This window comes from Rhinatrema bivittatum, chromosome 11 (assembly GCF_901001135.1).
Source record: "Rhinatrema bivittatum chromosome 11, aRhiBiv1.1, whole genome shotgun sequence".
Lineage (NCBI taxonomy): Eukaryota > Metazoa > Chordata > Amphibia > Gymnophiona > Rhinatrematidae > Rhinatrema > Rhinatrema bivittatum.
In genome coordinates, this window is record NC_042625.1 from 102,500,189 (window position 1) to 102,788,546 (window position 288,358).

Here is a 288,358-nt window from a genome sequence, read left to right on the forward strand (position 1 = left end):
CTCCTTGACAGGGACCCAGACACCACAGATGACTATGGTGGCTCACTGGAGGAGGGGGAAGGCCCTCTAGGCCTGGAACCATGCTTCGCTTCTTCCACAGGGATGAATTGCCAGCCCTGGTTTCCCAGACTCGGGAGATTCTAGGCACGGACCCTAGGGTGGAACCAAAGAAGAACCTCATCCTGGACTTCGGGCGATGACGTAGCTGGGTAAGCAGCACAGGGGAAGAGCTCAGTGGCCCCTCTCCGTTTAACTGCCCACTGAATCGCCCCACCACCTCAAATTGGTGTCAAACCTCGGCAGCACCCCTGGGGTCACCCACTGGGGCGGGAGGCACCCGATTTTAGAATCAAGGGGAAGGGAATGAGAGGGCGCTGCCCAGGCCGCGAAGGAGCGATGAGGCTAGGTGTCTAAAATGGCGGCCGCACCAGAAAATGCTGGCAGCAACTTCTGCTGACACAGCAAATATCCAGCAGTGTCTCCGTGGTGTTGGATGATCGCCTGATCAGAATCCCAGCCTCTATGGAGGACATGACGGCCACGGTGGAGCAGCACCTCTCTGATCACGGTGCGGGCTCGTCAGCACTGAGCTCACGATGGGTGAGCTGCAAGCCTTGCAAAAATCACTGTTGGAGTGGCTGGAAGATCAGGAAAATAGGTGCCACTGCAATAATCCTAAAATTATTGGCCTGCCAGAATCTTTAAAAAAAGATCTTTATGAGTTTGTCTAGCGCTGGCTCCCTGAGCGTAGTATAGGCCTCACCTTGTCTAATGATCAGGTCCGCTATGAGCGTAGACACAGGGTGGGCCTGCCTCGGGATGCCCTGGCTGGTGATGGCCCGTATTCATAATTGGTCTCACAAGACCCAGTTATTAAGACTCTTCCATCAGCAGGAACGTGTGGAATATCGGGGAAGCCGCATTCTCATATTGAATGATTTCTCAGCGGCTACTGCAGCACAGCGGAGGGAAATGTCACCTATGTGCTCTGAGCTTCCTAAACGAGGGATCAGGTTTGCACTGCTCTATCCTGCTAACTTGAGGGTGCACCATGAAAACAAACTGTTCTTCACAAAAAAAGAAGCTGCGGTGGCCTTTATAACCATGCTGCCATGAGAGAGTACTTCAGGAGTGGCCACTGCTACTCGACTGGACCGCAGTACACTCTGAATTCAGGAAAAGAGTGGCGAAATAGTTTCTTTCCTAGCCATAGACTGGGAACGCTGGGTGACAATCTACACCGCCTCACGTTATTACTGGTTTGTATGGTTGTAAAAATGTTTATTCTTCACGAACGCTAATGTGCCACATTATTTTTCTTTTTGTACTGCTAACGTTTTTGTGGACTACTGATTCCTGTAAGCTGCACGGATAAGACTAGACGCCAGCTTTGTCTTAACACAGGAGGTTGATGGGGGGGGAGGGTATCACCCCACGCATGTGTTTTCAGTTTGGGCATGGGGAGACCCTGTGCCCCTTGGAGTTGGAAGATGGTACTTGTGGGGCTGTGTGTGTGGGGGGGGGGGCTATGATGGGGTAAGGGAAAGACCAAGTGGGGATTTTTATTTGGACAGAAACTGGTGTGAACGGGTTGACATAATACAGGTTTTGGGGTCTAGGCTGGGAGCCCCTGACCTGCTATTTTTAGATTGCTTTTGGAGCCCAATTTGGGCCCCATTGCCTTATGCATTTACTGCGAGGGATGGTGCAGGTTAAAGTCACATCTCTAAACATGGACGATATCCACTCTTCCATAAAACAGAGGAAATTGCTAACCATGTTTAGCTGCCTGCATTCTCAGGTGCTGTTCTTATAGGAAACCCATTTGATGACTTCTGAACATGCGAAGCTTTAAAGGGAACGGGGGGGGGGGGGCCAGTGTCTCTCTTCATCTTTCTCGGCCTGGAAGCATGGGGTGGCAATCCTGTTTCATAAGCAATTAGTGCCCTTCTGGATCTTGCCATATCTTATGGCATTGCTGTAGGAACGCTCTACCAACAGAAGTTTGTGTTCTGTAATGTTTGTGCACCTAATCCATACTCTCATGGCTTTTGTACGCATAGAGTCAGGTTGCTTCCAGACCAACATGAGTACCAATTTATTTATAAACTATTTTTATACCAACATTAGTAGGTACATCATCTTGGTTTACAGTAAACTGAAGGTAGAAAATACAATTGGTGGTAGGGGGTGATTTTCAATACAATCATGGGTAAAGGGCATAATTGTAAACCTGCCAAATGGATAGATCTAAAAGACCAATACATGGATGAACAACTTGTTGCTCACAAGTTAAACCTGATCAATACTTGGAGGGTATTGTACCCTGGGCAACAGGATTTTACTTTTTACTCATCCCCACCAATCGTACGCCAGCTTGGATTATATATTGTGTTTATTTAATGATTTTTATATACTAGCATTCATGACATATCATGTTGGTTTACATCATACAGCAAATGTTAACACATTTGCATTGAAAATAGGAAACAAAATAAGGAAAATAAAATCTAAAACATCTATTTCATTTAAAAGCTAAAATGAAACTAACTATATTTCAAAATGCATCCTAAAATAATAATCCTAAAATAAGAAGATAAATACAATCAGAGTCAATCAATGTTGTTAAAAGCTTGATTAAAAAGCCAGGTGCTACTTTCTATTTAAAGTTTCCCGCAAGTGCTCTGTGACCTATCTGCGGAATAAAATTTATCTTCCAGGAATCTTCCCACTTGGAGTCGTCCTTAGTGGACAAAGAAGTTGGTTGAGAAAATTTTAACTGCTATAAATGTGTATTCTCTGAATTTGTAATCTGTGATTACATATTTTTTGCTATATTAATTTATGTATAAGCCTCCCATAATGTGGACTTGATACCATTGATACTGTTAATTTGTGAGGGGTATAGTATCTGTTGAGAAGGATGATGTAAAAAAGGGTATTTTCCTGTTTTTTTTGCAATGTCAATTGTATAAAAACTTAATATAATAAAAAAAAAAGCCATGTTTTGACTCCTTTCTTAAAAACTTTAAGGTTAGTTTCCATCCTCAAAAACGATGGTAAGGTGTTCCATAAACTGGGTCTGGCACTGGGTAATGCTCTCTCTTGAACCAAATTCATATGTGCAGATTTCAATGTCGGGATCTGTAGTAATCCAGTATTAGCGGATCTGGCTACTCGTGCCAGTACATGAAAATGCAGTGCTGCGTTGAGCCAAACCACCTTCTCTGTACCTCAGCCCTGTTTGCATCTGCTGCACCGCACACAGACAAGCACGCTGCCTAAAACTAGTGCAACTCAGGCCTGAAACCTCAACAGTCCTCTTCAGGTGCAACTCTAATTTACGATCCTGTACATCCTTCCATGCCACTGTTGTCATCTTAGTAATCAGCACAAGTGCAGGAAGGGCGAAAAGCTCAGGTAATGGCTACAGCTTCGCCATAGCCCTCCCTACCTTTTAAGCCTGCAGCGGGAGTTCTCCATTTCCTCACCGCCGTGTGCGATGGGAAGGCTGGTGGCCCATCCAGGACTAGATCCACACCCTCCAAACCAGACTCTTCCTGAGGAATAGTGACCCCCAAGCACCTGAATCATGTGGGCAAGTAAAGAACCTAATTCCTCCTTCCTAAAATGACTGAGCATCTTCAGGTCATCTCCCTTGCAGACTGGCATTCCCTCCAGATCACGCACCTGCCCCTGAAGCCACAGACAAGTCATGTCCAGGAGGTGCCCTTGCCTCCACTGGGGCATTATCAGAGTCCTCAGACTCATCCCGCACCAGGTCCTGCCCCAAAAGAAGGAGCCAACAATCTGTGGACGGGGGCAATGTGCTTCCTCGTAGAATGAGGCAGCTTAGGCTCGCCCCCACCTCCGCTGGCTGGGGCCAAACATCCAGCCCAGAGCACTCAGCCTGCTGCTTGTCCAGATCAGCCTCGTAGCAGTAAACCAAACACAGCAGAAAATGGCTGAGCCCCCCGGGAGCGGAGTATGGGAAACCTCCTCCCCCTCCAAGCACCCCTGATCCTGGCTCGAGCCTGAATACACCGGTGCCGAGGAGTAATATCCCCTCCCAGGCCACAGACCCGCTGAGAGCATTCAAAACGACCACTGTTCCCGCACTGAGCAAGAGGGGATCTTCACCCTGCTGTGAATGCTGATGTGATAGAGGAGCGGGGCCCCTCCATTGCTTCTCAGCACGTCACCCAGCTCTTGTACGAATCCTCGTCACCCACCAAAGAACCCGAGCACAAGCCTGCTCTGCTGAGCTGGGAACGTACGAGCCACGTGCGAGGGAGGACGAGCCATAGCGATCACGGGGAAGCAAACTCAGCCAAAAATAGGCACCCCAGCTACGAAATCAATAAGCAGGAAGTTGTCCACACACCACAGCTGTGCTACTGCCTTAGAGACTTTTCACTTTATTAAAGTTTAAAAAAAAAATGTCCCCCTAAGGCTGGAAGACAGAGTTGCCAAAAGAATAGGCTGCCTCAGACGAAAAAAATAGCGAGCCTGCAGCCACGTCAGTGGCCTCGTGATGGGGAGGGATCTGGACCACTTACATCCCACGGATGCAAGGACTGAGCACCCTAAAAGCTCCTCCCCCCCCCCCCAGCTTGTCCACCTCAACCAGACAGGGAAGAACCCACTTCTCCCCCGGGAGGAAGGCTCAAAAACCAAAAATTGCCGGTTTTTGTACTATGTATCATCTGCTGGAGCCAGAGAGAGACTGAGGAAGTGCGGGTAGCAGTGTCAGTAAAACTCTCTCTGTCTCCCTCTGCTGGAACGGAGGTAAAATGCAGGAGTCTGGACTGATCTGGGTACAAACAGGGAGAATTGGGTTTTACCTACTAATTTTAATTCCTGCAGTTCCAGCGATCAGGCCAGAGCTATTCTCACGACTGTTACAACTTGCTTATTGCCAAGATGGCAGAGGTTTAGCCTTTGGGTTGATTTGTGGTTTCTCTGATCTTTGGATTTAGGACGTTGTCACTGTACATAGCTGGTTGGGTGCAGCTCTATACTGAGGGACTGCCTCCCTCTCTGCTAGGGATGCAAGCCCCACCTGGCTAGACTGATGTGTGGTAGTTCAGGAAGATCCGATGTTCCTTTCTTATGGGAGATTGCTCAGGAAGTTATGAAAAAGAAGCTAAAGTATCAGCTCCTCCCCTGCGCTGTACTGAGCCCAGATCCAGAAAAAGGAGCAATTGCCCAGATAAGACTCAGCCGATTTGAATGATGGTGAGGAATCCCAGGAGGGCGTCTGCCTGTGCCATTAGAAATCTACATAGGAGAAGCCTCTCTCCTCTTCCCCTTAATTAGGAATACATAATGCTGGGCTCTGTATTACAAATTAGGAACAGGACAGGACCAGACAATAGGGTGAAAGGAAGAGAAACCCAAGTGAACCCACCGACACCAGTACAACGTACAAATGATTGCAGCATCTGTTAAACCACATTAAATTTGGTATCACAAGGTATTACTTCAAGTGTATTACAAAGTGTAAATAGATAATTCAAAAAAGGTTTAATCTTAATTTGATTTACAGTATTTAGCAATTTCACCTTAATAAAATCATCCACTCAGCTACAATATCCAAATTACGGAAGCCACTCACCGTCCCTCCCTCCCACAGAGAAGATAATCTATTTAATCAGACATGAGCATCAGTATCCAGCACAAGTTCACCAAGGAATAGAAAAGAGTAATGGGATGTGGATCAGGGACGTGGATCAGGGACATAATGGGATGTGGATCAGGGACGTGGATCAGGGACATAATGGGACGTGGATCAGGGACGTAATGGGACGTGGATCAGGGACGTGGATCAGAGACGTGGATCAGGGACGTGGAGGGATGTGGATCAGGGACGTAGTGGGACATGGATGTGGGACGTGGATCAGGGATGTAATGGGACGTGGATGTGGGACGTGGATCAGGGACGTGGATCAGGGATGTAATGGGATCAGAGCATGAGGCAGCTTCTATTCATGCTGCTACACCTCAAAAGCAAACAGAACTCGGAAAGGTACAGGGGAGGGGGCTGGAAAAGCTAAACCCGTTGAATGGAATAACACAACAGACTTATAAAAGTGTAGCAGGGAACAGCTATGACACTCTCGGTCAGTCACTGCAGACTGAGGAAAATACCTGGAAGTAGGAGCGTGGCAGGACAAAGTCTGCTTTGTCCCATGCGTCTGTCTGCGTCCCGCCTCTCTCAGATGGCTATGCTGAACACACACTTAAGCTACGCCACAAACCTGGCTTGAGGTTGGTAGTAGAATGGAAGGTAAAGGCGGCGACAGGGTTATAAAGTCAGCAAACTTCGATTTATCCGCCTCATACTGTTTGAGAACAGCAAAGTGAAACCGTTTCATATTGGGCGTCACCAGCTCACGGCAGGCAACACAGACCATTGAGGGACCATTGGTCTAAGCCTGCATGGCACTTGTGTTCTAGCTACCTTTTTAAAAAAGGTATTCAGGCTTATTTTCTTTCTACTTTAGAAAAAAAAGCCTTTACTATTCTAGGATCTATTCAGAAAAAGTATTTATATCCAATCTGAGACTCAAACAGAGCCCCCCTCTGAGCTCTGCTTGTCATGTCAGTCCTATGTCATTTAATACCCCAGCCGCTGGCTGACATCCACCCACTTCCACTTAATTATTCAACTAATGGGCAACTTCAATACAGTTAGGAGCAATTTTGAAACAAAGGGCAGGGGAAACTCCCTCCAACTTTTCAGATTTTGTACCCATGGGCTGAAAGTTAGCTTGGTTTCTAGCCAGGTAAGTTATATTGACCTCTTATTGATCCTGGTCTGTCACTGGTCCATGCAACATGGGCTGGTGCTCACGTTCTGGTCCATACTGCAAGGAGAAGACTGTACTGCCTGGGGCAGTCACTGCAGGAAGGGCAGAACGTTGTTGTGGTTTCTCTTATTGATCCTGGTCTGTCGCTGGTCCATGCTGCAAGGAGAAGACTGTACTGCCTGGGGCATTCACTGCAGGAAGGGCAGAACGTTGTTGTGCTTTCTCTTATTGATCCTGGTCTGTCGCTGGTCCATGCTGCAGGGGGAAGACTGTACTGCCTGGGGCAGTCACTGCAGGAAGGGCAGAACATTGTTGTGCTTTCTCTTATTGATCCTGGTCTGTCGCTGGTCCATGCTGCAGGGGGAAGACTGTACTGCCTGGGGCATTCACTGCAGGAAGGGCAGAACGTTGTTGTGGTTTCTCTTATTGATCCTGGTCTGTCGCTGGTCCATACTGCAAGGAAAAGACTGTACTGCCTGGGGCATTCACTGTAGGAAGGGCAGAACGTTGTTGTGGTTTCTCTTATTGATCCTGGTCTGTCGCTGGTCCATGCTGCAAAGAGAAGACTGTACTGCCTGGGGCATTCACTGCAGGAAGGGCAGAACGTTGTTGTGGTTTCTTATTGATCCTGGTCTGTCGCTGGTCCATACTGCAAGGAGAAGACTGTACTGCCTGGGGCAGTCACTGCAGGAAGGGCAGAACGTTGTTGTGGTTTCTCTTATTGATCCTGGTCTGTCGCTGGTCCATACTGCAAGGAGAAGACTGTACTGCCTGGGGCAGTCACTGCAGGAAGGGCAAAACGTTGTTGTGCTTTCTCTTATTGATCCTGGTCTGTCGCTGGTCCATACTGCAGGGAGAAGACTGTACTGCCTGGGGCATTCACTGCAGGAAGGGCAGAACGTTGTTGTGGTTTCTCTTATTGATCCTGGTCTGTCGCTGGTCCATACTGCAAGGAGAAGACTGTACTGCCTGGGGCATTCACTGCAGGAAGGGCAGAACGTTGTTGTGGTTTCTCTTATTGATCCTGGTCTGTCGCTGGTCCATACTGCAAGGAGAAGACTGTACTGCCTGGGGCATTCACTGCAGGAAGGGCAGAACGTTGTTGTGGTTTCTCTTATTGATCCTGGTCTGTCGCTGGTCCATGCTGCATGGAGAAGACTGTACTGCCTGGGGCATTCACTGCAGGAAGGGCAGAACGTTGTTGTGGTTTCTCTTATTGATCCTGGTCTGTCGCTGGTCCATGCTGCAAGGAGAAGACTGTACTGCCTGGGGCATTCACTGCAGGAAGGGCAGAACATTGTTGTGGTTTCTCTTATTGATCCTGGTCTGTCGCTGGTCCATGCTGCAAGGAGAAGACTGTACTGCCTGGGGCATTCACTGCAGGAAGGGCAGAACGTTGTTGTGGTTTCTCTTATTGATCCTGGTCTGTCGCTGGTCCATGCTGCATGGAGAAGACTGTACTGCCTGGGGCAGTCACTGCAGGAAGGGCAGAACGTTGTTGTGCTTTCTCTTATTGATCCTGGTCTGTCGCTGGTCCATGCTGCAGGGGGAAGACTGTACTGCCTGGGGCATTCACTGCAGGAAGGGCAGAACATTGTTGTGCTTTCTCTTATTGATCCTGGTCTGTCGCTGGTCCATGCTGCATGGAGAAGACTGTACTGCCTGGGGCATTCACTGCAGGAAGGGCAGAACGTTGTTGTGGTTTCTCTTATTGATCCTGGTCTGTCGCTGGTCCATGCTGCAAGGAGAAGACTGTACTGCCTGGGGCAGTCACTGCAGGAAGGGCAGAACATTGTTGTGGTTTCTCTTATTGACCTGGTCTGTCGCTGGTCCATGCTGCAGGGGGAAGACTGTACTGCCTGGGGCATTCACTGCAGGAAGGGCAGAACGTTGTTGTGGTTTCTCTTATTGATCCTGGTCTGTCGCTGGTCCATGCTGCAAGGAGAAGACTGTACTGCCTGGGGCATTCACTGCAGGAAGGGCAGAACATTGTTGTGGTTTCTCTTATTGATCCTGGTCTGTCGCTGGTCCATGCTGCAAGGAGAAGACTGTACTGCCTGGGGCAGTCACTGCAGGAAGGGCAGAACGTTGTTGTGCTTTCTCTTATTGATCCTGGTCTGTCGCTGGTCCATGCTGCAAGGAGAAGACTGTACTGCCTGGGGCATTCACTGCAGGAAGGGCAGAACGTTGTTGTGCTTTCTCTTATTGATCCTGGTCTGTCGCTGGTCCATGCTGCAGGGGGAAGACTGTACTGCCTGGGGCAGTCACTGCAGGAAGGGCAGAACGTTGTTGTGCTTTCTCTTATTGATCCTGGTCTGTCGCTGGTCCATGCTGCAAGGAGAAGACTGTACTGCCTGGGGCAGTCACTGCAGGAAGGGCAGAACGTTGTTGTGCTTTCTCTTATTGATCCTGGTCTGTCGCTGGTCCATGCTGCATGGAGAAGACTGTACTGCCTGGGGCATTCACTGCAGGAAGGGCAGAACGTTGTTGTGCTTTCTCTTATTGATCCTGGTCTGTCGCTGGTCCATGCTGCAGGGGGAAGACTGTACTGCCTGGGGCAGTCACTGCAGGAAGGGCAGAACGTTGTTGTGCTTTCTCTTATTGATCCTGGTCTGTCGCTGGTCCATGCTGCAAGGAGAAGACTGTACTGCCTGGGGCAGTCACTGCAGGAAGGGCAGAACGTTGTTGTGCTTTCTCTTATTGATCCTGGTCTGTCGCTGGTCCATGCTGCATGGAGAAGACTGTACTGCCTGGGGCATTCACTGCAGGAAGGGCAGAACGTTGTTGTGCTTTCTCTTATTGATCCTGGTCTGTCGCTGGTCCATGCTGCAGGGGGAAGACTGTACTGCCTGGGGCATTCACTGCAGGAAGGGCAGAACGTTGTTGTGCTTTCTCTTATTGATCCTGGTCTGTCGCTGGTCCATGCTGCAGGGGGAAGACTGTACTGCCTGGGGCAATCACTGCAGGAAGGGCAGAACGTTGTCGTAGAACCAATCCTTTGAGAACTGCAGGTGATCACCATCACAAGCCAGGAAGACCAGTTGTCCAGCTTTATCCATTTCTTTCAATCCCAAACGGTCCTACAACACATTCATTAGTAACTGATTTTTAACAGTAAAGTAGCCAGACATTTAAATGTATGTAACAGTTCACAACACAGTGCAGGCAGTGTTCATAATTACCTCTGTGTATAATGAGCTCTCCTGCAGTGATATAATCTCCTTAGACTGGCCAGGTCTGTAAAATCCAAACCACTGTTGAGAGAGAAAAGCATTTCCAACAAATCAGCTGAAAAGCAGCTATTATGAGTGTGGCTGATAAGCAGATGGGATGGAATCGCATCCCTCGCCTGTGAAGGAGTGGACACTGCAGCCACAGCTAGGAAAGCAAAGCAAGAAGGACAAAGCATCGACTGCTCATCTAAATTAAAGCCAATATTGCTGCACTGGCCTAATTTTTGATTTGAGGTTTCTCAAGCCTTTTTAAAAAGTAAAAAAAAGTTCAAATACAGCACTTTCTATTCCAGTGGTTCTGCAACAATAGAGAAAAACGCCTTGCACACAAATGTTTTCTCGCTGCCACGTTACAAAGGGCCTAACAAATGAAACTGAATCAGAAGAACTGGTACAGGCTGTGAGCAGCAGAAAGTTCAGCCAAAGAAGGGAACGACAGACGCAGTTGAGGCAAGCAGTACAATTATAAATCATAGATTCTCCTTTACCTACCCATAGAGGTGGGGACCAGTCCTACCCTGCTGAATCACAAAGTGCTCACCTCCGACTCTGCAGGCTCCACCATGGAATCCTTCAGGAATTTCACCAGAACAAAGGTTTTCAGAGCCATCAGGTTCCTTCGGTAGCTCTCATTGAGCTTCTGTTGTAAGAGATCAGGTAATTAGTGCAAATTTAATGTTCAAACTTCTACTCAAGCACACAATCTCCTCCTCATCCAGCTGGTCCAGTTACATAAGCTATGCTCTCCAACCAGCAGATGAAAACAGAGACCAATAGGCTTCGTGACATCATCCCTTATCCAATCCTTGTTGTCCTCAACCTGCCACCTTCGGTAAGACGCATGGAACCGTACGCAGCAAATATGCAAGAATGGATCGCTGCAGGATAAAGTCGGATGTGGTTAGTGCAGTTAGTGTAGCTGGGTTCAAAAAAGGTTTGGATAAGTTCTTGGAGGAGAAGTCCATTAACGGCTATTAATGAAGTTTACTTAGGGAATAGCCACTGCTATTAATTGCATCAGTAGCATGGGATCTTCTTAGAAGCTCAATTCTTTAAAGAGAAAATTGAGAACCTGAGAAAAAAATCCCTAACACTACCAAACAAGAGATTAAAATGCCCACTAAAGATGTTAGTTACTGGTCAGAATTTGAAGCAGTATCACAAGACGAAGTCGAGAAAATGATAAATCAAATGAACCCTGCCACACACGTAATTGACACCATTCCCATCACTGAACTAAAAAAACTCACCAACACAATAGCCCCAATCCTAACTAAAATCATCAATCTCTCACTTGATGAAGGAGTAATGCTAGATACCTTGAAAGGAGCCATCATTAAACCAATAATTAAAAAAAAGAACCTTGACCCACTAGTTCTCAATAACTATAGACCAGTCTCTAACTTACCCTTACTAGCCAAACTAATTGAAAAAACAGTACAACAACAATTATCAAACCATATTGAATGTAACATATTTTACCCAGCGCAACATGGGTTTCGCAAACACTACAGCACTGAAACTCTACTATTAGCTTTATCAGATAATATCTTAAGAGGATTTGATACTGGAACACACTACATTCTAGTTCTACTAGATCTCTCCGCAGCATTCGACACAGTAAATCACAAAACATTACTCAATAGACTGAAAGAAATAGGTCTCACTAATAAAACAATAAAATGGTTTGAGTCATACCTTAAAAACAGATGTTTCCAAGTACAAATAAAAAATACACTTTCGGACAAAGTCACACTGTTAACTGGTGTCCCACAGGGATCGGCCCTGTCGGCAACACTCTTTAACATTTATCTCCTCCCGGTATGTCACCTACTAGCAGGACTCGGAATCACACATTACTTATTCGCAGACGATATGCAGCTACTGCTACCAATTGTAAACACCATTGAAGAAACAATGAAACTTGCTAATATGTATCTTGAGATAATTAAACAGCTCTTAAATCAGATGGAACTGGTAATAAACATCGACAAAACGGAATTCCTACACCTTGAACGTAAAAACATACACCACATCCAACCAACACTCACAACTAAAAATAACCAAACCGCTGAGCTAGCAACTAAGGTACGAAATCTATGAGTAATAATTGACCCTGAGCTAAACATGAAACAACACATCTCCTTGAAAATAAAGGAAGGATATGCGAAACTAATGATCCTAAGACGTCTTAAACCTCTACTAACACTAAACAATTTCCGCACAGTTTTGCAGGCAATGATATTCGCAAGTACAGACTACTGCAACTCCCTACTTTTAGGACTGCCACAATCTACAATCCGGCCACTACAAATATTACAAAATTCAGCTGCTAGAATTTTGACCGGCAAAAAAAAAGAATGATCACATTACAGGAACGCTTGCCGATCTACACTGGCTCCCAATTGAACAAAGAATTCAATATAAGGCCTTATGCATAATACACAAACTAATCCATGATGAAAAAGTTGAATGGCTCAACACTGCACTGCGCGTACATGTCCTGCAGAGAAACCTAAGATCTGCTAATAAGGCTCTACTAACTGTCCCCTCTGACAAAACAGCCCGCCTCACGCAAGTTAGGGAGAGAGCAGTATCGCTGGCTGGCCCCGTGCTATGGAACACCATGCCACTCGAAATAAGGCTGCAGAGAAACTTCAAAATATTCAAATCCAATCTGAAAACCTGGCTATTTAAACAAGCTTTTTATAAAGATAAAGAGAAGGAGAAAAGCAGCTGATTGATTAGGATGCACCAAACGAGAAATTGTTATTTGTAACCTACAAATGCACATTAAAGTTAAAATCTTTCCGTCTACTATGCTCCCTACAGACAAACTTAATGTACTCACATATTTTATTGAAGTGAATTGTTACCGCACTATGATGGCACATGATTAATTGTAATCTATACCACTTACTTTATTCATTATCGTGCCTTGCTGTAAACCGTTGTGATGGTTATCTAACTTAACGACGGTATAGAAGAGCTTTTAAATTAATTAATTAATTAATTGCCAGGTTCTTGTGGCCTGGTTTGGCCTCTGTTGGAAACAGGATGCTGGGCTTGATGGACCCTTGGTCTGACCCAGCATGGCAATTTCTTATGTTCTTAGAAATCCATCTTACAGAACAAATGGCCACCAAAAATGCTGTTTTCAAAGTCAGGTCCTTTAGTGAGCCACCTTCTAAGGGCTCAAACGGAGGCCCACAGAGCACTTTCAGAACCACATTAAAACTCCAATAAGGGCAATCCTTACATACTGGAGGATGCAAATGCTTAATGCCCCTCAGAATGCGAACAATATCAGGGTGAGAGGCCATGGCACTCCCCCGCCTCTTGCCCCTAAGGCAACCCAAGGCTGCCACTTGCACGTGGAGTGAGCTATAGGCCAACCCTTTTCATAAACCCTGTTGCAAAAAGCCTAAAATGTGAGGAATATCCACGCCCATTGGATCCAGCCGCTGCTCCAAACACCAAGACTCAAAAATCTTCCGGACTCTGACATAAGCTAAAGAAATAGAAGGCCTTGTAGCCTGGAACAAAGTAGAAATAACTGGCTCTGAATATCTTTTTAAATCGCAATTGCCATCTCTCAAAGCCAAGCCACAAGACTACAGTGATCCTCCCGATCCGAGAATGTGTGTTCTTGAAGCACCCCTGGGAGATGGGCCAATTTGAGAAGCCTATCCATAGCTACACACACCAGATCCGCGAACCACAGCCACTCTGGCACCACTAGAACCACCCTCTCTGGATGCGTCTTTATGCAGCGCAAGATGCGTTCGACAAGAAGCCAGGAAGGAAATACGTACAGTAGAACTCCTCTCGGCCACAGGCACACCAGGGCATCTATTCCCTCCAACCCAACTTCTCTTCTACGACTGAAGAATCATGTCAATTTGGCATTGCCCCGCAAGGCCATGAGGTCCACATTGTTGCAAATGAGAGCCCAGGCTTCCAGGGACACCTCCCATTCCCCCGGATCCAACTGCCATCTGCTGAGGAAGTCTACTTGCACATTGTCCACTCCTGTGATGCGAGCAGCTGTTATTCCCTCTAAGAAACGTTCTGCCCATACAAAGAGATGTTAAGCCTTCAGAGCCACCACATGACTCTTCGTCTGTCCTTGTCAACTGATGTAAGCTACCGTTATCGCATTGTCAGAAAAGACTCTTACCATCCGACCCTTGATCCAAGGCAGGAACTCATCAAGGACTCTGAACTGCTCTTGTCTCTAGACAATTGCTCGACCAGGCTGCCTCCACCAGCATCCAAAGATCTTGAGCAGACGGCCCCTGACAGACTGACCCCCAACCCTTGAGTCTGGCATCAATAGTAACCACTTCTCAGTCCAGAGTCTCCAGATCCAGTCCCTTCTCCAGGTTGCGTCGCAACAGTCACTGGATAACAGAGACTGGACCTGGATCCCCCCTGTAGCAGTAGAGGCATTTGATACTGTTCTGACAATGGATTCCCTCTGGACAAAAGCGCCTTCTGCAAGGGTCGCATGTGAGTAAAGGCCCATGGCACCAAATACAACATGGATGCCATGAAACCCAGAACCTGCAAATAATCCCAGACTCTGGGTACCAGCAGATGTAACAGATGTGTCATTTGTCTCTGCAACTTCGACACGGTCTGAAGTCAGGAACACCCTGCCCCTCTGAGTATCGAACAGTGCCCCCAGATATTCCAGTGACTGGGTTGGAACCAAATGGTTCTTCCTCAGGATTATTACCGAACCAAACGATCGCAATCTGTCTTATCACCCTCTGCACTGAGCAACCGCACTCTTCCTCCATCTTGGCCCGGATGAGCCAGCCGTCTAGATATTTTATTTATTTATTTATTTAAAATTTTTATATACCGACATTCATCCAGGATATCACATCGGTTCACAGTGTAACGCAAATATACGCCATGCATGGCGCTTTACATGGAACAGATAAAACATGTTAACAAGGGAATAAAGGGGTAAGAGAACGTGGGATAAATTGCATTAAATATTAAACAAGAATTGCAAATATATACATATGTACAATGTTGAGAGAACAGAGAGAAAAGGGATTTGGGAATATTAGGGGGGGAGGGGGGAGTGGAGAGCAGAGGGGGGAGAAGAGGGGAGAAGGGGCGGAAAGAAGAAGGATGGGGCAAAAGTGGGGTACCGAAAGGGGGGAGATATGGGTGAACCAGAATTCCATATCTTAAGGCCGCCGCCACTACCTTTGTGAAGGTCTGCAGCACTGTGGCCAGCCCGAATGGAAGAGCTTTGAACTGGAAATGTTGTCCCATTACCATGAACCTCAGAAACTTTTGGTGACCCACCCGAATGGGAATATGCAGGTAGGCCTTCGTTAGATCTATCGAAGCCAGGCACTCTCCTTTGCAGACCGCTATCACTGTGCGTAACGTTTCCATGCAAAAATGTGGAACCCACAGGGCCACATTGACCCTTTGCAGATCCAGAATGGGTCAAAATGTGCCCTCTTTTTGGGGACCACAAAATTTATCAAGTACCTCTCTGACCTTGTTCAGAGGTACTGGAACAATTGTGTCCAATCTTAGCAACTTCTGCAGTGTATCCTGGAACGCCTCCTGCTTGCTTCGAGACGAACAATGGCACTCTAGAAAGGCCTCCCTGATGGGGTGTGAAAGTTTTAAGGCATAACTGTCTCTTACCACCTCCAGAACCTACTGGTCCAAGGTGACCTTGGTCCATTGTCCATGAAAGCGGGCTAATCTGCCCCCCATTGCCTCCACAGAAAAATGGAGCACCCTAGCTTCATTGTGATGCCTTTCCTCAGCGGGAACGGATCAGTAGAAGGGGGCCGCAGCGCCCTAACCCCCGTAGGAGCTTTGCGTGCGCTGTGCAGACTATTTTTAGGGTCAGCGGAGGAGAGTCCTTGGGTGCTGTGGAGCTCGCAGACTTCTGCCTGCAACCCTCAGAGACCAGGGTGGCTCCTTCCAGTGCCCCCTGAAGAGCTGGTGGCCTTCTTGTCTGGGGCCGGATCTGTGGAGGCTCCTTCACCTCCTGCAGCACAGCCGGAGCACAGGGACCACAATCTGCATGCAAGTCTTCGGTGCCATTAGACCCCAGGAAGAAATGGTGGCCTAGCCCTGAGACACTTGCACGCAGGCCACACGTGTGATCTGCTCAAAGTCATGCACCTTAACAGGCCCAAACGAAAAATGCATCCGAGAAACAACCTGTCAGACCCCCAGGACCCCCATAGAAGTGAGGGTCTAGTGGGCGAAAAAAACACTGCTCCAGCGCTAGCAAATAGGTTGCGCACCAGCACAGGCCCAAGCTCACACGTGGAGAAGCAAATGTGCTGGAGCCTCTTACCTGAAAGAACCCCACATCCCCCGGTATCCATGGCACTTCATCTTCTCCTTCCTAACAGTTCAGACAGCTCCCACTGACTAAAAACAGACCCTCCCCAACCAAAGCTCCTGTTTTAACTTTTTTTTTTTTTTTTAAAGAACTTAATTAACTAATCAAGAAACAAATACTTCCCTGCCAGGAAGAAGATAACTTGAAGGAGACGACCTCGGAGGAAAGAGGGAGCCAGTGTCCTGGCTATCAGTCCCTCCAGAAGAAGCAGGCTAAAGTCAAACAGATAGCCAATGCCCCGCTCACCCGGCTCCACCTGAGGGATGGGCCACAAAGGTACCTAACACCTCAGGAAGCTCTGAAGCAAATCCTCTCTCTTTTTTTTTTCCTAACTCATACTGCAGGTTTGCACCTCCACCATCTGCTGGAGACAGAGAAATACTGAGGGACTGCAGGTGGCTCTCTCAGTTATGTAGCAGAGACTCAAAGGTTTGTTCTCTGCCTCCGTCTGCTGGAGACAGAGAAATACTGAGGACTGCAGGTGGCTCTCTCAGTTATGTAGCAGAGACTCAAAGGTTTGTTCTCTGCCTCCGTCTGCTGGAGACAGAGAAATACTGAGGACTGCAGGTGGCTCTCTTGGATATGTAGAGTGCCTCTAAAGCTTTTAGTTCTCTGCCTCTATCTGCTGGGAGGGATGCAAAACTCACTTATCTGAACTGATCTGGGTATTAACAGGAAATACTTTAGATCTGCAGGCGCTGTTTCCTGTGATTTTGGAGAAGAGAGTAGGCCCTCCCCGTATGCAGGCACACAGGATTGTCGTCTCTTCTGCTCCCGTTCAGTAGTGGTCACGGCTGGTGGCCAAGAACTTAACATACCTGCAGCAGAGATTCTGGATGGGGCAGAGCTCAGCTCCTGGGATTTCCTCCTCCCCACTTCTAGTCCTAAGACAGCCATAAGGGATGAACAGGTCAGATCGGAGGGGTCCTAGAGGCACTGATGAGGAAGGAGGGCAGGTCCTCCACAGTTCTTTCATAAGAGCGAGCTCCCTTCCTTGATTTCTCAGTCACTGAAGATTTTTAATGTTGCAGAGGACTAAGGAAGCCGTCCGTGTGGAATAGGATCCTCCAGAAGCCAATTTTAAAGAGGAAAGGCCTTGGCTAAGTTTTATTCTAGTGCCGGTACAAACGAGCAGCTCCTGAGTATCCATTCAGGTAAGAGTACCTGTTTGTTTTGTCACTAGATGGACTACTCATGTTGTAGAGGGTAGAACCACAGAAGACCGAGTCGGCATTTATTCTGCTCCCAAGCGACCACATCTCCAGCTGTCAAGGTCCATAAAACTCTGCCAGTCCAGACTACAAAAGCCACTGCTTCCTTCCTGATGGCATCGTTATTTGCTTAGTAGCATTCAATATTTATAACATGGATTCATCGTTTTTCATTAAGCGACGTACAAATAAAAACACACATTACTGCCATCTCGACCAGCTCCTTTCTCTAGCTAGACAACAGACCAGTTTGAATACACATTCGATCAGAACAACCACTCTCCAATTTAATTTGAAAGCTCAGTTACCATCAACCATGTTTTCACTTTACATTGAAAACCCATGAAATCAGTTTCCTCTCTGCCACGTGGGGGAGTGTGAGGATGGAGCAGTAAGCACGCGGACTGCAGCCTCTCTGCATGCAAACAATATCCACAATAACCTGCCCCATGTTATTCCCACTAACTTCCCAGAGAGGGGCAGGAGACACAGGGCCTGATCTAAGCCAACTCCTATTCCTCCCCTGTCCGGGGGGATTAAGCCTCTAGCCTGGGGAAGATCTTGCCATCATGGAAAGAGACGGATTCTGAAATCTCGCATGTTGAAATCTTTTCAGCAGGGGGCACTGAATTTGAAAATCATATTGTGAGTGTGTACCACTAGTAGATGATTTCCTAGTGGTGGACCCAAGCCCCGCAATATTTTAAAAGGAAGCAGCAGAATTGTGAACTTCCATCGCAGTCTTACTGGCAACCAGTGCAGCAGATTCTCATCGTGAACCACCCAGAACTAATCTCGCAGCCATATTTTCTACCACCTGGACCTTCCAAAGTAAATAGATGAGATTACAGTAGTCTAATACTATGACTAAGGCATAGACTAGATTTTAATGCTTGAAAGTTCAAAAAAGATTTCAATTGTCGTATTAATCTCACTCGGCTATGTGCAATTCGAAGAGCTGCATTGATCTGACTCACCAAAGACCAGCTTAGGGCTTGACGTGACCCCAAGAGACCTCTCATCACTAGCTGCCCCTCAATTTGAAGTTTATCTTTCCAATTGGGTTCCTACTTGTAAAATTTCAGTTCTTACTGTTCAAGGCCAGAAAATTAGAAAGAGTCTGATCAGCATCTGCCCCCAAAGCTACTAAAGTTTGAAAATCAGCATATGTGAAGGGACTGAAACCAAAAGAGTGAATGTCATCTCCCAATGGGGCTGAATAAGCAGCAAAGGAGATGGTGAAGATCCTTCTAGAACTCCCCAAACAAGAGACAATATACCATTTGCTTCCCATGTTATAGAAAGCTAGAAATCCAACTTAACACAGTACCCTCCAATCCCCAGCAACGAGATACAAGAGAATCTTGATCTACCAAGTCAAAAGCACAGCCCCACACTCAGAACTGTGCAACTTCTAATTCTGAGGAGCACGATGTAAAATTCTAGGTGGGTTACAAAATTAAACATCAATAAAACAATGATAGAAATGCCTAAACATACATCTCACAGGCACTCATGTACTAAACAGGAGCACCATTGTCTATTATGGGACACCCCAATACTAAGTGAAATAGAAAAGCAAAAATATTAGGCTTGCTGCTGTTTAACTATTAGATGGTTGCAGATTGCTGTAAACTGAGACGTGAACTTACCCTCTCCTGATTAATATCCGCCAGGAAGATGCTGCTGTTGCGATACTGCTCTTCATTTAGAGGGTCGTGCCAATACTGTGCTTGCACCAAGCTGTGCAGGAGAAGAGAAAAAGCATTAGGCTTAGTCCAAACCACTTCTCTTCCTAATGTTACAATATTCCACGCTGGCTCAGGCCCAGGATCCATCAAGCCCACAGTGGCCAGTCCAGGTCACAAGTATCCGGCCCATCACATAAAGTACATCCAGGAACTTGTCCAGACCTTTTTTAAACCTCACTGTTAGCTGCCTTGACCACAGCTTGACAGTGCGCAGAGTGAAAAAGTACTTTATGATTTGTTTTAAATCTGCTGGCTGGAAGGATAAATAGCGGACCTATGATTTTATAAACTTCTGTCCTGTCCCTCCTCAACCATCTCATCTGCTGGCTGGAAGGATAAATAGCGGACCTATGATTTTATAAACTTCTGTCCTGACCCTTCTCAACCATCTCATCTGCTGGCTGGAAGGATAAATAGCGGACCTATGATTTTATAAACTTCTGTCCTGACCCTTCTCAACCATCTCATCTGCTGGCTGGAAGGATAAATAGCGGACCTATGATTTTATAAACTTCTGTCCTGTCCCTCCTCAACCATCTCATCTGCTGGCTGGAAGGATAAATAGCGGACCTATGATTTTATAAACTTCTGTCCTGTCCCTTCTCCCTGTCCCTTCTCAACCATCTCATCTGCTGGCTGGAAGGATAAATAGCGGACCTATGATTTTATAAACTTCTGTCCTGTCCCTTCTCAACCATCTCATCTGCTGGCTGGAAGGATAAATAGCGGACCTATGATTTTATAAACTTCTGTCCTGTCCCTTCTCAACCATCTCATCTGCTGGCTGGAAGGATAAATAGCGGACCTATGATTTTATAAACTTCTGTCCTAACCCTTCTCAACCATCTCATCTGCTGGCTGGAAGGATAAATAGCGGACCTATGATTTTATAAACTTCTGTCCTGTCCCTCCTCAACCATCTCATCTGCTGGCTGGAAGGATAAATAGCGGACCTATGATTTTATAAACTTCTGTCCTGACCCTTCTCAACCATCTCATCTGCTGGCTGGAAGGATAAATAGCGGACCTATGATTTTATAAACTTCTGTCCTGTCCCTTCTCAACCATCTCATCTGCTGGCTGGAAGGATAAATAGCGGACCTATGATTTTATAAACTTCTGTCCTGACCCTTCTCAACCATCTCATCTGCTGGCTGGAAGGATAAATAGCGGACCTATGATTTTATAAACTTCTGTCCTGTCCCTTCTCAACCATCTCATCTGCTGGCTGGAAGGATAAATAGCGGACCTATGATTTTATAAACTTCTGTCCTGTCCCTTCTCAACCATCTCATCTGCTGGCTGGAAGGATAAATAGCGGACCTATGATTTTATAAACTTCTGTCCTGTCCCTTCTCAACCATCTCATCTGCTGGCTGGAAGGATAAATAGCGGACCTATGATTTTATAAACTTCTGTCCTGTCCCTCCTCAACCATCTCATCTGCTGGCTGGAAGGATAAATAGCGGATCTATGATTTTATAAACTTCTGTCCTGTCCCTTCTCAACCATCTCATCTGCTGGCTGGAAGGATAAATAGCGGACCTATGATTTTATAAACTTCTGTCCTGTCCCTCCTCAACCATCTCATCTGCTGGCTGGAAGGATAAATAGCGGACCTATGATTTTATAAACTTCTGTCCTGTCCCTCCTCAACCATCTCATCTGCTGGCTGGAAGGATAAATAGCGGACCTATGATTTTATAAACTTCTGTCCTGTCCCTTCTCAACCATCTCATCTGCTGGCTGGAAGGATAAATAGCGGACCTATGATTTTATAAACTTCTATCCTGTCCCTTCTCAACCATCTCATCTGCTGGCTGGAAGGATAAATAGCGGACCTATGATTTTATAAACTTCTGTCCTGTCCCTTCTCAACCATCTCATCTGCTGGCTGGAAGGATAAATAGCGGATCTATGATTTTATAAACTTCTGTCCTGACCCTTCTCAACCATCTCATCTGCTGGCTGGAAGGATAAATAGCGGACCTATGATTTTATAAACTTCTGTCCTGTCCCTCCTCAACCATCTCATCTGCTGGCTGGAAGGATAAATAGCGGACCTATGATTTTATAAACTTCTGTCCTGTCCCTTCTCAACCATCTCATCTGCTGGCTGGAAGGATAAATAGCGGATCTATGATTTTATAAACTTCTGTCCTGTCCCTCCTCAACCATCTCATCTGCTGGCTGGAAGGATAAATAGCGGACCTATGATTTTATAAACTTCTGTCCTGTCCCTCCTCAACCATCTCATCTGCTGGCTGGAAGGATAAATAGCGGATCTATGATTTTATAAACTTCTGTCCTGACCCTTCTCAACCATCTCATCTGCTGGCTGGAAGGATAAATAGCGGACCTATGATTTTATAAACTTCTGTCCTGTCCCTCCTCAACCATCTCATCTGCTGGCTGGAAGGATAAATAGCGGACCTATGATTTTATAAACTTCTGTCCTGACCCTTCTCAACCATCTCATCTGCTGGCTGGAAGGATAAATAGCGGACCTATGATTTTATAAACTTCTGTCCTGTCCCTCCTCAACCATCTCATCTGCTGGCTGGAAGGATAAATAGCGGACCTATGATTTTATAAACTTCTGTCCTGTCCCTCCTCAACCATCTCATCTGCTGGCTGGAAGGATAAATAGCAGACCTATGATTTTATAAACTTCTGTCCTGTCCCTCCTCAACCATCTCATCTGCTGGCTGGAAGGATAAATAGCGGACCTATGATTTTATAAACTTCTGTCCTGTCCCTTCTCAACCATCTCATCTGCTGGCTGGAAGGATAAATAGCGGACCTATGATTTTATAAACTTCTGTCCTGTCCCTCCTCAACCATCTCATCTGCTGGCTGGAAGGATAAATAGCGGACCTATGATTTTATAAACTTCTGTCCTGACCCTTCTCAACCATCTCATCTGCTGGCTGGAAGGATAAATAGCGGACCTATGATTTTATAAACTTCTGTCCTGTCCCTCCTCAACCATCTCATCTGCTGGCTGGAAGGATAAATAGCGGACCTATGATTTTATAAACTTCTGTCCTGACCCTTCTCAACCATCTCATCTGCTGGCTGGAAGGATAAATAGCGGACCTATGATTTTATAAACTTCTGTCCTGTCCCTTCTCAACCATCTCATCTGCTGGCTGGAAGGATAAATAGCGGACCTATGATTTTATAAACTTCTGTCCTGTCCCTTCTCAACCATCTCTTTTCCAAGCTGAAGAGCTGACCCTATGTGACCATTGCAGCCTCTCATTTTTCTCACTCTCCTCTCCAGCTTTGCTAAATTTTTTAAATGTGACCGTTCTGCTTGTCCCATCTCAAAAATATAGTGAAATGAGAGGCAATGTGATATTTTGTGTTATTCTGCATTCCTTTTTGTATCATTCCTAACTTCTATTTGCTTTCTTCACTGCTGCCGTGCACTGAGCTGAGGAGTTCAATGTATTATCCACAAGTTCTTTTTTCCATTTATTCTTTATTAATTTTCACAACTTTAAACAAAGCATCCACTTTGTACAGCAATATGCTATCCGCAAAGAAAAATACAACATCAAGATAATCTTCCCCATTAGACCACAATATGGGGTGGAAGGTAGCATTAGAAAATCTGAGACTGGGGGGCGCTGTTGAGCAGCCGATGAGAGCAGACGCGTAGCTGCTGAGCTCCGCTTCCCCGGCAGCCCTCTCCCCGCCGAATCCAACGCAAACGCAGCAATTTTTACACCAAATTCTCCAAATAGTGTCCGCTTTTGCCTATACTTCACTACCGATGGCCACGAAGCGGAGACCAACGGATTTGCGGCAATATTCTTATGGCAAGTTAGCCCCGGACCCTGAACAAGATGGCGGCTCTGATGGAGACGGTGCCACGGGCACTGATGAGAATTTACTGGCTCCACCGGACTCGAACGCAGGTACATCAGCCGCTTTGGAGGGCACTCCCCTCACCCGTGAGGAAGCGAGACAATGGTTTATAGAACTTAGGGGTGATATGAAGCAACACAAACGTGAAATTATGGACTCGGTTGCAGAAGTGAAAGAAGGCCTTGCAGCCCTCGGGAACAGGGTGGATGAAATTGATAACCGGGTCGACTCCCATGGGGAGGCCTTAAATACGGTGTACTCTCAAGGGCTACAACATCGTGCGGATATCACAGCGCTTCAAGAGAAAATTGAGGATTTAGAAAACAGGAACCGGCGCCATAACCTACGCATTAGGGGGGTGCCGGACACCCAGGAGTTTGCTGATGCCACGTTGGTGGCCCGGCAAATTTGCCTGCACATTCTCTCAGAAAATCAGGATGGCACTACTGACTCTCTGCCAGCACTTTCAGATATATTATTGGATCGGGCGCACAGGGCCTTGGGACAGCGTAGAGACAAGCAGCCGCGGGATTTGGTAATTTGCTTCCACAGTTTTCAGCTTAAAGAGCGAGTTTACTCTGCCTCTCGCTTATTGAAGGAGATAACCTGGAAAAACCATCGTGTTACCATCTTTCAGGATCTGGCCCCTGTCACTTTGCAAAAGCGGTTCGAGTTAAGAGATGTGACCATGGCCCTCAGGGACAAGAACATAAAATACCGGTGGACATTCCCCTTTGGATTGCTATTTCAAGTTCAGGGGGTGACTTACAAAATTAAAAACAAAGTGGAAGCGCTGGAGGCGTTTGCTAAAGCGCAAATTCCTGCGCCCTTTCAGGCGCCCAAGATGGCGCCCCCGCCGGATCGTCTGGACACAGCCCCCCGATGGCAGCGAACGGACAAGGGAGGGAAGAGACTTCGGAGACAGTCTGATCTTCGCCGATCCCCACCACGGGACCAAGGCTGATTTCTTCTGAGAGGAGGATTTATCTCTTGGACTGCCTGATATGGAGCACTTTCGGGTGTTTTCTGCAAATGCAGGGTGTTGCCCTTAACTGCACACGTGGCAGGGCACAGAGGACACGCTGGTGCGCTTTGCGTTGGAGTTGCAGTTATTTTATATAAGCTGTTATGGTTATAAGCAGTTATTAAGTTTCTTTGTTTGTACTTCTATATTTGGTGGGGGTGGGGGTGGGGGGGGGGGGGGAGTGGTGCACACTGGTGACCGTTGGGAGTCAGGTGTTCACGGCCTCCATTTTAGGTGTCCCGTGGAGAGTTGGCAGGACACAATCGGATTGATGGGAAACACACTGGGAGATACAGATCTTATTGGTATTCAGGGAATGGAGGGGATGAGTGGGGGATTTTTGTCTCTAGTAGGTCTTGTTCTGAGAGCGGGGATATTATCATCTTAGCTTTGACTGCACTTTGCATTCATTATGAGACATGGCTACTAAAATCTTATCCTTTAACGTGAAGGGGTTGAACACCCCGCGGAAGCGCTTATTGCTCACTAGAGAGCTTCAGCGACAAAGGGCAGGTATCGCATTTATTCAGGAGACACATGTCAGAAAGCACCATGAAAGGTTACTAGTCTTACCTTCCTACCCTACCTGTTATTGGGCGGCCAGTTCTAAAGAGCAGAAATATGCTGGGGTGGGCATTTTATTCTCAGCCACATGTGTTTATGAGGAGTTATTTAAATTGATAGACCCTAAAGGAAGATATATTTTTCTGAAAATCAGGGTGGGACAAAATATCATATCTCTGCTTAATGTTTATTTCCCAAATACGGACCAGATGACCTTTCTGACCCGAATTGATGAACTCTTATTACAGCATTTAGAAGGGGACTTGGTACTGGGGGGTGATTTTAATGCTACCTTATCTCCCTCCTTGGACAACAGCACGGGCACTAGTGCCGCTTCCAGCTTTCGGTCTAAGTGGCAAGGCTTTCTTGATAAATGGTGCGTGCTAGATATCTGGAGGCGGAGGTATCCACACTCTAGATCCTATTCTTTTTACTCCCATCCACATAGCACCTACACCAGGATTGACTATTTCTTCGTTTCTACCCAGATGCAAAATCGGGTTCGGAAAACGGAGATAGATCATATTACATGGTCTGATCATGCCCCAGTATGGATAGAAGTTGACCTACAAGACGCTACTCATGGGTTCAGATCGTGGAGACTTAATGAGGGCTTGCTCAAGGATCGGGATTTTGTTGCAAAGATAGAATCACATTTGACATTCTTTTTCAAGGAAAATAAGTCGGGGGATACGAACCCTTGGACAATCTGGGAATGCTCTAAGGCTGTAATGAGGGGTCTCTTTATCTCTCAAGGAGCATATTGCAATAAGAAACGGGAGGCAACCAGGCACAGCCTTCTGACAGAATTAGGGGCCCTTACTGCACAGCATAGCGCCACCTCCTCAGCCTCTGTTTACCACCGCTTATTACAGACTAAGGATAAACTTCGGGCCCTAGATGACGAAGTCATTAGCCATCATATGCTTCTGTTAAAACAGAAATTCTTTGAGGGGGGCAATAAAGTCGGGCGGTATTTGGCGCAAAGGTTACGGGCAACAAGGGCCCAGGCGCACATTGCTAAAATAGTAACCTCAGAGGGTTCTCTTAATACTACGTCAGAGGGTATAAGGCACGCTTTCACAAATTTCTATGCTCAGTTATACTCCGCTGATGGCGCGATTTCTGATGCTGCCATTACTGGCTATTTGGCCTCCGTGCAGTTACCTTCCCTGTCTGAATCGCAGAGGGCGTATCTCGATAAGCCTATTGAGACTGACGAAGTGCTTGCGGCCATTAAACACTTGAAGCCCGGTAAGGCCCCAGGTCTCGATGGTTTCACCGGTAGTTATTACCGCAAATTTTCTCATCTCCTATCGGGACCTTTGACGGATTCATTTAACTCTCTACTACAGGGGTCGCTCATTGGACAGGACGCTAATACTGCAGGTATCACGGTGCTACCTAAACCTGGCCGTGACCCCACTAAATGTAGTTCTTTTCGGCCCATCTCGTTAATTAACATAGACCTTAAAATTCTTGCTCGAGTCTTAGCTGCACGACTCAATGGGGTCTTACCTTGTCTAGTACATAACGATCAGGTGGGGTTTGTTCCGGGGCGGTTAGCGGCGGACAATGTCCGGAGGATAATAGATATTATTGATCTGGTGCACACTGACGGGGTCCCTGCTGTACTTCTTTCCCTCGACGCAGAGAAGGCATTTGACTTGGTGCACTGGCCATTTCTTTTTCAGACGCTACACACCATGTCATTTGGCCCTTCTTTTATGACTTGGCTGGAGAAATTGTATAGCCAACCTTTAGCGCGAGTTAAAGTTAATGGCAGCTATGGCACGCCGTTTGCGATTCGGAGGGGTACTAGGCAGGGATGTCCCTTGTCGCCCTTATTATTTGCACTTTTCCTGGAACCCTTCACCACGAGCATTCGTAATTCACAGGGCATACTGGGAGTCCGGAAGGGGGACCATCATTTTAAGATATCCTTATTCGCGGATGACGTGATGTTCACGATCGCTAATCCGGGGTCCTCTTTACCGCAGGTCATGTCCGAATTAACACGATTTACCTCTGTGTCAGGGTTGAAGGTTAATTATGATAAATCGGAAATTCTTAATCTTACCCTGTCACCTTCCGAGGTGCAATTGTTGGGGCGTAAATTCCCTTTTAAATGGGCTACTACCTCCCTTAAATATTTGGGTGTCAGATTAGGATCCACTAATGGCCAGTTGTATAAGTTAAATTATGACCCTTTAGTACACACTCTTCGTAAAGACTTGAATAACTGGCAGCACCAGATGCATTCTTGGTTGGGTAGACTCGCCATCATTAAAATGAATATTTTGCCCAGGCTTCTTTATTTCTTTACCACGATACCTATTGTTTTGCCCACCCCTATCTTGACAAAATGGCAGCAAATGCTTTGCAGTTATATCTGGCGTAAACGGCCTCCACGGGTGGCCAGGACGACTTTGTATCGGCCGAAATTACAGGGGGGGGTTCAGCTCCCTAATTTGTTGTGGTACTATTTGGCGGCTCAACTTCGGGCCCTGGTGGCCCTCCATCGTACCTCTGACATACCGCAATGGGTGTTATTGGAACAGGCACTGGTAGGGATGGTTCCCATAGCGGCTATCCCTTGGCAGCCACCTCTGATGGGGGGACTTATTAAATACCTACCGTTTGCTCTCCGCACCACTCTCAAGGTGTGGCGTCAATGGAAGGTTAGGTTGGTGGGGCCCGAAAGGTATTCCATTATGACTCATCTTAATACTGACACTGTTTACCCCATTCATGACAAATCACTGACTGTTAGACGATGGATGTCCGCGGGTATTACCAGACTAGAACATGTGCAGCTTCAGGGGTCCTTGTGTACTTTCGAACAGCTGAGTAGCCACTGTACCCCTCGTGGAGGGGATTTTTTGCACTATGCTAAACTTTACCATTTTGTTGGGCGAGGGCTACGGGGAGGCACCCTTAAATTGACGGGTTCTCTGATTGAAACTTATTGTAAGCAAGCTTCTACTATACGAGGTGTCATCTCCAAGATTTATGGCCTTTTTAATGGTCTACTGAAAGAGACTCCGCGTCATCGTACGCTATGGGACCAGGATTTGCCCTGTCAGCTAGAGGACACAGATTGGGACATTGTTTATTCTTTAGCTCACAAATGCTCAGTCTCGGCTAGTTTACAGGAAAACTGCTATAAACTCATTTACCGCTGGCACTACACACCGGAACGTCTCCATAAGTTTCAGTCCACATTATCTAACCAATGTTGGCGGGCCTGTGGACATGTCGGTACATACTACCATATTTGGTGGGAATGCCCTAAAGTGACATTAATGTGGCGGGCGGTCTTGGGTTGGCTCTCGGAGCTTGTCATGGCACCTGTGACTGCTGAACCTCAGCATGCCCTTCTAGGTCTACCTTTACCCGATCACACTAAAGACACACAAACATTTTTTTTGCACGTTTTTATTGCAGTACGTACTGAGATAGCTTTTCACTGGAAGGAGGTAGATACACCCAGTTTGGCTAGAATTCAACACAGGCTTCATACATATTACCAACTTAGCAGACTCACTGCGGTGCATAGAGATCGTTTGGCAGCGTTCGAGCGGGTGTGGGGTTGTTACACCAAGTGGCTTGCTCTCCAACAACGAACCACGTAACTGATGGTCGCTAATGCGGTCGGTTCTGACTTTGAACATTTAGCCTTTTTGGACGCTTTGCTTCCACGCACGCCTTGGGCTACACTTCGATAACAACACTCACACCTTTAGTAGAGACCCTTACTCTGACCATCTGAGCGAGACTTTCCCTGCCTTGTTGTCAATGTGACTGTCTCATTTTTTTTTTTATTTTTATTTTTATATTTTTTTTTTTTTTAGCACTTTACCCTGCTTCCTTTTTCTTAACTATATAGTGGACCCACTATAATCCCTCTTTCAGGCTAGATTCTTTCTCAACCGTTTCCCTGCTGACCAAATTCTCTCAGTTGTGTATGGGGGGGGGGGGGAGGGGTGACTGTACTTATAATGAAAAGTGGTCAATCCTGGTTCTGTATGTCTTGATGCCTTTCAATGTAGGCTGTTTTTACCAAAGATGACTTTTTGTTCTGAGTTCTACATTATGTTATTTATGCTACTGTTTTCTCTAACTGTTTTGCATTGATTGACAATAAAACTTTCAAAGAGAAAAAAAAAAAAAAAAAAAAAAAAAAAAAAAAAAAAAGAAAATCTGAGACTAACAAATCGGAAATCCTAACAAAGCAAAGAACATAGCTCAATACGACTTAGGGTAAATACATCATACTGGATATAATGTATTTACCCTAGGAGTTTCCTGGAATCTATAAAGCTTTTTAATTGTTCTGAAATAAAAGACATGATTATCTCTATTATACTTGATTATACACTTGCAGGGGAATCTCAGAAAAAACGTTGCACCAAGAAACTATAAGAACATGCCATACTGGGTCAGACCAAGGGTCCATGAAGCCCAGCATCCTGTTTCCAACAGTGGCCAATCCAGGCCATAAGAACCTGGCAAGTACCCAAAAACTAAGTCTATTCCATGTAACCATTGCTAATGGCAGTGGCTATTCTCTAAGTGAATTTAATAGCAGGTAATGGACTTCTCCTCCAAGAACTTATCCAATCCTTTTTTAAACACAGCTATACTAACTGCACTAACCACATCCTCTGGCAACAAATTCCAGAGTTTAATTGTGCGTTGAGTAAAAAAGAACTTTCTCCGATTAGTTTTAAATGTGCCCCATGCTAACTTCATGGAGTGCCCCCTAGTCTTTCTACTATCCGAAAGAGTAAATAACCGATTCACATCTACCCGTTCTAGACCTCTCATGATTTTAAACACCTCTATCATATCCCCCCTCAGTCGTCTCTTCTCCAAGCTGAACAGCCCTAACCTCTTTAGTCTTTCCTCATAGGGGAGCTGTTCCATTCCCCTTATCATTTTGGTTGCCCTTCTCTGTACCTTCTCCATCGCAATTATATCTTTTTTGAGATGCAGCGACCAGAACTGTACAGAGTATTCAAGGTGCGGTCTCATCTGGGTAGCTTTGGTCAAATCAGGAAAAATCCTAATTTTTTTGACCCATAAAGAGAGCATTAGATTTTTTAAAATAACTTTTCATACCACCACAATCTTTTTCAGTGAAAAAAAGATATTAAGAGAATAGCTCTTTCAGTTATTTCACAATTAGATGACTCTAGGAAAGCAGTTAAATTCTCTAATTCAAGTGGGAAGGCTTGAATATTACAGCGAGTAGGCAAAAAATACACTTTGTCCAGGGGGGCAGCAGATTTTGTTTAATAGTCCAACACTTCAAGGAAATATCTTCCAAGAGTAATCCATGGCATTTCTCCCACATCCCCGTGAAAGTTTAATATTCGCAAATTCAAGTGTCTGAGAGCATTCTCAATAAATTCCACCTTTCTATTGATAGCGCCTCAGTCTTGAATAATAGGAGACTGAACTCCTTTTACACGCTGTAATTCCTCCTCCACATTTGTAATCTTTTCTAGTTTCTTGCTGATGTACATCACTGTTCTTACAGATAGTATCTACTTGTTGAGATAATAAGGTGATTTTCAACGAACATTCAGAGAATACTTTAACCATGGATGATGTTAGATCCCATCCGCGGGTTTCTGTAGAGCATCAGGGGATGAATAGCAGGCCTCTGAGCGCCGCCCGTCTCCCCCACCAGCTCTGAATCTACGGCATCGTTCCCATTAGTTCTGGAAGAAGTAAGCACAGGAGAATCCAGCGACACTGTTCCCTCTTCCCGGCACGGCGGTGGACATACATCAGCGGGGTTACACAAAACCTCCTCCGAGGCCGGAACAGGTTCTCCTCTACCCGTCTCGCCCCAGTTTGTAAGGTCGTACCGGACCAGTGCGCTGCAGCATGTTCTCACTCTTCCTTTTCTCTTCAGAGGCATTTTTGGAAACAACATTCAGGAAACTTCACAGAAATACCAGAGAGCGTGCAGAGCAGAGCTACCGGCCAAGCCGCCATCTTAGCTTCTCCCCCCACAAGTTCTTTTTCTGGGGCTTAACTCCAAATACAAAATCCAGCATTGCAGTTGTGTGGGCATCTCTTTTGAACTTTTTCACATTAAATTTCATCTACCATTCAATTGGCCAATCTCCTCCTCTCACAAGGTCCTTCTGCAGCTTTGAATAATTTTGTGTCATCTGCAATGATGATCACTTGTCTTTCCCTTTCCCAGATCATTTATAGATATATCAAACAGCACAGGTTCTGGGGCCCCCACAGCCACTCGGGTTTCAGGATATCCACAATGAATATGCATGAGAAATATGCATATACAGAGTCTCTGTTGTATGCAAATCTACCTCATGTATATTCATTGTGGATATCCTGTAATCCTGGCTTGTTTGTGGCTCTTGAGGAGCAGAGTTGACCACCCATGGTCTAGTGGTTAGAGGAGTGGGCTGAGAACCAGGAAGTCCGTGTTCAAACCACTGCTCCTTGTAACTTTGTGTACCTAAGGCAATGGAGGTGACTTGCCCAAACAGAGGGCAAATCCACTGGAGACAGGGAAAATACTAATTATATATGAATATAACTACCTGTGAGTTATCAAACAAAAGGCGTGAGCTAGTCATACACTCCGCTACTAATCCCTAGTGCTGCCCATTCCATGACACTTTAATTTCCTGATGAGCCAGAGGCCTTTATCGTTTGTCCAGCCCAAAATGGCCGACATGCATCACCTGCTCACATCAACTACGGAATTTGGATCTGTGGCAATAGACACTAACACTACTACTGCAGTATTCAATGTATTCTCCAAATCTCTCTCCAGTACTGAAATGAAAACTCTCCAGCGTGGCCTCTCTTGTTTCTACCGTACGAAACAATGCATTTAATGTACAGACTTATTTGCAATGTTTTCTACGTCTGTTGAAAATTTAATTGTTTTTCTCCTCAACTTCATCTTCATCTGACATGTCTAATTTCCAGGAAATCCTGGTGGGTTCCTCCAGAGCCACAGAGCAGTCCTTCATGATGTATCTGTACTCGAAGAAACCCCTCACTGTAGTTTTCAGAATCTTCCAGCATGCGAATGTCGCTTTCTCTTATCTCTGTCCTTGGACTCAGTATTGGCATTAAAGCAGCGGACAAAGGGGGAGGCACTGTTATACAGGATTGTTCCTCATACATAGCAGACATTACCTGACAACTCTCAGACTCAATACTACAGCGAGGGGTTTCTTCGAGTACAGATACATCATGAAGGACTACACGTTCAAAGGCAAGAATCTGTGGCTCTGGATCTAGTACATCCTCCATCACCATTAAAGAAGGTTCCCAGTATCCTCCTCAGTAAAGACGGAGGCACAGAATTCATCCACATTCTTGCTGCAGTTTCCTGGTCCTCCCGGAGAACTCCTTTTACCCCCTTGGTCCTCTTGTTGCCCAAATGACTCCCGTACGGGTTTGAATGTACTTGAAAAAGGGTTTGGGGTTTTTTGTTTGAGTTTTTATTAGTTGTCTCTCTGGTAAGCTCCCTGTCAAATTCTCTCTTGCCCCGTCTTCCTACTTCTTTCCATCTAAGTTGCCTGTGTTATGCTTTTGCCTACTTTCCTCATTTGGGTCTGCTTTCCATTTTGTCAATGATGCCCTTTTGGGTTTAACTACCTCTTTCACCTCATCATTAAACCATGGCAGTCATTTGGTCTTCCTTCAAACCTTTTAATGCATGGAATACATTTTACATGGGCTTCCAAGATGGCATTTTTAAACATCCATGCATTATGTAAATTTTTAAACTTAGCAACCCTCCTTTATATTTTTTTCTATTTAATTTCCTCATTCTGTCTCTTTTTTTTTAAGTTATATGCTGCTACAATAGTTTTATTTAATACCCTCTCCTCCAGTAATTGCGTCAAGCGATCACTATACACCCATGCACCAGGTCATGCATTCCATTGAGGACTAGACATACAGTAACTGCCCTAAGAAGCAGTCATTTTGGCATCTAGAAACTTAACCTCTCTAGCATGTCCCACTGAGACAGGGGACCCAATCAATATTGTATTTGAATGTCCCTTGTACTATAGAATATACTTACTGCTCCTGAATAACCTCAGAATAGGCTCCAACATGTAACATCTTACGAATCCAGTTACAGAAGAGAGACCTTTCCCCAGGACAGCGTGGAAAGCCATATACACCTGCATTGGTAGAACACAAAACCTAAACACTTTATCGTACGCATGTTGGCTCAATGATCATTACACAGAGCCCCTCGTAGAATAAGCACTACATTAAGTTATTTATTTTTAGAACTTTGATCAATACTCCTGAATTGCTGCTATGGGTTTCTCACGCACCCCACCCTCCCCCCAAATTCAGTAAGCTCAGTCATCGCAGCAACTGCCCTGGGTTGGGGGCATGCATCAGAGCTCCTTCCGCAATCCTACATCTGATCAGTGGATGTCACCGCTGCAGGATGATGGGAACTCGTTTCCCTCCCTCCCCCAAGGAACTCTGCCTCCTCAACCAACCCTATTTATCTATTTAAGCCTTAGTTCAACTTTAAATATCTCCAGACCCCCCTTTATTTTCTCTCTCATACCTCCTTTGTTACTTTAACCCCCTGTTCCATGTAACTTTTTCTTTCCTTTCCAAAGTTATTTTTTTCTCATTCGATGTAAACCGATGTGATATGCAAATATAGAAATGTTTTAAAGTAAATAAATAAATGAACCCGACCTGGGAATCAAACCCAGATTCTCCACTTGGCCGTTCTGCTACAGAATATTTCTGATCAGCCAGAAACACCTTGTGTAGCTGAGGTTGTTGGTGGTAGTGAGGCACTGTCCAGAAAGGCCAGATGTTTGGGTAACTGATGTACGGGGCTATTTTGGACATGGGAATGTACTATGAAAGGGATCTTGCATGCTCAGCTATTCTGGAGGCTGGAACACAAAGGGGGAAATGACAAAAAAAGGTCTTTGATAAGGAATGAGGTCACAATCAACTTTCTCATTCATCCAAAATAAACTGACTGCTACAGTCAAATCAAAAAAGGCGCAGTAAGTTAATTCAACCCCTTATTAGAGAAAGTACATGACAGATTTTACTCTTTTCTTAGAAGGGTGGCGTTTCTATAACTAACTTGTGACTACCACACAAGCCACAGATTATGCTTCCTCTCACTCAGGAGCTAGAAGAATAATGACACCTGGTACATGACTACACTTGTCTGATTTTGGTTTCATATTCTGACAGAGGGGTCACCATTCAGATTACCACATGAAGGATCCAATCATAAATGCAATAAGTCTCAAAGTCCCTTGTTATCAAGTAAGTTCATCCTTACCGCCAAAAATATAATGTTAAATCTTACAGCTCTTTTGGCACTAGTTCTTTAACTGTTATTTTTTAAATTAAAACATTTTTTATTTATTTTTATTTATATTAGAAAAATTACAAAAAATTTATTTTGATTTCCTAATTTGTATTTTTATTACTGTAAACTGTTTTGATCAAATTACATTTCTAAAGGCGGTATATAAACATTTTTTTTATTTCTTTTCGTGCCTACGGTGGAAACAAGTCAGCAGCTGTGTTCTAGCTGGCCAGCAGTAAATGTCATGTAGCAGATAAGGCCCACTCAGTCTGCTTCGTTATTCCTGGACACTACTCAGGCTAAGGATATGTCCCAGTTAGCAGCTGTACATGCTTCGCTGCTTGCAGTGATTGTTTCTTCTGTAAGCCTTCATCCTTCCTTGGTTCTCTACCATTCTGTGGAGATGAGCAGACATCCAGGCCTCCCGTCACCCATGTGTCTTTTACCAGCCTCTTAACCCTATTCTCACTAAAAGTATCAAAATAGGGGTCATCTCGTACGCTCATGAGTCAACACTTTTCTGATGCTTTTGTAACGGAAAACAGAGTGCAGTCACATTTCCTGATTTCATGTCCCATGGAAATAAATTACAAATAAAAAGTATGCAATTATGAACATTTCATTCACCAGTGAGACTGTGTGTACAAGATGCTCAGACATCAAGTCAGTACCTTGGTGCTGTCCTCCGATGGAAATCAAGTTAAACATTGGTGGAGAAGGGCATCTCTGAGCCACAGCTCTCCTGTGCGATCAAAGAGGGGGGGGGAAAGATACTGGGTGTTAGCCTCTTCCTCTAACAGAACGGGTAATATTCTGCAACTGAATCCTAAACACATTACATTTTAAGCATATCAGCATCTAACCCTTCAACATTTCTGTGGCTAAATCGTCCAGAAGAACGTGACGGCTGTTTCCTTATTATACTCTGACAGTGATTCATTTGGTGACATCAGCCTCCTTTATATAAGTCATGAAAGATGTGGTGTCTCCTAGAGACATTGGGGTTCATTTTTAAACCCTGTAGTTTGCTTGCAGGCTTGGAAGCAAATTTTCAAAGGGAAACACCCTGTGGAGTTTTCCTTTGAAAATTCAGGGCCAGCTGGCGTCATGAACGTCAGTGCAGATGCAAAGTCTGTTCTAAAAATCACATGCAAGTACTGGATAATGAAATCCACTCCCCGCCCCCCTTTCTGACATAGGTAAACATTCCTGTGCTATTAAACAGCATCGGTCCTTTTACTTGTGTGGGGGGGATTTTACCCAGATAACATCTTAGTTACTCAGGTACAATTATTTTGAATCTGCTCTCCAAAAAAAGTTACATTACTTTGCTTTCCGTATTATTTTCTTTTAACTTTTTTCTAGCCGGTGTATCTGCAATTTCCTCAATGCTCAGACCATGTTTAGCCAATAGGCTGTAATATCACTAAAAGCAGCAGGCCATGGGCCACTGACAGTGCCACACGTTGCTCGTGCCAGGTCTGGATTTGACTGCAGAGATCTGTTTCTTCTGCCTGGGAGGCTGTGAAGGCAGCTCTCACAGCCTCCACCAAAGGAATCTCATTTGTCTCACACACACGGATTTGCAGTGGTCGGATTCAGGGTACACACGTACTCTGTGGTCTCTGGCGGAGGAGGAGATGAGCAGGAAATCTGAATAGTTATGAATAATGGCTCATGGTGCTGTAGCCTCAGCAAAGGCCGGTTGGATGGAGCTGGATACTGCCGACCCCATAAAAGAAAGCAGCACAGCTCCTCTGAGAAATGCCCTGCTCAATATTTAAACTGAATTCTCAAATTACTAAGGGGTAGATTTTCAAAAGTACGTGCGGGCGTACGCGTGCCCATGTTATAAAATCGGGGGTCGGCACGTGCAAGGGGGTGCACAATTGTGCACACCGACGCTCGCGGGCTTCCCCCGTTCCCTACCCCCTAACATGACCTTCCCACAGCCTTTCTGCCCCTAACCCTAATCTAAAACCCCCCCCCAAATTGTTGTTTCACCTTTTGCCCCTGCCTGGAGGCTGGCGCAGGTTGTGCGCCCTGGCAGCCTGCCGGCACGCGATCCTCCAACACAGCAGCAAATAGCCACTGTGCCGGAGGCCTCTGGCCCCATCCTTGCCCCCGGACACCCCTTTTGTAAAGCCCCGGGACTTAGACGCATCCCGGGGCTTTACGTGCATTGCTGGACGTGGCGCGGTCAACGCCACCCGAGGAGAACCTGCGAGCTACCTCCTGCCAGACCAGACGAACGAGGTGCCCCACCGACACGCATCTCCTCCAGCCCAGAAAGACCTCCACGGGTGAGTACACGACCCGACGACCCCCAGTCTGACACACGACCGCCATCGCACCTTGACCCCGGCTGGCTGGATGCCATCGGCGCGGGAGGCCTATCGGGGGCCCAAGCTGTGCACAACCCCAGCCTGAGCAGAAGCGCTCGGCCTACCCTCGCCGACCGGACCCGACGAACATAACTACCCCCCCCCCCCCCCTGTGCGTGTCACTTCCGGTCCAGGAGGACCTTTAAAAGGGAGCAAACTGCCCGCCGGCGTCTCGCGCCTTAGTGTGCCCCTTTGTGCTGCCCTAGTGCAATCCTCCTACGACCACAGAGACTGTCCGGTCCCCACCAACAACCCCATCCACAGACGCCTAGCTGACCAGCGGACTTACACCAGAAACTATACCGTCCCGCGGCCTAGCACGCAACCACCCAAACTGACCCGCAGCCCTCCTCCGACCGACGCCCCGACCAGAGGACTCACCACTCTAGGCTCGCGCAACCAGCGCAATCCTATCGGGGTAAGAGCCAACCCTGACCACGCAAAACCCACCCACTCCACTCCCCAACGACACCCCACCACAAGAAGCACGACCATGAAACCCTCCCTTTGATGTGCACCCTTGCATCCCCACGGACAACCTTACAATCCAGCCACCCCCCTGCCCCTCCACCATCTGCCCAGCTCTCAAACCCCCCAATCCACCAACCCACACCTCAACCTCCTCTTGAACTCCTCCCCTCAATCTCAACAACCTCCACCTCCCCACCCTCTACCCACATCCTCCCCTCCCTCTCCCCACACCCACTCACCAACATGCACCCAAAACACGCACCCCCAACTCTACACCAACACGATGCTTCCAGTAACAGAAAACCAACATGCCCCCCAGAACACGAAAACTCATCACAATCCCCAAACACCCAAACAAACTAATCACAACCCTCACTATAATATCTCTTCTCCTACTCAATGCACAGTCCATCACAAAAAAAGATACCTATAATACACGACCTCCTAATTGACTCACATCCCAACATACTCTGTATAACGGAATCATGGCTCAAAAAACACAGACACCACCCTTATCAATCAATTACCCAAATTAAACTACAACACCTACTCCATACCAAGACCAAAAAAGAAAGGTGGCAGTATACTTCTCTTGGCCCTAAAGAAACTCAACCTCACAGTCCACCCCATCAACCCTACACCCCCCCATAGAAATCAGCCTCTTCAAATCAAAATCCCTACAAATCATTCTCCTATATGCCCTACCGTGAACACTACAACATAATATATCCGCCCTAATTGAAACCACTGTCACCAACATCAATATGGACATACCTGCTATCAATCTAGGGGACTTCATCCTCCACATGGACAAAACTCCACTCCCACCAACCGGCGAACTCCTACTAGAAACCATGAAAGCCATTGGTTTCAAACAAATAATCAACACCCCCACCCACAAATCCGGACACAGCCTAGACCTAATATTCATCAACAACCACATAGACCACCCCCACCCCTCATCAGCCTCAACCATCCCTGGTCAGACCACAAGTTCATCCACACCAACCTACATCTGATTCACCCACCCATAGAAGCAAACCGAACCAAAAAATCCATCAAATTCATTAAACCATGCCCAATCAACGAACTCACCAAAATCCTACCAATCTAAAATACCTCAACAAGAGCGACACAAACACCGCCACGAACTCATGGATAGCCATCAACACAGAAGTCACAAAGATCAAATGCCCAACTATCAAAAAAGTAATCAAGACCACCAATAAACACAAAACACCCTGGTACACGCCTAAACTAAGAACATCAAGCACGTTCTAAGACAATCAGAAAGAAAATGGAGAAAAGATCCATCCCCTTAACTAAAAGATAGGTATAGAACCATGCTATACATCTACAGAACAGACATTGATAAGGCCAAAAGAGATTACTATGCCAAAAAGATCCATGACCACCAATTTAACCCCAAAGCCTTATTTGCCTACGTGACAGATCTGATACAACCGAACCCTAACACACCTCATCAAGAATACTCCTCCAGAAATTGTGAAGAACTCGCCAACCACTTCAAAGATATAATCACTAAAATAATCGCCGCCAACCCGCACACCAACCAACCTGCACCCAACTCAGAACACCTCACCACACCATCTTGGACCCAATTTGAAACAGTCGCCTCTTCCGAAGTGGAATCAATAATTAAAAAAATAAACCCAGCTGCACACCCCTTCGACCCCATCCCCATAAAACTCCTAAAGCAAATCCCAAACACCATAGCCAGACCTATAGCAGACATAGTTAATATTTCACTTGAACAAGGCACTTTCCCCAACTCTCTCAAATGTGCCAGCGTCAAACCAATCCTCAAGAAGCCACAATTCAACCCAGCTGATCCAGCAAATTACCGACCCATCTCCAATCTCCCCTTCATCGCAAAGACCCTTGACAAAATTGTCAACCGTCAACTCTCAGCACACCTGGAAAACCACATCCTATCCCACTCCCAACACGGCTTCAGAAAATAATTCAACACCGAAATGCTCCTCCTCTCCCTCACAGACCACCTCCTCAAAAGCCTTGATCATGGACAATCCTACCTCCTTATCCTACTCGACATCTCTGCCGCCTTTGATACTATCAACCATGAAACCTTACTAAGCAGACTAAGTGACATCGGCCTAACCAACACCACACTTAAATGGTTCAAATCAAATCATACCTGACAAACCGATCATACAAAGTCAGACTTAACACCACTGAATCCAAACAAATCCCCCTCACACATGGTGTACCTCAAGGCTCATCCCTCTCCTCCACCCTTTTCAACATCTATATCCTCCCCCCTATGCACACTCCTAAACGGATTAAATCTAACATTCTTCCTATACGCTAACGATGCTCAGATTCTACTCCCCATAAAAGAAACTATCACAAACACACTAAAAACATGGGACAAATACCTTCCGAAAATAACTACTATCTCAACTGTCCCTCAACAAAACCGAAATACTTCACATTATTTATTTATTTAATATTTTTCTATACCGGCTTTCACGACTAGTAGTCGCATCAACCCGGTTTACATTTAACATTTAGTGTAATGAACATAAAACTAGATGAATTGAACTGGTGCAGGAATAGCAGTTACAATAAAACAAGGAAAACTACAACTGGGAGAGGAGGAAGCAAGAAGAAAAATATAGCAATAGGTACAAAAAACAAAATTACAAGATAATATTTACAATATGTACAAAATTAAAGTCAAGACTAAAGGTGGTCATTAATAACATTAATAACAAGGTGGTCATTAATAACATTAATAAAGGTGGTCATTAATAACATTAATAACAAGACCATCTCCTCTCAAAGACAACAACTCAGCACCTGCCACAGACGACAGAATAATCTCCTCAGCCAGAGATCTCGACGTAATCATCGAAAACGAACTCATCATGAAGAAACATATCAACTTAATAATAAGACGGATTCTTCAAAGTACAGATACTCAAAAAAAAATCAAACCACTTCTCCATGCCCCAGATTACGAACAGTTCTCCAAGCACTACTATTCTCCAAATTAGACTATTGTAACGCACTACTTCTGGGCCTCCCATCCAATTCTCTCAGGCCACTACAACTCCTCCAAAACGCAGCAGCAAGATCACTCTCAAACACCAAAAGATCTTAACACATCACACCAATCCTCAAAAACCTGCACTGGCTGTCCATCCCACACAGGATTCAATACAAAGCACTTCTACACCGAAAAATTCAACCTGCTAAGCCCGGCCCTACACTTTCAAACCACCCAGAGAGCACTCCGCTCTACCAAACACCGGACTCATCCCAACTCCATCACTAAAAACAGCCCACCTAACCTCAACAAGGAACCGAACCCTAACAGTGGCAGGTCCAACTCTCTGGAACAGCCTATCACCCCAACTCAGACTCAAGCCCACAACCCAATCATTCAAAAAGAACCTTAAAACATAGCTCTTCAAAAAAGCATACCCAACAACCACCCTCCACCCAAAGATAAATCCCCCCTTCACACACATCCTCCTCCCCTCGTCCCACAACACCCTCCAAGGAACCGCGTAATCACTTATTGTGGTCAACCCCAACGATACAAGCTTTCTTATTATACCGCATACAGAGTTCCAACGCTCTCTACCTACCTCCTCTATTTCATAGAATGACTCTCCACAGACCAATTATTAGACAGGCACAAAGATGCAATGCTAAATGTCATAAAATTAATTATAAAAAAGCTACTAATGCCATTGTAAAAAGTTATAAAATTCAATGTATAATGTTACATAATGTTAAATAGGGAGTCTACATTGACAGACCCCTCTGTTACACTGTAAACCGGTATGATATGTACGATGAACATCGGTATAGAAAAACAAATAAAAAAATAAATAAAATAGGCCCGGCGCACGTAGGGCTTTTAAAATCAGCCCCTAAGAGTATTTCTCTATATTAATTCTAAAAACCTGAGCATGAAATAACATTGTGATACTTGGCCAGAAGGTTAGAAAAATCATTGTACATATCACAAAAATGTGACCAAACATGACAGAATAGGAGGCACTGCTGGTTTAACTATTAATTCCTACTTAAGTAATAACAATGAAAAGATGGTGGTAGTTGATCTGTGCAGGGAAGATCTTCAAAGTTTCCTACTACTTCACTAAATGACTACGTCTAACGATATTATTGTAACCGAACCTTTGATGGCACCTGTCAGAATGTACTATAGTACACTTTTACCTACATTAATTTATGTGCCTGCATGTAAACCATCGCGATGGTATATAACTTAGCGACGGTATAGAAAAGATTTTAAATAAATTTAAATAAATAAAATAATCTGTCTCTATAAACAAGTAAGCACTTTTCCATTTTCACAAGCCCCTTTCAGCAGGAGAACTTACAAGAACTGGCCTCCTTGGGAAAATCCTATAGCATTATAGCCATTCTGCAGTTTTAGATCTTTTGATAGCAGTTCACACACCTGTTCCACTTGGCGATTTATATTTAGAAAGAAACTGTTCTTCATGTCCTTAAAAAAAAAAAAAAAATTCAATATTAGAAACTAGAAATAAACAACTACATCAAAGATTTATTCTTATTAGGTTGCACGCATACATATAACTTCATAGTAGTTTCAAGATTTGAATGCTTAAACAGTTTGGGTGATAAATCAGAAAAGATTCTGATCACCTTAGACCATAAATGGTGTCATGCCGAGTTACATCAATGGTTCATTGAGCTCAGCATCCTCTCCCCACAGTGACAATTCAGGTTACTTGCAAATATCGGGCAGATCCCTTGTTGCATATTGTGAGTAGAGGTGGTGATCCACATGTCTGCCTGCCTACTAATTAATAGACCTGTTCTCCAGAAACTTAGCCATACCTTTTTTTTAAATCTCAGCTATACTAGTAGCTTTGACTGCATTTTCTGGTGAACAAATTCCATAGTTTATTTGTGCACTAACTGAAAAAAACCAAAACAACTTTTTAAAAATGTGTTTTAAATCTTCTTCCAGTTAGTTTCATGGAGTGTTGTGTTCCCTAGTCCTAATATTATTTGCAAGGGTAAATAACTGATCTTTATTAATCTGCTCCAAACTACTCATGATTTTATAAACATATATATGCTCAAACTGTTTATAAACCTCAACAATCCCACTTGCAAGTGTGCTACATGTGAGCAGCCTTTATAGCTTACTGAGTGGGAAAAAAACTTTCACCAGATACATTAGATAATAAACTAAGTACATGATAGAAATGTATCAATGTAGCTGTACTATGTCAAGCAAATCTTTATGGCTGGAGACATTTACCTCGGTCAGGCTGTTTCCAATCTCCAGCGATAAAACATATATTCCTGGTATCTTTGTTTCAACCATTTTTTTAATGGCCCCCATGCTCAAGGGATTACAACAGGTGTCACCTACAAAATGAAACAGCAATTCACAACAAAGAGCTGGAACTACCACATCTCTAGAGTTGAGTTTATGGCAACGCAAACCTGTAAGCATTCTAGCACATTTAGTTATTTGCTAAACACCTCGAACCAAACACAAAATGCTTGTGTCCGGCGACATTGAGATATAAGTAGTTTTTAATTTTGAACACAGTCATATTTGCTGTTTGTGATTTAGATGGATCATTCTTTAAAAAGGTGGACTTGCATAAAAGCACAGCATTATCAAGCACTATTAGGGGCTAACCCCACCCCAAACCAATATTTTACCTTCCATTTTCATCTACACAATCAGCAATACATTAATAACTAATAAAAATAAACTCAGCAATCTGATCATATTTGTGAGGAACAAGATTTTCCATTCGTGCCCTTCACTAATGCTGAAAGCCCTCATATTTTTACAATGAAACGGAACATATCTTTATTGAAAAAGGGTTTATTTCCTTAGGAACAGAATGGGAAAATCATTTTGGACAGGGATCAAAGTCACAATTAAATAAATGGCAAACAGAGTGGATATAATTGCTGTAAAATTGAAAGGTGAATAAAGGGATCTCGGCAGTCCGAAAAGCTGCACCTCTGTAGTTATCTATCCCAACCCAAACGGATGCAGCGAGCGGTATCTGCATTCTCACCCATTCCGTGCCAGATAACGAGCGGCAGCGGGGAGCTCGGCCTCACCGAGCCCAGCACTGCGAAACCGGCAGCCATAAGCAGAGGCAAAGCCAGCGCCGCCATCTTCCCGAAATCATGTGACAGGAGCAGCTGACCCTCGAGCGTCACGCGCGACGAGCCGGAGCCTTGCACGCGCTGAGCTGCTGTCCCGCCCCTTTGTCTCCTAGGTAACGGGCGGGGGAGGGGTTCTTCCTCTCGCGGTGCTGCTTTGATGTCTTTGGAGCTCTGCTCTGCCGAATTCTTACAAACCTGGATGCACATTTCTCATGTTTCATCTTTGGAGGAAGATTTCAGATTTGTCAGTAATTTCCCTCCCACATACACGTTTTAGTAACTCAGCATACTCATGCGATATTCTTGCTTCTGTTTGTAAAACTGGCAGAGCTGGTATATTATTGCTCACTATGCTATGATCTGTGGGATACTTAGCAATCAAAAACCCCAAAGTGTAAGAATAATGTAAATCAGCAAAAACAAATCTCACTTAACCATATACATATGTGTGAAAAGATGTCATTTCCATTTAAGAAGACTGACCATCATATAGCACAATGAAAGGCTAAAAGCTGCCCATTCTAGTAAACGCGTTTTAATCCTCAGTCATGTTAAAAGTAGAGTGAACAAATTCAAACCCACCTAATGTAAATCCACATTCCCTGTACGTCCGGTACCAGGTTCAGTCCAGGCTGCTGGGTTATGCCTCCCTTCCAGCAGATGGAGCCAGAGAAAAAAGCTGAGGGCACCCCCTGATAACCCAGTGTGCCACCTGCCATCCCTCAGTATTTCTGTAAGGATGGCGTAACCTGCAGTCCTGATCCTTTGCAAAGTTTGATCTTTCATTAGTGTGAGGGATTATTTTTTGTATCCCTAGTTACCTTTGGCTAGATCAACTGTTACTGTAAAAATAATAGCGGAAGGTAGTGTTGGAGTTTAATAAGGTCAGTCAGCAAGCAGTGGGCTGCAGGCCTGCCCCACTTGGTAGCAGGCAAGGCTGGGCCGGGTGCCCCACAGCCTAATTTCCTGGAGAATTTTGGTGCTTCAGCCCGGTGAGTAGGGGGGATTTACCGGTGGGCCGGTCCCTCTCCCCTAACCATACAGAGAAGCTTCATTCCTCTGTTCAGAGCCCAGGGACGTGTCACTCCCCCGGTTTGCAGGGGTTAAAAGTTAAAAAAAAAAGGAGCATTTAAAGGAGAAGGCCCGTCGCTAGTTAACAAGAAACCGGAGGGGAGTGGAGTAGATGTAACTCCATTTACAGTAGAGAATGTATGGGAAGAGCTGGGGAAACTGAAAGTGGACAAAGCCATGGGTTGTCTGGGCCTCCTTACTGACTAAAAAGAGACGGTTACAATGGGGCCTGATGAGGTTCATCCCAGGATACTGAGGGAGCTCAGAGATGTGCTGGCGGCTCCGCTGTGTGACCTGTTCAATAGATCCCTAGAAACGGGAGTGGTGCCGAGTGATTGGAGGAGAGCGGTGGTGGTCCCGCTTCACAAGAGTGGGAACAGAGAGGAGGCTGGAAACTACAGACTGGTTACCCTCACCTCTGTGGTGGGAAAAGTGATGGAGTCACTGTTGAAAGAGAGAATAGTGAACTATCTACAGTCAGGAGAATTGATGGACCAGAGGCAGCAGGGATTCACCAGGGGAAGGTCCTGTCAGACAAATCTGATTGACTTTTTTCACTGGGTATGTTGCGGTCCCGACCGCCTCCCCCATGTTCGGGGTCGGGTCCGCTTACCTTCATCTCGGACCGCGCTGGGGTCCCGGTCCACTGGGCTGCCGGGCCGCGACCTCACCATGTGGAGAACGCCGTCCAGGCCGCCAGAAACTCCGCCTCTCTCTTTTGCCTCACGCGGGCGAGGAAGGCCCTTATGTGCGCCCAGCACCCAGAAGTTCGGGACGGCCCCTTCTGCTGACGTCACGCCCCGGACCGCATTTAACCGGCGTCCGGTCTCCTACTAAACGCCTTGCAACGAGGTTCTCTGAATACTAGTTGCCTTCCGTTCCTGTACCTGCTTCAGTGACTTTCTCGTTTGACTTCCTGGTTCTCGACCCCGGTTTGCTTCAGTGCTCTGCCTGCCTGTCTGCTGCCTGCCTCGATCCCGGTTTGCTTCAACATTTCACCTGCCTGCCTGCTGTCGGCCCAGACCCCGGCTTGCTACAGAACTCTGCCCATTCGACGGTCTGCTCCTGACCTTTGTCTACGGATCGTTGGCTCTGCCATGGATCGCTGCTGGACTCTGTTGCTCTTTCTCAACCTTTACCCGATCCGGGGCCTGCTCACTCCTAGCTATCTGTCTGACTCCCTCAGACCAGCCTCTGGACTTTCTCCGCTCAGCCTAAGTCCCAAGGGCCTGGGTCCCTACGGGCCCCTCCCGGGGGGATTCCGGGTCCCGGGTGAAGCCCTGCTAGGCATTCGACTCCGCCTCCCGGTCTGCCATAAGAGTCACTCCTTGCAGCCCGGCCCAAGGGTCCACTATCTGACTACCACAGTATTTCAACTACAACAGGGTAACCAAGGAATTGGATCAAGGAAGAGCACTCGATGTTATCTACTTGGATTTCAGCAAAGCTTTTGATACGGTCCCGCATAGGAGACTTGTGAATAAAACGAGAAGCTTAGGAGTGAGTGCACATGGCTCCGGGGGAGGGGAATCCCCTCTGCAGCTTTCTCCTCATAATTTAAGCCCTGAAAGGCCTCGCGGTTTGGGTGTTGACTCCCCACCTCATCCCGTCTTGCCTCCGGGGAGGGCCTTAAAGCGGCAGCACCCCTTTTCTTCTCAATTTGTATTATAGTTGCATAAAGCTTACATGGAGGCGGAGGCAGATTGGAATTTGCAGGATCCTCCACCTGCAAAGCTTCCTAGGCCTGCAGAGGGTACAGGGGCCCCTAGGGTCCAGCCACCTCGTAAAGTTCCCGATGCTGTGGTGCCGCCATCCCCTGTCCAGCCAGATCCCGATCCTCAGGATCCTCCCAAGGGTGATGAAGTTGACAATGCCGCCCCGGTTGAAGGGGATGACCCGTGAGTGCTCCGGTTATTTCGCAGGGAGGAGCTGGACCCCTTGATCCCTCATGTGCTGGCGGAACTCGATATTCAAGCGCCGCAGCCCGTGGTAGAGCCGTCCTTGGGAGATCCAGTCTTGTTGGGTCTTTGGGCCCCCCTAAAACCCTTCCTTTTCACCCGACGCTTTTGCAGTTTATGACTCGGGAATGGGATGCGCCTGAAGCCAGCCTGTGAGTTAGTAGAGCCATGGAAAAGCTTTATCCACCTCCGGAGGAGTCCTTGGATCTGCTTAAGATTCCTAAGGTGGACGCAGCCGTCTCGGTGATCGCTAAGCTCACAACCATTCCTGTGACGGGAGTGGCAGCTCTTAAGGACCTCCAGGATAGGAAGTTGGAGGTTCTTCTCAAAAGGATTTTTGAGGTATTGGCGCTAGGCGTCAGGGCGGCCGTGTGAAGTAGTCACATGCAGAGAGCTACTTTTAGATGGGTGCAGCAGTTGCTCACAACGCAGGAGCTTCCCCTGGTGGAGGCAGAACAGGCGGACCGTATGGAGGCGGCAGTAGTTTATACGGCAGATGCTTTGTATGATCTCCTACATACATCCTCGCGCATGATGGCCTCAACGGTGTTGGCAAGGAGGCTTCTTTGGCTTCGCAACTGGTCGGCTGACGTCTCATCCAAGTCTCAGCTTGGTTCATTCCCATATAAAGGAAAACTGTTGTTTGGTGATGACCTGGAGCACCTAATTAAGTCCTTAGGGGACAATAAGGTTTACAAGCTCCCGGAGGATAAGCCCAGGTCTTCTCTCCCTTTCGGCTAGTTTTGGGGTCAACACCGTTTTCGTGCAGGTAGTGCCTCATCCTTTCCTCTGCGACAAGTGTCGGCACGGTCCCAGTCTTGGGCTCATTCCTTTCACGGTAGACAGCCTCCTCATGACAGAGCCTCCCAAGGATTCTCTGCAAACAAGTCTCCCAATGAAGGTGCGCCGGCCCATTCCTCTGTTCCGGAGATCGGAGGTCGCCTCTCTGTTTCACGAGGAATGGGTCAAGATTACTTCGGATCAGTGGGTTCTAAACATCATAGAACACGGTTACACTTTGGATTTTGCTCGCCCACTACGGGATCTGTTCTTGGTGGCTCCTTGTGGGTCCCGGGCAAAGCAGCAGGTGGTACTCCAGACTTTGGCTCGTTTGAAGGCTCTGGGAGCGATTTTCCCGGTCCCGCCAGACAAGCGTCGGACCGGAAGGTACTCGATTTATTTCGTAGAGCCCAAGAAGGAGGGCTCCTTCCATCCGATTTTAGACTTAAAGAAGGTCAACAGAGCGCTTTGGGTACCTCGTTTTTGCATGGAGACATTGAGGTCCATCATTGCGGCCATCCACAAAGGCAAATTTTTGGCCTCTTTCGATTTGACGGAGGCTTACCTGCACATAGGAATCTGTCATCGGAGGTTTCTGCGGTTCATGGTCTTGGGCGAGCATTACCAGTTTCAGGCACTTCTGTTCGTTTTGGCGACAGCTCCTCGCGTATTCACCAAGGTGATAGTGGTAGTGACAGCGGCCCTCAGATGAGAGGGGATATTGGTCCACCCCTATTTGGACAACTGGCTCATTCGGGCGAAGTCGGAGGATCTTTGTAAAGTGGCGGTTCGGTCGGTGTTACATCGTCTCCACTCACTCAGATGGATAGTCAATTTCACGAAGAGTCAATTGGTACCTTCCCAGGGATTGCAATTCCTGGGAGCCCGTTTTGACACGGTTGTGGGCAAGGTTTTTCTTTCACAGGACAGAATGCTCAAGCTGATGTCTCAGGTGCGCCGTCTTTTGGCCCTCCCTTTGCCCAAGGTGAGGGACTATTTGCAAGTTCTTGGCTCTATGGCATCTACTCTGGAGTTGGTCCCCTGGGCGTTTGCTCATATGAGACCTTTGCAGAGGGTGTTGTTTTCCTGATGGGACCACAAGTCCGAAGAGTTCCATTTACCCTTGCCCCTCATGGATCCCGCCAGGACCAGTCTCGACTGGAGGTTAGTTCCCGATCACTTACAGCAGGGGATGGACCTAGAGAATCCCCAGTGGATGATTGTGACTATGGATGCCAGCCTCTCCAGTTGGGGGGCAGTCTGTCAGTCATGATCGGCACAGGGGCAATGGACAACTTAGGAGTCCAAGTGGTCCATGAATCGGTTGGAGACGAGGGCAGTTCATCTAGCATTGCGCAGTTTTTTCCCGCTTGTTCATCATCAGTTGGTGAGGGTTCTATCCGACAATGCGACGACGGTGGCATACATCAACAGACAAGGAGGAATAAAGAGTTGTCCAGTTGCCACAGAGGCGGACAAGTTGATGGTCTGGGCGGAGCGCCATCTGGTCCGGTTAGCGGCGTCTCACATAGCCGGAGTGGACAACATTCAGGCAGATTTTCTCAATCACCAGCGGCTAGACCCCGGAGAGTGGGAGCTGTCCGAGGAGGCAATGTGGCTCTTGATTCGTCGGTGGGGAATGTCCCGGCTGGATTTGATGACTACTCAACTGAACGCAAAGGCAGCTCGTTTCTTCAGTCGCAGGAGGGAGCACGGGGCGGAAGGGGATAGATGCCTTGGTCCTTCCATGGCCCCGCGATGTACTACTCTATGTGTTTCCTCCTTAGCCGTTGGTGGGAAAAGTCTTGAGGTGAATAGAGTCCCACTGGGGGTCAGTGATTCTCGTAGCTTCGGAATGGCCATGAAGGCCGTGGTTCGCAGACCTGATCATCCTAGCGGTTGACGGTCCCTTGCATCTCGGTCACCTTCTGAATTTACTTCGAAAGGGTCCAGTATTTTTCGATCAGGCGGCTCGCTTTCGTCTAGCTGCTTGGCTTATGAGAGGTGGCAGTTGAGAAAGAAGGGGTAGCCGGATGCAGTTAACTCTACTCTGCTGTGCGCATGGAAGACTTCTACTTCTCTCACGTATGTTTGAGTGTGGAAGTGTGATGCCCTTGGAGCGGTCTATGGCTGGGGTAGGCCACAGAACAGACCAGGCTGGAGAATGGTCTGCTTTTCATCAGTTTATTTTCAAAAGTGCATAACAGAAGAGGAGCAAAATGGCTGCTTACCTCAGCAGACTGACAAACAATGAAAATGTCCAGAACAAACACAGCATTGGATTACAGCTTTCTTCTTCTCCCTGGGGCCCATCTAACTCTCTCAGGGCCTCACCTTTATATCCCTTACCTCAGGGAAACGCCTCCCCACATGAGGATCCCTTTCCTGTCTGTCTTAAGGTGGACTGGGCCAGATAGCTGGAGCAGGTCCGTTAAGGCAGTCTGAGGCTTTCTATCATATACTCTATCACAGGAAGGTTTTCGATTCCTGGTGCAGTGGGTTGAAGGTGTCCCCGCACCAGGCCACTATTGTGCACATTCTCGCTTTGTTGCAGGAAGCTTAAAGAACGGACTGGCATACAGCTTGCTCCGGGTTCAGGTAGCGGCGTTAGGATAATTGTACATCTCTTGCAGGACATCCTGATGTGGCACGTTTTTTGAAGGGAGCCAAACATTTATACCCGCCGGTGCATGCAGTGTGTCCTTCGTGGAGTTTGAATTTGGTTCTCTGTGGGCTCTGCAGTCCTCCCTTTGAGCCTATCAAGCAGGCTACGTTGAAAGATTTAATACTCAAGCCAGTGTTCCCCATGGCTATCTGTTCAGCCAGACGAATATCGGAGATTCAAGCATTGTCCTGCAGAGAACCGTTCTTGCAGATCTCAGATTCTGGGGTTTCGCTTAGGACGGTGCCTTCTTTTCTGCCGAAGGTGGTATCGGCATTTCACGTAAACCAATCAGTTGAGTTACCGGCTTTTCCAGATTTAGATCGGAATTCTCCTCAGGCTCATGACTTGAGGAGACTGGATGTCCACCGGATACTTCTGTGGTACTTGGAAGTGACTAATGCTTTTCGTTTATCAGACCTTCTTTTTGTCTTATAGAGAGGTCCTAAGAAGGGATGTAAGGCTTCCAAGGCTACTATTGCCCGATGGTTGAAGGACACTATTGCTTCGGCATACATATGTCACGGCCAGCAAGTGTCAGATGGTCTTAAAGCTCATTCGATCAGATCTCAAGCGGCATCTTGGGCAGAGAGCCAATGTGTTTCGCTGCAGGAGATTTGCAGAGCAGCTACTTGGAAATCTTTGCACACATTTGCTAAGCATTACCGTTTGGATGACAGGGCTCCAGATGTCGATTCTGTTGTGTTTGTGGCATTGTGTGGACCCTTAGTCGCAGTGGAGAGGACACCTCCCACGGGGAGGGGCCCCATGGTGAACCACAGCAATAGGCTAAACTCAGAGAGCAGACACTTGTATGTGGAAAGCTTTATTGTACTGCTGTAGATAGATGGTATGAGGCAGGAAGGAAAGGCACTGAAGTCCGGCAAGGTGCCAATACGTTCAGACAGTCTCAGATATAGAAGTCTCACCCAGATGTTCAAGGTAGATAGGAACTCACAGTGCGGGAAAAGCCGAGCCTGGTGGGTGGAGTTGGAGAACCGGATCATAGAGGTACTCACAGGAACGTAGTGCGGGTGTCTTCCTGGCAATGGAGATGGTGGGACCAAAGGTCCGTGGTGCAGGATAGACTGGACTGATAGGCCCTCGAGGAGCGACTACCTGATAGCACAGAAGATCCTGAAATAAATAGAGAGAGACCCCCGAGGAGCGCTTGTCTAGCTAGTAGAAACCCCGAAGGGTTGGTGGAAGCGAGAGGTCCCTGAGGAGCGGGTGCCTAGAGCTTCGTCAGGAGCGAGATTCCCTGGAGAGTAGCGAGGCGTCTAAGCGAGCAGCTTAGAGCGGTCAGAGTAGCTAAACCGAAGTCCTTGCTAACTCAACGTAGGTAGCATAGTGGAGGCTTAAATACCCAGAGGAATTGACGTCATGCGGTGGGGACGCCCCCGAAGTTCCCGCCATGATGTGAACCTAAGTGTAGGCAATGTGCGTGCCTGCGCACCCTAGGAGGCCACGGGACGGAGCATGGCGGACTGGGACGCCCATGCTGAGTTGGAGACACTGAGGGTTTTGGCAATGGAGGCAGCCATCTTGCCCAAGGAGGAGAAAAAGGGTAGAAAAGAGGTAAGGCAGAACGGTCGCAGCCGTCTGCAACAGACGGACGCAACAGATTCTTTTGGCAGCAGTGAGCTTCGAGCGGGACTCTCCGGGTTCCACCCCATTTAGGTCAGCTTGGGTACATCCCAGCGGTCTGGACTGATCTTGGTACATACAGGGAAAGGAAAATTGGTTCTTATCTGCTAATTTTCGTTCCTGTAGTACCAAGGATCAGTCCAGATGCCCGCCCAGGGGTATAGTGTTCTGGAGAGTCCGCACCATTGTTTTCTCTTTCTGCAGTATTTTAAAGACTATGAAGAAGCATCCTAATCCGTACTCGGTTCATGTACGTAGTTTTCACAGGTTATTGATCAGAGGAGTTCTCTTGATCTAGTCATTGGTTGTTTTAAATTTACTTCATTCTGCTTTGATATTGATTATACTGAGGGATCGCAGGTGGCACACTGGGTTATCAGGGGGTGCCTTCAGCTTTTTTCTCTGACTCCATCTGCTGGAAGGGAGGCATAACCCAGCGGTCTGGACTGATCCTCGGTACTACAGGATAGGGATGTGAATCGTTTTTTGACGATTTAAAACAATCATCAGATATATTTTAAATCATCAAAAATCGTTAGAGCCACGATACAATAGCAATTCCCCCAATTGTCAAAAAATCGTAAATCGGGGGAGGGGGGAAAACCAGCACACCAAAACAACCCTAAAACCCACCCCGACCCTTTAAAACAAATCCCCCACCCTCCCGAACCCCCCCAAAATGTTTTAAATTACCTGGGGTCCAGTGGGGGGGGTCCCGGCGCGATCTCCCACTCTCGGGCCACGGCTGTGTTAATAGAAATGGCGCCGGTGGCCCTTTGCCCTTACCATATGACAGGGCAAAGGTAGCGCCGGCGCCATTTTGGTTCCTGGCACCTAACGTCACGAGTGCAGGAGATCGCTCCCGGACCCCCGCTGGACCCCCAGGGACTTTTGGCCAGCTTGGGGGGGGGCCTCCTGACCCCCACAAGACTTGCCAAAAGTCCAGCGGGGGTCCGGGAGCGACCTCCTGCCACGCCGGCCGTATTGCCAATATTCAAAATGGTGCCGGCGCTACCTATGCCCTCACTATGTCATACGGGCCGACGTCGCCCGATAAAACGATTTTTTAACCAAAAAAACCATGACGATCAGATTTCCCCCCTCCCTCAGCCAAAATCGATCGTTAAGACGATCGATCACACGATTCACAACCCTACTACAGGAACGAAAATTAGCAGGTAAGAACCAATTTTCCTTTCCCCCTTTTTTTAAAGATATATTGGATATGCAAATAAAATATGAGTTCTCATATTCAGTATATAATAAGTCCAAAAACACTTATCTTAACAGTAATCCTTTCAAAGACAAAATGGGTGCTGTATGCTGTCAGTTCCACAATGTTAAGCGCTAGATGCTCGACATTGCAATGTTTCAGAAGAAGGTACAACCTTAGATTGTAAGCCCTCTGGGGATAGAGAAATACCTACAGTACGTGAATGTAAACCGGTGTGTCAGTATATAAATAAATAAATACCAACAATAATATCAGCAGAACCCCAATTTTCTAAAGAAAAATACATCTAAATCTCAATTCATACAAAAGAAAAAAGTGGCTTTTAATTCATTGGATGACTCATCTAGTGGCTCAGATGATGATTTGGTGCATGAACAGGCTCCTAAAGGGAAAATCTTTTTAGGATGGGGCTTGCGACCATACAGAACAAGTCGGTCACAGGTAAGACCCTACAATCAACATCCGCAAGGGGACAGTCAATGGCACAGATTTTCATGTGGTCACAGAATAATCAGTGATTAATTTATCCACCTATCAGTTGGCTCCAATTGAAGCGAATATCCTTAATTGGGGCTTATTGTTTGTCCCTACTGTAATACATGATCCGTTCAAAAGTAGAATTTTTTTGCATCGGCTGTTCCGCATTTTACGTATCAAGTTATTTTTTTCAGGATTTAAGGACACTGTTGATCCATCGATTGTTAAACCTCAGTCGTCTTGGATGCCCCCTGGACCCACTAATTCACACATTCTCACTTTTCAGAGTCTGGTTTGGCATGATTTGGAAGTTATAGAAAGGACACCTTGTCATACGTTCTTCTATTTATCTTCTGAACAAAATCAAGCTTTAAGATCTTTGTCTCTCAACAAAAACATCACTATTAAACCAGCCAACAAGGGTGGTGCTGTAGTGATTATGTACACAGGAGATTATATTCAGGAGATTAAAAGCCAAATTAGAGATGGACCCTACAATAGAAATACAACAGAGAGTGTCAACATCACTCCAGATGGCTAAACAATCCGGTTTTTTTTAACAATTAAAGAGTCTTCTTTTTTACAAGTGTTAGCTCTGCGGATGCCTGTCATTTATGGGGTTCCTAAAATTCATAAAACTCTGAGTAATCCACCTTTGAGGCCGACTGTTGCAGCCAATAGATCTTTGCTTGAACCTTTAGCCTATTGTGTGGATTTGTTTCTCCAACCGTTTGTTCATCAGGCTGCATCATATGTTCAGGAGACGGTGCATATGCTGAGGAGACTATCTGATTTTGTTCATCAGTCTTGACATTAAATAAATAAATAAATACAACGCTTCTATTTAAGGCTCTTCTTTACCAACATTCGTCAGGGACATCATTCCGGTTTACATCAAACATGGGAGAACAACATAAAGAAATCAGTTACAAAAAACACAGGGAGAAGCAAACTGGGAGATGCGAACATAACTTGCATAATAGAAAGGAGTAGAGGCATAAGTAAGTTATCGTAAAACTAATGCAGAGACAATAAACTGAAGGTCATACACAAATATACCACAATATTCTGTCTGCAGATCATATCGGATGTGTTAACATCCTGACAACATCCAGAGCGAGTTCCCACGGGCTTCCTTATTGAATTAGCAGAGATAATTTTGTTCAACAATTTTATTAAATTTGGAACAGATTTTTTATTTACAGGCACATGGGGGTAGTGATGGGCTCACCAGTTGCACTTAATGTTGCCAATTTGTCACTAAATTTGGGAATACATTCATCTATACATCGCCTGTTTTTCAGTATGTCAAACTATCGTCAAGATACATAGATGAAACAAACAACCATTGTACTTCTATATAATGATATTCAGCATAAAGAACCATCATATTAAGCACTATCGGCACATACACACCTTCGTTGCTTTACATATAATCATCGGCCCTGTCACATGTTACCCATGGACTCCATCACATTCTTTTAGGATTTTTTATGGAAGTAAACTTATCTCAAATCTGAGGCTGACACAAGTTTTCTTTTACATACATAGAAACATAGAAGTGACGGCAGAAGAAGACCAAACGGCCCATCCAGTCTGCCCAGCAAGCTTTCACACCTAATTGCATAGCAGCTGTTTTTTTCTTCACCATTGTTTTCTTGTGGCAGTTTACAAGATACATAGATGACATTTTTTTCATTTGGGGTAATACTGAAGAGCAGTTGTTTCAGTTTTACCATTGGTTGAAGCAACAGGATCCTAATTTATGTTTTACTATTACATATAATCAATTTCATTTGCCCTTTTTGGAAATTTTGATTTTAAAATTAGGTATGTCATTACAAACTAACTTGTTTTGCAAAAAAATGGACAGAAATAATCTTTTATGGTTGAAAGTTTTCATCCGCAACCATTTAAGTGCAGATGAAAACTTCCATTTACATCGATTATGTTCTGAAAATGAAGAATTTCAAAAGCAATCATTGGATTTGATGTCTCGTTTCCAGTCTCGAGGTTACCCTAACAAGGCTTTAAAATGAGAGTTTACTCGAGCCCACTTTTTGGATTGTCAACAGTTACTGGAATATAAATCTAAACCAGAGTGTGAACAATTTGTTTGTGTTTTGTGATATTCTAATATGGCACACAAAATCGGAAAGATCATTCACAAACATTGGCACGATCTATGTTTCCATCAGATGATTGAGAACCCTCCATTGTTTTCATATATGAGGAGTCCAAATATCAAGCAGTGTTTGATTAGAGCCTATCTATCATCCACGCAGATTGTACAAGAAACGCTGCTTGGGCATACAGCATGTCCCACTTGTGATCTGTGTACCTCAACCATCCTGGGAATACAATGGAAGGGAGCCCTTACTGGTGTGAGAGGCAATGGGCATTGTACACAAATCAAAGGTAAACACATTTCTGGGTACATTTTGTTTCCTCCACAACCTTGGGTTAAACAAGTAGATTTTAACAAGCTGAACACAAATATGCATTTATTATGACTATAATCACGTACTGTTTGCCAGAAAAGTGTGATATGCATTAAGCATTGTTACGTGTCTGTAGCAGCATAAGCTATAATGGCAATGTTGGCAAGAAAACAAAACTAAAAGTGTTTTGCCGCAGATTTTCATTTGTAATCACTTCCGACGCTTCGCGGATGAGGCCAACAATTGTCACCCAGCATGGAGGGGTTCCACTTGCCTGGATACCGTTTCTCCATTTTGACAGTGTCTTGATGAAACCTTTCACCATGTTCGTCACTCACAGCACCAAGGTTGTCTGGGAAGAAGTCCAAGTGGGAATGAAGAGCACATCACTCAAACACTTGCCGAATTACACTGGCTGCCAATAGAACAAAGAGTGCAATTTAAAACACTATGCACTATTCACAAACTAATCAATGATGAAAATGCTGCACTGCGATTGCATGTCCCCCAGAGAAATCTCAGATCAGCCAATAAAGCTCTACTAACCATACCCTCGGTCAAGACAGCAAAACTGACCCAAGTTAGAGAGCGCATTATCCTTAGCCGGTCCAATATTATGGAACACAATGCCACTCGAAATAAGATTAATGAGAGATTTAAAACTCTTCAAAAAAGGTTTAAAAACATGGCTCTTCAAAAAAGCTTTTCACATTGAGATCGGTGAGTAAGAAACGCAAAAGAACATGACACAGATGAAAGTCACCTAACAGCATAATTGCCTACTTTATTATTTTTTTTCTCATAATTAAGTATTAATTTAAAAGAAGTACAGTATAAAACATATATGATTATCCTATTAATCATATAAATACCAATCCACTTTCCATATAGATTATAATTTTTGAAACATGTAACCGAAAAATTTATTGGCACCTACTAGATAATTTATAAACCAAACCAAATTTATTTACGTGCCTATTTGTAAACCGTTGTGATGGTGCATTACTAAAAGACGGTATAGAAAAGTTTTTAAATAAATAAATCAATAAACGTATCTTCAAGGACATGTTGCACTTCATCAATTTGTATGCCTGAAGCAGATTTTCAACCTGTTCGACAACTTAGAGTTGCCTAGAAAGTTACAAACGACATTCTTGAAGGCTGTCCATGCAACACGTTCTGTACCTTGCAGAAGATCATTAAAGTGGCTGTCCTCCATCACAGCTCGGATTTGTGGGCCAACAAAAACACCTTCTTTTATCTTGGCATCACTTATGCGTGGAAACAATTATTGTAACTGAAAATTGTCCGATTCTCAAAAACCTTACGTGATGTACAAATTTCGAAGTAATACCTGTGATCAGCATCAAAAAATCTATTTGGAACACCAAAAAGCCTGAATGAAACAAAAACTTTGTTTACCAGTGTTACTGATATTTGAGGAGAATAACAACTTTCAAAGTCCAAAAATGTGATTTAATTGTAATGAAAATTCAATTCAGTACAATCCCCCGACACAGCTGTGTTTTGCCAGTGGGGTTGCATTGGGAGGGACTCAGTATCTAGAAACAAAATATAAGTAATTAAAATGTATGAGCAGGAACCAAATTTGAATGGCTAGAAAATGAGAGTGAAAGCAAAGAAGTGCTGAACCATTACAGAAAAGTAAAATTATTACTACAAGAGCCCTAATATGTGAAACATATATAAAAATGAACAAATTAACAATTAGAAACAAATTAAGAGGTACACTATACCTAGAAAGGCAGAAGAGCAAAGATCTAATGCAGGTAATAATTATTATGGGCGAGGTGGGTTCCGGTTAAGTAGAGACATGAAGAGGGTAATATAAAGTAGATACAAATAAAAGCTGCAGGAGGTCCTAGAACAAACGTAAAAAAACATAGGTAGGATTAAATTAGGGAAAAGCTTAACAGTACATTTAACAGCTTCTGGAGAGATCACCACCACAGAAAAAAACCAACAACTTAGTATCCTGCCGCAAACTTTGAAGGGATAAAAATACTTTTAAATAAATAAATAAATATAATGCTTGAAAATTAGAGGTCACCAATGTACTGCATTAATCCAATAAAATGTATAATCTGAAAGGTGTTTGCTGATTTTTATTTACCTCATACTACTATCAGAAAAAAGGAAACAGGAAAACTAATGGACTCCCATTTGGTGGACGAACCTGCTGATGTTCCTAGCGTTTAATTTACATCCTAATGCAGTGTGGGACTTTCCGGACAGAGGCACAGGCCACCGGGGCCATGGCCCGACCAAGTCAGCAGCTAAGCAGCTGGAGGGGGAGGGGTGGCTGCTTGACCTGCTCGCTCCCAGGACGGAACCGGGCCCCAACCCAGATATTGAGTTACAGCAGGGACATCTCTGCATACAAATCCCTTTGCACGGAGAGCAATCCCAGCCTTCTGCAGTAACTGCAATGATAAGGCGTGCACCTCGCCCCAGCTGCGCGCAGGGCAGTCCCGGAAGCCGCACCCACCATCGCCCCGCCCCCGCGCTCTTTAGACTCCCGCGGGGCCGCTCGCTGCTCTGCTGTGGCTTTCCTGGCGGCTACGCAGGTAAGGCTGAAAGGGCCTAGCTGGGATGGCCAGGGGGCTTTTCTGGGCTCTACAGAAGAGATACAACAATGTATTGGGGCTGGAGTGCTCTTATTCGCCGCCTCTAACGCTAGCTTTTTCTTGCTTCTCTTTCCCCTCTCAGAAATCCCTTAGTCTTCTGATCCCTTAACAATGGGGAAAGAAAAAATTCACATCAATATTGTGGTCATTGGACACGTTGATTCCGGGAAATCCACCACTACAGGGCACCTGATCTACAAATGTGGTGGTATCGACAAGAGAACTATCGAGAAATTTGAGAAAGAGGCAGCTGAGGTGTGAGGCTGGGTGGCATTGGGGTCCTGCATGGATGGATGTTGCTTGTGGGGAGAGAGGTGGGTGAGGGGGGGTGGCATTGGGGTCCTGCATGGATGGATGTTGCTTGTGGGGAGAGAGGTGGGTGAGGCTGGGTGGCCCTGGGGTCCTGCATGGATGGATGTTGCTTGTGGGGAGAGGGGCAGCTGAGGGGGGTGGCCCTGGGGTCCTGCATGGATGGCTGTTGCTTGTGGGGGGAGGGGCAGCTGAGGGGGGTGGCCCTGGGGTCCTGCATGGATTTTGCTTGTGGTTTAGGTCACTGTTGTACAATAAATGTTGTACTTGCTTTGTTACTATTTACTGGCTGACTTCCTGGACAAAGACCCCTTTTTTTTGGGGGGGGGGTGTGTGTGGAATATAAAACTTGTAAATACTCGGTCTTTACTGTCTTGCTATACAATTTCCTATGCTTGTGTGGCTGCTATGGGGCTCTTACTGTTTAGGACAAGCTCTGTAGCCTACAGCAGAAACCTGGGTTAGTGTCGGGGGTCTCTCTGAGCTGGGGGGCCTAGAAGAGCTTTGATTACTGCAGGGAGTACGGGGCAGTATCTGAGGAAGTCCAGAAGTTCACTATTTCACACTTGTGAAGCTGGTAACTCTCTCTTATAGATGGGTAAAGGCTCTTTTAAATATGCCTGGGTACTGGATAAACTGAAGGCAGAACGGGAACGTGGCATCACCATTGATATCTCACTCTGGAAGTTTGAGACCAGCAAATATTACATCACCATCATCGATGCCCCTGGACATAGGGACTTCATCAAGAACATGATCACTGGCACCTCCCAGGTATGAGAGGCAGTACCTGGGGTGTCCCCACTGACCTCTGCCCTTGCTTAGTCTGCTTCTTATCCTGTTCTCTTCTCCTTAGGCTGACTGTGCTGTGCTCATTGTTGCTGGTGGTGTGGGTGAGTTTGAAGCTGGCATCTCTAAAAGTGGACAGACCCGTGAGCATGCACTGCTAGCATACACTCTGGGTGTGAAACAGCTCATCGTTGGTGTGAATAAGATGGACTCCACTGAGCCACCATACAGCCCGAAACGCTACCAAGAGATCACCAAAGAAGTGAGCGCATATATCAAGAAGATCGGTTACAATCCCGCAGCAGTGGCTTTTGTTCCTGTCTCTGGCTGGCATGGAGATAACATGCTGGAGCCCAGTGCTAATGTGAGTTGTACTTTGGGTTCGAGGGAGGGAGGGCATCCATGCATAGCTCTAAGGGAGAAGGAAATACCTGCAGCCACCTTTCTGTACTCTACATGAGAAGAGTGACTGACCAGGTGCTCAGGAGCTAGGACACCACTGAAGTCTTCCTGGAAAAAACTTCAACTAGCTTTGAAAGGAGCGGACAAGAAGTTTGTTAAAATCAAATTAACAAACATTAATCTTATCATATGGCAGCTATTTGTGGAAACTTTCAACAACGGTCAAGCTCCATGAACAAAGCTATCCAATCTCCCTTATCACTTTCAACTCTTCCTATGCCTCTCCCTGTGGATGGTAGCTTGTTCTAATCTACATAGTCAAGGGAGTAGAAATTCAAAGCGTAGACTGACAATCTCTGCCAACTTGTAACATTTAATTTCTAATTGCCTACATGGTTCTGGCAGGTTTGAAAATACGATGTATACATGTTATCCTTGTCCATTGTCCTCTGCAGAGGAACAAACCTTCTGATTACAAACATCTTAATAGGGTTAGAGGGGAAAATACTGCATCTTATCAAATTCTGGACCCAGTCCTGTCACTAACTTGCTGTTAATTCTATCCAGTTTGCTTTGTAAACTAAGCACTGACCATAGGGGAACAGGAAATCACTAATTTTGCTTCCCTCATAATTTCTAGGTTTTACCAGATAGTAAACCACCTCCTGCTATACTATGGTACTGAATACTGCTAATGAGTTTTTTCTTCAGACGCACACATCCTCCGAAGTTTGGCTGCCATCTTGAGCAGTTTTCATCTCTCCAATTAGGAACTGCAGTACATATCCACTTAAGTTTCCTTTCCTGCAACAAATTTGTTCTAGATGCCCTGGTTTAAAGGCTGGAAGATTGATAGGAAGGAGGGTAACGTCACTGGAGTTACTCTACTGGAAGCTCTGGATTCTATCATCCCCCCAACACGTCCTACAGATAAACCTCTCCGTCTGCCCCTGCAAGATGTCTATAAAATTGGAGGTGGGTTAAATTTTAATTCTAGTTTATGAATTAGATCACTTTGCTCCATTCTGATCCTCTTTGTCTCTTTAGGTATTGGTACTGTTCCAGTGGGCCGTGTTGAAACTGGTATCATGAAGCCAGGAATGGTGGTGACTTTTGCTCCCTGTAACCTCACAACTGAAGTGAAATCGGTAGAAATGCACCATGAAGCCCTTCAGGAAGCACTGCCAGGAGACAACATTGGCTTCAATGTGAAGAATGTGTCTGTGAAGGACATCAGACGTGGCAATGTGGCAGGAGACAGCAAAAATGACCCACCCATGGAGGCTGGCAGCTTCACAGCACAGGTGTGTGGGGGGAGGGGATAACAGGTAAATGGTCCTCCTGTGTGCCTTGCACCACCCATCAGAAAGGACACCCTCTACAGATGTTGCAGAATTCAGCAGCCAGGATCTTGACAAACACAAAAAGAGACCACATCTCCCCTATCCTGTACAACCTCCACTGGCTCCCTATCAAATACAGAATTCTCTATAAAGTCCTTACCATTATTCACACAACTTTACACAATCTCTCTCTCTCTCTCTCTCCTATTGAGCTTACCATCCAGCCAAGGCCTCGCTACTCCAGCAGACCAATTAGAGGAGCCTATATCTATACGTTCCTTCAGAAAACAGGCCCTTTCCTCAGCAGGCCCCTCACAATGGAATGCACTCCCTCCAGACCTCCGACAAGATCCATGTCCTCTATCTTTCCAAAAAAACCCTCAAAACTTGGCTCTTCAAACTAGCATTCCCAGAATGATGACCTCTGTACACTTCATAAACATGACCATCGCTTTGTATTATCTTATTCCTTAACCTCCAACTAATTCCACCCCAATAACCTATACTTTCTTGTTAAAATCTGGCAAGTAGTTCATTAAGTATTTATCTTAATTTAATCTTGTTAATCCTAGACATATTGTTCAATTCCTGTCTGGTTGTGTATTAAGTTTTTGCAGTGATCAAGCTTTTAGCCACGGGTAACTATGTTTACTTGTTTCTCACAATGTTCCATGTAATGCTCCTATGCAAAGTTTTGTGTGACTTGTAGCTGCTACAGGAATGCCGGTATATAAAAATCCTAAATAAATGAGTCAAACGTTCTAGCTAACCTTGGTAAGATCAAGCTCTGCAAGTGAAATAGCTTTGTCATGTACCATCTAAGCAGAGCTTGTGCTATATAAGGCCTACAAGAAGAAGTTTGAATTAAAGGTATTCATGCTTCATCTCACTTAATGTTTACTGAGCTAAAACATTCAACCTGACTCTCCCATCCCAAGCTGTAAACATTCAGCCAATGCGCCTCTAACAGGGACATGGAAGGGTAGGAGTGACTGCTCTCTCCTGGGAGAGGCTTAGGACCAGGGCAGGGCTAACTTTCTTCTGGCAGATCTGGATTTTGTTTAATCTCTTAAGTATGACTACACTGAGCACAGCAAGCAATTGGCTTCACTCTTATTGGGCTCCAGGACGAACGCTTGGGGGGTGCTCACACCAGTAAAACTCCATTGAGCAACATGATGAGTTTCTCATGTATGCAGAAGTCTTGGCAGTCAGGCCCTACCTCTGTACTTATGCACCAGGCTTTTCCCTGACAGCCAGATGTCCACAATCCTTCAGGAATCTGACTTTCCATCCTTCTATCCAGGTGGTTGATCCTTGGCAACTTTTTGTTGCCAAGTTGATGTCACACTTCCTCAAACAGTCTTCTTTGCTTCCTGTATCACAACACTGCTATCCTCAGCTTATCTATTCTTGGCATTCAATTTCCCTAAATCTGGTTTCTTCACATGTCTGCAATCTGTACATAAAACCTCCTGTATTTGTCTACTACCTATTTTTGCCTTTACCTGCTTGGTCGGTAACAATGCATTGCTTTCATAGATCTTCATGCTGAAGACTAGCTTGCCCCTTGAGGCTTGATGTGCTGTTCATGTATTTGATTTAGATTGTCCTTTCCTACATCTCCACCCTCACTCTGCATAACTCCTAATCACATCCTGTGCTCATTACAGGTGCCTCCTGCCTCTACAGTTAATAGTTAAATCTTTTCTTGTAATAACGCCAGTTGCAAGGTGAAGTGTTAACCCCCCTGCTCTGGGAGGGCCTTCACTGCTGATTTATCCACTTGTACTGGATGCTACCTTATCGTATAACTGAATTAAACTTTGCTCCTCTTGCTATATTCTGTATAGGTCATAATTCTGAACCACCCAGGTCAGATCAGTGCTGGATATGCTCCTGTACTAGACTGTCACACTGCCCATATTTCCTGCAAGTTTGCTGAACTGAAGGAGAAGATTGACCGCCGCTCAGGAAAGAAGCTGGAGGACAATCCCAAAGCTGTAAAATCTGGAGATGCTGCTATTATTGTGATGATTCCTGGAAAGCCCATGTGTGTAGAGAGCTTCTCGCGCTACCCACCTCTTGGTAAGCATCTTGTTATCTAGTGTGGCAGCAGCGCAGTCTCCTTACCTAGCCTAGATAGCTCCTGTCTTAACATGTGCATTGGCTCACAATTTGAGTATCATGCTCAGGCCAAGCACAGTGAGCCCACATTTGGATGTGTCGGATGTGCTATTATCCCTTATACAGTAAGGGGTAATAGTGCATGGAAAATGTGTCCAAGCACCCTCAACATGCAAATGCATGTTGATGAGCCTATTAGTCATTCCTGCATGATACAGAAAGCAAAATGTACAACCAAGCCACTCTTTACTCTCAAATTAACTCCTGCCCAAAGGCATGTGTTAACTTCGGCCGGCACAGGAAAGTGCAGAAAAAACTGCTGTTCTGTGCACCCTCCGACTTAATATCATAGCGATATTAAGTCGGAGGCCCAAAAAAATTAAATCTGCCTGCAGGTTGGAGAACGGACACTCAATTTTGTTGGCATCCTTTGTGAACCTGTGGCTGTCAGCAGGTTTGATAAGATGCTGGTAAAAATAAGGAGGTGCTAGGGATGCACTAGTGTCCCTAGCGCCTCCTTAGTACGGGCCCTCACTTGCATAGTGAATCGTGCGTTGGGAGAGCAGGCACTCACCTCGGAGCACCAGCTCTCCCACACATTTTACTGACTCGGCCCAATTGTGGGTAGGATGTTCTTTGTAGACAGGAAATAGACCTGGAACAGATGTGTGAACTTAGCCGTGATTATCAGCCTGCACTAAGGCCTGATGGGGCTTTACTCCAAGGCTTCCCAAAGCTAGTTGGGTTTTCAAGATATCCACAACAAACATGCAAACGTATCTCATGCATATCATGGAGATTCTCCATATGCAAACTTCTCATGCATATTGTGCTGTCCTGAATCTCAAACTCCACCCAAATTAGTGTGTTCCAGAAAACCTGTGTTACCACAAACAATTGCTGGTTTAACTGGTGTATCTTTTATGCCATATTGAACATGTGTGAAGCTATCAAATGTTGTAGGATGCTTACTCAGTCTGTATAGCAATCAAACTCTCGTTTGGTACAGGGTCACTGCTTTGTTAATTTTTTATAATTTAAATGTTAAAATATAAATCTCCCAACATGCTGACAAGTTCAAATTGTGACTCAGGGGAACACTTCATTTGGCAAGCATAAACACAAATAGTCCCAATCCAAAATTCAATAAGTTTCAAAGAGTACTCATCTCAAAATATTTACTGAGTCTCATAAAAGATGCACCAGTTAAACCGTGGTTTGTCCTGAATCTGACAGCCTATGAGGGTCCCTGGGCTGAGTTTGGGAAACTCTGGTGACCCTGGTTCTTGGTCCAATCCCTCATGGTCACAAATTCCCCCTCCCCCCAGAAAAGTTATTCTTTAGGCAGTGAATCATAGGCCTCTTGAAGCTGAAACAAACTCCTTCTGGCCTGCTCTTGGACAGGGGCAGAGTAACCTGCACTACCACCTCTTCAGCCTTAGACAAGTGGGGAATGAGCTTGGAATTGAAAAGCACAGCCTGCTCTTTGCTACTCAAGGGAGGAAGGGAAGAGCACTGCATGCTTCACTCACTCCTCCCTCCCCTGATCACATTGCACACTTCTGCCCCTCAGATCCTTCAGTTTTGTATTGCTCTTGCCCCTGCCACTCCTAGTGTGGTCACCAGTGGGAGTCTGGAGAGCAAGCACAACAGGACTAGGAAGTAGATGGGCATTTTCCAACTCTTCCACCTTGGCTGTTCTCCCTCATGGCTCCTGATTGTGCAAAAAGGCCATGTGGTTACTCCCAACTCCAAATATGCTTTATCTTCAGAGGCTGAGGACTCAACAATCCATGCCACTAATAGTTTTGTGGGTGAACCAAAACAGTTCTGTGCCCCTCTATCATGTCCTGGGCAAAATGGTGACCTGTTCTGGGTCTCTCTGCCAGAAATTAATCCTTGGGTAAGATAGGTTGAATTAGCAGAAGTCGTAACTTGTGGGCAGCAGTGTCGATCTGTTTCGGCACCACATGTTTGAAACGCATGCTAATTCAACCTTCTTGGTCTGTTTGAAAACAGAATAGTGGTTCTTCTGCAGGCTGCCTGGATGGCAGGGTCTGGAGCAGAGCACCCCTGCTGCTACACGGAAGTCTGCAGAGGGGCCACGGAGACCCAGGAGCAGGGTAATGTCATAGATAACTTTGCTCATCTGTTTGTATGGACTACAAGCTGTATCCAGTGACTTAGGGCAGGTGTACCTGAATATATTCGTTTTATATTCCACACTTCATACTTTTTTTTAGTGCTTCAAATATAATCCACCAAGCCCCCCTTTCCTGTGTCCTGGTGAGACTAAAGCACAAGTTGCATACTTTGAACTTTTTCAGTTGAAATAAGGATCAGAAAAAATGGCCACTATTGCAGTGATCAGATTTTGCAAGTGGCTTGACTTTTTTTTTCCTTCCAAAACATAAGCTGAACATAGGGTTTCTTTATTAGCCTCCTACTCAAACATGTCTCAACACTGAAGTACCAAACAGTTGACTGTAATGCTATGTTGAAATGTGAAAGCTGCTATGGCAGGTATAAAACATGCTCTCTTAACTTAAATGCAGATCTGAGATGAACAGGACAGTCTGGGGTCCATAAGACTAAAGCTTTATAGTAAATTTTTGTGGCTGGCTCAGATTCACAACAGCTAACGCTAATAAACTACGGATAATGTGAGCAAATGCCTTAACTATAAAATGTTCTAGGATGCTATTGAAGTTAACTTGTTCTGACAGTATCCTTGGTCTCTGGAAGCCACCTAGCAAGCATGCAGAGGAGATGTACCTTGGCTTCTGCATTAATTGTAGTTCTTCTTGCAGGACGCTTTGCTGTTCGTGATATGAGGCAGACAGTTGCTGTAGGAGTTATCAAGGCTGTGGATAAGAAGGCTGGTGGTACTGCTAAAGTTACTAAATCTGCCATCAAGGCTAGCAAAAAATAAACATTCTCGCATGTGCCTAGAATCCTCTAGCTCCTGATCTAAGACTGCTAAATGTTCATGAATATGAGGAAATGCATGTACTCTTTTCCTATTTCTGAAACATTCCTGGCTTGAAATAAAATACAGGTGGATTCATACCTTCATGAGTGCCTTGTCTTGTCTAAGGGGGATAGCAGAAGTAACTTTCTATCTTCCATGCATAGCTTTGACATACATTTCTCAATATGTTGCAGTTGTATGTGATTGCTGCTTGATGCCTTTACTAATGCTACAATCATTGAAGGAAGAGCAATACAGGACATGAATCTCCTACACATCTAAATGTGGGGGAGTGGAGTTCCTTAACCACTACTCTAATCTGCTGGAGTTTTTTCTAGATGCCAGTCAAGCTTCAGTACTCTAAATATTCAGGTTTACCACTAAGGTACCTTAGACACATTACAATTAAACTCTTCTGCTCCACTTACACCATATTGCAAGTAACTGTGGCTTGGGGGTGGAACCTTTCCTAGGTTAGATGTTCAAATCTATGCATTGGGGAGGGTATCAAAGTGGAAGTCAGTACTGGCATTAGTGAAAATGCTTTTAATAGTCCAAAGCTGCTACCATACTGAAGCTTATGTTATAGGTATCTTACAACCGTCATAAATTGCCTCGAAGCTCTGGGCTTAACTAATAGGTCGCAAGAAATCCTGGTATTCTCCATCCGGAGCTATAGCACAAGAGGGCACTGCATGCATTGCTACTGAAACATGCACTTAGCTTGAAAAGATTTTCAAATCTTTGAGGAAAGTTTACAGAATTTCTTTCCTCTCAGTGCTTTTGTTTTTCTTTGAATGGATTAAGTTTTTCTAGTTGGGGGAATTGATAGGAGGCTCTTAAGCTTGCCTGCCTTGCCTTGAGAATAAGCTTGTATTTCTAAGGTAGGTTTGCTTTTTCTATTAAGGGTTTTTCCTTCATTCCTGGTCCTAGGGCTGTAAGCTGGTGGTCCAGCTGCTCCCCCTACCCTAAGGCTGACTGACCTGAGGCGCCATTCCTCAGCCATAACTTAAAAATAAAAATACAGAAGGTGAGCCGGGCCGTTGTGGTCGTCCAGAGAACGTTTTGCCTCGGTTTCATTTGGCGGCTGCCAGGAGTGCTTTCGGGGGCAGTTTTTTTTTTTTTTGTCAGCACCTCAGCTGTTTCCCCACCCCAATGTCACGAGGGATGTGATGTGCTGCCTGCAGGGAGCCTGGGATTTGTTCCAAATGCCTCCCTGGCGGGGACGGTTCAAGGGCTGACAGCAGCCAGAGCAGTCATTTTTCAGCCCGTCCTCCTTTGGGGGAGGGGGGGGGGGGTTGGGAATGGCGGCCATTTTGAATGCATCTGTCAGCGCATCCACAGGGCAGCCCTGATGCTGACTTTATTCAGCCTCCGCCTGTTTTGACTCCAGTTGACACCCCCCCCCCCCCCCCCCCCCCCCCAGGACCCCTCAACTTCAGGGACTTGCCAGGTTCTTATGGCCTGGTTTGGCCACTGTTGGAAACAGGATGCTGGGCTTGATGGACCCTTGGTCTGACCCAGTATGGCATTTTCTTATGTTCTTAAGTCCAGGACTCCGGCTCTTTTGTTCCTTCAGATGGGGCCCATTTCTCCCCCCCCCCCCCCCCACCCCCACCTGCTTTTTTGGCTGATTTTATTAATGCATAATGCTTACCTGGCCCACATGTTTCAACAGGACAGTGTTCCTTCTAGGGCCCCCCCAAGGTAAGCAGATTGGAGGGTGCCTGGGATGTTTCGGAGACTCCCTCAGGTTGTACTCGGGCTCAAGTAGTTCCCATTCCTAACTTACCAGACCCAGATCTGGCTGGAGCTTTGTCCAGCAAGCACACGGAGGGGGAAGATCCCAGAGTCTTATGGCTTTTTAAAAGGGATGAGCTTGAATCGCTTATTTCCCATCTACTTTGAGTTAGAAACAGATGCGCCTCAGGCTCAAATATGGGGGCGTCAAAAGGTGATCCTGTTTTAGCGGGACTGCGTCCTGCAAAAACTTCCTTTACATCCCCTGCTGCTGCTCTCCAGGGAATGGGACTCTCCTGACTCGAGCCTCAGCAGATGCGCTGTATGACTTTTTTTTATTTAAAGTATTTTTTATATCACAGTTTACAATTAATGGGGTAAAAAATAGGAACATAAAGAGAAGAAAATTGAAAAGTTACATGTAATGGGAATGAAGGAACAAGATGGGTGAGAAGAGGAAAAGGGTCAAGAGGACTGAACAGTGTAATCGGTAGAAAAGTAAGCAAAACATTATGTACACTTTTTTCTGTATTAGCTGTAGTAAAAAGTCCATTACAAACTTAAAATCTTTGTCTAGGTTTCTGGAACCTATTGTGGGAGGGAGAGGTGATTAGCGTTAAGTGTATGCCTGAGAAAATAGCCAAGATTTTAGGGTTTTTTAGTCTTTGTACATGTTCTTGGCATAGTTCGGGCAGCATGGAATTCCATAGGGTTGGTCCCGCTACGGAGAGCGCACGTTCCTTGGTGGAGATGTGACGGGACGGTTTGTGGGAGGGTGTAGAGGGGATCCTTTATAGGCAGGTCTGTTGGAAGTATGGTATTGGAGGGGGTCATTAAGACAATGTATACTCTGTGTAGGGTTTTGTGGCTTGTTGTGAGGGTCTTGTGAAGAATTCTGGAGGAGATTGGGAGCCAGTGCAGATCTCTGAGGATTGGTGTTATGTGATCTGACCTGCAGGAGTTAGTGAGGATTCTTGCAGCTGCATTTTGCAGCATTTGGAGGGGTTTGGAAATTGCAGGAAGGCCTAGGAGGGGGGGTTTGCAATAGTCCATTTTGCTAAATAAGGTGGCATAAAGGATGATTTGGACATCATTGTGATGGAGGAGGGGTCTAAGTTTAAGGACCTGCAGTTCGTAGAAGGACTCTTTAGTAGGGTGGCTGATAAATGTTTTTAAGATTCAAATGGCTGTCCTGGCCAGGTCGATGGTGTCTGCAGTCTAGGCCAGACATCTCCTTTGGCTCAGGAACTGGTCAGCAGACTCTTCCAAGGCACAGATGGGCTCGCTCTCCCTTTTAAGGGTAAATTGTTTGGAGCAGATTATCAAATCCCTTGGAGAATAAGGTACACAAGCTTCCAGAAGACCGTCCAAGGAATTTTCAGAAATTCAATTCCTCTAGGGCCCGTTTCAGAGGACAACTGCATTTTTCGCAGTCAAGACCTGTTTCTCAACATCCTCTGTCAACCAGGTCTCAATCTTGATCTCATTCCTTTCATGGTTGCAGATCCCCCTCGGGGGGGGGGGGGGGGGCTTCCCACAAGGAACTGCTTCCAAGGCAACCCAATGAAGGGTCACTGACCCACTCTTCACCATCCAGAGTTGGGGGACATCTCTCCCTGTTTTACAAGGAGTGGGTCAAGATCACGTTGGATCAGTGGGTCCTAGATATTTAGAGTTTTTCTATACTGGCATTCATGATACAATCACATCATGCTGGTTTACAGATAACAGGGGGTGTAGAAAACAGAACATTGAACATGTGCATAGAACCATAAAGTTACATTAAAACAAGGTTTAACTGGGGGAGGAAAGAGTTAGATGAACTGAGCAATTATAAGATTAATTATTTACATTATATTGTCTCATTGAATTTGTTGCTGTACTTCAGTTAGGATCTGGGAAGGCTTGTTTAAACAGCCAAGTCTTAAGCCTTTTTCTAAACGTTAGTAGGCAAGGTTCTTGTCTCAGATCCGAGGAAATAGAATTCCATATTGTGGGTCCGGCTGTGGAGAAAGCCCGGTCTCAAAGTTAGATGGTGTGTGGATTTGGTTTGGGGAACGATTAGTGATCCTCTGTAAGCTTCTCTGATGGGTCTGGTGGAGGTATGTTGTCTGAGAGGGATTTGTAGATCGAGTGGAGCATGGTGATGGATTGCTTTATAGATGATGGTGATGGACTTGTGCATGACTCTGAAGTATATTGGCAGCCAGTGTAAGTTTTTGAGAATGTGATCTCTTCTCCTGATGTTTGTCAGTATTCTCGCGGCCGAGTTTTGGAGCATCTGAAGAGGTTTAATAGAAGCGGAAGGGAGACCAAGTAAGATACAATTACAGTAGTCTATCTTGGAGAAGATTACTGCTTGAAGGACCATTCTGAAGTCTCACACATGAAGGAGAGGTTTGATTCTTTTCAGGACCTGAAGTTAATAAAAGCCGTCTTGTCGTTTTTGTTTTGAATGATTTTAAGTTGAGATGGTTGTCTATTTATTACTCCTAAGTCGCTTGTTTGAGTAGTGGGTAGGTTGGTTGGTGGACATAAAGAGAGGTTACTATTTTCTGGGGAGATAAGGAGTTCTGTTTTAGCTGTATTTAGTATCAGATTTAAACTGGCGAGAAGGAGATTGATCTCGCGGAGGCAGTCTTCCCAAAATTCCAGTGTTTTAATGATGGATTCTTTGGGGATCAGGATTTGCACATCATCTGCGTGTATGACGTGCATTAGTTTCAAGCAGGTTAGGAGTTGGCAAAGCGGGAGAAGGTATACGTTGAAAAGCGTGGGGGATAGGGAGGAGCCCTGCGGAACTCCTAAAGATTAGGTGTAGCAGAAGGATTCTTTATTGTAGATTTTAACCTTGTAGCCTCTGTTGTTGAGGAATGATTTGAACCAGGAAAATGCAGTTCCTATTATTCCTATGTCTGACAATTGGTTGAGGAGGATGGAGTGGTTAACAGTGTCAAATGCAGCGGAAAGATCTAGGAGAATAAGTAAGAAGGATTTGCCTTTGTCAAGCCCCATGATGATGTGGTCTGTCAGGGATATGAGAATGGTTTCCGTGCTTAATGCTTTACGGAATCCGTATTGTGAGGGGTACAGTATTTTGTGGTCTTCGATATAGTTGGAGAGTTGTGTGACGAGCTTTTCCATGATTTTGTCTATAAGCGGAAGATTGGAGATCAGGCAGTAGTTGTTAGGATCCTTTGGGGCTAGATTGGGTTTCTTTAGGAGCAGTTTGAGAGAGGCTAATTTAAGGTCGTCTGGAAAAGAGTCCCCATGATAATGAAGTTAATGTCAGCCAGTGTTTGGAGATATTCTAAAGCACGGTTACGTTTTAGGGTTTGCTCAGCCCTTAAGAGACAGGTTCCTCTTCTCCCCCTACAGACCTTTACAGAAACAGCTAATACTGCATCAGATGCTCAACAGACTATTCGACCTTGGAGCTATTCTCCCAGTACCGCCAAAGGAGCAAGGCACAGGCCACTATTCCATCTACTTCGTAATTCCCAAAAAGGACAACACCTTCAGACCCATTCTGGATCTCAAGACAGTAAATTGGGCCCTAAGGATTCCGCATTTTTGGATGGAAACTCTACATTCAGTGATAGCAGCTGTACGCGGGGGGAATTCCTGGCGTCCTTAGGCCTCCTTGAGGTCCATCTCCACATTCCCATCCATAAGGATCATCAAAAGTGTTCTCCAGTTCAAGATTCTGGGTCAGCATTACCAATTTCAAGCTCTGCTGTTCGGTTTGGCAACTGCTCCTCACATCTTCACCAAGGTGTAATGGTAGTGGTGACAGCGGCTCTGTGGAAGGAGGGTGTCCTAGTTCATCCCTATCTGGACGACTGGCTCATTCAGGCAAAATCCCAGGATCTTTGCAAGCAGTCGGTCAAGGCATTGCATCTCCTGACCTCTCTTGGATGGGTGATCAACTTTGCCAAGAGTGATCTTACGCCATCATAAAAGCTGAATTTCTTGGGAGCTCATTTCAACACCAGTGTGTGGGCAAGGTTTTCTTGCACCAAGACTGGGCGCTCAATCTCATTTCACAGATACGTTTCCAGAGTCGGATGCTTCCCACGGCTTGGAATTATCTCCAAATACTGGGCTCCATGGCCTCCACCATAGCTTTGGTACCCTGGGCTTTTGTGCATATGTGACCTTTGCAGAGGGCGTTGCTCTCTCGCTGGAAGCCAGTGTCTCAGGAATTCCAAGCTCCCTTACCACTTCCAGATCTGGCCAAGAACAGCCTGGGCTGGATCATTTGCTCAGTGGTGTAGACCTGGAAGTTCCACAGTGGGTGGTTGTCACCACAGATGCCAAGTCTCTCTGGTGGGGTGGGAGGTCAAACTCAGGCAGCACAGGGCCACTGGTCATCGGTGCAGGCGAAATGGCCAATCAATCGCCTAGAGACCCAAGCAGTCCATCTCCCCTGAAAAGATTTCTTCCGCTGGTGCGTGGCATGTCTGTGTGCATTCTCTCTGACAATGCTACCACATCAATCAGCAAGGGGGAATGAAGAATCGGCACCTCTCTCGGGAGACGGATAAGCTCATGATATGGGTGGAGCATCATCTCTTGCACCTGGCGGCTTCTCACATAGCAGAAGTAGACAATGTGCAAGCCGATTTCTTAAGCCGGCAGATGTTGGATCCCAGAGAGTGGGAGCTATCCGAGAAGTAATGTCACTTCTGGTCGGGAGGTTGGGACCTCCCCATTTCAACTTGATGGCCACTCTAAGGAATGCAAAGGCACCCTGCTTTTTCAGTCGCAGACGGTAACACAAGGCAGAAGGAGTGGATGCTCTGATTCGCCCTAAAGTTAATTGTATTTATCTGTTCTTTGTAAGGGCTTCGCCCATAAAGTTCATGTTTTACTGTGAACCGATGCGATGTGCGAACGGACATCGGTATATAAGAGACATTAAATAAATAAATAAATAAATAAATAAATTCTGCCCTGGCCTCATGACGTTCTGCTGTACGTGTTTCCCCCATGGCCTCTGGTGGGGAAGGTTCTACGGAGAATAGAAGTTCACCACGGAGCAGTGATTCTGGTGGCACCAGCGTGGCCAAGAAGGCCGTGGTTCACAGATCTGGTGAATCTATTTATTTATTTATTTTATTTGAGGTTTCTTATATACCGAGGCACGTTTGAAAAAAACATCACCTCTGTTCACAATATAACATAACTTAGCAACCAGCTTTACAATATTAACATTAACAGGGAGAGGGTTAACAGGGGACAATACATGAATTACATGAATCTAGTGGTGGATGGTCCACTCCATCTGGGCCATCTTCCTTGACTCCGTCGGCAGGGTCCTGTATTTTTCAACCAGATTGCTTCTGTCTTGTGGCCTGGCTTTTGAGAGAATAAGGCTGAGAGAGAGGCTATCCAGAGGAAGTCATTTCCATGCTTTTGCAGGCCAGCAAGACTTCCACCTCCACTTCTTAGGTATGAATATGGAAGGTTTTTGATTCCTGGTGTATCGCTGGGGGAATTGCTCCTCATCATGCGTCTCTGGTTCAGATTCTCTCTTTTCTGCAGAGCAGGCTCTGCAAGGGTTTGGCTTACAATTCTCTTTGGGTTCAGGGAGCAGCCCTTGGTTCGCTCATTGGGCGTTTTGGATGGAACACCTCTAGCATCACATCTGGACATTGTTCGCTTTTTGAAAGGTATTAGGGCTCGGACTGGAGGTCTCAGGTGTTTGTGTCCTTCGTGGAATTTGAATTTTGTACTACAGGCTTTGGGTGGTCCACCTTTTGAGCCGCTGAAGCATTCTATGCTCAAGGATTTAACTCTGAAGACTGTTTCTTGTGTCCATTTCTTCAGCTTGCAGAATATCGGAACTGCAAGCTTTGTCTTGTAGGGAACCCTATCTGCGCTTCACGGATTCAGGTGTCACCCTGACCACAGTGCCATCTCTCCTCCTGAAGGTGGTATCTTTGTTTCATCTCAATCAGTCAGTGGAGCTTCCAACCTTCCAAGAGAAGAATGTCAGAGAACTATGACTGCTCGATGTTAAGCAAGCGTTCCTTCGTTACCCGGAGATCACTAACAATTTCTGTCTTTCATATTATTTGTTTGTTCCCTGGAGTGGCCCCAAGAAAGGTCAACAGGCCTCTAAGACTATTGCTCGCTGGTTGAAGGAAGCCATTGTTGCCTCGTATATCGGATCAGGTAAGCCCCCTCCGGATGGTATTAAAGCGCATTCTCTCCATTCTCAGGCAACTTCTTGGGCGGAAAGTCAATCTGTATCTCCTCAAATCTGTAGAGCGGCTACATCGTCATTATCGTCTTAATCTAAGACCTCTGGGGTTAAGAACATAAGAAATTACCATGCTGGGTCAGACCAAGAGTCCATCAAGCCCAGCATCCTGTTTCCAACAGAGGCCAAACCAGGCCACAAGAACCTGGCAATTACCCAAACACTAAGAAGATCCCATGCTACTGATGCAATTAATAGCAGTGGCTATTCCCTAAGTAAACTTGATTAATAGCAGTTAATGGACTTCTCCTCCAAGAACTTATCCAAACAATTTTTGAACCCAGCTACACTAACTGCACTAACCACATCCTCTGGCAACAAATTCCAGAGCTTAACTGAGTGAAAAAGTATTTTCTCTGATTAGTCTTAAATGTGCCCCATGCTAACTTCACGGAATGTCCCCTAGTCCTTCTATTATCCGAAAGTGTAAATAACCGATTCACATCTACTCGTTCAAGACCTCTCATGATCTTAAAGACCTCTATCAAATGCCCCCTCAGCCATCTCTTCTCCAAGCTGAACAGGGCTATTGAGGGCCCACCCTATGTAGGGAAGCTTGAGTACATCCCGTGGTCTGGACTGATCCAGGTACATACAGGGAAAAGAGAATTATTCCTTACCTGCTAATTTTTGTTCCTGTAGTACTACAGATCAGTCCAGATGCCCACCCCCATTTTTTTGATAGCACATTTTCTGTTCCATTATCTTGCTTTTCCTCTACACAGTTAGCCTGTTCTTTGGGGTATTTTGAGTTTGCAAGATTTTGGGCTACAGACACTATATGCCTTAACAGCAACCTGTATATAGTTCCCTATTTGGTTGGGTGTTTTTTTGCTTGATCCATTCATCAGTTCTGAGTTTTTTGTTCTGCTTTGATATTCTTAATACTGATGGATGCAGAGAGTGCTCGTGGGTAATTCCGAGTGCCTCACAAGTTTTCCTTCTGTCTCCATCTGCTGGAATGGGGATATAACCCATTGTCTAGACTGATCCGGGGTACTACAGGAACGAAAACTAGCAGGTAAGAACCAATTTTCCTATACTCTACCCTCCCTCTGGGAGTGAAAGTTTTATCCTGGAAACCCCAGAGATTCAATGTTCTTAAGTGAAAGCTTTTTTAATGTAATTATACACAGTCAGATGCTATTCAGCATATCCCATACTCAAAATATATTTTCTTACCAAGCTGTTATGAAACACTTTTTGATAAGATTACAAGGTGAAGACACTTGCATTCCTAACTGCTCTGGGAACTCCAACTTCATCTTGAAAACATGCTGGAGATTGGCTCTTTATAACCCTCCTGTGATCATTAGTACAACAAAAATACATTTGTCTCCTGTTATCTTGTAACAGATAAATGTTAGGTGACTGGGTGCTGTTTCCTTGGCCCTCATAACTGCAACTTTTAAACCAGCAATATTATTCACTTGTGTTTTCTATTGCATGGATTCTTCTAACTTTAAATATTTCACTTGCTCAAAGGAAAACAGGAGCAATTCTCTCAACTGTTCAAGCTGTACAGTCCATAAACGAATTCATGATGAAAAAGCAGAGTAACTCAACACAGCACTGCATGTACACATCCCACAAAAACCTCAGATCAGCCACCAACGCCTCCTAACCATCCCCTCTGTGAAAACGGCAAGACTTACACAAGTGAGGGATTGAGCACTGTCCCTGGCAGGACCATTACTATGGAATAAGATTACAGAGCAATTACAAATTATTCAAAGGTAGCTTAAAAACCTGGCTTTTTAAACAAGCGTTCCATAAAGCAAATGGAGAGTAAATTGAGAAATACAACTAGCATTAATGCTCCAACAACCAGCACTCAATTTTAATTAATAGTATACAGCTCACCTTTTAAAAAGCACAAGATTTATGAAAGTCACTCAGTCTTTATTTTGATGTTACCGAAACATTTTGGCACCATTATACACATATTACCCAGTTCTTTACTGAACATTTCAATTTGTGCCTTTTTGTAAACCGTTGTGATGGTATATAACTTAACAATGCTATAGAAAAGATTTTAAATAAATATAATTGCCCATGTAGATAGCATCTATACAACCAGTGAAAAAGATTTTAGGAGTAAACTGCTGAAATGTGACCTCTTGGTAGGGTGATTAAAAAAAAAAAGCAAATGATGGGAAATAAAACAATGTTAGAATACCTCTGTATCTTCCAGGGTGAGACTGCACTTTGAATACTATGTGTAATTCTTGTCATTGCATCTCAAAAAGGATATAGCTGCAGCGGAAGACGTGCAAAGAAGGGTAACCAAACATAGAAACATAGAAATGACGACAGAAGAAGACCAAACGGCCCATCCAGTCTGCCCAGCAAGCTTCACACATTTTTTCTCTCATACTTATCTGTTTCTCTTAGCTCTTTGGTTCTATTTCCCTTCCACCCCCACCATTAATGTAGAGAGCAGTGATGGAGCTGCATCCAAGTGAAATATCTAGCTTGATTAGTTAGGGGTAGTAGGGGAAGTAACCGCCGCAATAAGCAAGCTACACCCATGCTTATTTGTTTTACCCAGACTATGTTATTCAGCCCTTATTGGTTGTTTTTCTTCTCCCCTGCCGTTGAAGCAGGGAGCTATGCTGGATATGCGTGTAGTATCAGTTTTTCTTCTCCCCTGCCGTTGAAGCAGAGAGCTATGCTGGAAATGCGTGATGTATCAGCCTTTCTCCCATGCCGTTAAAGCAGAGAGCTATGCTGGATATGGGTTGAAAGTGAAGTATCAGGCTTATTTGGTTTGGGGTAGTAACCGCCGTAACAAGCCAGCTACTCCCCTCTTTGTGAGTGCGAATCCTTTTTTCCACATTTCCTCTTGCTGTTGAAGCTTAGAGCGATGTTGGAGTCACAGTAAGCATGTGTATGTTTATTGAATAAGAGTATTATCTCCAGGCAGTAGCCATCATTCTGGCGAGTCACCCACTCTTCATTGGCGGCCTCTTGATTTTATGGATCCACAGTGTTTATCCCACGCCCCTTTGAAGTCCTTCACAGTTCTGGTCTTCACCACTTCCTCCGGAAGGGCGTTCCAGGCATCCACCACCCTCTCCGTGAAGAAATACTTCCTGACATTGGTTCTGAATCTTCCTCCCTGGAGCTTCAAATCGTGACCCCTGGTTCTGCTGATTTTTTTCCTACGGAAAAGGTTTGTCGTCTTTGGATCATTAAAACCTTTCAAGTATCTGAAAGTCTGTATCATATCATAATAATAAGGGGTGTGGAATAGCTGCCTTATGAAGAAAGGCTAAAGAAGTTGGGGCTGTTCAGTTTGGAGCAGAGACAACTGAGGAGGGATATGAAAAGTCTACAAAATCATGAAAGGACCTGAACAAGTTAATGTAAAGGAAAATTAGTTCTATTAATTTTTGTTCCTGTAGTACCGCGGATCAGTCCAGACCGTGGGTTGAGCCTCCTGTCCAGCAGGTGGAGACAGACTAAAACTGAAAGGGTATCCTATATCAGGACAGAGCCTACCCTGCAGCCCTTCAGTATAACCATTGTCAAAGCAGAAAGAATTAAGAAAACCCAGAAAAAAGATCAAGCAAGTAAACACGACTCAAACGAGTAACAGACGAAACAATTATGAACAAGGAATGGACTCTGTAAAATAGTGCTCTTGCATATCCTGGGACATCATACAGATGCTTGCGGTGTTCTTAAGATAATGAGAGTTAACAGTCATCCAGATACCTGCAGGAAGAGAAAAAAAAACCAGAGAAGGGTGTCTGGACTGATCCGCGGTACTACAGGAATGAAAATTAACAGGTAAGAACTAATTTTCCTTTCCTTGTACATACCTGGATCAGTCCGGACTGTGGGATGTACCAAAGCTTCCCTATCCCGGGTGGGACCGAGACAGTCCAGCTCGAAGCATCTGCCGCTCAAATGAACCAAAAACTGGGGCATGCAGGTCTAGACAATAAGGCCGAGCAAACGTATGCAGGGATGACCATGTAGCGGCCCTGCAGATTTCTTGCGGAGCGACTGACTGACTCTCTGCCCACAAAGTAGCCTGAGAACGCAATGAGTGAGCCTTCAAGCCCTCAGGATCGGACCGGCCTCGGCAAATGTAGGCCGAGGCAATCGCTTCTTTCAACCACTGAGCAATAGTAGCCCGAGAAGCCTGTCTTCCCCATTTCGGACCACTCCAAAGGACAAAAAGATGATCGGAGAGTTGAAACTCATTGGTGACTTGAAGATAGCCGAGTAACACCCGTTTCACATCAAGCCGGTGAAGATCACCCCCATCGGGACCCGCGACATCCTCTGCCGAGAACGCCGGAAGTTCCACTGACTGATTAACATGAAAGGAAGAAACGACCTTTGGCAAGAAGAAAGGAACCGTTTTGAGAGAGACTCCCAAATCCGAAAAACGCAGAAAAGGCTTCTGACATGACAGCGCCTGAATCTCCGAAACCCGATGCGCGGAAGAAATAGAAACTAAGAAAACCGCCTTAAGCATCAAGTCCTTTAACGTAGCCCGACGGAGAGGTTCGAACGGAGCCACACAGACCGGAGAACTAAATTGAGATTCCAGGACAGACATGTGGGACGGATGGGGGGGGGTCTCAAGTGTTTGGTGCCCTTCAAGAACCAAGCCACATCCAGATGAGATGCCAGAGGGTGCCCCTCTACACGACCAAGAAGCGAACCGAGAGTGGCCACTTGGACGTGCAACGAATTGAAGGACAGACCCTTGGAGAGGCCCTTTTGAAGGAAGGAAAGGACCACGACACCGCCGAATGCGCCAAGACACCCGAGTCAGCACAGACATTCTCAAATACTTTCCAAATGCGGACATAAGCTAATGAAGTAGATGTCTTATGTGACCGCAGAAGGGTGGTAATTACCTCTTCCTCGTAGCCTTTATGCCTCAGCAATCACTGTTCAAAAGCCAGGCCACTAGCAAAAGCAATCTGCCTGGTCAAAAAATATGGGACCCTGCCGTAGTAGACGAGGAAGATGGCAGAGATGCAGAGGACCGTCCGACGCCAGATTGACCAGATCCACGAACCACGGGCTGCGGGGCCATTCGGGAACTACCAGAATGACTGGTCCCTCGTGGAGTTCTATTCTTTGGAGAACTTTTCCCACGAGAGGCCACAGAGGAAACACATAAAGGAGGACATCCGATGGCCACGGTAGAGCAAGGGCATCCACTCCCTCCGAACAGTGCTCCCTCCAACAGCTGAAGAACCGGTTCGCCTTGGAGTTGGCCAAAGTCGCCATGAGGTCCAGGTGCAGAAGGCCCCACCTGTTGGTGATCAAGGTCATGGCTTCGTCCAAGAGCGCCCACTCTCCTGGATCAAGACACTGGTGACTGAGGAAATCGGCCTGTACATTTTTCCTTGCCCGCAATGTGGGAGGCTGCTAGACAATCCAGATGTCGTTTCGCCCAGGCAAGGAGTCGGCCGGCTTCCAGAGCCGCCAAGCGACTCTGCGTGCCCCCCTGCCGGTTGATATAAGCTACCGTTGTGGAGCTGTCGGAGTGGACCCTCATTGCCTTGCCTCTGAACAGGGGTAAAAAGTCCTGAAGAGCCAGGCATACTGCCTGGGCTTCCAGCCGGTTGATGTGCCAGCATGCTTGGACCGGGGACCAATAACCCTGAGTGGCCTGAGACTGGCAGACTGCCCCCCAGCTGGTGAGACTGGTATCCATGGTAACTATGATCCATTGAGGAGTCCGAAGAGACATTCCATTCAGAAGATGCGGGAGCGAAAGCCACCACTGTATGTCAGCGATGGTAGAGGCCAAAAGTGGGAGAACCGTTAAGAACATCAGAAATTGCCATGCTGGGTCAGACCAAGGGTCCATCAAGCCCAGCAACCTGTTTCCAACAGTGGCCAATCCAGGCCATAAGAACCTGGCAAGTACCCAAACACTAAGTCTATTCCATGTAACCATTGCTAATGGCAGTGGCTATTCTCTAAGTGAACTTAATAGCAGGTAATGGACTTCTCCTCCAAGAACTTATCCAATCCTTTTTTAAACCAGCTATACTAACTGCACTAACCACATCTTCTGGCAACAAATTCCAGAGTTTAATTGTGCGTTGAGTAAAAAAGAACTTTCTCCGATTAGTTTTAAATGTGTCCCATGCTAACTTCATGGAGTGCCCCCTAGTCTTTCTACTATCCGAAAGAGTAAATAACTGATTCACATCTACCCATTCTAGACCTCTCATGATTTTAAACACCTCTATCATATCCCCCCTCAGCCGTCTTTTCTCCAAGCTGAAAAGTCCTAACCTCTTTAGTCTTTCCTCATAGGGGAGCTGTTCCATTCCCCTTATCATTTTGGTAGCCCTTCTCTGTACCTTCTCCATCGCAATTATATCTTTTTTGAGATGCGGCGACCAGAATTGTATAAAGTATTCAAGGTGCGGTCTCACCATGGAGCGATACAGAGGCATTATGATATTTTCCGTTTTATTCACCATTCCCTTTCTAATAATTCCCAACATTCTGTTTGCTTTTTTGACTGCCGCAGCACACTGAACTGACGATTTCAATGTGTTATCCACTACGACTCCTAGATTTCTTTCTTGGGTTGTAGCACCTAATATGGAACCCAACATTGTGTAATTATAGCATGGGTTATTTTTCCCTATATGCATCACCTTGCACTTATCCACATTAAATTGAAACTGTTCAGACACCGGTTGCCAGCAGGATAGCAAGGCTCTCTGTAACGGACGCATATGTGCAAAAGCCCAGGGGACGAGGTCAATGGTGGAGGCTATAGTCCCCAGGACCTGGAGGTAGTCCCACGCCGTCGGGAGTGGGAGCGAGATAAGGTTGCGTATCTGGGCGACGAGCTTGGATGATAGAGCACGGGGTAGAAACACCTTTCCGACCCGAGTATCGAAGTGCATCCCCAGAAATTCCAACACCTGGGAAGGCTGGAGATGGCTCTTGGGAAAGTTTACTTTCCACGCGAGAGAGGTTAGAAGAGCCAGAACCCTGCTGACCACCTGTTTACAGAGAACTTCCGATTTGGCTCGCACTAGCCAGTCGTCCAGGTAAGGATGGACTAGGACTCCTTTCCATCAGAGAGCCGCCGCTGCCACCACCACCATGACCTTGGTGAAGGTGCATGGCGCGGTGGCTAAACCGAAGGGAAGCGCCCGGAACTGAAAATGTTGGCCCAGCACGTGGAAGTAAAGATACTTCTGGTGCGCGGGACGAATCGGGATGTGCAAGTACGCCTCTGTTAAGTCGAGAGAGGCCAGGTATTTGCTGGGATGAACAGCTGCTATGACCGCCCTCAGGGTCTCCATACGAAAATGAGGTACCTTGAGGGCCCGGTTGACTCTCTTGAGGTCAAAGATCGGGTGGAAGGAACCTTCCTTCTTTGGGACGACGAAGTAGATGGAATATTGGCCGGCGCCAGACTCCATCTCTGGGACCGGGACAATGGCTCCCAGCTGTTGAAGCCTGGCAAGGGTTTGAGCCACCGCTTCCCGCTTCAGACGTCCACATGGCGAGACTACATAGAGGTCCGGTAGATCTCGAGAAAATTCTAATGCGTAACCGTCTCGGATAATCTCGAGGACCCACTGGTCCGACGTGATCTTGACCCATTCCTCGAAGAACAGAGAGAGACGACCCCTAGATTGGGGACAGAGGAATGGGTCGACCGAATCTCATTGGGAAGCGGGCTTCAGGGTGGTACGCGGAGGTGCCCCGTCACGTAAGGGCTGACACCCACGAAAGGGCTGAGACCAAGCCTGAGACCGCAAAGGATAACCACGAGCAGAAGCACCACACCCCCATGCCGCATATCGACGTTGGCCCCGAAACCGGACTGGGAAGGCACAAAAGACCGTGACTGTTTCGGTCGGTCCTCCAGCAGCTTGTGAACCTTGTTCTCACCCAAGGAGTTAATGAGCTGCTCAAGGTCCTCGCCAAAAAGCAACTTACCCTTGAAAGGCAAAGTGCCCAATTGCGCCTTGGACGCCGGGTCCGCTGACCAATTGCGTAACCAGAGAAGCCGTCTGGCGGAAACAGCCGAGGCCATTGCTTTCGCCTGTACGTGGAGAAGATCGTACAGGGCTTCCGCCCCTTACGCAATAACGCCTTCCAACCTTTCAGCCTGCTCAGCCTCTGCAGGGGGAAGGTCCTGGGGGCCGAGTAATTGCTGAACCCACCTAAGGCCGGCCCGCTGCATGAGACTGCTGCAAATAGTCGCCCGAACACCCAATGCCAGTACCTCGAAGATCCGCTTAAGGTGGAATTCAAGTTTGCGATCCTGTGCATCCTTCAAGGCTGCAGCCCCCACCACTGGAATAGTGGTGAGCTTGGCTACAGCGGAGACGGAAGAATCCACCGTGGGAATTTTCAGCAGTTCCAGGCAGTCCTCTGGGAGTGGATAAAGCTTATCTATGGCTCTCCCGACACTGAGCCCCGCCTCGGGAGCTTCCCATTCCCATAGGAGAAGCAATTTAAGCATGGGGTGAAAAGGGAAAGCAGAAGCCTGGGCCCGGAGTCCTGCCAGGACCGGGTCCATGTGCTTAGGTAGTGCTGCCGTAAGAGTGTCCGCCGGTGGACCCTCAACTCCTAATTTCTGGAGGACAAAAGGAATGAGGGGTTCCAACTCCTCCTTCTGAAATAAGCGGAGGACCCTGGGATCATCCCCTTCGAGAGGAGGAAGCGTTTCTGCAAAATCCGCATCCGGATCCGGGGTTCCCAAAGGTGCCGGAGGGTCCGGGCAGGAGGGGGCCCCCGGGAGCACCCGCACTCTGACAGCTCCCTGCAGCTCCGGGGCCGCAGGGGTGAGCGGAGGGTCCAACCGCGGAAGTTTGGCCGGCGGGGGACCTGGGGAGGGGTCCTCCTCCTGCAAGCTGGCCAGGTAGGATTTATGCATGAGAAGCACAAATTCGGAAGAAAAATGAGGCCTAGACTTGCTGGGGGGGAGGTCAGGGACCCCATCCGGGGGTCGCACGGGGCTCAAATTGGGGGGTGAAACCCACAAAATTGTCATCCCCTGCGCCGAGCAGCCTCAAATCAGGAGCTGCTAAAACACTCAAAATGGTCGCCATTCCCGCGGTTTGCCGACCCGGTAAAGGCCTGGCCTTGCATCTGGAAGAGCGACCCCAGGCTGGATTTAGCTGCGCTGCCTGGGAGGGGCCTTTCCCACCTGGCAGGCACGCAGAACATAGCCCCTCGCACGAAAATCGCGTCGAGGGCTCCCCACAGTCTAGGCAGCAGTGTGATCGCAGCATTGTCAGTGAAGAGAGCCGCGATCACAAAGAAAATCAGCTGATTGGGCTTCCCCTCACTGCCAGGAAGAGCGGAGGCAGAGGACTGAACCCTGCACGCTCCTGACTGAACACCCGGCTGCCGACAACAGAGGTAAAAAGACTGAGCTAGTGGGGAGACTTAAGGTATTTAAAAGTACCTCTGGTTTTATTTATTTTATTATTATTTTTTTAAAAGAATGTGTGTGTGTGCCGTAAAGGCACTGACAGGAGAGAAATCTCCTGACCAATATAAAGGCAGCCAGGTGAGGGGGGAGTGACTGGACCACCATTTCACCCCCTTAGGAGCACCGGGAATAGGGGCTTGGGCTATGCTGCAAGAAAAAACACAAGGGGCAAAGCCCCCCAAGAGCTTGGAGACTGTGCTGTCTCCAAAGGATAAAAAACAGTCAATTCCCTTCATTTTTTTTTTTTTTTTTTACTAAAACCAAGAAGGGTACTTGCTTGATCCTCTAGGGAAAAAAACGAAACTGGAAATAGGGCTAAACTAGCCCAGATCAGGAGACCGAAGAGTGAGCTGATCCACCTGCTGGAGACAGACAAATACTATGTTCTTATGTTCTTAGGGACGCAGGGTGAGCACTGTCCTGATATAGGACACCCTTCTCAGTTTTTCTCTGTCTCCATCTGCTGGACAGGAGGCTCAACCCACGGTCTGGACTGATCCGGGTACGTACAGAGAAATCAGTTATTTTCTCTCTCAGATAATACAAGAGGCAGGGGCCACTTCCTGAAGTTAACAAATAGTTCATTTAAAACAAAATTCTTTTTCACTCAGTGCATAGTTAAGCTCTGGAATTCATTGCCAAAGGATGTGGTTTTAGTGGTTAGTGTTACTGGGTCCAAAAAAGTTTGGATAAGTTCCTAGAGGTTAAATCCATAAACTGCTATTATAGTAATTAGATCACAAGTTACTATTGCCTAATAATGTTTAGGTACTTGTGACTTGGATTGGCCACTGTTGGAAACAGGATGCTGGGCTTGATGGACCCTTGGTCTGACCCAGTATGGCATGTTCTTATGCTAAATGTTTCTGTTTAAAGGTTATTTTTCTAAGGTATAAATAGATTGAAATGTAGTTATTACCAAGCATTTATTAGCTTATAATGGGCAAAGCTAGATAATATCCTAAGAGTTAGTCCAGGAAGGAACCCAAGCACATGCAATATTACCACTGTGCTACTCCTTTCATACCATTATCTACTTCAAGACTGCTTCAGTTTTCCTCACTTATCTCTTCTCTACATGAAGTGCTTAATCACTTGCTTTTCTCAGATTAATACTTTGATTGCTGCGTCAAGTATTTGAGTTCAATGTTTGGCCTTTTCTCTTTTCTATGTGCAAGAGGTTTAGTTCATTCCCTAACAGTGGCCTTCATGATTCCCAGAACATTACCAGATATGCATCTCCTGTATCACTCTGCTAAACAAAATTGATAATCTTAATCTGTTAATTTGTAAGTTTCTCCTTCTCAAAGACTTTCAATGTCATAGGAAGTAATTTAAAAATTGTGTGGGCTGGTGTAAGTCCATACATAGATTTGTCTGCACTAGTTTTAAGCGCAAGTATGGTTTTTTTGTGAGGCAATTTCTAATGGAAAAGTACCTGCTGACTTATTCTTCCCTTCTGACCCTCTTTATAAAATCATGCATAGTTGGTTAGACAATCAATTTTCTCCCCTGGCCTAACACCAGACCAGGAATACAGGTAAAAATCTGCATAGGGGTATTTTGCCCACTCTATCTACAGGTAACGTTCACAATGTCTCTTCTCCCAGCTACACAGCTGACCATGCTGAGTGTAGCAACTACTTAGAGGATAATACAGTTTCTGGAAGCCAATTGATTATAGGAATGAAGACTGCACTCTACCAGAGGGTCGTCTTGATTAGAGTCAGCTGCCTAATTTATTTGAGATGGACACCAGAGTTAGATTAAGAGACAGTACTAAAAGTAATGTACGTCAATGTCAGAAAGGCCTTGGTTTTCTGTACAGGTGGCATTTCAAACTAAGCGCGGTTGGTGATTAGGTTAGAAACTTGGTTCAGTAGGAGGTGACACAGTAGTGGTAAGAGTACCCTCCAAGAAAAGGAGAGTGATCAGTCCTCAGTTTAGTTCTGTTACAGTTTCATTATCAATAGTGTGGAAAGGTTGAGGCAAGATTTACCACCTTGAGGACAATGTGTTAGGATCTAATGAAGCTAATGTCTAAGATTAAAAGCCAAAAAAAAAAAAATTAGGATGATGGAACTGCATTGCCAAAATCCAAGAACAATACACAATAAAGGATGCAAAACAGTAGTGATAGCTGCAGCAATTTATATTTGATTTCAAGGTGGCCACGCAGGGAAAGAACCCAACTGGATTAACAATTGGAGGGTGGGTTGTTGTACTTGGAATGGGGAAGCTATGTTGGGAGGAGGTCATTTTTCATTTTGTAAAAAATGCATATTTGTTTTCACAGTAGACCTTATTTGCATTTAGCAGTGTTGAACCTTGATTGACATTTTGGTTTTGCTATTGTTCTTCATTAGCTAACCTCATGTTTTTTGGAAGCTTTTCTAATTTGCAGGTTTTGAGCATTTCTTGATTGTACTGATGTCTTGCAAGTAAAACTTAAAGGTGTGGCAAAAGCCAGAAAGATGCTGGGAGTACTTTAAGGAACAGCCAGCAGCAAAGGGGACATGCATAGTATCTTGCAGGCTTTGTGGAGATCTTAGTTGGAGATTGCACCTTCAAAAGGCTAGAAACAAAGGGAAGCTACTGAAATGGTCAATGGTCTTCATCATAAAGCATATGGGCCAGACTTACAGATCTAAACATATACACCCTGGAGGAAAGGAGAGATGTGGACATAGGCGAAAGCCATTTAAATATGTAAAAGAAATAAATGCACCGGAGCTGGGCTTCTTGTAACAGAAAGAAGCCTCTGGAATGAGGTCATGCATTGAGGGTAGATTCAGCAGTAACGGAAGAAAACATGTAGAGGTAACCTGCATGGAGTGGCAGTTACTACCTTGGTGGGCAGATTAGATGGACCATTTTGGTTTTTATCTGCCATCATTACTATGTTACATTTATTTACAGACAGGGTGGTAGATGAAATGCAAACAATATTGGAATTCAAGACAGCATAGGACAAGCAAAGAGGATAACAGAGGGGGAGGAAGAGACTACAGAATTGAGATGGGAATGGCTTGTAGGTTTTTATCTGTCCTGATGATCTGTTACAAAAGGTTAGCATTTAAGTTTTTAATATTGCAGCTTAAATATGAAATCAGTGAAAAGACCTAAATGAGATACTTAAGTAGCGAGCACTATGATGTACAGCAATAAAGAGAACATGGCTACAGTTCTAATATAGTATAATTATAGTTTAGATGTCTAGCATGTTTTTAAAAGATATCATTTCTTGCAATATTTCAATGATCAGTGAGCACCCTAGACAAATTAACTTGTGCGCCTCAAACACTTGGAGCTACTCAAACTTACCTTACTTAAATTATTTATTTGCAGTTTAAGATAGTTTTTGCCAGTTTCCCCATAAAATCCTAAAAAGCATATCTAGCATGAGGAAATGAGTCGATCCAGCTGTGAACCTGAACACAAATCAGGGTTAAAGGCAGCAGCTCTATCACTCGGCTGAACGTAAGCCCTGTTATCACTAGTAAAGGAATGACTAAATACCTCTTTGAAGAAGTGTTACTATTGATTTTTAGAGCACATAAAAAACGTGAGCTGTCGCTATCAGTTATGCCCTCATACCTGCTTTTGTTGGAGGAGCTGTCCGCGCCCTGGTTCTGAAAAGCAGTAGAACGGGTGCGCACTGTTTGAGTTGCAAGGATAGGGACGTGTGCCTAATGCTTTATCCGATCTTTGAATTGGACAAGAAACGCCGAGGTTTATTCATCTTTCTGGTTTCTGTTTCCGAGAATAGAAAAATAAGACAGTCTCGTCCGAGAGATGTCCGCTTCACAAAGCAGATGTTTCCAGGCCATGTTACACACATAGTGAGATGTGCAAATCCGGTAAAAATAAAGGTTCAATAGTCGTTCTACCAGCACTTACAGTGAATTTATTGCCCAATAATTTGTGTATTTTCTTGCTGAAATGGAGATTAGATTATTTATAATGCGTGGACGGGAGGGGCAGCTCAGGTTGCGGGTGCCTTTTCTCTTCCGCGCCCGCAGGTGGCGCTGCTGCCACGGTGCTTTCTCTTTTCTTCCTATATATAAGATTACACCTTTTTATTGGAGAAATGTAGTGTTAATATATATATTGGATTAACACTACATTTCTCCAATAAAAAGGTGTAATCTTATATATATATATATATATATCGATAGATAGATCGATCGATCTATGTCTGTGTCTGGTTGTATTTGTTAAGCTTTCAGCTCTGACTTTTCCTGCAGCTCGGGGACGCGGCCAGGCGCGGTCGCGCGCTTTAAAAGCCGGATCCGGAAGTCGCGCGCTCTCTTCCCGGCCTGCACAATGGCGGTGAGTAGCGAGACGGGGGTGCAGGAGCCGTGCCGCTAATCCGTCTGCATCCGGCTCGTGGGAAAGGCTCTCGCCGGGGGGAATGGCGAAAGGTCGATTGGCTTTCCGGGCCCAGCTAAGGCCTAGCGGTGGCGGGCGGCGCAGCCCGCGGGAAGGGGCCTGGCCGCCGACTCGGCCTTACCCTGCCCTCTTGCTACCTTTGTGTCTTTCTTTTTGCTTTTATGCCGTGGAGTCCGCTGCCTCCCTCCCTCCCTCGCCCGGAAGCACCGGACTTGGGAGGAGGAGAGAGGGCCCCGCGCGACGGCAGTGCTTTCAGTCGCAGTCTTTATTGCAGAACCTGGGGGAAGTTGGTACCTGCTGGACCCGGACGTCAGGGTAACGTTTTCCCGGGTTTCACGATAAATGCTTTCATACTGAAGGGCAGGCTGGGTGTTGTACTTTCAGCTGCTCGCAGTGTTAGGATGGGGAATGCCTGCTTCCATAGGTTGAAGCACCAGAGCTCCATACCGGCTCCTCCTGAGGCGATAAGCTGGGATTTCCTTTTTTTTTTAATGTGCCATATTGGGTCAGACTAAGGGTTCATCAACCCGGTGGCCAACAGTGGTCAATCCAAGTCACCAGTACCTGGCAAGTAACCAAACATTCAATAAATTTCAAGTTTCTATTGCTTATTAATTAATAGCAGTTTATGCATTTTTCCTCTAGGAACTTAAACCTTTTTTAAACCCAGTTATACTAACTGCTGTAACCACATCCTCTAGCAATGAATTCAGAGCTTAACTATGTGCTGAGTGAAATAATTTTCTTCAATTTGTTTTAAATGAGCTACTTGCTAACTTCATGGAGTGCCCCCTGGTCCTTCTATTATCTGAGAGTAAATAACCGATTTACATTAATCTGTTAGTCCTTTAATGATTTTGTAGACCTCTATCATATCCCCCCTCAGCAGTCTCTTCTCTAAGCTGAACAGCCCTAACTACTTTACTCTTTCCTCATAGGGGAGCTGTTCCATGCCTCATATCATTTTGGTTGCCCTTCTCTGTACCTTCTCCAGTGCACCTATATCATTTTTGAGATGCAGTGACCAGAATTGCACACAGTATTCAAGCTGTGGTCTCACTGTGGCGTGATACAGAGGCATTATGACATCCTTTGTTTTGTTTTCCATTCTCTTCTTAATTCCTAACATTCTGTTTGCCGCCTTGATCGCCACAGCACACTGAGTTGATAATTTCAATGAATTATCTACTTTGATGCCTAGATCTCTTTCCTGGGTGGTAACTCTTAAGATAGAACCTAACATTGTATAACTACAGCAAAGATTGTTTCCTTATATGCATCACTTTGCACTTGTTCACGTTAAATTTCTTCTGCCATTTGGAAACCCAGTCTTCAAATCTTTCAAGATCATCCTGCAAGTCATCAGTCATTTGAAATTTAACTACTCTGTATCATTTACTGCCATCTGCAAATTTGATCACCTCACTTGTACCCCTTTCCAGATCGTTTATAAATATATTGAAAAGCACCGGTCCAAGTACAGATCCCTGAGGCACTCCACTGTTTACCCTTTTCCACTGAGAAAATTGACCATTTAATCCTACTCTGTTTCCTGTCTTTTAACCAGTTTGTAATCCACGAAAGGACATCGCCTCCTATCCCATGACTTTTTAGTTTTCGTAGAAGCCTCTCATGAGGGACTTTGTCAAACGCCTTCTGAAAATCCAAATACACTACATCTACCGGTTCACCTTTATCCACATGTTTATTAACTCCTTCAAAAAAATGAAGCAGATTTGTTAGGCAAGACTTCCCTTGGGTAAATCCGTGTTGACTGTGTCCCATTAAACCGTCTTTCTAAATGTTTTGTGTTTTTTTTTTATAACTGTTTCCATGATTTTTCCCAGCACTGAAGTCAGGCTCACTGGTCTATAGCTTCCCGATTCACCCCTGGGTCCCTTTTTAAATATCGGGGTTACATTGGCCATCTTCCAATCTTCAGGGATATCTGATGATTTTAATGATAGGTTACAAATTAATTGAAATAGGTCTGAAGTTGATTGAGAATGCCACGCGAGTCTCTACCCGGAATATGATTGTGAGTTCTTGACATTGTGGGTTGATCTTTGGTTTCTGTGGCACATAATTTTTAAAAATGATTGGGGTGCCAAACTTGGCAGACATTGTCCCTCCCTGGACACAGTGAAGGAATTTCCTCATTGGTGGTGCTGTGATCTGGAGTTTTGCGCGCTCCGGCTTTAAGAAGGGTCAGTAGCTCAGAGTTTTCAGAACAAACCACACTTTTTACATTTTATGTATTTGAATTGGTTAGTCCTTTATTAAAGTACTTAATCTGGTGTTTTTACTGGTTAGGAATGTATTCTATGAACTAGTAGGCTAAAAATCTGCCAAACGGGATAGAATAGTTTTGGTGCTGAATTTGAGGCACTGGCTCATTCCTATGTTGCAGGGGAATATTGATTGGAGATCCAATTTTGACGCTGTTCTAATTCACCCTTCAGGATCAGAGTGAGAAGGAGAACCCAATGCGTGAGCTGCGTATCCGTAAACTCTGTCTCAATATTTGTGTTGGTGAAAGTGGTGATAGATTGACTCGTGCTGCTAAGGTTTTGGAGCAGCTCACTGGCCAGACACCTGTCTTCTCCAAAGGTAAGGTAATGGGGTAAATTTGTGGGATGGAGAGGTTAGTTTAGATTTGGTTGCCCTCTGTGTTAACTTCTTCCAAAGACTCGCTGAAGGAGCATGGGGGCATTGTAATAGAACAGCTGCAGCGATTGATGATGGAAAATGGTGCAGTGCTGTCAATTCCCAGTTGTGGTTTGAAGTCCCTTTCTGGCTTGTTCTGGAGAAATTGTGAAGTCTTATTCAATATTTCTTCCTACAAATATTTCATGTTGCATTTACACAAACATGTGCTGACACCAGGCAGCATTGTATATACAGTAATCCACTTATTTATTTATTTAAAGTTTTTTATATACCGACATTCGTTCAGCAAATATCACATCGGTTTCCATGTAACATAAACTGGCCAACAGGGCTTTACAATGAAACTGATGAGGGAACTGGGTAGAGGGGAGGAGGGGGAAAAACAAAAGGAGAATACTGTGCAAGGAAGTTATATACAGGGCAGATGGGGAAGTAAGGGGTGGCTTTTTGTATTTTGTTGTGGAGGTTCAGTATGGTTTCTGTGACTCGAAGCCTCAATGTTCCTTCCCAACCATGAGCTCGCTTTCCTAGAAAAGGGAATATGGATTGGCCCTTGTACGCACGCACTGGGGAGAGGGTTAATAACTGTGGTGACTCCTTGGCTTTGTAGTAAGATGGAAACTATTGATGACTTGACTACAGGTGCTTATCATTCATCTTGTGTTTCCACAGCTCGGTATACTGTCAGATCCTTTGGCATCAGGAGAAATGAGAAGATTGCAGTCCATTGCACAGTCCGTGGGGCCAAAGCCGAGGAGATCTTAGAAAAAGGATTGAAGGTGAGCCCTTGATTGCTTTAAGGTTCCAGCAGAGAGTGGAAAGGGGAGTTCCACTGTAGGTACCAAGAGCTGGGCCTTGGTGAGAAAGACATAAGATACATTATGCTTCATATTTAATTTCAGGTGAGAGAATATGAGCTGAGGAAAAACAACTTTTCCGATACTGGTAACTTTGGCTTTGGAATCCAGGAACACATTGATTTGGGGATCAAATACGATCCCAGCATTGGTATTTATGGCCTGGATTTCTATGTGGTACGTAACTTCTTCATATTAATAGTGAAAGCTTGTTGGGAAGTAGTATGGGGTGGCAGGTCTTCAGATTCTCGTTTTTAGCACATAAAACAATTACTTAATGTGATCTGGATAGATCAGAATTTTTAAGTAGCTGTACTTTGGGTTCTCTGCCAAAAGATAAACTTTTTATTGATAGTTGATGACTCTTTAATTTCAATTTTGGATGAGGCATGGGGGAGAAGTCTGCCTTTAACCTTACAGATTTTCTTTTCGGCGTGCCATGGACTCCCATTCCCAGAAGGCTTGGCGCAGAATCATCAGGCCCTTTGGGAATGAAGGCTGTTTCACTCAATATTGTAAACTTGTGTCCAGGTTATATTCCTTGAGGTAAATATGTTCTCCTGTACAGGTACTGGGCAGGCCTGGCTTCAGCATTGCAGACAAAAAACGCAGGACTGGCAGCATTGGAGCCAAGCACAGAATTGGAAAAGAGGAAGCCATGCGCTGGTTTCAGCAGAAGGTAAACATAAAGGAGTAGAAAGCCATAGGTGAGGGAGAGGGTATAGGCAGGTAACTGTACTGGGCCCCTACACAGTATAGCTTAGAAAGTTTGGGTGACCATTAGTCTGAGCTGAACAAGTGGGAACATTCCAGCTAGCTGGCTGTCAGCAAGTGTTATACTGAAGTAAGGCTGGAAGCCACCTAGAATCTTACTGGGGTTAGCAAGCCTCCGTTTCAATCTTGGTTTTCCACAGTGACATTTTAATAACCGTATTGTATTTGTAACGAAGATTTAAAGCTTAATTTTTTAGAAGTTCCCTGTGCGTACCCAGATCAGTCCAGAGTCCTGTGTTTTTTGCCTCCTCTCCAGCAGATGGAGACAGAGAGTTTTACTGACACTTTTAACCACACGTGCTTCCTGCAGTTCCTCAGTATTTCTGTTTCCAGTGGGTGGTAGATGGGTGCAAAGCTGCAGTTCCCTGTACGTACCCGGATCAGTCCAGACCACCTGCAGTTCTATGACTGAGACAATTTTTATTTTTCCTTTTGAGCCTTCTCGGGGGTTTATTTTTTTTCTGAATCCTGATGGGTTCTTCCTGTCCGATTGAGATGGTCAGGCCGGGGGTTCATGACCCTTATGTGTGCCCAAGGGGTGAAAATATGGTGGTCCAGATCCATCCCCTTCATGAGACTGCTTGGTCAACTGCAGGCTCTGGGTACTTTTTTTTTGTCTGAGACAGCCTATGTATATATATATATTTTTTTGTTGTAGGCTCTCTCAATTGGGGTAATTTTCATTAAAGTGTTAAAAAAAAAAAAGGCAGTTCCCTGTATGTACACAGATCAGTCCAAACTCCTGGGTTTTGCCTCCCCTTCAGCAGATGGAGACAAAGTTTTACTGACCCTGCCACTTTAACACGAGGTGCTACCTGCAGTCCCCAGGTATTTCTGTCTCCAGCAGATGGTGGAGATACAAAGCCTGCAGTCTTCAAAAAAAAAAAAAAGTTATAGGAGAGGTTTCTGCAGTTTGTCCTTGCCTCCCAGGGGATTGCTAGGTCCTGGTGGGACCATCCCCCCCTGGTATCTGAGGCAGACAAGCACAGGTTGGGGACCTTTCCTTAGCTCATTCCTGCTGACAGCTGGGGGTCCAGTTCACTCGCCCTGTGAAGGACTCCCAGAGCCTGCTGTCATTTGACGGGGAAGTAAAGCTTTCCTTTTTCTGTTTAAAAAAACAAACTCGAGAGTTATTGTCTCAGAGCCGATCCCGAATCAGTCCAGACTCCTGGGTTTTGCCTCCGCACCAGCAGATGGAGACAGAGAAAGTTTTGAGTCTCTGCCTTATATACCAGAGTGCCACCCTCAGCCTGTCTGTATTACTCTGTCTCCAGCAGATGTAGGCGTGCTCAGCCCACAGTCTGTGATTGATTAGAGTGGTGATTAGTTAGTTTTCAGGTGGCCTAAGAGTGAGTTTTCCTTTCAATTGAAGGAGGGGGTATAGGCAGGTAACTATACTGTGATGCCATTGTGCAGTACTGGGAAACCTACACAATATAACTTAGAAAGTTTGGGTGACCATTAGTCTGAGCTGAACAAGTGGAAACATTCCAGCTAGCTGGCTGTCAGCAAGTGTTATACTGAAGTAAGGCTGGAAGCCACCTAGAATCTTACTGGGGGGGTGTGATATAAATTGCTGTTAGCAAGCCTCCGTTTAAATCTTGGTTTTCCACAGTGACATTTTAATAACCATATTGTATTTGTTTTGTTTTTTTTTGTAATAAAGATTTTTATTAAGTAAACAGTGAATCAAACATGATAAACAGATTAGCATACCAGAAGAAATGTAACATAATATCTGAATACAAGAATAGCTGTCTGAATGATAGAAGCTTATTCACATATCAACAAAAACAGTAGGCAGTACTGGATTCACCGTCTGTCATGGTGGCTCCACACCCCCAACCTTCGGAAAGGGATGTCCTTGAAGATTCCGGATTGGATAGTCCTGACCACTGTCTGGTTGGGGAGCAGTTTGCCAGAGTCAAGCAGCTCAAGGCTCCTAGTCTAATGTAGAGGCGTCTTGGTCTATCAATCGGTTGGAAGCCAGGGCGGTGCGTTTGGCTTTGCTTGCCTTTCAGCCTTTGCTCCAAAGGCGGGCAGTGAGAGTGCTCTCCGACAATGCGACCACGGTAGTGTATATAAACAGAGACTTCGAAGAACTTCTTCAATTGGATTTCCAACTTGCGATCCTGCACATCTTTCAACACGGTGGTACCCGAGACTGGGATAGTCTTTCTCTTAGTCACTGCTGAGACTGCAGCATCCGCCTTCGGCACTTGCAACATCTCCAGAGCCTCCTCTGGCAAGGGGTAGAGTTTGTCCATGGCCTTCATGACCTTGAGGTCTAGATCCAGTGTATCCCATTCCCGAAATAGAAGGTCCATTGAAGAGAAGTGAAATGGGAAAGTGGTAGGGGGTTCACTCAAACCCAGTAACACCGGATCCATGGAGGCCGAACCCCACCTAGCCTCCACCGGGGGGTTATCAATGCCCAGCTCCCCCAGGATGGCAGGAATGAGGGGGTGGCAACTCGTCCCGGCGGAAGAGATTTAAAACCCTCGGGTCGTCTCCCTCCGAGGTCAGCCCTGACTGAGCTACCCCCTGCACCGGGGCCCTGTCCACCTCTGCCCCCCTCGGGGGTGGGGAGGGGTCCCCCGAGTCCTCTGAAGAAGTGTCCTCCCTGGGGGGGAAGGGCCCTGAGGGGCCATTTGGCTTTGGAGGCTCTCTCCAAGTGACTTGCCGCTGGTCTAATCTTCCCCCTTCGGAAGAGGTACCCCTGGGGACCCCTGATGAGGAGAGCATCGTTTCCCGGCCTTGAGGGCCCTATGCATCGCGAGAATAAACGCAGAAGAAAAGAAACAGATTCCCCTGAATTAAATTTCCCGAGCCGGAGCCCCCCCCCCACTGCCGCGACAGGGGACTCCGGCCACGAGACAGAGCGTTGGGGGGAGAGAGGAGGAGAATTCTGGCCCCCTTCTGGCATCGGCGCGGCTGCACTGCTTGACAAAATGGCGGGTTTTGCCACGCATCGCGCAGCAGGTCTGAACGCCCTTGATGGGGCCTCTCTGATCGCGCCCGCGCGCCGAGAAACTGAGCCCTCCCAAGGGGGTGACTCAGATGACCGTCGAGGCTCCTGTAGAGGTGGAGGAGTCTCAGGTTCAGGGGGTTCTGGCGGACCCAGGAGATCTGGTCTTCGGAGATGCAGATCCAGGGGACACTATGGCCATCCCAGTGCCTGAGGATTATGACCCAAAGGTGGTACGTCTTTTTAGGAAAGAGCTCGACGCCTTGCTGCTGGCCTTTTCAGGAGCTTGGAGTTAAAAATCCCGCAGGAGGATTGTGACTTGGATGGAGCGGATCTGGTCCTTGATGGGATGCGGCAGTCCCCCATGGTCTTTCCGAATCACAAGTTGGTGCAGAAAATGGTGGAAGCGGAATGGGGTTCTCCTGATTCCAGTTTAAAGGTGGGAAGGGCCATGGTGCAGCTTTATCCGTTACCCGAACAGGTGTTGGAATTCTTTGCTCTTCTAAGGTCGATGCTGCAGTATCGGTGGTTATGAAAAGAACAACCACACCAGTGGTAGGGTCCGCAGCGTTGAAAGATTTTCAGGATCGCAAGTTAAGTTTACCTCAATTTTTGAGGTCTCAGCCCTAGGCTTGTGCGTGGCTATTTGTACTAGTTATATACAAAGAGCATGTCTCCAATGGGTGCAACAGTCCCAAGAGAACCTTCCAACCTCTGGTGAGGATGCAGACAGGGCCGAAAGAATTGAGGTGGCAGTGGCTTATGGAGCGGATGCTCTACATGATTTGGTTCGTACCTTGTCTCGCATTGTGGCATCTGCGGTTTCCATCAGAAGGTTGCTCTGGCTATGAAACTGGGTGGTGGACGTTTCTTCCAAGGCGTAGTTAGGCTCGCTACCCTTTAAAGGTCTGCTTTTATTTGGTGAAGACCTTGAACAATTGATGCAGTCTCTTGGATAATAGTCCTCAGGTTACCAGAGGATAAGCCTAAGGGCAAGCGATTTTTTTTTTTCCGGACATGTTCTCGTCTTTGGCTAGATAGGAGGTCTTGGCCGTCAAAACCTGTGTCTGGGCCCCTAAGGCAGTCCTCGTTTCAGGGGTAGTCTGGAGGCCAACCCTCTTGTGGGGCTCGAAGACCATTCCAGGATGCCGCCGAGGGGTGGTGTCTCTAATATTACATCCCCGCAATGAGGCGAGGCTGGTCGACTGTCGTTCCTGCTGTAGGAGGTCGCCTGGTGGTGATTTACGAGGAGTGGGTCAATATCACTCAGGATCAGTGGGTTCTCAGTGTGGTAAGGGATGGTTAAGTTTTAGAATTTGCTCGACCCGTCAGCAATTTGTTCCTAATCTCCTCGTGCGGCTCCTTAGAGAAACATGTAGCAGTTCGAGATACGTTAAACCAGCTGCGTCTCCTGGGGGCAGTAGTTCCGATTTCCCATGAAGAGCTTTGCAGGGGGCGATATTCCATTTATTTTGTGGTCCCAAAGGAGGGGACTTTTCACCCGATTTTAGATCTGAAGAAGGTGAAGGCAGCACTCAAGTTCTGCATTTCAGAATGGAAACCCTGAGGTCCGTAGCTGCAGCAGTTTGCAGAGGGGTGTTTCTGGCATCCCTATATTTGACAGAGGCCTATCTGCACATCCCTGTTCATCAAGCCTTGCAGCACTTTCTGTGATTCATGATTCTAGGACGGCATTTTTAGTTTCAGGCCCTTCCTTTCAGATTGGCCACAGCACCATGCACCTTCATTAAGGTGATGGCAGCGGCAGCACTCTGGAAGGAGGGGATTCTGGTGCATCCATATCTGGATGACTGGCTTATCAGGGAAAAGTTGGAGCTTCTTTGTCACCAGTCAGTTCAACGGGTTCTCGAAGTGCTATAGTCACTTGGTTGGGTTGAATATGGCGAAGAGTAGTCTGTCACCAATACAGTACCTGGAGTATCTGGGGGTTCGTTTCGACACTAATCGGCAAGGTGTACCTCTTGGAGTGCGTTCTGAAACTGCAGGAGCAGGTTCAGCGGTTGTTGCAGTTATGTATGGGATTAATTGCAGGTTCTGGGCTCTGTGGCCTAGACCCTAGTTAGTATCATGGGCCTTTGCTCACATGAGATCATTGCAGAGAACACTTTTGTCTCGGAGTCCGGTCTGAGGATTTTCAGCTTCTGTTACAGCTCGAAGGCATTGCACAGAGCCTTTCCTGGTGGCTTCTAACTTCCAGGGTGTGGACCTAGAAATCCTGGATTGGGTGATAGTTACTACCGATGCCAGTCTCTGGTTGGGGAGCAGTATGTCAGCACAAGTCAGCTCAGGGTGGCTGGTCCAGGAAAGAGTCTGTGGTCTATCATCAGACTAGAGACCAGAGCAGTCTGCTTAGCCTTGCAGGAATTTCTTCTGTTGGTGAGAGGCTGGTCAGTGAGAGTTCTCTCAGACAATGCGGTGGCTTATATCAATCATCAGGGCAGAACCAAGAGTCAAGGAGTAGCCCGGGAGGCGCAGGAGTTGATTCATTGGGCAGAGCAACACCTAGAGCGTTTAACAGCATCCCACATAGCCGGGGTCTAAAACGTTCAGGCAGATTTCTTGAGTTGGACAGTATTAGATTCGGGTGAGTGGGAGTTGTCTGAGTCAGCGATGCAGCTCATTTGCGAACGGTGGGGCTCCTACATAAGAACATAAGAAATTTCCATGCTGTGTCAGACCAAGGGTCCATCAAGCTCAGCATCCTGTTTCCAACAGAGGCCAAAACCAGGCCACAAGAACCTGGCAATTACCCAATCACTAAGAAGATCCCATGCTACTGATGCAATTAATAGCAGTGGCTATTCCCTAAGTAAAATTGATTAATAGCCATTAATGGACTTCTCTTCCAAGAACTTATCCAAACCTTTTTTTAATCCAGCTACACTACAGCACTAACCACATCCTCTGGCAACAAATTTCAGAGCTTTATTGTGCGTTGAGTGAAAAAGCATTTTCTCCGATTAGTCTTAAATGTGCTACTTGCTAACTTCATGGAATGCCCCCTAGTGCTTCTATTATTCGAAAGTTTAAATAACAGAGTCATATCTACTCGTTCAAGACCTTTCATGATCTTAAAGACCTCGATCATATCCCCCCTCAGCCGTCTCTTCAAGTTGTGAACAGCCTTAACCTCTTCAGCCTTTCCTCATAGGGAAGCTGTTCCATCCCCTTTATCATTTTGGTTGCCCTTCTTTGTACCTTCTCCATCACAATTATATCTTTTTTGAGATGCGGCGACCAGAATTGTACACAGTATTCAAGGTGCGGTCTCACCATGGAGCGATACAGAGGCATTATGACATTTTCTGTTCTATTAACTATTCCCTTCCTAATTCCTAACATTCTGAGGGGGGATATGATAGAGGTGTTTAAAATCATGAGAGGTCTAGAACGGGTAGATGTGAATCGGTTATTTACTCTTTCGGATAGTAGAAAGACTAGGGGGCACTCTATGAAGTTAGCATGGGGCACATTTAAAACTAATCGGAGAAAGTTCTTTTTACTCAACGCACAATTAAACTCTGGAATTTGTTGCCAGAGAATGTGGTTCGTGCAGTTAGTGTAGCTGTGTTTAAAAAAGGATTGGATAAGTTCTTGGAGGAGAAGTCCATTACCTGCTATTAAGTTCACTTAGAGAATAGCCACTGCCATTAGCAATGGTAACATGGAATAGACTTAGTTTTTGGGTACTTGCCAGGTTCTTATGGCCTGGATTGGCCACTGTTGGAAACAGGATGCTGGGCTTGAATGACCCTTGGTCTGACCCAGTATGGCATTTTCTTATGTTCTTATGTTCTTATTCTCTTTGCTTTTTTGACTGCTGCAGCACACTGAGCCGACTATTTTAAAGTATTATCCACTATGATGCCTAGATCTTTTTCCTGGGTGGTAGCTCCTAATATGGAACCTAACATTGTGTAACTACAGCAAGGGTTATTTTTCCCTATATGCATCACCTTGTCCTTGTCCACATTAAATTTCATCTGCCATTTGGATGCCCAGTCTTCCAGTCTTGCAAGGTCCTCCTGTAATGTATCACAATCCGCTTGTGATTTAACTACTCTGAATAATTTTGTATCATCCACAAATTTGATAACCTCACTCGTCTTATTCCTCTGTAGACTTAATGGCGACTCATCGGAATGCCAAAGCATTTCGGTTTTTCAGTCTGAGGCGAGAGCATGGGGCTGAGGGGGTCGATATGCTGGTACTCACTTGGCCGAGAGGTGTGCTACTCTTTCCTCCTTGGCCACTCGTGGGAAAGGTATTGCGTCGCATAGAAAAGCATCGGGGAGAAGTGGTCTTGGTGGCACGTGTGGCCTCACTGTCCATGGTTAGCAGATCTGATCAATTTGGCTGTAGCCGAACCAATTCAATTGGGTCATCTGGAAGGCCTTCTCTGGCAGAGACCCATATTTTCTGACCAGGCTGCTCGCTTTTGTCTAGTGGCATGGCTTTTGAGAGGCGACTGTTAAGATGAAGGGGTTATCCAGAGGCAGTTATTACTACATTATTGCAAGGCAGGAGAAAGTCTACTAATCTTTCCTGTGTATGAGTTTGGAAGGTTTTTGAGTCCTGGTGTACCGCCAACAAAGTTCACCCTCTCAGGTCGTCAGTCTCACTGACATTTTATCTCTTCTGTGAGGCTCCTTTTGAACTGCTCCGGAGAGCGACTGTGAAGGACTTGACTCTGAAGGTGTTTTTTCTGATGGCCATATGTTCTTCTAGAAGGATGTCTGAATTGCAGGCACTGTCGTTTCGTGATCCAATCCTTCAGATTTCACAGTTGGGAGTTTCTTTGAGGACCGTCCCTTCCTTTTTACCAAGTGGTGTCCGCGTTCCACATAAATCAGACTATGGAGCTTCCAGCCTTTCCCAGGCTGGACGCGTCTACTCCTTGTGTGAGGGAGCTCAGGTTGTTAGATGTCAGTTTTATTGAATTACCTCAAAGTAACGAATGACTTTAAGAGGTCAGATCACCTTTTTGTTCTGTGGAGGGGCCCAGAGGCGTTTTCATGCTTTTAAGGCTACCATTGCTTGTTGGCTTAAAGAGGCTATAGGTTCCATCTACGTTCTTCGAGATCAGCTGGTTCTGGAGGGGTTATGTACTCATTCTGCACATTATCAGGTGGCCTCATGGGCGGAGGCTTAGTTGACTTCTCCCCAAGAGATTTGCAGAGCAGTGACTTGGAAGTCACTATGTACTTTTGCTAGACACTATTGCTGGATGTGGGCCATACGGGCTCCCCATCTTTTGGAAAGTGTTCTGTTAGTGGGATTCTCCAGGTACCACCTCGTCTAGGGAGCTTTGGTACATCCCAGGAGTCTGGACTGATCAGGTTCGTACAGGGAAAAGGAAATTGGTTCTTACCTGCTAATTTCCGTTCCTGTAATTCCACGAATCAGTCCAGAATCTGCATATTCTGAGGGGGAGAGTCATCCCCTCATTCAGTTTTTATATAGCAGAGAATTTTCATATTTTCATTTTGTAAGTTTTTTTTGAAAGTTGAGATGTTACACGATGTTGGGTTCCATATTAGGAGCTACCACCCAGGAAAAAGATCTGGGCATCATAGTGGATAATACTTTAAAATCGTCGGCTCAGTGTGCTGCGGCAGTCAAAGCAAACAGAATGTTAGGAATTATTAGGAAGGGAATGGTTAATAGAACGGAAAATGTCATAATGCCTCTGTCGCTCCATGGTGAGACCGCACCTTGAATACTGTGTACAATTCTGGTCGCTGCATCTCAAAAAAGATATAATTGCGATGGAGAAGGTACAGAGAAGGACAACCAAAATGATAAAGGGGATGGAACAGCTCCCCTATGAGGAAAGGCTGAAGAGGTTAGGGCTGTTCAGCTTGGAGAAGAGACGGCTGAGGGGGGATATGATAGAGGTCTTTAAGATCATGAGAGGTCTTGAACGAGTAGATGTGACTCGGTTATTTACACTTTCGAATAATAGAAGGACTAGGGGCCATTCCATGAAGTTAGCAAGTAACACATTTAAGACTAATCAGAGAAAATTCTTTTTCACTCAACGCACAATTAAGCTCTGGAATTTGTTGCCAGAGGATGTGGTTAGTGCAGTTAGTGTAGCTGGGTTCAAAAAAGGTTTGGATAAGTTCTTGGAGGAGAAGTCCATTAATGGCTATTAATCAATTATACTTAGGGAATATAGCCACTGCTATTAATTGCATCAGTAGCATGAGATCTTCTTAGTGTTTGGTTAATTGCCAGGTTCTTGTGGCCTGGTTTTTGGCCTCTGTTGGAAACAGGATGCTGGGCTTGATGGACCCTTGGTCTGTCCCAGCATGGCAATTTCTTATGTTCTTATGTTTCCAATTTTGTTTTGATTGGCTTGGGTATAGATTAATACTGAGGAACTGCAGGTTACACATGTGGTTAAGTAGCAGTGTCAGGAAACATTGTCTCCATCTGCTGGACGGGAGGCATAACCCAGGAGTCTGGACTGATCTGTGGTACTACAGGAACGAAAATTAGCAGGTAAGAACCAATTTCCCTTTATACTACGTACATTTTCGAGCAGTAATGCATTTTTTGATATATTTTTAGCTACACCAAACACCTGAATCAGGATTTGCTTATTTATCAAAGCTACCTGATACAGAAATTTGATTAATCCTGGATAGTTTGGGAGTATATTTGTCACATTAAACTAGGAGTATCCTTTGACATGCTTTTCCAGCCAGGGAGTTGAAAGGCAGCTACAAAGAGAACTGTTCTACACTGTGCAGTGCAATAAAATTACCCAGGCTAGTGCTATAGGAGCTATAGATATATTGTGTTCATGTAATTACTAAACTTAAAGGGTTAACATTATGGCATAAACTCTAATCTTGTCAAGTCTTGACTTCTGTAAGTACTACTTGGGTCTTCCAGCATGTCACTTAAAATGCTGCAGCAAGACTATTAATAGGATCTAGGAAATAGGATCACACTACACCCTTGATGCGTAAGGGGAGTAAACTTTCTAAGAAGCACGTGGTGACGCGATATGGCCTTTCCCCAGTTCTAAACTGCTTAGCTAATCTACTTCCCTTTCCCCTATCCACCCCTCTGGAGCAGTAGTAGGTTGTGCAGGCTGGCCGGCTGCCGGTGTGCACTTCAGCAGGACAGTGCCTAATGGCGCTGTCCCGCCCTGCCCAGACCCCACCCCCAGCGCACCCCTTTGTCAAGCCGGTCTTCGGCATGTACCAGGAGATACGCGTGTGGCTGCGGCCCTTTGAAATTGCACGCGTGGCCCAGCCACACGCGTATCTCCAGTTTTAACATGCACTGGTCTTTTAAAATTAGGCCTATAATGCTTTTTTTCCCATTCTGTCAGGCCAATGCAATACAGTACGCTATGGCTCAACACACGATTGGATGCGCATCCATAACTCCGATGCAAACGGAGATTAGCATGTCCAATCAAGCGCATAGCTAATAGCACTCATCACATGTAAGGTGCATGTAGAAAAGGCTATTAGCTAATCCCCTTGATACAAAAAACTTCCTGTGCAGCTAATGTACCCTTGCAATGTGGAAAATTTTATGCCAGGGCTGGTTGTTAGCTTCCTTATTTGTCCTTAACTACTACCCTCCTGTGTGTGTATTAAGCAGTTAAAAAAAACCTTTTCTTTATAATTTGGGTGAAATTGCCTCTCTTCTTTTGCAGTACGATGGGATCATCCTTCCTGGCAAATGAGATACTTCTGTTTTGTTACCAAGAGATAATAAAAAAAAAGTTGATTGCACATGTTTGCTGTCTTGTCCCTTTTGGTTTGTCACTTTTTCTTCTGTTCTTCAGCCTATGGGACCCTTTTGTGCTTTTTAGGATTTGGAAGCCTTTTAACCTAGTCCTGACCTGGGAGAAGAATCTTGGGTATGGATTAAAATGATTGAACCCTGATAAAACTTACAGGCAGGGCTGGATCCTTTGCATTCCTCTGTACGCCAGTCAGTCAGTAAGGGTTAAGTCATTTTCATGAATCAGAATTCATAGACACTGATCTTATGTATTTTATCCCTGCAGTGGATAAAAATATTTTATTTTTATTTTATTTAAACAATGTATAACCTGCCCTTCCAAAGTTCAGGGCAGGGATATGTTTTACACATCCAGAATAAAAACGATAACAATGGAATAAATGAAACACTGAACAATCAAGACTAATTGGGGACATTCCAGACAGGAATCATCAAAAGATGAATTCACTTCAAATTCCATCTTAAATAGATGGGTTTTAAGTTCCTTCAAGTTCCTTGTGTGCTGGGAGTGTGTTCGGGAGAGTTGGACTAGCAGTGGAAAAGCCTGTTCACAGGTCTCGAGGTGAGGAGACCTTGGGATGCAGCTCTGAGTGATTGTTACGGCGTGTATATCTTTAATGGTAAGGAAATCCAAGGAGAGGTGATGTTGATCAACAGATTATGGACTGTTGCAAGTTTGTACTGAATCCGGTAGGAGATTGGGAACCAGTGCAATGGCTTAAGAGCAGGAGTGTGATGCATTCACGGAGTGGAGTTACAATGAGGGCAGCTGCATTTTGTAACATTTGGAGAGGGTGAATAAAATATGCAGGAGGAAGGACACTATGGAAGTCAAGTGACTCATCCACAACCCCTTGAGGTGATGGAGTAGACAAAGCTTAAAGTGTATATAGTGAGAGCATTTTTTAAAATAGTGTCTAACTGTTGGATGTTAGAAGTGGGGTTGTTGGTATTTTATGTTGCTCGATAGCCAGTTCATTAAGGTGTATCATTATAAAAAAAAATCCAATAAAGAAACATAAAAAAAAGTGTCTAACTGCTGTAGCTGTTATACATTCTACGTAATGGCTGTCTGGTGCCCTTAAAGTCTCCTTTTTTTTTTTTTGTAATTTAATGTTTAACACAACCATAGATAATGTTATACAGGCAATTGAGCAAGTTGAAACCATATACAGTGTAATCATGACCTAATAAATGAACCTCACTTAGTGTAACTGCATCAAAGTGATATCTCAAATGCTCATAACTAGTATGTCTAGACAATATACCATGAGACATTGTGTATTACAATAACATGAGAGAAAATAAAATGAGTGAGTAGATTAACAGAGCTGTAGTTTGTCTTACTGAGTTCTTAATAGTCATTGCCATCAGTACTATAGTGTGTGTTTTCATTTATAGACATGGAAGTATGCAGAGATAAATACACCTAGTGAGGGGGGGGGGGGGGGGATTTATGTTTTTAGCTACTAGAGCTGAAGCAGGGCACCGGGCAAGGTCCCACCTAAGATTTCCTAGTGTGTAGCAGATGGACTCAGGACCAGTGGGTATAATGTACTCCTGATAGCAGTTGGGAGACGGATCAGATTTCAATCTGACATCAGCCCTAGTACATAGACCCCTGCAGGAAGTGCAGCTCTTCAGTATTTTCAGTCTCCAAAGCAGATTGGGACTCTATGCACACTTGCACAGCATTAGAGTAATTTTACGAAAGAAAACCAAAACAATAAGAAGAAATCTTACCTCTACAGAGGAGCCCTGCTCTCCTGCGGTGACACCTATTGGGTCCCGTCCCCCTGCAGCTGGAGACCACCCGGTAAGGTAGAAATCTATTTAAAAGTCTCCAGTCTCTGCAGCTCGAGGAGCTGCACAGGTCACCAGCCGGGACCAGTGCCACCGGGTTGATCTGCCCTAGCAGGGCTAGACCCTGGTCAGATCCAAGGGTCCTCCCACGCGGAGACCCTCTGAGGTGGTCGCTGTCACCATTTTGTTCTGTTTGCCACCCTGTCCGTTTCGATCTGTGCGCACAAATACCTTATGCACACAACGTCGTGCGCCCACGCGACACACATAGCCACACGCTTACTGGGCCAGGCGCATAACTTCACCCTGAGCGCACACCAAACCTACACACACCAGAGCGCACAACTGCATTTTCGCGCACAAACCATGGCACTACCAGAAAATAAACTCAAAGCTCAGGGCCTTTCCCCAGCAAGTCACATTAGAGCTGCCCAGCATGAGGCGGCCATGGCCATGTGTATACAATGCGAAGAGGCCCTAGGAGATCCAACTCATGGCCCTTCCCAGCCGGGACTGGGCTCTAGCCTCTTGGGTAGTACGCCGGAGCTAGCATTACACAGCGGGACCCCCCCCCCCCCCCCCTCAAACGGGGCTCCCCAGGGACACGGTGCCCCCTTAGTCTAGACCCAGCAACTATCTCCAGGGTGGAATTCTTCAAAGGTCTGCATACCTTCATCCACATGCAACCGAGGCCTCCTATAATATGGCCACAAGCTCCACCAGAGGACCTCAATATCCCGGGACCCTTTATGCCCAGGGAAGTGATCCCACCGCCCAGAAGCCCCACCTTCGAGGACATGGACAACTCGGATGAGGATTCAGAACGCCTGGAGGAAGGGGAACTCCCTCTGGGGATAGAGCCTCACCTAACCATGAGACACTTCTTCACCAAGGACGAGCTTCCAGACCTGGTCGCACATAGCTTAAAAGAGCTTGCAATCCCAGGCAGAAGTGCCTTGGGGGAACCTAAGATGAACCCACGTTTGGAGGGACTTCTTCAGACCTCCCACCATTTCCCACTATTACAAGCCGTCCAGCACCTAATTGACCTGGAATGGGAGGCCCCAGAAATCACGTTCAAAGGGAGCCGGGCCCTGGCAGCCATGTACCCTCTGGACGAATTGTATAATTCAAAGTGGTATGTAAAAATGTATAAAACATTGCAATCATTGAAATGGACCATTTTGATAAATTCTCACTGCCAAATCCCAATATTGATCTTATGTAACTATGTAATTGCAGATAGGAAAGAAAATCCACTGCTGTTGGCATCAGTAATCAAATGAATTGGCCACTGTTGGAAGCAGGATGCTGGGCTTGATGGACCCTTGGTCTGACCCAGTATGGCATGTTCTTATGTTCATGTCACCTGACTGCAGGTTAATAAATGGCTGACCCAGCTGCCAAAGATCTCCTGGCATGTCCGAAAGTGGATGCCATGGTCAGCGCGGTCTCAAAGCGCACTACTATCCCAGTGGAGGGAGGAGCAGCACTCAAGGATGCTCAAGACAGGATAGATTCCAGACATCTATCAACCAACTCCTTACTTTTATTCTTCCAGAGGCTCATGATTGAGTAAAATCTACAAGAGGTGGTATACCCGAGTCAACAGACAAGAAGAGAATCAGTGTGCGGAGAGGTTGGGACCCCATAAGGTTGGTTATATATTACCATTACATTCCCCTGAGGAAAGACCAACGTCTGAAACATGGACGGTTTGTGTCGGGATCATCATTAAAGCTTTGACATCATTGACCAACATATTCGGGAAGTCGAATGTGGACCCTCTTCAAAATTTATTTCAAAGCTTGACAGCTTGAACAGTGCTTATTCCGTACATATATTCAATAATCACAGTGCCACGGAAGAGTCTGATGTTCTAGTGGGACTTTCACAAAAAAATTTCTAGATAAAAAAAAAACCACCACGGAGGAGGAGGCTGGTTGATGATTATAACCAATTACATATTAGTGTGGGGACACCTACACTGTATATGAAACCTTCCTCCTACTCCATAAATATATTTTTTTAATTTAGTGACGTACTTGACAGAAAATTATTAACTCCACGGAGTGTAGGTGCATGAAAGCCTTTAATAATATTGACAAAGATACGTAGAAACGCCATTTTAAACTATGATATTTTGTCAGCGAGTTTCTCTTGATTTTTGTCCAATTATTGGGGATCGCTGATATTTGTGGTGACTTTTCTGATGTATTTGGTTTGTCACGTTATCTGAGGCCAGGAACAAAGCCACACTGGTCCTCATGATTCAGTGATGGAGCAACCTTAGTTAACCAAGTGGCCAGGATTTTAGCGAGAAGTTTGAGATCGATATTGATCAGGGAAATAGGGTGGTAAGACCCACACTGCATTGGATCTCTTCCGCTTTTGGCCAGTATACGTACGCCGACCAAGTTTGCTTCAGAAGATAACGAGCTATCACCTTGTAGGGCATTGAACATATTGAGTAGGGGCGGTATTACAACAGCATGAAATACTTTATAGAACTTAGCGGTATATCCATCCAACCCCGGGGACTTCCCCGACTTCAAGCCTTGGATTGCTTGATATAGTTCTGCATGTGTGATCTCTGCATTAAGGAATCCCCGTGCCTCCTCGGATAGTGTTGGGAGCTCTACCCCTTGTAAATATTCATCTATGGCCACTGGTTCCCCCCCCCCCCCAATTCTGAGGCATATAGGTCTGTATAAAAGTTGGTAAAACATGCTGCAATTTACTCAGTCTGATATAAAACTGTCTCAGAGCTGTCTTTGATCTTGGTGATATGGGATTGTGTATTCTGTTCTTTTAATTTTTGTGCTAGACTGCGTCCCCGCCTTATTTCCAAATTCAAAATGGTGCTGGTGAGCCAGCTCCATCTGGAACACATACTTCACCACATCCAAAGCATGCAACTCCCACTTAGCAGACATTAGCTCCTCAAATTTGTTAGGATCAGGGGTGCATTTGTGGCTGAGAGAGAGGTGGGCGATACGGTGAAGTATGAGTGATCTTTTTGCATCTCGCTTCCATTTTTGAAAGCTAGCCCGAGAGATCAAATTCCCCCTGACTACCGCCTTCAAACAGTCCCATAGGGTGCCAGGCGAAATGCCCTCTGTAGCATTAAGTTCCAGGTACTCCTTTATGTGAGAAGCCAAAGACTCAACATATGATTTATCATTGAGGAGGCTGTCATTCAGTCGCCAATGGAGTTTACCAGGAGCTTTAGTAGTGACCTTATTTGCCAGCCAGATCAGGGAGTGGTCGGACCAAGTGATAAGTCCAATGTCTGCGTCTACGATCTTGGCCACTAGACTTTTGACAATAAGGAATAGGTCTATTCGTGAGTAGGTATGATGAGTGGGAGAATAATACGTATAGTTATGCTGTGTGGGATTTCTTAGTCGCCAAATGTCCTCCAGCCCTCTGTGAGAAATCAAGTGTTTAAGTGCCTTATGCTGCACCTTCAGGCCGCTTCCCCCATTTCCCGAATTATCTAGGAAAGGGTACCTAGTCAGTTTGAAGTCCCCTCCCACTATCACCTGACCCTCCGCCTAGGTCTCTAAGAGTGAGGAAATTTTAGAAAAGAAGGTACTATGGTCCATATTGGGACCATAAACATTGAGCAGGGTGTAGACAGTAGTCCCAATCACTATTTTGAGTGCCAGAAACCTCCCATCAGGGTCAATCAAATTATCTTTTACATCAAACACCAGAGTTCGTGCTAGAAGAATACCCACCCCACAGTATTTCTTTTTGAGCGGGTGGGCGCCATGTAACGGTTGGAGTAATACGTGTCCCAGAGCAGACGTTCATTACGCTTGAGAAGATGTCTCCTGACAGAAGATAATATCAGCCCGCCCCCTTCTGTGCCTCCTGGAACAGAGAGCTTATCTTAAAAGGGTGAATTAAGCCCCTTGGTGTTAATGGACATTATCCAAATTTCTGCCATGTTTGATATGTTGGGTAAAAGGAATCTTGAGTCCCGCACTACCCCAATACTTCCAGCCAATACTCCCTCCTCATATTGCCAGCTGCGCAAGCCACACCAGGCCCCTTTTCCCAGAGTACATCGTCCCCCACCTTTCCCCTTCCCTCCCCCCACCTGTAACCAGTGTGTGGAACCCACCAGTAATCCTACGTGGCCTCTGGCTGGAGAGGCAAGTGAGTCACCTTCAGCAAACCTCCCGCTCCTCTCCCATCTGATCCCTCCCCCCATCCCTCTGCATCACAGTAATCATATTGCACTACGAAATCCATGAAGTAAACTCGTGTAGTATGAAACTTGTAAACTATTATAGAAACATAGAAATGACGGCAGAAGAAGACCAAACGGCCCATCCAGTCTGCCCAGCAAGCTTTACACTTTTTTTTTTCCCTCATACTTATCTGTTACTCTTGGCTCTTAGTAACCCTTTGGTTCTATTTCCCTTCCACCCCCACCATTAATGCAAAGAGCAGTGTTGGAGCTGCAACTACGTGTAATATCTAGCTTAATTAGTTAGGGGTAGTAACCGCCGCAATAAGCAAGCTACACCCATGCCCATTTGTCTACCCAGACTATGCGACTCAGTCCCTGTTGGTTGTTGTCTGTATATAGATCCACTTTTCTTCATTCCCCCTGCCATTGAAGCAGAGAGCTATGCTGGATTTGCACGAAGTAATAGACTTTCTCCCCTGCCGTTGAAGCAGAGAGCTAAGCTGGATATGCACATAGTATCAGACTCTCTCCCCTGCCGTTGAAGCAGAGAGCTATGCTGATTATGCATTGAAAGTGAATTATCAGACTTATTTGGTTTGGGGTAGTAACCGCCGTAACAAGCAAGCTACTCCCCACTTTTTGTGAATGCAAATCCTTTTTTCCACATTTCCTCTTGCCGTTGAAGCTTGGAGCAATGTTGGAGTCACATTAACCGTGTGTATGTTTATTAAATAAGGGTATTATCTCCAGGTAGTAGCCGTCATTCCCGCGAGCCACCCGCTCTTCATTCATGTCCTCTAGACTTTATGGATCCACAGTGTTTATCCCACGCCCCTTTGAAGTCCTTCACAGTTCTGGTCTTCACCACTTCCTCCGGAAGGGCATTCCAGGCATCCACCACCCTCTCCATGAAGAAATACTTCCTGACGTTAGTTCTGAGTCTTCCTCCCTGGAGCTTCAAATCGTGACCCCTGGTTCTGCTGATTTTTTTCTGACGGAAAAGGTTTGTCGTTGTCTCGTTGAAACCAGTTAAACTATTAAAATAGTGAACTAGTACGTCTCCCCAATATGATAATCATCATACCGAACCCAATCAAGTTCTCCATCTAAGCGTCAGGACGCTATAAACTTCTGACAGGATCCAAAAGACAGGCATTCACAGGTCATCCAGGACAGTCATTCAGTTGTAAGGATCCATTGGAGTGATGACAAAGCCTCTTCCCTCATTTGGCAACTTGTTGCCATCGCGGTGTATCTAGTCGCGGCCGTCCAGATCTGTCGCTGTGTGAGGTTGTATCTGAGACAGGAACAGTCATACCGGCCTCCTGGAGTAGATCCACTGCTTCATCTGGCATAGATACTCTCGACGTGACTCCAGCAATAGTGAAACTTAATCCGAATGGAAAGAGCCACCGGTACTTAGTGTTATGTTTGTGCAGCGTGCTAACAATGTCCTTAAATTCCCTTCTTTTCCGGATGGTGGTGGGAGTTAAATCTTGATATATCTCCACCTTGTTGCCTTTCCACATCACCGGACCTGACCGCCGAGCCTTCATGCAGATCTCTTCCTTTTGCGTGAAACTGTGAAAAAACACCACTACGTCTTCTGGTTTGTTCACCCGCACGACTCCCAGCGCCCTGTGTGCTCTTTCCAGCTTGAGGGGAACCCCCTCTGGTGAGTCCGGCTCTTGGTCCAGAATTTGTAGGCAGATACTGGTCACCACCTGTTTGCAATCCATGTATTCGGATGTCTCAGTGATCCCTCTGAAGCGTAAGTTAGACCTTCTGGACCTATTTTCCAGGTCCTCCAAACGGATCATGAACGCAGCACTGGCTTGCATCAATTTATCCTGGGCCAGCTTATAATTAGTGATTTCTGAGGCCTGGTCCTCTCAACCTTGCCTCAGTATCTTCCATTCTGCTCCCCAGTGCCAGCAATGCTGCATTTAGTTCAACTCTCAGGCCCTGGATGTCACTCTGCAGGTTAGTCATAGCTCCCCTGAGCTCCCCGAACCAGCTTAAAAAATCAGCTCGGCTCAGGACTGCGCAGCTAGGAACTGTCTCTCCCCCCCTCCACTTGCAAACTTGCTCACCTCCGAGGCCTTGTGGTCAGGCTGGGCCTGCTCCGCATCATGCAGTGCCGTCTGCATCGTGGCGCTTGCAAATGAACATTTTTGGAGGTCGGGCTTTTTCTTCCTCTCTGCCATCAGGGATGCTTTGCCTGCCGATGCCGCTAATTTTCAGCGATTTTTGCCGCTTAGGGGGCCGATCGGGAGCTCAGAATCCAGCAGCCATACCGGGTGGTGACGTCACTTCCTCCCCCTCCTTTATTTTCTATAGTCCTGTTTTTATAATTTACCTTTGCTCACAATGAACAGTACTCCTGAGTTTGTTAGTCTGCCAGTCAAGTCCGATTCTATTCACTGAGGCACTTTTAGATGAATAAATAATCTGACATTGGTTTCTTCTGTCATTGTATTGAGGGAAAGTCACTGCTGTAAAGGTCTGAACTCCAAGGAAATAGTGCAGAGATTAGGATTTTTGGGATCATAGTTAATTACCATTTTTCCAATCTCAATGCTGCCTTTAAGCTAGTGCCCCTGAGCCCCCCCCCCCCCCCCCCCCCCCCAAAAAAAAAATTATGTGAAGCTTTCGGTTACCAGTGTGGCAAATCCTGCTAAGTGTTCCATACTGAGCTGACTAATCTTTAGAGTTAGAATCAGAACTTTGTATGAAAAAAGGTTGAATTCATTTATAATTGGTAACTATTTCTAAAAGTTCTGTTCTAAATGTGTTTAACAAAAAGCTTTTCACATGGAGTGTCCTAGTTAAATGAACCATAGACAGGTATGTTTGTGGTTGGTTTTTTTCCCCCCGACTCGTCTCTTGAGGATTTTGGCTCAATTAGATGCAACCTGTAGTGGGACTATGGCAGTAAGAGACGTTAGGTGCAGTTATCCAAATTAAATCTATTCCTATATAGTCTATGCATCCATGAAAATCCTTAGGTAGGGGCCAGAGTCTGCAGCAACTTTCTGTAATCTATACAGGTGAGGATACACTTTATAGCATCTCCAGTCGTGGCCAACCCACAAAGCAGCATTTGGAAATGGATTCTGGACCTTCAGTAAGTGACATTCCTTGTATGTACCTGGATCAGTTTTGCCTCCCCACCAGCAGATGGAGACAGAGACATTTTGACTGACTCTGCTCTATACCCTGAGGTGCCACCTACAGTCTGTCAGTATTTCTCTGTCTCCAGCAGATGGTGGAGGTGCAAAATCCTACAGTCTAGTTAAAAAAAAAAAAAAAAAGCAATGATTGGAATTTTCAGTGAGGATAGTTAGGCTTAGTATCTCTTTAAGAGAATAAAAACAAACAAAAAAACCCCAAGATTTGTCAACATCCCAGGGGGTTGGCAGTTCCTGAGGGGACCATCCCCCCTGGTATTAGAGGCTCTTGGAGAGAGGGGTTGAGGACCCTGCTGCCCAGGTTCCCACAACCCTGGGCTGATACTGGGGAGCCCAGCTCATTCACCCCAGGTGGATGTTATAATTAGTGAGGTTTGGGTGGACACTTGGACACTGTGGCAGCTGACCACGCCCACGGGGGGAAGTCCCATGAGGGGTCACAGGTCAGGCACAGCTTAGGACACACAAACACAGAGATTGATCTTTTATTAGACAATGTGGTGAAGCCACCAGAGGAGGCAGTAGTGAGCAGCTGGAATAGCCCGGCAGGGCTGGTATCCCTCAGGCGCTGGAACAGCGACTCCTCCAGCAGCAGTGCTATAGTGGATAGAACTGAGAATAATGAGTACAGTGGAATATGCACAAAGCCCCAGTATGGAGAACCCCAGGATAGGGAGAGCAGGACCTCGAGGAGCGAGTACCTGATCCCTGAGAGCTGAGAGGCTTGAAGGTAATGTACTCACACAGCGGTTCCATGTAGGAGATGGCACTAGGGCTGGAACAGAGGCAGGCCCTCGAGGAGCGAGTACCTGGTTCCAGGGAACAGCTCTGAGGTGAAGATGGTAGTACTCACTGGTGTTGAAGGTAGCGAATCCTTCCAGGCAGAAGAGAAGGTAGGAGCAGGCAGCGAGTCAGGGAACATGGGCCCTTGAGGAGCGAGTACCGGTTTCCTGATAGCGACCTGAAAAGCAAGTGAGGCCCTCGAGGAGTGGGTACCCCGTTAGCGTTAAGAGTTCAATTGAGATTGGAGAGGCAGAGTAGCTGAGTACAGAAAGCGAATCCCATCTGTAAGAATCCCCTTGCTAACTCAAAGGCTAGCAAACATCTTAGGCTTTAAATATCCGGGCAGTGTGACATCATCACAGGGGGACGCCCCTGAGGTTCGCGCCAAGTAGGAAATAAGAGTGAGGGCCGCGCAGCGCATGGCGGGAGGCAGCGCCCAAGCCGGTCCGGGGACGTCGGAGAGGACAGCAGGCAGACGCCACGGCAGCCAGGCGCCCATCCATAGCGAGAGGAGGTGCAAAGAAAGAAAGATAGGCGGAGTGAAGCCGTCGGGAAGGGACGGTTGCAACAGTGGGACAGGACCCACGGTGCACAACTATGGTCGGACCAAAAAAAAAGTTTCCAGCTTTCCTTTAGTCGTTGCTGTTACCGGGCCTGTCTTTCTGTCCCTTCCCGTCACTGTATTCCAACCGATGCGTTGTTCATTTTCAGCCGGGCCCCAAAGTCACCTCACTATGCCACACGATGGCCTATGTTCCTCCTGCCTCCCCGGGAAGGGGGGGAGGGAACCTCTGTGGCCGCTGGGGGCGGCAGTTCTAGGGCGCGCCAAGAGCCTGCAAGGCCCCGGTGCCCGTGGCTTGTTTCTGCAGATCTGATGCCATCTTGGCCTCCTTTTGTTCAGCAACACAGGCAGTGGAGAGGGGATGGATTCCCTCCCTCCTCTATCCCCACAACTAGTAATGTCCGAGGGGGGGCGCTCCGCAGGATATTGCTGGGGTGAATGAGGAGAGCCCCGAGGGGGCTTCAGACTCCTCCTCCTTTTCTTCGGAATTTATTAGGCTGCTTCACAAGGAAGTCAGGTAGGAAGCATTCTGGAGAGGGATCTCGTTTGCGCACTGCCCCACTTTTGGATAAGTCAGGGGCTCAGCCTACCAAAATGGCTAGGTCCTCGGAGAGCAAGGGAGCTCCGAAACTTAAGTGCCCCTTAGGGACCACTTCGTCCCACTTGGTGGATAATTCCTCTTCTGATGATTCGGAGCAGGACAATCAAGGGGCAAGCCCACTCCGTGCTCAGATATTGAAGGGGACCAGGACCTTCCTTCCAAACTCAGTGCCCACGTGCTCAATTGAGATGACCCTAAGGTCATGTAGGTTCCCTACATGAAAGGGCCTGAAGTTCCGAAACCCTCCTGGCGGAGATGATCACCACCAGAAAAGTCGTCTTCAACGTGAGATCCTTCAAAGTGATCCTCTTCAATGGTTCAAAGGGGGGCTGACACAGGGCCCTAAGCACCAAAATTAAGTTCCAGGACGGACAAGGTGACACGAGTGGAGGACGCAAATGTGTTGCACCCTTTAGAAAACATATCAGATCGGGATGGGAAGCTAAAGGGCGCCCATCCACGGAACCTCGCAGACAACCCAGGGGCCGCCACCTGAACCCGCAAAGAACTACAGGACAGCCCCTTAGCCAGACCATCCTGCAGGAAAGACAGGATATCAGGAATGGTAGCTCGGGTAGGTCGAACCGACCTAGGCACGCACCAGGATTCAAAGACCTTCCAGACTAGCATATAGGAACGAGAAGTTGACACCTTGCGGGAACGGAGAAGGGTGGCTACCACCGTGTCCGAATAACCTTTTCCTTTCAAACGGCACCTTTCAAAAGCTATGCCGCTAGACAGAAGTGATCCGCCTGATCGAAACAGAAGGGTCCCTGATGTAGGAGATTCGATAACGGCGGGAGCCGGAACGGCGCTTCCAACGACAGATTGACTAGGTCCGCAAACCATGGCCTTCGCTGCCACTCCGGAGCCACCAGGATAACCTCTGTGGAGTGATTTTCTATGCGACGCAGTACTTTTCCTATGAGTGGCCACGGGGGAAAGACGTACAGGAGGATCGACGTGGGCCAGGGAAGTGCCAGGGCGTCTACCCCCTCCGCCCCTGGTTCCCTGCGGCGGGCGAAGAAACGCGGCGCCTTCGCATTCTGAAAGATCGCCATCAGATCCATGGCCGGTCGTCCCCATCTGTCGCAGATGAGCTGGAAAGCGATGTCCGCCAGTTCCCACTCGCCCGGGTCGAGATTATGATGGCTCAGGAAATCCACCTGAACGTTGTCTACCCCTGCGATATGGGACACGGCGATCTAAAGTAGATGCTTCTCCGCCCACTGAATTAGTAGCCGAGCCTCCAGAGCTACTGGACGGCTCCAGGTTCCCCCCTGGCGATTGATATAGGCCACTGTAGTCGCATTGTCCGATAATATTCTGACCGCTTTTCCCAAGACCTGCCCTGGTCTCCAAGCGATTGATCGACCAGCGGGACTCTGTCGCCGACCATTGCCCCTGCACCGAATGTCTCATGCAGACTGCCCCCCAATCGGAGAGACTCGCGTCTGTAGTGACTACTGTCCATTCCGGGGTCACAAGGGATACCCCCTGCAGAAGCTTCTCCTTCCGTAGCCACCACTGCAGACTGGAAAGCGCTCCCGCCGGCAAGGGCAATGGAAGTTGGAACTGTGCAGAGACTGGCCTCCAACGAGAAAGCAACACCGACTGCAAGGGACGCATGTGCACAAAAGCTCACGGAACCAATTCCAAGGTCGAGGTCATGGAGCCAATCAACTGCAAGTAGTCCCAGGCCGTTGGCGGCCGCATCTGTAGAAAAGACTTGACCTGATGCTGTAGCTTGCGGCAACGGTCCAAGGAGAGGAAGACCCTGCCGAGACGTGTGTCGAATAACACTCCCAAAAATTCCAGAGATTGTGAGGGTTGAAGATGACTCTTGGCCGTACTGACCACCCAACCGAGAGAGCGCAAGAGGTGCAGGACCCGTTGGACCGCAGACCGGCAGAGCTCCTCTGACTTGGCCCGAATCAACCAATCGTCCAGGTATGGATGGACCAAGAGACCCTCCCGTCATAGGTGGGCCGCTACCACCACCAGGATCTTGGTGAAAGTCCTGGGGGCTGTCGCGAGGCCAAAGGGCAATGCTTGGAACTGATAGTGTTTTCCCAGCACAAGGAACCTGAGATATTTCTGATGGTCCTTCCGGATCCCGATGTGCAGGTATGCCTCTGTGAGGTCCAGGGAGGCCAGAAACTCCCCCGGACGAACTGAGGTGATCACAGATCTTAAGGTCTCCATGCGGAAACGCGGGTTCCAGAGACAACGATTGACCCCCTTCAGATCGAGGATGGGACGGTAGGTGCCTTCTTTCTTTGGAACGACGAACTATATGGAGTAATGTCCTCTTCGTTGCTCCGAGGCTGGGACTGGGACGATAGCCCTCAGTTCTTCCAACCGGACCAACGTCTGAAGGACCGCTTGCCTCTTGTCCAGGAGTCCGCAAGGAGAGGGGAAACATCTTGGGCGGGGAAGGTAAGCAAAATCTAACGCGTAGCCGTGTCTTATCACTGAAAGGACCCACTGGTCTGATGTGATTGTGGACCAGTAAAAGAGGGACAGTCTTCCCCCCACCTTTGGAATTGAGACCTGGATTGGCCAGATATCATTGCGTAGACTTGCCACTCGGCGCGGAAGAGGAGGCGGCAGGTCTGCCAAAACGCCTCCCCCGAAAGGACTGGGACTGCTGTCTACCACCTCCGGGGCGAAAGGAAGAAGAAGAAGAAGAACCAGGGCGAGAAGACAGGGGCTTCCGGCTACTCCTGTACCGGGAACGAGAAGAGAAAGATCCCTTGGAACGCGCCCTGTCCTCCGGCAGGCGGTAACCCCTCCTCTCGCCCAGTAGCTGAATCATGTCATCCAGTTCCTTCCCGAAGAGCAGCCTGCCCTTGAAAGGAAGAGAGCCCAGACGAGACTTGGAAGCCCCGTCCGCTGACCAGTTTCTCAACCACAAGAGACGTCTGGCCGAGACAGCGGACACCATGGACCGAGCCGAGATTCTGAGGAGATCATGCAGGGCATCCGCACTATAGGCAATCACCGCCTCTAAACGCCTGGCCTGTCTGGCTTCCTTCTCAGAGAGACCCTCATTGGCTAGGAGCTGCTGGACCCAACGGAGACCCGCCTGTAAAGCGAAGTTACTGCAGATCGCTGCTCGGACCCCCAGCGCCGAGACTTCGAAGATCTTCTTCAATTGGATTTCCAATTTCCTATCCTGAAGATCCTTCAACGCCGTGGTACCCGTGACCGGAATGGTCCTCTGCTTCGTCACCGCCGAGACCGACGCGTCCACCTTCGGCACCCGCAGTAGCTCCAGTGCTTCTTCTGGCAAGGGATACAGTTTATCCATGGCCTTCGAGACCTTCAGCCCCAGATCCGGAGTATCCCACTCTCTAAAAAGTAGATCAGTGGAAGAAAAATGAAAGAAAAATGAAAAGGGAATGTTGTGGGAGGACTGCTCAGGAGGACACGGGATCCATGAGCTACCTCGAGACTCCCCAGGAGGTTCCAGTATCCCCAATTCCCCCAGAATAGCGGGGATAAGGGGAGCTAACTCGTCCCGGCGGAAGAGGCGAAGCACCCTCTGGTCATTGCCCTCCGAGGTCTGACCCTGTTGCGCGGAACCATCCTCATCCTCTGCCCCCCCCTCGGGGGCGGGGACGGGTTCTCCTGATCCTCCAGGTCCTCCGATGTGTCATCCCTGGGTGGGACGGTCCGCAGCGGACGTTTAGCTTTAGGAGGGCCCGGTACGTCCTCCGTGCGTGGGCGTCCCTTGGGTGCCGCTGGGGGCGACCCAATGGGCTCCTGTTGCGAGGAGTGCCTCTTAAGGGCCTTGCGGGCTTTAAAAGCCCTATGCATGGCCAGGATAAAATCCGACGAAAAGGAGGTGCAGGAACCCTCAGAATCCGTATCGCAATCCTGATCCCTCCCCCGCCCCGCGGACCCCGCGGGGGAAACTGACCTCGACGTGGGTCGCTGAGGCGAGAGGGAGGGGGGGGAGAGTCCCTGGAAAAGAAAATTATTCCTTACCTGCTAATTTTTGTTCCTGTAGTACCATGGATCAGTCCAGACGGTGGGTTATGTCCCCCGTCCAGCAGATGGAGTCAGAACAGACTTCGAGGGGCGTGACCATATAGGCTAGTACACCCTCTGCAGGAGCTCAGTATCAAGTATATCAAAGTCCGATTAGAACAAGAACAGACTGGATCAAGGTTGCTTAATTATGAATTCAACCATAAATTTAACGGAAACAGTTAACCTGCGGCAAATAACCGCCAATTTGTAGGAAACTATGAGCAAGAAAACTGGAGAACACAGTAAACAGCTAAGAAACAAGCTGAGCAGTACAACAACAGCACAGAGCAGAGCAGGACGAGAAGTGGTGGGCGTCTGGACTGATCCATGGTACTACAGGAACGAAAATTAGCAGGTAAGGAATAATTTTCTTTTCCCTGTACGTACCAGGATCAGTCCAGACGGTGGGATGTACCCAAGCTTCCCTAAAATGGGTGGGGTCCTACGAGGCCTGCGCGTAGAACCTGCTCGCCACAGTGTCCAGACTCAGGATAGGCGAGATACAGCCGATAGTGCCTCGAGAACGTGTGTAGCGATTAACATGTTGCTGCGCGACAAATCTCCCGGGAAGAGACAGAACGACTCTCTACCCAGGAAGTTGGCTGGGAGCGCGTAGAAAGTGCTATGATGCCGTGAGGAGAAATCCATCCCGCACCAACGTAAGATGCGACAATACAGTCCTGTAACCAACGGCCAGTCGTGGGAGCCCTTCTTTGGACCGGACCAAAGTACAAACAGATGTTCGGAAACTCTGGAATCGTTAGTAGCCTCTGGCTAGTGAAGCAACGTGCGCTTAACATCCAGGAGACGAAGGGACTTCGATTCGGAGGGTGCAAAGAAGGGAGCCCTACCGTTTGATTCAAGTGGAAGGACGGAACCACCTTAGCTAGAAAGGGGAGAACCATGCGGGGGGAGACCCCCGAGTCCGTGAACCGAAGATAAGGGCCTCTACATAAAGTCCGAGATGTGCCTAGCAGAGCAGATGGCCACGAGAAAGACAGTCTTGAGAGTGAGATCCATAATCATCGCTTTATGTAGTGGTTCAAAGGGTGGTCCGGACAAGGCTCGAAGCACTAGGAACCCGTACCGGGGGTCGTAAATGCTTGACACCCTTGAGGAAGCGTACGATGTCCGGATGAAGAAGGAGAGAACCGCCATACTGCACTATCGAGCCCAGGGCAGACACCTGAACCCGAAGTGAATTGTAGGCGAGTCCCTTGTCCAATCCATCCTGGAGGAATTGTAGGATCTGAAGGCGGACCGACGCCCTCGTGGGTCTGGTGCCCCGGCCGGAGCACCATATTTCGAAGATCTTCCAGGCTCGAACGTAGGCTACCGAAGTAGGCGTCTGCCGTGCCCGTGGTAGAGTCGAAAATACCGCCTCCGGTAACCTCTGCGCCTAAGCCGACTCCGCTCAAAAACCATGTCGCAAGACAGAAGAGTTCAGCCTGCCCGAAGAAAATACAGGTCCCTGGGGAAGAAAACGCGGAAGATGTCCTAGCCGTATCGGTCCGTCGATTGCCAGCTGCAATAGGTCCGCAAACCACGGTCGGCGGGGCCACTCCGGAGCAACGAAGATCACGGCTCCCCGATGGGTGTTGATTCTGCGGAGGACCCTGCCCATTAGAGGCCAGGGTGGGAAGACGTAGAGTAGCAGACGTGGAGGCCATGGGAGGGCCAGGGTATCCACCCTTTCCATGCCGCGCTCTCTCCTGCGACTGAAGAAGCGGGAGGCCTTGGCGTTTAGGGCAAGTGCCATCAGGTCCAAGTGCGGAGCACCCCAGCGTCTCCCGAGCAGTTGCATCGCCGCTTCGGAGAGGGACCATTCCCCGGGATCCAACTGTAGGCGACTCAAGTAGTCCGCCTGAACGTTGTCTACTCCGGCGACGTTATCTACTCCGGCGACGTTATCTCCTCCAAGAACTTATCCAAACCTTTTTTGAACCCAGCTACACTAACTGCACTAACCACATCCTCTGGCAACAAATTCCAGATATTTATTGTGCGTTGAGTGAAAAAGAATTTTCTCCGATTAGTCTTAAATGTGCTACTTGCTAACTTCATGGAATGCCCCCTAGTCCTTCTATTATTCGAAAGTGAAAATAACCGAGTCACATCTACTCGTTCAAGACCTCTCATGATCTTAAAGACCTCTATCATATCCCCCCTCAGCTGTCTCTTCTCCAAGCTGAACAGCCCTAACCTCTTCAGCCTTTCCTCATAGGGAAGCTGTTCCATCCCCTTTATCATTTTGGTTGCCCTTCTCTGTACCTTCTCCATCGCAATTATATCTTTTTTGAGATGCGGCGACCAGAATTGTACACAGTATTCAAGGTGCAGTCTCACTATGGAGCGATACAGAGGCATTATGACATTTTCCGTTCTATTAACCATTCCCTTCCTAATAATTCCTAACATTCTATTTGCTTTTTTGACTGCTGCAGCACACTGAGCTGACGATTTTAAAGTATTATCCACTATGATGCCTAGATCTTTTTCCTGGGTGGTAGCTCCTAATATGGAACCTAACATCGTGTAACTACAGCAACGGTTATTTTTCCCTATATGCAACACCTTGCACTTGTCCACATTAAATTTCATCTGCCATTTGGATGCCCAATCTTCAAGTCTTGAAAGGTCCTCCTGTAATGTATCACAATCTGCTTGTGATTTAACTACTCTGAATAATTTTGTATCATCCGCAAATTTGATAACCTCACTCGTCGTATTCCTTTCCAGATCATCTATATATATATTGAAAAGCACCGGTCCAAGTACAGATCCCTGAGGCACTCCACTGTTTACCCTTTTCCACTGAGAAAATTGAAAATTTAATCCTACTCTCTGTTTCCTGTCTTTTAACCAGCTTGTAATCCACGAAAGGACATCGCCTCCTATCCCATGACTTTTTACTTTACGTAGAAGCCTCTCATGAGGGACTTTGTCAAATGCCTTCTGAAAATCCAAATACACTACATCTACCGGTTCACCTTTATCCACATGTTTATTAACTCCTTCAAAAAAATGAAGCAGATTTGTTAGGCAAGACTTCCCTTGGGTAAATCCATGTTGACTATGTTCCATTAAATCATGTCTTTCTATATGCTTTTCAATTTTGTTCTTGAGAATAGTTTCCACTATTTTTCCCGGCACTGAAGTCAGGCTCACTGGTCTATAGTTACCTGGATCGCCCCTGGAGCCTTTTTTAAATATTGGGGTTACATAGCTATCCTCCAGTCTTCAGGTACAATGGATGATTTTAATGATAGGTTACAAATTTTAACTAATAATCAATAACTAATAATAAAACAATCAATAACTAATAATAAAACAATCGTACCTCCTCGCTCTTCTCGACCTATCCGCCGCATTCGACACGGTAAATCATGACATCCTCCTCGAGCGGCTATCTGATATAGGAATCCAAGGAGAAGCTCATAGTTGGTTTCAATCATTCCTAGAAAATAGATCCTACAAAGTCAAGATAAATAACGTAGAATCACCTCCTATCAAATCAATCAGAGGAGAGTACCTCAAGGTTCATCGCTCTCCCCTACCCTTTTTAACATCTACCTGCTTCCGCTCTGCCACCTACTCTCCAGCCTCAAGCTAAAGCACTATATTTTCGCTGATGACATTCAGATACTTCTTCCCATCACAGAATCACTCCAAAAAACCTGGGCTCATTGGAACAACTGCTTACTATCCATCAATTCCTTGTTATCCAGCCTCAACCTTATACTCAACACAAATAAAACAGAAATCCTCATCATCTCGCCTGACGAAAACCACACACTCTTCAACGTCCAAAGCTCAACACAATCCACAATACCACCCATCAACCACTCACCTTCAGTCAGAGACTTAGGGGTGCGTATCGACAAGCAATTCAACCTTAAATATTTCATTCACAACACAACCAAGGAATGTTACTTCAAACTCCAAGTACTAAAAAATCTGAAACCACTCCTTCACTTCAGTGACTTCCGCTTAGTAGTTCAGTCTATAATTCTGTCCAAGTTAGACTACTGCAATTCTCTCCTGCTAGGTCTTCCGTTATCATCCATAAAACCCTTACAGATGGTACAAAACGCTGCGGCGAGGCTACTCACCAACACCAACAAAAGAGCCCACATCACTCCAATTCTGCTCTACCTCCACTGGCTTCCCATAAAAGCTAGAATCACCTTCAAGACATTATCAATGATCCACAAGGATATTATGGGAAGCGCCCACCTAAATCTTACCTCGCAACTCCGCCTTCACACATCAAAAAGACCTATCAGATATAATTATAAAGGTTCTTTACATACTCCCCCGATTAAAACTTCGCTAGCTAAACGAGCACTCTCCACAGCCGGGCCCACCCTTTGGAACTCATTACCGCCAGACCTTCGACTTGAGACCTGCCATCTAACCTTTAAGAAAAACCTTAAAACATGGCTCTTCCGGCAAGCCTTTCCGGAATCGCAGGAACACTTCGACACAGGTCAAAGAACAAAACAGCGCAATATAAAGTCCACCACCAACCTTATACCCTCAGGACCTTATTTGGATAGTCCACCCACTTGCTATGAAAGATCCTCTCTTGAAGCATTAACTCTCTAGCTCATGCTCTTCCCATAGTTATGTCTTTCAACATTGAACACTATCTCCTGTTTACCCCAACCGGTACAATTCAACCTTACCTACCAATTATTTGCAGTTATCGTATCATTTATTCATGTTATTAGATGAATTCTTTGTAGTCTATTTTATATTTTTTCTATTTTCTATATCTTATTTACATTTAATATTTATTGATTTACATTTTTTTTGTTCAATAATCTGTTGATTGTTTTAAGGTAACGCTACACGTTCTCTGTTCAATACTCTGTTTATTGTTTAATGTTACGCCTTACCGGCGACAGTTGTGTTATATGGAAACCGACTTGATTCGATATATTTATCGAGAATGTCGGTATATAAAAACCCTAAATAAATAATAGATCAGATATTTCATTTTTAAGTTCCTTCAGAACCTAGGATGCATACCATCCGGTCCAGGTGATTTGCTACTCTTTAGTTTGTCAATCTGGCCTACTACATCTTCCAGGTTCACAGTGATTTCGTTCAGTTCGTCTGAGTCGTCACCCCTGAAAACCATCTCCGGAACTGGTATCTCCCCAACATCCTCATTAGTAAACACGGAGGCAAAGAATTCATTTAGTCTTTCTGCAATGGCCTTATCTTCCCTAAGAGCCCCTTTAACCCCTCTGTCATCTAATGGTCCAACCGACTCCCTCACAGGTTTCTTGCTTTGGATATATTTAAAAAAGTTTTTATTATGAGTTTTTGCCTCTATGGCCAATTTCATTTCAAATTCTCTCTTCGTCTGTCTTATCAATGTTTTACATTTAGCTTGACAATGCTTATGTTTTATCCTATTTTCTTCAGATGGATCCTTCTTCCAGTTTTTGAAGGATTTTTTTTTGGCTAAAATAGCCTCTTTCACCTCACCTTTTAACCATGACGGTAATCGTTTTTCCTTCCTTCCACCTTTCTTAATGCGCGGAATACATATGGACTGCGCCTCTAGGTTTGTATTTTAAACAATGTCCATGCCTGTTGAACACTTTTAACCTTTGCAGCTGCACCTTTCAGTTTTTTTCTATTTTTCTCATTTTATCAAAGTTTCCCTTTTTAAAATTTAGTGTTAGAGCTGCAGATTTACTTATTGTCCCCCTTCCAGTTATTAGTTGAAATTTGATCATGTTATGATCACTGTTGCCAAGTGGCCCCACCACCGTTACTTCTCTCACCAAATCTTGCGTTCCACTAAGAATTAAATCTAAAATAGCTCCCTCTCTTGTTGGTTCCTGAACCAATTGCTCCATGAAGCAATCATTTATTACATCCAGGAACTTTATGTCTCTAGCAAGTCCTGATGTTACATTTACCCAGTCAATATTGGGGTAATTGAAATCTCCCATTATTATTGCACTGCCAAATTGGTTTGCTTCCCTGATTTCTCTTAGCATTTCATCATCTGTCTGACCATTTTGTCCAGGTGGACGGTAGTATACTCCTATCACTATACTCTTACCCAACACACATGGGATTTCTAGCCATAGAGATTCTACTGAGCATTTAGTCTCTTGTATGATCTTTATCCTGTTGGACTCTATACCCTCCCGGACATAAAGTGCCACACCCCCACCAAGTTGATCCTCCCTATCATTGCGATATAATTTGTACCCTGATATAGCACTGTCCCATTGGTTATCCTCCTTCCACCAAGTCTCTGTGATGCCAATTATGTCAATCTCATCATTTGCTGCTATACACTCTAACTCTCCCATCTTACTACTTAGACTTCTGGCATTGGCATACAGACATTTCAAAGTGTGTTTTTTGCTTGTTTTAACAACCTGCTTTTCAGTTGTTTGGGATAATTCGGAAATCATTAGCTTCGGTGATTTTTTACATATAGGTATATGAACTATGTTTGCATTTAATGGAACCTCTCTGTTGGGATGCCCTAACTCTCCTGTTTCATTAGTATCCTTCAAGGATACATTTCTCCGAACCATGCACTGCTGAGTGACTGTCGGCTTTCCCCCTTGTTCTAGTTTAAAAGCTGCTCTATCTCCTTTTTGAAAGTTAGTGCCAGCAGCTTGGTTCCACTCTGGTTAAGGTGGAGCCCATCCTTTCGGAAAAGTGTCCCCTTTCCCCAAACGTTTCCCCAGTTCCTTGCAAAGCTGAATCCCTCTTCCCTGCACCATCATCTCATCCACACATTGAGACTCCGGAGCTCTGCCTGCCTCTGGGGACCTGCACGTGGAACAGGAAGCATTTCAGAGAATGCCACCCTGGAGGTTCTGGATTTCAGCTTTCTACCTAAAATCCTAAATTTGGCTTCCAGAACCTCTCTCCCACATTTTCCTATGTCGTTGGTGCCCACATGTACCACGACAGCCGGCTCCTCCCCAGCACTGTCTATAATCCTATCTAGGTGACACGTGAGGTCTGCCACCTTTGCACCAGGCAGGCAAGTTACCAGGCGGTCTTCACGTCCACCAGCCACCCTGCTATCTACATTTCTAATAATCGAATCACCAACTTTGATGGCCGGCCTAACCCTTCCCTCCTGGGCAGTAGCCCTGGGAGATTTGTCCTCAGTGCAAGAGGACAATACATCACCTGGAGAGCAGGTCCTTGCTACAGGATCACTTCCTGCTACACCAGAGTGATGTTCTCCTACTGAGAGACCTTTCTGATTCAAGGCAGCACTGGGGCTGCCAGAATGGATTTGGGACTTGGCTACTATGTCCCTGAAGGTCTCGTCAATGTACCTCTCTGTCTCCCTCAGCTCCTCCAAGTCTGCTACTCTAGCCTCCAGAGATCATACTTGTTCCCTGAGAGCCAGGAGCTCTTTGCACCGAGTGCACACATACAATCTCTCACCGGCGGGTAAAAAATCATACATGTGACACTCAATGCAAATGAGTGGCAGTAGAGGAGGACCGGAAGGCTCATCTGCATACTGCTCCCAGCATCCCCCGGGAGAGGAGTCCAGAGGTCACCGTGAGCGATCCAGGGAATGACTTCCACAGCCCAGCTTCCAGAGGCCCCGCAAGGTTTGCAGTAGAGGAGGACCGGAAGGCTCATCTGCATACTGCTCCCAGCATCCCCCAGGAGAGGAGTCCAGAGGTCACCACGAGCGATCCAGGGATTGACTTCCACAGCCCAGCTTCCAGAGGCCCCGCAAGGTTTGCAGTAGAGGAGGACCGGAAGGCTCATCTGCATACTGCTTCCAGCATCCCCCGGGAGAGGAGTCCAGAGGTCACCGCGAGCGATCCAGGGATTGACTTCCACAGCTCAGCTTCCAGAGGCCCCGCAAGGTTTGCAGTAGAGGAGGACCGGAAGCGCGCGAATCTCGAATCTTTCCATTAACTGAATGAAGATTAATTTAACCGTGGTTTAAGAGGATTGGTAAGTATAGTTTTCAGAAATTTTTGGGCTTATAAAAGTTTGGTGAAAGGTGAAATTAAGGGATATATTCTTTAGAGTTTGTGTGTGTCTGAGGTAAAAAGCAAGCTTGAGATAGTTAATTCTAGTGTCTGTCTTTCCCACCCACTCGTTGGGTTCCCACCCACTAGTTGGGTTCTTTTAAAAAGAAGCATTCTAAGGAATTTGATTAGGTTAGGAGCATAAATAAGCTTATGTAGTTGGCATTTTCAAAAGTACATCTGCTATTTTGTTGCCCAAACCCAGGCCCTACTCTTAAGAACATAAGATTGCCATGCTGCATCAGACCAAGGGTCCATCAAGCCCAGCATCCTGTTTCCAACAAAGGCCAAACTAGGCTCCAAGAACCTGGCAAGTACCCAAACACTAAGAAGATCCCATGCTACTGATGCAATTAATAGCAGTGGCTATTCCCTAAGTAAACTTGCTTAATAGCAGTTAATGGCCTTCTCCTCCAAGAACTTATCCAAACTTTTTTTCAACCCAGCTGCACTAACCACATCCTCTGGCAACAAATTATTCTGTCTCAGTAATATACTATTCCAAACGACAGCACCTGTGTGGGATTCTGATGCTAGGCTTAGGTACCTTCTGCCAGTATTTCCCAACCTTTTCAAGCGCAAGGCCCATCTCCATTAGCAAAGGTGTGGCTTACTACTTGATGTGGGGAACTCGTGCCTAAAAGAACTGGCGTAACCCTAAAAGTCCCCCTTCCAAATTTTAAAAGGGGGAGTGAAGCTCTGAAGCCAGCAGTCTGTCGCGATGGCCCATCTCCTGCTGAAGACAAGTGTAAGAGAGAATACGTGGAGGCTCCGTTAGTCATCTTGCCTGCCACAGCTCGCGGCGGCTGTGAATCATAGGAAGTGCTCAATGCACTCTTCCTGCCCCATTCAGCCTGGGGGCAGATGAGTAGGTGCAGGGCCTAAATCTTCCTCCCCTGCAAGCTGCCACAGGCTGGAGCTCCATGTCTGCCTGCTCTCTGCAGTGGATCGACACCCCGTGCCATGCCACACGGGCTGGGAGCCTGCCTTGTGCTACGACGGGATGGGAGCGCAGGCCCATGCTAGGCAGGAAGAGGGGATGCACACAGTTTTCTGCGCAAGCGTAAATGATTTGGTTAGGAAGCAGAGAAGATCAAACTCCGGATAAAAAGGTTTTGAAGTGCAAGAGGGTCGTCAGCTGCTGAATAGCGAGGAACTGTTTTTCATGTTTACTCAGAAAATACGTGGACATAGACCGGACCCAAAGGGCGCTGCATTAGCAGGGGGCGGAACTGGGGGCATTCGTAGGCCCATGGCGTCACGGCTGCCTCGGTGCCAGGAATGGAAATGGCGCTCTATCCTGTGCACTCGGCAGCACGTCAGCTCCGCTTCCTTTTTCGCACTTGCCAGCAAGCAAAATGGCTACTGTATGCTTGTCTGAATGAGACCGGAAGCTACTTCCGGTTATATTTTGCCAGTACTAAAGATGGCGGAATCGGTGCTGGAAGTTGTAGGGAAGCTGCAGTCGCGACTCTCGGCCAATTCGGAACCGAAAAAGGTAACGAGCTGAATGCCTGAACGCTGCTGCATTTGATGCAGAGGGTCTCGGTCCTTGGAAAGAGGCGGTCTCGCTTTGGGAAAGGAATATGCTGTTTCAAACCGAGGCCAGGATCGCCGGGCAAAATGAAAACAAGGAGACTCCCTGGATGAACGACAAAGTGGTGGGGGGCAGATAGAGCCGCACCTCTGCTCCTCGTACTCTTCTAATGCCGAGTTCTGGGGGGGCGGCAGTTTCATCTATGAAACTTAGGGACAGCAATATCTTTGGATAGACGTTTCTAAGGTCGTTTTATGAAAGGTGTCACAACCGACACAATCTGCCTACGTTTGTATGCTCGCTCACACTGACATATGTGCATCGTAGCAACTTCTAGCCGTGCATGCTGAAACCGTAATGTGCACCCAAGCAACACACTGGCAGGAGGCGGAGGTTTAAAATAACCTTCTTGTGCTAAACTGTCACACTAGCTAAATGCAAAATCGGCCGGGAGATGACAGCATACAAGACTTGGTTCTAACACCTTTTACTGTGCAGCACCTTGAAAACATACTTGTTGTTAGGTCAAATATTTCAATTATATGAAGCAGCTGACCAGCCCCCAAAAGACAGAATAAAAATACCAAATTAAATTAAGAAGACCTAATGGTACTTACAACCATAGGCAATACAATGTAGTTGCTTAGGTCAATGTTAAAGCATTACATTATAAGGTACTTAACAGTGACAATTTGGTTTAATTAGTTTGATCTTTGTAAATTGTTAGTGGTTATTTACATTCAACAGATATGTTTTAGGGAAATACCTACAGTACCTGATTATAATCTACCTCATAGCACCGAAAGGTGGAATATAAATCAAATACATAAAAACCAAGAAAACACGCCAATACTAAAATTAGGAATTTATTGGATAAACAGCCTCTCCCTTTGCTTGTCTTGGTGCTCCACTCTGTGTTTGTACCTTTTTCACGTTGATGATGACTCAGCTGCACAAATGTATGAATTTAATTCAACTGGAAAAGGTACTCAGCAATAGTGCCAATGCTGTGAAAACAATAGTTGGGTTTTGTTTTTCTCACAAAGAACCTCCTAACAAGAAATTAAGCTGAGTTTACAATCTATACATTCTATATACAATTCCTGTATTTTCTAATAATTTGTAATTTTGTTACTTTGGATTTTACTATTCTTTATTCAGTTTAATTGACCACCCTTTGATACAGTGTTGTCAAAGCGGTTTACAATAAAATCCAATAAATTTCAAAAACAACTTAAAACATAACTAAAATATACTAAAAAATAGACAATTAAAATTTCCCTGTACGTTCCAGGATCAGTCCAGACGGTGGGTTATGTCCCCCGTCCAGCAGATGGAGAGGCTTTTAAATGTATGTAGTTTTAGATAATTCTTTTCCTTTCTGAACACTGATGGTGGAAAGGGCTGTGTAGCACTATAAGACCGCAAGCTCTAATCTAGTAGCAGAAAGAGAGGGAATTATTTACAAGCAAATTCTGCTGTGAGGGCTGCAATAAGCAAGTACAAAAGAACGTAAGATACACAATACTGGGTCAGACCAAGAGTCCATCAAGCCCAATATCCTGTTTTGAACAGTGACCAATCCAAGTCACAAGTACCTGGCAAGTACCCAAACATTAGATAGATCCCATGCTACTAATGCTGACAACAAGCAGTGGCTATTCACTATTGATTTAATAGCAGTTTATGGACTTCTCCAGGAACTTATCCAAACCTTTTTTTAAACCCAGCTACATTAACTTCTTTAACCATATCCTCTGGCAATGAATTCCAGAGCTTAATTGTGCGTTTGAGTGAAAAAGAATTTTCTCTGATTTGTTTTAAATGTGCTTCTTGATAATTTCCTTGAGTGCCCCGCTAGGCCTTGTATTATCCGAAAGAGTAAATAACCAATTAACATTAACCTATTCAAGTCTTTTCATGATTTTGTAGACCTCTATCATATCCCCTCTCAGCCATCTCTTCTCTAACCTCTTTAGCCTTTCCTCATAGGGCAGCCATCCCATGCCCTTTATTGTTTTGGTCACCCTTCTTGTATTTTCTCCAGTGCAACTATATCTTTTTTGAGATGCGGCTGCCAAGACTTGCACGTGGTATTCAAGGTGCGTTCTCATCATGGAATGATACAGAGGCATAATGATATCCTCTGTTTTATTTGCATTCCCTTCCTAATAATACCTAAGATTGCTTTTTTGATCGCCACAGCACACTGAGCCGACGATTTTAAAGTATTATCCACTATGATGCCCAGATCTTTTTCCTGGGTGGTAGCTCCTAATATGGAACCTAACATCGTGTAACTACAGCAAGGGTTATTTTTCCCTATATGCAACACCTTGCACTTGTCCACATTAAATTTCATCTACCATTTGGATGCCCAGTCTTCCAGTCTCTGTGCCATCTCTTATCTTTCCCATTCTTTGGGCTGTATTTCCATCCCATTCTATACCGAGATAGACCCAAGACCAATGGCAGGTGGATACCTGGAATATCCTTTTGGAGGTGGTGTAGAGAAAGACTTGGGATAAACCAAAGGATGCTCAGGATGATAACGAAGCACAAAGTGACATTTACAACCCTAAACAACCTTGCTGGGCAGGCTGGAAGGGACATTTGTCTCTCTCTGCCATCACTTATTAGGTTGTCTGTCTCTTCCCCTTTCTTATCAGGTTTTTTCTACTTTCTCTTCCTTTCCTGTCCTATCTTCCCTCTTTTGTGGTTTATTTACCTTTTGCCTCTTTTTGTTCTTTCACTCAAAGGGAAACCTAAAAATTGATTTGTGTGGGTATGAAAGGTTTTACCTGCATTAATCAGCCCTCCCTGAATGCTGCTGAATTCACAATGCATCTCCTTTTGACCATATTGAGAGGAGGCATTCTGGGGATGTAATAACTCCCATAAATTTCATTTTCAGATCTATATTTACTATGAAGGTCGGTATATAAAACTGTTAAATATATCCAGTAGTTTCCATGAAAGGCAGGTGTAAATGTCAAAGTACCTGTGACAAGTTTTAAGCAGAAGTCTGTGGACTTTATCCCATTGCAGGCAGTTTAGAAAGAGTCCCCTCCATGGATAATACAGCCATGTGTACATTATTCTATTTTTCTGTCCATGTTGTAGTTTCCCTTTCCCTTCCTTGTATATTTATATGCATTGTAATTTTGCATTGTTTTAATAATTGTACTCTGGCATTGTATCCAAAGAAGTGGTAAGTATCTATTTAAATCCTTGGGAAATGGTGCTCTTGTTTGTGTGTTTAACACACCCCTTTTCTGGCAGCTTATTTTAATAATATATTTAGTGTTTGAGCACTCAAGCATCTGCCTACAGTTTATTTTTCCCCCTTAAAGTCACTTGAAAGAACAAGAAAATGTGAAAGATCTCTTTGGAGAGGACTGATTTCAAAATCCATGCAGCTCCATGATTAGAGCTGAAATTTTATCCTGAGTGAGTAAAGGAACTTTTTATATAAAGATATTCTTAACAAAGAGATGCCAATACATGTAAACAGGTTTCTGGACGGGCCCATCTCTTCAATCCCCGGAACCATTAGGCATTAAAATAATCATCGATGGTAGAATAGTGTGAGGTTATGTGGATTGCATAATGGCGAGGTTTGACATTTTCTAGGGGAGGAGGGCAAGGTTTGGTAGCAGATTCCAACCTTTCTGACGCCTGCACATATAATTGCACTGTTGTTAGGCTGCAGGTTGCTGCTGCTAAAATAATTAATTGTGAGTGACCATTCAGTTTTCTCATGTGTGTTTTCCATTTGTCAGTACCATCTTAATCTTTATTTTATATTCTTTTTTGGCAGCTGCTGAAAAGTCTGAAGAGGTTAGCGGAATTGCCAGTCACAGTTGATATCCTTGCGGTAAGAAATGCTCTAAACTGTCATTTCTCACTAGTTTACCTTTCCAGTCTGTGAATGCGTGATGGCAGGAAAATGCTGTGAGAGGGGAGCAAGCCCTTCCCTTTTAAATGTAGAAAGCACTTATCTGACTCTCTCCACGCCTCCCCAACCCTGCAGCTCGTGCTGTCATTCTGTCTCACTATTTCTCTTGTTCCCTCAACAAGATTTCTAATCTTTACTTTCCCTGTTCGTACCCGGATCAGTCCAGACTCCTGGGTTTGGGGCCCCCCCCCCAGCAGATGGATACAGAAGTTTAAGAACAAACTCCGCCTTATCTAGGCTGGTGCCACCTACAGTCTGGCAGTATTCTTCTGTCTCCAGCAGGTGGAGGACGTGCTAAACCTACGGTCTGAGTTAGGGCCTAGCTGTTTAGTTAGGGTTAGACAAAGTAATTTAATTTAAAAAAAAAAAAAAAAAAAGTTGTCAGGGACCAGTTTTTTCCTTGTAGGAGGCAGACCCCAGTGTGTTCCTGCAGGTTGAGGTCTCCTGCCTCCCAGGGGGTTGTGAGGTCCTGAGGGGACCATCCCCCCTGGTTCCAGAGGCTGTAGCTGTTGTGGGTTGAGGACCCTGCAAACAATGCTTAGACTACTGGGGGTGATACCGGGGAGCCCGGCTCTCTCCCCCCCAGTAGGTTCAGGACCCAGAGGCACCGGACAGGTACTTTAAAAAAAACCAAAAAAACACCCACCCCCCTCCCCCAACAAAAACCTCTTGCTGTCCTTTATTTTTTGGCGCGGCTCTTCTCCGGGATTATCCCGATCGCGGGAGTGGGGGTGGTTTTCCGCCGTTTCGCCGTGTTTTCGGAGTGTGGGGAGTCTTTTTATTACATATCCATGCGTTGGGCCGCGTGTCAGGCCTGCGGCACGGCGCATGCACGACTGTCCAAAGACAGCCTGTGCACCGCATGTGTCTCCAGGGGTGAGGTAGCCTCTGCAGCCCCGAAGGGGGTCATGCTTCGGGTCCAGACGGTGATGGGCGCATTTGGGGAGCTGCCGGGGACAATCCCTGCTCCGTTCCTCAGCAGCGCGGGTCCTGATGCCATTTTGGGTCCCCTGAGATTGGCGGCTCTGTCTTTGGGCGCCATTTTGCCTCCATTCGCGCCCATGGTTTCGGCAGCTCAGGCTGCACATGGAGAGGAGGATCTTCCTCCCAGTCTGTCACCGCAGCGCAGAGTCCCTGAGGGGGATAGGGTCGCGGAAGACAGCAGATCTCAGCCTGCAGATGCTGCTGTAGGGGATGCGGACAACACTTCTTCAGATTCGTCGTTCTCCTCAGAATTTGTTCTTCTCATGCATAAGGCCTTTAAGGCCCGCAAGGCGGGTAAAAAGAGGCCTCTCATTCCGGACTCCCAGCCTCGGCCTTCTAAGCGGGCTTGGACTCCGCAGGACGCGCATCCTCTGCTAGAGCAGTGGCCGAAGCATTTCAGAACCCCAGTGACTGATTCCGAGTCGTCTTCGGAATCGGAGGGTAAGGATGACGGGGATTTGCCCTCTCATCCCCCGAGGGGGGTGGAGGGAAACTCCGAACGGCAGCAGGGAGGACTACGTGGAGCCCACGCGCCAGACAGTGATGATCCAAAGGTGGTCCGGCTTTTTCGCAGGGATGAGCTACGACCTCTTATACCTACTATCCTGGGGGAACTAGGCATTCAGCTCCCTCAAGAGGAGTCTCGGCTTGGCGCTATGTACCCTGTGGTGTTGGGTCTCCGGGGGCCTCCTACATCCTTCCCTTTCCATTTTTCAGCCACAGACTTACTTTTTAAGGAGTGGGACACTCCAAACTTGGGACTGAAGATGGCTAAGGCCATGGATAAGCTGTATCCCTTACCTGAGGAGGCCTTGGAACTTTTGAGGGTTCCCGAAGGTGGATTCAGCTGTGATGGCAGTCACAAAGAAGACCACCATTTCGGTTACAGGGGGCACAGCCCTGAAGGACCTACAAGATTGTAAGCTGAAAGTCCAGCTTAAAAAGATATTTGAAGTCTCTGCCCTGGGGATTCGGGCAGCGATATGTAGTAATGTTTTGTTGCAAGCAGGTCTCCGTTGGGTCCAGCAGCTCCTGGCCAGCGAGTCTTTCTCCCAGAAAGAAGACCTACAGACAGGGCGTCTGGAGGCTCTCATTGCCTATAGTGCGGATGCCTTTTATGATTTGCTTCGCACGTCTGCCAGGACCATGGTGTCAGTGGTGTCCGCTCGGCGTCTTTTGTGGCTCCGGAACTGGGCAGCAGACGTGTCTTCGAAGGCTAAGCTAGGTTCCTTGCCATTTAAAGGTAAGCTCCTTTTCGGTAAGGAGCTGGAGGACCTAGTCCAGTCCTTAGGCGAGAATAAGGGGCATTGTCTACCGGAGGATAAGCCGAAGTCGAGAGGAGCTTTCCCCTCCAGGTCTCGATTTTGCGACTGACCCGGACTTCCAGAGGATCGGTTTCTTCCTTTTGTTACAATGCCAGTAGGCAGCAGTCCTACATGCTGTCCTTTCGGGGGCGGCGTTTTGGTAGACCTGCTTTCGGCCAGGGGGTGCTGGGGGGAAAGACTTCGCAATGATGGGCAGCCGGTTCATTCCTCGGGTCCAGTAGTGGGCGGCAGACTAACACTGTTCTACGAGGAGTGGGCCCAAATCACGTCGGATCAGTGGGTCCTCTCTGTGATAAGACACGGTTACGCATTAGATTTTGCAAGTATGCCCCGCCAGCAGTTCCTGGTCTCTCCCTGCGCCCAGGCACTAAAGCGCAGAGTGGTTCAAGAAACGCTGCAGAGGCTGCGCGAACTTGGAGCCATTGTTCCGGTGCCATCGGAGGAGCTTTGAAGGGGTCGGTACTCCATTTATTTCATGGTCCCCAAGAAAGAAGGAAATTTTCGACCCATTCTGGATCTCAAGCGAGTCAACAGATGTCTATGGATTCCTCGATTCCGGATGGAAATGCTCAGATTGTTCATTGCTTCGGTGAGACGAGGGGAATTTCTGGATCTCACCGAGGCCTATCTACATATCAGCATCCAAGCAGATCATCAACGTTTTCTACGTTTCTCCATTCTGGGGCATCACTTTATTTTATTTATTTATTTAAAAACTTTTCTATACCGTCGTTTAGTAATGCACCATCACAACGGTTTACAATTAGGCACAAAATAAGTTTGGTTTATACATTATCCAGAAGGTGCCAAAAAAATTTTCGGTTACATGTTTCAATAATATATATACTAAGTGGAGAGTGGGTTGGAATTTCCATTTATATGAATAATAGGATAATCATATACGTTCTATACTGTCCTTCTCTTAAATTAATACTTACTTTATTATTTTCATCACAATTAAGCAATTATGCTTTTGGGTGACTTTCAGCTGTGTGTAGGTGTTCTTATTCATTGACCTCACTGTGAAAGGCTTTTTTGAAGAGCCAAGTTTTAAAACTTTTTTTGAAGAGTTTTAAATCTTTCATTCATTAGTCTTAATTCGAGTGGTAATGCGTTCCATAATATTGGCCCTGCTAAGGATAGTGCTCTCTCTCTCTCTAACTTGGGTCAGTTTTGCTGTTTTGACCGAGGGAATGGTTACTAGGGCTTTATTGGCTGATCTGAGATTTCTCTGGGGGACATGGAATCACAGGGCAGTGTTTAACCAATCGTCATTTTCGTCATTGATTAGTTTATGAATTGTGCATAGCATTTTAAATTGGTAGCCAGTGTAAATCTGCAAGAGTTTCAGTTCCAGGCGCTTCCATCTGGTCTGGCCATGGCACACAGAACCTTCACCAAGATTATGGTCGTGGTGGCAGCACAGCTCCGCAAGGAAGGATATCTGGTCCACCCGTACTTTGACGATTGGCTGATCCGAGCAAAGTCGGAGGTGCATTGTCAGGAAGCGGTCCGTCGGGTGCTACAGTTGCTACGAAACCTTGGTAGGGTAGTCAACCTGTCCAAAAGTCGACTGACTCCCTCACAGTCTCCGGAGTTTTTGGGAGCTTTATTCGACACTCGTCAGGGCACGGTATCCCTCACGGAAGAGCATGTGAACAAACTTCAAGTCAGGTTCGGGCCTTGCTAGCCAAGTCTCCTCCAATAGTTTGGGATTATTTACAGGTGCTGGGTTCCATGTCCTCGACTTTGGAATTAGTTCCTTGGTCTTCCGCTCACATGAGGCCTTTGCAATCCGCGTTCTTCTCCCATTGGAACCCAGTTTCAGAACAGTTTCGTCTTCCGTTGCCCCTGACGGGATACGCTCGCTCCAGTCTGGCCTGGTAGCTCAACCCGGACAATTTACGGCGGGGAGTGCCCTTGGTAATTCCGGATTGGACGGTGGTCACCACAGATGCCAGCCTTTATGGCTGGGGAGTGGTTTGTCAGCGGATGTCAGTGCAGGGCAAGTGGTTCTCGCAAGAAGCTCGGTGGTCCATCAATCGCCTGGAGACCAGAGCGGTAAGGTTGGCTCTGCAGGTGTTTCTTCCGATTCTCCGGGGCAAGTCTGTGTGCATCCTCTCCAACAATGCGACTACGGTTGCTTATATCAACCGTCAGGGAGGAACAAGGAGTCGACCGGTAGCGTTAGAAGCTCGGTTGCTGATTTCTTGGGTGGAACGGAACTTGTTCAGCATAGCGGCCTCCCACATTGCCGGGGTCGACAAGGTTCCAGCGGACTTCCTCAGTCGACATTGCATAGATCCTGGAGAATGGGAACTCGCGGATGAAGCCTTTCATCACATTTCTGCTTGTTGGGGAATACCCTGTGTGGACCTGATGGAGACGTTCAGGAACGCCAAGGCGCTATGCTTCTTTGCCCGCCGCAGGGAACCGTGCGCAGAGGGCATGGACGCTCTGGTTCTCCCCTGGCCAGTGGATGTCCTACTGTATGTGTTTCCTCCTTGGCCACTCATCGGCTGAACTCTTCGCAGAATAGAAGTGCATCCGTCTGAGGTAATTCTCGTCGCTCCCGAGTGGCCAAGGCGTCCGTGGTTCGTGGATCAATCTGGCCATCGACAGTCCCCTGAGATTTCCGGATCTGCATGACCTTCTCCATCAGTGTCTGGTTTATTTCGTTCAGGTCGAATGCTTTTGTCTAGCGGCATGGCTTTTGAGAGGAAACATCTGAAGTCCCAGGGGTATTCGGATGCGGTGGTATCTACAATGTTGCAGTCCCATAAGGTCTCCACTTCCTTGTCTTATGTCAGGGTCTGGAAGGTTTTTGATGCTTGGTGTCTCGCCAGGGGCGTTGTGTCTACCTGGGCGGGAGTCTCAGAAGTCTTGAGCTTCCTTCAGGATGGTTTATCAAAGGGCTTGTCCTGGAGTTCTTTACGAGTGCAGGTGGCCATGCTCTGTTCCTTGTGCGGTAACATACATGGGCTAAGCCTAGCGGGGTGAAGCATTTGAGACCTCCTGTATGGGAACAGTGTCCATCTTGGAATTTGAATTTGGTTCTTAAAGCCTTGTGTTCGGCATCCTTTGAACCTTTGCGTAGGGTGACTTTGAAAGATCTCGCCTTGAAGGTCGTATTTTTGATGGCGATTGCCTCCGCTCGCCGACTGTTGGAGCTTCAAGCGTTGTCGTGAAGGGAGCCCTTCTTGAGGATTTCTGATTCGGGCGTTTCCCTGCGTACGGTTCCATCCTTTCTTCCCAAGGTGGTGTCATCTTTCCATTTGAATCAGTCAGTGGAGCTGCCAGCTTTCTCTGATCAAGACTGGTCGGACCCCGATTATAAGGATTTAAGGAAGTTGGATGTTTGCCGAGCTTTGCTCCGCTACCTGGAACTTACCAATGAGTTCAGGGTTTCAGAGTATCTCTTTGTGCTCTGGAGTGGACCTCGTCAGGGTAATATGGCTTCTAAGACCACGATAGCTCGTTGGTTAAAGGAAGCCATAAATTCTGCTTATTTGTTAAGTGGGTGGCCATTGCCAGTGGGCCTTCGGGCTCACTGTACTTGATCTCAAGCTGCTTCCTGGGCGGAAAGTCATCAGGTGTCACCCGAGGAAATATGTAGAGCGGCTACATGGAAGTCGCTCCACACCTTTGCTAGACATTACCGTTTGGATGTTCAGGCGTCAGGGACATGGACGTTCGGAGCTGGGCCTCTCCGGATCCCATCCCAAGTAGACAAAGCTCTGGTACATCCCAGGAGTCTGGACTGATCCGGGTATGTACAGGGAAAGGAAGATTAGTATCCTTACCTGATAATTTTCGTTCCTATAGTACCACGGATCAGTCCAGAGTCCCACCCTATTTAGGGTCTTATCAGTTTGGAGAGTCCACGCTCTTGTATTCCTGTCTAGTTTTTTGCAGACCGATTGCGTAATTCTGCAGCCCATGGGTGCTGATCCCATCTGGGGGTTCCAGAGCTAATTTTTTCCGGTTGTTCAGTTATGCCCCCTCACTTTTAAAAAAAGACTTAAAACTTGGCTTTTCTCTCAAGCCTACGATTGAGTATATCCACAAATCCCTCCTCCAGGTCTATGCCATATAATACCTCTTAGCTCAACAACTAAAGAATTAATTTTCCAATCCATCTAGTCTATTTTGCAGATATCTTATTCATACTGATTCTTTTAAATCGCCTGTATATAACACGTCTATTACTACTGTTGTTTTTAATGTTATTTGTTATTAGTATTTATTCAATTTTCTCCAAGTTCATTTTTTCCATGTAAGACCCGCATGTTAAGTCACTCCAATGTTATATGTAAACCGAAATGATTAGCAACATTGTTGCTAGAATTTCGGTATATAAAAAATGTTAAATAAATAAATAAATTTGGGTTTTTTTATAATCCATTCTGCTTTGACATTAAGTAATACTGCCAGACTGTAGGTGGCACCAGCCCAGATAAGGCGGAGTTTGTAGTTAAACTTCTGTCTCCATCTGCTGGGGGGGGGGGGGGGGGGCAAACCCAGGAGACTGATCCGTGGTACTACAGGAACGAAAATTATCAGGTAAGGATACTAATTTTCCTTTAGTGACCCTTCAGACAGCTCGCTCTGGAGGTCTGTGGAGTGGACTCTTCCCCCACGAGACAGTGGTGGAATCTGCTGGCAGTTCTGCACTATAAGCCTACAGCACTGATGTATCCTTTTTAATTGGCTTGTCCTGGGCTGGGTTGCTAAAGTTTGGTAAAAGGAGATGGATATAGCCAGTGGTCTGGCTCTTTTCTGATCTGCCATGTAGCCTGTGCTCCTGGAACCTGGACCTCTGCACCAAAGGAAAGTATTGGTTTCTATGTGTCTATATTTGTTCTTAGAGATTCTGTCTACTTTGAGGCCTGGAGACTCACTAATTCTCCTGTACCCTCAATAAGATTTCTAATCTTTACTTTTCTTATATGTGTTATGTGAGCTTCCTGATTGTAGCTTTCTTTTATTTAAAAACCTATATTTCTGATCCCTCTTTGTCTCCCTTCTGAATGAACGTTTGTTCCAATTCTCTGTAGATGCTGAGCATCAGCAGTTACCTACCAGTCTCAAACATGTTACTGCATACAGTGTTTGCACTGCAGTTTCTGCTGCATTGCATCTGAGTCTGTAATGGTCAGTCCAGTAGTCAGGGAACCCATTGTTTTTGCCAGGCAGTTCTCCTCTGACCTCAGATGTGTGCTGCTAATTCTTCTGCAGGAGACAGGTGTGGGAAAGACCGTGAACAGCTTGAGGAAACATGAGATAGTTGGAGACTTTGCTAAGAACCTTGTGGCCCGTTGGAAGAAGCTGGTTCCACAGGAGGTAGAGCGGTGAGTTCTCTCCCCTTTTTTGGGGACTATTAGTTTCCTCCTGCTCTTTTTGGGCATCCATCTCATTTGGAACTGGCCTGTCTTGGGCTATGGTGCCATGAGCCTTCACTTATAGCTACTTGGGATTTTCTCCCTAATTTTATAATCACTCAGCTTATTCCTATCATTGCAGTGACAGAGCATAGCTCCTTCCAGATCCTGACTCCCTTGCCCCCCTCCAATGGCTATAAACCCTGTTTCCCAGCATCTATAGTTAGCCAAAAAGTAGAAGACAAGATCAGGGTTTGAGTTCTTCTGGATGGCCAGTGAGCTGCCAAACTGGTACTGGTTTCCTTTTTATTGTGCTTGTTAAGCTTTTTTCACGTCTAAAGTGAGCTACAACTTGATCTGTACTGCATATAAAAAAAAAGATTTCTCTGCTGTAGCTGCCATCTTAAGAGCTTTCCTTCGTCCCTGCAGCTGCAGGAGACAGAGCCCTTATATATGATGACTGAACTAGATGATAAAAGGAATCTATTTCTTTCTGTGTATCTCAAAGGCTGAACCTTTGTGGCAGAAAAGGCTTCATTCTCTGTGGGACTGTGTGTCTTAATGTTAGGAAAGTCCCAAGTGAGGCAAATCCAACAGTTTATCTCTGTTCTACTTCACATGAGATCTATTGCTCTTTTTTTTTTTTGTTGCTGCCTACAACACGTAGGCAGCGAAGCTTGGATTTTCTGTTGATAGCCTGGCTAATTCAGCCAGCTTGACGGGGTGACATCATCTGGTGCTCGTGTGGACTCTCTCTCAAAGAATTTAAAGCTTTGCTCTGCTGTGCCGCGTGGCACTTCCTGCGCAAAGTGCATAATCGGTCTTCTCAGTCTTCTTTTTTCTGCGCTCACGCACAGATGTTTCTTTCCTCTCATTGCATCTCCTCATAGTTTGGAAGGTTTTTTTTCCTCTGCTTTTCGCTCTAGCGATCCCTCAGGATAGCACTGAAAAATGTTTCTATCGTGTCAAAAAAAGCCTGGTTTCAAATATTGTCAGTGTGGGCACATAATGTCTGTCACTGACAATCATAACTATTGCTACATCTGTCTGGGCCTGGATCACGACCAGGCATTGTGTCGTGACTCTGGTCGAATGTCATCATTGGTGCAAAAACAAAGAGTTGTGAAGATAGCTTCCTTAGGATACAGGGAGGGAGCTTCATAGGCAGTTATGCGCCTTCCCCGACATGTTCAATGCAATCTTCCCTAGGCCCTAAACTCCCTGCCCATGATGTGCACAGGAGATCCGCTTCGATGGAACCGCAGATAAAATCGAAGGACAAACACTGTCCTCAAGACATCAGCAATGGTGGGTCAAAAGGTTGCTCTGGCACCTATTAAATCCTAGCTGAAACCTATGGAGCACTGCAGGCATCCTTCGAGTGCAGGTGCATTGTCTGCCTTGTCAAAGTTCTTGCATTGACACACTGACCAGGCTGGAGCGTCGATTTTGAAGCAACATAAACATTGCTAGGATACATCTACGCAAGCGACCCTAAAAACATCACAAAAGAAGGATTGCATCGCTCCCGCCCTAGCTTATGATGGGTCGATGCAGACTGGGAAGGGACTTGCAACTCAGGAGGTCTCGATGCAAGCTACCATGCACACCATGACTCACGGCGCATTGATGCAAAAACGGCTACCCTCCAGGCATTCCGACACCGTCACTGTGCAACACGTTGTTCCCTTGGTGCATGTGTTGTCCATTTGATGACGGACACAGATCTGTCTCCTCTGATCAGGCTGAAGTGTCACAGGAGCCTCAAATCCCACAGCACAAGAAAATAAGAGTGGGTCCTTCCTCATCCTCTGACCGTAGATACAGTTTGGATCAGATTCTGGATATTTTATTTCACCCACCTTGGACTTTCCCTTCCAAACCTCTCTGTCAGTTCCAGGTTGTCATCCTCCTCAGGGAGAACATATTCATGCCCTAGGGACTATGATTTCCAGGAGGAACTTTCTTCAAGAGACAAGTGGGCTGGACCAGATAACTATTCATGGGATCAGAGGCAGCCGCCCTTGGATATTTATTTAGAATATTTTTATTTAGAATTTTTTATATACCGACAACCGTTTGCACATCGTATCGGTTTACAAGTAACTATAACTATGTAAAAAGGAACTAAAAAACTAATAAAGAAACGGAGTAACAATTTACAAGGTTCAATGGCATATAGTCGATAAACTGATTAGAGAGCTGGGTAGGCAAAGGAAATTTTACAGGATTTTCTACAAAGCATTAGGGTAGCAAAAATAGGTTTCAGAAAGGAGTGTTAGCGGAAGGGGGAAGAATGGAGTAAAATAAGCAGTTTAACGAAGTGTTGGCCCAGGGGGGAAGTAGCAGAATGTACAAGGTTATTCAAAGAAAAAAGTACTATACACAGCTCAGGGAGTCATCAGGAAGGTTGGTTAACGTGGGATGGGTGGGCCTGTAGGAACAGCCAAGCTTTTTTTTTTTTTTTAATTTGGGTGTAGAGGTTTCAGTACGTAAGGCTGGGGGCATGGAATTCCAAAGGGTGGGGCCAGCCAGAGAAAAGGCTCTGTTCATTGTAGAGATAAGTTTAGTAGATTTGATAGAGGGGGGTGCGGAGTGTTTCTTGGAGGGCAGAGCGAGTTGGTCTAGTAGATGTGCGAGGAAGTAGAGGGGGGTTGATCCAGTGGGTGTTTTCATTAGTGATGCTTTTATGTATGAGAGAAATAACTTTAAAAAGGATTCGGGATTGAATTGGTAGCCAGTGGAGCTCGATAAGAGTTGGTGTGATGTAGTCACGTTTTTTGGAGTTAGTGAGGATACGTGCTGAGGCATTCTGTAGGAGTTGTAATGGTTTGGTATATGTGGCGGGGAGGCCAATGAAGAGTGCATTACAGTAGTCTATTTTGGAAAAAATAATAGACTGTAATACTGTGCGAAAGTCAGTGAAGTATAGAAGGGGTCTGAGTTTTTTGATAGTTTGTAATTTGAAATAGCAGTCACTTAGGATAGATTTAATGAAGGGTTTGAGAGAGAGCTGGTTGTCAATAAGGACACCCAGGCTACGGGTGTGGGTGGGGAATGACGTAGTGGAGTAAGCGAGGGGAATGGTGGGTGGTGGATGTTTGGAGATGATGAGGAGTTCAGTTTTTTGGGGGTTAAGAGCAAGGTGCATGTCGGTGAGTAGTTGGATGATAGAGGTCAGGCATGATTCCCAGTTTTGAAGAGCGGTTTGGAGGGAGTCGGTAAAGGGGAAAAGAATTTGGACGTCGTCTGCGTAGATAAAATGTTTAAAGCCAAGATTGGTAAGGAGGGTGGTGAAGGGAAGCATGTAAATGTTAAATAGAGTGGAGGAGAGAGAGGAGCCCTGGGGAACACCTCGGTCAAGGCTAATTGGGTCAGATTCATTATTATCGGTGGAGACTGTGCAGTGACGATCTTGTAAGTATGATTTGATCCAGGAGAAAGCGGTGCCAGAAATTCCAATGTTACTAAGGATGTTGATTAAAATAATGATTCACAGTATCAAATGCGGCAGAGATGTCTAACATGGCAAGAAGAAAAGAGTTCCCTGTGTCGAATCATTTGATAATGGTGTCAGTCAGGGATAGTAGCAATTTTTCGGTGCTCAGATTTTTTCGGAAGCCGTATTGTGTGGAGGGAAGAATGTTGTGGTGTTCGAGGTAATCAGATAGGCGAGCATTGACTAATTTTTCTAAGATTTTAGATAGGAAAGGAAGATTGGAGATAGGTCTGAAATTGGCTAGGATAGAGGGGTCAAGGATGGGTTTGACCACAGCTTGCTTTAGAATGTTGGGGACTATGCCTTGTTCTAAGGAACGGTTGCAGATAGATGAGAGCGGTTTGGCGATAGTTTTGGGAATAGCTAGGAGGAGTTTGGTAGGGATGGGAGGAGGATCTTATCTTTTTTAAGATATTTTCAATTTCAAGCGAAGAGGATGAGTCAAAGGCCGAGAGGGTAGCTGAAAGATTGAAAGTAGGCAGTGTCACAGTGTTTGGGTTAGAAACGTGCGGTGAGAGAAGAGACTTTGGTTTGGAAGAAGTGTGCAAGTTCATTGCAGCGATTTTTTTGAGGTGGGTGTTAGTGGTTGAGTGGGGGTAGAGCTGGTGAGATTGGAGATCATCGTGAAGAGCGCCTTGAGATTGTATTGGAAACTATGAATCTTTTTGGCGTAGTATTCTCGTTTGGTCGAGAGAGTGGCTTTCCTGTATTGGCGCATGAGTTGGTAGTAGGCAGTTTTGGTTGCTGGGGAGGGATGTTTGCGCCAGCGCCGTTCTGAGGAGGGTTTTGAGATTCTTGAGCTCAGTAGAATACCATGGTTTTTTATTTGGAAGGGCAGGTTTAATGGTTTTTGCAGTGATAGGTCAGAGTTTGTTTGCTATGTTAAGGGTGGTATCAATCCATGAGGTGAAGGCGTTTTCGGCTGAAGTGAGATCAAGTTGGTTAGGGACGTCTGAGCATGCTATTGTAAGGGTGTCTAGCATGCATGATTTACGGTATTTGAAGGATTGTGCCTGGGTTGGGGCGGGGAGGGGGGGTGGATGGATATACTATCAACTAGGGATGTGCATCGTTTTTTTTTTTTGATGAATGGAAATATCGTACGATATTTCCTAATTCGTCCTGTATCGGGAAACTGATAAAACGATTGCACTTTCCCTGAATTTTCGTAAAAAATCATTTTTCGGCTTACTGCGCACTAACATAGAACCGTGAGTGTGCACTAATGGGAGTTAGCGAGCAATAAGCCGAAAACGATTTTTCATGGAAAAAAAAATGCTGATCCGCGGGAATATGAGATTTTCCCGGGGCCACACGAAACCGAAAGCGGAAACGATCGGGCATACGATTCACATCTCTACTATCAACAGCTGTACACCCTCAGGGAAGGCGTTCTCCTTCTACTGTTGTCATGGAAAAGCAGCGGGCTCCTTTGGAACCTCCAACAAGCCATGGAGCAGATCTTGTCAATCATAAAAAATCTGTTCTTCTTGCTTTACCCAGCAATTCCCATCCCATATTCCAGGGCTGGGTGGAGAAGAGAATGAGGAGCATCCCCCTTTTTCTCTGGTAGAACCCATATCTCCAGAACGGAATAGACTGGACGAATCTAATCCACCATCACTGCAATTGAAACATCCGGATTCTCCACCAGACCAATCGCCTACCAGCTCTACAGGTATCCCATCTGACCCTCCGGAAGAACCTCCAGATCACTCTTCTCTGGAGGATCTGACCTATTCTCGCTTTGTCGAAAAACTTGGAAACTTGCTGAGGGTGGAGGTCTGAAAACTTCCAGACTATAGGGAGGAAGTTTTCGGGATCCTAAAGATCCTGGAAGTTCCAGCTAAACCTTTTGCGCTACCATCTCATAAGGTGCCACTTTAAAAAATGTGGGAGCCCCCTCATTCCAACCTTCCTGTCTCCAGAAAGCTGGATTTAAAGTTTCAATTATAGATGTCTTTGACGTATGGGGTTGTCCAACTACCACACACATCAGTCATCGTTGATTCAGTGCTGAAGGAGGGATTACGACACCTGTTGAGGGCAGTGTATGAATCCTTTGAAACGTCTTCCTGCACCTCTGCAACCTCCATTGATGCATAGTGTAGCTCTGTTACAGTTCCATCAGGGAGGATGTTCATGACAAACTAGCAAACCTACCTTGTTCAGGCGAGAATCTTTTTGGCCACAAACTGAAGGAGACGGTATCCTGAATTAAAGAACAAAATGTTGCGGTACAGTCCTTGTCAATGTCATTGGATTCCCAAGCCACAGTGAAGAGGTTTTATCCTCAGTATTGAAAACCGTATTACCAGAGGAAGCCGTTCAAGCAGTTCCCACCCTTCAGGTCGCAGTCATAGCATTTTCAGCAACCCCGCCCACAGTCCCAACCTACTCAACCTAGAGGATGTCAGAGAGACTGCAAGCAGCAAAAACCATTGCAGCCATCAGTCTTGAAGCTCCCACCAGTCTTTTTGAAAACAGCTCAGCTACATCTTCACTTAGCAGTGGGAGGTAGGATTTGCCATTTTCCCTTGGAATGGAATTTAAATAACATCAAATCAGTGGGTTCTAAAGATCATCCATGAGGATTTTCATCTGAATTTCTGGATCAAGCCTTCACTTCCCTACCACACCAGACAATTGAAGGATGCTTCTCAACTGCCTTTGCTGGAATAGGAGGTCCAGACCTTGCTCCGCCAGAAGGCCATCCAACCGGTAGTGAAACACTGGATCAATACCACAGTACTTATTCCGAAATGCTCAGGAGGACTCAGGTTCATTCTAGACCTAAGATTCCTGAACAAACACCTTCAGAAGGAAAAATTCAAGATGATTTTCCTCAAGTCGATCCCACTGTTCATTCAAAAGAGTGACTGGATGTGTTCTTTGGATATCAAGGACACCTACACTCACATTCCAGTATACCCTTCCTGCTGGCAATTCTTTTGCTTCCAGGTAGCTTCGAAGCACTACCAGTACAAAGTCCTCCCCTTTGGTCTTTCCTTGGCTTCCAGAGTCTTCACCAAATGTCTGGCTGTGGCAGTGGCTCATTTAAGATGCTAGAGAATTTGGATTTTTCCCTACCAGGACAAGTGGCTGATAATTTCCCCCAACTAAGTGTCCCAACAGGCACATCTGCAAATGATGATCACTTGTCTGGAATCTCTAGGGTTCCTCATCAACTACGAGAAATCAGTACTCAAACTGACCCAGATACTACAATTCATAGGAGCCAGGGTACACTCCACTTATGAGCGTTCTTTCCAGAAGAGAGGATCTGAGAATCTGCAAATCAGAGGTGAGAGTGCTCCAGGTCCTTGTTATTCTAGGACACATGGCAGCAGCCATTCATGTTGTACCAGACACTCTACTGCATATGCAGTGCCTTCAGTGGAACTTGAAGTCTCAATGGACCCAATTCTGCCAACCAATGAACAAAAAGGTAAACTTGTCAGACTCCATGTGAAGAGAGACACATTGGTAGTTAAAACTGGGGGAACTAGCAATCGGAGCCCCTGTTCAGGAATTTCCTCAGTTTCATCCTCTCCATTGATGTATCCACACAAGGTTGGGGGGCTCATCTTCTTCACTACAAAACACAAGGTCTATGGTCTGTGGAGAAACAGTACCACCAGATCAAATTGCTAGAATTTGGGGCCAATAGATACTCTATTGGCCTGACTCATCTATTACAGGGCCACACCCTAATGATTCACACAGACAATCAAGTGGCCATGTTCTATGTGAACAATAAGGGAGGCTCTGGTTCCTGGCTCCTCTGCAGGGAAGCAGTATGGATATGGGAGTGGTCCATCGAGAGCCTGATGACCCTGCATGTAATGTATCGACCCGGTGTGGCAAACACATTGGCAGACTGCCTAAGCAAGGTCTTCCACCCTTCAACTAGTCAATGGCCGACAGAATTTTCCTACAGTGGGGCCACCCTTGGATAGATCTTTTCGTGTCTGAGCATAATCGGAAAGTAACTCAATTCTGTTCTGTCTGCCCCAGCTGCCTCAGACGCAGGATGCCTTTCTCCTGTCCTGGTCGAGGGGTCCACTATATGCCTTTGCCCCAAAACCTCTCATCTCAAGGATGGTTCAATGATGAATCGGGACGAAGCCGAATGATACTCGTAGCACCTGTGTGGCCGAGACAACCGTGGTATGCATACCTGGTGCAGTATTCCGAGAGCCATCCAATATATCTGGGTCAGGACCCAGATCTCCTAACCCAAGAAGTAGGGCTCCCTACTCCATCCTCTTCATTCTTCCCCTCACTTAACAGACTGGATGTTGAATGTGAAATCTTGCAAAACTTAGCTCTTCCAACTGCTATTCAACAGATTATCATAACGGCAGGGAAGCCTTCAACTAGGCAAAATTATTCCTTCAAGTGGAAGCGATTATGTAGGATGGTGTAACCATCAATGGATTAGCCCCTTTTTATCGTCGCCAAAAAATATTCTCAGTTATTTGTTCCATCTCTCAGAATCTGGCCTGGCGATGTCATCCGTAAGAGTTACACTTAAGTGCCATAGTTGCTTAACATGAAGGAGATAATGATTCCTTGATTTGCTTCCCATCCATTGATATCTCGATTTATGAGGGACTTTTTTCACCTTCATCTTCCCATTAGGAAGCCTCCAGTGCCTTGGGATTTGAATATGGTCTTGACAGCTCTGATAAAAGATCCCTTTGAACCATTGCAGTCAATCGCTTTGAAATTCCTCACTTAGCAACAAGAAGAATCACTTTCCATCACCTCAGCCCGGTGAGTGAGTGAGCTCCAGGCCTTGGTGCACTTCTCACCTTACTTGCAGTTTTACCATGACAGGGTGATACTCAGGACACATCCTAAATTTCTTCCAAAGGTAATGTCGGCTTTTCACATCAGTCAAGCCATATCACACCCTATCTTCTTTCCTAAAACCACATAATAATCGAGAAGGGTCAATTACATTCTTTGGACTGCAAAAGAGCATTGGCTTATTATAAAAAAAGAACACTGCCTCACAGTTGTTTGTCTCATTTAATCCTAATACATTGGGAGTAGCAGTCAGCAGGAAGACACTATCCAACTGGATTGCAGATTGCATTCAGTACTGGCACAAGTCAGCGCATTCACCACTGACAGGAGCAGTCAAGGTGCTCCCTAGTAGCGCACCTTCAAAATGTGCCCGTTGAGGACATTTTGTAAAACAGCTACATGGTCATCTATCCCCACTATTACTTCCCATTACTGCCTAGACCAGCTAGCAGCCTCAGATAGTGCCTTAGGGCAGGCTGTTCTGACAAGGGATGAGCAGAAAGACATCCACCGAGGGAGTGGGTTTAAAAGAAAAAAGAGAGGAAGGGTGGGAAAGGGAAGCAAGGAATATACAAGTTGTTTCCACTCTCGTCCTTTCACTTTACCATTCAGTTTTTCTTTTTATTGCAACCCGGAGCTTTTGACTCCTGCTCAGCATGACTAATTCAGCCTGCTTATTGACAGAAAAAAGCAAGTTTGCTTACTGTAAGTGGTGTTTTCCATAGATAGCAGGATGAATTAGCCAAGTGTACCCTCCCTCCTCCCTGGACATTCCTTTCTAGCCCTTCCAGAGCACGGCACTAGCCGTCTTGCTTAAATATAGACTGAGGAGGCCGATGATGCGCTTTGCACGGGAAGTGAGTTGCAGGTGCCGCAGAGCAAAGCTCTAAATTCTTTCAGGCCAATGCAATGCAGTGCTCTCAGCCGAGCACGCTAGTTAACCTGTGGTTGGACACGCATCCACAATCCCTTATTTTGTAAGGGGATTAGCGCGTCCAAAATGCGCATCCAACCCCCTGCAAAACTAATAGTGCTCATCACATTCAAATGCATGTTGATGAGGCTATTAGCTATTCTCGCCGTTCCAAAAAAAAATGGGCGTCCAACCTGACCATTTTTGCTCTCAGAAATTAACGCCTGCCCGGAGCAGGCGTTAATTTCTGAGCAGCCCAAAAAAAGTGCAGAAAGCAGAAAATACTGCTTTTCTATACTTCCTCTGACTTAATATCGTGGCGATATTAATTAAAGCTGCAGTTAGGTTAGGAAAAGGGACGCTTGTAAAATTGAACATTCATTTTCATAACCCGCTGACAGCCGACCTCTCCTGGGCACCCGCTGCCGAGGTGGTACTAGGATGCACATTTGTCCCTAGCACCTCCTTGGCAGCATGACCTCCTCATTTAAATATTTGATCGCACGCCCAGGAGAGGTGACTGGGCATGCGTTAGGAAATTGCCTTTTTCCGTGCTACTCTATTAGATCAGCCTGTTTGAGAGAGAGAGAGTCTGCACGAGTGCCATCAGATGACGTCACGCAGACAGCATGGCTAATGCATCCTGCTACCTAAGGAAGACGCCATTTACCTCAAGCAAACTTGCTTGCTTACTCCACCTGCAGGGTAATTTTGGTTTTATTTATACGTTTTTTTTTTGCAGAAATAGTGTTGAGTCTGAGGAGCGAGAATATGAGAAGACCAGCTCCCGAAAAAGACAGAGAGCTCCTTCTCCAAAAGACAAGGGTGATTTGGAAGATAATTATGGGAAAACGTTCCAGCAACATCACAGTCAAAGTGAGAGAGAAAAAAAGCTGAAAAAATATAGCGAGACTGATAGACTAGGAGGTTATAACAGCAGTGAGAGCTGGCATCAGCCTTTCAGGGGTCCGTATTCTGACCCAGAATATTCTGATGATGAACAAGGACAGCTAGCACAGCTCTCCAGTAGCCCCCCAGATTACAGATCAGAGGTTCAAGAGAGCAGATGTCAGAGGAAAACAAATAGAAATGCTTCAGACAAGCCTGACAGGAGTCAGGAAAGGAGCCAAAGTGGGTTTTTGGAGAAAAGTACCCCAAGTCAAAGCAAAGAGCACAAATCCGCCCACAAGGAAAAGCACCGAATTGATGCCAAAGGAGAAGACAAAAATTCTTGGAAAGTGCAACCTCAGGAGGTAAAACTACAGAGTATAGAGAGTGGAGACCATAGTGCTAAGAGAGAGAAGCAGCGGGAAAGTGGACTTGTTTTCAGGCCCCAGCCACTCTCGGAGGAATTGTTAGATAGCGTTGTCAAGCAAAAACACAGAGATCCAGAGAAACTGAAAACTGCAAAGAGTCAGAATCTGAACAAAGAAAAATCCAGCTCCGAGAAAGAAGTCAATTCTTTATCTAAAAACAGAGAAAAGGTGGGGAAAAGTAAGAAGCATGAAGAGAAATCTAAAATCTGTGAGATAACCGGGCAGGAAAAGAAATCTGTGGTATTTTCACCAGGTTTGGAAGAAGTGGAGCTGGATGAGTATGAGCAACCCACCATGTCGTTTGAATCTTACCTGAGCTATGACCAGCCCCAGAAAAAGAAGAAAAAACTTGTCAGAACCCCAGCACCAGTACCGGAACGAGAAGGAAGAAACAGCAAGCAAAATGGATCCAAGACAATTGCCAAGAGTTCTGACGCCAGCAAAAAGCACAAGGATCAGAAGGAAAGCAAAAAGAGAGAGTCCTCGCCAACGAAACCCAAAAAGGTAAACGAGCAGCTGAACCTCTTACGGATTGACACTTTCACTCATGCTTACTGCTAGAAATGAAAAATAATGTACATAGAAAACAACTTGTTTGTAGAAGTTCATTTTGATTAAGCTCTAGCAGTAGTCGACTAATTGGCTACCTTTATGTACTTTGTATAATATATTACATAGCTACAGGACTATAACTTGTACCATAGGTAATTAGCCTACAGAGCCCTATCTGATTATTGTGCACAGCTGTGCTCCATATAATTTTGTCATTTGATTGCAGATGAAAATAGAGGTGGTACCAGCATTACCAGATATTCCTTTGCCTCCAATTCAGCCCAATTATCGGCCTCTTCCCTCTATTGAAGCTGTTCAGAAGAAGAAAGGTAGGAGCTGGAAGGAGGAAATGGAAGATGTTGGCAGATGAAGGCTTCCAATTATTTGGTTGCCACTTGACTTGTGTACCAATAAGGTCCCATTTGGGTCTTAAATCCTCTCGCTCTTTTCCCTTCCATAACCTCCACTGGAAGAGTGTTGCACATGCCATCCAGCCTCTATTCTTGCATTCCTCATGAGCCTTCCTCTCTTCAAGAAAGGGGGCTATGATGTTTGGAGTGAGAATAGAAATGGTCAGTATTTGTAGTAAAATATAAGCAAGAGATATTTATTTATTATTTTTATTTAAAAAAATTTTCTATACCATCGCAACGGTTTACATGTAGGTGAAGGGCGTACATTAGTGCATTCTAACAGGTGCCGCTAAAGGTTCGGTTACAATATATATACTCACTTCCCTTCAACTCGCACTCAATGCCTCAAAAACCGAACTCCTCCTCATCCACAACCATCAAACCTTCAAGCTCCTCCCCTCCCAACGACCCCAAGACCCTCTCCTTAACCTCACAGCCCGCTGTCCGAAACCTCGGTGTCCTCATCGACCCTCTTCTGAACCTAAAAAATCACATCAGCTCTGTCCTCAAAGGCGGTTTCTACAAACTTAACATCATCAAAAAACTCAAGCCCCTACTTCACACACACGACCTCAGAACAGTCATCCAAGCCACCCTCTCATCCAAACTGGATTACTGCAACTCCCTCTACCTAGGACTCCCCTACTCCACTATCAAACCCCTCCAGATACTTCAAAACGCCACGGCAAGACTCCTTAGCAACACACGTAAAACAGACCATATAACCCCAGTCCTTAAGGATCTGCATTGGCTACCTATCTCCTTCCATATCCTCTTCAAATCCCTCACCATTATACACAAATCTATTTACAAGAACAATCCCTCATGGCTCAGCGAACCCCTCCAACTCTCCCAATCTGCCCACCCCACCAGAGCAAACCTTGCATGCACCCTTCAGATTCCACCCCTCAAGAGGGCCTGCCTTTCGGCAACCAGGGAATGTGCCCTATCCATTGCCGGTCCAACACAATGGAACGCCATGCCATCCCACCTCAGTCTGGAGCCCTGCCCCCTGAAATTCAGAAAGATGCTCAAAACTTGGCTCTTCCACCAGGCCTTCCCAGACTAGCTGCTCCCTCTTCCCAACCCCTCGCCCCTCCGTTTGTAATTATGTAAATATGTTCACCTTCACGACCATGATTAATGATTGTAAATATGTTCATCTCTCTTTCCCCATTCCCCTTGCTTGACTTTTTAGGCTCCTAAGAGTCCTTTCTCTCTTGCTTATATACTCTCCCTGTTTTCCCTGCCCCTGTTCTATGTAATTTCAATCTTTTGTTACAATGTAAACCGATATGATGTGTATTTTAATGTCTGAATAGAAAAGATGTTAGATAAATAAATAAATATATCATTAAAGACAATCAATTGTTTAGTGGGGTAGGTCATGACCAATTGTACCAGTGAGGTACTGTTCACATGTAAAATTCACTATTCATAGTGTTACAATTAAGTTTATAGTGATGTAGAGTTCGTAGACCACTCTACTGTACAATCCTAAATGCTGTGAAAATGAGCAGAATCCTTGGAATCTGGAACAAGGATTTTACACCATTCAGCTTTGTGAACTTTTATCATATTTGGTTGAGACTTTTCCTGTCAAGTAAGACTCTGGAAATCATTTGCCGCACATGTGAAGAATGGAAAGTGGGCAGAATAAATGGGGCTTGCAGTCTTTCTCTGTTTCCTGTCGTATGAATGACTGCATCTGTTTCAGACATTGCCTTTGCAGTGAAATTTTCATCCAGTTGTGTCATGAAAAGTAGCGGTGATGTGATTCATGCAGTATGTTTGTAGCTGCCTCTTTCTCGCTCTTGCAGTACTCTCGTCACCAGTAGAAGAGGAGGATGCAGGTTTTACTGGACGCAGATTGAACTCCAAGATGCAAGTTTATTCTGGCTCCAAAACTGCCTACCTTCCAAAGATGATGTCTCTCTATCAACAGTGTATCCGTGTCCTGGCCAACAATATAGACTGTGAGTATGATGCTGGATTTTAAATCTTTTGAGAGAAAATTCCAATGCGTCAGAATAATTATCCTGGTGAGAGCTTCAGGTTTGACATTGCCATACATGTATTGTAAAAGTATTCTTCCTTTTTTTAAATATACCTGCTTCTCTACTTACCTATTAAGGGGCCAGTGTATAGGTCTGTGTGTGACTGCCTTTTCTGCTCTGTTCAATATTTGATGGTGTAATCATTAATTCTGTGCAGAGCTTGGCAGCTTTTTGAAGCTGTTAGTAAGAAGAGGTTTCTTCTCCTTCTAGACCCCGTAGAGGAGGTCTGCTTAGGAATGAAGCTATACTAGCTTCTTGTTGACAGCTGCTAATGAGTTACAGTTACAGCCTTTTGGCCCTTGTGTCCTGTGATGGATCAAATGGGAACTGTCTGCAATATTATTTATTTATTATATGCATTGCTGTGAATCAGAATCTGCTCTTCCAGGCTGATGCAATACCGTGGGCTGACCACAGCGCACAGCTCGACATACATTCCCTGTGTACCCGGATCAGTCCAGATTTCTGGGTTTATTCATCTGTGCCAGCAGATGGAGACAGAGAGAGTCTCGCTGACACTGCTTCATAATCCCTGGTGCCACCTGCAGTTTCTCAGTATTTCTCTGTCTCCAGCAGATGTTGGCTGGTGCATAAACCTGCAGTTCCCTGTACGTACCAGGATCAGTCCAGACTCCTGGGTTTTGCCCCCCCTCTAGCAGATGGAGACAGAAGTTTATAAACAAAAACTCCGCCTACATATAGGCTGGTGCCACCTACAGTCTGGCAGTATTCTTCTGTCTCCTAGCAGGTGGAGAGGGTGCAAAACCTACAGTCTGTGTTAGGCCTACGTTGGTTAGGTGGTTTTTGTAAAAAAAAAAAAAAAAAAAAAGGTAGGAAAGTTTGTTGGTTTTTTTCTAGTGGGAAGGGACCGCAGAGGCTTGCCTGCTGGTCCCAATCCCCGCCTCCCAGGGGAAGTTAGGGTCCTGAGGGGACTGTTCCCCCTGGTAGAGGCAGCCGAGGAGTGGGAGAGCCCCACGTACCGGCTCCACAGAGCTGGGGGTGATACCGGGGGTCCCGGCTCACTCCCCCCAGCCGGCTCCGGATCTGAGGTAAGCAGTTTAAAAAAAAAAAAAAAAAAAAAAAAATTTGTTTTCATTTATTGCTGGATTTTAAATCTTTTGAGAGAAAATTCCAATGCGTCAGAATAATTATCCTGGTGAGAGCTTCAGGTTTGACATTGCCATACATGTATTGTAAAAGTATTCTTCCTTTTTTTAAATATACCTGCTTCTCTACTTACCTATTAAGGGGCCAGTGTATAGGTCTGTGTGTGACTGCCTTTTCTGCTCTGTTCAATATTTGATGGTGTAATCATTAATTCTGTGCAGAGCTTGGCAGCTTTTTGAAGCTGTTAGTAAGAAGAGGTTTCTTCTCCTTCTAGACCCCGTAGAGGAGGTCTGCTTAGGAATGAAGCTATACTAGCTTCTTGTTGACAGCTGCTAATGAGTTACAGTTACAGCCTTTTGGCCCTTGTGTCCTGTGATGGATCAAATGGGAACTGTCTGCAATATTATTTATTTATTATATGCATTGCTGTGAATCAGAATCTGCTCTTCCAGGCTGATGCAATACCGTGGGCTGACCACAGCGCACAGCTCGACATACATTCCCTGTGTACCCGGATCAGTCCAGATTTCTGGGTTTATTCATCTGTGCCAGCAGATGGAGACAGAGAGAGTCTCGCTGACACTGCTTCATAATCCCTGGTGCCACCTGCAGTTTCTCAGTATTTCTCTGTCTCCAGCAGATGTTGGCTGGTGCATAAACCTGCAGTTCTGAGGTCTGGTGAATTTTTTCTTTTTTGGGTGTCGACCTTTGCTCCTAGGCATGTTTGGGTCCTGGTGGATCCTTCCCTGTTTGGTTAAGATGGACAAGCTGGAGATTGGTGACCTTTTTGTATGCTCACTCCTTTAGTCTGTGGGGTGTAAATCCGGTGGTCCAGATCCCTCCCCTTCACGCGGCTGGTCAGGCAGCTGGGGTATCTGTTTTTTTCTTTCATCAGCTTGCCTTTCTTTCTTTAAAGTCTCTCCTTATTTCTTTTTGCCTTTTGCTGAACCTGAGCTGGACAGCTCCATCATCTCTGCAGAGGAGAGGCTGACCAGAGTTTAAGTTGTTTAAAAAAAAAAAGGTAAGGCTGTCTGTGGGCAGCTCTCCCCCTCTGGTCCCTGTTTGTGGTGGGTTGTGCAGGCTTTGGTTTTTTGCTCCCGTTCGCACGTTTGTTTGGGGCTCGGCAGGGGGATTTTCCCGCCTGTTTCAGTATGGTTTGCGGCTATGTTTGCCGCGCTTGAGGTGCGGGATCGGTGTGGTTCAGCCGCTTTAGTTTACATGCAGCCTGCATTTTGGGGGGAGAGGGTCCATTGGAGGCTCCGGCGACTGTGAGAGGCAGGAACTGTCGTTCGGGCTCTTCCCCGAGGGTTTCTGTGAAGCGCTGATGTGTGGACCACGGCAAGCCTTCAATTTTCCTCCAAACCTTTGGCTCCACCAGAATTGTGGTCTGTTCAGACGGATGATGGGGGAGATTTCGCTCCGCATCTTTCTCCGGCCCACCCGTAGAGGGTGTGGGGGGGATAGATGAGGCAATGCGCTTAGATCTGCCAGGGCCTGCATCCACGTAGACTGCACCCTTGGAGCTCTGTCAGGCTCCTCGGGCTTTTTCTGCTGATTTTGTTCTCCTGCTGCATGAGGCATATTAAGCTCAACAGGCAGATTTGGGTAGCCAGTCTCACCCTCTAGGGGGTCAGAGAGGTGCTTCAGGGCCTGAGCAATCCCAATGTTGGAACCCTCCGCTGGGACAGCGTTCACGGCATCCTGGGTTTGCTGAGGCAGACTCAGATGACTCGGTTGAGTCTTAGGAGGACCCCGGGATGCAGGAGGCCTTGTTGCAGGATCAGGTTATTGATCTAGATGACGTCTGTGTATCTCAAGGAGATTATCTAGATAATTTTCCAGTCTCTGAGGGTGATGACCTTAAAGTGTTCTGTTTGTTCCGGAAGGAGGAGTTAGGTCCTTTGATTCCTCATGTTTGCAGGAACTGGAGCTGAAACTCCAACAGGAAGACTCTGATATGGAAGGTGCGGATCCAGTTCTGGATGGGCTTCGGGCTCCTCTGCGAGCTTTTCCCTATTATAAGTTGGTGGATCGAGAATGGGGAGTGCCCGATTCTGGCTTGAGAGTGGGAAGGGTGATGGCTAAGCTCTATTCCTTGCTGGAACAAAAGTTGGAGTTCTTTTCTCTTCCAAAGGTGGATGCTGCAGTTTCGGTGGTCACAAAGAAGACGACTATCCCTGTTGCAGGTTCCGCGGCATTGAAGGATGTTCAAGACTGGAAGCTGGAAATTCAGCTCAAAAGGAATTTTGAAGTATCTGCCCTGAGTCTATGGGCGGCTATCTGCTCTAGCTTCATGCAAAAGGCTTGGGTGCACTGGGTTTAACAGCTTCAGGACGGGCAGACAAAATCGGGTGTCGAAGCAGATAAAGCAGAGTGCTCGGAGATATCAGTTGCTTACATGGTGGATGCCTTGTATGACCTGTTCAGAACTTTCTCCTGTATTATGGGTTCCGCAGTTTCAGCCAGGCGGTTATTGTGGTTATGCAACTGGTGGGCAGATGTTTCGTTTAAGTCTCGTTTAGGCTCTCTGCCTTTTAAGGGGTGCCTCTTGTTTGTTGAAGATCTGGAACACTTGATGAAGGACCTGGGTAAGAATAAGGTGCATAAGTTGCCAGAGGATAAGCCTAAGGGCAAGCAGCCTTTTCAATTTCTGTTGCATTTTCAGGATATTAGGCGGTTACATCAAGCGAGAGGAGCCCCAACCTCGCAAAAGCAGTTTATTTCAAGGTCAGGCCTGGGAGCAGTCCTTTCAAGGTGGTCGACGGCCATTCAGAGTTTCCTCCAATAGTGGGGCCGCTGAAGCCAAATCCTTATAATGAGGCGAGGCTGGTCCACTCCGTTGTTCCTTTTATAGGGGCTCGTCTAGCACGATTTTACAGGAGGTGGACCAAGATCACTCAGGATCGGTGGGTCCTCAGCGTATTAAGAGACGTTTAAGCATTAGAATTTGCTCGGCCTGTTTGCAACTTGTTTCTAGTTTTCCCCTGCAGGTCGTTGGAAAAGCGTCTGGCAGTCCGGGGACATTAAGTTACGGGCCTTAGGAGCGGTGGTTCCGGTTCCACAGAGCGAACAAGACAAAGGTCGGTATTCCATATACTTAGTAGTTCCAAAGAAAGAAGGCTCTTTTTGCCTCATTCTAGATTTAAAACAGGTAAATGTGGCGCTAAAGGTCCCAAGGTTTTGGCTGGAAACTCTGTGGTCGTTAATCGCAGTGGTGCGCTAGGACAAGTTCCTGGCTTCTTTGGATCTGACGGAGGCCTACCTACGTATCCCCATTCGTCCGGCTCACTAGCGGTTCCTGAGGTTCATGGTATTGGGTCAGCATTTCAGTTTCAGGCTCTCCCCTTAGGGCTGGTTGCGTTGCTCCGCATATTCACCAAGGTAATGGTGGAGGTGGTGGTGGCGTTGTGGCACAAGGGTGTCCTGGTGCACCCTTATCTAGACAATTGGCTCATCAGAGCAAAGTCAGAAGTTACTTGTCGTGCAGCGGTGCAGAAGGTAATCACCACCCTAGAATCTTTAGGCTGGGTGGCGAATTTGGCGAAGAGCCAGCTGATCCAGTCTTGGACCCTAGACTACTTGGGGGCTCGGTTCAACACATTGAAGGGCAAGATGTTCCTCTTGGAGGAGAGAGCCTGCAAGTTACAGATGCAAGTCCGGCGGCTGGCTTTGCAGGTCTCCAGAGCTTGGGATTCTTTGCAAGTTCTCGGCTCAATAGCCTCACACTGGAGTTGGTGCCGTAGGCTTTTGTGCATATGAGACCGCTCCAGAGAGCTGTGTTGGCACAGTGGAATCTGTTATCAGAGGAGTTTCATATGCCTGTTTCACTTGATGGTCATGCACGGGACAGTCTGGCTTAGTGGCTGCAGTCGTCCAGTCTAGTCTGTGTGGTCTATCTGGAGGTCCCGGATTGGGTAATTCTTACTACCAAAGCCAGTCTTTCTGGTTGGGGAGCAGTATGCCAGCAACAATTGGCCCAGGGCGTTTGATCGGCAGAAGAAGCCTCTTGGTTTATCAGTCGCTTAGACCAGACCAGAGCAGTGCAGTTGGTGTTCCTTGTTTTTCTACCTTTGGTTCAAGGCTGCTCGATGAAGGTCTTGTCGGACAATGCGATGACCGTGGTATATATCAGTTGGCAGGGAGGAACCAAGAGTCATGTGGTGGCTCAGGAGTTAATTCTTTGGGCTGAACAGCACTTGATTCAGATAGTGGCATCTCATATCGCAGTGGTCGAAAACGTCCAAGTGGATTTTCTAAGTCGCACAATGCTAGATCCAGGGGGAGTGGGAGTTGTCAGAGACAGCGATGCAGCTCATCCAAGAGAGGTGGGGCTGTCCCCACGTGGATCTAATGGTGATGTGTCTCAATGCAAAGACATCTCGTTTTTTCAGTCAAAGATGGGAGTACGGGGCCGAAGGGGTTGACGTTCTGGTAATATCCTGACCTCAAGGGGTGGTTCTTTATATATTTCCCCCCTGATCTCTGATAGGCAGTTTTGTGTCGGATAGAGAAACATCCGGGAGAAGTGGTGTTGGTAACCCCGGCATGGCCTCGTTGACCATGGTTCGTGGATCTGGTCAACATGGCAGTGGATGGACAGTTGCGCTTCAGTCATCTTCTTTGACAGGGCCCCATATTTTCAAATCAGGCAGATCGCTTTTATCTAGTGGCCTGGCTTTTAAGAGGCGGCATTTGAGACGACGAGGGTACCCAGAAGCGGTCATAACTACTCTTCTGCAAGCTAGGCGGACATTGACTTTGTTGTCGTATATCCGAGTCTGGAAGGTCTTTGAGGCATGGTGTATAACTAACGGGGTACAGGCCTTATGGTCTTCAGTGTCTCAGGTTTTATCTTTCATTCAAAAAGGCTTGATCAAAGGTCTAGCTTTCAACTCCCCAAGAGTACAGGTAGCGGCTCAGGCTTGTCTACATGGTAGAGTTGAGGCTTGTAAGAAAACTAAAAAGTCATGGGATAGAAGGTGATGTCCTTTCGTGGATTACAAACTGGTTAAAAGACAGGAAACAGAGAGTAGGATTAAATGGTCAATTTTCTCAGTGGAAAAGGGTAAACAGTGGAGTGCCTCAGGGATCTGTACTTGCTTTTCAATATATTTATAAATGATCTGGAAAGGAATACGACAAGTGAGGTTATCAAATTTGCAGATGATACAAATTATTCAGAGTACGTAAATCACCCCCCCTCAGCTGTCTCTTCTCCAAGCTGAAAAGTCCTAACCTCTTTAGTCTTTCCTCATAGGGGAGCTGGTCCATTTCCCTTATCATTTTGGTAGCCCTTCTCTGTACCTTCTCCATCGCAATTATATCTTTTTTGAGATGCGGCGACCAGAATTGTACACAGTATTCAAGGTGCGGTCTCACCATGGAGCAATACAGAGGCATTATGACATTTTCCATTTTATTCATCATTCCCTTTCTAATAATTCCCAACATTCTGTTTGCTTTTTTGACTGTCGCAGCACACTGAACCGACGAGTTCAATGTGTTATCCACTATGACACCTAGATCTCTTTCTTGGGTTGTAGCACCTAATATGGAACCCAGCATTATGTAATTATAGCATGGGTTATTTTTCCCTATATGCATCACCTTGCACTTATCCACATTAAATTTCATCTGCCATTTGGATGCCCAATTTTCCAGTCTCACAAGGTCTTCCTGCAATTTATCACAATCTGCTTGTGATTTAACTACTCTGAACAATTTTGTGTCATCTGCAAATTTGATTACCTCACTCCTCGTATTTCTTTCCAGATCATTTATAAATATATTGAAAAGTAAGGGTCCCAATACAGATCCCTGAGGCACTCCACTGTCCACTCCCTTCCACTGAGAAAATTATCCATTTAATCCTACTCTGTTTCCTGTCTTTTAACCAGTTTGCAATTCACGAAAGGACATCGCCACCTATCCCATGACTTTTTACTTTTCCTAGAAGCCTCTCATGAGGAACTTTGTCAAACGCCTTCTGAAAATCCAAGTATACTACATCTACCGGTTCACCTTTTACCATCACATGTAAATTCATATTGATGAGAGTATTAGCTATTTCCCCGATGCAAAAAAAAAAAAAATGTGTGCCCGAAGCACACATTTTTCCCTCAAAAAATTAAAGCGGGAAGAAGCAAGGGGAAGCGGCCTAGCGAGCAACCATAGCCCGCTGGATCAAAGAAGCCATCAAGGCGGCCTACGGAGAAGCAGGTATGGGGAGCTGTATGTTGGCGGACAGTCAGTCCAGGGCCAGTGGTCGCCGCGGGAGGCGTCATGGACCATCAATCTGTTAGAAACTCGAGCGGTGAGACTGGCTCTCTTACGGTTCCTTCCGATGCTCCGAGGTCAATCGGTCAGGATCCTGTTTGACAATGCGACCACGGTGGGCTTACATCAATCGGCAGGGGGGAACCAGGAGTCGGGCAGTGGCGACCGAAGCCCGGGTGTTGATGAAGTGGGCGGTGTCCCACCTGGCCAGTATTGCGGCCTCTCACATAGCCGGGGTACAGAATGTCCAGGCGGATTTTCTCAGTCGCCACTGGCTGGATCCCGGAGAGTGGGAGCTCGCTGAGGAAGCCTTCCAACTCGTTTGCGATCGGTGGGGGCACACCGGCGGTAGATCTGATGGCTACCTTCCAGAATGCCAAGGCTCCAAGGTTTTTACGCGTCGTCGGGAGATGGCGGCGGAAGGAGTGGAAGCCCTGGCGGGTACCGTGGCCGACAGATGTGCTCCTCTATGTGTTTCCTCCATGGCCTCTCATCGGCAGGGTGTTGCGTCGGATTTGAGCAGCACCCGGCGGACGTGATAGTGGTTGCTCCGGAATGGCCAAGAGGCCGTGGTTCGCGGATCTTCTAAATCTAGCGATCGAGGGGCCACTTCGTTTTCCGTCTTCTGCCGGACCCTCTTGCATCAGGGACCCGTTGTTTCGACCTGTGGATCGCTTTTGTCTAGCGGCATGGCTTTTGAGAGGAAACGGTTGAGGTCAAAGGGATACGCGGAGACGGTGGTTGCTACTCTACTACGTTCCCGTAAGAAGTCCCAGTCCTTGGCTTATGTCCGGGTATGGAGAGTTTTTGAGTCCTGGTGTATGGTTCACGGAGTGGGGCCCACTCGTGCGGCCATTCCGGACATACTTCTTTTTTCTACAGGAGGGTTTGTCCAAAGGTTCTTTCCTGTAGTTCGCTGGAGTGCAGGTGGCAGCGCTGGGGGTCCCTAACGGGACGGATCATGGTACAACATTAGCTGCGCATCCGGATGTCGTGCGTTTTCTTAGAGGGGCGAGACAATTGCGGCCTCCGTTTAGGCAGCCTTGTCCGTCCTGGAGCTTGAATGTGGTCCTTAAAGTTTGTGTACAGCACCTTTCGAGCCTCTTCGTAGGGTTACGCTCAAGGATCTAACGCTGAAGGTGGTTTTCTGGTGGCCATGGTTTTCGGCACGACGGAATTTCTGAATTGCACGCTCTGTTTGTGTCGGGAGCCGTTTTTGCGGATTTCGGACTCGGGCATTTCGTTGCGGACGGTGCCTTCCTTTTTGCCCAAAGTGGTTTCGTCGTTTCACATGAATCAGACGGTTGAGCTGCCATCGGTTGGGCAGGCACAGGTTTTGGATCCTATGGCTAAGGATCTCCGTAAGTTGGATGTCAGACGTGCTTTGCTACAGTATCTAGAAGTCACCAATGCATTCAGAATGTCGGACCACCTTTTCGTTCTCTATGGGGGTCCAAGGCGAGGGAAGGCAGCCTCCAAGACGACAATTGCTCGGTGGCTGAAGGAGGCCATTCGGTCGGCGTACCTTTTGCAGGGTAGGCCGTTGCCCGCTGGGTTGCGAGCTCATTCTACTCGCGCTCAGGCCGCATCATGGGCGGAATGCCATCTCATTCCTACAGAAGAGATCTGTAGAGCGGCCACATGGAAGTCGGTCCACACGTTTGCACGGCACTATCATTTGGATGTTCATGCTCCAGGGTCGACGGGGTTTGGAGAAGGGGTGCTTAGAGCAGGCCTCTCCGGCTCCCGACCCAAGAAAGGTAAGCTCTGGTACATCCCAGGAGTCTGGACTGATCCCGGTAAGTACAGGGAAAAGAAAATTAGGTCCTTACCTTTTGCTAATTTTCGTTCCTGTAGTACCGAGGATCAGTCCAGAGTCCCGCCCAAGTTTCCGGTTGTTGCCGGAGGGCCTGTCTAGTCTGTATTTGTTTATTTCTGAGGGGTTACTGTTTATACCTCGAGTTCGGTTCCCCAGTTGGGGTGGTTAACGTTGCGGTTGAGGTGAATTGTTATGGAGTTTCGTGGATTTTGGTGGTGTTTTCTGCTTTGACATTAAGTAATACTGCCAGACTGTAGGTGGCACCAGCCTAGATATAGGCGGAGTTTGGTTGTAAACTTCTGTCTCCATCTGCTAGAGGGGGGGGCAAAACCCAGGAGTCTGGACTGATCCTCGGTACTACAGGAACGAAAATTAGCAAAAGGTAAGGACCTAATTTTCTTTTTTTTTCCCTGTGATGGATGCCATTCAGGAAATGATAGATCTGAAATGGGAAGCCCTAGAGGCAAATTTCAAAGGGGGTCAGACATTGGAAGGCCTGTACTTCCTGGATTCAGCTGTGAGAGAGCATTTGCGTTTTCCCAGAGTGGATGCACTGGTATGTGCCGACTCTAAGCAGATGGCTATCCCCATAGAGGGAGGAGTGGCCTTGAAGGATGTATATGACAGAAGGATTGAGGCTATTCTTGAGCAAGCCTTTGAGGCAGTGGCAGTGACTTTATAGATTGCGCAACTAGGGCACAACAGGAAGCAATCTTGTCTGCTTCTCTCTCAGAAGGTTGAGTCTAGAGGGAATTCCAGAGCGGTTATGGAGCCTGCTGCCACCTTTTTAGAAGGCGCAGGCTGCGATTTGGTCCGTACCTCAGCCAGAGGAGTGGCTTCAGTGATAGCAGCCAAGCATCAACTCTGGTTGCGATATTGGTCAGCTAACGTGACCTCCAAAGCTAATCTTACCAAGTTGCCCTTTAAAGTCTTGCTCTTGTTTGGGAGCAAGTTGGAGAAACTGGCCAATAAGTGGGATGAGTCTCCGGTTTCTCGGTTGCTGGAAGATAAGAAGCTGTTACAGCACCTCTTTGATATGAGGGGTCATCTCAGAGGTTCCAAGCGGTTTCGTCCCTACAGAGGGTCGACCTTTCAGTGGACTCAGCCTTTTGGTAGGTCTCATTCCTTTCGTCCCCAACAGCCCAAGAGGAGAGGGCTTGGGTGGCGGATCTTCCCAAGTGCCCCAATGAAGATTTGCTGACCCACCTTTGGGAACAAGAGATAAGGGGAAGTCTTTCTTTTATCAGAGGTGGGTCGAGATCATGTCAGACCAGTGGGTCCTGGAGGTGATATGAGAAGATTATGGGCTGAAATTTTGCAGTATTCCTTGGGACGTGTTCATGGTGTCACCTTGCCACCCCCTGCAGAAGCAGCAGGCAGTGGAGTTCACGCTTCAAAGGCTCCTCAGGCTGAGGGCTGTTTATGGTGCTCACATCTCAAGAAAGTATGGGTTTCATATTCCATTTATTTTGTTGTACCCAAGAAAAGAGGGTTCCTGTCGTCCTATACTGGATCTCAAGAGGGTCAACCGTCATTTGAAGGTGACTCATTTTCGCATGGAAACCTCATGTTCTGTAATATTGGTGGTGCAGTCGGGAATTTCTGACCTCCCTGGATCTGTCAGAGGCTTACCTTCATATGCCCATCCAATTGGTACACCAATGCTTTCGATGCTTTGCAGTGTTGGGGCACCATTATCAGTTTTGGGTGCTGCCCTTTGGTCTAGTCACCACTCCAGAACATTTTCCAAGGTTCTGGTAGTCGTAACGGTGGTCTTGCAAAGAGAAGGAATCCTGGTGCACCCATATTTGGGCAACTGGCTAATTCGAGCCAAGTTTCCGGAAGAGAGCCACCTGGTGACATGCAGGGTGATCTCCTTATTCAGGAGCTCAGTTGGGTGGTGAACCTGACCAAGAGCAATCTTCAAACCATTTCAGTTGGAGTATCTGGGGGGTCCGGTTCGACATGGGGTAGGACAGAGATTTCCTACCAGAAGTTCGGATTCAGAAATTGATGTCCCAGAGGTGGAGGAGAAGGGAGCCTAATTTGGAAGAGGTCGGGACTGTCTACAGCACTGCCGCTTGAATTATTTGCTTGCTCTGGGGGTAAGGGCAGACCTAGCTCCGACCAGAATTTGCATGTTCCCGCCCTCTGTCATCAGCGAGGGCCCATAAAATTGGCCCATTTACGACGCGCAGCAGCCATGGGCACGTGCACCGCCCAAGGGGCGCGTAGCTTTGCCTGGTAAAGATCCTCCCTTCAGACTCATCCACCTTAAAAGTAAGTCAATTCTATTTTGTTTTAGAAAATTTGGCTTTCTCCTCCTAAACTTTCACATAGCAGTAATAATGATATACAAGTTGGGAAGAAACTGATTGCTCTCAGAAATTTCCTTCGATTTGTTTTTTGTTTGGTATATAACTATGCTACACACTAAAAGGAAGGGCAAGCTGAGGGAGGTAACTGCAATATCCTCCCCAGCAAACCATTCCCAAATAAAAATTTGAGGTTTTTTTTTCAGTCCAGCTCTTGAGAGAACCCCTGAGGGGAAGCACTGTGAATCCAGTTAGTGAGCAAAAACTGGAATCACCTGTTTCACCAACTTCACTCAGCCTCCACCCTTTTCGGCCTGCTCTGGGGAAAATGTTTTTTCCGAAAATGGAACTATTTCTGAAATAACAGGAGTTAATATTATACCATCAATTAATCGGGGAGAAAAGGAAGAATTAAGAGTAAAGGCATTGACGGGGGTACATAATTAGCCAGCAATACTCCTACTAAGATCCTAGAAAAACAATCAGTAATCAGTTTGGACTCTGTTTGGTCCGCAATTATGACCTTGGAAAAAACTATATCAAAGTTGACAAATGTCATGATGGAAATGAACAATCGGATATCAAAAACAGAACAACAACTTGAAAAAATTCACAATTGGAGGAGTTGGAACAAAAGGTATCCAAAATCCAGAAAGTTCAAGCGGATATAATTCAAGGGGAGATGATTCAGATGAAAAATCTTGAAAGATTAGAAAATGAATCTAGATATTTAAATCTAAGAGTTATTAATTTCCCCTTGATTAGATTAACATCTTTACAAGACCAATTAAAAAAAATACATGAATGAAATACTAAAAATACCATCAGAAGCTACCCCTCCTCTTGCAAAAATATATTATATTTTGGCTTATAATCTGAGTGATCAACAAACATCCCCATTGATCGTGACTGAGTTGCTTGAGGCGTCCAGTGATGAGATCGTGGAAAAAAGAGGAACTGTACTAGTAACATTTGTATTTCCCTCAGATAGGGATACAGTTCTTAGATTGTTCCTGCGTAATAGAACGGTTAAATTTTATGATCATCAGATCTGGATTTTCCCAGATATAGCAAAAGTGACTCAACGTAGAAGGAAACAATTTTTGGCAATGAAACAACTAGCTAACAGTTGGGGGCCCAGATAGTAGTCAGATACCCCTGTAAATGTTTGAGATTAAATAATGAAAGGTACATATATTATGAACCAGAAGATTTAAGTGTTTCTAGAAGCTTGGTGGGGAGTAATGTTGGCTAAAGGTTTGCCACATGGTAAATGTAAGAGGGCTATGCTTCTCATTTTCCTAGATATATCTTTAAGAATGCTCACATATTCAAAATTTTACTGCTAATTTCATAGTAAATAGGATATCTATTGGAAAGTATAATATTGCTGCTAAAATTGAATGAATGGGTGAATTTATATTGTATTTTCTTTTTTTTAATTCTGTACCATCCAATTTCATTTGTTAGATTATTCTAAGGTAATAGATATCCGTATTCTATTTTTGACAGTCATATAACATATGTAAACTTAATGAAATATAAATTTGAAAAAGAAATTGATGTCTCAAGCGTGTCAGTTGGTGCACACCATACACCTGACAGTGTGGCCTTACCTGCAGGTGCTCGGCTTGATGGCGGCAACCCTGGAAGTAGTGCTCTGGGCGAGGGTGCATATGCGACCTCTTCAGTGCTCGCTGCTGTCTCGTTGGAACCCGCAGTCTCAGGACTATGCGGTTCAGCTCCATTTGCCAATGGAAATCTGCTCCTCCCTCCAGTGGTGGTTGCAGGAGGATCATCTAGGAAAGGGAGTTCCCTTGACCTCTACTACCTGGTTGGTATTCACCACAGATGTGAGTTTCCTCTGTTGGGGGCTCACTGTCTGGAGTTAACAGCCAAAGGCTCCCACTGGAACATCAATCACCTGGAAGCCTGGGCAGTATGGCTGGCGTGCTTGCAGTTCAGTCACAGGCTGCGGGATCAAGCGGTTCATGTGATGTAGGACAACGCGATGACTGTGGCCTACATGTGTCGCAGGAAATAACCTTCCGCCCATTCCATCAGTTGTTCTATCTGCACATGATCTGTCTCTCACATTGCAGGGAGAGTCTGGACCCAGGAGAGTGGGTGTGGTCAGCTGAGGCATTTCAGCTGATTGTGGATTGCTGGGACCTTCTATTCCTAGACTTGCTGGCGACTTCTTGCAGTGCGAAGGTTCCTTAATTCTACAGTCACAGGAAAGATCCGTGGTCCCTGGGATTAGATGCTTTCGTACAAGTCTGGCTGGAAGATAGATTGCTTTATGCCTTTTTCTCTGTGGCCCTTGCTGGGCAGGATAATTCTCAAGATCGAAGGCCATGGGTCACTAGTACTCCTGGTGGCACCGGACTGGCCCAGGCGGTTCTTCATGATGTTCGTCTTATGGTTTTTCTTCTGTGGTGATTGCCACCTTTCGCCACACTTGCAAGTTTTCCATTTCCTTGGCTTATGTGTGGGTTTGGAGAGTTTTTGAGGCCTGGTGTGAGGAGCGTGGTGTTCTTCCTTGTTCAGTTAAAATCCCACTCATTTTGGACTTTTTGCAGCAAGGGTTGAATAAAGGATTGGCCCTTAATTCCTTGAAGGTGCAGGTTGCAGCTTTTACCTGTTTCAGGGGCCAGGTGAATTGAATTCATTGTTGTCTCACCCTAATGTGATCCATTTTTTGAAGGGAGTGAAGCATCTTAGACCTCCCTTAAGGATACCGGTTCCCTTGTGCTGGACTTTTTGGCGGGCCCTATGTTCTGACCGCTGCTTATCCTTTCCTTGAGATTGTTGACCTTAAAGACTGTGTTCCTGGTGGCTGTATGTTCTGCGTGTTGGATTTCTGCGCTGCAGGCCTTATCTTGCCTGGGGTGACTCTGGGGGCATTACAGCTGCATACTGTTCCATCCTTCTTGCTCAAGGTAGTCTCAGACTTTTATTTGAATCAGTCTGTCTCCTTGCCATCCCTGGATAAGGTCAGGGATTGGGAGGAATATCGCCTCTTGTGCTCCTTGGATGTCAAGAGACATCTGGAGTTTTCTGAACCTTTTTGAAGCCGGATCGCCTGTTTGTTTTCCTTGGCGGGAGTAAGCAGGGTGCTCCAGCTTCGAGGATTATCATAGCTCGTTGGATTAAGGAGGTGGTCACGGCTGCCTATGTGGATGCTGGAAACCCGTTACCTACGCGGGTTAGGGCTCATTGCTCCAGGGCTCAGGCAGTGTCATGGGCGGACGTTAGTCTGTTGTCTCCTGTCGATATCTGCCGAGCTGCAACGTGGTCATCCTTACACACTTTTTCCAGGTTTTATCGTCTAGATGTGCAGGCCCAGGAGGATGCAGCCTTTGCACGTGTGGTGTTGACTGGACTGCGGGCAGCCTCCCACCCTGTTGGGGACTAGCTTTGATCCATCCCATTGGTCCTGAGACCATCTGTCTACATGCTAGGAAATGGAGAAATCACTTACCTGATAATTTCCTTTTCCGTAGTGTAGACAGGTGGACTTGGACTCAGCTTCCCGTCCTCAGCTGCTGCATAAGTGGGACTCTGGGTTCCCAGGGATTACTGGTATGTGTACATCCAGTCCCTGGCTTGGGATACCTGGAATCTGGGTCAGACCAAGGGTCCATCAAGCCCAGCATCCTGTTTCCAACAGTGGCCAATCCAGGCCATAAGAACCTGGCAAGTACCCAAACACTAAGTCTATTCCATGTAACCATTGCTAATGGTAATGTTTTAATTGTTTTTTGCTAGTCTGTCCACAGTTGCTTTTGAAGAGAGTATTGGCAGACTGGGGTCACTGCAGGAACATATATACTGTGGATGTCAGCTTGCGCCGTCTCCATCTGCTGGCAGGGGAGCATAACCCACTGGTCCTGAGTTCACCTGTCTACATTAAGGAAAACGAAATTAATAAGTAAGTTCTCATTTCTGTAGTTCCTCCGACTTAATATCATGGTGAAGGGATGCTCAATTAACAAGCGTCTGGTTTCCTAACCCGCTGACAGCCACTTCTCCTGGGCACCTGTTGCCGTGGAGGTCCTAGGGGTGCACAGTTTCCTCTAGCGCCTCCTTTTAACGGCGGCAGCCTAGTTTGCATATTGCATTGGGCGCCCCGGAGAGGTGGATCAGCGCATGTTAGGATAGTGCCTGTTTTCCGTGTTTTGATATTGCATCAGCATGTAAATTTGTGAATATATGCTCTTGTGTGCTTCTAAACCTGTCAGTGGCCCTTTCTTTCCTATGATTGCAGCAATCTATGAAGTGGGTGGTGTTCCATTTTCTGTGCTGGAGCCAGTCCTGGAGAAATGCACCCCTGAGCAGCTCTACCGAATCGAGGAGTGTAACCATGTGAGTGAGCAACACTGGGGAATGGGTGCATGGAATTTAGTGCAGCTCCAGGGTGAATCCAAGCTTTACCTTCCCTTTCACTACTGATTCTCAAGTTCTGATTTTCAGGCCCTACTCTGTGGCAGTGATAGTTAGTCACATCTTCACTGCATGTTTATGGACTTGGTCTCGCTCTGGGGGCTAGAGACTGCTGGCAGTATTCTAACTTTTATTTCTTAACCTTTTTTTTTCCCTTGCAAGCTATATTAAAAAGTATTGTTGCTGAATATACCCAGATCAGTCCAGAGAAGTGGGTTGTGTATCCCTACCAGCAGATGGAGTCAGAGAACCAAAACTTTGGGCACTGCCATATATACACGAGTGCCACCTGCAGTCCCCCAGTATTTCTCTGACTCCAGCAGATGGCAGAGATGCACTCCTGCAGTCTTTAGTTAAGTTTTTCAATTAGTTAGATAGCTTTTCTTTTAGTTGCTGTCGCTTCCTGAGGTGTTGGGCACCTTCGTGGGCCATCCCTCAGTGGAAGCCGGGCGTCCGGGGGATTGGATGTCCGTGGCAGGGTCTCGCCCACCACGGTTCGGTATGTGACGACCAGGGGCACCTGATCAGTCACCACTGAGGCTGCTGCAGCTGCTCCCTCGACCCCTGCAAGAGATTCCTCTGTTTTAAGCTCAGTAAGTTTAAAAAAAAAAAAAAGTTAAACTTATTGAGAGTCTGAGCGTCTGCTGATTGCCTTCGGTTCTGAGGTAAGGAAGGTCTGAACAGGGGGGACCGGGTCCTCTGAGGCTGTGTGGGGAGGTTGTCGGCCTTTTTGTCCCTCAGCTCCGGGTTTCCGGGTTGCTTTCAGAGGGCAGGGGTGAGTTTACAGTTTTAGACCAGTTTATTTTTTTTCTGTTCGCCGCGGTGTGGCTCAGGCGTTTTGGCCGGGATCGGGCTGCTTTTCAGTTGCCTTTCAGCGACGCGGCTGCGCGCGGTTTTTTTTTTTTCAGAGCATAATTTTTTTTTCCCTGAGCTGACTGGAATTTTTCCCGTGTCGCGGCTGCGATCGTTTGGTGATATTCGGGCCGTGTTCTCCCAAATGGGGCCGCGCGTGTGGTACTCGTGGCCTCTTTATGCACAAATTGTGCCCCGGGGCTGGAGGCCCCTTCCCTCAGGGAGGACTCGGGGGAGGAGGATTCTCCTGTTTTGGCACCGGTGAGGGAGGGACCCCACGGGGGGGGGGGGGGGGGGGAGATAACGATGTGACTCCAGGCGAATCCCCGCAGAGAGAGGGGGCCTCGGAGGGGTTTTCCACAGAGTTTGTCCTCCTAATGCAGGAAGCTTTCCTGGCACGGAAGCGCTCTGCGGGTAAGAGATCCGGGAGACATTGTAGAACCACCTGGGAAACCAAGTCGGGGCGTGGCGCCTAGACAGCGTCCTATGGCTCAGCCTCACCCGAGGGAGGAGGGCTCCCAGGGAGCTCGGGGGCCGACACGGTGGGCAGATGCAGACGACCCGATACCCCTCCTGTGGAGGGAGATGATCCCAGCGTGGTGCGCCTATTTAAAAGAGATGAGCTACGGCCTCTTATTCCCCAGGTCCTTGAGGTCCTGGAGCTTAAAGGTTTCCCAGGAGGAGTCTGACATGAGGGCGTTCCCTGTACGTAGCAGGATCAGGTCCAGACTGCTGGGCTATGCCTCCCTTCCAGCAGATGGAGTCGGAGAAAAGCTGAAAAGCACCTCCCACATAACCCGGGGTGCCACCTGCCATCCCTCAGTATTTTCTCTGACTCCAGCAGATTGAGAGGCATAACCTGCGGTCCTGATCTTCCAAAATTCCTGGGGACTTGCCCCATCAGGTTTGAGTTTATAAAAAAAAAAAAAAAAAGATATAAGACCATTTTGACTGGATCATTTAAAAAAAACAACCTAATACCTTTTTTTTTTTTTTTCCTTTCTTTCTTTCTGAACCTTCTTAGAAGTTTTTCCAGCAGCAAGGCAGGGCATTGGCCTACAGCTAACACCCGGAGTGGTTATAACAGTAGCCTGGTGAGAAGAGGGGGAGGATTTACCGGTGGGCCGGTCACTCTCCCCCTCCCTCAGAGACGTCTTAATTCCTCTGCCACCCCCCAGTGCCGTCCCCGAGGGCTGAGAACTTAGTTTTCCAAAAAAAAAAGAGATTTTAAATCTGATTTGGATTTTAGTAATTTCTTTATTAACCAGGATTCCTACCTCAGCCGCGCCTGCCTACAGTCTCCCGGGTCTTCGGAGGGGGTGGAGCTTCCACCCGACTGCCAGCGATGCCGAGAGGGACTGCTCGTAAATCTTATGGAGAGCCAGGGCTCCGGCTCTCCCGCGAAGGCCTCTGCTCCTGGTGTCTCCCGGGGGCGAGGGGCCTTCGCGACGATCGGTTCCGGCGTGGGGGGGGCGGCCATTTCACGGCCGAAAATTTCGCGCTGCGCTCACGTGGTTGAAGGGCAGAGGCCTGGCTCGTTCCCGATTAGCGCGGGAGCGGCGGCCTCGGACAGGGACGCTGATTTCTCTGAGGAGAGAGAGGATCTCCCTCCTCCGCTGTCCCCGCTGGCTCTAAGCCCGCACAGGCCGCGCGGTTTGCCTTCGGACACGGCTCCTCCTCCATCCCATCCCCCGGGGGGCCCTTAAAGCGACAACACCCATTTTCATCTAAATTTATTTTATTATTGCATAAAGCTTATATGGAGGCGGAGACTGAGTGGGATTCACAGTCTCCCAGCCCAGCTAAGATCCTGAGGGATTCCATGGGTCAGGGAAGGGCGGATTCTCGCATCCCTTACTCTAACCCGGTGACCCTGGGGGATACATTCACCCATGATTTGGGTGATGAGGGGGACGATGCCACCCAGGTGGAGGGGGATGACCCCTAGGTCCTCCGTCTGTTCCGACGGGAAGAGCTGGATCCCCTGATCTTACACGTACTTCAGGAGCTGGAACTTCCTCTCTCACAGGAGATGTCAGATTTATCTATGGGTGATTCAGCTATATTGCATTTTTGGAGGCAAGAACTGGATCCATCTTTTACCTTCTGGAGAAATGCTGTTTGTCTTTTAATTAGTATCCAACACCATGAATGCTAACTTACCCAGCTTGCCAATACCTGCATCTAAAGTTACCTGCCCCCATACTTACTTCACTGTCTGTTAAACCCTAATCTTTGTAGTTCCCATGTAAATTGTCTGTCTCCGATCGAAACTTGTAAACTGTTGTGATGGCGGAACCGAATGATGGTATATAAAACTCGATAAATAAAATAAATTATGGAACGGATGATCGGTAAAAGACGTCACCCAAATAAGAAAGGAAGGATTCTAGATACGTGGCTTCCATATTTATTTATTTATCGAGTTTTATATACCGTCGTTTGGTTTCCCCATCACAACGGTTTACAAAGTTTCAATGTTTAACAGAGTTTCCAAAAGGTTCGTATGGTTGCTAACATAGAAAAATATCATTTTTATAAACTTAGTTTATAGGTTAATCTATACATATTTCGGTTCTGTGTTATAATATAGTCTTGTATTGGGTCCACCAGTTTGCCTAGTGTTAATAGGAGGGGAATGATGTTTTGGAGTCATTGAGTGAGTTGGTGGCTTTGGTAAACATCCAGATTTTTAGCTCTTTTTTGGAAAGTTTTTAAGTTTTCTTGTGTTCTGAGTTGGATTGGGAGGGTGTTCCAGAGTTTAGGGCTTCCTAGTGAAATTGCTCTCTTGCATTGAGGTGAGTTGTTTAGAACGAGCAGGTGCAATCTTTAATAGCCCTTTATTTGCTGATCTGAGGGTTCTGTTTGGAGCATGCAATTTTATGGATGAACTTAGCCAGTTCCCTGTACGTACCTGGATCAGTCCAGACAGTGGGTTATGTCCCCAATCAGCAGATGGAGTCAGCACAAGCTTTGAGGGGCGTCACCATATATCCTACTACCCCCTCTGCAGGAGTTCAGTATCTTCTGACTCCAGCAGATGCGAGTAGGGGAATCAGGGCTTCCCCCAGTTTGTTTAGGATATCCTTTTTCCTTTGCTTACTTTGTCTCTGGCTTCTTGCTTTTTCATCTGGATCAAGTTTGAATTAAGTTTAAAAAAAAAAAAAAAAAAGGTCCTCAACTTTTGGGGAGGCGTGGCTTACCCTCTGTCTTGTTTTTCTTTCTGTGCTGCGACCTGGTCGATTGGGGACGGGGTAAGTTGCAGAGTTTATTTGGTGTTAATTTCTCTCCACAGCTCCCCAGCACCAGTGCCTCGCGGAAGCCGGTGGGGCCGGCCTCCCCGCGATTGCTCCCTCGTCCGCGGCCATTTTGCAGCTCCTCGTGGGCTGCTGAGGCAGACAGGGAGGGATTCTCCGGCGGGTCGCGTGGCCGGGAAGGCCCCCCTGCGGCAACCATCTCCGGTTTGGACGGCAGGCAGTGCAGGCCGCCGGGCCCCCCCCCGCAGCGGCGCTTTTTACACTTGCGCCCCCCCCCCCCCCCCCGAGGCTTTCTTTGATTTTTTTCTTGCCAGCTTTGAGTGGCTTCTGCAGGAGATCCCGATGCCGCGGCCGTCGTGTTGTTCGGCCTGCGGCGAACCGGGGTCCCGGATCTCCCGCGAGGGCATCTGCGCACGGTGCCTTCCGGGGGGGAAGGCACCTCGCAGTCCCTCAGCGAATTTTCTTTTCTTCCCTGTTTGCCCGGGCGGCGCGGGCTGGCCACTCCGCCATTTTTTGGTGGGAACGGCGGCCATTTTACACCCTCAGCCGCCCTGAGGAGACTCAGGCAGCGCGGGAGGACAGAGATCTGCGGAGGTTTCTCCTCCGACCTTGCTGCCAGAACAAGGCCCTCAGGGTCAGGGACCACGGTTTCTCTTCCTCTGGAGCCCCCTTGAGCAGACCGGGGTTCTCCCCGGAGTTTATTCTGCTTATGCACACGGCATACCTGCAGGGCTTAGACGCTCCTGCGGGAACCTCCCCCGGCCAAGATACACGGCTGTCGCCTATCAACAAAGGCCCCCCCCGACCGACGGGAGCGGGGGCCCCCCATCCTCCACCCGGGTTCCGTCCTTCTCCCGCGCAGTGGGGGCGGCGTCAGGCCCAGCGGCACATGGACCGGATCTTCCGGATGTGGGCCAAGGGGACAGCACGCCTGAGGGGGACGACCCGCGTACGCTTACGCCCTTTCAGAGGGAAGAGCTGGATGACCTCATCCCACAGATTATTCAGGAATTGGATCTGGACCCGCCGCCTGATCCGCCGCTCCAGTAGCCCCCCTGTCGTCACTTCCTCGAAGAAGGGAGACACGTCCTGGCGGCACTTCGACCGAGGGCTCGGCGTTTCCCCATCCACGAATCGTTCCGACAACTTCTCACTAGGGAATGGGTAAAACCGGAGGCTTCCCTGAAGGTCAGCCGTGCCATGGAGAAGCTGTATCCACTCCCTGAGGACTTCCCTGGATCTTATCAAGGTCCCAAAAGTGGACTCCGTGGTGTCGGCGGTCACGAAGAGGACGACTATACCAGTGATGGGAGGGTGCGGCCTTACGAGATACGCAAGATCGCAAGTTGGAAGTTTTTCTTAAGAGGGTCTTCGAAGTCTCCGCACTGGGTATGCGGGGCAGTGATGTGCAGGTTCGCTTGCCCAGAGAGCTAGCCCTTCTCTGGGTGCAACAGCTTCTCACGTCTCAGGATCTGCCAGCCGATGAGGCCCGCCCAGGCGGATAGGCTAGAAGCTGCGGTGGTGGGTGGTACGGGGGCGGACGCCTCGTACGATCTTTTTCGGGTCCTGGCAAGATCCATGGTTTCGGTAGTGGCGGCACGACAACTACTGTGGCTTCGCAATTGGGCGGCGGATACGTCCTCCAAGTCGAGTCTGGGCTCTCTTCCCTTCAGAGGCAAGTTTCCTCTTTGGGGGAGGACTTGGACCAGATCATCAAGTCCCTGGGGGAAAACGCTGTTCATCGCCTGCCGGAGGATAGATATCGTCCATCTAGAGCGTTTGCTTCTTCCCGGACCAGAGCCAGGGCGCAACGGCGCTACAGGAGCTACAGGTCGACAGGCTCCCGGTCCTCTGCCTCCAGGTCTCAGCCCTGGTCGCGCTCCTTTTGCGGTCGTAGGCCCGCGCACGCCGCTTCCGGGCCAGGGAACCCCGCGCCTAAGTCCTCAGAAATGATGCCAGTCTCGCCCACTCCTCCGTCCCCAGGATTGGGGGCCGGCTGACGCATTTCCACAAGGAGTGGGCGCGGATCACCTCAGACCAGTGGGTCTTGGATACCATAAAACACGGCTACGCATTGGAATTTGTCCGCCCTCCGAAGGGAAGGTTCATCTTCTCTTCCTGTGGCTCGGCCCTCAAGAGAAGAGCGGTGGCAGTTGACGCTGGACAGACTACGGGAGATAGGCGCTATTGTGCCCGTGCCCGTCGGAGAGGTGGGCTCGGGCCACATTCCATCTACTTCGTCGTGCCAAAGAAGGACGGATCCTTCCGGCCATCTTAGACCTAAAAAGAAGACAACAAGTCCCGTCCGGGTGGTCCGGTTCCGCATGGAAACGCTACGGTCAGTGATTGTGGCGGTGCATCGGGGGAGTTTCCTCGCTCCCTGGATCTAACGGAGGCCTACCTACACATTCCCATCCGCCCAGACCATCACCGCTTTCCCTCCGTTTCAAGATCCTGGATCAGCATTTTCAGTTCACAGCTCTCCCGTTTGGATTGGCGACGGTGCCCGCGTACCTTCACCAAGATCATGGTAGTCTTGCTTGCGCCCTTCGAAGGAGGGGCATTCTGGTCCATCCTTATCTGGACGATGGCTCATCCGGGCGAAGTCCTTCAACCACGGGCAAGCAGCGGTGACCAGGGTATACAGTTTCTGCATTTCCCTGGGATGGGTAGTGAACTTCTCCAAGAGCTTCCCTCGTGCCCTCGCAGCGCTTGGATTTTTTGGGGGCGACCTTCGACACCCGACTGGGCGAAGTCTTTCTGCGCCAGGACAAGGCTCAATCCTTGCGGGATCACATACAGCGGTTCTCTGCGTTAACCAGATCCCACCTCTTGGGACTACCTGCAGCTCCTGGAGTGATGGGCTCCACCATCGACCTGGTCCCTTGGGCGTTTGCACATCTCAGGTCCTTACAGGGGGCGCTCCTCTCCCCTTGGAAACCAATTTCGCAGGACTACCAGATGGTTCTTCTTCCGCTTCTGCAGCCTGGCCAGGAACAGTCTGGGCTGGTGGCTGGACCCGTCGAATCGGGCTCGCGGCGTGTCCCTCGATGTGCCAAATTGGGTGGTGATAACCACCGATGCCAGCCTAGTCAGCTGGGGAGCAGTGTGGCGACCGCAGCGGCCACGCAGGGAACGTGGTCCGCGGTGGAGTCGAAGTGGTCAATCCATCGTCTGGAGACCAGAGCGGTCAGACTAGCTTCTTCGGAACCGGGAGGTCAGGATCCTATCGGACAACGCTACCACCGTGGCCTATATCAATCGACAGGGAGGCACTCGCAGCCCGCAGGTTGCGCTCGATGGCAGCGATGTTGATGCAGTGGGCAGAGCGCCATCTTGTCCGTCTGGCGGCCTCACACATCGCCGGAGTGGACAACGTCCAGGCGGACTTCCTAAGTCGCCAACTGCTGGATCCCGGAGAGTGGTCCCTCTCCAACGAGGCGATGCAGCTACTTGTCCATCGGTGGGGGGCTCCCCACGTGGATCTGATGGCGTCCGCGCTAAACGCAAAGGCTCCACGTTTCTTCAGTCGCAGAAGAGAGCGCGGCGCGGAGGGAGTGGATGCACTAGTGCTCCCGTGGCTGCCACATCTTCTACTCTACGCCTTCCCACCGTGGCCACTGGTGGGCAGAATCCTCCGCAGAATAGAAGGTCATCAGGGGACTGTGATCTTCGTCGCTCCAGAGTGGCCCAGGCGACCCTGGTTTGCGGATCTGCTCCAGCTGGTGATCGACGGTCCAATCAGACTAGGACACCTCCCCCGTCTCCTACATCAGGGCCCGGTATTTTTCGATCAGGCAGAACTCTTCTGTCTTGCGGCCTGGCTTTTGAGAGGGCGTCGCCTCCGGCGCCGGGGCTACCCGGAGGCGGTAGTCTCGACGCTGTTGCAGGGCGGAAGACGTCGACATCGGTGGCCTATGTTCGAGTCTGGAAGGTTTTCGAGGTGTGGTGTACCAGCCAGGACACGAGACCCACGAGGGCTTCGGTTCCCCAGATCCTTCAGTTTCTCCAAGCGGGGGGTGGATAAAGGGCTCGCCTACAATTCGCTCCGGGTTCAGGTGGCCGCCCTAGGGTCACTTCGGCGCTATGGCAGCTCTCTGCTCCAGCACCTGGACATTGCTCGATTCCTCAAGGGTGTCAAACATCTGCGACCCCTGTTACGGGACCCTTGTCCTTCCTGGAGTCTTAACCTGGTGCTTCGCTCCCTGTCGGGACCACCTTTCGAACCACTGCGTAGTGCAACGATTAAGGATATCACTCTCAAGACTGTGTTTCTCGTGGCCATCTGTTCCGCTCGTCGCATTTCGGAACTGCAGGCTCTGTCGTGTAGAGAGCCTTTATCTGCGATTCACAGACTTTGGAGTTTCACTTCGTACCGTTCCCTCTTTTCTTCCATAAAGTGGTTTCGGCGTTCCATCTGAACCAGTCGGTGGAATTGCCGTTTCTTCTCTCCGGCGAGCCGAAGGCCCGCCGACTCTTGGATGTCAAGCGCACCCTGCGCCTCTATCTAATGAGTTCCGGACCTCTGACCATCTCTTCGTACTTGGTCAGGCCCTAAGAAAGGGTCTCAGGCCTCGAAGACGACCATTGCCAGATGGCTGAAGGAAGGCCATTGTCGCTTCTTACATTGGGGCGGGGCGGAACTCCCCCACCCGGTATTATAGCGCATTCCACACGCTCTCAGGCGGCCTCCTGGGTGGAGGCTCGTTCGGTCTCTGCCCAAGAATTTGTCGAGCAGCAACCTGGAAGTCGTTACACACGTTCTCGAGGCACTATCGCCTGCACCTCGCCTCTTCAGTTTCGGGACACTTTGGCGAGCAGGTTTCTCCGAGCAGGCCTCGCAGGACCCCACCCGATTTAGGGAAGCTTGGGTACAATCCCACTGTCTGGACTGATCCAGGTACGTCAGGGAAAAGAAAATTATTACTTACCTGCTAATTTTCGTTCCTGTAGTACCATGGATCAGTCCAGAACGCCCACCGCGTTTGTTTCCTTACTCCTGCTCGGCTTCCTTTCTACGTTTTTCCGACTTCTGGCAAATTATGGCAGTTGTTCTGTGTTCTTTCACGGTTTGTTATTTACACTGTTTGCACAGCTCCCTACCAGGTTGGTAGGATGTTTGCAGTTAAGCTCTGAAGTTCCATTGGCTTGTTGCTCTGTCTATATAAACTTGATCCAGAGGAGGTTGGTCTACTCGGGCTTTGATATACTCGATACTGAACTCCTGTAGGAGGGGGTAGTGGTATATATGGTTACGCCCCCTCGAAGCTTGTGCTGACTCCATCTGCTGGATTGGGGACATAACCCACTGTCTGGACTGATCATGGTACTACAGGAACGAAAATTAGCAGTAAGTAATAATTTTCTTTTGTTTTCGTATATTTTATGTAGTATGGATAGTATTTTATATTCTATCCTAAATTTTATTGGGAGCCAGTGTAGTGATATGTGTAGGAGTATTGATCATGTTTTTAGATCCAGTGAGTATTCTTGCAGATGCGTTTTGTAGGATTTGGAGTGGTCGGATGGTGTTAAGAGGTAAGTTGAATGGTAGGGGAGTTACAGTAGTCCAGGTTGGAGAAGATGAGTAGTTTGAAGGACTGATCTGAAGTCGTTGGGGGAGAGGAAAAGGTTTAATTGACATAGTGTTAGGAGTTTGTGATATCCGTCTTGATTTTAGTTGTGATGTGGTTCTTGAAGAAAAGTTCCTTGTCAATTATGACTCCAAGATTGCGTGCATGATTGACCGGAGAGATAGCCATGTTTTGGTTCATTAGGTTGAGTGGTGGTAGTTGAGGAGCGTTGTTCTTTCTATCCAGTATGATTATTTCAGTCTTATCGAAGTTTGATGAGTTTCATATTTAGATTCCTTGTTGCCACGTGTTCAAAGTCAAGTTTTCTAATACCTGTTGATGGGCATTTCTAATACCTATTGATGGACAATTCACAGTTGATGTTGGACTCGCATTATAGCTCTGGGTCTAGGGTGGTGGGGAGTAAGGGGTTTCTGCTTTACTATTATCTTGACAAAGTTTACTCTGCACCTACTGTGTTCAGGAGCAAAACTATTTTTGTTCTATGTACTTCTGCTCTGGAGTTATTGACCTAATGTTTGTTTGGTTTGTTAATACTACTAATAATAAAAAGATTTAAACATAGATGGAATGTCAGCTAACCTCATATCAGTTCAAAATGTTCTTCAACCTTATAGCTCAGTATCTTTGTCTAGCTTATAGCATCCAACTGTCAATATTAACAACTACAAGGTTTTAACACAAATATCATGTTATAATGTTATACTTGTTAAAAGCTGTCTATGATCAAAAATAAACTTAGGAGAACATGGATAATGACTTCTTGTGTGACATGTCAAAAGTGTTTCACTGAGACTAAGGGCCTATGAGCACCCACATCAGTGGGAGCTACAACTGACTCATAGGCCAATGTTCAAGGTAAGCCCATCGGCTCTGCCTTCCCCGTCACACTGTCATTGCATGCTGTTTTGATTCAATTAGAGTTTCTGATGATGTCATATTTTGCACCTTCTATTCTGACCTAAAAAAGGGTAATTTCTTGCCTAACTTTTGGGAGTTTTTTTTTACTTTATGTTACATAAATACTGTTGGAAAGGAGCATTGGATTTGATCCAGTAGTGATCCCAGTGTTCCTAGTTGCATTGTAATAAATAACCATCTGAGAGGAACCCTGGAATCCGTTCCCCTGAAAGGTGACTGCAGTGATGTAACCAGTTTGGAGCAGTTCTTGGCTTGAGCAAGCATGGAGGCATTTTTGATTCTGTGTGTATGTTTCAGTCCCCAGTGGTAATGAAGAAAATATTCTTATACACCTTACGACTTCCGTCTTTTGCTGCTCTGTCTTGTGCTTGGTTCCTTTGTGCTTCCTGTGCATTGTGTTTGGAGGCTGCCTTGCTTGTAACTGACTTGCTCTGTTTCAGGTGTTAGTTGAGGATACAGATCGACTATGGATGCAACACTGTCAGCGGGATTTTAAGAACGAGAAGGCTGAAGAGTTTGAATCTTGGAGAGAGATGTATCTTCGACTCCATGATGCACGGGAACAGAGGCTGCTTATGTTAACACAAAATATTCGTTCAGCTCATGCCAATAAGCCAAAATGTAAGTGGAACTTTGCTAAAGGTGCAGAAAACAGGAGAGTGGCAGGGAGTGAAAAGAGGGGCCAATTCACAAGGACAGGAATGAAATGCAAGGGCTTATTAATGCTTGAGGTGTGTAACATCTTCCCCCTTTTTTGGAAAGCAGGGAATATAAGAACATACTGGGTCAGACTAAGGGTCCATCAAGCCCAGTATCCTGTTTCCAACAGTGGCCAATCTAAGTCACAAGAACTTGGCAAGTACCCAGACATTAAATAGATCACAAGCTACTATTGCTTATTAATTACTGTCATAGCAGTTTATGGATTTATCCTCTTGGAATCTATCCAAAGCTTTTTTAAACCTAGTTACCGTAACTGCTGTAACCACATCCTCTGGCAATGAATTCCAGAGCTTAACTATGCGCTGAGTGAGAGAGAATTTTCTTTGATTTGTTTTAAATGAGCTACTTGCTAACTTCATGGTGTCTCTACTTGGTTTCTTTGAAAAAACTGAAGTATCTCACTTCTTTTTATTCATTTATTTAGCTCATGAATTTCATTGATAGATCAAGGCGAGTTGCTTTTAGATATTTCAGATATTTCCCTACCCCAGAGGGTTTACAGTCTAATAGATTTACTAAGCTTCAAAATATGCCATTCCCTGTACGTACCAGGATCAGTCCAGACTCCTGGGTTTTGCCCCCCCTCTAGCAGATGGAGACAGAGGTTTACAAACAAAAACTCCGCCTATATCTAGGCTGGTGCCACCTACAGTCTGGCAGTATTCTTCTGTCTCCAGCAGGTGGAGAGGGTGCAAAACCAGCCTAAAGTTAGGTGTTGGGGGAAAAAAAAAAATATTAGATAAAATAAGAAATTTGTCACTGGCAGGTAGGTGTTGTACTTTCGGAGGGGAGGACCGCAGAGGCTTGCCTGCTGGTCCCAGTCCCCGCCTCCCAGGGGACGGTAGGGTCCTGAGGGGACCATTCCCCCTGGTTGAGGCAGCCGAGGAGTGGGGGAGCCCCAAGTACCGGCACTTACAGGACTGGGGGTAATACCGGGAGTCCCGGCTCACTCCCCCCAGCCGGCTCCGGATCCGAGGTAAAGTTTTCTTTATTTGTGGTTTAAAAAAAAAAAAAAGTTATTCGGTGTGTGTGCGCCTGGTACTGTTTGGCTTACTCCTTCTAAGGGGGCTGGAGCTCGGCGATCCCGGGAGGTTTCGGGGAAACTTACTTTTTTCTTCGGGCTTCCTGTCTTCTCTGCGAGGTTCTTCATGCCCAGGCAGGCTGCCTGCAGGGCCTGCGGGTCCGTGGTAGCGCGGCTGTCTAGAGACAGCCTGTGCTCCGGGTGCGTGGGCGGCGGAGAGGGGGTGTCGACGGCAGCTCCGGGGACCCGAAGGGGTAGGCAGTCGCGCATTGGGGCTTCCGCCGCGGTTTCTTCTTCCTTCTTCGTTTTCGGAGCGGTCGTCTTCGGCACAGCCGGGGGCGGCCGCCATTTTGTCCCCATTTTCGGCGGGGACGGCGGCCATTTTCTCGGCGCGGGCAGCCGAGATCAGCGCGGGAAGGCGCGGCACAGGAGAGTTCGTGGATCCACCGCGTTTGTCCCCCCAACGGGGCCCTGAGGGGGGGGACAGGCCGGCAGGGTCTATGGTTCAGGGTATTCCCCCGGGGAAGGGGGTGAGGAGGAGGGTCATCGGACTCCTCCTTTAATTCTCAATTTGTTTTACTGATGCATAAGGCTTTTTAAAGCCAGACGTCTGGCTAGAAAAAGATCCGCAGGGGGACCCCGGCCTCGGAGTCTGGGGCTCCTGCAGAGAAGGTGAGGGAAACCCGGTCCGGGGGAGGAAGGGCCGGCTCAGGCCCGACCCTACGCTCTGGGGAGCCGGAGTTTCTCAAAACTCCTCCTCGGAGGTCTGAGGAGCCAGAGGAGGATCTGGATTTTCCCATCCCAGCCCCCGAGGGGGGGTTGAGGGCGATGAAGAGCCGGGAGCCAAGGGTTCCGGAGTAGACCCCATGGAACGGAGGGGGATGACCCGAAGTGGTCAGGTTATTCCATAAGGAGGAGTTAGGACCCCTCATTCTGGAAATCTGGGGGAGCTGGGAATTCCGCCTCCCCAGGTGGAATCTCGTCTTGGACAGACGGATCCGGTCGTCCTGGGGCTCCGGGTCCGTCTTCGGCGTTCCCGGCTGCACTTTTCGGCCTCAGATTTACTTTTAAGGAGTGGGATACTCCGGATTTGGGCCTAAAAGTTGCTAAAGCCATGGATAAGTTATATCCTCTGCCTGAGGACGTTATGGAAGCTTTGCGCCTGCCAAGGATTGATTCCGCGGTGGCAGCGGTAACGAACAAAGACACTATCCCGGTGACAGGAGGGTTCGGCGCTTAAGGATATCCAGGAATAGGAAGTTGAAGTGCGCTGAAGCGATTTTTTGAGGTTTCGGCATTGGGAATGCCGTTGCAGCGATTTGTAGTAATTTTTCGTTGAGAGCTGGGCTTTCGCTGGGCACAGCAGCTTTGGCCAGTGAATCCCTGTCTTCGGACGAGGCGAGGCAGGCAAGTCGGTTAGAAGCGGTCATCGCCTATAGTGCGGATGCCTTTATGATCTCTGCGCATTGCCCACAAGGACCATGGTCTCCCCCGCGGTTGGCGGCGCTGGCGGCTGCCTATGGCTTCCGCCATTGGGCGGCGGATTGGCACCTCAAGGCTAGGTTGGGTTCCCTTCCCTTTAAGGGGAAGTTGCTGTTGGCAAGGAGTTGGAGGACCTAATTGAATCCTTGGGTGAGAATAAGGTCACCGTCTACCGGAGGATAGACATCGTTACCGGGGGGGGCCTCCGGCCTCTCGTCCTCGTTTTCGGGCGGTCGTATAGACCGAGACCGGCTCGAGGTTTCGAACTCAGCGTTCCGTCACAGCGCGACGTGCCAGCAATCGTATTCTCAGTCCTTTCGTGGGCGTCGTTTCGGCCGTCCCGGGAGCCGGTCAGGCTGCGCAGGGCGGTAAGCCAGCGCAATGATGTGAGGCCGGTCCTTCCTGTCCCCTCCGTTCCCAAGATTGGAGGCAGGTTATGCCGGTTTTACGAGGAATGGACCAGAATCACGTCGGATCAGTGGGTACTAGATGGTGATAAGACACGGCTACGCGTTAGAATTTTCGCAACCGCCCGCCTCAGTGCTTCTGGTGTCCCCCTTGCGGGTTTTCAGAGAACGTCGAGCGGTGGGGGCGACTCTGGCTTGGCTGCGCGATCTCAGGGGCCATAGTACCGGTCCCCCCCCGGCGAGCTCCGGCAGGGCCGGGTATTCCATTTTTTCGTGGTTCCCAAGAAGGAGGGAACGTTCTGTCCTATTTCTCGATCTGAAGAGTGTCAACAAGTGTCTAAGGGTACTCGTTTTCGGATGGAAACCTTACGGTCCGTAATCGCGTCGGTAAGGAAATGGGAGTTTTCTGGCTTCGTTGGATCTCACGGAGGCGTACCTTCACATTGGCATTCGGCAGGAGCCACCAACGGTTTCTCCGGTTTGCGGTAATGGAGCAGCATTACAGTTTCAGGCGTTGCCATTTGGCCTGGCAACGGCTTCCGCGCACGTTCACCAAGATTATGGGTGGTGGTGGCAGCGAGGCTCCGCGAAAGAGGGGGCTGTTGGTGCATCCATACTTGGACGATTGGCTGATTCGGGCCAAGTCGAGGAAGCTTTGTCATCTGGCGATCCAGCAGGTTCTACATCTGTTACGCTCGCTGGGCTGGGTGGGTCAATGTAGCCAAGAGCCATCTGGTTCCGTCGCAATCCCTGGAATATTGGGAGCTGTGTTCGACACGTGTCGAGGTACGGTGACCTTAACACAGGATCGAATCTTAAAATTGCAGGGTCAGATTCAAAGGTTGTTACGCAAACCGATACCAGTAGTATGGGATTATTTACAGGTAATTGGGCTCTATGAACTCCACGCTAGAGTTAGTTCCATGGGCGTTTGCGCATATGCGTCCCTTGCAGTCCGCGTTGCTCTCCCGCTGGCGCCCCGTCTCGGAGGAATTTTTCCTCAGCTTGCCATTGACCCAGGACCCCAGAGACAGCTTGCCGTGGTGGGCTCTGCCCAGGCCAACTTGAGTCGAGGGGTTTCGTTGGAAACTCCATCGTGGACGGTGGTTACCACGGACGCCAGCCTGCTCGGTTGGGGAGCGGTCTGTCTCGGGCAGGCAGTTCAGGGAACTTGGGTCGGCTCGGGAGGTGTCGTGGTCCATCAGTCCGGTTGGAAACTCGAGCGGTGCGGCCTGGCTCTGTTGAATTTTCTCCCGCTCGTCCGCAGTCGGTTCGGTCAGGATTCTGTCGGACCATGCGACCACGGTAGCTTACATCATCAGCAGGGGGGGAACCCGGAGTCAGCCGGTAGCGGCCTAAGCTCGGTCGTTGATGATATGGGGCGTGAAGCCCACCTGAGCAGTATTGCGGCCTCCCACATTAGCCAGGATTAGAAAACGTCCAGGCGGATTTTCCTCAGTCGCCATTGGTTGGATCCCGGGAGTGGGAGCTCGCGGAAGAAGCATTCCGGCTCGTCTGCGATCGGTGGAGCACTCCAGCGGTAGACCTGATGGTTTACATTCAAGAATGCAAAAGCTCCACGGTTTTTTGCTCGCCGCCGGGAGATGTCGGCGGAAGGAGTAGACGTGCAGGTGGGTACCGTGGCCGATGGATTGTGTTACTATAACGTGGTTCCCTCGTGGCCGCTCATAGGAAGGGTGCTGCGTCGAATAGAGAAGCACCCGCGCATGTGATCATGGTCGCCCCAGAATGGCCAAGGAGTGCGTGGTTCGCGGATCTACTGAATCTAGCGGTCGAGGGGCCGCTTTGTTTTCAGTTTCTTCCGGACCTCCTGCATCAGGGGCCCGTTTGTTTCGACCTGGTTCATTGCTTTTGTCTAGCGGCATGGCTTTTGAGAGGCAGCGGTTGAGATCGAAGGGGTATGCTGAGTCGGTCGTATCTACACTTTTGCGTTCCCGTAAGAAGTCTACGTCCATGGCTTATGTGCGAGTGTGGAGACTTTTTGAGTCTTGGTGTTTGGAGCGCAGCGTAGTGCCTACCTGGGCGGCTATCCCGGACATACTGCTGTTTCTTCAGGACGGATTGTCCAAAGGGCTTTCCTGTAGTTCCTTGAGGGTTCAAGTGGCGGCGTTAGGTCCTTCCGTGGTCGGGTGCATGGAGCTTCGATGTGCGGCGCATCCGGATGTGGTACGTTTCCTTCGGGGGGCGAAGCAGTTGCGCCATCTGTTTCGACAGCGTGCCCGTCTTAGAATTGAATATTGTTCTTAAGGCGTTGTGTGCGGCACCTTTGAAACCTCTTCGCCATTGCCACCCTTAAGGATTGACGCTAAAGGTTGGTATTCTTGGTGGCCATGGTCTCGGCACGGCGGATTTTCTGAGCTTCAGGCTCTGTCGTGTCGAGAGCCTTTTTTTTGCGGATTTCGGATTCGGGAATCTCGTTGCGGACGGTACCGTCTTTTTTTACCCAAGGTGGTCTCATCGTTTCACGTGAATCAGACGGTAGAGCTGCCATCCTTTGGGCAGGTGCGGTCTTCGGACCCTATGGCCAAGGATCTTCGTAAGTTAGATGTGCGGCGCGTGTTGCTACATATTATTTGGAAGTCACTAATGCCTTCAGGGAATCCGACCACCTATTCGTGCTCTATGGTGGTTCAAGGCGGGGTAAAGCGGCCTCCAAGACTACGATTGCTCGGTGGTTGAAAGAAACCATTAGGTCGGCGTATCTGTTGCAGGGGAGGTCGTTGCCTGTGGGGCTGAGAGCCCACTCTACTCGAGCCCAGGCTGCTTCCTGGGCAGAATGCCACCATATACCTACGGAGGAGATCTGTAGGGCGGCCACCTGGAAATCGGTCCACACTTTTGCCCGGCACTATCGTTTGGATGTGAAAGCGCCAGGGTCGTCGGGGTTTGGAGAAGGGGTGCTTAGAGCAGGCCTCTCCGGCTCCCACCCTAAGTAAGGTAAGCTCTGGTACATCCCAGGAGTCTGGACTGATCCTGGTACGTACAGGGAAAAGAAAATTAGGTTCTTACCTTTTGCTAATTTTCGTTCCTGTAGTACCGAGGATCAGTCCAGAGTCCCGCCCAGTATTGGGAATTTTGCCAGGAGAGGATGTGTGGTCTGTGTGTGGTATCTAAGTCTGAAGGTTTGTTTTCTTGTTCGTTACTTCGAGTTCGGTACCCAGTTGGGTGGAGTTAGACACAGTTTTTGGAGTTGACAATTTCAGAGTTTTCTCAGGATTCTATGTTGCATTGGTCTTGCTGCTTTGACATTAAGTAATACTGCCAGACTGTAGGTGGCACCAGCCTAGATATAGGCGGAGTTTTTGTTTATAAACTTCTGTCTCCATCTGCTAGAGGGGGGGCAAAACCCAGGAGTCTGGACTGATCCTCGGTACTACAGGAATGAAAATTAGCAAAAGGTAAGAACCTAATTTTCTTTTTATGCACAATAAATGCTGTATATCGTGATAATGGCATATCATGGTGATGCGTTTTTTGCCCAGAATATGCTTCTATTGCAAAGAGCTGCTTTGCATGTGATTAGCATGGATACATTTTGCAAATTCATACAAAGCAGCTAACACATAGGTAAACATATGCTAATAAAGTAGCACCATATTTTTATCTACAACTGAAGAGGGGCAAAGGCCAGTCGATGCCATTTTGAAAGATGGCGTTGATCGGACTGGCGCTTAGGGGGTGCTCCGGGCCTCACTAAACTCCAGGGATGACTTTTCAAAGTATGGAGTGGGTCTAGGGCATGGGCTAGGGTAGGGAGAGCGGTAGTAGACAAGGAGGAGCCTCTAGACACCTGGGAGGCATGGGGGTGAGGGGAGCAGAATGCCTGGAGGTGTGGTGTCACCACGTGATTATTTTTATCATTTTTAAACTTTGGGCAGGAGGCAGGCGGGGGTCTTGCCAGAGTGTTGAGTGGCCTTTAACCCTTTAACACTATGTTGGACCTGGGCAAAGTGGGCTGCCATCACTTGTTTTTTCCTATTTCCTGGTGATATTTTTTTTATCACAAAAAATATTGTGGGGAAATGGCAGGGAGAGGACAAATGAATGGGAAGGTCCCCCCTCTCTCCCACAATGTTTTAATGAGAACGTTGTATTCTGCCAAGAACAGAAATTGGTAGATGGAGAGAGAAGAAATTTCTATAAATGAATAAATGTCACCCCTCCTGCGGTAAAATATAGCAGTATAGTAAATCTTCCCCAAAGTTTGTACTTGAGGCAGTAAATGGTGAAATGACTTTCCCAAGATCACAAGGAGCTAGGGACTTCCCTGGTTCTCAGCCCAGATTGCTTCTCCATCCCTTGCACTAATTCCTCGCCAGTAGGAAAAAAAGACCTAAATAAAGTAGTAAGCCCAGGAAGACAGAATCAAATGCTGTTTCTCTGTCAATAAGCAGGGCTGAATTAGCCAAGAGGCGTGGGTGATGTCAGGCAATGGCTCTGAAGAAAGCCACCTCACTAAGCTCAATATTGCATTCTCACGCATGGGCTGCCTTAGGAGACCCTCAATCCTTTCTTGTCCGAGCTTCTGTGCAGATGTGTACCCTTTCTCTTGATCTCTTTTTGTATTTTATAGTTTTCTTGTCAAAACTTGCATTGAGTTCACTTGCTATTGTGGCAGCCATCAAATGTCCGGCTCCAAGAAGACTTACTTCCAGTGCCTTCAGGTACTATGTGTCTGGCTGCAAAATATCAGTTACCGATAGCCAACAATATTTGTTACAAATGCCTGGACTCAGACCATTATGAAACCAACTCTTATGATTGTGGTCTGATGTCACAAGGTCCCAGAGGAACAGGGCCTGGAAGATGGAAGAACTTTGCAGTTTGGTGAAAGGTGAGAGTTGTTCCTTTCAAAGCAGGACCCTTTTTGGACTCCCTCTGCTGAGCTGAACAGCAGCTTCCCGAGTAAAGCCCTTTCCATCTGTAGTGCGGTATCTTGTTTGCTGCAGTACAGAACTTGAGCAAGATGTGGAAGCATGTTGAGCAGGGGTTGCTGAGCCCCTCGACGCAGGGCCCTTTGGGGCTCATCAGCACACACAAAGAAAAAGCACCATGCATCACAAGCTGGCAGGGCAGTTGGTGCCCACACATTGCACCTGCTGTTGACTGCACTGGGCCTTGGTTCCTGCATCTCCAATGCGTCAGGTTTCAAATCAGCCGATGCAGTTATCTGCTCTTGATGTACCCAGCATCTGCGCGATCACTGCATCAAACTAAGATGCACCAGTCTCTGGCTCCATTAGTGCATTCGAGGAAGGAACAACCTTCAAGGGGCCCTGAAAGCTTACTTTTTTCTCGGACTTGTTTGAGACTCTGGAATCCGATAAGCTCCTTGGTGCCTATGTCTGTAAGTGGATGCAAGGGCAGTTAATACAGGAGGAGGCTTCCTCCTGGAGTCCACTGAGCTTCGCAGGAGGATGACCCCACACTAGTATTGGAGGACAATGTCTGTTTCCCCAAACTTTGAGTCGGATGACACAACAGCACATTGACCAGTTGGCTAAATTGGTAAAGACTTTATTTTGCCTCACTAGCAGCAAGTGACAAGCAGGGCACCCTTAAACCTCTCCTATCCAGAATGGTGGATTTATTTCCTCAAAGGGGAGTTATTCTCTCTTACATGCCTCAGGAGCTCCTGTCTGAGATGCCAGTAGTTGAATCTAGCCGCAAAACCTTTTTTCTTTGTGGAGGAATCTAACCAGTCTGAGGTGGAAGCACTGGACATAGTCTGAAGCATGCTCCCCTCGAGACCAAAGAGGATCTGGCTTGATTGCCTTCATCATCATTGGTGTCATGAGTTAGTGTCCTTTTACCTCTTGGTTCTGAGGTAAGGTCTATGAGGATTCCCTCCTTACCTGATCTGCTTAAGCATTCCTGTCCACCAGAAGACCTCTAAATTCCTGGACAAGTGGGCAAAGTGTATGATTCATAAGAATTGCCATCCTGGGTCAGACCAAGAGTCCATCAAGCTCTCCATCCTGTCTCTAAAAGTGGCCAATCTAAGTCACAAGTATCTGGCAAGTACCCAAACATTAAATTGATCTCAAGCTACTGTTGCTTAATAATTAATAGCAGTTTATGGATTTTTCCTCTAGGAACTTATCCAGACCTTGATCATGAGAGGTCTTGAACGAGTAGATGTGACTCGGTTATTTACACTTTCGAATAATTAGAAGGACTAGGGGGCATTCCATGAAGTTAGCAAGTAACACATTTAAGACTAATCGGAGAAAATTCTTTTCACTCAACGCACAATAAAGCTCTGGAATTTGTTGCCAGAGAAGGTAGTTAGTGCAGCTGGTTCAAAAAAAGGTTTGGATAAGTTCTTGGAGGAGAAGTCCATTAATGGCTATTAATCATATACTTAGGGAATAGCCACTGCTATTAATTGCACTCAGTAGCATGGGTTCTTCTTAGTGTTTGGGTAATTGCCAGGTTCTTGTGGCCTGGTTTTTGGCCTCTGTTGGAAACAGGATGCTGGGCTTGATGGACCTTGGTCTGTCCCAGCATGGCAATTTCTTATGTTCTTATGTTCTTATGCTGTAACCACATCCTCTGGCAATAAATTCCAGAGCTTAACTATGCGCTGAGTGAAAACCTTTCTTTGATTTGTTTTAAACGAGCTACTTGCTAACTTCATAGCAGCCCCCTGGTCCTTCTATTATCTGAGAGAGTAAATAACCGATTTACATTAACTTGTTCAAGTCCTTTCATGATTTTGTAGACCTTGAACATATCCCCCGTCAGTCGTCTCTTCTGTAAACTGAACAGCCCTAACTTCCTTAGCCTTACCTCATAAGGCAGCCGTTCTATGCCACTTATATTTTGGTCGCCCTTCTCTGCACTTTCTCCAGTCAAACTATATCTTTCATGAGATGCGATGACCAGAATTGTACACAATATTCAAGATGCGGTCTCACCATGGAGCGATACAGAGGCATTATGACATCCATTGTTTTATTTGCATTCCCTTCTTAATTATTCCTAACATTCTGTTTGCTTTTTGATCGCCACAACATGCTGAGCTGACAGTTTCAATGTGTTATCCACTATGACGCCTAGATCTTTTTCCTGGGGTGGTAGCTCCTAAGAGAGAACCTAACATCGTGTAACTACAGCAAGGGTTATTTCTTTCCCTATATGCAAACACCTTGCACTTGTCACGTTAAATTTCATCTGCCATTTGGAATCACCAATCTTCCAGTCTTGCAAGGTCTTCCTGCATGTATCACCATTGCTTGTGATTTACTACTCTGAATAATTTTGTATCATCTGCAAAATTGAACACCTCACTCATCGGATTTCTTGTCCAGATCATTTATAAATATATTGAAAAGTAAGGGTCCCCAGTACAGATCCCTGAGGCACTCTACTGTCCACTCCCTTCACTGAGAAAATTGACCATTTAATCCTACTCTCTTCTGTTTCCTGTCTTTTAACCAGTTTGTGTAATCCACGAAAGGACATCGCCACCTATCCATGACTTTTTAGTTTTCTTAGAAGCCTCTCATGAGGGAATTTGAACGCCTTCTGAAAATCCAATACACTACATCTACCGGTTCACCTTTGTCCACATGTTTATTAACCCCTTTATTTATTTATTTATTTAAATATTCTTGTATACCGTCGTTCATAATATACAGCACAACAGTTTACATGTTATAAAATCAAGTATAAAATTGTCTATAAAGATACATTAAAATGTAATAAAATATAAACTGTTAAAAAATTATTATTAAAATCAACATAAAACAAAGAATAAAATAATGCTTCTCTATACGAATTAGTCCTTTTTTTCAAAATAGTCACATAAGCCCTGTTCGAAGAGCCATGTTTTTAGAGCTTTTTACAAGCTTTAAACTCCTGATTCTAAACGCGATTCAACAGGCATAGTGTTCCAATGCATGGACCAGCAATTGAAATGGATCTCTCTCGGATTAATATAAGATGGGCAGAGTTCACAGATGGAATTTTGAAGCAATCCTTTGTTTGCCGATCTTAAGGCTCTCTGTGGGACATGTTAAACGGATTAGGAAGTTCAAACCAGTCTGTTTTTTGTCCATAAATCGCTTTGTGTAATATACAACATGCTTTATACTGTATTCTTTGTGTTATTGGCAGCCAATGCAGATTGATTAAAACAGGGGTAATATGTTCAAATTTCTTACAATTTGTTATACTCTTGCTGCAGAGTTCTGAAGCACTGTAAGGGGCGCAAAGTAGATTGTGGAAGGCCCTAAGAGGAGAGAATTACAATAGTCCAAAGATGAAAAGCATCAAAGCTTATAACACCAATCGGAAAATCATTAACATCTAAAAGTGGTTTCAACTTTCGCAGCACCAAACATTTATAATATCCTTCTCGTAATTTAAGAGAGAGATGTTTTTTAAATTTAGTTGGCAGTCAATAGTAATTCCTAGATCTTTGACTGATTCGGACAGCACTAGTTTAATATTATTGGGTAATAAAAGGGTATTGTTTCATACTAGTGAAGTTATCTTTGATTTTCTGTCAAGAAGAATCATTCCGTTTTTTCCATATTTAGGGCTAATTTCATATGACATAGTAATTGGTTGATGGCTCCAAGATAGATGTTTGTTATTTAATGTTTGTTCAATAGTTGCCAACAATAGGTATAGAAGCTGAATGTCGTCGGCATAGATATAAAAATTTAGGCCTAAACCTGCAAAAAAATGTTTGGAAACTTGTAAGGACAAAGATTCTTGCACTGAGGTCCTATGGGCTGTTTTGAATCCTGGAACATCTTCTGAACCTGCAGGATTACAAATAAGAATGTGGGAAAATCTGGCCTCTCTTTCCTCATAACCAGAAATTAGACCTGAAATACAGGGCATAACATGCTCTGGGTTTGGGGTAGGGCAGCTACCTCACCATTTGGTGGAGATAGACAGCTCTAAAATGAAGATAAGACTAGAATCTTCTCCCAACCTCCCCCCCCCCCCCATCCCTTTCTGGGAAAGGATCCTACATTGTTAAACAGTTTGGAAAGAAAGTCTCTTGTAGAACTCAATGTTTCACTACCCGCATCATGGCCCATAAAATTTATATGATTTAATACTTACATAATTGTATTGACCAGTTGAAAACTTTGGTAGAGTTGCTGGACGAGGAGCAGGAAAGTTATTTGTGGGCTCTCTAGATGTAGAGGAGTGTGAATGACATCTTCTATTCATTTACATAAGAACATAAGAAATTGCCATGCTGGGTCAGACCAAGGGTCCATCAAGCCCATCATCGTGTTTCCCACAGAGGCCAATCCAGGCCATAAGAACCTGGCAAGTACCCAAACACCAAGAAGATCCATGCTACATATCACTGCAAGATCGTCTGTAGCAGTCATTGCTGGCCTAGTCGAGAGTCCATAGCAGCTTGTGCAAGGATGGTATCTTAAGTTCAGTTGACAGGGATAATTTAGAATTCTTTAACTCAGGTGATTCTTTACTCATAGGCACATGGACTACCTTTTCTATTATTGGAACCTCTCTGGGATGCCCTAACTTTCCTGTTTCATTAGTATCCTTCAAAGATATCTTCCTCTGCATCATGTACTGCTGAGTGACTATCGGCTTTCCCCCTTGTCCTAGTAAAAAATCTTCTCTCTCTCCTTTTTAAAAGCGCCTGCAGCCTGGTTCCACTCTGGTTAAAGTGGACCCCGACAACCATCTTCATCTAGGTGTCCTTACTTTGTTTTTAAACTATCTTTGTTTCAGAGACAACTCTTTTGCTAATTTCAGTGATATCGCATACCATATGTGCTATCACAACTGCAAATTTCGGCACATGGACGTTGGCATGAGAGATGTTTAGCTAAAAGCACTGCAATAGGCCCATCCTAAATGAGGCCTAGTTTTTGATGAGTGTAGATTCTCTGGTTGTGACCTGTCCGGTAAGGTAGAGGATTTACCATTTATCCTGGAGGAGTGGTGGAATATCACCAAGCATCATTGGGTCCTCAAAATTGTAGAATCTGGTTACCCACCTGTTTGGCCTTCAGTCTGAATCCATCTCACTTGATTTAGCTCAGTCTCAAGGGTATATTTGCTTTTCATTCAATGGGGAATAGAACCTGTCCCTTCCAAAGACTTTGGAGAAGTCTTCCACTCCTCTATTTCCTTATTCCTAAGAAATCAGGGGGATTAAGGCCTATCCTGGATTTACAAAGACTGAGCAAGAGCCCATCATGGGAAAAGTTCAACTTGAACGCCCTCAACACTATCCTGATGTGTGTCCTGGATTTGAAAGATGTGTATGCTCAAATACCCATCCAACACCATCGGTGGGAAATACCTCTGCTTCGTGGTGGATTCCTCTCACTACCAATACAAGCTTCTTCCCTTTGGACTCTCGGTGGCCCTCCGAGTCAGTAGTGGCAGCATTACCTCTATCAGCAGGGAATTTGTCTCTTTGGACTCTCGGCGGCCCTCAGAGTCAGTAGTGGCAGCGTTACCTCTATCAGCAGGGAATTTGTCTCTTTCCCTACCTGGACAATTGGCTAGTGGTGGGGTCTTTCCAAGCAGGGGTGTTAGATTCCTCACAGAAGATGATCCATTTCCTTTATTGATAAGGTGGGTTAGATTTTGAAAAGAAGCTGGCCATAGAGGGAAATTTTCATAATAAAAACTTTATAAAATTATTCTGAGTTGTTAAATCACGGCAGATTGTGAAAAATTGCAGGAGGATCTTCTGAGACTAAAAGACTGGGCATTCAAATAGCAGATGAAATTTAATGTGGACAAGTGCAAAGTGTGATGCACATGGGTAAAAGTAACTTACACTGTATTAACTTCTAATATGGAACCTAATATTTATCATCTGGAAAAAGATCTAGGCATCAGTAGTGGACAATACTTTGAAATCCATAATTCCGTGTGCTGCGGCAGTGAAAAAAGCAAACAGTGTTAGGAATTATTAGGAAAGGACCAGGTAATAAAATGGTGAATGTCATAATGCCTCTGTATCGCTCCATGGTGAGACCGCACCTTGAATACTGTGTACAATTCTGGTCGCCGCATCTCCAAAAAGATATAGTTGCACTTGAGAAGGTACAGAAAAGATTCCAAATTACCCCTGTCAAGTGATGAGCAAGTTGTTACTACAAACAAGAAACATACTTTGAAATGTCTATATACAAGGGCTAGAAATCTAAAAAATAAGATGGGAGATTTAGTGTGTGTAGCACTGGATGAAGAGGTAGATATAACTGGCATCTCAGAGACCTGGTGGAAAGAGGATAACCAGGGTACAAATTATATTGAAATGATAGGATGGATCAAATTGGTGGAGGGGTGGCACAATATGTTAAAGAGAGCATTGAATCAAACAAGATAAAATTTCTGCAGGAAACAATCTTTATGAATAGAAATTCCAGGTTAAAAAGGGAATAAAATAGTAATGAGTTGTATTACTGTCCACCTGGCCAGAGTGAACTAACAGACAATAAAATGCTAAAAGAAATTAGGGAAAGCTAACAAAATCAGCAGCACAGTAGTAATGGGTGACTTCATTTACCTTAGTATTGCCTGGGTGAATGTTACCTCAGAACATTCCAGAGAAGTAAGTTTCTAGATGAAAACATTGCCGCAGATCGGGCAGGGATGGCTCCAGCCAGGGCTCTGGGGGAGCTCAACCCTCACAATGAATTGAGGCTGGCCCACTCCTCTGTCCTGGTGACAGGGGGGTCATCTTTCTCGTTTTTACAAGGAGTGGGCCAGATCACGTTGGACCGGTGGGTTCTATGTGATAGAACACGGTTACACTTTAGAGTTTGCTCGTCCACTATGATACCTCTTCATTGGAATCTCCCTCTGCTGCCCCAGAAAAGAGGTGAGTTGTGCTTCAGACTCTCGATCGTCTGTGTCAGCTGGGGGCCATAATTCCCTTACCTCTGCAGGCGAAAGGAACAGTCGTCACGCCATATATTTTGTGGTGCTGAAAAAAGACGGGGCGTTTCACCCAATATTGGACTTAAAGTAGGTGAATCTAGCTCTCAAAATTCCTTGTTTTTAATGGAAACTTTGCATTCCATCATCGTGGTGGTTGGAAGTGGGGAGTTTTTGGCATCCCTGGATCTGACTGAGGTGTACTTGCATATTGGGATCCATCTGGACCATCAGAGGTATCTCTGGTTCATGGTCCTAGAGGAGCATTTTCAGTTTTGCGTCCTTCCGTTCGGTTTGGTGACAGCTCCCTGGACCTTCACCAAGGTGATGGTGGTGGCAGCCTTCAGGAAGGAGGGGCGTGCTTGTACACCCATACCTGGACGACTGGCTGATTTGAGCAAAGTCGGAAGGCCTGTGGAAGCAGGTGGTGGAGATAGTGATGCACCACTTGCAGTTGGGTTGGATAGTGAGCTTATCCAAGAGCCAGCTTCTCCCCTCCCAAGTTTTGGAATTTCTGGGAGCACATTTTGATACCCTAGTGGGGAAGGTTTTTCTCACGGAGCAGCGCATGATCAAGTTGCAGTCCCAGGTGTGGGATCTCTTACAGGCCCATGTGCCCAGAGTATGGGACTACTTGAGGGTTCTCTGCTCCATGGCATCTACCTTGGAACTTGTTCCCGGAGCATTTGCACGTATGCGTCCACTTCAGCAGGCGTTGCTATCCCACTGGGATCCAGTATTGTAACAGTTTCATCTCCCCCTACCGCTTACGCAGTCACCACGATCCAGTCTGTCCTGGTGGCTTTCTCATCGCCATTTGAGCCGGGGGTTAGACCTTGAAGTACCTCAGTGGATGGTGGTTACTACCAATGCCAGCCTCTCCAGTTGGGGAGCAGTCTGTCAGTCCCAGTCAGTCCAAGGCCAATGGAATTGGAGGAAGCGTCGTGGTCCATCAATCATCTCAAGATGAGAGCGGTGTGGTTAGCACTCCAAGCATTCTCACCTCTGTTGCGCAATCATCCGGACAGGGTTCTATCTGACAATGCGACAATGGTGGCTTACATCAACCGCCGGGGGGGGGGGGGGGGGGGCAAGGAGTCTAGCAATGGGGTCCGACAATGTGCAGGCCGACTTTCTCAGCTGACAGCAAGTGGATCCTGGAGAATGAGAACTCTCGGAAGAAGCGATGCGTCTCAATACCTGCAGATGGGGGTGCTCCTCATGTTTCTAATGGCGACTCAGAGGAATGCCAAGGCTCCTTGGTTCTTCAGTCACAAGAGAGAGTGAGGAGCAAAAGGGGTCGAGGCCCTAGTTCTTCCTTAGCCAAGCAACATTCTGATTTACGTGTTTCCGCCGTGGCCTCTAGTGAGTAAGATAGGAGAATAGAGGTACATTCAGGAGAGGTAATCCTGGTGACTCCAGAGTGGCCTCTGAGACCTTGGTTCATGGATTTGGTCAATATGGCACTGGATGACCCTTTGCGGCTAGGTTATCTTCCGAACCTGCTTCGTCAGGGACCCATATTTTTAGATCATGCAGATCGCTTTTGTCTAGCGGCTTGGCTTTTGAGTGGCGGCGACTAAGAAAGAAGGGATATCCTGAGGATGTCATTACTACTCTGCTACAGGCTTGGAAGACTTCCACTTCTTTGGCATATGTTAGGGGGTGGATGATTTTAGAGACTTGATGTACTGAGCAAAAGATTGATCCAAGGCGAGTGTCAGTGGCCCTGACCATGGCCTTTCTGCAGAAAGGGTTAACAAAGGGTTTGTCTTTCAACTCCCTAAGAGTTCAGGTGGTGGCCCTGGGCTGTTTTCGAGGCCAGATTCATGGGAAGTTTCTGGCATCACATCAGGATGTGGTCCGTTTTCTCAGGGGGACCGAAGCATTAGCGACCTCCTTCTAGGTCGGGGTGTCCCTCTTGAAATCTTAATTTGGTTCTCAAAGGTGTGTGTGGTGCTGTTTGAGCCTCTCAAAAGAGCCACATTAAAGGATCTCACTTTGAAGGGGATTTTTCTTGGTGGCTATCTGTTCTGCCAGAAGGGTCTCTAAACTTCAAAGCCCTGTCCTGCAGGAGCATTTCTTACGGATCTCAGATTTGGGGGTCTCCTTGAGTACGGTTCTGTCTTTCTACCTAAGGTAGTCTCTGCGTTCCACTTAAGTCAATCAGTGGAACTTTCGGCTTTTCCCAATTTTGAGCCTGCAACGCCTCATGCTAAGGATCTAAGGCGTTTGGATATCAGGCGCGCTTGTTACAGTACCTGGAGGTTACTAACAGTTTTAGATTATCGGATCATCTTTGTGCTGTGGAGTGGTGCAAAAAAGGGTCAGAAGGTTTCGAAAGTCACAATTGCATGTTGGTTAAAGGAGGCCATTAGTTCTGCCAACATTTCTTGCAGTCGTCCTGTCACGGAGGTATCCTGTCCTGGATATCCTGAAAACCCGACTGGCTGTGGGGTCCCCAGGACAGGTTTGGGAATCCCTGGATTAAGGGTTCATTCCACCCAGACTCAGGCGGCCTCCTGGATGGAATATCAGCTAGTGTCGCCGTAAGAGATTTGCAGGGCGGCAACTTGGAAATCTTTGCATGCCTTTGCCAGACACTATAGATTGGATGTTCAGGCACCGGAAATTGCTGGTTTCAGGGAGAGCATTCTCACAGTCCCAGCCAGGTTAGGGAAGCTTTGGTACATCCCATGAGTCTGGACTGATCTGCATACGTACAGGGAAAGGAAAATTGGTTCTTACCTGCTAATTTTCAATTCCTGTAGTACCACAGATCAGTCCAGAGTCCACCCTTAGGGTGTGTGCTTTTGGAGAGTCTGATCGATCTGTCTTTTTGTCTGTTGTCCTTATTGTCTGAAGAATGGCACAGATTTCCTTTTCTCCTTGAGGTTTTCAGATAGTTTTTGATTATACGTTGTTTTTTCCTCTGCTCGTTTGAGAGGGGTTGTTTCTAAAATTTGTTAGGGTGTTTTTACTGTATCAGCTTGGGACCGGATGGTATGCATCCTAGGGTACTAAAGGAACTCAAAAAATGAAATTTCTGATCTATTAGTTAAAACTTTGTAACCTATCATTAAAATCATCCATTGTACCTGAAGACTGGAGGGTGGCCAATGTAACCCCAATATTTAAAAAGAGCTCCGGGGGAATCCGGGTAACTATAGACCAGTGAGCCTGACTTCAGTGCGAGGAAAAAAATAGTGGAAACTATTTCAAGATCAAGGGGTCAATAAACGTGGATAAAGGTGAGCCGGTAGATATAGTGTATTTGGATTTTCAGAAGGCGTTTGACAAAGTCCTTCATGAGAGGCTTCTACGAAAACTAAAAAGTCATGGGATAGGAGGCGATGTCCTTTCGTGGATTACAAACTGGTTAAAAGACAGGAAACAGAGAGTAGGATTAAATGGTCAATTTTCTCAGTGGAAAAGGATAAACGGTGGAGTGCCTCAGGGATCTGAACTTGGACCGGTGCTTTTCAATATATTTATAAATGATCTTGAAAGGAATACGACGAGTGAGGTTATCAAATTTGCGGATGATACAAAATTATTCAGAGTAGTTAAATCACAAGCGGACTGTAATACATTACAGGAGGACTTTGCAAGACTGGAAGATTGGGCATTCAAATGGCAGATGAAATTTAATGTGGACAAGTGCAAGGTGTTGCATATAGGGAAAAATAACCCTTGCTGTAATTACATGATGTTAGGTTCCATATTAGGCTACCACCCAGGAAAGAGATCTAGGCATCATAGTGGATAATACTTTAAAATCGTCGGCTCAGTGTGCTGCAGAAGTCAAAAAAGCAAAACAATGTTAGGAATTATTAGGAAGGGAATGTTTAATAAAACGGAAAATGTCATAATGCCTCTGTATCGCTCCATGATGAGACTACACCTTGAATACTGTGTACAATTTCCTGGTCCGCCGCATCTCAAAAATGATATAATTGTGATGGAGAAGGTACAGAGAAGGGCAACCAAAATGATAAAGGGGATGGAATGGCTCCCAATCCGCTTTAGAATTATACATAAGAGTCTTACTATCATTCACAAGACCCTTCACAACCAGCAATCACTTTGGCTAAAAGATTCCCTGCGCTTCCACACATCAAAAAGACCAAGGCTCTCTCCACATTCCCCCACCCAAACTCTTTCAACACAGCTCAACCTTTTCCCTAGCAGGGCCATCCCTATGGAACTCCATGCCCCCTGAATTACGCCAGGAACATTGCCCCAAGACCTGGCTCTTCAAACAAGCCTTTCCTTAATCACAGAATTCCGACCTCCCCATCCCTTCTTACCCTCTGCTCTTCTATCTGCTTTAACCCCATCTTCTGCTATCTCCAGCAGTTTTGCCTGCTTCCGGCTTTTACATGCTAACCTTTCATTACTCAATGTTAAGGTCCTGATATCTCCACCCCTTTATAATAAGCTTCCTTCTTGTTACTCGTTGTCTCCCATTACCCTTCCCTATATCTAATGCTGCCCTAAATGGATTTACCTCATGTTAAATTATTCAGCCTTCGTAAGCATATCACCGCATAAGTATGCTCTTCCCTCAAACTCACTCATCTCATAAATGCCATTCTTCTTAAATCCGTACTTTGTAATTAGTCACTCTATAAACATGCACTTTACAAACACGTCAGGCATATTCCTCACAATTGTCACCGTTATACCATTATAATATGCTACCTTTTATTACCTTCTTATCGCCTTTACTTCGCTTAAATCTCTTACCTTAACCCCCTTTATCCCCTTCAACTAGTTTGGCCCCTCTCTTGCTAGCAGCCAGTTATATTTTATATAATATATTATATTTGTTTATGTTCGGCTTTATGATATACCAATTGTTACAAGATATGCAACTCAATTCCTCGTTACTTAATTTACTTATTGCTCTCCCCTACCTTCTAGACGTTTCCTGTTTTTCATTTAACCAAGGTCCTGCAACCCCTGTTCAATGTAACTTACCTTCCTGCCTAATGTTATAATACCCCAGTTCTATGTGAAACGATGTGATATGCTCCATGAATGTCGGTACAGAAAAACAGTTTAAATAAAATTCTTTTTTCGCTCAATGCACAATTAAGCTCTGGAATTTGTTTGCCAGAGGATGTGGTTAGTGTAGTTAGTGTAGCTGGGTTCAAAAAATGTTTGGATAAGTTCTTGGAGAAGTCCATTAACGGCTATTAATCAAGTTTACTTAGGGAATAGCCACTGCTATTAATTGCATCAGTAGCATGGGATCTTCTTAGTGTTTGGGTAATTGCCAGGTTCTTATGGCCTGGATTGGCCACTGTTGGAAACAGGATGCTGGGCTTGATGGACCCTTGATCTGACCCAGCATGGCAATTTCTTATGTTCTTACATAGTAATACTGAGGGACTGCAGGTGCTATACCAGGTTATATCCCAGTGGCTATAAAAATGTCTGTCTCCATCTGCTGGAGGGGAGGCAAAACCCAGGAATCTGGACTGATCTGTGGTACTACAGGAATGAAAATTAGCAGGTAAGAACCAGTTATCCTTTTGATGGCTATTTATTTATTTATTTATTTATTTATTTATTTAAAGTCTTTTCTATACTGTCGTTTGGTGGTGACCGTCACAACGGTTTACATTAAGGATAGAGAAATACCTGAATGTAAACCGGTGTGATATCTCAATTGAGATGACTGTCTGTATATAAAAATAATAAATAAATAAATAAAATTTGAAAACAAATACAACATCCCTGTCAACATACATGAAGGAAATACAACAAAAACTTTCTCAACTGAAACGAACTCTAAACCCCCCAAAAAATGAAATTGTGTCGTTAAGAAGAGATACAATGATAATCAAACCGCCAACACTAGACCTAGGAATTATTAATGTTGCTCCCTCAGATCCAGTATGAGGCCTAGGAATACAAATCGATGAGAACTTCACCTTGAAAAAGCATATAAGCAAATTAATAAAAACAGGATACACCAAGATGAGAATATTACACCGACTGAAACCTCTAACAACAATACAGGATTTCTGCACTGTCTTACAAACACTAATATCTTCTAACTTAGACTAGTGCAACTTCCTATTACTAGGTCTACCTTCAAGCTTAATAAAACCACTACAGCTACTCCAAAATGCCTCTGCTAGACTATTACTGGGAAACCAGGAAATTTGACCACATCACCCCCCTCGCTGATGGCAGTGCACTGGCTTCCTGTACAATCCAGGATTCATTATAAAGTATTAACCCTAATTTTCAGTATCATCAGCAATCCTGACCCATGCTTATGAAGAGTGACACTTCAACACTACACACCACAGAGAACCCTAAGATCACAAACAAGGGACTTCTAACGGTGCTTCTACTCGGAGCACACATCCAACACAAATAAGAGACCTAATCTTCTCCATAGCCACTCCCGTCCAGAGTCATTACACCAAATAACAGAAAAAAATAATTTCAAACGTGATCTGAAAACATGGCTCTTTAGAAAAGCTTACATTTTAACATAAAACACCAATCTACTTAAAACCTCATCGTCAATACAAGAGACAATGGTAGTGAAGGGATCAATAAGTAAAGTGCACAGGTAGTAGAATTAGAATTTGCATTTGCTGTAATGCTGACTTTGAAAATGTACGATTATGAAGTCTATAAATCCACTGTCATGTTGACAAAAATATGTAAGAACATGAATAAGAACAGATATCTGATGTGGCTTTCACCCAGATTATGAACGCTGGCTCAGAATGTGATTGTTAAGAATATGATCGATGATTTTGTAAACCGTTGTGATCTTATTCTGGAACGACGGTACATAAAACGCCTAAATAAATAAATAATCACTCCTATTGTATATCACAAAAATGTTAGAGAGTTATTTAAAAAAAACAAAAAACCACTCCCCTATCCATTTTTATCTGTGTACTATAAATCCATGAGATATACTGTTACAAGCCGAAAAGGATGTAACAAACGCACATCCCTACAGCTTACATCCAGTAGTACTATAAAATGATAAAGTAAGTTTGATTACTGTAAAACTGGGTTCTCCATAGAGAGCAAGATGAATTAATCATGACATGCGGGTGACATCATCTGATGGCTCTGATCAGACCCATCTTTCAACTCAATAGAGCTTTTATTCTGAGCATACGTGTGCTTGCCTTGTGAGCCCATCAGTCAGTTGTAGGCAGGTGGATATAAAGCATGGCTAATTCATACTGCTGTCTAGGAGAACCCCATTTATGGTAAGATGTAGAATTGAATGTCATCTGCATATAGAAAGAAATTGATTCCTAGATTTGCCAGTAGTGTGCATATATGCATCAAAAAAATGTTGACTGAGAGGTCTTCTCTGTTTCATACAAATAAAATAGAAACTGAAACAGTGAGTCATAGATCAATAAAGTCTACACAAATGGAACTTCCCCCAACACGTGTACCGAATACCATAGAAACATAGAAATGACGGCAGAAGAAGACCAAACTGCCCATCCAGTCTGCCCAGCAAGCTTCACACATTTTTTCTCATACTTATCTGTTGTTAGAAAAAAAAAAATTGAAAGGAGCAGCTCCCAAAGGTAAAAAGTGTGCAAGAGGTGTGGTCATTGTTTAAAAATACCATTCTAGAAGCACAGTCCATACGTATTCCTCGCATTAAGAAAGGTGGCAGGAAGGTCACATGATTGCCAGTATGGCTAAAAAGTGAAGTGAAAGAGACTATTGTAGCCAAAAGATCTTCATTCAAAAATTGGAAGAAGGATCCAACAGAAGAAAATAGGATAAAGCATAAACGTTGGCAAGTTAAATGTAAGACATTGATAAGACAGGCTAGGAGAGAATTTGAAAAGAAATTGACCGTAGAAACAAAAACTCACAATAAAAACTTAAAAAAAAAAATCTGAAGCAGAAAGGCTGCGAGGGACATGGTTGGACCATTAGATGATTGAGGGGTTAAAAGGGCACTTAGGGAAGGTAAGGCATTGTGGAAATATTAAACTATTTCTTTGCTTCGATGTTTACTGAAGATGATGTTGGGAAGATACCTGTTCCGGAGACTGTTTTCAAGGTTGATGATTCAGATCAACTGAACCAAATCACAGTGAATCTGGAAGAGGTGGTAGGCTAGATTGATAAACTGAAGAGTAGTAAATCCACCTGGTCTGGATGGTTATACACCCCAAGATTCTGAAAGAACTTAAAAAATGACATTTCAGACCTATTTCAATTAATTGTAACCTTTCATTAAAATCATCCATTGTACCTGAAGATTGGAAGATGGCCAGTGTAACTCCAATATTTAAAAAGGGCTCCAGGGATGGTCCAGGAAACTATAGACTGGTGAGCCTGACTTCAGTTCTGGGAAAAATTGTGGAAACTGTTATAAAGAATAAAATCACAAAACATTTAGATAGACATGGTTTAATGGGACACAGCCAGCATGGATTGACCCAAGGGAAGTCTTGCCTCAAGTCTCCTACATTTTTTTGAAGGGGTGAATAAACATGTGAACAAAGGTGAACCAGTAGATGTAGTGTACTTGGATTTTCAGAAGGTGTTCAACAAAGTCCCGCGTGAGAGGCTTCTAAGAAAACTAAAAAGTCATGGGATAGGAGGCAATGCCCTTTGGTGGATTGCAAACTGGCTAAAAGACAGGAAACAGAGAGTAGGATTAAATGGTCAGTTTTCACAGTGGAAAAAGGTAAACGGTGGAGTGCCTCAGGGATCTGTATTTGGACTGGTGCTTTTTAATATATTTATAAACGATCTGGAAAGGGGTACGACGAGTGAGATGATCAAATTTGTGGATGATACAAAATTATTCAGAGTGGTTAAATCTCAAGTGGATTGTGATAAATTGCAGGAGGACCTTGCGAGACTGGAATATTGGGCTTCCAAATGGCAGATAAATTTAACCCTTGCTGTAGTTACACGATGTTAGGTTCTATCTTAGGAGTTACTACCCAAGAAAGAGATCTAGGATTCATAGTGGATAACACATTGAAATCGTCGGTACAGTGTGCTGTGGCGATCAAAAAAGCAAACAGAATGTTAGGAATTACTAAAAAGGGAATGGTGAATAAAACGGCTGTCATAATGCCTCTGTATCGCTCCATGGTGAGACCGCACCTTGAATTCTGTGTACAATTCTGGTCACCACATCTCGAAAAAGATATAGTTGCACTGGAGAAAGTGCAGAGAAGGGCAACCAAAATGATAAAGGGGATGGAACAGCTTCCCTATGAGGAAAGACTAAAGAAGTTAGGGCTGTTCAGCTTGGACAAGAGACGACTGAAGTGGGATATGATAGAAGTTTACAAAATCATGAAAGGACTTGAACAGGTTAATGTAAATCGGTTATTTACTCTCTCAGATAATAGAAGGACTAAGGGGCACTCTATGAAGTTAGCAAGTAGCTCATTTAAAACAAATTGAAGAAAATTCTCAGTGCATAGTAAAGCTCTGGAATTCATTTCCAGAGGATGTGGTTACAGCAGTTAGTGTAACTGGGTTTAAAAAAGGTTTGGTTAAGTTCCTAGAGGAAAAGTCCATAAACTGCTATTAATTAAAAACAATAGTAGCTTGTGATCTATTCATTTAATGTTTGGGTACTTGCCAGGTTCTTGTGACTTGGATTGGCCACTTTTTGATAGTGGGCTTGATGGATCCTTGGTCCCACCCAATATGGCAATTCTTATGTTCTTATGGGGTGGAGATCAGGAACCGCTGGAGGATTCTGATGGGAAGAGGGAGAAATTGCATGGGATTGAGAGCCGCTTTGGATTCTGCTCAGATTTTTTTCTTTTTTCACAGAGATGTCTTGCTGAGTTTGTTGGCTCAGACCCTGAACATGCTTGGCATGGCCAGTGGTCAGTTTTAAGTTAAGCATTGTGTTTCTTTCTCCCCTGTATCCAATTCAAGAGATATTGGATTTAAAAGAAGGTAAATGCGGCTCTCAAGGTTCTTGGCATCTCTGGCCCTGACAGAGACGTATCTGCACATAGCCATCAGGCCGGAGCACCAGAGATTCCTGAGCTTCATGGTCCTAAGGGAACATTTTCGGTTTCCAGCCCTTCCCTTCGGCTGGTGACTGCTCCATGTCCCTTCACTGAGGTGATGGTAATAGGGGCAGCCACACTGTGAAAGGAGGGTGTGTGGGTGCATCATGTCTGGATGACTGGCTCATTCGTGTAAAATCAGAGGACCGCTGTCGACAATCAGTACAAAAGGTATCGATGCGCTTGAGGTCTCTAGGATGGGTGGTGAACTTAGCAATGAGCCATTTAGACCCCTTTCAAACTCTCGAGTATTTTAGAGCTCAGTTTGACACACTGGCAGAGAGAGTGTTTCTCACAGAGAGAGATTACTGAAATTGGAGAGTCAGATTAGGCTTCTGCTAGCACTTTCGGTGCCCAGGGTCAGGGACTATTTACAGGTCTGGGTTCTATGGCATCGACACTGGAATTAATGCATTGGGCGTTTGCACATATGGGGCCTCTGCAGCGGGCTCTTCTCTCCTGCTGGAATCCGATATTGGAAGACTTTCATCTTCCTCTTCTTTTAGAAGGGGATGCCAGGGTCTGGCATAAATGGAAGAAAATCTTAGTGGGGCCTAAAGAAGGATGGATTAACTCCAAGCCGCTATATCCTAGGGACTTCTTGGGGGGTAATGCGCCCTATATCATCAGCTGTGCCCAGCTCTGGGGAAAAGCTAAGTGGGTGGATTTCCAGATTCTGCAGGACAGAGATTCGCTTCCCCAGGTGGAAGCCTACCACTACTTACCGCTAAGAAATTATTTACGTATTTCAGGCATGCAACAGGATTTAGTTAAAACTGTAACGATGTTTGAGACCTGTTGTAAATCAGCGAGCAAAATTCAACGACTTGTGTCCAAAATACATAAATTATTTAATCAGGACTTAAAGTCCACACCGAGCTTTATTAAACTCTGGGAACAAGATCTAGGCCCCCCCAGGAGGCAGATTTTTGGTCTGGGGTGTATTGCACTCTGGGAGCAGGAGCAGTGTCCGCTATGCTTGTGGAAAATGGCCTTAAGTTGCTATACAGAGGGCAGGTCACCCCTCCAGACTCCATCAGATATGTGGGAAAGAGGGGACGTTTTTTCATCTTTGGTGGGACTGTGAGATTATTATAGCTCTTTGGCTACAGGACATTACCCACCTAAATATAGTTTTGACACCCCAAATAGTCCTCCTAAACTGTCCTTAACCAGATGGCGATAAATATCTTCAACAGCTGATCAAATTCATCGCCACAGCAGCTAAGTGCGAAATAGCTTTTAAGTGGAAGGATAGCGCAATCACGCTCGGCAAGGCTTTACAGTCTCTGCAAGGTAACTGCTCATAAACAGAAGAGAACGCAGGCGTTTCAGCGCTCCTGGCACTTATATTTAGAATAAACAGCCGGTTACTGTATGTCATAGTGAGCTCATAAAGCTGGGATGATGAGATTCAAGCTATTGTCTGAACCCTGGGGACTGAGTAGTGTTCTGGGAGGGTAATATGGAGACTGTTTTGATGTATTAGGTTATTGTCCTTGAATGATTGTACAATTCAAGTTGAATTTTGCCGTATGGCTCTTTTATTAGAGACTTAGCAACTGTAAAAAAACAAATTCTAATTTCCCAAAAAAAAGAAGGGGAAGCCAGGGTCAGTCTTTCGTGGTGTCTTACTTGCACCAATCTCGAGTTGGTGTGGAACTGGAGATTCCGAATTGGTTAATATTCACCACCGATGCCAAGCCTCATGGATGGAGGGCGGCGTAGCAGGGCCAGTGGTTGAAACAGGAGGCCTCATGGTCTATCAATTGGTTAGAAATGAGAGCTGTGCATTTTGCATTGCTTGCCTGTCTGCCAAGGTTGCGCGGCCATCCAGTACGGATCCTATCGGACAATGCGATGATGGTGGCCTACATCAACCGTCAAGGCGGAACCAAGAATCAGGCAGAGGCTTGAGAGGCCCAGGAGTAGATTCTCTGGCAGAGCAGCGTCTCACATTGCTGGAGTGAACAACGTTCAGGCGGATTTTCTCAGTCAGAGAAAGTTAGATCCCGGGGAATGGGAGCTGTCGGGAGGGTACCTGAGGTAACCAGAAATAGGCTTTGTGACTTTAGGCAAATCACTATCGATAGAAGTGGGATTTGAACCCTGGTTTCCTTAATTCTTAGTCCAATCTCTTACCAGTGACTATGCTGCTCTTCTTAGGAAAAACATATTTAAAATAAGTCGTATTGGAGATAGAGTGAAAGTGTATGTATGTCTGAGCCCAGTCCCTGGTTTCCTCCAGCAAGGGTTAGAAAATTCAGCAGTACATTTGCCTGCATTTTGGCATTTTATGTAACAGTATGCACAAAAGTATTTGTGACTAAAAATTATAGCTTTAATTTTCTCTCAAAAAGCAAACTAAAATATTTTACCAAATTTGGTGTGTTCCTAAATTTTATAGTGTTCTCCTTTCAGTTTTTATTTTTTCAGTTCTACTTATATTTCTTCCTTCTTTCTTTTCTTACTACAGCCTTGTTGCCTGCCTCTTCATTCCCTCCAATCTGTCCTTTTATTCCTTTCTGGTTTCCTTATTCTTCCACTATCTGCCTTCCTCTCCCACCCCAACCTAGCCATTAGTCTCTCATTGCCCCTTCTCTTGCCCTAAGCTGATTGCAGCTGTCACAGGACTTTGCTTCCTGTGAGCCCATGGTACCAGCACTAATTCTCTTTTCATGAGATGGGGGCAGGAGGGAACAGAGGGGTGAGCGATGTTAGAGGTAGGAAGGAGATCAGCAAAGGGAGAAGCAGTGGAAGAGAAGGGGCAATAGGGAGAGTGACAGTTTGCCACCATTCTGTGGCAGGGGGAATTCTGCAGTAAATCAGGGGCTTTGTATACGAGTTATCTAGCTGGTGATAGTAAATGTATAAGCGTTATCTAGCTGGTGATAGTAAATGTATACGAGTTATCTAGCTGGTGATAGTAAATGCATACGAGTTATTTTGCTGGTGATAGTAAATGTATATGAGTTATCTTGTTGGTGATAGTAAATGTATATGAGTTATCTAGTTGGTGATAGTAAATGTATAAGCGTTATCTAGTTGGTGATAGTAAATGTATACGAGTTATCTAGCTGGTGATAGTAAATGTATACGCGTTATCTAGCTGGTGATAGTAAATGTATAAGCGTTATCTAGTTGGTGATAGTAAATGTATATGAGTTATCTAGCTGGTGATAGTAAATGTATAAGCGTTATCTAGTTGGTGATAGTAAATGTATATGAGTTATCTAGTTGGTGATAGTAAATGTATAAGCGTTATCTAGTTGGTGATAGTAAATGTATACGAGTTATCTAGCTGGTGATAGTAAATGTATAAGCGTTATCTAGCTGGTGATAGTAAATGTATACGAGCTATCTAGCTGGTGATAGTAAATGTATAAGCGTTATCTAGCTGGTGATAGTAAATGTATACAAGCTATCTAGCTGGTGATAGTAAATGTATAAGCGTTATCTAGCTGGTGATAGTAAATGTATATGTATTTATGTTCATGGCAATGGGGAACAGATGGTATGGGGGTTATTTGGATTGCATAGATGGTAATGATGATAGGGCTAGTCCATTTGTTTGGATAAAAGTGCTTGCATAGCACTGTACAATCTTTCATACACCAGTAAGGCCTGTTTTTCATCTTAACCCTCACCCGGCAGGACCGACGCCGACCGCGAGGCAAGGCAGGCTCCCTTCCTTCCTTGCAAACCACGCGGCGAGAAACCCGCCCCCGAAAGCCAGCCAGCCAATCGACAGACGGCTGCAAGGCAGCCAATAGGCAGAGGCACAGCGGCCCTTTAAATTAAAAACCTGCCAGACGCCACGCGTCGAACGCCACGCGTCGAAGGAGCGCGTCAAAGGGGCTGGCCCCTTTGTGCGCCCCTTAGTGCAGACCTGAGTGCAGACCACCACAACCATCTGGAGCACTACATTCCTTCTAACGCTTTCAATAGGACAAGTGTAGTAAGTACAAAACATCCCTCAACTCCAACTCGTTCTACTGCATGACCTCCGTAAGCAAAAATTTGCTCTCCTCATCACCGTTAATCGGTACTTACACCCCAGGAGCATCACTATATTAGTCTAACATCACTACAAAGGACCACATCTAAACCAAGCACAGATAATCAAAACTAAACTAATCACATAACCAAACATGACTGTATCAACCATTCCCATCATCCACAACTTCAAGAGACTCACAACAAAAAAACAAGCTACACCACACTCGTTACAAAAAAGACTCATTCCTATCATCATCTCTCCTCTAAACCAACTACTCGGCCTCTCTCTCTTCACCTTATCACTGTTGAACGCACAGTCTTTGACTAAGAAAACTCACCTCCTGCATGACTACCTGCTGGAAACAAACACGGACCTTTTTGCAGTCACAGAAACATGGTTAAAACCAGAAGACATAGCTACTATCAACCAACTCCCTACGCACTCGCACAACATATTCTCTATTCCTAGACTCAAAAAACGAGGAGGCGGTCTCCTCCTTGCAGCAAGAAAAACATTTGGAATGGAACTAAAAAACTACTATATCATCGCAGTCCCTGGAATTCGCAGTATTCAAAGCAGCCCACCTAAAAATAGGTCTCATATACGCTACCCCAGGATACCTAGAATCCAATCCTTCAACTCTAATTGAAAATATAACCAAGCACATCAATACCGACACACCAGCAATTCTCCTGGGGGACTTTAATCTCCACATAGATGTATCTCCTCTATCTCCAAGCTGCGAAACATTCCTAAATGCACTAAACTTCATGGGTTTCAAACAACTAATTAAAGAACCGACCCACAAAGCAGGTCATACGCTGGACCTCATCTTCATCAACCAGGATCTTTCCACCTCCTCCCACCCCACATGCCTCACTATTCCCTGGTCGGACCATAAACTGATCAACACCGTACTAAAAATAAACATACCTACCCCTTCAAAAAAGCAAAATAACACTATCCAATTCAGGAAAATATGCAGCCAGGAGACAATAAACAACAGCCTAACTACTGAACTCAACAATCTGGACCTCACTAACGCGGACTCAGCCATATTATCCTGGAACTTCATCACCAAAAAAGTGGCCGACTCTTCATGCCCAACCATCACCAAAACTGCCCTAGCTAATAAAGACAACAGAAAACCATGGTATACACCAAAACTAAAATCCTTAAAACAGGAGCTCAGAAAAAAAGAACTACTTTGGCGTACAAATCCAACATCTTCCAACCTCTCGACATACAAGTCCACGATGCACCTATACAGAACATCCATCCTGCAAGCAAAAAAAGATTTTTACTCACAAAAAATACACCACTTCATCTTTGACCCAGAGCACTTTTCTCACTGATCTCGTCCCTCACGAAACCTCCATCGACAGCCATTTCAGACGATAAAGCGGCAAGCAAAGCAGAAGAACTGGCAATTTACTTCAAGAACAAGATCCCAAACCTACTAACGCAATCCAAGAACAACAACAGTTACATGCCAGTTTCACCACATATAACCTTCCCATCACAAAAGACATGCCTGAGAGAATTCGAAATGACTGCCTCCTTAGAAATAGAAAACATCCTAAAAAAAATGAAACCCTCCTCACATCCTCAGGATACCATTCCCATCAATCTCCTCATCTCATGCGCTAAAACCATATCCAAACCCATTGCACAAATCATCAATTGCTCCCTATCTCAAGGACTAGTCCCTGACTCCCTCAAAATGGCAATTATAAAGCCGCTCCTGAAAAAACCTAATCTTTCACCAGATATCCCATCCAACTTTCGCCCAATAGCTAATCTACCTTTCATTGCAAAAATTTTAGAAAGAGTAGCAAACAAACAACTCACAGAATATCTAAACGATAACAACATTCTCTCTCCAGCCCAGTTTGGTTTCCGTCAGTCCAGAAGCACAGAAACCCTCCTAATCTCCTTAACGGATTCCATATTACTGAATCTTGAAAAAAGATGTCCTTGTCTACTCATCCTCTTAGACCTATCAGCAGCATTTGATACGGTCAATCATAATACATTATTAGATCGTCTGTCAGACATTGGAATTAGAGATACAGCTCTCAACTGGTTCAAATCGTTCCTCAATAACAGACAATATAAAGTCAAGGTCAACAAGGAAGAATCTCAACCAATCACCTGCGACCTGGGAGTCCCACAGGGATCGTCCCTCTCACCAACCTTATTCAATATTTACCTCCTTCCACTTTGCCAACTCTTGCTCAACCTAAATCTCATCCACTACCTATACGCAGACGATGTACAGATTCTAATCCCTATCACTGAATCTCTCCAAAAAACTCTAGATTTCTGGAATACATGCCAACAAGCCATCAACAACTTACTCACAAGTCTAAATCTTATTCTTAATCAAAACAAAACAGAATACCTACTCATTTCTCAAGATGGAACTCACTCACTTCCCGGCACCAACCTCACCACTCAACTGACACTGTCACCACAAGTCAGAAATCTAGGAGTTATACTTGACAACCAAATGAATTACAGAGCTCTCATCAATAATATAGTAAAAGACGGATTCTTCAAATTACAAGTCTTAAAAAAGACTTAGACCACTCCTCCATTTTCAGGATTTCCGATTGGTTCTACAAGCAATCATACTCACAAAAATAGATTACTGCAACTCTCTTCTAGTAGGCCTCCCCGCAAACGCCTTAAAACCATTACAGATGTTGCAAAAACGCCTCGGCAAGGATCCTAACCAAGACAAACAAAAGAGACCACATCTCACCCATCTTAAAAAGCCTACACTGGCTTCCCGTCAATTTCAGAATACTCTTCAAAGTGCTTTCATCAATACACAAAGCAATACACAACCTGGCCCCACTGAAGCTCAAAATCCCTCTCCAACTCCACACCTCTACTAGACCAGTGAGACAAGCCTACAGAAACAATCTCCAGATACCACGAATGAAATCAACGTTAAGCAAAAGAGCATTCTCCACAGCTGGTCCCAAACTCTGGAATACGCTCCCGCCGGAACTCAAATCAGTGCAATGCCACATTATCTTCAAAAAAAGACTTAAGACTTGGCTCTTCCACCAAGCCTTTCCATAACATCAGTCTGCTGAACTATCTCTGCCAAGGTCCCCTTTAGGTCATTTCCAATCGAATTATAAAGAGAACTATTTATAAAGAGAACTATTTAAGATCCTCAGTTATTTTCAATAACCTACAAAAGAACTACACAAGAACCAGACAATAACCTACAAGAGAACTACACAAGAACAAGATCCTCAGTTATTTTCAATAACCTACAAGAGAACTACACAAGAACCAGACAAGTACCAGACAAGTACAACCCTAAAATTCTTTGAACCCTCTATGAATACCCTAAGAACACCACAAAGAATTCTCTAAAGAATTATGCAATTCAACTTCAACTCCTTGCAGTCCAAAACTCTGCCTTCTCAGGCAATGTATATTATATCTCTTGTTATTAACCCCATATATTTATGAATACCCTAAGAATAACCTAAGAATACCACAAAGAATTCTCTAAAGAATTATGCAATTCAACTTCAACTCCTTGGCAGTCCAAAACTCTGCCTACTTAGGCAATGTATATTATATCTCTTGTTATTAACCCCATATATTTATTTCCAAGTTATTTATACCTGTTCTTTGTAAGACATTTACTTGTCACTGTTATTGTTCAAAATGTAAACCGAATTGATCAGTAATTCTGTTACTGGAAAGTCGGTATAGAAAAGTTCTAAATAAAATAAATAAAACAGTAATGGAATATTTATTTATTTTTATTCAAAGGCAGATTACATTCAGGTACTGTAGTTATTTATCTGTTCCCAGAGGGCTCACAGTCTGTTTGTACCTAAGGTCACAAGGAGCGGCAACGGGATTTGAACCCGGTCTCCTGGTTCATAGCCCACTGCTCTAACAGTTAGGCTACTTCTCCATATTTGTGCAATGCTGGTATTTATTTACATAGTAAACTTTCCTCAGCATTGTTTTACATAACACATACTTGCACTATGGCTATCTATATAACACACACGTTCCTGTGTAGAGACACGATTACTGTTTTCAATTATAATTTTTCTACTTGACAGGCAGACAGGCAAAGATGGCATTTGTCAACTCAGAAGCAAAACCTCCCCGAGATGTGAGGAGGAGACAAGAGAAATTTGGGACAGGAGGAGCTGCTGTGATGGATAAGATAAGGTATATTGGAAATGTCTTCCATGAGAGAGGGTTTCTCTGCCAGGGTACGAGTAGGGATTACCCTGGGATAGCTCATCTTTCTAGCTGTCTAATCTATTCTCAGTCCCACACTCTAGTTCTTTGCAGCTTTTTTTTTTTTTTTTTTTTTTAACCACTTCTGATTCTTTTTCAGGATAAAGCCTGTTCTCTTCACACCTGTCAGCAGCAGCATTAACAGCAATACTCATTCTGAAGATCAGCAGATTTATGATGGACCCAGTACCAGTAGTGCTCATTCTTGTGCACCTGTCAGCTGTGTCACCCCTGCCGCCCATGATCCCAGAAGACCTCAAGTGAAAAGTAAGACACAGAAACCTGCTGCACTATACTGGAAAGGGCCACTTGTCATGTTATGGGTGGCATTACACAGGGATGTTCTGTAATGGACAATTCCTTGTCCTGCTTAGATCAGTGCAGCCAGCAGATGGCGACAGAGCCACAACTTTCCAGTACCTTCATACTAGTATTGTCCATGCTGCACTGTCTCCAGCACATGGAGGATATATGTTTGGACAGCAGCATGGCAGTCCTCACACATGGTGACGACATTTGGTGGAGCTTTGATCTCCGAGATTCTAGAACTTTCAAACATGCCCTACTGAGCATGTGCAGCTATAGCCTCTTCCCTGTTTCTCAGACTTTTTTTTTTCCCCGCAAAGCCATGTGATTGCAGGTTCAGCTTTGCTTGCCTCATAGCTAAGGCTGTGACAGTTCTGGAGCTGCAAGCAACTGTTTTTTTTTTTTTCAGGCAGAGCCTTCATGGGTTTGTTTTGGTTTTTTTAAATTTATTTTCCTTCACTTCCATTGCAGTAGTTTAGGTCTAATTTATTTATCTCTTTCTCCCTAGCATTTCTCTCTTGGCTGCATGGTGGGCCTAGTGCACTATGTGGCCAACAGAGGTTTTCTCCTTAATAAATAACGCCGCAGCTGCAGTATATTCCTGTGTCCTCTCCTTAACTTGTCTGTTTTTGCCTTTGTCAGGTGCCTGTTCAGACTGTCACTGTGCGGTCCATTTAGGCCTCTGGTCTGGAAACTTGCCTGAGTGCCTGCCCAGGCGAGTGTTCCAGGAAATTCTGTCCGACTGCTGGGCACTGATGGAGGCTCAGACCATAGAGGAATTCAGAACCAGATGTTGTGGGGAGGAGAGCTCATCCTTCTCTCAATCTGGGGAACTTGGCTGGTGCCTTGAATGACGTGGCCTCCCCTCCAGCATGTCAGATTTATCTGGCAATGCATCTCCTTCGGAGACAGGGTAAGCATGAGCCTTTGCGACCAGCTTCGCTGATGTACCATCAGTGCCATGCCTGGAATTGGTTGCCTGCGCACATGCATGCCAGAGCACTGATGATACCAGGTGCATAGTGGTTGCCATTGAATGCCAGGGGCACCATCGAAGGCTATGATTGCCCTGGAACATCATGGATGCCCTTGACACCATTGGGTGCCATGGATGCCAATTAGCATCCTGGATCGAGGGCCATGGATGCAGTCATGCGTTGGTGTCGCCATCAGTGTCATCAAGCATCATGGAGGCCATTGTGTGCCAGGAGCAGCATCGTTGCCTTTGGCGCCATGGGGTACCATGGATGCCATTGAGCGTCATGTACCATTGAGCCCCCATGGACGCCAGTAAGCACCATGGAGGCCCTAGACACCATTGAGAGCCTTGACCACTGTTGAGTACCAAGGTTGCCCTAGCTGCCATCGAGCACCAGGGGCATCAGCGCGCATCTGGATCATCATCAGGTGCCTTAACATGCTGCGCATGGATGCCATCAAATGGCATGGGCAGGTTGGATGCCATGGCAGCCATGGCAACCTCTTGCACCATTGTTCGAAGCCTATCATGTACATGGAGCGCCATGTTTTCTGAGGACAAGCAGAAAGGTAGTCCTTACACATGGGTGACATCATCAGATGGAGCCCAGTTGCGGAAAACTTGCAGCAAAGTTTCCTAAACTTTGATTAGGCACACTGAGGATGTCCAGCATGCCCTATACTACACGTCCACAAGGGGGCCTTTTTCAGTTCTTTTACGCAGAGCTGTAAGCCTTGTGATATGATTGAGCTCACTTTGGCTATTTTTTGCCTTGTGGAAAACGTTTTGCTTTTCGTGTTTTTCACAGTTTTTTTCTTTGATCCGTCACTGGGTCCTTCTCTGTGCATTCCCGTAGTGTCCCTAGTCAGGGTTTTCTGCATTTTGGGTAAGTTTTTTCTTTTGTATTTGATTTTTCTTTTCCCCCCTCATGGTGGCAGTGTTTCGATGCCCCCTGCCATCTTTCGAATTTGCAGCCATTTTGTTTCGCCCTGTCATGGCCACGTCCAGTTTTTGCTGTTGCCCCCAGTACCCGAGGACCATGTCTATCATTGATCCTCATGAGGAGTGCATCCTCTGCCGGAGGTATTCCATGATGTCTGGGGTTGCCGCTTATGACCCCGAAGAGAAATTAGCTTTGACTCAACAAGATGGATGCGCTCTTTGGGTCGAGGAAGTTCGGGCCATCGGTGGCATCGGCATCGAGAACCTTGGAGCTGCACCAGTAGACACCACGCCATTGACATCGGTGGACCGTCGATGCCGCCGGTGGATAGGACGCTGGAGACTGTTGATCTCCTCCGGCCTGAGAACGCCAGTTTCATCATCTTTAAACCTCGGCAAGAGGGAAAGACCAGGCTGAGCATTGAGGAAGCCTAAGAAGCATTGGCACCGGTCGTCGTTGATGCTGGGTGCGGGGATTCACCGGCTTTTTCCATGATGCCCCCAAGTGACCCCCATGGCAAGGAGAGCCCATCCTCTATCAGTGTCAGAGGTCCGACGGTCCCCACCAGTCCTGGTACCAGTTGGCGATCCCTCTCTCGTGGTCAGAAGATCTGGCCACAGCTCCTTCCTCCCTGTCAGTGTTGGCATTGGCAGTGTTTGAGGAGGAGCTGGTGGTGGAGCAGGAGTTGCAGGGCTTTGGTCTTGTGGCACATATGGCACTGGAGCCAGTGTCACTTGTCCTTGTACCGCAATCTGGAGAAGCTCAGTGTGCTCATCGGTGCGTTACCAATCTACTTAGAACCCTGTGTACCTCCCAGTGCGGATTGTTAAGACGTTCCATCACCCAGAGTTGCACGTTTACATGTCACTCGTGAATGCACCTTTTCAGTAGCTGGTCCTGCACTCTGGAATTCTTTACCTATGGAATTTAGGCATTGTGACTCGGTAAAAAATTTTAGAAAGTTTGTCAAGACCTTTGTTTAAACATGCTTAGTTTTAAGGTTTCATTATTTTATTTTTCTATTTATGTTTGTTTTTATTTTTTGTTTTAATATGTATTTCGTTTTATCTGCAAGATTTATGATGTTTAGGACTGTGTTTAGTTTACATTTTAGTTATATTTTATTATGTATTTAGTTTATATTTGTATTAAGTCTTGTAATTATGTATTATCTTTATGAATGTTTTCTTGTACATTGCTTAGACCTTGTTTTAGTGTTAAGTGATTCATAAATCCTAATAAATGGCGTCGCTTCCCAGGACAGTATCTGTGCCCAGCAAGGCATCGAGGCTACACCCAGTCGTTGCTGGTTCCTCCAAGGAGGAAACTCCACCAAGGCTGGTAGAGAAGCTGAGGCCTGTAGCCCCCCCCCCCCCCAAATCCAGTTCTACCAGTGCCTGCACCTCTGGATGTAGGTCGAGCACCTAGGGTCCCATCCCCTGTTGCATACAGTGAGGATGAGGGTCCCTATGACCCCTGGGGGAAAAATTTGACGAAGTCCTCGTTCGAGACTCTTGATGGTCTCCTGTCAAACCCTTCTCCTCCAGATGAACGAAGAAAGTTTCCACCTGAGGACTTAACCTTTGCAGGGTTTGTGAGGGTGATGGCGGAGGCCATCCCTTTTCAACTTGTTCTTATGTTCTTGGGTAATTGCCAGGTTCTTGTGGCCTGGATTGGCCACTGTTTGAAACAGGATGCTGGGCTTGATGGACCCTTGGTCTGACCCAGTATGGCATGTTCTTATATTCTTATGTAGGAGAATGCCAGGCACAAAATGCTTGAGATCCTCCAGTTCGTGGAGCCTCCTAAGGAGATTGTGGTAGTCCTGGTACACAAAACACTTAAGGAGTTGCTGCTGAGAATATGGGAACATCCCCTCACAGTGCCTTCCTGTTTAGGTAGATCCTGTCCACCTTCTTATCTAGAAGGCTGCCAGATTCAGTAAGCGTCGGCTGCCTCACCAGTCGGTGGTCGAATCCGTTCTCAAGAGGGCCAAGTGATCTCTGATACATTCCTCGATACCTCCGGGGTAGGACCACAGGGTGATGGACGCTCTTGGGAGGAAGGTGTTCCAGGGCACCATGCTTATTGCCCACATCACTGCCTACCAGCTCTACATGAGCCAGTAGATAGCGCAGCAACAGCAGCAAGACCCTCTATATCACTGGTGCATAAGGGTCTGGATTGCGGAAAACTGTTGTGATAATGTGTGTTGTGGATCCTTGGGTGCTGTGGAGATGACCACGCCCACGGGGAGGAGCCCCGTGAGGAGCCACAGCACTGGGCTAGACTCGTGCACACAAAACACAGGATAAATCTTTTATTAAACAGCTTGAGATCTCCACCAGAGGTGGCAGTAGTTAAGCAGTCTGTAGATGTAGTCTCGGGGACCTCGGCAGAGGGAGCCCTTCTCTCCTAGATGACGTCAGGAGGTTCCGCAGCAGGTCTCATAGCAAGGAGATACTGTGGACAAGATAGACTGAGAGTTAGAGTATTCACTAGATGTTAGCTGTTGGTATGCGATTCCACCAGGTATGTAGTTGAAGGTACAGGCACCGAGGCAGGGAGAGCAGGCCCTCGAGGAGCGAGTACCTGTTCCCTGACAGGAACCTGAAATAAAGCAGAGGGCCCCCCGAGGAGCGGTTACCCAGGTTAGCATGTACCCCAAAGGGCAGAGAGAAAGCTTCCTGCGGCAGCACGGAAGCGGCAGAGTAGCGTAGACAGGAACGGATTCGAGTCCTTGCTAACTCGGGGAGCTAGCAAATTGATGATGGTAATATACCCGGATGGCGTGACATTAGCAAGAGGGAACGTCCTCGAGATTCACGCCAAGGGTTGTGCAAAGACCTGGGTTGCGCGCACGCACCCTAGTAAGTACCTGGGAGGAGCAATGGCGAAAGGCTGCACCATAGCCGTTCTGGGGATGCCAGAGTGGTTGGCTGGAAGACGCGGCGGTACCATCTTGCCCAGGTAAGCGGGAGGAGCTGAGAATGAGGTGAGGCAAGCGGGGCGAAGCCATCGAAGACCGGACGCAACAAAAACACTAGGTCTGTGCGACCTGCAAGGTTTTCAGGAAATGCATAGAGTTTCTCTGCAGTGGGAATCGGCGCCCGCAGAATGGCATGGCTGCGGGCCTTGGACCTCCGACTGGAGGTATAGGAAAGACTCTCTGACATGCTATGCACTGAAGAGAATATCTTTGGAGATAGAGTGAGGGATGCTGTGGCTCAACTTCGGGACTAACATGAGACCCTCCAGCAACTCTCCGCTAGTATTCCTGACTTGTCCTCCTCATCCAGGAGGCCCTAGAGTCTGGGGCCAAGGAAATCTTTCTTTCGCCAAAGGAAGTATTTTCCTCTGCCTCCTTGATCCTGGAAACACCACCAGAGCTCCTGTAGCCCTGTCAGGCAGTAGAGCCCCAAACATCAGCCAACTCCTCAGTCAAATCCGGGGACGGATTCTGACTGGGCGTAGGGAGCATAAGCCAGTTGCCCAAATCTCAGCCAGCTCCTCAGTCAAATCCAGGGACGGATTCTGACTGGGCGTAGGGAGCATAAGCCAGTTGCCCAAATCTCAGCCAGCTCCTCAGTCAAATCCGGGGACGGATTCTGACTGGGCGTAGGGAGCATAAGCCAGTTACCTGTACCCGGAACAATGGACTCTCCGATCGGGGGCAGGCTGTGGTTCTTTGCGAACCAGTGGCCCCATGTAACTTCAGACCAGTGGGTTCTGTCCATCGTCCATCAGGGGTACTATTTGAATCTATTTGGTGTCCTGCCAAATTGCCCTCTGTGCCCACATTGGGGGGCCAGTAGTGCATCAGGAGGTACTACAAGTGGAACTCTCCTCCCTCTTAATGGCCAGAGTGGTTGAGCCCATACCACCAGGGCAAGGAGGGCTGGAATTATACTCCAGGTACTTCCTGATTCCAAAGAGAACAGGAGGAGGTCTGTCCCATCCTAGACCTAAGGGCCTTGAACAAGTTTCTAGAAAAAGAAAAGTTCAAGATGGTTTCCCTGGGCACCTTGATCCATTTTTTGCAAAAAGGGGACTGGGCTATGCTCCCTCAACCTAAAGGATGCATACACTCACATAGAGATCTTCCCCAGTCACAGGAAGTATTTCTGATTTGTGTGGGAAGACAGCACTTCCATTACAGAGTGTTGCCTTTCGGGCTTGCTTCTGCCCCATAGGTCATCACAAAATGCTTGGCTGTAGTGGCGATGCATCTCTGCAGACTGGGAGTACATGTCTTCCCAAATCTGGACAATTGGTTGGTCAAGAGCATGTCTCAGGCAAGGGGCCATTAGGTCTCTGCGCTTGACCATTTGGGTGTTGAAGTCACTAGGAATCATTCTCAACTACCCAAAATTCCATCTCAGCCTGTCACCTCAGTTGGACTTCATAGGAGCCCTGCTAGACATGGCTCAGGCCAAGGCATTTCTGCCCTACCCAGAGGGCTGTTGCCATGGCGACCATTGTGGCAGAGATTCAACAGAGCCAGCAGATATCAGCCTGGCATGTGTTGAGGCTGTTGGGCCATATGGCCGCAACTGTCCATCTTACTCCCTTGGCACGTTTACACATCCACAGAGCCCAATAGACCTTGAGGTCACAGTGGCGCCAGGCCACTCAGAACCTTCAGGATTGAATCCGAGTCACTCCGTTTCTCCGGGGCTCACTGTCCTGGTGGCAGGAACTTTCCAATCTGGAACAATGAATCTTGTTTCAGAGACTCCCCACTCAAATTGTCCAGCCTATGGATGCATCTACTCTGGGGTGGGGAGCTCATGTAGATGGACTCAGTTCCCAGGGTCTTTGGTCTGCTCAGGAACATTCTTGTCAAATCAACTTCGTGGAGCTTCGAGTGATCAGGTATGTACTATGGGCTTTCAGGAATCGGCTGTCCAACAAAGTTGTCCAGATCCAGACCAACAACTAGGTAGCCATGTGATATGTCAACAAGCAGAGATGCATGGGATTGTACTGCTGTGTCAAGAAGAGGCCCAGATCTGGTCATGGGCCCTGTCCCACGGGATGGTGCTCAGAGCCATGTACCTGGCTGGGTCAGAGAACATGGAAACTGACAGGCTGAGTTGAGCCTTCAGACCCTACAAGTGGTCCCTGGACCAGGAGGTAGCAAATTGGATATTCTGCCTCTGGGGGAGCCTAGAAATAGATCAGGTTGTGTCCCTTTGCGACAGAAAGGTGCCTCCGTTCTGCTCCCTATACAGGTCATACAGCAAACCAGCCTTGGAAACCTTTGTCTGTCATTGGGGCAAGGGGCTTCTGTATGCATATCCTCTGATTCCCTTAGTCTCTTTGTCCTCACGAAGCTTCAAGAGAGTCTTTGCCACTATGATCCTCATAGGCCCTCATTGGCCAAGACAGGTCTGGTTTTCACTCCTGTGGGAGTTGTCCATCCGGAAACTGATCAGTCTGGGAACTTCCCCAGATCTCATCATGCAAGATCAGCGCAGACTGTGGCATCCCAACCCTCCAGGCCCTGTTGCTTACAGCCTGGATGTTGAGAGGATGATCCTGTAGCCGCTTGATCTTTCAGAGGATGTGTCTCAGGTCCTGGTGACTTCTAAAAAGCCTTCCACTAGAAAGTCCTAAGGACTGAAGTGGAGGACGTGTTCCGTGTGGTGTGATCAGAAGGCCCTAGATCTGTTTCCTGCCTCGGTTATCTTCTACGCTTATCGGAATGCTGGCTTGAAAACCAACTCCGAGTTTATCTGAGTGAAATTGAAGTTTCTCCTCTCTATTTCTTTACTGGCATGCTTGCCTTCTGACAGCTTGCCCTATCTAGGGTCGGGGTGGAGGATCACGCAAAAGCGGCTCCCCACCCATATTGCAGTCACAAGTTCTTTTCTCCTCTTTCAGAGGTGATCCTGTCAGTGCGCATGCGTTCGTTGGCAGACATTTCTGCTGGTCTGGCACGACATTAGCAGATGGAACAACCGGTTATTTGAAGCCATAGCTTTGATACTTAGTCTTGGTTGGTGGGATCATAAAGTTGGGTTTATTTTGTTGAATCTGCCGATTCCTCATATGTCAGATCAGTTGGCGTTTGCTTTAGCCGCTAGATGCGAGTTAGTATTCTGGTGGTGTTACATCGTATACTTTCCTGCATTGAGAGAACCCACTAAATGGGGACATTCACAGCCTATAAATATGACGACTTGCCCAGGTTTGAAAAAATGTGGTTGTGAAGGCAGTAGATGTTTTATATCCCGTTTTGTAGCTGCAGATAGTCTCTATCACATTTACTGTATGATGGTCCCATATATAATTTAGATGTTTTCCCTACTGTGAACTAAAATCAATGGGTGAGAGGAATGGGGAGGGGGGAGGTCATGGGGGAAAGTGGGATTATGAAAAACTGATTGTACAAACATGACACTGTTTATTCATGTATTCTGTTATATATTTGTGAAAGTCTAAAGCCCTGTAGGTTTATTGTTATTGAACGTCTGTTCTTCAGTTAAAATTGAATTACAAAAAAAAGGAAGACCAATAGGCATTTTGTTTTGTTCAGCAGATCTTGCAAAGGGGAAGGTGGCTTTGAAGTCCTCCTTCTCCAGGTGGATAAGCACCTGGATTATCTACTGAAGGGTTATCAGATTCTGGAAGCTCCTAGGGAGTATAGGCCTTTTCTTGGACACAGTATTCAGATATGGCTCTGGAGGACATTGGTCTTCCTTACATTCACTAAGCATTAGTACATGTATATGTTCCCAAGCTTGCTTTGTGTTCTTTGCAATTTAGTTTTGACTTTTATGAATGTTTTCTTGTAACCTGCTGAGTTTTGTAGATCAATGGGCTGCAAATTCTAAAAATAAATAAATAGAGATTACATGTACAACCTAAAGGAGATGCAGTGTTTGGAGCAAGTGTTCTCCAACTGCTTCCTGCCTGGGTTAGTAGGGCTGGGGTACTGGTGTAGGACGATAAGCAGAACCTTAGTCTTAACTACTAATTTCCTTGCCTTGAATCCTGCAAGACCTGTGTGGTGATTTGAGCCAGAGGTGAGTCTCTGTGCTGTAAACCTTTAGGTGTTTTCCTTTGCAGGAAGTAAAGGGAAACTACACTTCCCAGATGCCCTGGTAGTTAACCCCTGGAAGTGTTGGGGGCAGGGAAACAGAGGCGGTGTCTTCCTAGGGAGGAGTAGTCTAACTCATATAAAGAGGGGCAATTCAGGAGAGCTGAAAGGAAGGTGAGGAGGATGGAGAGGCTGAGGCAGAAGGAGAACAGTGCCCAGGCCCACCTTTATTCTAAAGCTGAGTCAGCCCTAAGATATCGCTTTCCCTTTTCACTTCTGTGCAGCAGTTTGTTGGATAAGAGTCTCTAGCACTGTTATGGGTTAATGAGAGGGGCTAGGTCTATTACTGAAGAAGCAAAGGTAGAAGCTTTTATTTAAATGTTAAGAGCACTTATTTTCGTTGTTGGGAACCAAGTAGGAATTACTATGAAGAAAAGGAAATGTTTTGGGGGTTATCAGTAGCTGTGTAAACGGGTTTTTGTATTAAACGATGGCAGCTGTGGAGAGTTGTAATTAGGGCCATGGAGCTGGCCTAGGGAGCCGCCCTTCTGTTAATGAGGTTTTCCCAGCACTGCTTTATATCTGGAAGAATCGGGAGTTACTGTTGTATTAGGCCAGATTTGCCTATATGTATGTGGAGGGAAAGCATAGTAGAGCCTAGAGAAAGAAGCTGCTTGTTTTATTTTAACTAATCATTGGTTTAAAAGGATAGCAAACCCAAGCTCACATTGATTGGGTGGGAATGTGTTTCAGGCAATACTTTTATGTTGTGTGTGACTTCTCTTCTGTGAAGTTTGTTTCAATAAACTCCAGAGCATTATATGAAGCTACTGCCTGGGTGTATAATACCTTATTTTAAGTTATGGCAAAAGGGTGCCCTGCCTGGAAGGTGAGGCTTACTTTTAGTATGGAATGAGTACAGACCTGTCTCAATCTCCTAGCTTTATGAGGACCTCCCCATATACGTAACTTTAACCCATAGCCTCCTTGCCTAAAGGTTACACTGTCAGCATTACTCGCAGGAGAAGCCTCAGTGCTGACTGCTGCAGCCGTCCTTGAGAATAAGCTTCCAAGCCGGACCTGCCACTACATCAGCTCAAAATCTTCCCAGAAACTCAGAGGCTGTGATTAATTTGTCCCCGATTTAAAATCCTTGGCTAGGGGATCACGTGATGCGGTGAGCCGGGCAAGTTGCTCCTTGCTCAGCTACGGGTATTCCCCCCCCCCCCTGAAACCGGGTCTCCCCAGCAAAATTTGGCTGTTTTAGACTTACTGTTTAGCGAACTACTCATCTAAACTGCAGCGTTTCAGAGTGAGCACATCGCCGCGGGCGGGAATGCCCAGCAAACCGGTGAGAAAAGAAAAGAATAAAGCAGTCGAGACATCCCAAGATGGCGGACGTACGGGGAGGCCCGGAGGGAGGGGGGCTAGATGAGCAGGCGATCGCCCATCTCTCAGCAGCGGTAATAACGGGACTTGAACCAAAATTTGTGGGGCTTACTGAAAACCTCCAAGCGGTAAAGGATTCGATAGGGGATGTGGGTCGCAGACTGGATATCGTAGAAGGAAGGATTTCGGCCGCGGAAGAAGAGCACATGGCGCTGGTAGCCCGGGTCACAACGCTTGAATCGGCGATTAACGCTGCGGAGAACAAGCTGGAGGACCTTGAAAATCGAACCCGGCGGAACAATTTGAAGTTCCTGGGCATACCTGAAAGCATCCCAGACAGCGAGCTCAAAGATCTGCTGGAGGGCTTGCTGCCCAGGGTCCTGCAGCTTCCCGCATTGGAAGGCAAGCTGATAGTGGAGAGGGCGCACAGACTAGGCCCTAGGAGAGAGACGGCTAACTGCCCCCGATTGGTGATCGCTAAATTTCTAGACTGGATCCACAAGACCCAGATATTAACAGCGTTTCGGAAAACTGCAGAGCTCACCTTTAAAGGGAGCCAAAGTTATCTTCCAGGACTTTTCAGCAGTGGTGGCAGCCAAATGCAAGCTTTTTGCAACTACTTGCAGCTCCCTTTTCGCGAAGAATATACGCTTCGCACTCCAATTCCCAGCTATCCTGAAAGTCTGGAAAGATGGACAGACCTTACAATTTGAAGTCCCGGAGAAAGCAGGTGACTAGCTGAAGAGCCTGAACACCTGATCGAGGACCGGGAGAAGTCAGTGACCAGTTGGGGCCTGAGTATGATTGCCTAAGATCCTTCTAGGGTAAATGGCCCGGAGTTTACCTCTTGGATACTTGAGGAATACAGAGTTTCACAAGGACTCAGTTTTACAGTTCTACGTTGTTCTGTTTTATTTTTGAGCCTATACATTTTGTGAGTTATATGCTACTCCTGATGTTCAGCTATGAGCGGTTTTCGCCTGTGGTTGGTACCACTTACGATGCTGGGGGGGGTGGTACCCGACCGCATAGTACACAGATCTCTACCCTCGTTTTTACATGAGGGGGTGTTTCAAGATGGAGAAATTGGGGTCAGGGGGGTTGTGGGAGGGTTGGGTAACCAGATGGGTTGTGGAACTGTGCAAGGGGAATCTAGGGGAAGGGGATGGGTGGGTGATCTTTGACAAGGTTTGGTTTCTTACAGGGGGGGAGGGAAACACGTGGATGACTGCATGTGATGTGGATGGATATCTGGGTACCTTAGGAGGTAAGGGTGCTGGAGGCCTAGGCTGGGAGGTCATCCGGCAGAAGATGCATACTCTAGCTGGGAGGAGAATACTGGTGAGAGTAATAGGATAAGTAATATGAAAAGGTGGAAAAATTAAATGATTTCTTTGCTTCGGTGTTTACTGAAGAGGATGTTGGGGAGGTACCTGTAATGGAGAAGGTTTTCATGGGTAATGATTCAGATGGACTGAATCAAATCACGGTGAACCTAGAAGATGTGGTAGGCCTGATTGACAAACTGAAGAGTAGTAAATCACCCGGACCGGATGGTATACACCCCAGAGTTCTGAAGGAACTAAAAAAATGAAATTTCAGACCTATTAGTAAAAATTTGTAACTTATCATTAAAATCATCCATTGTACCTGAAGACTGGAGGATAGCAAATGTAACCCCAATATTTAAAAAGGGCTCCAGGGGTGATCCAGGAAACTACAGACCGGTTAGCCTGACTTCAGTGCCAGGAAAAATAGTGGAATGTGTTCTAAACATCAAAATCACAGAACATATAGAAATACATGGTTTAATGGAACAAAGTCAGCATGGCTTTACCCAGGGCAAGTCTTGCCTCACAAATCTGCTTCACTCTTTTGAAGGAGTTAATAAACATGTGGATAAAGGTGAACCGGTAGATGTAGTGTACTTGGATTTTCAGAAGGCGTTTGACAAAGTTCCTCATGAGAGGCTTCTAGGAAAAGTAAAAAGTCATGGGATAGGTGGCGATGTCCTTTCATGGATTGCAAACTGGCTAAAAGACAGGAAACAGAGAGTAGGATTAAATGGGCAATTTTCTCAGTGGAAGGGAGTGGACAGTGGAGTGCCTCAGGGATCTGTATTGGGACCCTTACTTTTCAATATATTTATAAATGATCTGGAGAGAAATACGACGAGTGAGATAATCAAATTTGCAGATGACACAAAATTGTTCAGAGTAGTTAAATCACAAGCAGATTGTGATAAATTGCAGGAAGATCTTGTGAGACTGGAAAATTGGGCATCCAAATGGCAGATGAAATTTAATGTGGATAAGTGCAAGGTGATGCATATAGGGAAAAATAACCCATGCTATAATTACACAATGTTGGGTTCCATATTAGGTGCTACAACCCAAGAAAGAGATCTAGGCGTCATAGTGGATAACACATTGAAATCGTTTGTTCAGTGTGCTGCGGCAGTCAAAAAAGCAAACAATGTTGGGAATTATTAGAAAGGGAATGGTGAATAAAATGGAAAATGTCATAATGCCTCTGTATCGCTCCATGGTGAGACCGCACCTTGAATACTGTGTACAATTCTGGTCGCCGCATCTCAAAAAAGATATAATTGCGATAGAGTATAGAGAGTGCAAAAAAGGAGTTTTTCAGAACAAAACTAGAAAAATCATTGCATAATCCCCGAGAGCTTTTTAGGATTGTTAATAATTTAACCAAATTTCCATCTAATGTGGCAGGACTGTCTGAAGACAGATGCAATGAAGTCGCTACATTTTTTAAAGAAAAAATAGACTTACTTATTTCTAGTCAGAACAGTGGCCCAGACCAAGAAGTTAGGTTACCTTTAAAACCTGATATAAAGTGGGACTCATTTGATACTGCCTCATCACTAGAGATTGAATCGCTGATAAAAAAAAAACGTAATCTGGCTAAACATCCAATTGATCCGATTCAAGTTTGTAATCTCAAAACAATTGCTAATACTATAGCACCATTTATTGCTGATATCGTCAATGCATCACTATCAGAGGGAATCGTCCCTGAAATTTTAAAGAATGCAATAATTAAACCTATCTTGAAAAAACCTACTTTGGATACCACTCAATTGAAAAACTATAGACCCATCTCTAATTTGTCATTTTTAGCAAAAATAATGGAAAAAGTAAGTCAAAAACAACTTGATGATTATTTGGAAGTCAACAACATTTTATTTCCCAACCAGTACGGTTTTAGAAAGAATTTTAATACAGAAACTCTTTTAAATGCTCTCATGGACACAGTGTTAAGGGGTTTTGATAATGGTAAAAGCTATTTTTTGGTCCTTTTAGATTTGTCTTCTGCCTTTGACACTGTGGACCATGGGGTTTTATTGAAACGGCTTACTGAAATTGGCATAGGAGGCATGGTACTTCAATGGTTTACATCTTTTCTTAATAACAGGTCTTTTTGTGTAAAAATCAATAATGCTACCTCTGACAAATTTGTCTTTCGGACCGGTGTTCCGCAGGGTTCTACATTATCAGCCACTCTTTTTAATATTTATGTTTTACCTATATGTCACTTTTTAAATGGGCTTGGTTTAACATTTTATTTGTATGCTGACGATATTCAGTTTTTAGTACCTATTGAAAATTCAGTAGAGGCCACGTTAGAAATCGTTAAAATGTATATTTTTATCTTTAAAACAGCTACTTCAACACTTGCATTTAGTTCTGAATATGGACAAAACTGAAATTGTGCTTCTTGAACGCAAATGTCATGTTAAAAGTATTCCAGATTTGATGTTAAATGCTAACACTAAAATAAGTCCTGTTTTTTATACTCGTGACTTAGGAATTATTATAGACACCGAATTTTCTTTTAAAAAGCATATTGCCGCCAAATTGAAAGATGGTTATTTTAAACTATTAACTTTAAGAAAGTTAAAGCCGTTTTTAAATTTTAAAGATTTTAGATCTGTTTTACAGACCCTGATTTTTGCGAATCTTGATTATTGTAATTCTTTATTACTTGGCTTACCTGTTTCAAATATTAGACCACTACAGGTCTTGCAGAACGCAGCAGCACGTGTTCTGTCTGGTAAACAGAAATGTGACCATATTACCCCCACATTGATCAAGTTTTATTGGCTTCCAATCCAATATCGCGTACAATATAAAGTGGCCTGTTTAATCCAAAATGTTGTACACGGGGAGCGAACGGAATGGCTGAATACATCTCTACGCCTGCACATACCTCAGAGAGACCTGAGATCGGCTAATAAGGGCTTGTTATCAATTCCCAATATTAAATCGGCAAGGCTTACACAAGTGAGGGAACACGTACTGTCTGTCGCTGGAACAAAATTGTGGAACTCCTTACCATCATCCTTGAGGTTATGTACCGAAAAAAAACAATTTAAAACTGACCTCAAGACTTGGCTTTTTAAATGTGCTTTTACCGAATATGAGCTTCGAACACCAAATAAGGAAGATCTGAGTAAGATACAAATAAGAAACACCAGTTATATCACTGGGCTGAGTTTTTTTACATGGTTTGTCTGATGTTTGTTCTGTTTTTGAGTATTTGTTTTTAATTTTATATTTTATTTGACCTATTTTACTTTTACTGCCTTTAATAACTAACTTATTTCATACTTTTAACAGTTAGTTATTACTATTTATAAATGTACTGTATTTATTACGTTTTATACTCTGTAAACCGTTGTGAAGGCACGTCTGATGCGACTGTATAGAAATACAATAAACTAAACTAGAGAAGGTACAGAGAAGGGCTACCAAAATAAGGGGAATGGAACAACTCCCCTATGAGGAAAGACTAAAGAGGTTAGGACTTTTCAGCTTGGAGAAGAGACGACTGAGGGGGGATATGATAGAGGTGTTTAAAATCATGAGAGGTCTAGAATGGGTAGATGTGAATCGGTTATTTACTCTTTCGGATAATAGAAAGACTAGGGGGCACTCCAAGAAGTTAGCATGGGGCACATTTAAAACTAATCGGAGAAAGTTCTTTTTTACTCAACGCACAATTAAACTCTGGAATTTGTTGCCGGAGGATGTGGTTAGTGCAGTTAGTGTAGCTGTGTTTAAAAAAAGGATTGGATAAGTTCTTGGAGGAGAAGCCTATTACCTGCTATTAAGTTCACTTAGAGAATAGCCACTGCCATTAGCAATGGTTACATGGAATAGACTTAGTTTTTGGGTAATTGCCAGGTTCTTATGGCCTGGATTGGCCTCTGTTGGAAACAGGATGCTGGGCTTGATGGACCCTTGGTCTGACCCAGTATGGCATTTTCTTATGTTCTTATGTTCTTAATATCAGGATCTGTTCTTGGAATGTGGGAGGGCTAGGCACCCCTATCAAAAGACAAAAAATTCTAAGCGCCCTACAGCGTATAAAAGTAGGAATAGCTGCGATTCAAGAAACACACCTTACCGCAGAGGAATCTAAGAAGTTACAAAGAAGCTGGGTTGGACACTGTTTTTTTACGCCTGCGGTGGGAAGAAAGGCAGGGACAGTGATACTAGTACATAAAACAGCACGATTTGACCTAAAACAACAAATAGCGGACCCAGACGATCGCTACATCATAATCATGGGCAAATTGCAAAGTAAAGATATTACCATTTGCTCGGTGTATGCCCTGAATAATTATGATCACAAGTTTTTTCAAGACCTGATTGGCAACCTGATATCAATTATGAATGGGCCCCTAATATTGCCTGGTGATTTCAATTGTGTCCGAGACCCAAGTATGGATAGATCCCACGGCCAACAGGGAGGAAGTGGTCGACAACCAAAAGGGATAACTTATCTATGTCAGGAACTCCAAGCTTTAGATATTTGGCATACGTTGCATCCATCAGAACAGGACTATACACATGTCTCTAGGGCCCATGCGACAATGTCCCGGATTGACTACGTTCTCATCTCGGATTGTTTGTTCCCGAGAATAGCTCAGGCACACATAGGGATTATTGAGATATCAGATCATGCACCCGTATGGATTGACTTGAAGGATGATAATCGGGAGGTGGGTGAGCGGCTGTGGCGATTTCCCGGCCAGCTAGCGGATGATACAGAATTTAAGCAATTTTTACAGGAAAGATGGGGAGAATATGAAAGACACAATCAGGCACACCACACTGACCCGATTCTATACTGGGAAGCCAGTAAGGCAGTTGTGAGGGGGGAAATTACCTCCGCCTTGATTGCAAAATCCAAGGCTCTATATAAATCGATCTTAGCATTAGAACATCAGCTAGGGATAGCTAAACAGCAACTAGCACAACATAATGACAGCCAGCATAGGGCAGCTTATTACGATACGCTGCATACCTTAAACGCCTTGTTACATACTAGGGCTCAAAGAGTAATGCAGACAGGTGCCCATAAATTATTCAGATTCGGAAACAAAGCTGGGAAGCTACTAGCCAATATGGTCCTCCTCCATAGGGGGAAAACGTATATAGATAAGTTAAGAAATGATAGGGGCCACCCACTTACCTCGGGCAAAGATGTATGTGCTCGTTTTAGGGCATTTTATGAAACGCTGTATAGTGAGGACAGAGTAGGGGGACGGGCAGAAGAAGACATATTCTTTGAGTCACTCCAAAAACCCAAACTATCTCCAGAACAGCTGGAGAGACTAAATTGTCCTATACAATTGGGGGAGTTGGCTTCGGTCATTAAGGAGAGTAAACGAAATAAAGCCCCAGACCCCGACGGCTTAAATGCCGAATATTATAAAATCTTACTACCGCAAATTGGAGACTCCTTACTGAATTTTTATAGTAAAGCCCAAGAGAATAAAGGTTTCCCCAGCGGTGTTACAAGGGCGTTTATTATAGTGTTGGAAAAGCCAGGGAAGGAACTTTCATCTCCGGCCTCATACAGGCCCATTTCCTTACTAAACTATGAAGCCAAGGTATTCGCTAAAATTCTAGAGAATAGATTAAGTACTTGTTTCCCCCACATCATCATGTCACAACAGGCTGGTTTTGTTAAGGGGAGAACCATCTCTGCCAATCTAACATCCCTGATTCTAGCCATGGAGGAATGTAAGAAACAGAAGATAAAGGCTATGATAGTAGGATTCGACTCAGAAAAGGCTTTCGACAGGGTGTCGTGGCCTTATCTCTTTTCAGTATTGGAGAAATATGGTATCACGGGAGAGATAGTTAATGGTATTAAAATGTTATATCATAATCCTAAATCAGCGATATTGGCCAATGGCAAGCTTTCAGAGGACTTTCAGCTGTTCCGAGGCACCAGACAAGGTTGCCCTTTATCGCCGTTGCTTTACATATTATCGAGTGATTCCCTTTTACGTAAAATAGCTGAGGACCCACAGATAACTGGGTTTGGGAGTGGAGACCAAGAGTTTAAAATTTCAGCATTTGCAGATGATGTCATGGTCTTCCTGACTAACCCCCAAAAATCTCTCACGAGGGTCTTAGCTTGGCAGCGACTGTTCGGCTCCTTTGCGGGCTTAAAGATAAATACGGATAAGTTGGAAGCTATGGCCCTAGACCCCTCTATACAGGGAGATTGGGAAGGTACTTTCCCCCTGAAATGGGTGGACTCTGAGATGCGGTATCTAGGGATACGCCTTCCGAAGAATATAGAGAGCCTACACACAGGGCGAATATTGATCCTCTCCTCCATCATATGGAAGGAAAATTAAGGCTTTGGACAAAGCTGCCCTTATCCCTGTCGGGAAAAATCTACTTACTAAAGATGATGGAGCTGCCGCACTGGCTGTATGTGTTACAACAAATTCCCTTGTGGATAACGAAAACAGAACTTACTCGCATACATAGAGCAATTTGCCAGTTTCTCTGGGGTGGTAGACAGGCTAGGCTAACCCTCCAAACCTTGATGTTGCCTAGAGATCAAGGAGGTTTGGTGTGTCTGAAATGGAGGGAATACAATCTGGCTTGTATACTACGCCATATCTGTGACTGGATACGTGAGACGTCTATATGTACACCATACAAGTCTATATGTGCCTGGTTATCCCCACTACGGCCCGTAAATCTCCTCCAAGTCGCAGGGGTGCAGTTACCGAGTAGCACTAGGCACAGTCAGCTTTTGAAAATTAGTCGCCTTGCTTGGCGGTATCTAACTAAGATAAAATGCGGGATGACATCTATATCCACGCCCTATCTTACGTTCATAGGGAATCCAGGGTTTATGGATGGTAAGGAATCTATAGTTTTTCAGTAAATGGGCGGCATTGGGTTTGACCAGTGTGTATCAATTTCTAGATCTTGGGCAGGGAGGAGTATTGGGTTTTCAAGCACTGCGAGAAATGTATGGGTTGGATAATAAAGATTTTTACGGATATTTACAAGCTAGACACTACATAAACTCATTGAAATTAGAGTCCCCCAACTTGCAGAGATTTGGGGTTCTGAGGGCTTTTTTTGATGTCAAGGGGCATAAATCAAACTCCTGTGCTACTTTTTCCAAACTGCTTCGCGATATATCCCCCAAACTACCGCACTCCTCACTATACAAGGCAAATGGCAAACCCAAGCCAATATCCATCTAACGCTAGAGGATGTCGTTAGTATACTAAAGGGATGTTTCCTTGTATCTGAAAATGTTAGCTTAAGGGAGGTGGGGTTCAAAATTCTACACTGTATGTATATGGCTAGAACTGGCATGTATGCAGCCCGACTTTGTGACTCAGATTTATGTTTAAAATGCATGGAAGAGTCTGGTTCCTTTTTCCACTGTATTTGGTTGTGTAAAATTATCCAGGGGTTCTGGGATGCCATTATGCTAGAGATGGTATGAGCTCTTGATCTCTCCATTCTGAAGGAACCTCGAATCTGCCTTTTTCGCCTATTTGAGGGCCCGTTGGACGCCTTAGCCGAAACTCAAAAACTATTCCTTAGTAAGGCCATCTTGGCAGGCATACAAACTATAATGGCAGACTGGACGACTGATGCTCATCCACAGATCGCTCAATGGAAAAACAGGTTGGATAATATGCTACAATATGAACTTATGACGGCACAAAGTCAGTCACAACGAATGCAACGCAGATGGGATGATATTTGGAGTGGATACTGGGCTTGGATCCCACAATTTAAAAAAGACCTTATACAAGAAACTTGGTCTCAAAAGGTATACAGCCTCTTCGAGGGCACCTAAGATGTTCTACTGACATAAACATGCACATGAAGACTATACCTTGTCTCAAAGAGGGAGGAGAAATGTAACTGGTATTGTAAATGTTAAGTTTCACGGTTGTTCATTTTATTCATGGAATATTTAATAAAGAAATATTAATAAAATTCTTGGCTAATGCAGAGGGTAAATTCTGTCTCCTGGGAGGGCCTTGAGGATTTGTGATGTCTCCTGTCTGTTTTTCTCCTTCTCTTTCCTTTCTGTGCTCTAGGGGATTTTGCAGGGTTCCTAAGGTTATCATACTTTTTGCTTTTGTCATTTGAGTCGAAACACAGGCAATTGCCTGACTGCATGGTCTCTAATACTAATGATGATGTCCCTGGAAAGTTGTTTCTCTCCTTCCATCTGCTGCCAGAATGGAACAAATCCATGCGTCAAAACTGGTCCAACAGGATTCAAAAAAAGAAAATTAACAGGGAAGACTAAATTTCTCCTTTTGTGCTTAGAGAAAATGTACAGAGTTCAAGAAGTGGGATGAGAATAAGAAACAAATAACATTTTTGTTCTTCTTTCTTTCTTTCTTTCAGAAATTGCACCGATGATGGCAAAGACTATCAAAGCTTTTAAAAACAGGTTTTCAAGGCGATAAGCTGCAGAAGGCAGAACTGTGAACTTTCTTTTCTGTGCAGGCAGGAAGGAGAAGAGCTTTCATAATTGTAAGCGCTCTTAAGGCTGCATCAGCAGTAAGATCACATGCGGGACAAGTAACCTGACAAGTTCCTCTTAACAATTTCTGATCTCCATTCCCAATTTTGTCAGCTTCCTCACTTTAAAAGTCAGACTTTAAAACATCTGAGAAGCTGTATAATTTTAGTTCTTAAGGTAAAGAGGTAAAGGTTATGTGAACCTCTTCAAATATAAGGAATAGATTTAATAAATGTTGCCTCAAATTTTATTTCTATTATCCCAGTGTTTTTACTTTCTCTTTTCTGGATCTCTTAACTCCAGCATCCATAGTGAGTCTCAGATCTGGAGGAATGTGCCAATACTTGTAAAATGGCCTCTAAATGCCATGGTTAATAGCACCTTTCAGCCACTTTTCCTTTTGGAGACCCTCTTAGCAAGAGTTTCTGCTTTTGGCTGGTGCCTTTTCTACCTCTGGGGATGCTGTGAAGCGCAATGCTATATAATGCTGAATACGCTTGATGACATTGGAACAGTATCAACAGAGTCATACTGCAAAATCTGTTTCTGATGCTTTGAGATTCTTTACACGGTAACAAATGTCATTCACCTTGTCTTTTTGTCGTCTTCTCACGTTTTACTTTCTACCTTTAAAGGAAAGTCATTTCTCTGAAAGAGGAAGGTTATTTTTTATCGTCTTTGTTGGCTTTAGAAAACACCTGAATAAAAAATTGTATTAAGCATTTTACTCCTTAGATGTTATAAATAATTTATTTAAAGTAAGGAATGTGCTTATTTTCGACAGATGCATAGCACAAGTTTTGTACCTTGTAAAGGTGTCTGTGTGACCCAGCATAGGTGAAGTGTGCTTTAGAGGCTTGCACACCAGCTTCTTTGTTGTATTTCACATACTTTACATAGCATCTAAACTTAATTTTCTATTTCGGTAGCATTTCTCACATTTCTTGTTTGACTGTTTCTTAGATCATATTTAACTTTCTTTCAGGTAAAGCTTCTGTTGTCTCTGAGGGCATTGATAGCAACTGACTGAGTTTGATGAAGTCACTTTGTACAAAGCGAATTGCTTAGTGCTAGGTAGGAATATTCAAGCCTGTCACAACGAGGAATCTTTTCCAACATCTATATTTTCATACCCAGCAGGCAGCTACGGTCATCAATTCCACCTTTCCTGTATTGATTGCTATGCCAGAAACAATGTCCGTGCCCTCTCTTCCTCTGCATAATACTCCTGCACAGTGCCTTGTAAAATTCTTCACATTCTGCTGTCTAAAAAAAACAAATTAGACATTTGATATTCTGCTTTTTACTAAATAGTCCCAAGGCAGATCACAAATCAAAATGCATTAAAGTAGCAGTTTGTTCCACTGATCTGTACAACATATGCTACACTTCCATTGTGAAAGAACAATTATAGAAATATTCCAAAAGTAATTAACAATTAAAAAAAAATCTGAAAGGCTTGATTGCATAAGTCTTCAAACCCCTTGACTCACTAAGTATCTAGCAAATAATGGGATAGTACAATTTGGGGACTGCTATTGGATTCGGTTCTGGGCTTTGGGTCACTCGAACATTCACTTCCTCCACTGTTGCTTTTGCTTTCTGTTAAGAATCCTTGTTCTGCTGGAAGGTGACTCTTCTCACCAGTCGCAGGTCTGTGGCAGACTGGAAAACATTTTCTCCAGGATCTGTCTGGCCGCTCTGCTGCAAAGCTTCCCTATAACACAATGCTGCTGCTGCCACCACCATGCTTTATAGAAGGAATGCTGCTAGCAGGCTAATGTGTTATGCTACAAACCCACCTCCCACGTGCAGATGTAGGGTCCCCATGGGAGGCTGTGCAAACACTAGGCAGCACATTATGTGGCTTCCTTCTTCCTGCCACCCAATACCAGGCCATATTTGTGGCGTAATCTTGAAGTTGTTGAATTGAGTAACATAGTAAGTTATAGCAGATAAAGACACAACTGGTCTATCCAGTCTGCCTAGCAAGTTGTTTAATGAAAATGTCCATACAAGCCTAGTCTCAGCCACATACCTCTCTAGTTCTTTTTGAACTCATCTTAAGCCCTGTGGTAACCTTCCACAGTATTTCCTTAACCCACAGCTGCTGGCTGGAGGGCTGGCCTGATAATGCCCTAGGGAATATCCAAATACATTGAAATATTCTTATTGCTTTCCCACAGCTGTATCTTTTGAATAATGTCATCCTGTTTGGCATGTTTTGACCTTTGCTTCAGGTTTGCTTCATACAATAGAAACAGCTTGATTCTTCTTCAGCACAGCAGGACTGCATGCAGGTGGGCTCTATTTAACTTATTGTTGGCTTTGTTAACGCAATTTTATTGAACTGGATCCATTTTGGGTTTGCTGTGAGTTATGCAGTCAAGAACTGTTATTTAAATTCTTAATTACTTTTGGAACATGTCTATAATTGTCCTTTCATGATAGACGTGTAGAGTATGTTGTGTAGATCAGTAAAATAAACGAATGCATTTTGATTTGTATTTTTTATACTGCAAAATGTGAAAAATACAAGGGTATGAAGATGTTTGCATGGCACTATGCGTTCTCCCTCTCCATTGCTGAAATAGGAGGGCATCCTAATTGCATGCTTTGTGAGGTGCATATTCTCTGGCTTTACCTAATGAGGTAATCTCTTCAGATGTTGTATGTCTAATTCAAGAGATGGCCGACCCTTCAAAACTTCAAATATATGGAAGCATTAGCAAGCAGTCTCCGTTTAGAGAGATTGCTCAATAGGTTTCTTTCTTGGGAATATAGAAAAATGACAACACAGGCTGCATAAGACATCTGATGACAGATACGCAAGTCATAGAAGAAATGTACAGTATAAAGGTCCAAAGTATTGTACAGAAACTCAAGACCATCTGGGCAGTGCACGGGAAGAAGAATGTGAGAAGGCAAGTTAGGGTGGGTGAGCACTCGTAAGGAATAGAAGCTGCAGCTTAAGCACTTGGGGACTTCAAGATCAAAAAGAGTTGAGGGAAGGAGAAGCTGGTTTAGGAGCAATAAGGTGTAGTTTAAAAAGATGAGCACATTGAGTAAGAGATTTTTGGTCTTTGGATGAAGCTCGCTGGGTTTCTTTGCTACATCAGCTGCATCCTCTTTATGTAACTGAAGTTCTGTTATATTTAAGCTTTCTTTTAACAGCGAGTCTTGTATATGGTGGTCCTTCATGTTAGTCTAGGACGATTCTAAATTTCATATAACTTATTGTTCTGGATTGGTTGTCTCTTTATATTCAGCTGTGACACTCCTGTTAGAGCGAGGTTAGCCCAGCACAGACCCCCCTGAGTTGTGGAGCTCATCTTCCCTCAGAACCTGGTCTGGCCAAGGAATGGGGCACTCTGCGGCTTGATTGAAAGCAGAAAAGGAGTAAATGTTTGACTCCAAAACCTTTCATTTAAAAAAGCAAAATAAATGCCTGATAAGTCTTTAGTTGCTATTGATCTTTCCCTGACTCTCCGGCCATGTGGCATCCTTGTTTCTTTCAACTTCTCATGCTAATCTTTATCGCACTCAGTTGCTGCTTAAGCAGAAGCACAGCCCATGCTGGATGAGCCTTAGTGCATTCTTTCTTCTTTCTTAAACACGTACATCTTATAATTCTGAAAATGTCATCATATTACTGTTTGAGTTTCAGGGATCCTCTCCTCTTTGCATGTTCATTTCCTATCTGCAGTCTTATTCTCCTGTCTCTTCTCCCCCAATCCTTGCCTCGACCGAAGGTGCATTTTTCCCCTTTGTAAAATTGACTTAATTGTTGGAAGTTATTACTTTTGCATTGTCTGACTAGGTTGGAAAGATTTAACACGTTTTGGGAATCATTTTAACTCTGGTGTCTTAGATTTTAAAAGCAGATGTATGATAGCATCCATATTTTATTTTACTTAGACTTTGTGGAGATGTATTTGGGTGTCTGTGTGCTACGTTACACTTTACATATTAAACAAAAAACAAAGCACCACAACTTTCCCACCTAAATGAAAACTTGGGTTGAAATTGCTGCAGTAATGTTAGCAGAAATGAGATAGAGGAGCCATGTATTTTTGAGTCCCCAATTATGTAAATACTTTTTTCTATGTTACTTTTTTGTGGTTAACTACCATGAAAAAAATTTTAACTAGGTAAATTATATGAAAAGAGAAAAAAATACATATCTTAATAAAAGCAAACACTGGATTATTTGTCTTGTGTCTTTTCTTCTCTGATTCTGAACAGCATTTTGCAAGTTAATGTGCAGTTCTTATGTCAGATTTTTCTGCTAGTGCTTACAGTATTCTACTGCAAATCAGGAAGACTCCTGGTACACAAGTTTAAATCATTTCTGCTTGTTACACAATCTGAACTTGGACAAGATACTTCATTTTCTTAACTGCCTGGTACTAGTATTCTTTCTCCCTTCTCCCATTTGGAAGTCATGCATTCCCTTCTGTGCTATATAAAACTAAATGATTACATATAAAGCTTTCCCCCTGTTTCACTTCCATTGAAGTGATGGCTCCTTTCTGAGCAGAGTGATATGGATCTTGAGGGAGGCCACTAAGCGTCACTGCTGAGCATTCACTGGGGCTTGTGCATGCTCTCTGCAGCAGATCCCAGACTACGAATTGGACCAAGCTCCCTCTGCATTGCAGCTGAACCACCGGCCATCCTAGGCAACTATAGCAGGTTCTCTGGCAACAAAATGGGTTTGAAATCTGAGAGATTCACTCCATCTCTGCTTACTGGTTTTAAAATTTCCTGGGTCTAAATTCAGGCTGTCTCTGTTTTACTTGATTATTTAAAAGAAAATTCCTTCCTTAAAGCTGGTATGGAAAGGTGAATTTTTCTGCCTATTAAATGCTCAGGCAGGATTAATCTTATTAATATACTAGTTCTTCCATATTTGCTGTATGTTTTTCAGCACTTTGAGTAATATTCTGCCACCTTTATTTTCTGAATTTTGAAGTCCCTTGTCCAGTGTATGGAGAGCAGAAAGTACCACGTTTTAAGTCTCTGCTTTGTTTGACAAGAGATACTGGAGGAATGGATCTACCCAATTTGCATGGTTCCCCTCTGTCACCTACTTGCAGGTCTCGGCTTGACCTACTATCTATTCGCTGATGATATACAGATATTAATTCCAATCCAAAACACATTAGACTCAACTTCCAAAAATATCGTCAAGTACCTTTCCATTATCAAACAGCTTCTGATTCACATGAGACTCATATTAAACATCAATAAATCAGAAATCATACTATTATTTATTTATGTATTTGTCGAGTTTTATATACTGTCGTTCGGTTTCGCCATCACAACAGTTTACAAAGTTTCGATGTTTAACAGATTTCAAAAGGTTAGTTCAAATGGTTGTTAACATAGATATTATATTTTTTTACATAGATATTATTTTCTTATATTGGTTCAACAATTTTGTTTAGTGACAAAATGTGTTTATTAGACAGAAAAACAAGCTTCACACTACTAGCATCACTAAAACTCGAGGACCAAAAGTCTGAAATCTCCCCTGTAACACATGCGCGACCTAGGAATAATCATTGATAGTGAACTAAACTTCAAAACACACATTGCAGCTAAAATAAGACTGTTATCACAAACTACTAACACGAAGATGACTAAAGCCTTTTTTAAACCCTAATGACTTTAGAAATGTACTACAATCCCTCAAATTTACCAACATTGACTATTGCAATTCGCTTTTTCTCAGTCTACCTCTTTCTACCATTCGCCCCTACATATTCTCCAGAATTCAGCAGCTAGAATCTTAACCGGCACCAAGAAATATCAGCACATTACCCAATTCTGATATCTCTGCATTGGCTGCCAATAAAATTCAGAATCGAATACAAGGAATTATCCATTTTACATAAGATTATACATGAAGAGCAGACAGACTGGTTAAACGCAGCAATTAATCTTCACACACCACAATGAGTTCTACGATCAGCCAACAAAAGTCTATTAACAATCCCTTCAGTAACATTGGCACAACTCTCCCAAGTCAGGGAATGTGCAATCTCATTAGCAAGCCCAAAGTTATGGAACTCAATCCCCATTTAACTACAGTTACAAACGAGTCTTAAAACATTCAAAAAAGATATAAGGACCTGACTATTCATGAAGGCATACCAAGACCCTTAGCTCTTCACTCAGCCTTCCTTACTTACTCCTCTACATTCACCACATCACATGTTATCTCCTTGATGAATTGCTCTTAATATTTATTTTTCTTTTAATGTCTTTTATCTGCATTTTAATTAATGTATTATATGATTTAGAAATTGCATATTTCCTAGCGTGCAGCAGATAGACTCAGGACCAATGGCTATAGTGTGCTCCTGATAGCAGTTGGAGACGGATCAGATTTCAATCTGATGTCAGCCCTAGTTCACTTAGAGAATAGCCACTGCCATTAGCAATGGTTACATGGAATAGACTTAGTTTTTGGGTACTTGCCAGGTTCTTATGGCCTGGATTGGCCACTGTTGGAAACAGGATGCTGGGCTTGATGGACCCTTGGTCTGACCCAGTATGGCATTTTCTTATGTTCTTATATACCCCTGCAGGAAGTGCAGCTCTTCAGTATTTCTCAGTCTCCATAGCAGTTCAGGACTCTATACCCGCTTGCTCGGCGTTAGAGTATTCTAATCCAGTGCTTCTCAACCGGTGTGTCACGTGCTCCCGGTCTCTCCCGCTGCTCTTCCTTCCCTGTTGCCGTTGCCACCGGGCTATCAGCACGTTCAAGCCCAGTGGGAACAGCAGCGGTGGTAGAAGAAGCAGTGGCACCTACGGCTGGCCTTTTCTTCTTCCCGTGCCCCCCCCCCCCCCCCGTGACCCGGAACAGGAAGTGGTGCGCGGGAAGGAGACAGAGCCGTGCCGCGTGGAAAAATAGCAGCGGCCCCCGAGCAATCGAAGCAGCTGGTAATCTGGAAAGGAGACAGCTTGAGCTTCCCGCGGCCGATGGGATTCTTCTTTCTTGGCTTGCGGGGGCTGGAGGAGGAGGCTGCTGCAGCTACCATTTGAGATCGGGGAAGGGCGAGGCGGGGGGGAGAGGAAGTGAGTGAGAGAAAGAGATAGAAGCAGCCAGCCAGCCAGCCAGTGTGTAAGTGAGAGAAACTGGTCAGAGAACTGATGTGTGTGTATATGTGAGAGACAATGAAAGTGACTGCTCAGGGAGATGACTGATGTGTGTGTGAGACATTAGTCAGGGAGGTGACTGATGTGTGTTTGTGAGAGAGAAAAAGCATGGAAGTGAGAGAGCATGGGTGTAAGAAGCCTGGTGGGGGGTGAAAGCATGGGAGTGGGAAGTCTGTGTGTGTATGGGTGTGCATGCATGGGAGAGAGACTGGTTGGTAAGGTGACGGTGTGTGTGAGAGAAAGAGACTGGTGTGTGTGAATGTGATTCAGGGATTGAGAAGCCTGTGCACATGGAGAGCGAGCATGGAAATGAGAGAGACTGGTGTGTGTGTGTGTGTGTGTAACAGAGAGAAAGTGATTATGGGAATGAGAAGCCTGTGCATGTGAAGAGTGAGCATTGGAGTGAGAAACCTGTATATCTGAAAGAGAACATGGAAGTGGAAAGCCTGTGTGTGTGTATGCATGAGAGAGATCAGGTGACTGGTGTGTGTATGTGTGTGTGAGAGAGAGAGAGAGAGAAAGTGATTATGGGAATGAGAAGCCTGTGCATGTGGAGAGAACAAGCATGGGAGTGAGAGACTGGTGAGTGTGTGCGTGTGTGTGTGTGAGACAGAGAAAGTGATTATGAGAGTGAGAAGCCCATATATGTAAGTAGAACACGGGAGTGGGAAGCCTGTGTGTGTGTGTATGGCATGAGAGAAACTGTTCAGGAAGGTGACTGGTGTGTGTGTGTGTGTGTGTCAAAGACTGTCTGGGAGATGATTGGTGTGTGAGAGACAGAAACTGGTCATGGGGGTGTGACTGGTATGGTGTGTGTGTGAGAGACATGGGCACTAAGGAAGAGGACCATGAGTATAGAGCTTAGCCTCTACTGCTGCTTCTGCTGTGTGCCTCGGCCTGCATGGAAGACGACAGGAGTAGGAGAGCTGCTGGAGGGGGTAAGTAAGGGTGGCTTTTTAAGTTTATTTTTCTTGATTGACTGCCATTTTAATTTAATATTATATGATGTCTGCTTTTTTAAAATATTTTATTGGTGTTTGGAGAATGTTTAATAGTTTTTATGAGTTTTTAATTGTTGGATGTTATTCTGTTCATAGCTATTTTGAAACATTTATTCTGCTTATTAGTATAGTTTTACAATTATTTCTGTGTGGGGATCTATAGTGCTTGCTAGTTCTGTTTTCCTAATAAGAGGTGTATTGGTTTTTAGGACCTGATTTAATATTTATAGTGTTGCCTTTTCATAGATAGGGTTGCTCCTGTTTGAGTGTATTCCATAATACAGGTGTAACTGTGTGCGGATTAGTTTATGAGCATTACTACAGATCCTGGGAGTATGTTAGGTCGGTTCTGTGTCTGTTACCGAGATGAGATATTTTACTAGCATGTAAGTGTTTGTATCAGTCTTATTTGTTGTGTTTTCTCAAGAGGACATGCATTGGTGGTAAACTGCTGTCTTTTCATAAGTAGGGCTATTGAGCCTGGAAGTAGAAGGAGTTTGAGTTGCTGTTACTGAGCTGACACCAGAATATCTTTTTTGTAGGGTGAGTTGTATGGCATGTGAGAACCATCTGTCAGGTGTGTCCCGACAGAGAAAAGGTTGAGAACCACTGTTCTAACCAAAGAGATCCAAACGAAGAGAAAACTTACCTCTACAGATGAGCTCCGCTCTCCTGCGGTGATACCTACAGGTCCCTCCCCCAGTCGAGGTTCCTGAGGTGATTTCCACGATCCCTCAGAGGTAGGCCTCGGGCTGGCAGCCAGTTCCCAGCGTGGACTTAGCCCGGCGGTGAAGGTATTTTTCCCTCTCCCCCCTGCAGCTGGAGACCGCCCGGAACAAGACCAGGAAGCGCTGAGACAAGGTAAGGTAGAAAACTTCTTAAAAGTCTCCGGTCTCTGAGGCTCGAATAGCCGCACAGATCGCCAGCCGGCGTCAGTGCTACCGGGTTGATCAGCCCTATTAGGACTAGACCCCGGTTCGATACGAGGGCCTTCCCACGTGGAGACCCTCTGAGGTGTCACCATATTGCCCGTGTGGTCGCCGTCGCCATTTACATTGGATCGCCGCCCTGTCCGCCAATTCGTTCTGTGCGCACAGAGGTGAGCCGTGCGTACAAAATCACTTGTGCACACACCGGCGCATAAGCAGTGCCGGGCACATAAGTAAGCCTTGTGCGCACAGCGGCGCGCACATCTTTTGCACGCGCATCCGACCTACACACACTTCGGCGCACCCGGAGCACATATCTCAGCCTCCCAGTGTACGCTGGAACGCATAAATAGGAGTTTCTTGCGGCGCACACAAACCATGGCACCACCGGACAAGCTTAAGGCCCAGGGCCTCTGCCTAGCTTGCCACATTAGAGCTGCGCAGCATGAAGAGGCCACGGCCTTGTGTATACAGTGTGAGAAGGCCCTCCCCAGCCGGTACTGGGATCCGGATCCAACGATAGTACACCGGACCTCGCTACCCCCAGCAGGAGCCTCCTTCAAATGGGCCTCCCCGGGGTCACAGCGCCTCTCAATTTAGACCCAGCATCTTTCTCCTGGGTAGAATTCTTCAAAGGCCTACATACCTTTGTCCACATGCAACCGGCGCCTCCGATGACACAACCACAGCCTCCCCCAGAGAACCCTAACATCCCGGGAACCTCTAAACCCAGAGAAGTGCCTCGCCCACCCAAAAGCCCCAGCATTGGGGACATGGACACCTCGGACGAGGATCAAGACTCCCTGGAGGAAGGAGAAATCCCTCCAGGAACGGAACCCTACTGAACCATGATGCGGTTCTTCGCCAAAGACGAGCTTTCAGACCTCGTGGCGGACAGCTTGAAAGAGCTTGCTATCCCAGGCACAAATGCAGGGGAACCGAAGACGAACCCCCTCCTTGAGGGACTCCATCAGGCCTCCCGCCATTTCCCTTTGCTGCAAGCTGTCCAACAGCTGATTGACCTGGAATGGGACTATCTAGAGGCCAGGTTCAAAGGGGGACGGACCCTGGCAGCCATGTACCCTCTGGATCCCGTGGCCAAAGATCTCCTGGCATTCCCCAAAGTGGATGCCATGGTCTATGCGATCACTAAGCGCACTAACATCCCAGTCGAGGGAGGAGCAGCACTCAAGGATGCCAAGGACAGACGTCTAGAATACATCCTCAAACAGTCATTCGATGTTTCAGCTATGTCGCTACAGATTGCTGCCTGCTATACCATGGTGACACGTGCCTGCTTATCTAAGACCAGGAACGCCACCATGCCCGTCGAAGCACTAGAACCAGCAGTATCATTCCTCATGGATGCAACCTCTGACCTGGTATGCACCGCAGCCAGAGGCATTTCATCCATCGAGGCAGCCAGAAGACAACTCTGGCTCCTGAAGCTGGTTGGCCGACACAACGTCCAAGACGAGGCTCACGAGAATGCCCTTTAAGGGAACCCTCCTGATGCCTCAGGGATCTGTATTGGGACCCTTACTTTTCAATATATTTATAAATGATCTGGAAAGAACTACGAGGAGTGAGATAATCAAATTTGCAGATGACACAAAATTGTTCAGAGTAGTTAAATCACAAGCAGATTGTGATAAATTGCAGGAAGACCTTGTGAGACTGGAAAATTGGGCATCCAAATGGCAGATGAAATTTAATGTGGATAAGTGCAAGGTGATGCATATAGGGAAAAATAACCCATGCTATAATTACATAATGTTGGGTTCCATATTAGGTGCTACAACCCAAGAAAGATATCTGGGCGTCATAGTGGATAACACATTGAAATCATCTGTTCAGTGTGCTGCGGCAGTCAAAAAAGCACACAATGTTGGGAATTATTAGAAAGGGAATGGTTAATAAAACGGAAAATGTCATAATGCCTCTGTATTGCTCCATGGTGAGACCGCACCTTGAATACTGTGTACAATTCTGGTCGCCGCATCTCAAAAAAGATATAATTGCGATGGAGAAGGTACAGAGAAGGGCTACCAAAATGATAAGGGGAATGGAACAGCTCCCCTATGAGGAAAGACTAAAGAGGTTAGGACTTTTCAGCTTGGAGAAGAGACGGCTGAGGGGGGGATATGATATTGATGTTTAAAATCATGAGAGGTCTAGAACGGGTAGATGTGAATCGGTTATTTACTCTTTTGGAAAATAGAAAGACTAGGAGGCACTCCATGAAGTTAGCATGGGGTACATTTAAAACTAATCGGAGAAAGTTCTTTTTTACTCAACGCACAATTAAACTCTGGAATTTGTTGCCAGAGGATGTGGTTAGTGCAGTTAGTATAGCTGTGTTTAAAAAAGGATTGGATAAGTTCATGGAGGAGAAGTCCATTAACTGCTATTAATCAAGTTGTCTTAGAGAAAAGCCACTGCTATTACTGACATCAGAAGCATGGGATCTACTTGCCAGATACTTGTAGCCTGGATTGGCCACCTTTGGAAAGAGGATGATGGGCTTGATGGACCCTTGGTCTGATCCAGTATGGCAATTTCTTATGTTCTTATGATGGCAAACCAACCTTGGATGCCCTTGCCCGTCATTGGGGCAAGGGTCTTCTGTATGCATATCCTCCAATTCCCTTATTGGCGAAGACTCTCTCAAAGCTTCGCAAGGATAGGCAAACAATGATGCTCATAATCCCTCATTGGCCAAGACTGGTCTGGATTCCACTCCTACGGGAATTGTCCACCCAGAGACTGATCAGTCTGAGGACTTCCCCAGATCTGATCACGTAAGATCAGGACATACTGCGGCAGCTCAACCTCCAGGAACTGTCACTTACAGCCTGGATGTTGAGAGGTTGATCCTGTAGCCGCTTGATCTTTTAGAGGATGTGCCTTGGGTCCTGGTGACTTCTATAAAGCCTTCCACTAGAAAGTCCTATGGACTGAAGTGTAGGATGACTTCCGTGTGGTGGGAGCAGAAGGCCCTAAATCGGTTCTCCTGCCCCCCCCCCCCCCAAAAAAAACAACCAACTGCTTGATTACCTTCTACACCTTTTGGAGACTGGCTTAAAAACCAACTCCATTAGAGTTCATCTCAGTGCAATTGGCACATACCACCATGGTGTAGATAGTACACCCATCTCTGTACAGCCTATAGTTGTACGATTCATGCTGGTCCTGCTTCAATTGAAGCCTCCCCTAAGGCCTCCTGCTGTGTCTTGGGCCCTCATTGTGGTATTTGCTCAGTTAATGAAAGCTCCTTTTGAGCTGCTGTGCAGATATGACCTGAATCACCTGACCTTGGAAGGTCATATTTTTGTTGGTGGTCACCTCAGCGAGCAGGGTCAGCAAGCTCCAGGCCTTAGTGACTTATCCACTTTACACTAAGCTTTATCATGCCAGGGTGGTCTTGCATACGCATTCTAAGTTCCTGCCTAAGGTGGTGATGGGCTTCTATCTTAACCAGTCAATTGTCCTGCCAACATTCTTTCACAAGCCCATTTGCACCAAGGCGAATGAGCATTGCACAGTTTGGACTCCAGGGAGCCTTAGCCTTCTCTCTGGAGTGGACAGAAGTCCATAGACAGTCTGCCCAGCTTTTTATTCCTTTTTCTAGAAATAGGTTGGGTGGTGCCATTGTCCAGTTTGCTAGCAGGTTGCATCTTCTTCTGTTATGCTCAGGTGGGACTGCATCTTGGGTGTCATATCAAGGCTCATTCTGTCAGAGCCATGGCAGCATCAGTGGGCCACTTGTGAGCAATTGTTGTGGAGGAAATCTGCAAGGCTGTGATGTGAAGTTCTCGCCATACATTCACATCTCACTATTGTCTGGATAGTGATGGCCGATGCGACAGTAGGTTTGGCCAGTCTGTCTTTCGGAACCTGTTTGAGGTGTATAACCCAACACTCCAAGCCTATGTTTGGGTTCAAGCTGTCTCATCCTCTGTTAAAAACAGCATTGTTGTTGTGCCCATTGGCACTTGGTTGGGTGTCTGTTGGTCCACTTTTGTGTTGGTGAGCAGCCTGTAGCTAGGTATTCACCCAAGTCTGAGGACTACCATACTGCTTGACCTCTGAGAAAGTAGAGTTGCTTAACTGTAACAGGTGTTCTCCAATGACATCAGGATGTTAGTCTTCACAAAACCGCCTGCCACCCCACAGAATTGGGTTTCTCCTATTTGTTGCTGTTTTAATTATAATTCTGCATTACAAGACTGAAGAGGAACCCCGTGTGGACACATGGTTTAGGGCAGTGGTTGCGAACCTATGGCACACGTGCCAGAGGGGGCACTCAGAGCCCTTTCTGTGGGTATGTGCGCTGTCGCTAGGGGTTGCCAACCGTCTGTCCGTGGGAGGCGTGAACCAGTGGCAGCAGGAGAGGCTGCAGAGCTGCCAGCAGTCAAAGATTGGAGAGATGCTGTGCACCGTCACTGGAGGCCAGGCCGGCGGAGGCCACGGATATTGGGCTAATGAGAAGAGGCTCCATGTGAGCTTGTGTGTGTATGAGTGGCAGCTTTGTGTGCCTGTGGTAGAATGGATGCATGAGTAGCAGCTTTGTGTGTGCCTGTGGTAGAATGGGTGCGAGAGTGAGAGCTGTGTGTGTGTGTGTGTGTGTGTGTGTGTGGTACAATGGGTGCGTGAGTGGCAGCTTTGTGTGTGTGTGTGGTAGAATGGGAGCAAGAGCAGTTGTGGGTGATTGAGAGTATGTGTGTAATTGAGAGAGAGACTTGTCAGGGGTGATGTGTTTCTGTGAGAGACAGACTGGTTAGGAAGATGACTGGTGTGTGTGGGAGAGACAGAGACTGATCAGCGAGGTGACTGGTGTGTGTGGGAGAGACAGAGACTGATCAGGGAGATGACTGGTGTGTGGGAGAGACAGACTGGTCAGCGAGGTGACTGGTGTGTATGTGTGGGAGAGACAGACTGGTCAGCGAGGTGACTGATTGTGTGTGAGACACAGAGACTGGACAGGGAGGTGACTGGTGTGTGGGGGAGAGACAGAGACTGGTCAGCGAGGTGACTGGTGTCTGTGACAGAGACAGACTGGTAAGGGAGGTGACTGGTGTGAGTGTGTGTGGGAGAGACAGAGACTGGTCAGCGAGGTGACTGGTGTGTATGTGTGGGAGAGACAGACTGGTCAGCGAGGTGACTGATTGTGTGTGAGACACAGAGACTGGACAGGGAGGTGACTGGTGTGTGTGTGTGAGAGAGACAGAGACTGGTCAAGGAGGTGACTGGTGTGTGTGTGAGGAAGAGAGACTTAGTGTGAGTGACTGGTTGTGGACCCTAAGGAAGAGGACTGTGAGGACAGAGCTTAAGCAGCCACTGCTGCTTCTGGTGCGTGCTAATGGTCTGCAAGGGAAAGGAGTAGGAGAGTTTCTGGAGAGGGTAATTATAAGTGGCTTTTTAAGTTTATTTTTCTTGATTGACTGCCATTTTAATTATTGGGTAATATGTAATGTCTGTTATTTTGAAATATTTTTATTTATATTTGGACAATTTTAAAATAATTTTTGAGTTTTTAATTGTTGGATGTTATTCTGTTCATCAGCTGTTTTGTAACATTTATTAGTATAGTTTTACAATTATTTCTGAGTGGGGATCTATAGCAACTTGGCTTGCTCTGTTTTCCTAATAAGAGGTGTATTAGTGTTTAGGGCTCTGATTAAATATTTGTAGTGTTGCCTTTTCATAGATAGGGTTGTTACTGTTTGAGTGTGTTCCATAATACAGGTTTAACTTTGTGCGGATTAGTTTGTGTGCATTATTATGTTAGGTGCTATATTTCTCTTTCCATTTTGCACTGCATGCAGAGCAGCTTTTTTTTGTTTTCCATTCCAGTTTCTGTCTCCATATTTATAATTTGTGGTCTTTCTGTACTTGGTGAAGGTCAGTTCTGGGTGTGTGACTGAGGTGAGGTATTTTACTAGCATGGAAGCATTTGTATCATTCTTATTTTGTGTTTTCTCAATAGGACATGCATTAGTGGTAAATGACTGTCTTTTCATAAGGAAGGCTATTGTGCCTGGTAGTAAAGGGAGTTTGTTTTGCTTTTACTGAGATGTCATCATATCCAGAATATCTTTTTTGTATGGTGAGCTGTACGGGTAATGCCCTAGATCTGCTCTGCACCCATTTTTGGGGGTCGAGGGGGTTCCTGAAGATGCAGAGTGCATATTTACATTTTGCCCCGTGACTGTCACATGTTCAGTGTGTCACACATGTGAGAACCATCTGTCAGGTGTGTCCCGGCCGAAAAAAGGTTGAGAACCACTGGGCTAACTCACTACCTGTAAATATTTGTATAGCTGCCATAGCCACTTCTCCTCACCTCAGGCATGGCCCAGTAAATGTTGGTGAGGAGAAGTGGCTATGGCAGCTATACAAATATTTACAGGTAGTGAGCCAGGCCAGCCGATCGCAGTTCAAACACCTCCCCCCAGCAGCATCCTCATTATTAGGAGTCCAGGAAATCTTCAAGTGCGCATGCGCAACAGAGAAGCTCATGCTATCTGCTGCATGCACACTTGAGGAGAACAGAGCAGGAGCAAGAATAGGGGTGCATGGGAAGGAGGACGGGGGGATCCACCCCGACCGAGCAAAGATTCTGGGATTTAGTGGGGGGGGGGGGGGGGGGGGGGGGGGGGGGAGGGGGGCACATGGCTGAAGTTTTGCCTAGGGCACCTAATACTCTTGCACCAGTCCTGGTGATGCAGCTCATCTTACCATGGCCCGAAGACATCAGGAGTCCATGTGTGTATGTGGTGAGTGACTGTGGATGTATATGTGTGTGTCTGTATGAGAACCTGTGTATGTGTGTATGTTTGTGAGCCTGTGAGAGCCCATGTGTCACACAGGCTCTCACAGGTACACACACACACACACATATAATGTACCTGTGAAGGAGAGGGAGCCTGTGAATGTTAGGAGTGTGTGAGAGAAGGAATGTGTTATTGTGCGTGCATATGAGAGAGAAGATAAAAAAAGTCACTAACATCGGACAGTTAACACAGCCTCAACACCAGGCGTCGCGTGTGGGAAGCCAGATAACATCAAGGGGCACCCTGCAGCGCTTCTCACCCCACAGTCATGGGAGGGGAAGTGAAGGAAACAGCTTGATCTTCACCTGGAACTGGAAAGAAGCAGCGATGTAAGTGCTGTGATCATTAGACCTGCCCCCCCATGACGTCACTAACATCGGACAGTTAAGACAGCCTCAACACCAGGTGTCGGGCGACAAAGGGGCTCTCCCCTTCGTGCACCCCTTCGTGTATATGTAAAAATGTATTTTTATGTTTCCTTTGTTAACTAAGCTGTTTCATTGTATTCGACTAAGGAATTGTTTCCTGCTTTTTCTGTTTCACTGTAAACCGGCATGATTTGCATTTAATGCAAGAATGTCGGTATATAAAAGTTAAAAATAAATAAATAAATAAAATTTGGGTGTCCCTACCTCCCACAATCCATGGCAATCTCAGGGTGACTGGAAATCAGAAAATCACAGGTATGAAGAGCAGGAGATTTTTAAATCCTTACTAGTTTTAATTATTGGGTGTAATGTGATAATTCTGCTCTTTTGAAATATTACATTTTTTTGGGGGGGGAATAGAACATTTTTTAATTATTGGATTTTGTATTCATCAGTTTTGACATATTTATTGGTGTTTGGGAAATGTTATATGTTCTATTCATTAACTGTTTGAAATATTCTTTTTATGAATATGATTTTACTATTATGATGATTTTATATTTCTTGAGTTGTTTTTTCTAAACTAAAACCTCAGTATTCAGGTTAAATTGCCGTGTTGGCACTTTGCTATTAAATAAGTGGGTTTTGGATTGCAGTTTGGGCACTCTGTCTCTAAAAGGTTCGCCATCACTGGTATAGGGCATGCTGGGGATGTCCAGTGTGGCAAGTCAAAGTCCTAGAAGCTTTGACATGTTTTCTGCCTTGGGGCTCCATCCGATGATGCACCCATGTGTGAGGACTAGCATCCTGCTGTCTTCAGCGAACACCTGTTGTAGGTAAGCAACTCTGCTGTTTTGCAGGCTGGATTTGTGTTCATCCTTTGTTTTGCCAGTTATGTACAGTATGGCTTCCTGAAACAATGCACAGTGCTGTTTTATTTCTTTTATCTTGTAGGATATAATTTGTATTTTTATAATTTTATGTATGTCATGTATGCTAGAACTGTGTGGGATATACATTTTTGAAAATAAAGCCTTCTCAATGATGTACTGTCAGTAGATGTTCTATTATGTGCAATGTTAGTGTTGAGGTACAAAAGACTCAAAAGAACCAAAATACGAATATTACTGTGAAAAAATCTGTCAACAACATCCTGCCTTTGGGAGCATGTTAATGGACGTTGGCCACAGTGGAAATTCTTTTAAACAAAATACTTAGCTTGCTGCTCTCATCTGATTTGTAGGATATCCACACTGACTATGCATGAGTGGACAGATTTACTTACAAGTGCCAGTGTGTATTTATTTATTTAACGGCTTTTATATACCGACGAACGTTGGGAACATCTCATCGGTTTACATGGAACAAAATTAGCAACAGGCTTTACAGGTAACGCATGATTAAAAGAGGAACAAGCTTTACAGGTAACACATAACTAAGGAGGAACAAAAATTATCAATAGGCTTTACAGGGAAAACTTAAATAAACTTAGTGGAGCACTAAATTCGTAAATGTTGAGAAAGCATATATATATACACAGGATTGCATGTAGGATACAAAGATAATGCTATATATAAGTGATGTACAGGGATAAGATCGCAAGGACGGTGAGAGACTGGGGTAGCCGTGGAGAGAAATATACAATGTGGTGATGGAATGTGCGGGCGGTTAGGTGTAGGAGTGCTTGAAGAACCAAGTCTTGAGGTTTTGCCTGAATATTTTTGAGCAAGTTTCCTGGCAGAGAGAGGTTGGTAGTTTGTTCCAGAGGAAAGGGCCTGCTAGGGACAGGGCCCTTTCATTTGTGGCGCGAAGCTTAGTCAGCTTGGGTGAGGGGGTATGTAGTGTGGCCAGGTATTGTTTTCTAGTGGGTCTATTATTGTTGTGAAAGGTGAAATGCTCTTTGAACCAGTGCATGTTCTAGTTGTGAAGGGATTTGTGAATTAGAGTGAGAGCTTTGAAGGTAATTCTCAATGCTATGGGTAACCAATGCAGATGTTTGAGTACAGGGGTTATGTGATCATTTTTGTGGGTGTTGGTGAGTATCCGGGCAGCTGCATTTTGGAGTAGTTGCAGCGGTTGAATGGTGCTTTTAAGTAAGCCCAGCACCATGAAGTTGCAGTAATCTATTTTCGATAGGACGAGGGCTTGTAATATGGTACGAAAATCATTGAGATGTAACAGAGGTTTGAGTTTTTTTTTTTAGAGTGTGCAATTTGAAGAAGCAGCCTTTCAGGGTATTATTGATGAATTTTTTGCAGTTAAGGTGACTGTCAAGGGAGACGCCAAGGCTGCGTACGTGAGGAGGGAAGGTGATAGTAGTGGAGGGATCATTGTTCATTGATAGAGGAGGAGAAATGTTGGGGGGTGAAATGAGGATGAGTTCCGTTTTAGCAGCGTTGAGAGCGAGAAAGTTGTTGGATAGCAAGCTGCTGATAACAGAGAGGGCGGATTTCCAGGTTTCTATAGCTTTATGGATTGAGTCTGTAACCAGAATCAGTATCTGCACATCATCCGCATATATAAAGTCCGGAAGGCCAAGTTTAGCAAGGAGATGGCAGAGTGTATGTAATCTAGCACCTGCATATTGGTTAGAGAGCCTAAGCATGTGCTCCATTTGTGGCTTTATACATCAGGCAGAGGATACCACTTGTAGGGATGACCATGTTTGCTGAATTTTATATCTTAAGTACCTTGTAAATGCAATTCATGTTGCTCATAACAGTAGGGCTGATACAACAAATGTGGGCAGAAAATGGGCACTTGTTAAGTGTGTCATTTATTTATACTTTTTTTGTACGATACAATCATATCAAACCGGTTTACATGGAATGGGGATTAACAATACTTTAAAAAAAAACAAAACAAAAACATGTTCTCTTTGTTCCTCTGGTTTAATAGGCAATGCTATTAAGTCAGAGGAAGTACAGAAAAACAGTATTTTTTGCTTTGTGTACACGTTTTGGGCTGCTCAGCAATTAACGGTTGCTTCAGGTAGGTGTTAATGTGTGAGGGTAAAAATGCATCCATCATAGCCTTATCAACATCTATTTCCATTGGATATTTACTCTTCGCTTCGCAAAGGCAAGGAGGAGAGGGGGGGGGGGGGGGGGGGGTGGTTAAACAGACTGCTATATTGCCTCAGCTCCCTTCCCTTATAAGACACGATTTACACCCAGGCCCTCCCAGCACGAGTTCAACGCTGCGAGTGGGAGGGACTTAATCACGTGACAGAGGCACTGCGCACACACAGCCCGATCCAGTAAAGTCCGTGGGAGAGCGGACTAACGCCCGCTCTCCCGGCGCGCGCGATCCAGTATTTAAATTAGGCGACGCGGTGCAAACGAGGAAAAGGAGGCGCTAGGGACTCTAGCGCGTCCCTAGCGCCTCCTTATGGCCTGGAGCGGCGGCTGTCAGCGGGTTTGACAGCCGACGCTCAATTTTGCCGGCGTCGGTTCTCGAGCCCGCTGACAGCCACGGGCTCGGAAACCGGACGCCGGCAAAATTGAGCGTCCGGTTTTCGGCCTGACAGCCGCGGGCTGAATTAAAATTTTTTTTATTTTTTTTTTTTTACCTTTTTAATACTTTTGGGGACAGTCCGACTAAGTATCGCTATGATATTAAGTCGGAGGGTGCACAGAAAAGCAGTTTTTACTGCTTTTCTGTGCACTTCCCTGGCGCCGGAAGAAATTAGCACCGACCATTGGGCGGCGCTAATTTCTTAGAGTAAAATGTGCGGCTTGGCTGCACATTTTACTTACTGGATTGCTCGGGAATACCTACTAGGGCCATCAACATGCATTTGCATGTTGAGGGCGCTATTAGGTGCCGCGGGTGGGCCGCGTGTTTTCCTCCCCTTACTGAATAAGGGGTAAGGGAAAACACGTGTCCAGAGCAGGGTGACAGTGCGCTCCGACGGAGCACACTTTACTGGATCGACCTGACAGTTCCCTGACCCTTCCAGCATAAATTCAACAATGCGCGTGGGAGGTTTTTTTTATCACGTGCCAGGGGCGCTGCGCCCGCTAGCCCACAGTTCCCGCCGCCCCCCCCCCCCAACACGAATTCAATGCTGCAATTGGGAGGTTTTTTATCACGTGACAGGCGCTGCGCCCACTAGCCCACAGTTCCCGCCGCCCCCCCCCCAACACGAATTCAATGCTGCAATTGGGAGGCTTTTTTATCACGTGACAGGCGCTGCGCCCGCTAGCCCACAGTTCCCCCTCCCAATCAGGAATTCAACACTGCGATTGGGAGGGTCTATCACGTGATAGGGGCGCTGTGCCCGCTAGCCCACAGTTCCCCCCCAACACGAATTCAACGCTGCGATTGGGAGGTTTTATCACGTGACAGAGGCGCTGCGCCCGCTAGCCCACAGTTCCCGCCCCCCCAACACGAATTCAGCGCTGCGATTGGGAGGTTTTTTATCACGTGACAGGCGCTGCGCCCGCTAGCCCACAGTTCCCGCCCCCCCAACACGAATTCAACGATGCGATTGGGAGGTTTTTTATCACGTGACAGGCGCTGCGCCCGCTAGCCCACAGTTCCCGCCCCCCCAACACGAATTCAACGATGCGATTGGGAGGTTTTATCACGTGACAGAGGCGCTGCGCCCGCTAGCCCACAGTTCCCCCCCAACACGAATTCAACGCTGCGATTGGGAGGTTTTATCACGTGACAGAGGCGCTGCGCCCGCTAGCCCACAGTTCCCCCCCAACACGAATTCAACGCTGCGATTGGGAGGTTTTATCACGTGACAGAGGCGCTGCGCCCGCTAGCCCACAGTTCCCGCCCCCCCAACACGAATTCAGCGCTGCGATTGGGAGGTTTTTTATCACGTGACAGGCGCTGCGCCCGCTAGCCCACAGTTCCCGCCCCCCCCAACACGAATTCAGCGCTGCGATTGGGAGGTTTTTATCACGTGACAGGCGCTGCGCCCGCTAGCCCACAGTTCCCGCCCCCCCAACACGAATTCAACGATGCGATTGGGAGGTTTTATCACGTGACAGAGGCGCTGCGCCCGCTAGCCCACAGTTCCCCCCCAACACGAATTCAACGCTGCGATTGGGAGGTTTATCACGTGACAGAGGCGCTGCGCCCGCTAGCCCACAGTTCCCCCCCCAACACGAATTCAACGCTGCGATTGGGAGGTTTTATCACGTGACAGAGGCGCTGCGCCCGCTAGCCCACAGTTCCCGCCCCCCCAACACGAATTCAGCGCTGCGATTGGGAGGTTTTTTTATCACGTGACAGGCGCTGCGCCCGCTAGCCCACAGTTCCCCTTCCCAATCAGGAATTCAACGCTGCGATTGGGAGGGTCTATCACGTGATAGGGGCGCTGCGCCCGCTAGCCCACAGTTCCCCCCCAACACGAATTCAACGCTGCGATTGGGAGGTTTTATCACGTGACAGAGGCGCTGCGCCCGCTAGCCCACAGTTCCCGCCCCCCCAACACGAATTCAACGATGCGATTGGGAGGTTTTTATCACGTGACAGGCGCTGCGCCCGCTAGCCCACAGTTCCCGCCCCCCCAACACGAATTCAACGATGCGATTGGGAGGTTTTATCACGTGACAGAGGCGCTGCGCCCGCTAGCCCACAGTTCCCCCCCAACACGAATTCAACGCTGCGATTGGGAGGTTTTATCACGTGACAGAGGCGCTGCGCCCGCTAGCCCACAGTTCCCGCCCCCCCAACACGAATTCAACGATGCGATTGGGAGGTTTTTTATCACGTGACAGGCGCTGCGCCCGCTAGCCCACAGTTCCCCCCCAACACGAATTCAGCGCTGCGATTGGGAGGGTTTTTTTTATCACGTGACAGGCGCTGCGCCCGCTAGCCCACAGTTCCCGCCCCCCCCAACACGAATTCAACGATGCGATTGGGAGGTTTTTTATCACGTGACAGGCGCTGCGCCCGCTAGCCCACAGTTCCCCCTTCCTATCAGGAATTCAACGCTGCGATTGGGAGGGTCTATCACGTGATAGGGGCGCTGCGCCCGCTAGCCCACAGTTCCCCCCAACACGAATTCAACGCTGCGATTGGGAGGTTTTATCACGTGACAGAGGCGCTGCGCCCGCTAGCCCACAGTTCCCGCCCCCCCAACACGAATTCAGCGCTGCGATTGGGAGGTTTTTTTATCACGTGACAGGCGCTGCGCCCGCTAGCCCACAGTTCCCGCCCCCCCCCAACACGAATTCAACGATGCGATTGGGAGGTTTTTTTATCACGTGACAGGCGCTGCGCCCGCTAGCCCACAGTTCCCGCCCCCCCAACACGAATTCAGCGCTGCGATTGGGAGGGTCTATCACGTGATAGGGGCGCTGTGCCCTCCCCCTAACCTATAGTTTCCGGGCCCTCCCAGCAGGAGCCCAACGCGGCGGTGTCGCGGTTCCGTGTCACGTGAGAGGCTTTAGGGTCATGGCGCACGGGCACCTGGGCGGTGGTTGCTCGTGCGGTGCTGAGCGGGAGGACGCTCCGGAGCGGGGTTTTGCTTACGGGCTCTTCCGTAGGATAGATCTGGCAAGGCTGACGTGTCTGAACGAAAGCCGGGAAGGCAGTGGGCGGCTGGTGTTCAGAGCATGGGAGGAGCGCGGGGATCGCACGCAGGTGACTGGGCCTTTGCTTCAATAACCCTGCAGGCTGGCGCCTTCAGATTTATTCTTTCTTCTTTTTTAATCTACATTTTACGCCACTGTATCGTTTCAAAGGGATTGCCCAAAGAGGTTTAGCACAATGTCAAAATGTAGTATAAGTCGATAAAAAAACACATCCTAAAAAATCTATCCTGACTCAAAATGCAGTGCATGCTAAGACTGCAGTTCCAATAATCAAAAGTATATCTTTCAGATAAGTCTTTGGGGATCAGACCTGCAAAATGCGGTACAGCGTATAAGTAATAAATGTTATTGGAAATTACCCCCCCCCCCCATCTAAACAGTCGAGCACAGTTTAATAGCCCCCTCATTCTCATCGCCCGAAACAGTCAGTAAAACAATTCTACTAGCGTCCTTGCCTAAGCAAGTTAGCAAGATCATAAGTTAGTTGAAAGGAGCAGTGTAAAATGTACATTATTAAAGGAGTCAGCATCTCAAAATGATTGGGGGTGCTCAACAATACAGATTACCTCTCGCTGCTCAATACTGAGGGTGCTCATGTACACCTACAGTGCTGGAACCTATGGACATTATTAATATTTAAAATGCTTACAGGGTGCATATGAGCCACATTTCCGCTTTCCATGATGCAAATACTGATAAATACCAAGGCCGGGCCTGATGGGATGAGCTCTCAACATTATTTCAGCAACTGTGGTAACTTTAGTACCAGCTGCCCTGATGCATCCTGTGTTCCCTTAGGCTATACCAATGTCGCCCTTGCTATGTTCCAAGGATCCTTCTCAACTTGTCCAAGCTTTAGAATGCGGATACTATGTTCCACTCTCTCCAAATTACATTTGAAAATTTTAAGATATTCTGAATGTTAAAATTAAAGCACAGAGTATATTTACTAGAAATTGTTTTAGTAGCTTGTTTCTTTTCTTTCAGTTTGTAGAGAGTGATGATGATGAGGAACTTTTGTTTAATATCCCGTAAGTATTTCTTGTTTGAATAAGTTGACCATTTAAAGATATTAATAGCATTATGTCCTGCTTTCTAGTTCCACCTCATAAAATGTACCATGCTGGACGATAAAACCCACTATTCTGTTTCTGACAGTGGCTAGTCGGGGTTAGTTTATTTAGTTTAGTTTTAATCTTTCTATATTGTCTTTTTATATTAATCAAAGCAGTTTACAATATACTTGGCAATAAATAGGAGTTCCTAATAGGAAAATGCATTGTATGTAGCTCACTCCAAAGTGTAAGAAGTAGAAACACTTGGACATATCTGGTTAATAATTGTTGATGACCTGTCCAGGAACTTGTCCAAACCATATTTAAATTCTGTTGTACTACTAACTGTGACCACATTCTCTGTCAGCAGATACCATAGTTTGATTGTCTGGGAAATGGAAACCCTCCCCCCCCACCCCCGAAAACTTTCTTAAATGTGTTTTAAATCTGCTACTGGTTAGTTTCATGGAGTGTCCTCTTGTCTTAGGGAATGTTTATTTATTTTTCCACACTACTCGTGATTTTATAAACTTCTATAATATTCCCTCTCGTCTCTTCTCCAAGCCGAACAGACTTAATCTCTCAAACCTTCCTCCCTTAATTTTGTTGTGGTTCACTGTACTGCCTTTAGTTCTATATATTTTTTGAGATGTGGCAATCATAACTGCACACAGTAGTTAAGGTGTGGTCACACTGTGGATCTAATCACCTTCAATTTCCCATGTTATAATCATAGCTCATTTCAACAGCTCATGTGTTTTTTGTAAATTTTGTGGGGTATGCAAAATTTATTTTGTATACACAATTTTTCTCTCTGTAAATCATTTAACTCAAAGCCACTTTTAAGACCTGATTAGAGTATTACATATCAGTTCATTTGGAGACATCCCATTCAGAATCACTATAGTGAATAAAAATGGTTTATATTTACTTCCCAAGGTTGTGGATGGGATTGCTGTTGAGGTCTGGAATATCATCAGACTTGGTATCGGCCATGGACCAAATCTGCAAGAATTAGAGAGATTGTGGATACCCTTCAAAGGGCTCTGCTCAGATAAGTGGTGATGGGAATCTGCAAGGGATGGAGCATTACTGGTCTGGTACTTAAAATGGAGAACAGTAACTCTAATATCCTGAAAACCAGTGATATCAAGATGGTATGGTTTGATATAATGGCTAAGATGGAGAGATGGAACAGCAGCTAAATTAAAAGGAGCTATAATGAAAGCAAAAATCTTTATGTAAGAAAACTACCGGTAATAGGAAAAGGAGACTGTGATGGTTCTCCATAGAGATGGTTGAAAAACTAAAGACAAAAAGATCAGCATTCAAAAAATGAGGAATCTCAAAAAAAACACAGGGAAGAATACCTGGTGAAGCTGAAAGAAACAAAAAAAAAGTAATCAGGATTGCACAAGTGGAAGAAAAGGATTGCTAAGGAGGGGTAAAGTATGACAAAACAATTTTAACATGTCAGAGAAAGGAGGAAGGCCAGAAGCAGAACTGTATGACTGCCAGGTGACAAGGAGCAATGTGTGGAGAGAGATGAGGAAAAAAAAATATTAAAAACTTTAGTTGATTATTGACTAAGGAAGACTGCTGTTACATGGCAAGAGTATGGACAAGTGTGGGGTAGATACCACCTCATTTACAAGAGTGTTTGAATGGTACTAACAAAACTGAAAGTTGACAAGGCCATGGGGCCAGTTGAGGTACATCCCAGGATACTAAGGAAGCTAAGAGAGGTGCTGGCAGGTCCACTGAAAGTTCTGTGGTTCTACAAGATTGGAGAAGAGCTGTTGTGGTCCTGGTTCACAAAAGTGGTAGCAGAGAGGAGGCTGGTTGACCTTATCTCAGTGGTGGGAAAATTCTTGGAGACTCTGCTAGTGAATATCTATTAATTCAGTGGGTTTCAGGATCTAAGGATGCATATTTTACCAGAGGAGGTTTGTGTCAAACGAATCTATTTTTTTGACTGGGTAATTAGAAAATTAGATCAAAGGTGGGCAGATGATATATTTACTTAGATTTCAGCAAAGCTTTTGCTACAGACCGCATAAGAGGCTTATGAATAAAATGAGCAGCCTGGGAGTGGGTCCCAAGGTGCTGGAATAGGTTGAAATTGGTTGACTGACAGTGGTAAGGGAACTCACTAAGGAGAGAAGGGTAATTAGTAGGGTGCTTCAGAGCTCGGTTCTGGTGCCAGTTCTATTCTATATGTTTGAGTGGATAAATGTGAACCGGTAGATGTAGTGTATTTGGATTTTCAGAAGGCATTTGACAAAGTCCCTCATGAGAGGCTTCTAAGAAAACTAAAAAGTGATGGGATAGGAGGTGATGTCCTTTTGTGGATTACAAACCAATTAAAAGACAAGAAACAGTAGGATTAAATGGTCAGTTTTCTCAGTGGAAAAGGGTAAACAGTGGAGTGCCTCTGGGATCTGTACTTGGACCGGTGATTTCAATATATATACCGGTATGTTGCGACCGTCACTGCCCGACGTCTCCACTACGCCCATCTTACCGCTTTGGCGACTCCCTCTTTGCCTGGGAAAAGTTTGGCTTCCGTGGCGTCCTCATGCCATCCTCCTCCGGCGTCCCCGGACCGGCTAGACGCTGCACACCGCCATGTTTCCACGACCTAAGGGTGCACGCGGCGCGGCCCCCAACTGAAGTACCAGCAGTGGCGCGAACTTCAGGGGCGTCTCCCTGAGATGACGTCATCCACACCGGATATTTAAGATCTCTGAAATCGCTAACGAATTGAGTTAGCAAAGGTTTACCGGACATGGGTTACTCTACCTAAGCTACTCTGCCTCCACGGACTTACCAGGGGTACCCGCTCCTCGGGGGCCTCGTTTCTCTTTGCTTTTCAGATCGCAGTCTGGAACCGGTACTCGCTCCTCGAGGGCCTTCGTTCCCGGACTTGCTACTGAATACCACTTCTGCCAGGAAGTCACCGCTGCCTCTAACATCAGTGAGTTACCTTCCCTCTCTCAGAGCTTTCCCTGGAACCAGGTACTCGCTCCTCGAGGGCCTACTTCTTTCCAGCTCCTGGGCTGCTTCCAAGAACTATTGTGTGAGTGTTACCATCTAGGTTCTGTTCCTGAACTCTGCATACCCTGCATACTCACTATATTCAGTTTCTCTACAGCTCAGTTATCCAGGATCGCTGTTCCAGTATTTGAGGGACTACAGCCCAGCCGAGCAATTCAGCTCACTACTGCCACCTCTGGTGGTTCCATATACTGTCTAATAAAAGAACTAGTGTGTGTCTCTCTCCATACTCTGAGCCTGACCGGTGGTCCCTGTCGGCATCTCCCCTGGGGGCATGATCATCTGCTACCGGCCCAAGGATCCACCCACAACTACCTCAAACACTAACAATATATAAATGATCTGGAAAGGAATACGAGTGAGATTATCAAATTTGCGGATGATACAAAATTGTTCAGAGTAGTTAAATTACAAGCAGATTGTGATACATTACAGGAGGACCTTGCAAGACTGGAAGATTGGGCATCCAAATGGCAGATGAAATTTAATATGGACAAGTGCAAGGTGATGCATATAGGGAAAAATAACCCTTGCTGTAGTTACACAATGTTAGGTTCCATATTAGGAGCTACCACCCAGGAAAAAGATCTAGGCATCATAGTGGATAATACTTTAAAATCGTCGGCTCAGTGTGCTGCGGCAGTCAAAAAAGCAAACAGAATGTTAGGAATTATTAGGAAGGGAATGGTTAATAGTACGGAAAATGTCATAATGCCTCTATCGCTCCATGGTGAGACCACACCTTGAATACTGTGTACAATTCTGGTCTCCGCATCTCAAAAAAGTTATAGTTGCTATGGAGAAGGTACAGAGAAGGGCAACCAAAATGATAAGGGGAATGGAACAACTCCTCTGAGGAAAGACTGAAGAGGTTAGGGCTGTTCAGCTTGGAGAAGAGATGGCTGAGGGGGGATATGATAGAGGTCTTTAAGATCATGAGAGATCTTGAATGAGTAGATGTGACTCTGTTTACATTTTCGAATAATAGAAAGACTAGGGGGCATTCCATGAAGTTAGCAAGTAGCACATTTAAGACTAATTGGAGAAAATTATTTTTCACTCAACGCACAATTAAGCTCTGGAATTTGTTGCCAGAGGATGTGGTTAGTGCAGTTAGTGTAGCTGGGTTCAAAAAAAAGGTTTGGATAAGTTCTTGGAGGAGAAGTCCATTAACGGCTATTAATGAAGTTTACTTAGGGAATAGCCACTGCTATTAATTGCATCAGTAGCATGGGTTCTTCTTAGTGTTTGGGTAATTGCCAGGTTCTTGTGGCCTGGTTTTGTGGTTTTGGCCTCTGTTGGAATCAGGATGCTGGGCTTGATGGACCCTGTGGGGAGATGCGCGAAAGGCGGAGAGTGCCGTCTGCTCATGGGCAGAGGCCGGCCCCGCCCCCACTCGAAGAGGGAGCGGCAGATTTTGTAGCGCTATGTTAATTTAACTTTTCTTTCTGAGTTGTCCTTGAATTCAACACCCTGTTTTTTGTAACTTTCTCATATATCGCTGGTTTTCCCTTGTTTTGCTGTAAACCGGTACGATAAGATATTTGTCTTGAGTATCGGTATATTAAGATTCTAAATAAATGAACGAGTAGATGTGAATTGATTATTAAAGACCTCTATCATATCCCCCCCCTCAGCCGTCTCTTCTCCAAGCTGAAAAGTCCTAACCTCTTCAGCCTTTCCTCATAGGAGAGTTGTTCCATTCCCTTTATCATTTTGGTCGCCCTTCTCTGTACCTTCTCCATCGCAATTATATCTTTTTTGAGATGCGGTGACCAGAATTGTACACAGTATTCAAGGTGCGGTCTCACCATGGAGCGATAGAGGCATTATGACATTTTCCGTTTTATTCACCATTCCCTTTCTAATAATTCCTAACATTCTGTTTGCTTTTTTGACTGCCGCAGCACACTGAGCTGACGATTTCAATGTGTTATCCACTATGACACCTAGATCTCTTTCTTGGGTTGTAGCACCTAATATGGAACCCAACATTGTGTAACTATAGCATGGGTTATTTTTCCCTATATGCATCACCTTGCACTTATCCACATTAAATTTAATCTGCCATTTGGATGCCCAATCTTCCAGCCTCACAAGGTCTTCCTGTAATTTATCACAATCTGCTTGTGATTTAACTACTATGAACAATTTTGTATCATCTGCAAATTTGATTACCTCACTCGTCGTATTTCTTTCCAGATCATTTATAAATATATTGAAAAGTAAGGGTCCCAATACAGATCCCTGAGGCACTCCACTGTCCACTCCCTTCCACTGAGAAAATTGTCCATTTAATCCTACTCTCTGTTTCCTGTCTTTTAGCCAGTTTGCAATCCACGAAAGGACATCGCCACCTATCCCATGACTTTTTACTTTTCCTAGAAGCCTCTCATGAGGAACTTTGTCAAATGCCTTCTGAAAATCCAAGTACACTACATCTACAGGTTCACTTTTATCCACATGTTTATTAACTCCTTCAAAATGTGAAGCAGATTTGTGAGGCAAGACCTGCCTTGGGTAAAGCCATGCTGACTTTGTTCCATTAAACCATGACTTTCTATATGTTCTGTGATTTTGATGTTTAGAATACTTTCCACTATTTTTCCTGGCACTGAAGTCAGGCTAACCAGTCTGTAGTTTCCCGGATTGCCCCTGGAGCCCTTTTTAAATATTGGGGTTACATTTGCTATCCTCCAGTCTTCAGGTACAATGGATGATTTTAATGATAGGTTACAAATTTTTACTAATAGGTCTGAAATTTCATTTTTTAGTTCCTTCAGAACTCTGGGGTGTATACCATCCGGTCCAGGTGATTTACTACTCTTCAATTTGTCAATCAGGTCTACCACATCTTCTAGGTTCACCGTGATTTGGTTCAGTCCATCTGAATCATTACCCATGAAAACCTTCTCCAGTACGGGTACCTCCCCAACATCCTCTTCAGTAAACACCAAAGAAAAGAAATCATTTAATCTTTCCGCGATGGCCTTATCTTCTCTAAGTGCCCCTTTAACCCCTCGATCATCTAATGGTTCAACTGACTCCCTCACAGGCTTTCTGCTTCGGATATATTTAAAAAAGTTTTTACTGTGAGTTTTTGCCTCTATGGCCAACTTCTTTTCAAATTCTCTCTTAGCCTGTCTTATCAATGTCTTACATTTAACTTGCCAACGTTTATGCATTATCCTATTTTCTTCTGTTGGATCCTTCTTCCAATTTTTGAATGAAGATCTTTTGGTTAAAATAGCTTCTTTCACCTCCCCTTTTAACCATGCCAGAAATCATTTTGCCTTCTTTCCACCTTTCTTAATGTGTGGAATACATCTGGATTGTGCTTCTAGGATGGTATTTTTTAACAATGACCACGCCTCTTGCACACTTTTTACTTTTGTAGCTGCTCCTTTCATTTTTTTCTAACTATTTTTCTCATTTTATCAAAGTTTCCCTTTTGAAAGTTTAGCACAAGAGCAATGGATTTACTTACTGTCCCTCTTCCAGTCAAATCAAATTTGATCATATTATGATCACTATTGCCAAGCGGCCCCACCACCGTTACCTCTCTCACCAAATCCTGTTCTCCACAGAGAATTAGATCTAAAATTGCTCCATCTCTCGTCTGTTCCTGAACCAATTGCTCCATAAAGCTATCATTTATTCCATCCAGGAACTTTATCTCTCTAGCGTGTCCCGATGATACATTTACCCAGTCAATATTGGGGTAATTGAAATCTCCCATTATTACCGCACTACCAGTTTGGTTAACTTCCCTAATTTCTCTTAGCATTTCACTGTCAGTCTCACCATCTAGACCAAGTGGATGGTAGTATACTCCTATCACTATAGTCTTCCCCGACACACAAGGGATTTCTACCCATAAAGATTCAATTGTGCATTTAGTCTCGTGCAGGATGTTTATCCTGTTGGATTCTATGCCATCCCGGACCTAAAGCACCACACCGCCTCCCAGGTGCTCCTCTCTGTCATTGCGATAAAATTTGGACCCTGGTATAGCACTGTCCCATTGGTTGTCCTCCTTCCACCATGTCTCTGAGATGCCAATTAATTCTGCCATCTTACTTTATCCACATGTGTATTAACTCCTTCAAAAAAATAAAGCAGATTTGTTAGGCAAGACTTCCCTTGGGTAAATCCATATTCACTGTGTCCCATTAAATCATGTCTTTCTATATGCTCTGTGATTTTGATCTTTAGAATAGTTTCCACTGTTTTTCCCAGCACTGAAGTCTGGCTCACTGGTCTATAGTTACCTGGATCGCCCCGGAGCCTTTTTTAAATATTGGGGTTACATTGGCCACCCTCCAGTCTTCAGGTACAATGGATGATTTTAATGATAGGTTACAAATTGTAACTAATAGATCAGAAATTTCATTTTTGAGTTCCTTCAGTACCCTAGGATGCATACCATCTGGTCCAGGTGATTTGCTACTCTTTAGTTTGTCAATCTGGCCTACTACATCTGCCAGGTTCACAGTGATTTCGTTCAGTTCGTCTGACTCATCACCCCTGAAAACCATCTCCGGAACTGGTATCTCCCCACCATTCTCATTAGTAAACATGGAAGCAAAGAATTCATTTAGTCTTTCTGCAATGGCCTTATCTTCCCTAAGAGCCCCTTTAACCTCTCGGTCATCTAATGGTCCAACCGACTCTCTCACAGGTTTCTTGCTTCGGATATATTTTAAAAACGTTTTTATTATGAGTTTTTGCCTCTATGGCCAACTTCAATGCAGCGTGAAAACAGACGGCAGCATTCATTCGTTCAAGAGGCTTAGAAGTTGCAGCAAATTTAACTATGTTAAATCTGTTTTTGTTAAATATGTCATCCAACATTCAAATAGTTCATGGATAGTGCTGGAATGATCCTAATATATTCTGTTACATTTGTGGTTGTTTTACAACACCCAAAGGACAAATATATCTGACTTTGTACGAAAAGCTTATCTTGCATATTTCAGGGTTAAACTGGGTGACCAGGACAAACCTTGGGCACCACATAAAGTGTGCAGGACATGTGTTGAAAACCTGAGACAGTGGACTAAAGGTCAGAGAAAAAGTCTCAACCTCAGAGTTCCAATGGTGTGGCAAGAGCCCCACAACCATGTTGATGACTGCTACTTCTGCATGGTAATTATTACAGGCATGAACACAGACAAAATCGTCCATCCAGTACCCAAATCTCCCCTCAGCTATAAGACTGGTTGCTCACTGCGACGAAGTCCCTGTACCTATCTTCAGTACTTTGGAAAGTTCCAACGACAATGAATTTTTTCATTCCAGTTTTTCCAAAGACGCCAACGAAGATTTCGTGGTCTCAGAAGTTGATGCCAGAATGTGCCAGCCATTCACTCAAGCTGAATTGATTGACTTGGTATGAGATCTTGATCTACCAAAGTCGTCAGCAGAGTTACTGGGTTCAAGGCTAAAGGAAAAGAACCTGTTGGCTCCCGGTACCACATTTATGTATTCTAACAGAGAGAAAGATCTTCTGAAATATTTCCATATGGATGAGGAGCTTTTGTATACTGCATCGACTTCAAAGGACTTATTTAGTTAATGGGATGTGATAGTTATGTAGCTGATGAATGGAGGCTTTTTATTCACAGTTCAAAGAGAAGTCTAAAGTGTGTGTTGCTTCACAATGGCAATAAATTAGCTTCCATTCCTATTGTTCACTTGGTAAATATGAAAGAAACTTATGAATCCATGAGAACCATTCTCCAAAATATCAAATATAACGATCATTGCTGGATTTTATGTGGTGATCTCAAGGTTCTATCTCTGCTTCTAGGACAACAAAGCAGTTACACAAAATTTCCTTGCTTCTTGTGCCTTTGGGATAGCCGAGCAAAGGCAGAACATTATACAAGGAAAGAATGGCCCGCTAGACAGAAATTTAAGATCCGTGAAAAGAATATTAAGAATGAACCACTTGTTAAACTTCAGAAAGTGTTCCTCCCCGCATTGCATATAAAATTGGGACTCATGAAACAGTTCATTAGGGCTTGGGATCAAGATGGTGAGTGCTTCAAGGTCCTGTGTACCAAATTTCCTGCTCTTTCACATGAGAAGTTGAAAGCTGGCATATTTGATGGCCCGCAAATTAGGCTTCTAATCAGACACAGAATTCCTCAATACCATGAAAACCCTGGAAAAGGATGCTTGGGCTGCTTTTTCTGACGTGATTATAGACTTTCTTGGCAACTTCAGGGCCAAAAATTATAACCTTTTAGTTCAAAATTTGTTGATTGCTTTTCAAAGACTGGGAGCAAACATGAGTGTCAAATTGCATTTCCTTGATAGCCACCTGAACTACTTCCCCTCAAATCTTGGAGCTATGAGTGAAGAACAAGGAGAACGCTTCCACCAAGACCATGGAACACAAACATGATGGCAGACTACTGCTGGTGTTTATAGCATGACAACCCTGATCATAACTATTCCAGAGCATCCAAAAAGAGAACATTTCTCCCTAACAATTAAAATTTACACAACTATTGCTCTCTTGGTTAGACAATACTCATTTTTTGCATGAAACAAATATATTATATGCTATTGCTTCTTCAGAACTTATTACCCTCTATATTCGACTTTATAATTTTTAATCAAACATTTCTCATTTGTGAAAAAATTTGATGTATTTATATTTTTTTATTTCATATTTGGAATCAGCACCTTTCATTTGGATAAAATCAGCAAAAATAATTAGGTCAGCAGAAAAGGTTTTTTCAAATGTAGACCAGTAAGTTATCTAAAGGTGGTGAAGCAATGGGACAAGGCAATGACTGGGACCAGAGGGATGTTGGGCTGCATAAGAAAGAAGACAAAGGAGGTGGTAAAAGATTGAATTGTGTTCAGTTCTGGAGGATGTATCTCAAAAAAGATATAGAGAGGATAGAAGCGGTCCAGAGAGAGTCAAGCAAGATAGTGTGAGTTCTATACCCTAAGACACGAGATGAGAGATGGGGAATATGGGACAACCCACAAGAATCAAACCTTTTGTAGTAGAAAGGAAGCTGTTGGTGTAGGGGGTCATGATTCGATTTTATGAGGAGGTAGACTAAGGAATAATGTGAAGAAGGGTGCTGGATGTCTTGGAAGATGTGATGAGGACAAGAACAATGGCGAAATTCAAATGACATGGGATAAACACAGAGGATCCATAATGGCTGGAGGAAGGTGGCAGCAGAGGAAATCAAGCTTCTTGGGCGGCTGGAGGAAACTAAGTGCAGAAAATAAGCTTCTGGTGCACAGAAATTTGGAAACATCGCCAAGGTGCAAATGAAAAGAAAAGATAAGTCTATGACCCATTTGCATTCTTAAAAATTGATAATGCGATGAAGACACGGCAGTCTCCGCTTTAAAACAATCCTATGTTGGGCAGTTGTGTTGATTTGTAATCGCTGGCAAAACACTGCAGTCTCCGGTCGTTTTAAATCCAGTTTGTGAACCTCAGATTAGCGCCATTCAAACAAATAAAAAAGAAGAAAGGTGGTTGAGGAATGACCAAGATTGGCGCCATTCAAATGAATTAATAAGGCACACGGTGGCCATTTTTATAAAAAATAAGAAATCAAAAGAAGCGGTGAGACCTATGATTGCAACAACTGGACACTGAGAATCTGTTAATTCAGATATCCTACCAGTACTGAGGTCCTCCCCTTTTCATCAAAAAATGTTGTTTATATTTTTGAGATTAATAAAAATTAAAAGATAAGATTTTAAGGTACAATTAAAGATGGAGGAGGCATATAAGGACAACTGATGGTTGTTGTAGACTAGTGAATATTTTTTCCATAATGGCTAGAGGAAGGAAATGAAGAGGCAAGTGGCAATTTTTGGTGTAACATTTTTGCATTGGGGTAGGTTGCATGGAGCAGCACAGGGATAACCTGCTTGGAGTGGATGGATCTTTTTTTGGTCTTTATCTGCCATCATTTGCTGTGTTGCTATGATCAGGTCCCAGTTGGAATGTATGTCCTGTGATTAATTTAATACGAGCACCCATAGGTCGGACACAGTGAATGCTTAAGCTTCTTGAGAGAAGCCAGGATTATAATGGTGATTATCACATGGGAAATTGGATGTAATTAAAGTCCATGTGTATGATTGCTCCTTATCAATCTTTTAAGAGTTTAAAATTTATTGTTCACACATAGATTCATTGGGATTTTATATTCCCATCATGGAGCTGTACAGAGATGGCATTCCTAGTTTTGTTTTCTTTTCCTTTCTAAAGTGGAATGGAGGAGTAGCCTAGTAGTTAGAGCAGAGGCTGCAAACCAGGGAAGCAGGGTTCAAATCCCACTGCTGCTCCTTGTGACCTTGGACAAGTCACTTTACCTTCCATTGCCTCAGCTACAAACTTCAGCCCCTGCTTACTAAGCATTTTTCCCTTAGGCACAGAATGGGAGAAAATCCTTAGTAAATTGGCCCCTTGGTTTGTGAGCCTTCTGGGGATAGTGAAATATCTACAGCAACTAATGTAATCCGCTTTGAAGTGTCACAAAGGCGGAATAGAAATTACAAAAAAAATGTCTAGGATTCTATTTGCTTTTTTGGCCACGCACTGAGCTGACAATTTCAATGTCTTGCCTACTGCACTGACTCTGAGTGGCAGTGATACAGATACAGATCCCAGCATTGTATACATTTAGTTAGGATTATTATTTTTTCTATCTATATCACTTTGCACTTGACCACATTAAATTTCACCTACCATTTAGATGCCCAGTTCTCCGGTCCTGCTGTAATTTCTCATGATGTCTTTCATTAGCTTTACAGGTAACGTGAAGCTAAAAGGAATAATCCTTATGGGGGATGATGATTGTTCTCACCCATCTGAGATGAGACTGTAAGTGATACCATGTTAGATTCAGAAATTATTTTCATTTAAGGCAGGGAATTGCATATACTTACTTGATTCAGGGCTGGATTGCTCCTTTCTACTGGGTTCCAAAACTATTTGAAGATTTTAATCATCTTTGTCTACTTAAAACTTTCCTACTGTAGCAAGCAGGATGTGCAAAATGAATTGGGTTCCTCAAAGGGAAAGCGAGTATGCTGAACCGTTAACTCTTCATAGATGAGCTGCTTGTACATATAATGCAGCAGCTTATGAAGACGGAGACATTCTTATTCTCGCAAGCTTCTCTCAGATTAGGTAGATTTACTTTATTCTGCTTTTTCATGGAGTGCTAATATTGTTAATTTTTGGTGATTTTACTATTTTAGATTTGTTTTAATATATAGCTTTTACCTATTGTTTTATTGATGTTGTATAATTGAAGATACTGTTTAATATTCATTTCTATTTAGTTTACTATGAGTCTCATATTTTTTTGCATATTGCATTGTTTTGCCATGGTAAGGTATGAAATAAACTAAACTAGTTGTACTAATGTACCTAAAGTACTGATATCAGATGTGTTATTAACGATTGTTCTCTCTGCTAATCTTACTTCAGATATTGTGTGTTAAGTGGAATGGATATTCACAAGTAGTTTTTTTTTCAGTTTCTTAGATGCTTACTTACAGAATCATCATAACATACAATAAATAAGATAAAAATCTACAAGAGCAAAACCCCCAATAATTAGCAACACAACCGCAAAAATCCCTAATGCCAAATTGTACCAATAATTGCCTGTTAATTAATCATCAGTATCGTTAGCATGTAAAACCATAAAACTCATTCTGAAAGACCAAGCTTAAAAAAATAGTTTTACACTGTTTAGGAAAATCCAAATAATCCTATACCAGTCTGAACTCTCTTGGGATGAATTCCACAGTTCCCTGTTCGTAGCAGGATCAGTCCAGACTGCTGGGTTATGCCTCCCCTCCAGCAGATGGAGTCAGAAAAAAGCTGAAAAGCACCCCCTAGATATACTGGTGGGCTGCCTGCGATCCCTCAGTATATCTCTGACTCCAGCAGATTGAGAGAGCATAACCTGCGGTCCTGATCTTTTCTACATTTGAGTTTGGTTATTCAGGTTTGACCTTTGACTAGATCAATTTCTTTTGTTTAAGGTAAGTTAGATCAGCGGATAGGTTTGGTTTCTGTCCTTTCTTTTCACATGCGCTGGGCGAAGTTCTGATTCTTGGCAGGGCAGTGCCCTAAGGCCTATTTCCCGGAGATAGTGATCCCTTGGGACCAGGGGGAGTATTCACCGGTGGGCCGGTCACTCTCCCCCCCTGTATGTATATTCCAGGGGTGTTTCACCTCTGAAGGGGCTCAGCTATCATAGGAAAGAAGTGGGGATCAGATTAACATACAGTAAGTCCTGTTGGTGGCAGGCTGTTTGATCGCGTCGTTGGCCCCAGCCTGCCACGCTAGGGTCCCGGGACTCCGGAGGGGGTGGCCTGGTCACCCGGCGCGTTTTTATTTTATCTCAGTCATAGCTCTGCTGTTTTCGCACGCAGCTTCGGGCTGCTATGCTGTGTGCATTGGCCTGCACGGCCTGTGGGGAGATGCGTGAAAGGCGGAGAGTGCCGTCTGCTCATGGGCAGAGGCCGGGGCCTTGAAGAGGGAGCGGCAGCCATCCTTCCCATGCCGAGCAGCGAGGATGCAGCATCGAACGGAGGGGATTTCCCTCCTGATTCTCATCCGGCCCTCAGCCCACAACGAGATCGCGATTTCGCGGCGCATAAACACCCCCTCTCCCCCAGACCCGCGTAGACAGTTTTAAAAAGGCAAGTTCCATTTTCTTCGGTTTGTTCTGCTGATGCATCACGCCTTCCTAGAGGCAGAGGCTGGCTGGGTGGATGCGGGTCCCTCTCCCCCTAAAGTCTCCAAGTCCACTGCAGGCGCTGGGAATGCAGGGGTTCATTGTCCCCGGCCACCAGTAAATCCGGGGGATGCAGAGCGAGCTGTCCCGTTCCCAGACCCCTTGATTCCGGATGTAGGGGGTGATTTAGAGGGAAATGTCCCGGTTGAAGGGGATGACCCCCAGATCCTCCGTTTATTTGGTAAGGATGAGCTGGATCCCTTAATCCTGCAGGTCTTGAAAGAGCTTGAGATTCCAGCCCCCCCCCCCCCCCCGGCTGGAAACAGATGTTTCCCCGGGGAATTTTGTTTTGGCGGGAATTAAGGGACCCCCTCAGACCTTCCCATTTCATCCAAAATTATTTCAGATAGTATCTAGGGAATGGGATTTTCTAGAGGCCTCATTAAGGGTTAGCAGGGCTATGGAGAAGCTGTACCCCCTCCCGGCTGAGTCATTAGATCTTCTCAAGCTACCCAAAGTGGACTCAGCGGTCACGGCCGTCATTAAACATACTACTATTCCTGTGACGGGGGGAGCAGCGCTTAAGGATCTCTAGGATAGGAAGGTGGAGGTTTTGTTGAAGCGCATTTTTTAGGTTTCTGCATTAGGTGTCCGGGCCGCGGTCTGTAGCAGCCTCATGCAGAGGGCTACGCTTCGCTGGGTACAGCAATTGCTTACGGCCCAGGACCTACCGCCTGAAGATGCGGAGCAGACGAACCGCATGGAATCTGCGGTCGCATATACTGCAGACGCCTTATATGATCTCCTTCAGACTTCTGCCCACACTATGTCCTTGGCGATATCCGCAAGGCGCTTGCTATGGCTCCGACACTGGTCTGCGGATGCTTCCTCCAAGTCCCGATTAGGTTCCTTCCCCTTTAAGGGGAAATGGTTGTTCGGAGACGAACTGGAGCAGCTCATTAAGGACTTGGGGGACAATAAGGTCTACAAGTTGCCTGAGGACAAGCCCAAGCAGTTTCGCACTTTTGGGAATTTCAGAGGCCGTTTTCGTGGTCAATGACTGTTCCGTGCGGGGAGGGGTGTTTCCTCTGCACAGAGGCTTGGACACAGGCTTGGACGCATTCCTTTCGTGGCAGACGGCCTCAACGTTCGAGGGCATCGCACGCCTTTACCCCCAATAAGACGGCACAATGAAGCAGCGCCGGCCCATTCCTCCATTCCTTTAATCGGGGGTCACCTGTCCCTGTTTTGGTAGGAATGGGTCAAGATAACATCGGACCAGTGGGTCCTCGACGTTATAAGTCACGGTTACGTTTTGGATTTTGCTCGCCCGCCCCGAGATCTGTTTCTTGTGTCCCCTTGCAGCCCTCCGGCAAAGCAGCAAGTTTGCGCAGTCGTTGGACCATTTACGGGTGCTGGGAGCAGTGGTCCTAGTCCCGCCTGCCGAGCGTTGGACCGGTCAGTATTCCATTTACTTCATGGTTCCAAAGAAGGAAGGAACGTTCCGACCGATCTTGGACTTGAAACAGGTCAACAGAGCTTTGCGAGTTCCGCATTTTCGCATGGAGACGCTGAGGTCTGTCATTGTGGCCATCCACAAGGGAGAATTTTTGGCTTCTTTGGATCTAACCGAGGTGTATCTCCACATTTGAATCCAGGAGCACCATTAGAGATTTCTGAGGTTCATGGTTCTGGGGGACCATTATCAGTTTTGCGCCTGCCGTTCGGTTTGGTGACAGCCCCCAGAATTTTCACCAAAGTATTGGTGGTGGTCGCAGCTTCTCTTCGCCGCCAAGGGATACTAGTGCATCCTTATCTGGACGATTGGCTCATAAGGGCCAAGTCGGAAGCTCTGTGCAAGCTAGCGGTTCAGTCAGTGGTGGAGCAGCTACAGGCGCTAGGTTGGGTGATCAACTTTAATGGCTCAGGTGCGGAACCTGTTGGAACTGCCATGGCCTACGGCCTGGGATTATTTACAGGTACTTGGGCATAAGGCTTCTACTCTGGAAATGGTCCCTTGGGCCTTTGCTCATATGCGCCCTTTGCAGGGGGCACTGCTTTCCCGCTGGGATTCCAAGTCAGAGGACTACAACATGCTATTGCTCTTGCCGGAGCCGGCATGGTCCAGTCTCAGTTGGTGGTTAATACCGGACCATCTCCTTCAGGGGGTGGACTTGGAACCTCCACCTTGGATCATTGTTACAACGGATGCCAGTCTATCCGGGTGGGGGGGCGGTCTGTCAGTCCCAAGCAGTGCAGGGACGATGGTCCCCCCGGCAGGCCACTTGGTCCATCGATCGCTTGGAGACCCGTGCGGTTCGTCTGGCTTTGCGTCAACTCCTCCCGATGGTGCACCGTCGGGCGGTGCAAATTCTATCAGACAACGCGACCACCGTGGCGTTTATAAACAGGCAAGGAGGCACAAGAAGTTGCCCGGTGGCTGCCAAAGCGACTTTGTTAATGGCCTGGGCGGAACGCAATCTGACCCGCATCGCGGCCTCACACATTGCAGGCGTGGACAATGTTCAGGCAGATTTTCTCAGTCGACAACACCTGGATCCAGGAGAGTGGGAACTGTTGGCCGAGGCGATGCAACTCATAACTCGACGTTGGGGGACACCACGCTTGGATTTAATGGCGACTCGGCAAAACGCCAAAGCAGCTCACTTCTTCAGTCGAAGGAGGGAACTCGGATCGGAAGGGGTGGATGCGCTGGTACTTCCGTGGCCTCCACGCATCCTCCTTTGTGTTTCCCCTGTGGCCCCTGGTGGGAAAGGTGTTAAGACTCATCGAATCTCACCGGGGTCTGGTAATTCTAGTGGCCCCGGAGTGGCCAAGAAGGCTGTGGTTCGCGGATCTGGTCAATCTGGCGGTGGACGGTCCATTGCGTCTCGGTCATCTCCCGAATCTTCTGAGTCAAGGCCCAGTATCTTTCCATCTGGCGGATCGCTTTTGTCTAGCGGCTTGGTTTATGAGCGGAGACAACTGAGAAAGAAGGGTTACCCGGAAGCGGTGATTTCTACTCTTCTCAGGGCACGCAAGTCCTCGACGTCTCTCGCCTATGCTAGAGTTTGGAAGGTCTTTGACTCCTGGTGCAGTAGGTTAAAGCTGTCGCCACGGAGGGCCTCTTTGGGGCATATTCTCACGTTTTTGCAGGACGGTTTGAAAAAGGGCTTAGCTTACAGTTCGCTTCGCGTGCAGGTAGCGGCCCTGGGCTGTCTGAGGGGCAGGATTGATGATTCTTCTCTTGCCTGCCACCCGGACGTTGCTCGTTTTTTACGCGGGGTTAGGAATTTGCGTTCCCTGTTAGGGCTCCATGTCCATCCTGGAGCTTGAATTTGGTTCTCCGCGGTCTCTGCGCTTCTCCATTTGAACCTATCAAGAGAGCCACTTTGAAGGATTTAACTCTCAAGACAGTATTTCTAGTGGCTATTTCTTCAGTGCGTCGCGTTTCAGAACTTTAGGCATTGTCGTGCAGGGAGCTGTTTTTGCGTATATCTGAGTCCGGGGTGTCCCTGCGCATGGTACCTTCTTTCTTGCTTAAGGTGGTTTCGGCCTTCCACGTCAATCAGGTGGTGGAATTGCCTGCCTTCTCTGAGGAGGATATCCGCTCTTCTCAAGGTCGGGATCTGAGGCGTTTGGATGTCCGTCGGGCACTTCTGCTGTACTTGGAGGTGACTAATGATTTTCGACGGTCGGATCATATATTTGTTTTGTGGAATGGCCCCAAGAAGGGTTTTCAGGCTTCCAAGACTACTGTCGCCCACTGGTTGAAAAGCGCGATTGCTTCCGCATACATTGGGTGGGGACGGCCTGTACCGGATGGGCTTAAGGCTCACTCTCTTCGTTCTCAGGCGGCATCATGGGCTGAAAGTCAGTTTGTGTCTCCCCAAGAGATTTGCAGGGTGGCCACTTGGAAGTCCTTGCACACATTCGCTCGACATTATCTGTTAGATATCCGTGATCCGTCGGCGGATTCTTTTGGCAGCAGTGTGATTCGAGCGGGACTCTCTAGGTCCCACCCCATTTAAGGCGGCTCGGATACATCCCAGCAGTCTGGACTGATCCTGGTACGTACAGGGAAAGGAAAATTAGTTTCTTACCTGATAATTTTCATTCCTGTAGTACCTAGGATCAGTCCAGACGCCCACCCAAGTCTGTTTGCTACTCAAGAGTCCGCTCGTATTTCTTTCTGTTCCTTTGTCTCCTTACAGTTCCTGCAGCTGCAGAGTATCTGAATACGTGTTGATGCGTAGTTTCAGGCAAGTTATACAGGGTTTTTCTATTTTCATATAGGGAGACAAGTTTGTTTGTGTTTTCAGAGCACTAGGCCTACTTGATCTAGTCATTGGTTGAGTTAAAGGAGTTTACTATTCAGCAGGAGTGGATGTTTCTATGATTCATTCTGCTTTGATATTCTTTATACTGAGGGATCGCAGGTGGCACACCAGTATATCTAGGGGGGTGCTTTTCAGCTTTTCTCTGACTTCATCTGCTGGACGGGAGGCATAACCCAGCATTCTGGACTGATCCTTGGTACTACAGGAACGAAAATTATCAGGTAAGAAACTAATTTTCCTATATGGAGCAAATTTTAGATCAAGACTTGCCAGTTAGGGATATTGTGTGGGTTGGTGCCCAGTTATCATTCCGGGAAGGTGTCTCGTTTTATTCTCAGTTGCTTCTGGACAGATGAGCCCTAAAAATGGGGTCCAACAAATCTTGCAGCATTTGAAGTTTAATCTTGTAAACATTTTGAAGTCCATGACTAAGACCTCCTTCATACTATATGAGGTCATTCACCGGTCGGGGATGCAGGACAGGCAGCTCCACTCCCAGCACCTCCCTGGAGGGGCATCATTTGCTTGTTTTCTCCCTGCAGACTGGGAAACCTCTAGCATGGTTTCAGCAAAGGGGCTTCAGTCTAGACTGCCCCATAAATGCCCCAGACTTTTGAAATGTACGTCTCCCTTTTCTTGAAATCACCAAATAGGCTTGAAGATTTTGTGCTTCACTTTCCTTCTACAGTGATCTCTCTCTCTCTCCCTTTCTCCCCAGAACAGTCTCTCTTCTTCCCTGTGCCTCCCAGCCGTCCTCTTCACCTGCTGCACCCCCCTCTGCCTCCTTCCTTGAGTTACCTGTCTCTTTTTTCTTTTGCTAACCATGCAGTGCTGGTGCCCTCCACTAAGCTGCTGGCCTGGGCGAATGGCTGTCTGATGATGCAGAGCAGGCGACAGTGGTGACTCTGTTCTGGCGCACCCAGTAACGCATGTCTCTCTGATGCTGGTTATGCAATGCCAGCTGTTTATAGGGGCACCCTCTAATGACAAGCTCGAAGAAAAATACCTCTGAGCTGCTGCGGTGAAAGTAAAGGGGAAATTTATAGAAAGTGTCCTTGGTGGGCTGGATGTGACTCATAGGTTGTAGTTTGGGGACCCCTGCTTTAAAGAGAATCATGAACATTACCAAACAAAATAGTGGATTTTATAAATTTGGTGCATGTGCCTTAAAATTCCAGTCTAAGATCCCCCCCAGATCTTAGACTGGAACCCTGCCTCTCAATCTTCAAGAAAAGACTTAAGACTTGGCTGTTCAAACAAGCATTTCCAGACTCCAATTGATTTAACACCTCAACATCAACACACAAACATCAACTACTCCATTGTTAACTACTTGTAACTATCGTTAGCCATTATTAACCTGTCCTTTCTCTTCCCTCTTCGCTCAGTTCTATACACCCCTGTTACATGTAACTGCTTTTCCCGCACCATAGTTCTAGTTTAAGTTTATTATGCACCCCTGTTTTATGTGAACCAGCATGATGTGACTGCTGTCTCGAATGCCGGTATATAAAAAACCTAAATAAATAAATAAAATAAAAAAATAAAAAAAAATCCCTACAAGTGCTGCTTGATCTTGTGCTTTTATGTTCTTGGCTGTCCATGGCTTTTCTGCATTGTGCTTGTTGTAAAGCAATGGACTTTGCTTTGGGAGGCTCGGCTAGTTAGCCAGACAAGTTTATGCGGCTAACTTTAGGATAGGTCTAAGGGCCGGCCACAGTGAGAGAGTTATCCTGCTAACTCACTCCTCGCAGTTACGTCCCCAGAACGCCCCTCACTTATCCAGCAAAATTCTAACTTCCCACTGATCCGGCTAAATGCTTTTGAGTATGGACCTCTGTAAGTTCAATTCATCTGTGTCTTAAATGTTTTACTCTGTAATTTTAATTGTTTAGGTTTATTTTTGAAAATATTTTATTTCTAATCTTGGCAGTTGTGCAGTTAATAAGTGAGACTGAACTGATAATAAAATAGTTTAAGGAGCTTAACCAGCAGGTGGGCAAGTAAAGGATAGAAAGGTTTTGGTGCCTGCTGCTGATGGGCTTGATGGAAGGAGCCACCGTTGCTGATTGCAGTTGCTTCCTGCTCTCACAGAAGAGAGAGGAAAAAAATCAAATAAAACAACCAAAAATTTAAAAACAAGAGGAATAAAGCAAAAATGAAAAACAAGACAAAAAATAAAAAGTGAGAACAAATCTTCAATAAGGTAAACAAAACACCCGCTGAAGTAAAAAGAAAAAGACAAAATTTTGCCTTGGTCTTTTAAAAATCTTTGCTTGTCCCCAAGGCTTATAAATATTTTTCACCCCCTGAATAATCCTATATTTATATAAAATTGGGAGCACACATAGGGACGGTGCCCATTTGCCCATGGCTATTCTGTAACTTGCATGCGTTATGCACGCACATTATAAACTAAACTAGCGGGGCCATTGTCATGGGTCTACTCCAGCTCACTCGGTTCTGGTAGCCACTGCTGCGGTCCTGGTAGCCTTTTAGTTCTCTCCAGCCTCCGTATGGCCTGGCCTTAAACCGAGGAGCAACTTGGCTCAGCATCCCACCAAGTTCCCCCAGGCACAAACACAAAACAACATCTCAGTGCCAGAACATGTCGGTCTCTTTTGTAAAGTTCTCACTACCGTAGTAGTCTCTGGTAGGTCAGAAAAACTCCCTTTTATACAAAGCTACACCGTCAGGCTTGCTCAGCCTAAATAACCGCCCTGCTTGGGAGTTTGCAGCAGGATGCGGCCTCCCCATGCCAAACAAACAGAAAACACAGAGTAGCCGCACTAAAGAAAAACCTCTCTCTCACTTTAAATCAGCCCTTCCCCCAACAATGTCCATGCTGGCTTCTGAGGACTCCTCTGTTAGGGGATCCACGTCCATCTCCTCCCCTGTCTCTGAAGAACAGGCCTTCTCATACTCACTACCCCACTCAGGCACGCCCTCTTCCTCGATTACCATGGATTCAGCTGAGTCTGATTCACCTCTTCCTGGGCCCATGGGTCTAATTGATTCTCGGGGTACCTGGGAGTTGTAGTCTTTCTCCTGTCCTTCGACGGCCCCTGCTGTCCAACCCTGAAGTTGTTTTTCTTCTTTTCTATAACTCTGCTTTTGCTGCCTCCAGGCAGGTTGTACCTCATTACAGCCATGCATTCATGCCCACGCAAATCCCTTTTCTATTGTGTACGTTGAGGAATTTTAAAAGGGGCACGCACTCACGCCATTCCCAGTTTACCAGTTCCTCCACCAGTTTGCTCATTTAGCTAGGTCCTCCAGTCCTTCCCCCAGTTATCCTAGACCTTTTTAAATCCCTCATAACTTACACAGTTATGCGGCAGGAGTCTTCAGTGCGCGCCAGGCCGTGTAAGGATTTTAATGCATATCTCTTGGCCAGGCCCTAAAATGCGCATGCCCTGCTCCTTTTTGTAAACTTTTCAGATGTCTGCGCTGCGGCATTTATGTGCATATGTGGGCACTTTGTAAAATACAGTTGGTGCGCGTGAGCCTGACTTCTTTGCGCTTCGCCTAATTTTGGTGTGCGCTTTGGTGAATTTTAAAATTCACCTTTGAGAGCTTCGTGAAAACAGCATTTTTCCAACTCCATATGCTTTGCCAATGAAAGCTGCTATTAGATCCCAGTGATTTCCAGACTGTTTTCTGGTTTTGAATATTGCAATTCTCTCTTTATTGGTCTGCCTTATGCACTATTTGAGCTTTGCAGGTTCTCCACAATGCTATGGATTGTGTTCTCACTGAATCCCACATATGTGATCATATTATGCCAGTCCTCTACTCTCTCCATTAGCTTCCTATCTAATGGAGGATCAAATTCAAGTCTTAATTCAAAAACTATTAAATAGCGGCTCATCCCCTTGGTTAAGTTCTCTAATACGCATTTAAAATTCAGATCAGTGCATAAGGGTATTCTCTAGGTTCCTTCCCCGCAGACTGCTCATATTGCTACTGGCTCATTATTTTGGAATATGCTAAATATTTGTGTATGACGACAAATGCTAAAACATTCAGAGTGGCTCTGAAAACCTGGCTGTTTAAAAGAGCTTTTGCAGCTGAGGCTTAGTTGGAAAATGTTAGGATTTGCATAGCCTGGAGAACTATCTGGGCAGTGGTATTATGCCATGCGTAAACTTGGATATATTTGTGAATTCCAACCTTGCATGCCTTACTTCTTTCCTGAGCTCACCCAGTCTCTTGATGCTGTTTTATGGAATGTTTGCTTAATAAGATTTTTTGTTTATATTATATCCTGCCATGAACTCCGGAGTGTGCGGGCTGTGAATCTTTTAAATTAACTTACATAATCTGGAAAGATGACATAGATGAGTACAAAATTATTGCTACTGGATTGTGATTGATTCTCATTTTATCTGCACTGGAAGTGTCATTCAGGAGCAGTGAGGGGTCTCTGATAAGAGTCCAGGGATGGTGAGGGAGGATGTCTCTGTGATAAGGGAAAGATAGGGCTGATAAACACAAATTAACTTTTGTTTAGAATTTCCTTGTCCCGTAGCTGATGGGGATCTGAGCAGGAATTGCTAGGATTGTGTGCTTGGTTGGAGTTGCATTTACATTGCGTGAATTTCTTTCTGCATTTCAGGTACAAGAACATTAATCATATGTGCTTTGACGACACATCCCGGGAGGCTGATCAGGTGTTCAGTCTGAATCGAGACATCCATGGTGAACTGGAATATCCTACAAAGTACGGGGGTGGAATTCTGGGTTGTAGCCCACAGAGGGCTGGGAGTGGGAGGATGAGAGAGAGTGTGGCTGGAGAGGGACATTACAGCAGAGGATGAGCATGGGAGGGGAAGTGCCTTTTCTCTTACTTAAAACATTTAACTGCTTTTCTAGGCCAAAAAGGACTGTCCAAAGTGGTTGGTGTACAATAAAAATATAAAAAATTGCAGAACATAAACTTACAGATAACAAACATTAACAAATCAGAGGCTTCTTTTATTAAGCATTTTTCCCATAGACACATAATGGGAGAAAAAACTTAGTGAATCAGGCCCTAAGACAATAATTAAAAGCCCAACAGAAACCATCCCATCCGTGATTAAGCAGCAGTGTAGATCACTCTACAGCTCTAATATAAGTCATCTAAGACAGCAGTTTTCAACCTCTTTTTCATCTGTGATACACCTGACAGATGGTTCTCACATCCGTGACAAACTGATCATGTGACCGTCACGTGGCTAAATATAAACATACATTCTGCATCCTCAGGAGCCCCTTCGAGCCCCAACAATGGGTCAGAGCAGAACTAGGGCATTACCCGTACAGCTCACCATACAAAAAAGATATTCTGGTTCTGATACTACCAGGCACAATAGCCTTCCTTATGAAAAGGCAATAATTTACCACTAATGCATGTCCTATTGAGAAAACTCAACAAATAAGATTGATACAAATGCCTCCATGCTAGTAAAATACCTCACCTCGGTCACACACCCAGAACTGACCTTCACCAAGTACAGAAAGACCACAAATTATAAATATGGAGACAGAAACTGGAATGGAAAACCAAAACAGCCACTCTGCATGCAGTGCAACCCTGGATAAATGAAAAGAGAAATATAGCACCTAACACAGTCCCAGGATCTGCAATAATGCACACAAACTAACCCGCACAAAGTTACACCTGCATTATGGATCACATAACAACCCTATCTATGAAAAGGCAACACTACAAATATTAAATCAGGTCCTAAACACTAATACACCTCCTATTAGGAAAACAGAACAAGCCAAGCTGCTATAGATCCCCACACAGAAATAACTGTACAACTATATTAATAAATGTTTCAAAACAGCTGATGAACAGAATAACATCCAACAATTAAAACTCATAAAAATTATTAAAAATTGTCCAAATATCAATAAAATATTTCAAAACAGCAGACACATCACATAATACCCAATAATTAAAATGGCAGTCAATCACGAAAAATAAACTTAAAAAGCCACCTTTCCCTGTATGTACCAGGATCAGTCCAGACCGCTGCGTTATGCCTCCCTTCCAGCGTATGGAGTCAGAGAAAAGCTGATAACCCGGTGTGCCAACTGCGATCCTTCAGTATTTCTCTGACTCCAGCAGATGAAGGATGGCATAACCTGCGGTCCTGATTCTTTGCAAAATTCTTTATTTGATTGATTAATAAGTGAAGGGGGGGTATCCTAACCTTAGTACCTTTGACTAGATCAACTTGTAGTAAGTAGTAAAAAAAAGAAAAAAGAAGACTGAGATCACTTTGTTGTAATAGCAGGCAAGGCTGGGCTTCTGCCCTTGGCCTTAATACCTGGAGAATATTGACAGAGCCTGGTAATTTCTCCAATGCTTCTATCTGTATAATGTTATGTTAATTTTCTTTTTTTCCTGTATTTCATCATTCTTTTTACTATTGTAAGATGTTATTCTCTTACTATTGAATTGAAAATAATAAAAATAAAATAAAAAAAAACAAAAACAAGTACCTGAGCATATCCCATTAGGTAAATACATCCCAAGCTGCTTATCCCAGGGATAACCTGTAGATTTCAAGTCCTCTTTCATAATGGTTTATGGACTTTTCCTCAAGGAACTTGTCCGAGCCTATTTTAAACCCAGATATACTATAAGATTTCACCACATCCCATGGCAACAAATTCCAGAGCTTAATTATGTTTTGAGTAAAAAAAAAAAAAAAAAGTTCCTGTTTGTTTTAAATATACTACTTAGTAACTTCATTGCATATTTCCTAGTCTTTTTGAAAGAGTAGACAACCGATTTGCGTTCCATTCCACTCATTATTTTATAGACCTGTATCAAATCTCCTCTCAGCCGCCTCTTCTCCAAGCTGAAGAGTCAAAACCTCATAAGGAAATCATTCCATCCTTTTTTTCATTTTGGTCACCCTTCTCTGTACTTTTCCTACTATTTGCCAGGCACTATGAGGCTTACTGATTTGTAGTTTCCTGGATCACTCCTGGAACCCTTTTTAAAAATTGGCATTACACTGGCACCCCTCCAATCCTCATGTATCATAGATGATTGTAAAGATTATTTATAATTAGTTATAGTATGTCTGTAATTTCATTTTCAGTTCTTTCCATACTCTTGAGATCTATACTATCTGGTCCAGATGATTTGCTGTTCTTTAGTTTGTCGATGTGTCTTACTACATCTTCCAGGTTCACTGAGATTTGTTTGTTTCTCTGGATTGTCACCTTTAAATATCAATTAAATATCATTTCTGGCACGGGTATCTCCTTTATATCTTCCTCAGTAAAGACTGAAGCAAAGAGGTCTAAGTCCGCTATGGCCTTGCCTTCTCTAAACATAGAAGTATGACAGAAGAAAAAGACCATATGTCTCATCCAGTCTGCCAATCATTCCAATTAATTTAGCATTATAATTCCTGTCACTCCCTTACAGATCCCCTGTATTTATCCCATGCTTTCTTGAATTCAGATTCTGTTTTTGTCTCCCATCACAGCCACCATCCTCTCTATATAGAAATATTTCTTAAGGTTATTCCTGAGTCTACCCTCTTTCAACCTCATCTCATGACCCCTTATTCTAGAGCCTCCTTTCCATTGAAAAAGGCTCAACTCCTGTGCATGGAAACCGTTGAGATATTTGAATGTTTCTATTATATTTCCCCTATCTCACCTTTCCTCTTGGGAACACATATTTAGATTCTTTAGAACGAATATCACTGACCATTTTAGTAGCCACTCTCTGTACCGACTCTATCCTGTTTATATCCTTTTGAAGGTGTGGTCTCCAGAATTGTACACAACATTCCAAGTGAGGTCTCACCAGGGGCCTATACAAGAGCAATATCACCTCCCTTTTTCTGCTGATCATTCCTTTCCCTATGCAGCCAAGCATCTTTCTGGTTCTTATCGTCACTTTATCCACCTGTTTGTTCACCTTAAGATCTTCAGATACAATTACTCCCACATCCCACTCTTCCTTTGTACTTAAAATAATTTCATCTCTAATATTGTCCCTTTCCCTTGGGTTTTTGCATCCTAAATGCACTAATCTGTATTTTTTTAGCATTAAATCTTGGCTGCCAGACCTTAGAACATTCCTTGAGCTTCACTAGATTCCTCCTCATGTTTTCCACTCTTTTCTGGCTTTCCACCCTCTTACAGATTTTGGTATCATCGGCAAAAACACAAACCTTTCCCGACAACCCTTCTGTTGTATCACTTACAAAAAAGTAGCCGCTCTGCATATCTCCTGTGGCTAGACTGCCCGTCTCTCAGCCCAAGAAGCTGCTTGAGCACATAGCGAGTGAGCTTTAATTCCGTCTGGAGGACTCCGACCGACACCAACATAGGTGGAAAAAATTGCGTTCTTTAACCAGTGAGCAATATTGGTTTTTGAATCCTTGTTCCCTTTCTTGGGACCGCTCCACAGGACAAAAAGATGGTCAGACAAACAAAAATCATTAGTGACCTCCAAATAGCGAATGAGAACTCGCTTGACATCGAGCCTTCGAAGTTCCGCCGGACCCTCATCAGGGAAGGACGGAAGCTCTATGTATTGATTGAGATGGAACGCTGAGACCACTTTAGGCAGGAAAGATGGTACTGTACTCAAGGACACTCCCGAATCCGTGAAACGGAGGTAGGGCTCTCTGCATGATAGAGCTTGGAGTTCTGAAATTCTGTGGGCAGAGCAAATAGACACTAGAAAAACTGTCTTCAGAGTGAGTTCCTTGAGGGTTGCTCTCTTCAGTGGCTCGAACGGCAGGCCAACCAGGACTCGAAGAACCAAGTTTAGGCTCCAAGAAGGGCACAAGGAGTGGACCGGTGGTTTTACGTGCTTTTTACCCCTCTTAAAAAACGGACTATGTCAGGATACGAAGAAAGAGGAGCTCCCTCTTGATGAACAAGAGAACCAAGGGCCGCCACTTGTACTCGCAAGGAATTGTAGGCCAAACCCTTCTCGAGGCCTCGCTGCAAAAAGGATAGCACTTGAGCTATGGATGCATGACTTGGAGATATGTCTATGGATACACACCAGGACTCAAAAACTTTCCAAACCCGGGTGTAGAAAATGGAAGTAGAGATCTTCCGGGCCTGGAGTAGTGTGGAAATCACACCCTCTGGGTAACCTCGTCTTCTTAACCTCCGCCGTTCAAAAGCCAGGCCGCAAGACAGAAGCGATCTGCCTGGTCGAAAAATACTGGACCTTGCCATAGGAGGTTCGGTAGATGTCCCAGGCTGAGAGAGCCATCCACCGCCAGATTGACCAAGTCTGCAAACCATGGTCTTCTTGGCCATTCCGGCGCAACTAGTGTGACCGGTCCTTGGTGAATTTCTATTCTCCGAATTACTATGCCGACCAGTGGCCAAGGAGGGAATACATAGAGAAGGAGGTTTTGTGGCCATGGGAGAATTAGGGCATCCACGCCCTCTGTGGCGTGTTCCCTTCTGCAGCTGAAGAAGCGCGGAGCCTTTGCGTTTCTTAGAGACACCATGAGATCCAGGTGTGGGGTTCCCCACTAGTTGAATAGACGTGCTGCTGCCTCGTCGGACAGTTCCCACTCCCCTGGATCCTATATGTTGTCGGCTCAAGAAGTCTGCTTGAACATTGTCCACTCCTGCTATGTGGGACGTAGCTAGGCGAGAGAGATGAATCTCCACCCACCCCATCAATCTGTCTGTCTCCTGAGAGACATGTTGGCTCTTCGTTCCCCCTTAGCGGTTGATATACGTCACATGGTCGCATTGTTGGAGAGTATCCTCACTGCTTGATGCTGGACCATTGGTAAGAAAGTCTGCAATGCTAGACGAACCACCCTGGTCTCTAGACGATCGATCGGCCATGGTGCTTGGACCGCCGTCCACCGTCCCTGAGCCAACTGCGTTTGGCACACTGCTCCCCAGCCCGATAGGCTGGCATCCGTGGTGATGATGACCCACTGTGGGATCTCCAGATCCACTCCCTGCATCAAGTGTTCGAGGCGGAGCCACGGCTGTCCCTGGCAATATCTGGCAGTGGGAGGAGGGCTTGGAACTCCTGAGGCCCTGGCTTCCAACGGGAAAGTAACGCCCTCTGAAGAGGATGCATATGTGCAAAGGCCCACGGCACCAAGTCTATAGTCAAGGCCATAGTGCCCAAGACTTGAAGATAGTCCCAAGCTGTGGGGAGTTGAAGGCTTTGGAAGTGTTGTACCTGGGTCATGAGAGACCGAGCCCAATCCTGCTGGAGGAAGACTTTGCCCACGTTGATATCAAAACGGACTCCCAAAAAGTCGAGCATTTGAGAAGGCGTGAGGCTGCTTTTGGCAAAATTGACGACCCATCCAAGAGTGGAGAAGGTGCAAGATCTGCTCGACCGCCCGCTGACATAGCTCTTGTGACTTTGCCCGGATGAGCCAGTCGTCCAGGTAGGGATGGACTAAGATTCCCTCCCTCCTTAGAGCTGCCGCCACCACCACCACCATCACCTTGGTGAAAGTGCAGGAAGCTGTTGCCAGATGAAAGGCAGAGCTTGAAATTGAAAATGTTGGCCAAGAATCTTGAAGTGCAGAAAGCGGATGGGAATGTGGAGATAAGCCTCCGTCAAGTCCAAGGAAACCAAAAACTCCCCCCGGTGTACCGCCGCTATGACTGAGCGTAAAGTTTCCATCCGGAAGTGTGAAATCTTTTGGGTCTTGTTGTCAGACTTGAGATCGAGGATCGGCCAGAAAGAACCTTCCTTTTTGGGGACTACAAAGTAGATGGAATAATGGCCTAGTCCTTGTTCTGCTGGAAGCACAGGTAATATTGCCCCTAAAGCCAAGAGCTGATCGAGTATCTGTTTCACTATAGCCTGCTTCTTCACTGTTCTGCAGGGGGAGAAGAGGAACCTGTCTCTTAGGGGCCGAGCAAATTCTAAAGCGTAACTGTGCTTTAGAATATCTAGAACCCATTGGTCCGAGGTGATTTGGACCCACTCTTTGTAGAAGAGGGAAAGACGTCTTTCTATCCGTGGAGTGGAGGAGTGGGTCGGCAAGCCTTCATTGGGAAGACTTGGAGGGTGCCCCCTGAGAGGGGCTATCCCGAGTTGTTCTCTGGCCCCAAAAGGAATGAGACCAGGACTGCGATTGTGAAGACGGTGGTCTCTGCGCTGCAGGTCTTGACTGACGAAAACGGGAGGTCCTCCGGTAGCTTATGGACTTTATTCTCTCCGAGTGATTTGATGAGGTGTTCCAGGTCTTCGCCAAACAGTAATTTGCCCTTGAAGGGGAGAGATCCCAATTGAGTTTTGGAAGAGGAGTCTGCTGACCAGTTGCGAAGCCAAAGCAGGCGTCTAGCTGAGACCACTGAAACCATGGATCTGGCTAGGACCCGGAATTGATCATATAGAGCATCAGCTCCATAAGCAATCACAGCTTCCAGGCATTCAGCCTGCTGAGCTGCCTCAGGTAGTAGTTCCTGGGCGCCGAGCAGTTGTTGCACCCACCAGAGCCCTGCTCGCTGCATGAGGGAGCTGCAGACGGCCGCCCTGACACCCAGGGCAGAGACCTCAAATACTCATTTGAGGTAGACTTCTAACTTACGGTCCTGCATGTCCTTCAGAGCGGTTCCTCCTGTCACCAGAATCGTCATCCGTTTTGTAACCGCAGACATGGACACGTCCACCTTAGGGACCTTGAGGAGCTCCAAAACTTCATCTGGCAGAGGGTACAGCTTGTCCATAGCTCTGCCTACCCTAAGGGAAGCATCTGGGGTCTCCCATTCTCTCAACAGAAGCTGCAGGAGCATAGGATGAAAAGGAAAAGTTCTTGATGGAGGCTGCAGGCCGGCCAGGACGGGATCGCCTTTTTTTCGCCGCTGAAGTAATCCCAGGGGTGTCCTGCGGAGCTTCTATATCCAATTCAGCCAGAATGTGGGGAATGAGGGGGTCCAACTCATCCCTCTGGAAAAGGCGGAGTACCCTCGGGTCATCGCCCTCCACTTGGGCAGCCGTAGAGGGATCGTCCATGTCTGGATCACCAGGGACCACCCCAACCCTGAAAACTGGCGGCTGCCCCCCTGAGGGCCCCCTGCAGGCTGAGGGATCACCAGTGCTTTGAGGGTTCACTGAGGGATCTGACAGTCTAATTACCTTAGGGGGTGGCGATCCCATCGCAGACCCCTGTTGCTGATTTAAAGTAGCTATGTAGGCACTGTGCATCAGGAGGACAAAGTCAGTAGAAAAAGGTCTGGGGGGATTCCTGAGGGGGGCAGCACCAAGGG

At 45.9% G+C, this 288,358-nt stretch overlaps 6 protein-coding genes across 9 annotated transcripts in view; 5 read left to right on the forward strand and 1 right to left on the reverse strand.

The window, feature by feature from the left end:
- Nucleotides 1-2,074: 2,074 nt before the first annotated feature.
- PPT1 (palmitoyl-protein thioesterase 1) lies at nucleotides 2,075-43,330 on the reverse strand. Of its 2 annotated transcripts, XM_029619502.1 has the most exons (10): nucleotides 43,195-43,330; nucleotides 42,414-42,523; nucleotides 41,500-41,627; nucleotides 34,916-34,986; nucleotides 32,961-33,063; nucleotides 19,306-19,396; nucleotides 10,587-10,685; nucleotides 9,995-10,066; nucleotides 9,761-9,892; nucleotides 2,075-9,661 (listed from the first exon to the last, which is right to left on the reverse strand). In XM_029619502.1, exons 1-9 carry the CDS (start codon nucleotides 43,295-43,297, stop codon nucleotides 9,770-9,772), a joined length of 900 nt encoding a protein of 299 aa, XP_029475362.1. In that variant the 5' UTR covers nucleotides 43,298-43,330; the 3' UTR covers nucleotides 2,075-9,661; nucleotides 9,761-9,769. The 2 variants fall into 2 exon arrangements, with proteins under 2 accessions (XP_029475362.1, XP_029475361.1); XM_029619501.1 differs by having other exon boundaries at nucleotides 2,075-9,892.
- A 14,674-nt stretch (nucleotides 43,331-58,004) lies between these two features.
- Nucleotides 58,005-66,245, forward strand: LOC115073363 (elongation factor 1-alpha, oocyte form). Of its 2 annotated transcripts, none has more exons than XM_029571721.1 (8): nucleotides 58,005-58,146; nucleotides 58,289-58,461; nucleotides 59,110-59,289; nucleotides 59,372-59,668; nucleotides 60,531-60,681; nucleotides 60,754-61,010; nucleotides 62,903-63,137; nucleotides 65,987-66,245. In XM_029571721.1, exons 2-8 carry the CDS (start codon nucleotides 58,318-58,320, stop codon nucleotides 66,106-66,108), a joined length of 1,386 nt encoding a protein of 461 aa, XP_029427581.1. In that variant the 5' UTR covers nucleotides 58,005-58,146; nucleotides 58,289-58,317; the 3' UTR covers nucleotides 66,109-66,245. The 2 variants fall into 2 exon arrangements, with proteins under 2 accessions (XP_029427581.1, XP_029427582.1); XM_029571722.1 differs by lacking the exon at nucleotides 65,987-66,245 and adding an exon at nucleotides 65,196-65,316.
- Nucleotides 66,246-87,807: 21,562 nt separating this feature from the next.
- On the forward strand, nucleotides 87,808-103,054 carry RPL11 (ribosomal protein L11). Its single transcript, XM_029570884.1, has 6 exons — nucleotides 87,808-87,944; nucleotides 90,467-90,614; nucleotides 91,347-91,453; nucleotides 91,577-91,708; nucleotides 92,100-92,210; nucleotides 102,976-103,054. The coding sequence occupies exons 1-6, from the start codon at nucleotides 87,939-87,941 to the stop codon at nucleotides 103,003-103,005; spliced, it is 534 nt and encodes a 177-aa protein (XP_029426744.1). The 5' UTR covers nucleotides 87,808-87,938; the 3' UTR covers nucleotides 103,006-103,054.
- Nucleotides 103,055-126,975: 23,921 nt separating this feature from the next.
- ELOA (elongin A) lies at nucleotides 126,976-238,260 on the forward strand. Of its 2 annotated transcripts, none has more exons than XM_029619953.1 (11): nucleotides 126,976-127,048; nucleotides 131,658-131,714; nucleotides 139,343-139,455; nucleotides 149,455-150,532; nucleotides 150,807-150,909; nucleotides 152,814-152,969; nucleotides 168,838-168,935; nucleotides 180,078-180,258; nucleotides 213,366-213,477; nucleotides 213,650-213,816; nucleotides 233,937-238,260. In XM_029619953.1, the coding sequence occupies exons 1-11, from the start codon at nucleotides 127,022-127,024 to the stop codon at nucleotides 233,996-233,998; spliced, it is 2,154 nt and encodes a 717-aa protein (XP_029475813.1). In that variant the 5' UTR covers nucleotides 126,976-127,021; the 3' UTR covers nucleotides 233,999-238,260. The 2 variants fall into 2 exon arrangements, with proteins under 2 accessions (XP_029475813.1, XP_029475812.1); XM_029619952.1 differs by lacking the exon at nucleotides 126,976-127,048 and adding an exon at nucleotides 127,349-127,798.
- An 18,430-nt stretch (nucleotides 238,261-256,690) lies between these two features.
- Nucleotides 256,691-288,358, forward strand: part of PITHD1 (PITH domain containing 1) — a 36,231-nt gene continuing 4,563 nt past the window's right edge. The window contains exons 1-4 of the mRNA XM_029619621.1: nucleotides 256,691-256,961; nucleotides 257,900-257,943; nucleotides 269,822-269,899; nucleotides 280,731-280,835. Of these exons, the coding sequence (XP_029475481.1) occupies nucleotides 256,773-256,961; nucleotides 257,900-257,943; nucleotides 269,822-269,899; nucleotides 280,731-280,835 (416 nt within the window). The 5' untranslated portion in view covers nucleotides 256,691-256,772. The remainder of the gene's footprint in view (nucleotides 256,962-257,899; nucleotides 257,944-269,821; nucleotides 269,900-280,730; nucleotides 280,836-288,358) is intronic.
- The window catches only part of LYPLA2 (lysophospholipase 2), a 134,961-nt gene continuing 103,497 nt past the window's right edge, over nucleotides 256,895-288,358 (forward strand). Inside the window, exons 1-4 of the mRNA XM_029619617.1 lie at nucleotides 256,895-256,961; nucleotides 257,900-257,943; nucleotides 269,822-269,829; nucleotides 280,731-280,835. Coding sequence (XP_029475477.1) covers nucleotides 280,811-280,835 — 25 coding nt within the window. The 5' untranslated portion in view covers nucleotides 256,895-256,961; nucleotides 257,900-257,943; nucleotides 269,822-269,829; nucleotides 280,731-280,810. The remainder of the gene's footprint in view (nucleotides 256,962-257,899; nucleotides 257,944-269,821; nucleotides 269,830-280,730; nucleotides 280,836-288,358) is intronic.

What these genes read in the sequence shown, in the direction of transcription:
- PPT1 (XM_029619502.1), bottom strand. Translation starts at nt 43,297, where the DNA reads ATGGCGGCGCTGGCTTTGCCTCTGCTTATGGCTGCCGGTTTCGCAGTG. An exon ending in CGGATATTAATCAGGAGAGG is followed by an intron (nt 10,686 to 19,305) that starts GTAAGTTCACGT and finishes CTCTTACAACAG; the next exon opens with AAGCTCAATGAGAGCTACCG. An exon ending in TGGAGCCTGCAGAGTCGGAG is followed by an intron (nt 10,067 to 10,586) that starts GTGAGCACTTTG and finishes CTCTCTCAACAG; the next exon opens with TGGTTTGGATTTTACAGACC.
- LOC115073363 (XM_029571721.1), top strand. Translation starts at nt 58,318, where the DNA reads ATGGGGAAAGAAAAAATTCACATCAATATTGTGGTCATTGGACACGTT. An exon ending in TTGAGAAAGAGGCAGCTGAG is followed by an intron (nt 58,462 to 59,109) that starts GTGTGAGGCTGG and finishes TCTCTCTTATAG; the next exon opens with ATGGGTAAAGGCTCTTTTAA. An exon ending in CTGGCAGCTTCACAGCACAG is followed by an intron (nt 61,011 to 62,902) that starts GTGTGTGGGGGG and finishes TATTCTGTATAG; the next exon opens with GTCATAATTCTGAACCACCC.
- RPL11 (XM_029570884.1), top strand. An exon ending in GACACCTGTCTTCTCCAAAG is followed by an intron (nt 90,615 to 91,346) that starts GTAAGGTAATGG and finishes GTGTTTCCACAG; the next exon opens with CTCGGTATACTGTCAGATCC. An exon ending in TCTTAGAAAAAGGATTGAAG is followed by an intron (nt 91,454 to 91,576) that starts GTGAGCCCTTGA and finishes ATTTAATTTCAG; the next exon opens with GTGAGAGAATATGAGCTGAG.
- ELOA (XM_029619952.1), top strand. Translation starts at nt 127,682, where the DNA reads ATGAGACCGGAAGCTACTTCCGGTTATATTTTGCCAGTACTAAAGATG. An exon ending in CCAATTCGGAACCGAAAAAG is followed by an intron (nt 127,799 to 131,657) that starts GTAACGAGCTGA and finishes CTTTTTTGGCAG; the next exon opens with CTGCTGAAAAGTCTGAAGAG. An exon ending in TCATGCCAATAAGCCAAAAT is followed by an intron (nt 180,259 to 213,365) that starts GTAAGTGGAACT and finishes TCTACTTGACAG; the next exon opens with GCAGACAGGCAAAGATGGCA.